The following is a 288,358-nucleotide window of genomic DNA, read 5'->3' as shown; positions in this document are numbered from 1 at the left end:
TCCAAAGTCATAAGTTTATCTTCAGAACAAAATGGAAGATATTTTTAATGAAACCTGAGAGATTAACGTCCTGAAAGATCGGAAAGTTTATAAAGAGTAAAGACATTGTAAAAGCAATGCATATTAACAGAGCAGTTGAACGTGCTCCGTGTATGCGTGTTGATCAATGCTTAGAAGATAACAAAAGCCTAAATTAAATTAGTTTATCATATAAAGCTTTCATGTCTCTTCAGAAGACATTTTGAACAGTTGATAGTTTTGGGTGAATAGACTTTCGATATAAATCTCTCAGATTTCATTAAATATACCTACATTTCTGTTTCAAAGATGAATGGAAGACTTGAGGCACAACATGAGGTGAGTAACATGAGTAAATGACAATTTTCTTTTTTGGGTAAACCAACCATTCAAACCAAGGGACCTCAACTCTGGCCGTCAAGGTCCACTTTCCTGCAGGGTTTTGCTCCAACTAAACCCCAACTCTATGCACAAACCTGAATTAAACAATTTAATAATCAATAAAAAATGTATTTATACCTGTATGATATTACACTGTACTCACATTGGACCAGCAGATGGGATAGATGGATGGATGGATGGAATTCATTCGGCACGACCCTCACAATGCATTATGGATATTCTCTAGCGCCGTTGAGTGTACATCGGTTGTACACTCATTATAGCGGTGCATTATGGGATTGAATGAGTGCACTCGATAACATCCACTATGGTTTCAGACACTACTACTATTAAAAGGTATAGTGGGTGATTTCGAACAAAGACAACAAGAACTTCCTGTAGGCCTCAAGCTGCAGACCAATTTGTAAAAATCATTTTTGGGGACTGTGACCACAGCACTGTCCCTTAACTAGACTCACACTGCGGATGAAGACACAGTCTGCTCCAACATGTGAGAGCTGTAATCCCACAATCCAGCTCTGCATCCGAATTGGAAGCTTAATCTGCTGCAGAAAGACTCACTGGGTCTCACACACCATGCTGACGTGCTCTGTTCGTTCACTCTGTGCATTGCTGTGTTTTGTGAATCAATGAAAGTGTGATTGCATCTGATATGTCCAGGTAGTTGGGATCCCTATGGGAAATCCCTAATGTGAAGCTAAGCTAGCGATGTAAAAGGAAGATAGAAACGCTTTGACTGATTAAACATGAAGACAATAAACACGACGGCATCAAGATATGGTGTATTTGAGTTCTTCAAGCCTTCTCTGGTATTTTCATACTAGGGCTGTAGGATTAATCGACAAATAATCGAAACCGAAATTTAGAACCTCTAACCGACGTATTTTTCCCATGTCGGTTATTTCGGTTTTAGTCACGTGACTCCGCCCCGTTAGTCACATCAAGTGCAGTTTGCAGGCACAATGAGAGATGCAGGAGCAGTTATCTTTGTTTATAGATGCCCAGAATCACTATAGTAACTGCATGTCTTACACAGTTTATACAAGTAAGTTAATTGCCGTTCTTACAGCCTACGCGCTGCCACACACACACACACACACACACACACACACACACACACACACACGGTGCGCGCAAGCCCCGAAGCCAGATCGCTTTCACTTTTCGTCCTCATAATGTTTGTCAAGTAAATGCGTTTAAAGGCTTGAACATTTCAAGCGATTGTGCACTATTCAAAAACAACAATACAGAAAACGTATCCGTTCAGTGCTCAGCCAAGCCGTGTCGCGTCTCTGACAACGTGCGCGCGCCCTGAAGGCAGACCTCTTTCACCTGCGTCCTCACAAAGCTTTGTCATTTTTTTTTGTCAATGCCGTCCTGTGACTAAAGTAAAGTCACTAAAGTAGCTCAGAAATTCAACCGTTACAGGCATATATTTTAATACCTTTGAAGTAACAAAGTACAAACCACAGCTTCATAATGAATAGAGACGGTATGACTAATTCACACACACACAATCACTCTCTCATTAATGCATTCAAATAAATGTAATGCAGGCCTGTGTTTATTTATCTGTATCTGATGTACAACAAGCAGAAATCTGCCCCATAACAATAACTGCTGAAAGTGAACCGTTTCCTTAAAGTATTTTAAAATCACAAAGAAATGCACTTTTTCATTAGAAAAAAAAGTTCCCCCTTTAATAATAGAAAACATTTACAGTAAAAACCTTATCAGGAACTTACTCAAAAACCTTATGAGGGCAAAAACGAAAGAAAAAAAAAACGGGGAAAAAGAGCAAAATAATCGTTCATTAATCGTAGTCGAGGTAAAATGTTCAATTAATTAAGGTTTTTATTTTTAGTCAAATCGTTACAGCCCTATTTCATACTAATAAAGTATTCAGTGCTGATTGACATAGACTTCATCACTGTAGAATACTATAGAATAATACATTGTCAGCCTCATTCTGTGATAAGAAGCCACGTCCCACAAACACTCGACTGACTATATGAAGTGAGTTAAAACGTTATTAAACGTATTTTGTTGGACAACAGGTTTATTAACACTTCACATTGCTAGTTTGTGAAGATGTTTGACGCATGTTGTTTTTTCAAACGCATAAGCGACTCAAACTCGCAGTGCTTTCAGACGGAGAAGCGTTTACTCCTGATCACAGAGGAGGAATAAATAAATAAATGCTCTTCACTAACGCTGGGCATTTATTTATTTAATTAAAATCGCAGCCTTTCGCTTTAATAATCGCACATAAGCCAAATCGCGATTGCGGTTCGATTTCGATTAATCGTGCAGCCCAGATATAATGTATAATGTATTTTTTAAATGGCCGATCGTGTCGCTAGATAAGACCCTATTCCTGCAGAGCCTCTGAAGCCCTTTGAAACGGCATTGATTTGGACCTTCAACATTTTGGTTGCCAAGTCAAAGGTGTGGAGAAAAATCCTGGAATGTTTTCCTCAAAAAACCTAATTTCTTTTCGACTGAAGAAAGAAAGACATGAACATCTTGGATGAGATGGGGGTGAGTAAAATATCAGGAAATTTTCATTTTGAAGTGAACTAATCCTTTAAGACAGATGTCTGCGGACTCACCTCCGCTCCTGCAGGATTCTGTGAGTCACTCTCACCAAAAACGTATCTGTGCAGCCACAGCGCTAAGATCATATCAGAGATCTCATTATGTTATGTTATATTATCAAGTTGTTGTTGTTTTTTTCAAAGTAGGTCCACTTCAATCAATAGACAAACTGACACTTTAGACCAGTCAAAAATGCTTCATTGTTAGAGAAAGAAAGAAATCAATAGAATATATTATTATTATTACCATTACTTACACTCATTTTTCGTCGCAATACAATCACCACTCAAAAGCCAAGCATCAATGGTTTAATTAGCATTTGTGGTTAATTCAAAACAAATTGCACTGCTTTCGGTTATTTGAGAGCAGTCTGAAGTTATTGTAGTACGGTTGCGCAAACTAAAGACATCTCGCTCTACATACGCACAGAGAGCCTGGATTCATTTCACCTTTAACAGCATTAAAGAGAAACAAAAGCCTGATATGAAAAATGCATTTTTTAAGAGATGCCATATGAAAGCCTTATTGCGGTTTAATAAGTCGATGTTCTATAATACTTTCCATATTTCTGCATATTAAGAGGCTGCAACTGTACTGCAATATGACCCGAGAAATATGAAGATTATGACGGTATTGCGGAATCCTTGGGATGCACACCCCAATAATTAATAATACAAGGTGGTGGTAGCAAAATGGTTGCAGTTTCAGTATCAAGTAGGTGTGATCTAGACTTTATACACACTGAATGGTTTTTGGACTGTTTAGGAAATATCTGAACTTTCTACTCAAAGAATGCTGAAAAAATGTGGCCACAAAATATTTAGAAGAACCACTGTTTTCAACAGTGATAAGAAGAAGAATTGCTTCTTAATCGGCATATTAAAATGATCTCTGAAGGATCATGTGACACTGGAGTAATGGGTGCTGAAAATTCAACTTTGCCATCAAAGGAATATATTACATTTCAAAATATATTCAAATAGAAAATGGTACAAATAAAAAAGATAAATGTGATCAACTGTTGTTTATGTTTGCAGCTGCTTGGGACAGAAACTGAACTTTACATGGAGTGAGCGTTGGCGTTGGCTAAATGACCTCTTAATGACTACTCTTGTTTGGCACAAAAATGTCATCCTTGCCTAACAACTTGCCATGTCCTTGTCTTTTTGCAAAAACAACATTCTCTCTTGGATCACATAAATTGACAAACCTATCTAAGGAGAGGAGACCGAACGAAACGTACCACCTTGCCTTTCTCAGGATAGGCACTGCCCAGGGTTGCACTCACGGAACTCTTAAGTAATGCCGACACAGAAAACATCAGAAACGCATCACATACGTTCTGAAACACACACTCCAACAGGTTACAAAAACGTAAAGAGCAGCATGTGTGTTTGATCAGAGGTGAGAGAGCAATTCCGTGGGGTTCCTTTAGCTGTAGGTGAAGGGGGTCTGTGATTAATGTCTGTATTCTATTATCGAAGACGCTGCAGTCACACTGTGTCCAGATAAGGCTTGAGTTAAATTATTCATCCAGACACGAGCCAACAGAACACAGGCACATTCAGATGGGAAGGCATGTTTAAGAGAAGAGATCATTACTGAGACACTTTGGCAGATTCTCTCTCTCACACAGTCTGTTTCCACCATATGGGCCTCTTGTACTGTTACTGATACAGTTTCTACCTCACTGTGTGAAGTGTTCCTGGAATATAACGAAGCTGTTCAGGCATCAACAAGAAGAATTTATTTTATTTATTTTTTGCTGGCCTAGTCGATTTGTCGCTAAAAGCATTCAAAAAAATATATATATTTATAATTTATATTTAAAAGTAAATAAATAAATATTTTTTTTTTTTTATATTATTATTATTACACTTTATTTACTCTTTATTTTAATATTATTTGTTATAATTAATAATAATAGTAACTTTTGAATATTAGATTTTTATGAACTTTTTAAAATATAATAATAATAATAATTGCAAATGTATTCATGTTGTATTTAACTCTAACGGTCCAAAATATTGAAATACATGGGAAGTGATCTTAAAGGGATCCTATGCTTTTTCACTTTTTCATCTTTAATTAGAGTGTAATGTTGCTGTTTGAGCAAAAAAATATATATATTAGGGGTGTAACGGTACATTTGAAGTCACTGTTCGGTACGGGTTCGGTACAGCAGTTTTACAAAATTGCTTTTTATTTATTTTTATCAAACAGTGGTTTACTGAAGAAAAAAAAATGTATCTGTCCTTAAATTAATTAAATTATAACTAACAGTTTCTTAAAGATAATGCTGTAAAATATATAGGGAGCCCTTACTTACACATTAATATTAGGGATGCACCGAATATTCGGCCACCGAAAATTTTCGGCCGAAAATGCCCCAAGTGCATTTTCGGTTTTCGGCCGAAATACTTTTATCACCGAAACAACATAGCCGAAATGTTGTGATGACGCAAACAGAAACCGCGACCTGCACGTGCTTGTCTGAAGCAACATGTCAGCGGTGTGGACGTGTTTCAGTATATCTGAGAAACACCCACGTCTGCTTCATGCACAAGCACTGACAGCGAGAGCTCAGAGCTGTTCATGTTCTCGATGAGAAGAGGACCAGACTTCACTGTGAAACCGAACGCAATCTTTAACAGTGGGCATGTTTTAAGCGCGGAACACACTTCAATCTGGCGGCAGCGCGCGCGCGTGAACGCGATCATCTGTGAGCGCGATCGATCATCTCTTCCTAAAGAATAAACATGAATGAACATCTAAGGTGTGTTGAGGATACATTACAACTTACTGTCATGTGTATATATGTGGTGTAATCGCTCAATCAGTGTTTCAACGGCGGAAAGACCTCAATATAACTGCTGTAAACTAAACAGTCATGTAGCATCATTTACCTCAGGCACCTCAGTGTCCACAGCTGTTAGTTCACTTGAGAAATCAACTCTTTCACTAAATATATGACCTATATTAGCCGTTATATTCATTATATTCTACTTAACCTGTTAATGATATCTTGATTATTTCATGTATGTTTAAATAAAATGACAGACACTGTGTATAAATGATTATATTTCAACAACGAATTGGATAAAAAACTATTTTATAATTAGATTTAGAAGTTATTGCAAAAACTGCCTTATGTGAAGTGTACATGTTTGTGTACGATGTTATTTGAGTGTTGATTATTAGACCTAAAAATACATAGCAACTGAATTTAGGCTAATAGTTTGGGCTCTGTTTTTAACCTTTAATATTAATGTGCAAGTAAGGGCTCCCTATATAGTTTAGAGCAATATATTCAATAAACTTTTAGTTATAATTTAATTCATTTAAGGACAGATTTTTTTTTTTAGTTAACCAATAAAAATAAATAAAAAGCCATTTTGTAAAACTGCTGTACCGAACCGTCAGTTTTGTGTACCGCTACACCCCTATTCTACAGTTAACATATGGGCTATGGCAGTCTTTGCTTTGATACACTATTATGTTAAAGGCCTACAGAGAAAATAAATGTATCTTTAAGCAGTTGCACTTGTTCTGAATGCACTTTCTTGTAGTAGTCCTACAGAGAACAATTTTAAATGCACTAGACCTAAATGCACTTTGTATTTATGAGAGAACATTTAATTTAAAAAACCTTTCTGTAGGCCTGTACATTATTATTTAATGTACAAATGAGTGGGGTCAAGTTAAACATTTTAGTTTGAATTTTATTTTATACTGTGCATTGTTGCAATGTGCTAAATAAATATTGGCATAACTTGTAATTGATTTATTCTTTGAAACTTTAATATTAATGTATGCAATTGCAATGCCTTGATTTTAGTAAAGTTAGTACACAGTCATAGCCATAAATGCAATGGTACTAATAATTGGCATAATTTCTTTCGGTGTTTCGGTTTTCGGCTTTCGGCCTTGGTTTCCTCTTTTTCGGTTTTCGGTTTCGGCCAAGAATTTTCATTTCGGTGCATCCCTAATTAATATTGAAGGTTAACAACAGAGCCCAAACTATTAGCCTAAATTCAGTTGCTATTTATTTTTAGGTATAATAATCAACAATCAAATAACATAGTTCGCAAACATTTAAACTTCACATAAGGCAGTTTTTGCAATAACTTCTAAATCTAATTATAAAATAGTTTTTTTCTCCAATTCGTTGTTGAAATATAATCATTTATACACAGTGTCTGTCATTTTCATGAACATACATTAAATAATCAAGACTTCAGTAACAGGTTAATGAATATAATGAATATATAGACTAATATAATGAATATATTGGCTAATATAGTGCATATATTTAGTGAGTTGATTTCCCTAGTGAATAAAATTCTGTGGACACTGAATGACTGCCTGAGGTAAATGTTATGCTACATGACATTGTTTAGTTTACAAGCAGTTATATTGAGGTCTTTCCGCCGTTGAAACACTGATTGAGCGATTACACCACATATGATACGAGACAGTAAGTTGAAATGTATCCTCAACATACCTTCAGATGTTCATTCATGTTTATTCTTTAGGAAGAGATGATCGATCGCGTTCACAGATGATCGCGTTCACAGATGAACGCGTTCACACGCGGCCGCTTGAACTGTGATCAGTCACGCCACATTAAAGAGCGTCAAAACGGCATTTATCGTTTGAATTTCGTGATAAAATGGACTGAATACTTCATATGTTCGTGTGGGAACTCGGATTGAAGTGTGTTCCGCGCTTAAGGCAAGCCGACTGTTAACTGTTAAAGATTGCATTCGGAAACCGTTCGGTACACGCATGCACCGAACCGAAAGCCCTGTAACGAAACGGTTCGATACGAATACGTGTACCGTTACACCCCTAATATATATGCAAGGTTACAAAGCTCAAATTCCACTCCAAAGGGAGGTAATCACTTTAACAGAAAACACTTTTCAAGAACTACAACAAACGGCTCGTTGGGATTACAACACAAACACACTTCTTCCGGATCTTGTGAAGTCACAATGTCACTCATTTAAATAATCTCCGCTCACGGAATACACAAAAATGGGGACGAGGCCTGGTTGAGCTACACTAGAGAAGACCTGCTTTAGCGGTGTCTTGTTGCCATGTCGAAGAGACGCTGTTTTTTCCACCATGATTCCAAAAGGCAGACGAACTTATAAAACAGTGGTTAAAATGTATTATTTTATCTGTTTGCTGCCCATTTTATGTAGGACAGCTTCCAGAATATAAGAGAGTACAATGCCGGCTACGCACAAAAGCTTCTCCTGAAAGGCGGAGTAATCCTCATTTTGTCGGTACAATCAGCTGTTAAGTTGTTTTATTTTTTGTTGTTTTCTATTAACAGTTCCAATTATAAGTTTAATGTTGTTGGTACGATGTAAACAAAGGGCAAACTCTGCTAGCTAACATCACAGTGTTGATGTAGTGTATACTGTTTAGCTATAGGGCTCTTGCTTTTTTAAAGACTTTCTCCGATCCATAGAAACGTACCATTCTGAAACGTCCTGTAAAATCCATGCTTGCAAAGGTTCTGCACGATCCTCTTGTTCAGGGTGTAAATCGGGCTCCAATGGGTATGATAAAATTGACACCATCGTTAATATTTACAGTTATGGTAACACAACACACTGGGCCAGCTAACCAATCAGAGCATATTTCGAATTTCTGAAGGAGGGCCTTTACCGAAACAGAAACATAACATGGCGTTTGAGACAGACTGGGAAGAGAGGGGTACTCTAGTACACCTCCGAAACAAAATCACGACTTTTAAAAAGGGCATAATAGGACCCATTTAAAGGTGAAATATATTGTTTCTGCGGAACTAGTGGCATCCAGCAGAATTACAAAAGTAAAGCAATTTTAAAACAACTTTGCAATATCCCTTTCGTGCATCGCGCCTCCCCCAACTCAAACATGACAAATACAGCTCTTACAAGTTATTGAAAGTTATTGACAAATCTTAGCAGACCGCTCTCAATGTTTTAATGGTGCCTGGGAGGTTCAATTTTAACATGTATTGTTAAATACATATGCACTTACTTTAGATTTGATTTAATAGGGGAAACTGCGAAAACACGAGTAAAACAAACGATTTTCAGTTTAAACTACAGGTTGGACTCGATAAGTATTCCTTACAACTTACCAAAGATCCAGTGATCCAAGGATATTGACATGAGATCGTGTTTTCTGACATTTATATGTGCCTGACTTCGACGCCAGGGAAATACATAAAGCAAATATGCCTGCGAATGCTTTATCTAAAAACAAAATAGGTAGGGCTAAATCTGGGTGATCACTTATATCAATGTTATATATATCGTCATATCGTCCAGCCCTAAAACTTGTATAGTTTTTGTCAGTGTTTATTTAAAAACATCCAATCATGCAGAATATACGATGGTAAATATTTAATTGATGAGATGCCAATACAATTTAACAATAACATATATAGGGTATGATTTTACACCAAAATTCAAGTTGCATAAACACAGCTGCTAAGTTACCTTAAGAACAAGTCTGGCCAACTAGTAATAGGTAAGGGGTAATCAGTCTACCTTTTCATGCAAATGACTGATTTAAAAAAGTTATGACCAGTCTTGAAGGAGAAAAAAAATAGATGACTAACTTGTAAGACTAGTAGGGGTGGGCGATATAGCCTCAAAATTATATCACGATATTTCAAGAACATTTGAGATAATGATATTTATGAAGATATAGGAAAAAAAATATGTGGAACAACATTTTATTGGTGATTGCAGATGGCAGGCAGCAGCATTTATTAGTACAAACAAAATGAAGGGCATTTTACATCCTTTTCCAATGAGCTACTGTCATTGATTACATAATACCTAATTCGAAGTGTAAATCTATTGTCATAAGGTGGCAGCAGCAGCATTATATTGTAATAGTGGTGACAGTCACACAGCATCAAATGTAAGCAAAGTAAAAAAGTAGCCTCGGTACAAGTTGGTAGTGTTTTCCCTGGAAAAAAGTATAACCTAACTCCTTAACATTTTAGTGTAACAATAACTAAAGTAATTTATGCCATGGTCTGTCTGAATACTCAAGTCTGATTGGCTGGAAGGTATGCAATAAAATCGTGTAATGCACAGGTAGTTCCAAGTCAGTTGAATCACCGTTCTCTATTAATGCGCTGTTTTCATTGATGCGCGCACACACACTGATGCTGCGTGGCAATTCGCATACTATCCATCCTAAATAATTCAAAAATAGAATTAGTATGTCCCAAATCGTATTATGTTGAAAAGAGTATTTCAAAGATACCCTGATGGTCTACTAATACTATTTTGCACACTTTAATGGCTGATATTGCCCGCAAACCATTGCGAGAAAAAAACTACAAACATGACGGATGTGCGAGTCCGACGGTTAAGTAGAGAGGTTTAGATAAAGGGGTTTGAGTGATCAATTATCAGTATTTAACCTGACTAAAAGATATTTATTCAATGTCATCCACATTATATTTCACCTGCAGCAGCATTGTGAACTTTTGTAATGACGCGTTTGGCCATTAACTTTTAAATGCATCATTATATTTAAACTGACATGAGGGGAGTCTCTGCATTAAAGACCCACAAATGTCAGCTCAACGTGCGGCTACATTTCTCTCCGATACGGTAGGAAATTAAACTGAATGTGGAGGGTTTGAACTGTGACAATGATTGACAAGGCAGTTTAAACGGTGACAGGATGCACGTAACTAAAGGCCTGTACACACCGGGACGAATATCGCGCGCGCTTATCGCCAGCGTTTTTCGTGCCGTTTTTCGGCGCGTCTTGAGTGTTCACACCCAAGCGATTTTCACTGGCGCTGCGCCGAGTGAACGTGCACATTCAGTCGATGCGCTCCCAGTACACAAGATGGTGCTGCGGCACTTTAAGCCTCTGACACTCGCTTGTCACACAGAAGGAGAAGAGAGACAGTATTTACATGCTTGCCAAAACCATAGACATATTATGTATATGGACAAAACCATTCACACACTTTTTGCCAACTGGCAAGCAGCATTAGCAGTTCATCTTCTTCTTTGTCTACTTACTACTTCTTCGTCGTATCAATGTGTGCTCGGCAAGACCGTTTTGTGCTTGAGCGCCACCAAGTCGTGTTTTACTGTCACTTCAGCAGCTCCAGGCACGTGAACAAAAGCGCTGATCTCATTGGTCGGCCAGTTTTTTACGCGCCGCGTCAAAATAAAAAAACGAACCCGAGGCGTTTTTTTTAAAATGACGCTTTTACGCCTGGCGTTTTGCGCGTCGGTGTGAACACTCACATTGGCGCCCATTGTTTAGTCCCGAGGCGTTAAACGTCGGCGATAAACGCTTGCGAAAATCGTCCCGGTGTGAACAGGCCTTAAGGCTGCGTTCACACTGCAGGCTGAAACGACCCAATTCCGATTTTTTTGCTCTTATGCGACCTGTATCTGATCTTTTCATGACAGTCTGAACGACACAGATCCGATCTTTTCAAATGCGACCCAGGCCACTTGGGTATGTGGTCCAAATCCGATACATATCCGATCTTTTGAAATGCGTCTTCAGTCTGAACTGCCAGGTCACATGTATCCGACCCGCACGTCGTTGATACGCGACAAACGTCATCATTGTACGTTGAAGTAGGCGGGAATGAGAAGATAAACAACTATAAATAAAAGAAGTACGCACCTGTTGCTAGCCAATACACTCCAACTCCAACGCGTTTCTGCACTGTTATGGGCCGCCGCAGACGTGTCTCTTTCCGTGACAAAGTTAGTTGAAGGCGCTCACAAACATAATTGAAGGTGGATCTGGTCATTCTGAAGTTACTGACGAATTCGGTATCAGTAAAGCCACTCACATCAGTATCCCACCACTCCTGGCTGCCACCCACACGTTTCTCTGTACCGACGTTGCTACCACTGCTCCACAAAACGCCATGGCAAAAAACCTTGCTCTCCTCCTCTTTTTTAATTTTCTTCTTAACATGAGAAGGTTGTAATGGTGCTGGCTCCGTTGCGAAAATAACTTTAATAAAGCTAAACGAACTCCAATGCTGACACCCATATTTGGCTACTTCCGTAAACAACAAGTGACGTCGTTGACCGTTGAGTACTCTTCTGCGCATGCGGGTCAATTCTGGGTCATTTCACGTTCACACAGGAGATCACAAAAGGTCGCATTTAATTGGAAATGTGAACGGCCTTGCAAAAAAATCGCATTTTTTCGAAAAATCGGAATTGAGCATTAAGCCCTGCAGTGTGAACACAGCCTAAGCGACAGAGTCCATTATAGATGACGAAGTAGTATGTCCCAAAGCTTGCATACTCTTTTGCTACACACTCAAAAGTATGTACTTTTTCATCACAAAAAGAGTACATACTTTTAGGTCGTAGTATAATAGGCGAATTGGGACGCAGCATACATTATATTTCTCAGCAACAATGGGGTTACATCACTATTTTTAAGTAATAAATGCACATCTTCATTGTTAAGAGTAGGGTTGCGTTGGGTACAGAAACCCTACTTACATAACCGGTATGTACCGAACCGAATCAGAACACAGATTTCGGTTCCTCATTTTGGTGCCAAAATTCAAACGTGCTTTCGCGCTTTGGCTGGCACCGGGCCACAAACAGACGCTCAGCGCTGGTCACATCACAACTCATGACAACTATTCAGTGTTTTCAACCACATCATGTTTATTTCAGGTTTCAGACATTTAAATGCTCATAAGTAGGCTACAAGCAAAAAACACCCACTGATGTCTATGAAAGCGGCTATGACAATCCTTTCAGACGGTTATAATTTGACTAACGTTACGTGTTTTATTCACATTAGATACATGCACATTATATAGTAACTATATAGTTTACTCTATTCTTCTTCCAGTTCACTGGTCACTTACTTTCATGTATTTCGTGAAACGAGAATGAACTCAAGTGTTGTAAATCCGACAGGTCCGATTCTGAGGCGCAAACTAACATGGCGCCGCCCATTGCGCTTTATAGATCAACTAACACACATTCACTCACACATTTGAACATCAGATAGTTTGAGACACAGTTAAGAAGTTTGTGAATATTTTGAATAAAAAGAAAAAACGAAATAAACCCGATACAGCTGAGCTGTCAGCGCTATTGCGGCTGCTGTGTGTCATGTGAGAAACATGACACGTCGCCATGGAAACATTAAGGCGATGCGTTCTAAAATATTTAGCCAGAGAATATGATCATATTTCAAAATAAAGCTGAAGCTCGAAGCTGGTTTGTAGCATACCAAGAATACAGACTACTGCTGTTATTACTGTAACTGTTATTTAGAGTTATATTAGGCTTGTTGTAGTTGGGTAAGGTGGCTTAGGTTTTACTGTGAATTTGTAAATAAGTCAATTGTGTTTTGTATTTATTTATATTCATACATTTAAGTATACATTAAACTTTTAATAAATGGTTCAATTTAAATAAAAAATAAATAAATAAAAAGCCATTTAATGTCATCCACCTCGTTTTGTGGCCTTTTTTTAAAAGTATCGGTTCAGGAACCATTTAGGCACCGGTACCGTTTTAAAAGTATCGGTTTGGCACCGGAATCGGAAAAAAACCCAAACGATACCCAACCATAGTTAAGAGAGATGCTGAACAGACGCAGATACAATTCTCTCTCCGTCTTGATAATTCATTCAAATAGCACAAAAGCACTTCGCGTCGGCCGGTTCTTTGCCTCATTTGTTGGAGGTCTAACGTCTTGTAACCAAACCACTTCCATATTTCTATATAAGTAGCTTGCTTTTTAGGTACTAAATCGTCATCGGAGGCTGACATGCTGCTCTTACTCTCAGACAGGTGTTATTGTTGTGTGCGCTAGGGAATATAAATGTGCCATATGTCGTTGCATACACTATAATACTCAAAAATCTTTAGAGTTTTTGACCACAAGATTTTGCGAGATTTCCCAGTATTCACAGTCAGGAAATCTGGTTGGTTGTGAAGGGAATCTGTTGTGTGTGGTTTGCTGTCTTGGTCACATCGCGGCCCTCCACACACTATAGGAACAAAATCTATCTTTATCAAATGAAAATCTCTTTATTTATTATTGGTCTTGAAAATCTGATAAGAATTTAAAAATCTTTTAGTGTGGGCCAGCCTTGAGCAGTTTATGCAACTGGCCACAGGTCCTAAACAAGCTGATAAACAGCCTTTTTCAGTCTAACAAATAATATGGGCATGTATGGTTGTGATATAAGATATGCAAATAGAAAGGCATAATAAACAGCTTAGAGAGCTGGAGCTAAACATTTTGATGCGCTTTTTATGGCGATTAAACGGAAAACAATACGAACCATGCAGGCCTTGCTCCATGGGGCTAGTGCGGTGAGAAGAATACCTCCCTGAATACAAGCGCGTGTACACGTTCACATCACCAGCAACATGCTCACACAACCATGAAAAAATATCACAAAAAAACGTAAAATAAAAGAATCACCCAGCATTATTAAAGGGGCTATATGCAACTTTTTCCCCAAAATAAACGTAACAATAGCCTTTTTATTTTACCATTTATAACTCAAACATCTCCTGATGAGCATACTGACACCTTGTCCGCTCACAGTGGGTGCACCTATAAGCCTGTATCCTATTTTTCCTATTTTCTGGCGGGTCGTCTTTTCCCGCGCTGTCTGCGGATGTGACGTCACCACCGCTGCGAGAGCGAGCAGAAAATGAGAGCAGTTCTATTTTTTGGCCACAGGTGTCAGTCGCGAGTTTAAATTTCAGAAAAACGCATATAGCCCCTTTAAGGAACGATAAAAATTACATAATTAAACCACGTTTGCTCATACAATCACAAAGCCATGTTCTCAATCTATTCCACGAACACACATGCTTTCTTTTATGTATTCAGAGTTGTATGTGTCTAGCGTTGTACGGATGTGTGTTTAGAGTGCCGTTGACAGTGGAGGGGTGTAATGAGAGTAATGATTAAAGGCCGATTAAAACTGCATGAGGATTATCGTGCTCATTTTCAGCCTCTGCTGTGCTAACTATCAAATACTGCTCTATTTCAGCCACTGCGCTAGAATATTCTTGCGCAGGCATTCGTTTATACACATTCCTATACGTGGTATTTAAATCATTGAATGAAATACTATAATACTACAATCCTACATGAAAATTCAGGAATTTAACTGAAATTTTAAGTGTGTTCCCCATTCAATTTTGAATGGTGCACAACACTGCTTTTTGTGTGTGTGTGTGTGTGTGTGTGTGTGTGTGTGTGTGTGTGTGTGTGTGTGTGTGTGTGTGTGTGTGTGTGTGTGTGTGTGTGTGTGTGTGTGTGTGTGTGTGTGTGTGTGTGTGTGTGTGTGTGTGTGTGTGTGTGTGTGTGTGTGTGTGTGTGTGTGTGTGTGTGTGTGTGTGTGTGTGCATCTCGTGATCTGGGCTGCTCTCTGAACTCTAATGGTGGAGCATGATGAATATATGACCAGCCATGAACCCCTTCAGAGGTCCATTTAATCAGTAGTCAGGGGGCCAGCGTGAAAAATCCACCATTTCAAGGCCAGCACTCAGGGCATCATGGGACAGAGGAGGGCAAAGGTCATTTCTAGATCATTAAGGGCTGAAAGAGGCACGAGTTTGCTGAAATAAAAGTCATAATCGGAAGTGAATTATATCTTGTTAGGCACTTAGGCTGATATATTGTCATTCTGAAATGGATCTCTGGAGCATTTGAGCATATAAATATCTTATGAATAAGCAAAATCCGTTTCTCATTTACATAGATGTTTATAGAAGACAAGCTATTTTTAGCAGATGTGCTCATATTGAAACAACTTTACAGCATTTTCTTACACGTGTAATTGGACCACTCAATATTTCACTATAGCAAATACTAAAAAATATGAATAATTATAATCAGGGCTGAGCGAAATCAAACAAATCATGAAAAAACCCAAACACATATGCGTGTATATTTCCACATTGATTCCACATGATTACCACAGGCAATGATTCGGACTTGTCCCACAATGTTTAACAAGAAATCAGTTTAAACTCACAATCGAAGCCTAGGAGGCAAGTAGGCTGCTATGCACACATTCAAAATATGGAACCGTTTCAAAATTATAACCGTAACAGCACACATGGTGGCATGAGACCGGTGGAGTGGAATCGCTTACTAACCACGTCTGTGCAAAACACATGTCAAGACCATCTACACAAGTAAACATGGTGACTCTCACTTGACATCTGTGGATACCAGGGAAAAGACATGACGTATCTGAAAAGCATGCCGAATTGCATTGGTAATGCATTCGTTTCTATGCCTAGAACATAACTTGACTTAAAATTATTCAACCTTTTCAGCTTTAAGGCTCCGATGTAATTCAAGCGAAACTGAATATTGAACTGGTGTGACATCATTTCAAACAAAATCAGGCCAAAATTAAGTTGGTTTGGAGTTTGTTTCGGGAGTTCGAAACAGCTTACCAAAACGTGCTTAATGGAAATGTTCACTCTGGCTGGTAAACACTTTCGAACTACCGTTGGTCCATGGTGGGTGGACCAACCCACCTTAAAGTTTTGCATAATGAAGGGCGTGGCCACTTTGAGTGACAGGTGAATAGCCATTTACCTGCTGTCTATTAGTCATCGCGTCACCTCAGCTCCACCCACGTCCCGCCTCTTTGTCCATTTTCTATTATCCGGGAGTGACGCACGATGACACGCTGCCAAGATGGCAACGGCCAGCTCGTCCCTACTTTACGCTTCAAAACTGCTCTTCAGAATCCTATGGGTGACGTCACGGACACTACGTCCATATTTTTTTACAGTCTATGGGTCCAACAAATCAGATGAGAGTAAAACATGATCACACTGGAGAGCCGCTTTATAGAAGAAACTGATGTTGAATTTCTAATTGAAAGATACACTAGCCAGGTTTCCATCCAAGGATTTTTTTGCGAAAAAAGGTTTGACGCATCAAAATGTTTACTGACATAGCTGATGGAAATGTCAATTATTGGAAAAAAATTAGCAAATGTCGACAAATTCTTTGTCCCTTTAACTTTAGCGTATACATTCTATATCAATTCTTCAAATGTCACAAAAACTAGTTTGGAAACACTTATTGTCAAGAGAAAAAGGGCTTTAACGCAAATCAATGTGATGTCACATGACAGAATTAGCCTATTATATACAGCGTCCGCACGTGGCATTGCTCCCATTAAAGCACCGTTTCTCTGTAGTTCAAAGGCGCTCTAAATCTATTATATTCATATTATTAAATTGTATATTAAATTATTTTATTACTATTGGTAAGAATAAGACGTGTTACCTCTCAAACATCATTCATTCTTATTTTTGTAATTTTGTGTTTTTTACAATCCAATAAAACTTCATAATAATCAGAAAAACTTCAGCAATAATAGCTAACTGCACCCGTATTCTGAATATACAAGTTAAAAAAAAACATCACACTTGTAGATAATATTTTTTTTTTTTATGTATAGGACCTACAATTTAGCTAATAATATATAATAAAGTTTTCAAAATGGATGAGAAAAATATAGCACCTTGAAAATCTCGGCAGCTCATCAAAAATAAAAATGTGGCACAGGTCAAACGAAGGAAGGTGGAGAGTTTCCAATACCGACAAAAAGAAAAGGTAAAATACACGACATATTACATCTGTCTCTGAATAAATAAAATTCATGCTAATTAATGCCCGATTTCATGGGCAGGATCTGGCTACAAACATGACACTTGTAAATAAAATAATTTTATAAATACAATGTATTAATATGCAAAATAGTTTTATCTCAAACTAATACAAATAATAATAAAGTCGGTTGAATCTAGACTATTTAAAAAAGTTAAATATAGGTTACACAAATAATACATTTAGGTTACAGCTGCATCTGTCTCTGAGGGGGAAAAATGATCAATCTATATAGCAATCTATTCTATAAAATACAACATAGTAAACATGACTTTACATACAAACAGAGTTAGAGCAAACACATTGCTATGATCAAATGCTGTCATTTTTGTATATTTTGTTATTGAGACGAAAGCGCACGGCACATATTTACATTTTCATCTAAACGCCGCTCTAAGCTTCTATTAAGCACGAAAGCCCGGTTTCACAGACAGAGTTTAGCTTAAGCCAGGATTAGGCCTTAGTTCAATTAGAACATTTAAGTAACATTCATAAACATGCCTTAAAAAAACATTACTGGTGTGCATCTTGAGACAAAACAATGCACTGACTTAATTTAAGATATGTCAGTGCAAGTTACTTTCAGTTAAAACAGTTCTAACATGCATTTTAGTCTGGGACTAGGCTTAAGCCTTGTCTGTGAAACCGGAGTGTGTGTGTTACTGCACACGCATTTCCCATTTTTGATTACACACTGAGGGACAGAAGGGACACTAATGACATAAGGTAAGATTAGACATCCTTTAAATAATAATACAAGAAAGAGAATTAAAATTGTCCAGAGAGAGACTATTTTGCTTCAAACTAATTAAACTTGGGTGACTGTGACGTAAGCAAATTGGCCAGTCTGGCTCTATGATGGTCACATACACTGCATGTGTAAAACACACAATACACCGTCTGCAATGAGTTCACACACTCTCCACACACCCTTAGTGTAAGTGGGAAGTGAAGCATAGGCTAGACGGCATGGTATAAATGTCCTGCTGGATCATATTTCCCACTGCTCCAAATCCCCAGCAGGACACAGACACAGAGCCAACACGTTCATGAGCCATTACGCATTTATGAATGGAGCTTGTGGTGTGGTAATAGAGGCAGGCCTCGGAGCCAACCCTGCTGGAACACACTACGAGAGGACAGGAGAGCTGTCAGTCACTAGGTCAACCAATAGCAGAGCGGGAAAGTGGGAGATCTCAGCCAAAAAAAATGTCTTCAATAAATATGTATTGAAAAAACTGATAAAACCATGACGGAAATTATACACTGTTAATTTTATATGTAATTAGGCACACACATAAAAAAAAATAAAAAATAAAGAATAATTGGTCTTTTTGCGAAAACATGCTCACATGCACAATTATTCTTTATTATGGATCTTTAATTACAGAGACAAATAAAGAATAATTTGGCAAGTAGACAAGTTTTATGCAAAATAGGAGCAAAAATAAACTATTTTCATGTTAGCTTGTTTGTTTAAGCTGGTTTATGCAAAATTATTTAAATTATTTATAATACAGAAATGCTTGCATGCAAGATTATTCTTTATTTTAGCTCTTATTTGACATACAAACAGGCAAGAAAATAACTTTGGTTTTTATTTGTCAAAAATATGCTTGCATGCATAATCATGTGAAATAAAAAAAACATAAAAGAATAATTTTCTATGCACACATACAAGAGCCAAAATAAAAACAAGTTTGCATGTCAGAATGTCTTTATGTAAGACATTTGCAAAAATAATGAATAATTTGTAAGCATATTGTAATACCAAAGCATGCATGTAAAATGATAACCAAAATAACTGAATGTCTTGATGTAAAATAAAAGCCATAAAGAACATTTTTTTCTTAAAAGTGAGCATCCTAATGTTTTAACAGTAAATCTGTCAGAGGTGTCAAAAGTATTCACATTCATTACTCCGGTAGAAGTATAGATAGATACTAGGGTTTAAAAAGACTTTTGTAAAAGTTGAAGTATCAACTCAAGCTTTTTACTCAAGTAAAAGTGTAAAAGTACTGGTTTCAATACTACTTAAAGTATAAAAGTAAAAGTAATAAGGAAAAAATGCCATTAAGGACAAAAGCCTAGGCGGTGCCACAGGGGCCTATAGTGCACTACCCCACCTCCTCACAAAAAAACATTTCATTTTTCTAAAGGCCATAATGACTATAATGCTACCTGTTTCTGCTGCATATATGCCCATTGAAAATGAACGCATTTTAGTACAATGCAAATACATTAAAGACCCATACATGTGTACTACTGAGCATTAGGTGATTTGTGCCATGTGCAGGTGTGATGGATCGCGTACAAACCAATAGGGTGTCGGATAGGGCTGTAATCAACCAAAGAAAATCTTGGTCGACTGAAGTCCTGAAATTTTCGACTAAAAATCGACTAAAATGACGTTAGGAAAAAAAACGTTAAATTAATTAGCTGCTCACTGTGCGCAGTACTTGGTAGCCTTGTTGTCTGCCTAAATGAATTATAAATAAACATAAAAAACTAGTAGGCTATTTGCAGTATATTAAATAGTTTTTGACCTGATTATTTTGCACTGAAATGAGTCTGACACACGAGTCTGTCAGCTCTGACAGCCTTGCAGTGCGCAATATCATAGCCAATGACTTCCGAAAATATAGTACTATATGTTGTCAACTAGATATATAATCACAAGAACTTTTGAGGAATATGCAACATAATTTAGATAATTGTTTTTGTCATATGTATTATAATAACTGACAGACAGTATCATTTCAGCCGCTCTGTGCAGCTCGAACTAACGTTAGGAGCTCAGCTTCGCGGCTGAGACACGAATAGACTATTAACTTAAAGCTTTTACTCTTAAACACAAAAGGCACGTCCACTTTAATAAAAAAGGAATATTTATTAAACAAGCCAGATCAAGAGCAGAAAAAACGCCTTCTTCAATCTGTCTCTCTTCTCCAGTGGGTTGGGCTAATCCAAAAGAAGTGGAAACAATGGGGGTGTTCTGAAGACAGTCTGTTACCTGTGAAACAGGGGTGCTCTCAAAACACCCCCATTAGCAATTAGTGCTTTCCACCTGATGAAATGAACGCGGCAAAACTGACAGTACAGATCCACTTAGCGCGGTGTTGTGACGCTTCCCCTCATGTGTATGTTGATGGGCGTTCCTCAAGTTTACCGCTCTGGGCGTGCGTTTGAGCCAGCGGGGAATGAAACACACAGGACCAGCGACAGCGAGAGACTTCTCTTCGCCAGATGGTTGGGCTAATCCAAAAGAAGTGAAAACAATGAGGGTGTTCTGAAGGCAGACTGTAACCTGTGAAACAGGGGTGCTCTCAAAACACCCCCATTAGCAATTAGTGCTTTCCACCTGATGAAATGAACGCGGCGCGGCAAAACAGATGAAATGAACGCGGCAAAACTAATGAAATGAACCCGGCAAAAATTCGACCAATCAGAATTTTGGTCGAGCCAGAACGTATCGACTAATAATCGACTAATCGACTGGGAGATTACAGCCCTAGTGTCGGAATGGTATATGTTTATACTTCTCAACCAACCACAATCAAGTTCACTCTATCCGGATGGCTCGATTTATTTATTTTTTAACGATGACAAGCCGGAATGAAAACAAGCGACATGAAATAGGAATAACGAGGCTGTTTTTAAAATGTAAGGAGTAGAAAGTACCGATAATTGTGTGAAAATGTAAGGAGTAGAAGTAAGAAGTCGGCTGAAAAATAATTACTCCAGTAAAGTATAGATACCCAAAATTTCTACTTAAGTAACGTAAAGAAGTATTTATATTACAGATATAATATAAATATATTATTTATAAATACTTACTTAAGTATTTATACTTCGTTACTTGACACCTAGGGCTGGGTATTGTTCAAAATCTTTCGATCCGGTGCCAATTTCGATACCTCAGTTTCGATACCGGTTCCTAACGATACTTTTTTCGATACCATATGTTTTAAAATCCATTTCAACATCAACAAAAACACATTAAACACAAAACTTTTATTTTTCACCTTAATTAAAACAAATTCTGGTAACACTTCTCACTCAGGGTAACATTATAAATAAAACTGGTTGTGCTTTTTGTAAGGGTGCTCCGATCAGGATTTTTGGAGCCGATCACCGATCGTCGATCACAGGAAGCAGTATCTGCCGATACGATCACCGATACCGATCTATTTGAAGCCTTCTTTTTATCATGTAGAATTATTTATAGGGATTTTACAGACATTCATTCAGGGCCTGAATTTTATTTCTGACAATGGGGGAATCCCCCCCTTAGGGGACTCTGGTCATATAAATGTATATAATTATCTCACCTAAATATTTGATCATGCAGTGCATTTTTGTTTTTAAAGACAAATTTTCAGGTAGGTCTAACATTAGTATTGAAGTAAGAAATACTAAAGACATTTAATAAGGAATCAAATATAAATTAATATTGGTCTTCCCTGAATTAATTAAATTAGATTAATCCTTACACTAAAGATTGCAAAAGTTAGTCATTCAAGAGCAGTGAGTGTCATAAAGGTTAATCAAATAATACAAGACAAAGAGAAACTCAGAGACAGCAGTTTATTCGACTGCTGTCACTTTAAGAGTGAACACAGTTACGGTTACATGCCGTTGCACAAACGTTCACTCGCGAGTCACGACAGGGTTTACGTGCATACTCATCAAGACGGTAATTTAGTACATACATTTGTGTGTATTTGACCATTTCAGCGCAATTTGTACCCGCAAGCTTTTTGTGAGATGGCCTGCGTGTGTGTGCGTGTGTGTGCGTGTGTGTGCGTGTGTGTACGCGTGCGTGTGTGTGTTTGTGTGCTGAGCGGTTTGAACACTGGCAAGACTTAAAAATAAATGCAAATGATAAACTTTAGTGACGATGCGACACTGCCTCGATTGTGCAAGTGGCAAATCCTGTGTCAACTGTGCAGCTCGATTTTAGTACAGATGCGATGCGCTGATGTGAAGCCATTTGAGCAATTTGAGAGGGAAAGAGAGAGCGTGCGCACGCGGTTATTCACTCACGCTGTTTGTGAACTTACGTCTCAGAAAGTTTTCTTTTTGCGCCTTTGGTTGCAATACTCTTATCGCATATGTTGCACTTTGCTGACTCTGCCTCCACTTTTATAAAGTGTAGCCACACTTAAGACCTCTTTGGCATTGTAAAATGACGCGGTAGAACACATGAGGAAAAACAACTACACTTGTGTTGTGTGACTGCGAGTATCTTCAAAAATCCTCCCCGTCACGTGGTGGTGGACAGCCAATCGCCGGTGCTTTAGGTCCTTACATGCAAGTATGCTACAGGCTCACACAGACACAGCCGCTTGGCTTTTGGAACCGAAATTTGGCAGCGAAAGATAAATAATTTTTCGATAGTCATAGTATCAGAGTTTTTCTTTCAATACCATAAAAGTATCGCCGTCCGGTGCCCAGCCCTATTGACACCTCTGAAATCTGTGAGTAGTACTTGCATACAGAACCTTCCATTTCAATTGTGTCTGTACTAGTTGGGCTAAGTGGGCCCCTTAGGCGATTCAAAGAATACATCATTGCCATGGGGTTACACTATAACCGAGACTTACATTAAGTATATCTCAGTACGAGCTATGGCTCTCTAAACGGCAGAGAGATGCTTCAAAGATAATCCGCTTCAAAAAGAAATTCTTGTGCCCATGCTGAGAGATCTGAGCTCTAAACATATGCAGATAACAACTGCAGTGGATTTATCATGAGCATGCAATTTCATCTCGCCCACATCTGGACAGAAATCCCTAGATGGAATAGATTAATAATCCGCTAAACTAAAGATACCTTCGGCATAATGTAGTTACCAGAACGAGAACTGCTTTCGATTGGTCTCTCTGGTTGCTCCGCTGCGTTACCTACCAGATACACGTAAAACGTCGTCCGTGAACATGCAGCTTAGTGATTTGTATGGAAAAATGCCTCAGGAATGATATAGTATTAAGTCACTGTGGGTCCAAAGTCTTAACTTTAAAAAATGACAGTGATCTTTAAAAATACGCCCATATGCTTATATGGTGACAACAAAAGGACGACAAGCCTTGAAATACCATAAATGTATATATACATCATTCTGAAGTCATTTGTCTTCTACATCCCCAAAGGGCAAGTACAATCAGAAAACGAGGAGCATAAATCCACAAAAATGTCATCCGTGTCGACATGGAAAGTATTCGCATAAACCACTACATAAAAGCCATACACTTGCCTTTAAGCTTTGATTTTGATATCTAGCATACATACTGCTCTGAGAACACTGACCAGAATGCTTTGTTATCCGTGTTCTCCGGGGCTGATCTTGTCTCAATTTCCAACACCTGTGAAATTATGCCCCTGTAATTCAATACTGATGGCTTCGAAACGATACCTGGGGACTGACATCTGAACTATCTTTCATTAAGGCTTATTAACGGCAACTGTTGACGGAGAACTGAGATTAGATCTTGGCAGAGGCCCATGTCTTTCAAAAACAAGGTCCTCTATTGCCTTTAAGTCTGGCACACGAGTTCCCAATTGCTATTCAAGTGTCTGCTCCTTCACCACTGGAGGGTTTCTGGAGGTGTTAAAGGGACTTGAAGTGTAAACTTTTGGAGAGCTGTTTGAGTGTTAGCACAAAGATACCCTTCACAAGGGTGCTAACATGCTCTGACACCACAATGGCCTTGAGGAACTACATCTGAAGGTGGATTTCAAGAGGGCGGATGAGACAGGAGCAGCTTCCTGGTGACTAGAGATGTAAAAAATGTAAAACATTCAATACAACAATTACAGAACTTAATTGATTGCTATAACAGATTGTTATGACTATAATAGAGTGCTGCAGGGATGACATTTTTGTAGGCCAACCTGGATGTTAGCATCACCCTGGTTCCCTTGACAAAGAGCCAATTGGATTTTTTCCATTGACTTTTGGGCTATTACTGAAAATAAGCTCTGTGGCCAACAAACGTTTATGATACTTGCACGTCTTCTTGATCTTCACAAATGAATACAACTTTTATTAACTTTGAAGCCTTAATGCAATCGCCAGAAGTAAAAATCTAAAGTTAGGGTATAAAGAACTACTCCATGATGATCCCATGACTTCAACACCACCACTAAGCTTCTGACAACTCTTTTTGTCTCTAAAAAGAAAGTGAGTTAGAATAGTTTGCAAGAGTACGAGTATAAACACAACAAGGCTGTAAAAGCCGAGTAGTGAGTAGATGAGTTTATCTGTTCGGCATGATAATGTTTAATGTCCTCAACGACCTCTGTAGTCCCATTTCGCCACTTGTTAGCAACCACCCTTTTCAAGACATCTAAGGCTTAAATAATTCACAAGGGGGTAACTGATGTCATTTATGTCATAGAATAAAACGTGAAAATATCCTGAGCTTGTGTTAACCATAGATCTTATTTCAGGTATTTAACCAAAAAAGTATAAAAGTTATGCTAACTAATTTCTGCGGCACGCTATAATACCCTATGTGTTATATCAATATAACAGCAAGGTGGCGCTCTCTATACCGAAACTTAATTTTAGTGGTTAAATATCTGGCCAAGTAAAAGTTACGAAGCCCCACACACAACATGAGGAAATCTAATGAAGTTGCTCTCACATTTTATGCTGCGTTCACACCAAACGCGAATAGAGCGTCAGGAGTAGAGCTGCAACTAACGATTATTTTTTCTGTCGACTAATCTAACGATTATTTTTTCGATTAGTCGACTAATCTAACGATTATTTTTCCGGATTAATCTTATGATTCTTTTTTACTGATTTTTGTATTTCAAAGAGGGTAGTGAATTTGTATATTATTTTAACATGAAATCAATGAATGATGACAATATTAATTGTATTTCAGGAAGGGTAGTGTACATAGTATGCCATTTTATAATGAAATATATGAACACAAGAAGCTTTTTAAACATAATATATAATGATACTATTCATCATAAAATGTATACAGAGTAGGCCTAATTAGGAAAAGTTGTTTACTATATACTATATATTTACTTATTGATTTGTGTCAATAGTAAACGAAAATGCACTTGTATTTATCTGCAAAAGGTTCACATACAGGAGCTTTCAGCATAGTTTTAATATAGTATAACTAGTCGTCTATTTTGAAGATACATGAGAATAAACAACGACTAAAGCTGCCAGAAGTTTTAGCCCAAACTTTAAAGACACATTTAAATGATTAAAGCTAGAGGCATATCTTAACTTTAATGTTACTTTAATCATGCAAACTACCTATATACAGCATGTTATTATGCATATGTGTTTGGGACAGAGGGGAACCAGGTCGCATTAACAGGAGATATATGCAGCCCATAATAAATAAAAGCACGAGACGAACTGGGGTCGGAGAAGAACCCCGGAAAATGTGACCGTCTGTTGCAATACACGCGCCACGGTTCAGCTGCGCGAGAGAACACTGGCAGCAGGGTTGCCAGGTTTACACAACAAAACCCACCCATTCGTTACTCAAAACTAGTCCAAAACAAGCCCAATCGCGTTTCGGGGAGGTTCTCTGATAAACATCGCGTTCGGGGGGTTAAATATGTGTGTTTTTTTGCAGGGCTGCCGGCTAAAATTCTCATTCCCGGGGCTAAATATCACATCATTGGGATCGCTTCAACCCGCGGACATGAGACACAGCCCGCGGCAACAGTGTAGAAGTAGCCCAATTCCGCGGAAAAAACCGGGACTTGGCAACACTGACTGGCAGTGTGAAAGCTCCCGCTCTCCACGCGCACAGCACCTGCTCTGCCACCGCGCGCAATGTGAAACCGGCATTACAGAGCGAACAAAGCACAGTTTCACTTTTGAATGTCGCGGTCTGGCTTTATATGATAAATGATCATTTTCACTATGCCCGGGAGCAGAAGCTGCCATTATTCTAGATCTTCTGTTCCATTCTAGAACGTAAATAATGTGCCGCCGACGCGTCGACGCATTTCACGCACGTCGACGTATTTTCGTAGTCGACGTCATCGACGACGTCGACGCGTCGTTGCAGCCCTAGTCAGGAGCGAGTGATTTCAATGTTAAGTCAATGGAAAGGTGCGTTGACACGCGTCTGGAGGTCCTGCGAAGCGATACACGCATTTTGTGCAGCGCGATGGATGCGATTTCGCCTCATTTGTCGCAAATTTGACGCGCATTGAGCGGCTTGTGCTTTTTGTCCATTCACGCGTTTGAAGCGAATTTACGTCTGACACCCGAGTTAAAAAATTTGAACTTTCGCATCAATTTGCGCCGTGTTAACCAATCAGGAGCCTGCTCGCTGCTGTCACATGGTAAAGTGACGTGATGAGAAACCCTGCATCATTTAAAGGTCCCCTTCTTCGCGATTCCAAAGCTTCAAAAAAACACGAAGAACGGGACCTTTAAAAATACTACTATTGTGTCACAAAATGTAGTTTTAAGACTTTTTCAGGTGAGAATGTAGTTGTTTAAAGATCGAATCTATGGTTTATTTATAAAGAGAGCGGCTATTTAAAAAAATAATATTGCGTTTTTGGAGTTGTGAGATCCAGTCTATCAGCGGCGCTCAGCGCTCGTTAACCCCAGCGAGAAAAGCCTTTCCTCAGCCAGTCCTTCTGACGTTTGCCGCTGGCTCGGATGTCTCTGTAGTGGTTCAAAATGAGATCTAACGGGCGACCTTTGGTGTCATGAATCTATAATTTGTTGTCTACCAAATCGTTTTGACTGAGGGCAAAGAAGTTTAATAACTTAATTTTTTTAGGATATTTAAATATACATGCAAGATAATGTAGGAGTTGCCTGGACCACATTTGTGTGGCTATTAATGTTTAATATATATTTTTAATGAAAATGAAAAGAGGCAGAGTGGTGTTTTATGACATATTTCTCCTGGAGCGACTTGAACGCATGTCTATTTCGCTTCAAACACTCGATTTATACGAATGGATACAAAATGTTCAAGCGTCCAACTAGATGCAGTAGACGCGATTTTGACGCTCTGTTCGTGTTTGGTGTGAACGCAGCATTAGACAAATCGTGGCCACGATTTAACTAAATTAATAAGAGAGAATTAATTAATAAGTTGTGGTAGCGAATTCTAAATTATTGGTCATGATATCTTCTTGGTATGTATTCCTTGCATGTCATGTGTGGGGCTCTATAACTTTGGCAAACTTGGCCATATATTTAACCACTAAGCTAAAGTTTTGGTTTAAAGAGCGCCACCTTATGGTTATATTGATGTAACGCATTGGGTATTATTATAGTAATTTTAAGAATTCTTAACTTGTGGCCACAATATACATTTTTTCCCGTATATCTTGAAGAGGGATCCATACAAAGTAAACCCATTTGGACACTAAAAATGTCCAGAACTCAATCATTTCCTGTGTTTGAGGAAATAAAGCCCATCAATGACGGGCATGTACCTGACTTCAGTTTATTCGTTGAAGCACGACAGCTGTTCAGAAGGAGGAGCCCTGCCCACACGGGAGGATCGCTCTGAACACCTCAGAGACAAGCCCTGACAGCATCCACAGACATGAATGTAACTCTGATGCTGGCACCTTTGAATGGAAAGATGAGAGCTGCTGGAGAGGAAACTATCTAAAAGCTTGCGCTTTTCTCTAGGTGTTATTTCATGTATCAGATATCAAAGGGGAACCAACGACTTACCGACAGATGTGTCTGACCCTCCATAGTGAGCACAACTACAGCTCAAACAATCAGAATGAAAACTGCTTGGTTGAGCAAACCTGATGAATGCAGTAAATATATGGCATTTACAACACATCAAATTTGGTCTAATATCACGATCCGCTTCAGGAGGCGGTTTGTAGGATACGCAAATGTTTTACTGTTCTATGGAAAACCAAAAGCAACACCCTTCCAAAAATGTCTTCCAACCAAAACCTTGAGCCTTGAGAGAATCCTGTATTTGTCCTTTATATTCATTCATTATTTCCCCCTAAAACGTTCCAGGCTATGAATGCTACATGTAAAACATTTGTAATGCCAGACAGCATTCAGAACAATGACAATGTTTGCCTGGAAACCACTGGAAACAACTGCAGAGCATGTCTCGACTGCTACCCCAAAAATTAACCAACTTTGAATAGCACAGAATCAATGGTTTCTAAATTTGTAATTGTTTTTTTTTTTTTTTTTTAAATGTATGCAATTTTAATGCATAATATAAACAAGGGGTCAAAGGGTTTTTGCCTGTCAATGCACAACTGTCTAGAAACGGCGATGTGTCGCTCGCTCACTATTAAGTATGCACGTTTCGTATTTCTGTGTGCTTGGTCCCATTTTCGTCTCACTCTAAGGCATCCATACTCGCTCTTGCTCCCTCCCTGCCTCCTTTACTCACACACACACACACACACACACAGAGCTCCTCATCAATAAGCGTGCGCTTCCACGAAATGCCCCTACACAGTGCAGACATGCTAACCAATCTCCTAGAAGGGTTTGGCGTGACTGCGACTAATGATGGACTAGATCAGCTGAGGTTAGTATAAGAGAAAAGGGAATGGAGGGGGGGTGCTTATAAATGTCCTCTGGAAAATCCCTCTCACCTTTTCAAAAATATTCCTGTAACGGCTCCACATAGCTGAGGAAAACACTGCGAAACGAGTACAAATATGAGGCTGACAGCATTTCAGAACCAAAAAACTGTGGACAGCACCCTCGGCCAGCAGTCATGCTTATACAGGGGTGCGTATGTGTGTGGTGGGGGGAGGGAGATTCCCACTCTGTTTCATGCCATTCCCCCTCGCAACAAGCATTCCGGAGACTCGTGCTCGCGGAATAGGCTTGCAGGAAGCACGCCGAGAATAATGTCATGAATATGTGACACACTGCAAAGTCACTGACATTTGCATTCAGTCAGTGTGTGATCCAAGTCCAATTCATTTTCACGAACTGGTTCCTTTAAGCAGTTTGTTACAAAGAACCAGTTAAAAAGGCGATTCAGCGATTCTTTTGCATCATCATGTGATCCGTGACATCCCTGTGTGGTAAATTACACCCTCTAAAATGTTCCAATAAAACCATGCAAGCCACATAATGGTAGTTTGATACAACTGTCATTAAGTTTGCGTTATTAATAATGGAAAAACTCACAACATTTATCGGTGTTTCCCAAATTTTCAGGGCTAAATCCAATATTTTTATCTGGAATCCATGCAATTTCTGGAATTTCACATGAAGGCGAGATTTAACAACACAGATTTCACAATGGGTTCAATTTGGTCACACAAATTTGCAGGGTTGACTAATGGAAAGCTGCTTGGTTTAAAAGCGATCACAACACTATTGACAATAGATAACGCGGTTCGGTTCATATCACGATTTTGGAGCCACGGTTCGGTTCGGTTCGGTTCTGTTTGCTGTGGGTCAGGGTTCATGGCAGGGTACCAGCAATAATAACACTAGATTCACTTTTAAGTTAATAATAACAACAACAATAATTTTACTTATTAACTTTATCTTTATTAACTTTATACATTGGCTTCACATTTTCTTTAGCGCCGTTAGCATACTGGAGTAGACTAAAATGAAATAAATGCCTCCACTGTAGACTAGTCAGAAATAATCTACTCAATTTACAATTTACCATAATGTACCAAAAAAAACAAGCACATTTATTTCATAAAAATTGATGACACACACACACACACACACACACACACACAGTAATGTCCCACTTTAGTCTACTTAACAAACACATAAATTGAATAAATATGACTAATACTGATGAATAAATAGGCCTATACATTAAAGCTATTAAATAGCAGTTTTTGTTAATACAATAATGTAGCCGCCACACTAAATTAAAAATAAACATAATAACAGTGAAAATAAAGTGGCACTATGGAGTTATAGACAAAAGTTACCATGGTGAATACACAATACATCATGGACTGTTAATGAAACATGAAAACTGCTCCTGATGAACAAAATGAACATCATACCTGCATGCCTTCGCAGCTAACACACGTCGTACAAGTTACGTGATTTATTTGTACTTTACTTTTATTTTATTTCATGACTTAAGAATTGACAACGTAACGTTGCATGCTCGTAGTTTCTCTTGCGCTTTATATATGAGGTGATATACAGCGCGCGCCGCCACATTTGCACGTGTAATTGAAGAGTGTACGCGCTACGAGCACAGTATAACGGCTGACAGGAAAGCGGTTTTCTGAGGTGAGAGAGATTTTTTATTTCACAAACAAGCTACGAAAATGATGAAGTTGCTGGGACTCCAATGTAGCGTTTAGCCAACCTGGCTAAATAGAGAAACTGGCTCTCTTTGTCCTTCCACCATGCAGCTTGAGCATCACCCAAGTCACATGACATGCAAGACAAAAGTTAGTGTATATTTAGTAAATAATACTATTATAATAATATTTAGTAAAATACAGCTCTTATTAGTTGTTAAAAGCGTACTTATTACTATTTACTCAAATGTCAAGGAAGAAAAAAATAATTTTGTGGCATAAGGTGAAGTGAGAGCTGGGCCGGGGCAGCAGGGGGCGGGGTGCGTTTGGTACAACATGAGAGTATCGCGGTGTATCACGGTTTTTCGGTTCGGGTTGAATATCGTTACGCCCCTATTATGCAGGTCAACAAAAATGTTCATATAATCAAGTTGTAAACGTATTTACGGAACTCAAAAAAACATGTTATTTACGAGTGGGACGGAAACTGTTCTCGAATCAGTGAGTATCTAAAAGAACCAATCAATTCGACTCAACGAAAGAGTTCTTGACTCGCTAACAAATTCATTATAAAGATCTCTGAATCAAAAGACGAATCGGCAATCGCTATTCATCGCTTATTCCCTTCTGCTCCCGAGGGAAAGCAACGGCAGAGATATTTAACGGGAAGGCGGCTGCTTCGTTCCCCTGATTTTAGCCAAAATTGCGGTGGCGATCAATGCAAAGGATTCACATGCATACACGAGAATACTACTTAATCGCGTGCATAGTAAAAGCCATTATCGTTAATAATTAAAGTCGTGTTTCAGGTGCATTTCTCATTGGATCTGTCTATTGCACAAGATGCCGATTTAGATAACACCGTGCATGTGTACAAATAAAGACTCGAAGCAAACCCGAAGCTGAGATGCTGCTGTGCAGAAATCCATGAGGGGGAAAAAAAACACACTGCGTGACCAACTCCAAATACCAACTCTTATCTACATAACAGCTCTATTCAGCAGCCGCACATGTTAATATGACATTAAACAGACATATGGCATCGATCGGAAGGTTCATTCACAGATATAAGAGGGTTTTCCAGCTATCTGCTTTATGTTATTTGGATGTCTTGCGTACAAGCTATGAATAATTCATCACACAAACTGTTGTCTTGACACTGAGCTGTGCTGCATGACAGACCAAAGGCAGATCTCACAGAGCCGGATACACTATTGCATATATGTGTAAATGAATACGAAAATATATAGATAAATAATCGCAAAGCTTTTTGCAAATGAGTCGAGGAACGCGAGCGATAGATGGGCAGAACTCGCTCAGATAGGGATCACCACCGGCACGACAATCAACAGCGGACAACAGCATGAACGGACAGACCAGCACGAGCGGCGAGGCGTAAAAGGAGCTAGTGTCATTTCGTATTTACCTGTCAATATTCCAACTCGGATTTGGTGGTCGTGGTTGGTTAAAATCATCCCGTCCGACGCCATGTTTAGCAGCGCTCTCGCCCGCACTGACAAGCCTGAGCAGAGCCGAGAGACGAGCGGATCGAACTCGGGGGGAGGAGTCAGGCGAGAACAGCCGAACTCTGAGCACAACACTGTAGATTTGGCAAGGTTTCTGGTGGTGGAAAATAATATAGTTTACTCTCAAATTTCTCTTTTTTTTCCTGGGTGTAAGAGAAATTACAGGGTTTCGATGCCATACAACTAGTGTTTTCCTCCTCCATGAATATTTCTAGAGTGATCAATATTGTACATTTTGTATAACGTAATCATTTTAAAGTTGGCAAGAAACAGGAGATAATGTGATAGTCTTTTTTTCCCTATTGAGACATATCCGGGTGAAATGAAGAATTGGCTTCTTAAACAAAAAATGTATGGCGGGATTTGATTTTATCCTTCAGGAAACTGATTAGATTGTTGGATAAATAATCTCGTGAGTTACAGGTTGTCCCGCCCTCTCGCCAGTAAACACGTCATCAGGGAAGAGAATATTACGGGCATACGTGTATGTATTTATTTATTTATTTATATGGAAACTTAATGGAAATGTTAATTATTGTTGTCCTGAAAATGTTTGTAGGCTACTTTATTTAATATAATACAGCCTATTTGGCAAAAAGTAATAGCTTGACATGTTTCAAATATGTGCTTCATAGTTCTGTAAAAAATATTTGTAATGTATAATGTATGATTTGAATACAGTGATTTATTAGTTTGGATTCTTTGGATGCTTTTTGTATGGGTTCACATTCACAGTATGTGGAAAAGGCGCATTTGTGTCATTTCATACATTTTATTGGTTTGAGCTTGAAGGGGCAAGATAAGGAGTAGATCTATCCCAACGATATGTCAGTTGCAGAGATTTACAACTCCATTGTTCTATGGCCTTTGGCATTTGAAAGTTTCAGTAATAGCTCACATATTTAGTTTAGTTTAGTTTAGTTTAGTTATAACCTTTTATTATCCCCCTTAAGGGCAATTTTTTACCACATTAAAATACAAACATGCACAGGGTACAAACGACAATTTGAATCTATGTCTCTCCTGTTTAGGCCTCCAATTAATTTGGGAATATTAATAGGCTTATGTTATAGACAAAGTCAGTGTTACCGCAAATTATCAAAGAAAAAAGTTAGGGGCACGATGGAACTCCACAGAAAGCTTAGTAGCTTTTCATGGAAATGATAAACTTGCCATTAATACACATCCTTTCCCCTTGAGTATTTGGTTATGATAAACTTGCCATTGATACACATACTTTCTTTCCCCTTGAGTATTTGGTTATTACATATTTTGGCTAATTTCATCAGTGAATTAGTGTGTGAGAAATGCTGAAAATGTTATGCAAGAACTGAGCATGTGATGAGTGTTATATCTGCATCAGGATGTTGATGGCATCAGGCTACTATGAGACACTTGTTGCACACTGCAGTAAGATAGATAGACATTAGTTATGGTAAAACATGGTACTCACAGTAAATCAAGAAAACAAGATTTAATCAACAAGACTAACTGTGTTGAGCTATATAACAATTATTCGTTTTCTGTCGATGAATGAATCCAAACAGTTGCTCACCTGTCTTATAAAACACATAATATATTAAAGCGTCTTTGGTGTTTTCATGGTTTCTACATAATCTGGAAAAAAATAGAAGAAATCGAGGGTAATGCGGGTATGATGTCAGTGTCCTCGTTATAGAGTGGTGAAGGAATGACATCACTTTGTAGGCCAAAACATGGAAGCGAGTTTAGGGTGAGCATATTTTGATTACCGAAAACCAGGACACTCGGCCTGGCAATGAGATACTCAAATGATACTCGAAGTTTACTCAAAGATTCCTTATTAATTTCAATACATTTAAAGTATGCCCCCTCTGTATGGATAGAAAGTTGTTATATTAAGGCCAGGACAGGACTTGAAAACAGGACATGTCCTGGGTAAACAGGACGTTTGGTCACCCTAAGCAAGTTAGCATTTAAGCACTTACAGTCCCCCTTGTCTCGAAGTCAATGGGATTTTTGAATGGGGTTTTGGTTAAATGGCAGAAATAAGGTTTCACGTTTAATTCTACGACATAAAATACATCAGTATTACCCCACTCGTGATTTGTTGAAGCTGTTATGTGTCTTGAAAAAGGCAGTTGCTAACAAGTGGCCCAATGGGACTACAGAGGCTGTCGGGGAGATTAAACGTTGTCACGCAGAACAGGTAAACTCAGTCCGCTTTTACAGCCTCGTTATGCTCATAATTGTGCTCTTATTAACTAGTCTAACTCAAACTATCTGGGAAAATGTTTCCAGAGAGTTGCTGGAAGCTTAGTGATGGTAACGTTGAATTTGTGGGACTGCAGTGTAGTCCGTTTAGCTTTTTACTTCTAGCGACTGCATTTAGGCTTCAAAATTAAGTTGTGTGATAATTATCTTGATGGACAAAACGTGCAAGTATCGTTAACTTTAGTTGACCACAGAGCTTGTTTTTTTTGCGATAATCCAAAAGGAAAATCCTGTTGAACCAGCGTGATGCAAACTGCTGGTTGTCCTACAAAGTGACGTCATACCCGCACCACTCTATTTCTCTGGATTTAAACATTCTTGGAAATATTTGGTATAATGTAAGTCAACAAAATATATAACATTGTTCTAGTGGTTTTTGGACATTTTAATCCAAAAATCTTAGATATTGTGCCTTTAAAAAAGAATGAATAAAGGTGCTTTTATAATATTATGATATCACATTTCTGCTTTTAAATCCTTCAAAAAAAATTACCCCATTCTCTTTCATTGTAAGTGCCTATTTGCTTTTCTTTTTTTAAAGAAAAGAAGGAATGATTCTAAATTAGTTTTTGTGTTAGTATATATTAGTTCACAAATGCTGTCGATTGTGCTTAACGTAAGCCTGGAATATTTATTGGAAGGGTTGATGTGAAGGGTTTAGTGATGATATTATTGGAGTGTCAGTGCGGGATGGATCCAAAGGAGTTGCTACCTGTATCAGAAATTAATTACACACTTTATTGCATCACAGAATCACAAGCTTAGATCTGGCACTAAGGTGCACAGCTCAAGCAGAAGCACTCCAGCTTTATTAACATGTGCACAAGAGCATTGTGTGTGGGGGGAGCTTGAGTCTTGTCCATTAATAGACATGAAAGTTTGCAATGGTGTTATTAGAACAAACCATTTTCTGCTGTTGCAAGGATCATAGGGTGACTTTCAGGCAAGCACAGCTAAATCTAGATCAGCGCTCACCATGTAACCCCATACAGGATGTCAGACTTTACTGGAGTTGAGTGAAAAGTCAGCACGTCAGCACAGGCCCCCTAGGAGGACAACGGCTCTCTGCAGGTCATTATTTAAGCATTCTTATTAGGCAACAAGCTCAAGCCAACAAAATGAGCCGCTGTTTTCTGCTGGCAGAGCACAAAAAAACGCAGCATAGATATCACAATCTATCCTCACATCTCAAAAATATATATACATTTAATGCAAACACCATTGACTACATTGCACACTCCCAAACAAATAGTGTTCAATAGCATTCTTTGGTGAAAATGACAGTGATGTAAATTACAGTTTGAACATTTTTGGAATACTTTTTGTCTTCATAGTGGCAATTTCACAGTTAGCATTTTTAGTCATTTCTTTTTTCCAAAGACACACAATTAAATCACACTTTCACACTGTTTGAAATGTGAAAAAAGGTTACAGCTGGTTGGAAATTGCACTTAACCCTTGCATACCTCGGGTCTTTAGTGACCCAGGGACATCATTCACTACCCATACAGCAACATAGTGTCGGCCCAGATCCGGCCCACATCTGGTACGCGTGGAATCCACATGTACCAGATGTGGCCTGATCTTCTGGGCCGACATTATGTTGCTGTCTGGGTACCCCCTCCTCATTCATTTTTTAAAAAGTATTCCTCAATCAATTCATTATAAACAAAAAATATAAAAGAATGCCTGACAATCATTTCCACTGTTCCACACAATAAATATTGAAATTATTTTTGTTTATTTCCCTCTCTGTTCAACTATAGTTTCAAACATATAATAATTTTCTTTCTTTCTTTGGTTTACGATTGAAAGTTTGGGTAAAGCAATACATAAAACAACACAAAAAAATATTTATACATAAGGCATTTCAAAAGTAGCAAAAGTGAATGATGAAATTTCGATAAAAAGTTTCCAAGAATGTTTTAACGTGACCCTGAAAAAAAAAGAGAAATGAAACCTGCTAATTTATTATAAAATAAAATCAATAGAAACCCCTGGGATATAAAACAAGTGGCAAATGTTGAGGAAACACTCAAAAGATGTAAAGATGTTTGGTTTTTTTTGGCCCTGACATCACTTTCAGTATCTTTCAGTGTCTTCATGCATGACCCTCCTCTGCTTTACCGAATGTGTGTGTATTGCCATAACACAGGAAGTCCTCTCACTAGAGCTGACATGAACATTTCCAGCTGTTGGCACTCTGTGAGGAAAGCCTTAGCATTCTTAGATGAGACGGCTCTCCAATTCACACATACTGTATGCAGGCAGAATTTTAACCAACCTGAATTCCAAGTAGGCACTAGCCTGTGAACCCAAGACCGCTCCACTCGTCCATTCTCTCACCTCCCCCCTCCTCTCAATCTCGCTGTCTTCCTCACCAATGTCTTTTCAGCATCCCCCTCTCTCTTTTGCATGAATTTCCTTGCTGGTTCAGGCTGGTTAGTGCTGGTGTAACTGGTGCACCAGCATCAACCAAACCTACAGTATAGATGGAGGACAAGCATTGACATTTGGCTGGTTCAGCTAATTAAAAACCCTGGCGGAGACAGCATCCCAAACGATAATAAAAGCTTAGATAGAGTTGGGTGAATCTCATGAAGAGGCTTACATTCCAGGTTACATTATATCCTATAAATCTGAGAAATTGTTTAATTAAATATTTTTATAAGTAGAATATATTCTTATAAGTGTGGGACCATTCATTGCATTGTGACATATTTTCAGACATTGTGCTCATTTTACAGTATACAGTAATGCAAAATACAGTATAAGTTGCATTACTGTAATATATATATTTATATACACAGCTGCAAGAAAATGTATGTGAACCGCTTGCAGAATCTGTGAAAATGTGAATAATTTTAACAAATTTAGTGCTGTCCTGAATAAAATATTTTAGGCTACATCATTTTTTTTAACACATAGTCCACAATACAAAGAAATAGCTGAATTTATTAAAATGACACTGTTCAAAAAGTTTATGAACCATTGATTTTCAATACTGAGTGTCGTTCCCTGGATGATCCACGGCTGTTTATTTTGTTTTGTGATGGTTGTTCTTGAGTCCCTTGTTTGTCCTGAGCAGTTAAACTGCCCAACGTTCTTCAGAAAAATCCTCCAGGTCCTGCTAATTCTTTTGTATATTTGAACCCTTTCCAGCAGTGACTGTATGATTTGCAATCCACACACTGAGGACAATTGAGGGACTCAAACATTTTTTTATTTTTTTTATTTAGTACTGCCCTTCGGAAGCAACAGAAGATACTTACATGTTTCCCGGAAAACAAATTAAGTACAATTCACCTTTTGAAATTCAAAAAGTTTTCACCCCCCTTAATGCATCATGTTTCCTTCTGGAGCGTCAGTGAATGTCTGAAACTTTTTTAATAGTTGTGTTTGAGTCCCTCAATTGTCCTCAATGTGAATAGATGGAATAATATATTTATATTATACATTTATACAGTATAGATTTAAATAATAATAAGAATTACTTTTCTTCATTAATTAAAACACAATTTAAATAAATAAAAAAAACCTGTATTTGCACAATTTAGTAAAAAAAAATTACTATTACAATAATGACAATCATCACAATATAATATATAATAATATAATAAATAATGAGAAAGGCCATACTATAAAGTAGTGAAAACTGAAGGGGGGATTTTGATTTTGATTCTGAAAATAATGTATTTAAAAAAATGTAGATAATTTCTTTTGATTTTGTTGCTTTGACCTGGACATTTCTTGACAGCTTTCATTCTAAAAATGCAGCATAGTATCATGATCACTTTAATGTGATGTTCACATAGAGTCAAACTCAAACGCGCCCTCAGCATAACCAGACATGATGGACTGGATAAGGGATTGTGAAGGCTGGTTTAAGTGGGTTGTTGGAGAACACGTATATTACCACAGTCCCAATTTCTAGCAGCACTGCTCATATATTCCAGGAGGTAAATGAGGATGGCTGTGTGGTTACAGAGATTGAAATATATTCATTAACTTTTCCCTTTTTGCTAATATAAGCCTTTTAACGCCACGCATCCCTGAAATTTACATTTAAATTAAATTGACTGGGGGCCAGATGAGGAGGCACCCTAGACCAGGCCCCTGGAGTGACTGTTATTTACTCATCTCCTCTTCTTGTTGGTCAGTCTCTACTGCATGTCCCCCTCCCCAACCCATCCCTCGCTTTTTCCCCCCTCTCCCATCGCCCCGTGATGGGAAGGACACCGGCTTATGCTTTTAAGACAGGCTTTCAAAAATTTCTGTCAAGAATTTGAGTAGACTCGAGCTTAGAGATGTGTTCGCTGACAGCTCGTGAAAGGACACTACATGTCTGGAAATGGAGCGGATGACACAGGAGCGCACGTGTAGGTGAGCGGCGTGTTGAAGCGTCGTTGGGGAGCAGGAGGGATCAACCTGAAAGGTCACATCTTCATTACTGTCACGTGCACACACCTTCACTAGCTCTTTTGGTCCATATCATTCCACAGGACAGAACTGAAGGTTAACCTCAATGAAAATCGATAACCCATTTATGCTAATGTCAGCGTAATGTGCGTTTCCAGCGAGTATGACCTAACCGAGTTTGTGCTTGAGTATCGGCCTGCCACGGCAAACAGCTCTAGCGAGCAAAACGCTCTCCGGATTCATTTTTCATCTTAGCGTGTTTCGGCTTAGCGTCGGTTTCTTTGTAATTGGATTTCAGGCGAATTACAGCCAGCGAGACAAACATCCATCGCCGGACATCGCTCTGACTGCAAAAAAAAAAAAAAAAAGTGAGCTTTAGGTTGGTCAGAATTCATTTCGCAATTGATTTGTCTGAGCTGGGGAACATAAAGGGGGAAAGAGGTTTAGATGGAACCGGTGGCTGTCATCATCACACGTCTTGGAGTAGGCCTACCAACACACAATTTTCATACTGTAGGCTACACGCTTTGCCCCAATGGCATTTTTTAAATCAAGCCACAAGTATGCAACTCAATAACCATAATCAGATCCCAGTAAAAATGCATAGATAAATGTCTCGCCACACAATTCAATAGCATCCATCTATCTAAACCACTTTATCCTTACAGGGTCGCGGGAATTCAATAGCATTTATCTTTGAATTTCCATTTGAATTGCACAGAATCTATGTTTTATATTAATGCTGCTTGCTATTAAAGGTTTGAGTGGCACTGAGAGTGGAAATATTAAAGTATTCAACTATTACAGTTATGAATATTTCTATTTTATTTTCAATGCATCTTTTCAGCTTAGTTTATTAGTAATTGTTAGTTTTAGCTTCAGCTTATTGAATTTTTTTGACTGTCAAAGTTTATGTGTTATCTGGTGTCACTGAAAATGTTTAACACTTGCATTTCTCAACAGTCTAGTGTTATTTAGTGGCATTTTCGTGTTCAATGTAGGTGGGTTCGCTTATGGTTTACATGCCTTATATCAAAAACTAAAATTATTTTGTGGCCATTTATTTTTTTGGTCATAAAAACTAAACTAAAATCATTTTTTCTTGTTACTTTTTTCAGCAGCTATGCAATTCAGCAGCATTTAATTTCAAAATTCCCCTTGGATTGCACTGAATCGATGTTAGAGCATCTGTTGTTTGAGATCTGGGAAATAATTATCCTCCCAAATATCTAGATTAATGGCCAATCAATATAGCCATTTCTGACTGTCAAATGTTGCCACCACAATATTTGATATTACAACCATACACATCTGTGTCAGGGTTATTACAGTTTTTATATATATATATATATATATATATATATATATATATATATATATATATATATATATATATATATATATATATATATATATATATATATATATATATATATATAAAATTAATTTCTATTTTATTAATGTCAATTTAATGTTTTCATTTCAGTTTATTTAATAATTTGTAAATATTTCTATTTTATTTGAGTAGTTTTGAAACCGTAAAAATTTATTTCAGCATAGCTTATAACACTTATCCTCACAAAGATCACCATTTCCATCTAGCAGACCGGTGAGTCTGTATATGACTGATCATATACGGTTACATCAGCAGGCTGATCAATAAAGACATCCAGCTCATTAATATTCCACGTCTCCAAAGACCTGCTCACCTCCGACACCTCCTAACCTGACAGTACCGTGTGACCCGATCGCCCTTTGAAACGATCAGCAGGGGACAGCTAAAAGGTTCCGTAATCCAATAAATAGAATAAAGGCTCATTATTCAATTCTCAACAATTAAGTGCGTCTATTCTTTGTAATTAAGCGCTGAGTAAATGTTTCTCATATGAGGCGCACCTCTCACCTCCACCCAGAGCGCACTCATGCAAATGCACGATTAAAACGAGCCATTACCCTTCCAGAATGCAAAACTGTCATCCTATTATCATGACTAATTGAGGCTTTATAACCTAGTGTTGAGGTCTGTTTAGACAGTGACTCTTGTCACAACAGAGGAAAATAAAACTGCAACTTTGGAACATGGCGGCAGGGTGTTATTTGAGTAAGTGCAGAGAGAAGATTCATTTTTATAAGCTGCAACATCTTGTTATTTGGGCAAGAATGATATACGATCCATAGATCAAGAGGTTTTGGGAATACATTATAGATTAGAGCTACAGAATAGCGGATCCTTCCCTGAAAGAAATTTGGTTTGAAACAATTTTCACCCAGAAATTGCTAGTAAAGAAATGTCATTGAATTAAACATGACATTTTTAAGTAGAAAGACTGAAACGGTAGGCCTATATTCTTATAAAACATACTCCAAAATGCTCTTTTATTTACAACTTAATTTCTTTTTTTAACAACTTGAGTGTTGAAGCCCTAACTCATGAATATATATGTTTTTCTTTTCACAACAATAGAAAGTTGTTTATTGAAATACTGTTTGCACAGAAGGTCCACACGTCACTGACTTGTGCTGTGCTCCGGTCACAGTCCTGCAGGCTTATTTTGTAGTGCCACACTGAAATGAACAATATAATTAGCCAGCAGATGGCAGCAGTGTGCTGATAAAAGGTGTTGGGCCTGGATGGTTACGACAGCATACCTGTTCATGCCAGCCATTTATATCTACACTTATTTGTGTAGCATCAGCCTCCATTTTGGCATAAACAGTGCCACAATCATAAAAAGAAAACTCCATGACCCCATTTTTAAAAAATAAAATCTCTGGAAAATACATAAAAGCCATTCATAAATGCCAATGGCACATAACTAGTGTTACTTCACAGGCTATAGTGATAAAAAGCAGTGCCAAATAGCCTATAAGTGAGATAATCAATCATCCTTGATTAACCCAAGTACATTAGGATCAATTCAGATCTCTGGTGGTTTTATGTCAAAATAGTACCATCCACATTTAACGTCATGCAAATCTTTATGGCTCAGATCTCTAGTGCTTCATCAGACATCTGTAAACCTGTTGAGCTCAAGATAGGCTACATCTGCAGGGTTGCCATTGTGTAAAAAAATCACCCCAATTGCTATTCAATTTCAAATAGGCTCAAATTACTTTAGCCTGCTCCTACCAGACTCTTGTACATTTCCAGAAAATGTCCAGAGAAAAACAGAGAATATACCGCAATCCCAGACAAAGTGCTGAAGTAAAATGAAAATTACGTAGTACATAGGAGGGCAGAGCCAGGCTTACTCTCTTTAGCGACTGATTACAATTCCTATTAAATCATGTCATGATAAATCCAGTTTGGGGTGTGTGGTTCCGGCATGGAGTGAGCATGCATTTTCAAAAATTGAAAATACTGAATGAGGTGAACAAATATTTCTTGTTAATATACCTCTTAGCCACTTGATTGAATATCACAAGTTGTTCAGCCTGACTATTTTGAATAATACAAACAAGGCAAAATAAAACTGTAAAATCGAATATTGAAGAGGCGGAAGGTACAGATAATGTTCTTGAGGAACCGCCGGCTAATGCTAATCAAGCTAGCACAGAAGCAATGGGGCCAACAAATACGGACATTATGGAAGCAATAGCGAAACTGAATGGCTCCTTCTATAGAAAGTTCGATGTCCTTTTCTCTACTTTATCAGAGTTGAACATATCGCTCGGGAATATTTCCACAACAGTGGCAGCAACTGAAGAGGTAGGCCTAGCAAAAGTTCATTCAATTGTTGGAGAAACGGTGTGCACACTTTGAGGCCGTATGTGAAAAACTTAGGGAAAACACCTCCGACTTAGCATCAAGATCTTGATGATAAATGCTGGTTTAACTACGTTATAATGACCAATAATGTCTGTATCAATTAGTTAGCTTGTACTAGAATAGCATATAAATACCCAATTAGCCTGATAGCTAGTTTATACATGGATTTGTACTTACCCTACATGTATTCACAATCATCTTTAATTTAATAACATGTTAAACTAAGTGTTACATGTCCAGATATTTCAGTTATAAAAAGAATGTAATGATGTTCAATTATTCACTCAATAGGCTATTATCATTATTACAACCCTTGGACTAAAAAATCAACCCCCCCAAAAAATCCTTCGACAACAGTATAAAAGTAGGCCAATTTTGCGGGAAAACCACGGATTTGGCAACACGGACATCTGAAGTTTGCACCAATTTTGCTGGGAACAGTGCTTGTGAGGTAAAGGAAATGCTTGAGGAGGGAGAAAATGAAAGTCTAGTGAAGTGAACAGGGTGACATAAGAGTCATGCTGTGATCTGTGAAAAGCCTAACCTCACTAGTCTGAGTGCTCACTCTTATGTCCAGATTTATAATAGTGCAATATTCTTTTTTTAGTGTGGTCATGAGAGATAGTTGGGTTACAAGTGCAGGTCTCATAACGCGCAATGAGCTTCGGCCTGTGAAAACACCCCTCTGATCTTTAATATTGTATTACTGGAAAGTTGAGTGCAACCCGCTGTACTAAGGTAAGCACTGTAATTATGAACACTGTATCTCTGTATGACTCCAATTATCCCTCAACATGTAATCTCTCTCTCTTTCCCTCCCTCTCACTCACTCTTAAAAGTTATAAGAGTCACAGACTTATAAGAAGGATGAGCAGTGGGAGTGGGAGTAGATGAAGAAAATGCTGCTTGCTGCTCGCCACAATGTGTTGCTAAGTTATTTTGAGTGTTTTAGCACATAGCAAAGGCGTTGCTAAGATGTTTTCTCTGTGATTGCCAAGGTCAGTTTTTTTTTGGATTTTGCAATGTGGTTGCTAATGTGGTCTTGGTGGCTGCTGGGCATTGCTAAGGTGTTCTGAGTTTTTTTTTAGCATGTTGCTTCGTGATTACTATGGTGTTTACTACGGGGATTTGAGTATATGCAGTTGCTAGGGTGTTTGGGGTATTTTCCAGGGCATTGTACGTTTTTGGACACAGACACGGGACAGCTGGATCTTTTAATCCTGATATAGAACACAAATGCAGCCTTCGCCCTTGTTTTCTCTCCCATTCAGTTACAATGCAAATGGGCCGAAAAAGGAGCAGGAAACAAATTGAGTAAAGAAAAATTACATTTAACAAGACAATACAACAGAGAAAACATATCTGATATAAAAGAATGTATATGCAGCCTCTTGTTTTCTATAAAATAAATATGATGTGCACTTGTCACCATGTGATCACCATGTGCTCTCATTTCCACATATTTAGCAGAAGACAAAAATATAACTAAAAAAGGGTAAAATGACACAAATAAGCACACGGGTAAGTAAAATAACATTATACACATACATTGGAGTGAAGATATAGACATAAAAGCAATAATTACAATAAAGATTAAATAAGATTATCAGAAACCAAATGACACCTACCTCTCCCATTCAGTTACAATGCAACTGAAGAGGGAAGAGGAGGAGACAGAACAGGAAATTATGTTGGCTCATGATACCACAACAATTAAATTAAATTTAAAAACAATACAAGTATTTCTCATTTCTATACCTGTAAGGTGTTCACAGTGTTTGTTTTCAGACAGTGCTATGCTATTGCTAGGGTTTTGTTTGTTGTTGCCATGGCTTTGGTGGTGTTCTGAGTTTTAGTGCATTGCTATGCTGTTGCTAGGGTGTTGTCATGGCATTTCTAAGGTGTAGGCTCCTGATTTTAGCGTTGCTATGTGGTTGTCAGTACATTGCAGAACAGTTTTCTCTGTGGTTGCCAGAGTGTTGCCAAGTTGTTCTCAGTGTTTTTCAGACATTGCTGTGCTGTTGCTAGTGTTTTGTCATTTGTTGTCATGGCATCTATATAGTGCTCTGAGTTTTAATGCATTGCTATGCGGTTGCTAGAGTGTTCTTGGTGGTTTCTGGGCATTGCTTAGGTGTTCAGAGTATTTTAGCACGTTGCTATGCGGCTATTTGAGTCTTTTGGGTGATTGCAAGGGCATTGCTAAAATTATTTCTCAGTGGTTGCCAGGGTGTTGCTAAGGTGTTCTCAGTGTTTTTTTTTTTTAATTTATAGAGTGTTCTTGGTGGCTTCTGGGCATTGCTAAAGTATTCTGAGTGTTTTAGCACATTGTTATGCGGTTGATGCTTTCTAGGTCATTGCCTGATAGTGTTAATTTTTTTGCTTTTTTTTTTCCCTTTGTCAAATGTACTTTTTAGTTTTGATTATATTTAGTCAACCTTGTCCTGTTTTTTTATTTAGCAAATTGCAAGGACTAAGTAAAACCCTAGGTAGAAAACTTATTTTAGCAGAAAAGCTCTGGGATTTAAATGATTGAAATCTGGCATCCGCAAGCATGAACACTTGTAGCAGCTTGTTAAAAGTGATTTTGGTCAGGTTATTTTTGAACTAGATTTTAGTCTTGTCTTTTCAATTTAGTCACAATTATCATTTAATGACGTTGGTGTTGTCTCGTCATCATCTCATTGCTCATGGAAAAAAGGTCGCCAACGAACATTTTAAGGTCATAGATTTCGTTAACATGAAATTAACACAATTGACCGGTCATCTTTAAGGTTTTGGGATGTTGCTAGCATTTTGTCGGTTGCTGTTGGTGTCCAAGGCATCACTTGTGTTTTAGTTTTAGTGCATTGTTATGCGGTTGCTAGGCTGTTCTTGGCATTGCTAAGGTGTAAGGAGTGTTTAGCATGTTGTTTTGCAGATGCTAGGGCGTTACTATTGTAGGTGATCAATAAGTGGTGGATCAATAAGAGATCCATGGCACTCATATGGATTGCAAGTGTTTGAACTTGTGACATTTCCTGATTTTGGTCCCACCTGTTCTCCAAATAATTTACTGTCATCTCTTCCCTGTCCCTATAAATAAAAGCAATCAATTAAAAAAGTTTTTTGTTTTTTTTATGAACCAAATTGGTCTATAACAGGTGTAAATGATTTAGCATGTGTTCACATCATATCCATTTATGATTTAGTAGTAGTAATGTTCTCTGATCTGTAGATTAGCACACAAGCACTACATTGTCATATATTTTACAGATGGTGATACTGTATATTTCCATGCAGCACTGTATATTTCTGTGCCACACACACACACACACACACACACACACACACACACACACACACACACACACACACACACACACACACACACACACACACACACACACACACACACACACACACACACACACACACGCGCACACACACACACACACACACACACACACACACACACACACACACACACACACACACACACACACACACACACACACACTCAATGGAGAGGATGTCCATCACATTTTCTTTGATCTTCAGTCTTCTGCAGGCTAGAACAGCATAGGGACCCTCAGTTGTTGCATCTGTAGCGAAGTGGCCATTACACTTCAAAGTTAAATCAGAGTTTTCTTTTTTTTTAACACACCCCATAAGGCGTCCCCCTGGCTCTTTTCCCTCTGCTCTCTGTTTTATCACATTCCCACTCTCTCGTTCTCCCATTCAGGTATACACACATCTACTTGGCATGCAGCGATCTTTTAATACCATCAAACATTAACAAGAAAGCTTGACAGCCCAGGTGTTTGAGTATTCTAGACAAGCCCACTGAAGACTCTTTCCTACTTCCTTTCAGGTTCACAATTCCTGGCAAGCTCACTATGCTTTTAACCAACCCAGCTCTGACACTCTGTGGCCAAGTTGCTTGGAATTTTTCCATACAAGTCAATATGCAAACATGAGAAAGCCAGGAAGCATCCAAATGGAGATAGTACTCCAGAGGCCAAACCATATTTATCAGTTCATCAGAGGAGACAAATGAAAAAAGACAAGCTTTATTTTCCTCCCATTATTTGATAGTTGCAAATGGAGCGCTTCCCTCCCGTTCCGCCCCTGTCACGGTGAAACAAAAAAGCTTTTTAGTTGGGAGAAATTATTTGAGATAATGTGTGTTCTCCCAGTGAGACTCGCAACTGATTTAACCTGGCTGCGAGTTGCCTTGGAGATGCGGGAGGAGGACGTGCGTGAGCGTGTGGCGTCTCTCTTGGTTGCTGATGGGAATAAAGTGGAGAAATAAAAAACAGTGAGTTTCTAATGAATCTGTGCTGCACCTCCTCACAGCATGTGCAACTGGAAATAATGTCTCCAAACAGCCAAGGTGAAATTCGGCCTTGTTTGACATTGTTGCAATCATATAACGTTACTTGAAAATTGGGTGTGGGTTTGTAGGGATGTGTAGGTTTATTTTCTCAAAACAAACTCTGATTTGAAGGGGAAAAGTATCTGGTTCACTTTAAATTCACACTGTTTCAGGGCTCAAAAGTGGACTCTGATCTCTTTTTGGTCCATTATAGTTGTGAAGGCCTCATTGGGTTTTTGAAGCATTAACAAATTAACTAAAATCCTGCAAACCACTCTTAGATACAAAAAAATGAGGTTAGTGTGAAAGCACTTAAAGAATCAATGTTCACTTGCAGTCTAATATATTCCACCCACTAACAGGTGCCGTGATGAATAGATAATCAGTGTCATTCACTTTACCTGTCATAATGTTATGCCTGATCGGTGTATATATTTTATATATAAATACACACAAATGGCATTGTATCCGGAGAGTGACCCTATAGTGTTCTCAACACCACTAATCACATATTTAAATCCGTTTCACAGAAAAAGCCTATTATTAGCATAATATTGTTACGATATGGATTCTCTCTTATTCCCTCATTCATTCATTCATCCACCCATTCATTCCATTCATTCTTCCTCAGGCTATTTTGCGTCAGGCTACATTGTTGCAGATGTTCTAGATATTTTGTCATCTATAGTCGCAATGAGATAGGATCTTATTTGTCTCTTTTAAGCAGCATTGTATCTACCTGTCCTCCCTAACCTATTATTCCCTTCTGTATTCTCATGCTCCACTTTTTTCTTTTCTTCCCCACAAACAGACCCACCCAAACACACACTCACAGGGTCCTTTCATATCCGTCTGTGGACTCCACCCCTGTTTTGTTACGTTTGTCACTCTCTGGTTTCTTTCTTCTTTCTTCAACTTCTCTGCATCACTATATTTCATCATCCTTACACCTTATTTCCTCCCTCCCCGCCCTCAATTCTCCTATCCCTTTCCTTGTCCTTTACTTTATCTTTTCTTCTATTTTCTTTCATCCCTACTCTCATTTTTCTCACTCTCATTCCACATAAATCCCTCTTCACTAATCACAGATGATGTGGAGTTAAATATGGAAATGAGGTACATGCAACAGGAGGGAAAACTTACTCCATTTAAAGCTCGCCCGGCCGTCCCATCCATCACTCTCTCTGGCACGGCCTCTCATCTCTGCCCCATCTGATTAATCTTCGCGGTCACATTACAGAGGCAGCGTTATGTGAAATAGGCCTGAGGAATTTTTAAAAGATTCAATTTAGAATATCACTCCTCATCCGTTCCCAATAAATGCCAACGTGAGCATCATTATGGTGGCCTTGTTAATCAGGATATAGAGAGAGGAAGGATGAATCAGAAAGGTGCTGCTTAATTTAATACCGGGAAGAATCCACCAGATTGGCCACCTATGTCCACCTGAAGGAATATTCTGGATTTTGGGTAGAATACACATTGACTGAATCTGTCTTTTTGACAGACAGACAGACAGACAGACAGACAGACAGACAGACAGACAGACAGACAGACAGACAGACAGACAGACAGACAGACAGACAGACAGACAGACAGACAGACAGACAGACAGACAGACAGACAGACAGACAGACAGACAGACAGACAGACAGACAGACAGACAGACAGACAGACAGACAGACAGACAGACAGACAGACAGACAGACAGACAGACAGACAGACAGACAGACAGACAGACAGATAGATAGATAGATAGATAGATAGATAGATAGATAGATAGATAGATAGATAGATAGATAGATAGATAGATAGATAGATAGATAGATAGATAGATAGATTGACTAACCTACATTATGTGCGACTTACTATATTAGTCAAAATGTGCAGTATAAAACAGAGCACTGTGCTCAATTTGAAACTTCCATTTTCAGTGTGTCGAAATTAACTGGAAGCAATATCAATGTTAATTTATAATATTTCCTTCCTGACCCATGTATTTCATCAGACATGTAACTCAAAGATGTATTAAAATGCAAAATATTTATTACATGGCTTTATGAATAACTGGAACACTGTCTGGATTTAGTTCACCAAATGTTCACCTGATCATCCAGTCTGTAGTAGAAATAATAGCATAACTATATTCTCATATATATATATATATATATATAGTGGCCATAAGTGATGTCCCTTAGCGGATATTTGTTTTTAGTGACCCTACAAGTTCGATTAAACCATCAAAATATGCTATTTTATATATATATATATATATATATATATATATATATATATACATATATATATATATATATATATATATATATACATATATATATATATATATATATATATACATATATATATATATATATATATATATATACATATATATATATATATATATATATATATACATATATATATATACATATATATATATACATATATATATATACATATATATATATACATATATATATATACATATATATATATACATATATATATATACATATATATATATACATATATATATATACATATATATATATATATATATATATATATACATATATATATATATATATATATATATACATATATATATATATATATATATATATATATACATATATATATATATATATATATATATACATATATATATATATATATATATATATACATATATATATATATATATATATATATACATATATATATATATATATATATATATACATATATATATATATATATATATATATATACATATATATATATATATATATATATATATACATATATATATATATATATATATATATATACATATATATATATATATATATATATATATATATATATATATATATATATATATATATATATATATATATATATATATATATATATATATATATATATATATATATATATATATATATATATATATATATATTGTATTTCAAATATGAAGGATGGACAAAACCTTAAACTTGGTTAAAGTATTTATCTGACAAAATTATTGGTAACACTTAATAATAACTACAAGCTATGATGCAGTTAAGCATTAGTAAATAGTTAATTCATCATTTATAAAGCATTAATAGACATTAATAGGCAGTTTATAAATACAACTATAAATGTTTTATTCTTGATTTATACGCATATCTATAATGTGTTTAATAATTGTATTTTCATACTTTATAAATTATCAATTTATCATTTCTAAATGAAGTATTACATTATTTACAAACCAGTTATTTAGGAGTTGTCAGTGGTGCATAAGATCATTTAGAAAGTGTAAAGGATTAATAAACAATTGAAATTTACATATATACATCTTATTATTTAGACATATAGTAATAGTTACTCAGTGTGTTAATAAATGCTTTATTAACATGAATTCCTACTGTAATTCATGATTAGTTCAGGTAGTTTTACTAGTTTAGTAGTTGTCAGTTAACTCTTTTTGTGAGCTCATCTAAAGTGAGGACTGTTTATGCATCGTAAAGCTTTTACAGAGGAGATAAATGTATTACATGTAACTAATGTAATACTTAATTTAGAAATTATACATTTATCATATATATAGTATGAAAATACAATTATTAAACACATTAGAGATATGCTTATAAATCAAGAATAAAGCATTTATAGTTGTATTTATAAACTGCCTATTAATGTCTATTAATGCTTTATAAATGATGAATTAACTATTTACTAATGCTTAATGCTTCATAGCTTGTAGTTATTATAAAGTGTGATCAAATTATTTGCCAAAAGGAAAACTACAGCTACAGGTTTTATTTTATTATGCAAAAACAACAAAAGAAAATTCACAGGAAAAAAACACACATTTACTACAACATATTGTAAGTTTTTAGCACATAAGGCTTTATTTCAATTGCTAAGATGCTGTGAACACAGTACAAAATGGGGAAATCCGAGAACAGGAAACGGGACGTCTGGCGACGCTAGTATTCCAATTGGAGGTTTAGCTGGCTGAAACACTCCGTCTGTGTGTGTGTTTTTGTGTGGTGTAATGGAGACAGAAGGAGACAGACAGCTTCATCATCTCCTCACAGTGTCTCTCTGTCCATATGTTCACCAGCACTACCTCAGTTCACTACATCGAGAATGAGACTCTTGGAACAGCTGCCGAAATTGAGTGTGTGTGTGTGTGTGTGTGTGTGTGTGTCCTCATACATATGTCAACTCGGAGGGATTATTCATCAAAGTGAGAGCTCCTGCACTTTGAGTGTTAGCATTGGTTTGGTGATTGGATTCCGTCTCAACTTGGCGAAGAAGTTCCCCCCACGGAGGCGAGAGAGACACTCTGTTTGTCCTTTCTCTCTATGGGTTGGGGCTGTGATGGATCGTGGTGTTTGTGTCAGCTGAGTAAACAAGTCCATTAAAGCTGCTTCATCAACATTGGACAAACCACATCTAGCCCAGCCAACAACAGAAACCATGACTGTGTGTGATATATATATAGGCCTATATACACACTTCCCGAGGCAAAAAAAAAGTTGCTGTTCGGATTTAAATAATGACTGGATCATTGTTGCTGTGATTATTCTGTTTCTATAACAACAGTTCTTCTAACCCTAATTGATGGAGCGTGTAGCCTTTCATTTCTTAAAGGAACACACAAAGTTCCTTGATCATTACGCAGGAAGGAGAGAATAGTTCCTAGTAGTGTTGTCACGATACTGGAATTTCTAACTTCGATGCGATACCTAAAAAAGTATCGATATTCGATACCATTTTCAATATCATGGGGAAAAACGCTGTGTTTACGTTAATACTCACCAAGATGGGCATTGAGACATTTTTTGAGTGTATTTGACCATTAATAAGCTGGAAAAAGGAGCTCATTTATGCACTTGTATGTCAGAGGCGGCTTTATCACGGTAGGCCTGTGTGTGTGTGTGCATCAGATGCGAGTGCGAAATGTGCGGGAATTAGTAGAATTAATGTTATGTGCAATCCCGCGCTAAATTCAGACCATCACACCAATACTAACACGCTGTCATGAAGAAAAATCCAGCAGAACACGCGTTCACCGTGTTCAGAGGGTTAACCGGACTGAATGAGAGGAGCGTGTCAACTCGCTGTCGGTCGGAGAGGAGAGCGCAGGTGGTATCGATACTGTAGAAAATGAGTAATATATATATATATATATATATATAACAAACGTATATATCACGGCGTTTGTTATTTTTGCATAGTAAAATATATATATATATATATATATGATATATTCCAGTATCGATATGTATCGAAATATCTATATTTTTCACAACACTAGTGCCTAGCCATATCGGTCTAGAAAATCGCAACTTTTCATTTTCGGTCGGTCTTAGTACACAATGTAACTATACACATCACAACATGTAAATAGGAAAATGTTGGCGTTATTTTGTCACTTATTGAGCAGTAGGCTAGCTCAGAGATGAGAATGGTATGTATGGACTTATCTAACTCTGGGGGGATACGGTGAATAAGGTAAAGTCCCAAAAAGTCAGCGTGTTCCTTTAACAACCATATAGGAAGTCACATCATGGCCCTATTCCAGGATGACAATGTCAAAGATTCATCAGGCTCAAATAGTGAAAAAATGGTTGGGAGGGAGCACGAAGAATTATTGTACACATGAATTGGCACCTCCTTTAAAGTCCAGACCTTAAAATATTCTTAAAGAAGAATGTCATATACACCTAGGATGACTTGAGGGTGAGTAAATCATGGGCTAATTTTCATTTTTGGGTGAACTATCCCTTTAAGCCTGCAAATCAACTGAACATTGTCTGAGGAAAATTTCAGAAAAGACATGCAGAACATCTCTCTGTATATAAATATGGATAATCTGTGACCTTATTTGTGTTCTGTTAGAGTGGATGTACTCTATTGGATCCATTCTAATCAAATGAAAGTCTGTAATCTGGAAAAGGAGCGTATAGCTCCGTTAATTAGAGTTATAACCCCATTTTCTCTGGCCGTTTGCCCCAGCAGAAATGAACGGACTCAAATCGAATGATTTTATCCTGGGAAATGAAGCCTTTGTGCTTGTTGAACAGCTTTGTCTACCATCGCAGTTTAATTGGAAGACATCGCACTACATTACACAGCACACAGTCTGCCACTGTGTACTGAGACTAGTTTAGAGTAGTTACATTTTTTTTAAACAAATTTTTTTTTTTTCTATGACGTTTTAACATTAGTCAAGGTTATTTGCACAATTGTAATTTAGTTTTGACATGACCATTTGTCCTCTCTCAAAGCCTTCAAACACCAATTTTGCATGCCTATTGCATCATATGCCAGGTGTGTTAAATTAAAGTTACATTATTGCTGTGTAATTTCCAAATGTTCTTTTTGTCAAATAATTGAAATAAAAAATAACAACAATTACTGTATATAATTTTAGTGAACAAAAAGGGTAAGACCTTACAATAGTTACATTTATTACAATTAAATAACAATGAGCTATACATTTGTTACAGTATTTATTAATACTTTGTTATAGTTAATAAAAACACAAGTGTTCTAATTGTTAGTTCCTGTTTTCTCATGTCCATTAAATAATATTAACAAATACAACTTTTTGTAAAATAATTTTTAATTTGTTTAAAAATATTTTATTATTTATAATAAAATGTGTCAGCCTATACAGTAGAAAGCCATTTACCCAACTAGAGAAAACCATATTAATCAGATAAGATCAGATCCAGCCAAATAGGTAGGAAAACTTCAACACCCATAATGCACAAGGCGTGTTGCCGACCAAGGCCACTCACTCCCACAAGTCTGCTATAGACATGCTTACCAGAGTCAAATAAGCCTTGCTTTAGTAGGAAATACTTCTTAGTAAACTTTTAGTCATAATGGTGTCGACTTATCATTCCTGAGTGCAAGATTCAGAGAGTAAACCTTAGCGGGAGTCCGTTCGGTTTCCAGTGAAGAATCCAGCGTGTTGAAGGCAGTGGCTAAAGGCGGCAAAAAACATAAATACAGAGAGAACGGCGCAACGGAAAATCTGCAGATAAAACAAGTAAAAACTGGATGACCACGAACAATGTTTTAGACCAAACAGAGGGTAAAAAACCTGAAAGAAACGGCCAGTACGCAAAATGCTTTCACATGCAAGTAAGAAAGTGTTCCATTTTTACCATAATGCTGTTTAAAGAGTAGACAAAGTATGACACAATTTTTTGTGATAAACCATTTTTAGCAATAACTGTTTTGTGTAACGAATGTCCACTGACGAGGCAAGTTGAGAACCCAAGAGCAGTTTTATTATAACTTAAAACTTAACATAAAACAAAACAAAGACTTGACTCACCAACACAGCAGGTTACATATTCACAATAACAGAACATGAGGGCTAAATACACTGAGACAAATGACTGGACAAGTGACACCTGTGAACAGTGATTAAACAATGAACCAATGACAGAACACGACAAGATCACATGAGGGCATGGGAATCACATGACAAGACCAGGAAACCTGACAGAACATGACAAACTTAGAAACGTGACAGTAAACATGAAACTAAAAACATGAAACATGAACATGAACCAACACCAAAACACCCTGTGACATTTTGTTAATAAACCTGTCGATCTGACTGTCCGTGGGCTAGGATACCAAAATGCTGAAGTATAATCTGTAGTTTTCATGAAAGCCCTGGAACTGTTGAAAGTGCTCCAGATGACGCAGACTTTTGCTGACAAATAAATGTGAATTACTGCAATTACTGAATAATATAAATACTTCCAGCAAATATAAAATTATTGGCTTTGTGGTGGGGCCAGTGAAAATCTGAACTAAAGAAAAAAAAACTTTATCGTTAAGTACCAAGCCATTTCTGCAGCTTAGTTTTTTTTTTAAATGTATTTTTGGATTGAGGGGCTTTGGAACGTACAGTATGTTTCCAAGTGCAAACTCATTTGTTTTAAAAGTTCAATAAAACACACACAGAAACCACAGGGGGTCTGCAGAGACTAAAAGGATCCCCGGTGGATCCCACGGGGTCTCGACACTGCAGAGTCAGCACAGCCCATCTCATTATAGCCTTCACCACAAGGGCAGAGCGCTTCTCCTTTATCACTATTTCAAAAAAACCCATCACACAGGATCGCAGACACTGACAGCTCTGCAACAGCAGCCCTCCATCCTGTCAGTCAGGAGCTATTACGGCTCTGTGTTTGGCCGGGTAGATCTGGGCACTCACCCAAAGAACATCTTTATGAGTCGGGCCCAAAGAGCGAGTTTCGGCGTCCATAGTGGGCCAGCAGATTGTCAGAACACAAGCCTCATCAAATATTCATCAGAATGAGGCCCTCTTGTCTCTGATCAGCAGGAGAAGAAGGGAGAAGAACAAGATGTCTGTCATTCCACACGATAGCAGAAATGAAACGTTTCAAGCTCTTCAAGGGCATCTCCCATCCTAAAAACACCCGAATCTGACCTGGTTTAACAATCCGAAAATGAGGAATGTTCTGAACGTCTTCTGTCTACACATGAGTACTTTGAAACAGTCTTTCTAATAATTTAAAGTAAATTTAAAGTAATAATAATTTAAAGTAAAGTTCAACTACAGTCAAGCTACACTTTGCAAAGTTGAATAATATTGAATAATAAAAATTTATTAAAGTGACAGCAACAAACTTGAATGGACACATTTAAACTAAATCATTTATTCATAATTAATAAAGCCTTGAATATACACTACAGTTCAAAAGTTTAGGGTTTAAAAAGTTTATTTATTTTGAAATAAATTTGATTCAGCAAGGACAGAAATTGATCAAAGGTGACAGTGAAGACATTTATAATGTTACAGAATATTTTGATCTCAAATAAATGCTGTTCTTTTTAAATGTTTTATTAATCAAAGAATCCATTTTTTAAATAATGTTTCTTGAGCAGCAAATCATCATATTAGAATGATTTCTGAAGGATGTGACACTGAAGACTAAAATTATAAAAATGAATGCTAAAAACTGATGAATGTCTCTCTACTTAGTTACTCCCTAAGTTAGTCACTCCCTAACACTGCTACACACAAAGAAACTCACACAAAACAGCATGAACATTGTGCAATTCCTCAACATTTGTGTCAGTCTTCAGAGCAACCCTGTTGGAGTAAGCCTCTCTGTTCCTCTAAATTATTCAGACTCAAAGACTCCTTCAGCTTAGCTAAACTCTGCCTTATGCCGAAAGAGTCTACACACACACACACACACACACACCGCTAAACTTTTGCAATGAACTCACAAGCATCGTCAGACACTGTCATCCTATATGCAGCATCACTGTGAAACTCTAAGACCCACATAAATGTTTTATTACTCACAGCTTGCTCTTTCCTAGTTCACGAGACTTGGAGTTCTCAGTGATGCGAATTTAAACATTCAAAATTTGTAAGGAGAATAAATAAGGCTGTTCATCAAATAAAATATTTAATTGTGCTGATCATTTTTGTGATTAACACATTACTGTAATACATAACATTTATTTTTAAATAATAAAATAATATGTGTGATTATCAGTTTTGGCAGAAATATAAAAACCAAACTAAAAGTTACTTCTTCTGCTTGTATCATCTCATTTATAGTATAGATTTAGAAAAACATTTAGTAAAAAAATAAATGTACACATTTCTATTTCAGATTTTTTACTTTCTACTCAAATGATTTCCAAAACAAAAGCCACTTTTCCACCAAAATTACCCAGAACAATTTGTCCCAGGATAATCACGGTCCAAATTCCATCACGGTCTAAAGTATCTTTTTCTTCTTTTTTTTTTTTTTTTTTTAGCACATTACAGACTACAGTAAAAAGTGCATACCACCAGCATGTACAGGGTGAAAAGCAATGGTCCTAGCACTGAGCCTTGTGGTACTATACAGTTAAACTATGTGTAATGTTTATAGTTTTGTGGAGTGAATTACAAAGCATAAGCTGGAGTGTTATGCAGTTGTGTCTATGTAGCAGCAAATGGCCTATTGTTAGTATCTCTGTGAGTATATACTGTCAAAGCTATGGATGAGAAGGTTAAAGTAAATAAGCATTCAACAGGGTTACCTGTTTAGCTGCAAAAAAATTATGACATTCTTTTATTTCATGGGTAATGTTTTCATTAGCTATGCTTAACATGGGGATGCAGCTTCAGAACATGCTCTTGTCATTCATTTTAATGGCTCTTAATGGCTTTCAATGTATCAAATAAGAGTATAGGGGTTATGTAATCATTATCAAATGACTAAATTGATGATACTTGTTCAGGTGGTTGCTGGGTTTCTTATCTCTATCAGCTTGCAACGTTATATCTGTTGTTCACAAGAACACATAGAATGTGTTTCTAGTGCTAAGCCATTCGACAATGTATCCAAGGCACACTATAGCCTTAGGTCACGAGTGTTAAGCCGGTTGGCAAGGTATCCAAGGCACACATAGCCTTAGGTCACGAGTGTTAAGCCGGTTGGCAAGGTATCCAAGGCACACATAGCCTTAGGTCACTAGTGTTAAGCCAATCGGCAAGATAGCAAAGGCACACATAACCATAGGTCCTAGTGCTAAGCCGGTTAGCAAGCTAGCCAAGGCACAAATAACCTTAGGTCCTAGTGCTAAGCCCTTCGGCGAGGTATCCAAGGGACAGATAGCTTTGGGTCACAAGTGTTAAGCCTAACGGCAAGGTATCCAAAGCACACATAGCCTTAGGTCCTTGTACTAAGGCGGTCGGCAAGCTAGCCAAGGCACACATAGCCTTAGGTCCTTGTACTAAGCCGGTCGGCAAGCTAGCCAAGGCACACATAGCCTTAGGTCCTAGTGCTAAGCCCTTCGGCGAGGTATCCAAGGGACAGATAGCTTTAGGTCACAAGTGTTAATCCTGTCGGCAAGGTATCCAAGGCACACATAGCCTTAGGTCCTTGTACTAAGCCGGTCGGCAAGCTAGCCAAGGCACACATAGCCTTAGGTCCTTGTACTAAGCCGGTCGGCAAGCTAGCCAAGGCACACATAGCCTTAGGTCCTAGTGCTAAGCCCTTCGGCGAGGTATCCAAGGGACAGATAGCTTTAGGTCACAAGTGTTAAGCCCATCGGCAAGGTATCCAAGGCACACATAGCCTTAGGTCCTTGTACTAAGCCGGTCGGCAAGGTATCCAAGGCACATATCCTTAGGTCAGTGTTAAGCTAGTAACATTGGTTTTACAACCTGTAAATGATCTGATTAGATGTTTATTTTGAAGGGGGCTCTGCCCTTTTCTCTTGTCTCTTGCTTTGTTGCGGTGAGAAACCCCAACCTTGTGCTATTGAGTGAAAAACAAGCTGCTGCATCGGCAGATATGCATATATCTGCACAATGATGACATAGACAGGAAGGGATAGGACAAAACACCCCCCAAAACAAGTAGATCTATCGCCAAGCATGTCTGTGAATATACTGACAGTAAGTCTCTGTACTTTCTGTGCAGAAGCAATAATCTACAGCAGCAGCAGCAACATAGCAAAGACTTAATGCATTAACATATATCGATTACCATGCAAATCTTTCTGAAAGTTGTCATGGCAGAATGAAAATTATAAGAAATGTTTTTTAAGCACCAAATCAGAATACATTTTTATTAAATAAATGCAGTGAAAAAGATAGACAAAACATAAAAAACTTTTCTTTTGAACTTTAATGCAGATTAAAAAAAACATATTTATTATTCTATTCCCAAACATTCTCCATTTGCTCTCCGTATTACCTCCTTGCTCTCTAGGAGAAACCGTTGGGATATCAAATAAATCGCATTTATATATTTTTTCTTTCCTGTGGTATGTTTAGCCTACTGATTTATTAATTAACCTCACTAAGACCTCCACAAACATGCACACAGCAAAGGCAGAATATCCATTGCTTATTAGTCCAAAAACCTGAGAAAAACACTAGATTTACCATTTAAAAACATACAAATCTTCATTGGGATCCCATGGAGACAGCCCTGGGATATCACCAGCTGTGGTCACCAGTCACTGAGTTCAATAGTAGTACTCTGTTGAATGGCTCTTAAAGTCACAACGCGCAGAATCGAGTAGACTACTCTCCAAAACTATAACCTGTTGCATGATGCCACTTGAACACTTACCATATTTTAGGTCATAGTATATTTAGATTGACTGTAATTGTGACTCTTGGATCAATATTTAAAGAAGGATGCGGAAACAATTGGAACGCAGTATATTTCTCCTCCATTATTTGCTTGTAGTTTCAGGAGAGGATATAAAAGAAAGATCGGGATGTTCTCGCAGGGGAGAAGAGTAAAAATGGGTTATACACTGCAAAATAATTCTTTAAAAAGAGATGGGAAATGGAATGATAATAAAACCCCCTCTCGTTTAGCGCACCTAACACCCAGCTGCCCACCGAGCCATTCACACACCATCACACAAGATCTCTCCTTTTAACAGACTCATTATTCAGCTCTAACCAGGCGGCAGTTGCAGCAGCTGAACCAGAGAGGACCCTGGGAAATCAAGCTTTCAGGAGACTATTCCCTCTCCGCTGCTGCATCACTCTCTGTCACATAACTCATTCTCACTTTTCATCCAAAGACAAAGCTTTCTCACAGTTCTTAGATGCTTATTACAGTACAAACACACACACACACACACACACACACACACACACACACACACACACACACACACACACACACACACACACACACACACACACACACACACACACACACACACACACACGTATGACTTTAAATGCAGATAATTGTTCAAAATTAATATAAACTAGGGGAGAGGTAATAAAGGTAGGGGAGAGGACTAAAATGAAGCAAAATGGATAATACAGAACGTTTTTTTGTTTTACCATTTTGATTGAGAGGACAGTGGAAAGGTGACAGTGACAATGTGGAAATATGGAAACGAAAAACAAGCGTTATTGTGCAACATGTCAGATATTCTCTTAGACACAAGCAGCATTCCCAAAGTTTCGAATGGGAGGCTAAATATAATTTTGGCTTTAAGAAGAATAGGCAATAATAAACCTGGCGTCCTCCATGATTCCTGCTCTTTACGGCAACAAAGCACTTGTCTTTGTCTTACAGAATTGTTGGAGCACACACACACACACACACACAAGGGAACCACATTGCGATGAGAGATGACTGGAGATCTATGGATCTGCCTGAAGTATGTTGAGTAGACTCGTTCCCTCTGTAAAAAAACAAGGGGTTGAGGGTCAGTCCAAATAAACTTCCCTTGTCCACTTGACGAAGTTGAGGGCACTTCAAAATGATGGTGGGGATTCTCCCGAGGGGAAGTGCTTAGGGAAGTTTGCGAGTGTATGTCTAAAAGTAGCGTTAAAACCAGCCAAAGGGTTTTCACAACAACAAAGTACTAAATATGGAAAAGTACTAAAGTACTAAATAAGAAAAACGACTAAAAACGCTGTATTATTCATGCTAGGCCAGTAGTTGGCGATGTGAAGAAATACTACACACCTCTAGACTGAACACGTAATACGCATTATTTTTCGTCACCATTTTTCACAAATTTGCGTTTTTGTAGTTTACACTGAGACGAAAACAAAGTTTTCAAAAACTTGCACTTTGAAAACCGTTTTCAAAAGTTTATGTTTTCATGCCCCCAAAACAACATTGTGGTGTAAATGATTATCTATTTTTTTTTTTTTTTTTTAGTTGAAAACGGTGTTGTGTAAATGGCCCCTTAATCCTGCTGGTGATGAGAGCTAGATGAGTTCCAGGTGTGCCTGGTTAGGTGCCAGGGAGGATGATGGGAAATGCAGTCAGTGACAGCAGTGAGTAATAAAAGTATACTTCCCCAAAACACACATTACTGTTGGAGTTTTTGGAACTCTGATAACGACAAATGCAGTTGAAGAAGGTCAAGACCTCTTAAGGTGGGACAGGCAAATAAAAAAACACCTTTTAATGTGTTTTAAAAATAGTGTTTTTGTAGTTTTTTTGCTTGATAATGGTAGGCTACCATAAACTTTTGCGCTTCAAATTCTTTAAAAAAGTAACAGGGACCCCAAAGTATGGAGCATGGGCGTCACTAGGCCCTTTTTAGGGGGGCTTCAGCCCCCCCTTAAACTTACGTCCAGCCCCCCTAAAAAAATGTGTGATTAACCTTTCAAACGTATGAAACTGGCGGGAGGCTTCGGCCTTAATCAGCGTGTTTTTCAATCCGCAGCGGCGTCGAACAGAGCGCACGTCAGAAGCAGAGGTGTTTGCGTTGATCTGAGCCTCATTGGTCTGTCACCGCTCGTCATTGTCAAAATATTTGAGAAAACCAATCAAATCAGAGTAGGCGGGCTTTATGCCCACACAGAAGCTGCTGAGGCTGAGCGCGAATTTTAGCAGCAGGACCAAGGGGTAATCCTACACCCGGAAAGCGTATCTTCCATAGGGACAGCCATTGCTTACCAAGCCATCACCTGCTGTTAGCATTCCATTGACTCCCATTCATTTTGGTGTCACTTTGACAGCGAATAACTTTACATCTGAGGCGTTTAAAGACTCCATTTGCCCATTGTTTATTTCTAAAGAAACACGGCAATGTACACAAGGCTCCATTACCTTGTATCTTACACTATCGCCCTGTAGAAGCCGTTTTTGTAAAAATAGGCTAACGATTGCGTCACAACTATGCGACTCTGTTGCGCAGTAGAGAAATTACCATGTATACCCGTATAGACAGGATGTATTAACTTAAAATGGCGTACTGCCGTTACATTTTAAAATAAATAAATACTATGCAAAATGACAAAATAATTAATCAGAATACTTACCAAAAGTTGCCCCTGCTCACGCTCTCCATCTCTACAAGATTCGGTGCATCAGATTTCACTTTGCACAACTACTAGAAAATGTACAACTTTCAGACAGGTTGCTCACGTCACATCTACGTCATCAAGCTCAGTCTGAGGCTGCGCAGTACGCTCAGCCATCAGGAAGTGAGTGCTTCTAATTGAACTCACTTTTCTGCATTGAAGTCTATGGGGTTGCTGTGTCCATTTCTTTTACTGTCTATGAACAGGACTCGACGTCAAGTGCGAGATATGAAAGTAGCTAAACTAAACATTTCATATTTGACAGCTGCTTCTTTAAATCAGAAATGTTAAACAAATGACAAAAATATTCAGGCAAATGAATAAACTTGTCTAATTTCGCCATTTTGATGTGAAATAGGCCTATGTAATGTCATTTATAATATAATTAACAAACAAGAAATAATAACAAAGCCGTTTTCTTCAGATTAGGCACAAGATTAATAATAATTAATATTGTAAATCAGTAAATTAAAAAAACTCAGCTTTTTTCCAGTCTGTATTGGACATAAGACTAGTAATGAATGTGTGCATATTGTAAATAAATGTAATAATTTTAGTTACCTAGCTTTCCTGTTAGCCTTCAGTTTATTAACATGACTATAAAAATGATTCATAAAACATAAATCTCATTTTACTTTCTTCACTGACAAAAATGGAAAAACATTAACAGTCATATCTGCCCACTGACATGGTTTTCAAGCTATTGTTATCAAATTTTTTGGCGATCAGAACATCTTAAAATGCACATGTAGATACACATGTAAATTTTCTATGCGTTCTAAAGCGTGCCCGCCAAACCGACCTAAACTCACATTTGGGACCTCAGTGATTTTAAACCTGCCTACATTGTATGATTAAGGGATGTACAATATGGTCATGCAGAATAAGGCATTCATATTTGCTTTATAATTAGTAATAAACAGCCAATATCCTAATAGGCATACTAATAAGCTACTAGTTAATAGTGAGAATTGGACCCTAAACTAAAGTGTTACCATTTTTTTTCATACCCTCATAAGGGGCTGAGCCCCCCTAAAATTAAAATTCTAGAATCGTTCCTGGTATGGAGTAAGCATAAGAATAAATGTAACAGACACTTTTGTCCAAAGTGACAGATGTATTACTGGGACAGGTCTACTGGTGTGACATGAGGATAAGTACTTTTTTCAAGGGCACTAGGGGAAAAGCTCGGGGATATACCCTTCCATGGATTTATCCTACACCTATTCAATTACCAGCCCGGATCATTACCCACTACAACACGCAACCAGTCAAATCAGCCTTTGTTTTTTTGCTGTGCTAAACAAGTTGACACCATATGGGCTCATTTGAACAAAGTAAAGCCGGACCATTACTGACAAAAAACAAATAAACCAGCAGAATGCCTGTACCAGAAGGACTGTGGAATAAATCCCCACAGGGTCCAATAAAAAACGTCTCACGTCACCTACAGAGGTCTTTTCTTTCACCCATCATCCTTTTCATCTTTGTTTACATCTTTATCCAACTCATTCTTTCTCTGCTGTCAAAAACAACACAATACCTCCCTACACCCTTTCTTCCTTTACTTTCACCATATTAAAGTGTCAGAGAGTGACACCTTAATTACAGCAGATGACCTGCAGTCCCACAATATCTTTGAAATGTCAACTATCATTAAACACATCAACTGAATTGCTTAATCTTCTCTCTCTCTCTCTCTCTCTCTCTCTCTCTCTCTCTCTCTCTCTCTCTCTCTCTCTCTCTCTCTCTCTCTCTCTTCTCTCTCTCTCTCTCTCTCTCTATATATATATATATATATATATATATATATATATATATATATAATTAGGAGTGTGTTAATTTTTGACCATTCTTCCAGAAGCGCATTTGTGAGGTCAGGCACTGATGTTGGACGAGAAGGCCTGGCTCACAGTCTCCGCTCTAATTCATCCCATAGGTGTTCTATCCGGTTGAGATCAGGACTCTGTGCAGGCCAGTCAAGTTCCTCCACACCAAACTCACTCATCCATGTCTTTATGGACCTTGCTTTGTGCACTGGCATGCAGTCATGTTGGAACAGGAAGGGGCTATCCCCAAACTGTTCCCACAAAGTCAGGAACATGAAATTGTCCAAAATGTATTGGTATGCTGAGGCATTAAGAGTTTCTTTCACTGGAACTAAGAGGCAAAGCCCAACCCCTGAAAAACAAGCCACACCATAACCACCCATCCACCAAACTTTACACTTGGCTCAATGCAGTCAGGCAAGTACCATTCTCCTGACAACGCCAAACCCAGACTCGTCCATCGTGGTCTGCCAGACAGAGAAGCATGATTCGCCACTCCAGAGAACACGTCTCTACTGCTCTAGAGTCCAGTGGCGGCGTGCTTTACACCACTGCATCTGACGCTTTTCATTGCACTTGATTATGACAGGCTTGGATGCAGCTACTCAGCCATGGAAACCCATTCCATGAAGCTCTCTACGTACTGTTCTTGAGCTACTCTGAAGGCCACACAAAGTTTGGAGATCTGTAGCTATTGACTTTGTAGAAAGTTGGCGACTTTTGCACACTGTGCACCTCAGCATGCCCTGACATTGCTCTGTGGTTTTTACGTGGCCTACCACTTCGTGGCTGAGTTGCTGTTGTTCCCAATTGCTTCCACTATGTTATAATACCACTAACAGTTGACCGTGGAATATTTAGCAGTGAGGAAATTTCATGAATGGACTTATTGCACAGGTGGCAACCCTTCACAGTACCAAGCTTGAATTCACTGAGCTCCTGAGAGCGACCCATTCTTTAACAGATGTTTATAGAAGCAGTCTGCATGCCTTGGTGCTTGATTTTATACACTTGTGGCCATGGAAGTGATTGGAAAACCTGAATTTGGAGGGGTGTCCCAATACTTTTGGCAACATGGTGTATATTCAAATTACAGATAGCAGTTACAGATAACAGTGCCTTATACAACACTGAGTGAGAAAGATAAAGAAGAAAGAAACCTGAAAAGAGACAACCAAGGCTAAAACTATTCTTGAAAGCTGCAATGGAGAGGAGACGGTTACAAGCTATAAAGCGAAATGAAACAGTAATAATGGTAACACTTCACAATAAGGTTTAATTTGTTCCCTTTCGTTCAGTCACTACGACGTAACGTTAGTGACTAACGAATGGGGGTTTCGCTTAGAAGCCTATCAACTTCGAGTTTTGAGAAAACGCCCAATGGCGTGCCAATGCCATGGGGCATGCGGAATTTGCATACGTAGCTCCGCCTCACTGCGTGAGTATATAAGGAAGTACGAGGCAATATCGCATTATGTTTCTGCTTTCGGAGCCAAGAGTACCTACCTCTTCACTCCTACAGCCTTCTGAGACTCTGTCAGCTTCTTCGAGACGAGCAGCTTTCCAGTCGGTGTTGGTGTGACGGCGCGTTCCAGTGATCGCATACTTCCTGCCTGCTGATCTGTGCAGTGGTCTGCATCCAGCTGGTGTGTGTTTCCCTGGGCGCTTCGGCATCGACTGTGAAGTTTCCTCTCATAAAAGAGCTTGCACGTGACGCGTCCTTTTCAGGATGTTTCGTCCGTGCACTTCTGGGTGCGGTAGATCGCTTTTTTCTTTCGACGGGCACGAGCGCTGTGTGACGTGTTTGGGCTTTCAGCACGCTCAGGCAGCGCTCGTGGATGACTCATGTTCTCTCTGCGGGAACCTGGCCATCTCAGTGCTACGATCGAGACTCCGTGAATTCCGTGCTGATGCCGGAACGAGAGTCCCCTCCGTCCCCCCCCAATCTGCGGTCTCCTCTGGAGGCGGCACTTTGGCTGGTGACCAGGGTGATCTGAGGGTGACGGTGTGGAATAAAGCTCCGACGCTAGTTCCTCGGCCCACACCCCCCTCTCAGGCACTTGACCCGGCCCGCGCTCAGGCGTCTACATCGGGGCCGGCTCCTGCTGTCCCGACTGTGGCGTTTGGCGCGGCGGAGGAGGAAGTGATGTCTATCGCCGCATCACAAGGTGGGCTGGAGTCATCTGAGGATGAGGATTCGGCTGTGCTGCCACCTTCGGGTGTCCCAGCATTGCCCGAGTCGGACCCAGAGTTGACAGCCATGCTCTCTCGGGCCGCCGCAGCGCTTGGACTGGAGTGGAACCCTCCGCCTCAGCCCGAGCGTTCGCGGTTGGATGATTGGTTTTTGGGGGCGGCGCGTTCGGACACCCGTCCGGCCGCTCCTCCAATACCTTTCTTCCCCGAGGTGCATGAAGAGGTCGCGCGTTCCTGGAAGGCCCCGTTGTCTTCCCGTGAACGTTTGGCGGCCTCTTCCGCCTTCACCTCTCTCGATGGAGCCGCGGCTCATGGGTACACTGGGGTCCCCCCAGTCGAACGTTCTGTTGCGATGCAACTGTGTCCACAGAGCGCTTCGTCCTGGCGTGGTGACCCAAAGCACCCCTCCAAGGCCTGTAGGTTTTCGTCATCTCTGGTGGCGAAGTCCTATAGAGCTGCGGGGCAGGCCGCCGCTTCTTTGCATACCATGGCAACTCTTCAGGCTTACCAAGCCAAGTTGCTGTGCGATATGCACGAGAGAGGGGCTGATCCAGGGCTCAGCAATGAGTTGCGTGCCGCCACCGACCTCGCTCTCCGGGCGACGAAGGTGACCGCGCGCTCCCTGGGTCAGGTGATGTCCACAAATGTGGTCCAGGAGAGACACTTATGGCTCACCCTGTCTGATATGCGCGACGCCGAGCGAACACGTTTCCTCGACGCCCCCATATCACAGGATGGGCTATTCGGCGGAGCGGTCGAGAGCTTCGCCCAACAGTTCTCGGCCGCTCAGAAGCAGACTGAGGCAATAAAATACATCCTGCCCCGGCGGTCAGCTGCTGCCTCCACCCCACCGCCCGCGCAGGTGCCTCAGCCTGCTCGCCGCCGAGGACGTCCTCCCGCGGCTTCCTCCGCCTCTGCGCCACCCAAGCAGCAGCCTCCACCCGGGCCGCGCAGAGGCAGCCGCAGGAAGGCGTCCCAGTCCGCTCCAGCCCCGCAGCCCGCGAAGAAACGCCAGGCTAAGCGGCGCTCCTGATGCGGACGGCTCAGGGATGGGCAGTTCTTTCCAGGAGACGGCGGCAGGGCCGCTCCTTCCCCCGGTGGAGGGCCGGGGGAGAATCTTTTGTTCAGCTGCTGGCCCCCGGGTCAGCAGCACCCTAATGTGGTTAAAGAAAGAACTGACAAACCCATCCCTGAGCCCCCAGAGATCGGTGACGGCAGTGCGCGCCACCCTCGGGTCACGCCACTCTCGTCCCTCTCTGTCGCCAGCCCCCTGGCAGAGCAGACCCCCGTGGAACGCGAGTCCTTCCCTGGTCTCCTCTGTCAGGGCGCAGCCGTTAACCGTGCTCCGACCCGGGGACGCCCAACAGCCTCCCCTGTCCGCGCCGGTAACGCTGCCTCGCTGCCCCACCCGGGGTACGCCTACTGTCCGTATGACCCCGTTGGTGCAGTCTCTGGAAGCCTGGCTTCAGCTTCCGGGGCTGTCCTGCTGGGTTGCCCGGACCGTCAGGCTCGGCTACGCGATTCAGTTCGCGCAGGCTCCTCCCCGTTACAGGGGAGTCCGCTATACCGTGACCGGGGCCCATGCCCCCGTCATGCGTGCGGAGATTGCCACTCTACTGGCGAAGGGTGCGATCGAGCCTGTCCCTCCAGCCGAAATGAGGTCGGGGTTCTACAGCCCCTACTTCATTGTACCCAAGAAAACCGGTGGGTTACGGCCAATCCTGGACCTTCGCATCTTGAACCGATCCCTTCACCGGCTTCCGTTCAAGATGTTGACTGCGAAACGCCTTTTCGAATGCGTTCGTCCGGACGATTGGTTTGCAGCGATCGACCTGAAGGACGCCTACTTCCATGTCTCCATCCTTCCTCGACACAGACCGTTCCTACGGTTTGCTTTCGAGGGGCGGGCATACCAGTACGCAGTTCTCCCATTCGGGTTATCTCTGTCCCCTCGCGTCTTCACGAAGATCGCCGAGGCAGCCCTTGCGCCCCTTTGGCAGCACGGGGTCCGCATCCTGAACTACCTCGACGACTGGCTCATACTAGGCCACTCTCGAGAGCAGGTTTGCGGACACAGAGATCTGGTTCTCCACCACTTAACCCGTCTGGGCCTTCGGGTCAACTGGGAGAAGAGCAAACTCTGCCCAGTGCAGAGGATCTCTTTTCTCGGTATGGAGATCGACTCGGTCGCCATGTACGCGCAGCTTTCGAGCGAGCGCGCGCAGTCTCTGCTGACTTGCCTCCGACAAATCGAGAGCAAGAATGCGGTTCCACTGAAACTTTTTCAGAGGCTCCTGGGGCATATGGCATCTGCAGCCGCGGTAACGCCGCTCGGATTGCTTCATATGAGACCGCTTCAGCACTGGCTTCGCGATCGAGTCCCGAGATGGGCATGGCAGTCTGGCACGCTCCGGATCCAAGTGACTCGGGCCTGCTTACAGACACTCACCCCGTGGTCGAACCTCAGCTTTCTACGGGCCGGTGTGCCCTTAGAACGAGTTTCCAGGCATGTTGTCGTATCGACGGATGCCTCTGCCACGGGCTGGGGTGCCATGTGCAATGGACAAGCAGCCGCGGGCTCCTGGACAGGACCCCAGCGCCTCCTGCATGTCAATTGCCTCGAGTTGCTGGCAGTACGGTTCGCCCTGCACCGCTTCCGAGCGTTGCTGAAGGGTCAACATGTGCTTGTCCGGACAGACAACACGGCCGTAGTAGCGTACATCAACCACCAGGGCGGTCTACGCTCCCGCCGCATGTCTCAACTCGCCCGCCATCTCGTCTTATGGAGTCAGAAGCGCCTGAGGTCCCTTCGTGCTGTCCATATTCCGGGAGTCCTGAACCACGCAGCCGACGAGCTCTCGCGGTTTCAGCCTCTCCCGGGAGAATGGAGACTCCATCCCCGGACGGTTCAGCTGATTTGGGAACAGTTCGGCGACGCACAGGTAGACCTGTTTGCCTCCCACGACTCTTCCCACTGCAGCCTGTATTATTCCCTGACCGAGGGCACGCTCGGCACGGATGCACTGGCGCACAGCTGGCCGCGGGGCCTACGCAAATATGCGTTTCCCCCAGTGAGCCTACTCGCACAGCTTCTGTGCAAGATCAGGGAGGACAAGGAGCAGGTCCTTTTGGTCGCCCCGTACTGGCACGGCCGGACCTGGTTCCCCGAACTCATTCTCCTTGCGACAGCCCCTCCCTGGCCTATTCCTCTGAGACCGGACCTCCTCACTCAGAGACGGGGCACCCATTGGCACCCGCGTCCCGACCTTTGGAACCTCCACGTGTGGCTCCTAGACGGGACCCGGCAGGTTTGAGTGGCCTACCACCTACGGTGGTCGCCACCATCACTTCCGCTAGGGCAGAGTCCACTCGGCATGCCTATGCGTTGAAGTGGAACCTCTTCGTCACCTGGTGCTCTTCCCGCCAAAGAAGACCCCTGGAAATGTCCGATCGGGTCCGTGCTTGAGTTTCTCCAAGAGGGGCTGGAGCGAAGGCTGTCTCCCTCCACCCTCAAGGTATATGTGGCCGCAATATCTGCCCACCACGATCTCTTGGAGAACAAAAAGGTAAGTCAGCACGACCTGGTCATCAGGTTCCTGAGGGGAGCTAGGAGACTGAATCCTCCTCGCTCTCCTCTCGTACCCTCTTGGGACCTCGCAGTAGTACTAACTGCTCTGCAGAGACCTCCCTTTGAGCCTTTGCGGTCGGTCGATATTAAGTTTCTGTCTATGAAGACGGCTCTGCTGACCGCATTGGCCTCAGTCAAGAGGGTCGGGGACCTGCAGGCATTTTCGGTTGACGAAGCGTGCCTGGAGTTCGGGCCGGCTAACTCTCACGTGATCCTGAGACCCCGGCCTGGATATGTGCCCAAGGTTCCCACCACTCCGTTCAAGGACCAGGTGGTGAACCTGCAAGCGCTGCCTTTGGAGGAGGCAGACCCAGCCTTGGCATTGCTCTGTCCAGTACGCGCTCTCCGCGCCTACGTAGACATGACGCAGTGTTTCAGGACCTCAGACCAGCTCTTTGTCTGTTATGGTGGAGAGCGGAAGGGAAGTGCTCTCTCAAAGCAAAGGCTGTCTCACTGGATAGTGGACACCATTGCTTTGGCTTACCAGCAGCAAGGCCGACCATGTCCCCTTGGTGTGAGGGCACACTCCACCCGGAGTGTGGCTTCCTCTTGGGCTCTAGCGCATGGCGCCTCGCTAGCAGACATCTGCAGAGCTGCAGGCTGGGCGACACCCAACACATTCGCCAGATTCTACAATCTCCGAGTGGAGCCAGTGTCCGACTATGTACTCGCCCCCCCGAGGGGCCGGTGATGGACCAGGTTCAGGTGTCTTCGCTTGCTCGCCACTCCACTCCACGGACTGGATACGTGCGATTTTTCCTCAGGTGAGCTCCCCGAGAGCCCTGAGCTCCTCCAGCACTGTCGACGCCGACATCAGTTCAGTCTGCCCTCTCGAGCCCAGACCCTCATGTCCGGCCAGGTGCCCCATGTGCATGGTTCCCTCCGGCGACCCCCACATGTGTATTTCACCGTAAGTCTCCGCAGTGAGCGGGTTTCTTCCCTTGGCGTGTCCCCGCCACCCCTAGGGTTAAAAATCCACCTTCGGCTGGTACCCTAGAGATCTTCCATATGCAGCCCTCTCCGGGTCATATGTGTCTCTTAAGTCCTCCCCACGGGTAGGCATCTTGGCATTCCCTCACTGGGATATGCTTCCCAGTGTACCTTGGTAATCCTGTGTTAAGTGGGAGTCCTTCGTCCGTACTAGTCTTACGACAGGGAACTCACACTTACGCAGGGCGCTGGAAGACGGCTGAGTGGCGGGATTATATTGGGACCCCCATTCGTTAGTCACTAACGTTACGTCGTAGTGACTGAACGAAAGGGAACGTCTCGGTTACGGATGTAACCCTCGTTCCCTGAGGAGGGAACGGAGACGTAACGTCCCCTTGCCACATCAGCTGTGTTGCCTGGAACGCAGGAGTTCAGTCTTGGCTCCTCAAGCAGGTAACATAATGCGATATTGCCTCGTACTTCCTTATATACTCACGCAGTGAGGCGGAGCTACGTATGCAAATTCCGCATGCCCCATGGCATTGGCACGCCATTGGGCGTTTTCTCAAAACTCGAAGTTGATAGGCTTCTAAGCGAAACCCCCATTCGTTAGTCACTAACGTTACGTCTCCGTTCCCTCCTCAGGGAACGAGGGTTACATCCGTAACCGAGACGTTAACATTAGTTAATGTACCTTGAGAAAAACATTTATTATTGTATTTGTTAATCTTTGTTATGCGAGTTGATAAAAATAAAGCTGTTCATAATTTGTTCATGCTGGTTTACAGTGCATTAACTAATGTTAACAAATAAAATTTTGATTTTAATAATGTATTAGTAAATGGTGAAATTAACATTAACAAAGATTAATAAATACCGTAGAAGTGCAGTTCATTATTAGTTCATGTTAACTAAGATAGTTAACTAATGCTAACTAATGAAACTATTGTAAAATGTTACTGTAATAATGTAAAATAAAAATTAACTTTTTTTTGTCCTTGTTTTTGTATAAAAAATGTTGCTGACTCCAAAGGGCCCACTTGAAAACCCCTGAATTAATGTGTCTCATGCGTAGAGGACTAAATCAGTATGGCTAGGATGGCAAAAAAAACATATGAAGATGGAATATTGGTTGAATACTTGAATGAATAAAAAAAAACAACAACAACTACATAGATCTATGTCTTCCCTCTTGTTGTGTCGCACACACAAGCATACACAGTCCATTTAATGACAGCACAAATGACAGACAATTACTTCTTTTCAATGCAGAATCCTGCAAAAAGCTTTTAAAGTAACGGATTCCATCTGCTGTCTGATGTGGTTCAGTGATTTCTCATTTACAAAGCTGACAAAGTCATTTGTCATTTCAAAGCATCCATATGACTCGCCGCCAGTTGGCTGAAAGAAAGCGCAAGGGGAAGTTTCACCGTTTAAAAGCTGCAGGGGTCAATGACATAATTTCGAGGAACGTCAGAGAATCTCTAAACTGCTTTATATTCGTAATGAAGCTCAGTTTAGGACTGGTTTAGAAAGGGGTTGTGAAAAATAAATGAAAACCTCTTATCTGTGGACCTATGAAATGCTGTATTATTTTGAAGACTGAATTATAATGACTCAATACATGGCAATTAACACATATGGGGGTTGTTTTTTTTTCATCTTAAAGGAATAGTTCACCCAAAAATGAAAATGACCCCATGATTTACTCACCCTCAAGCCATCCTAGATGTAGAAGCACATTTATCTAGCTTCCGGCGGACTGCGTTCCGCATCCAGCCTACAAAATAAGCATAACTGGTGCGACAATGTGCCGGACGTAGCGTAAAAAAACGTAACTGCTGCAACGATGACGTTAGATGTAGCGTAAGCGTTTTGAACTGCGAGAGGCGTTACACTTTCTTTGTAAATTGAATACAGAAGGTGGTCCACCGGAAGCTAGATATTTTACTTTATAATGTATTATATATGGATATTTTTCTTACAAAAACCCATCGATTCGCTTCGGAAGGCCTTTTAATCCAGGAGCCATGTGGATTACTTTTATAATGGATGAATGCACTTTTTTGGTTTTCAAATTTTGGGCTGCCATTATAATGCTTGGACGAGCCAGGACATTTTTTAATATAACTCTGATTGTATTTGTCTAAAAGAATGTCATATACACCTAGGATGGCTTGAGGGTGAGTAAATCATGGGATAATTTTCATTTTTGGGTGAACTATCCCTTTACGACTTTTTTTTTTTTAATGTTCCATGGCTTGATTTTTATTAAAACTAACTGACTTCAGCTTTTTTGTCCATCCATCCATCCATCCATCCATCCATCCATCCATCCATCCATCCATCCATCCATCCATCCATCCATCCATCCATCCATCCATCCATCCATCCATCCATCCATCCATCTATCTATCCCAAACCAAGGTTGTTGTTTTTATTGGCATACTTAGTGATACATACTTAGTGTTACAGGTGAGATGACAGAGTATACCTTGTATTTAACCCCGGACGTTCCTTTATCTGATTAGAACACATCCACACTACAAGACACAAGGCCGTCGTCCTGCAAATGTTTCTTGTTTCCCAACTGGTTATAATCCTGAAATTCAGTTCTCACACATTTAGCTTAAGGTTTGTCATCATTTTTGCACAAAACGAGCCGAAAAGGATATTTGTTATGAGGTACAAAAACAATGTAAACAGCTTCGGTTTGACATTCTGAACGCTAAAGTTTTCGACAGGAAATTTCTGCATAAATTACACTGACAAATTACTATGATAAAAGTCAAGCCTACTTTTTGAGTTAAGCCTTTGGGCATAGAAAGGCTTTCCTTAAGCACACATTGACATTCAGTAACTGAGTCGTGATTGATTTTGGAAGGAGTTATACTATACCATCGTCCCTTCAAATCTCTATTCTATAGTCTTGCATCGAGAGCGGAAAAAGACAGATGGAGAGGGAGAGGCGAGGAGCGGCTGTAAAAGTAAAGACGTTTAACATGTGAAGAGATAAGAGCCGTGCTGCAATTTCTCGACGTGTCGCGGCGGAGACACAACCTCTTAATCACCCAAGCTATCAGATCAGCCCAGCTGCTAACAGCGCTAAAAGCCCAGACGCTAGAGGACCAGAAACACGCTGTTGCAGCCAACATGCAAACTAATGCCAACGAGAGAGAGATAGAGGGTGACGTGGGGGTCTTTGGCAGTTAATTGAGGCTGCAGGCAGACAGGACGCTAATCATTCTAGAAAACCTATTCTAGAGGCAATGCTTCAATTCCTGCTTCTACAAATTGTTGCCCTTGATTGGAGCACTTCATCTCCAGCCTCCTAAAGAATTACAGCTGCTGTTTTGTAAATATCCAGTTCAGTTAAAGGGATAGTTCAATGCAAAAATTAAATTCTGCCATTTATTCACACTTATGTCGTTCCAAACCTGCTGCTATACACAAAGGAAGTTAATTAGCATTTTAGCTCTTAAAGTCTAATCTATTTTCTAAACGCATGCTATAAATCTTATTGAGAATGATTCCCCATTCACCTCACAATATTCAGTCAAAATGTCCATCCAAATCTCTATCTTCCAATGAACTGACAGACTCATCTCTAGAAATCTAGACGCACCCTAGCGGCAGCAAATCTAATTTGCAGCCAGGGTAGTCTAGCAACTCTCCGTTGGCGTGCGAGCTGGAAAAACCAAACTCTGGTCAGGCCAATCACATCGTGTATAGAGTCGGTGGACGGGCTTAACATAATGACGGAGCTTCCAGAGTTGCAGCGGTTCCGCGTGCTACTTGTAAACAAAGAAGCTGGCGAACAGTGGTTTTTCCGAAATGGCTTTGGCCGCGACTCTGGAAGACTTGGAGTTAAGCTTTTCTTTGAGGAAAAAACAAAGAACGACACTGAAGTCATTCTTAAGAAAGGAAGATGTGTTCGGAGTTTTGCCGACCGGATACGGCGAAAGTTTAATCTCTCAACTAGCTCCGCTTCACCTTCTTCGTCGCTCTGGTTGGTTGTAGCGCTATCCTATTGTGTGCTGAGGGAATTTGAAAGACAACCGTTTATCCCGCCCCTCGGATTGAGCCCTGCCAATGGTGAGTTCCCAGACCCAACATCTTGATGTGGGTCTGGCTTCTCAGGCTAAAGGTATGCCTGGCTTCTTCAAAATTTGTCACATTAGTTCACATTCAGATGTACCTCCATCCGTTCAACAACCAATGGATATAACCAAGTCCCCGCTCTAGATTTTTCTTTTCCTGTTTCACTCGGATGCACATTACAATAAATATCTGTCTCGCAACTGATTATGATGCGTTTAGAATTTTAGAAAGCGTAACTGACATTTCAGAGTTATGAGGGAAAGTTTTTAGTAAATAAATTGAATTGGTCTGTTCCTCAATCACATATCAACATATCTGTAGCAATACGGGCCACTTTTATGATACTTTTCAGGAATTGTCATTTTTGAAGTTTGACAGCCCCTGTTGCACTATGAAAAAAGTGCAGCATAAACATTCTGATAATCATCTTCTTTTGGCTTTCACAGAAGATAGAAAGCAACATGTACGGACTAGGGTAAGAATTGTTTTGGTGAACTATATCTTTAAGAAATGCCATCTGGACTTGGAATCAGCCCATAACACTGAGGAACCCGAGAGACACCAGATCCTGTCTCCTTCTGAGAGCCTCCAAGAACAACATGACATCCTGCTGGGAGAAAGTTTATTTTCCTATTTGTTATATTTTCATAATCATATGTGGTCCGTTGTACAGTTTAATAAATAACTGCAAATAGCAATTCAATTGAAAGACCTGGTCAGAGTGTGCTGTGTTTTAATTAATGAGAACAGCGTGTGACCTGTGTGTTCAGGAACACCTTAGAGAAACGTTCATTCTGTTTAGCCCACCGCTGGGAACTGGACTCAGTTTCAGAGCTGTAATTTGGGCTATGACGCACACACTCGCATGCATGCATCTGATCTGTAATTAATTGTTGACAGGACTGAAAATCTCATCTCTCTATGGTACTTAAATTCCATAAGCAGGTGGAACATGTAGGCACACGTTTGATTTGAGACTTTTGCTGTATTTATTTGCTGCTAATATCACTTAAAGGGATTGTTCATCCCAAAATGGTGCCATGACAACATCCTCGTCCAGTGAAGGATTTCGCGATCGAGATAGCCCTTAATATGGCCGACTCCCTGATCAGTGCCCTGACTACTGAACTAGGGAGCTGATTGAGACGCACCCATATATGGTAGTATATATATATATATATATATATATATATATATATATATATATATATATATATATATATATATATATATATATATATATATATATATATATATATATATATATATACATACACTCACCTAAAGGATTATTAGGAACACCATACTAATACTGTGTTTGACCCTCTTTCGCCTTCAGAACTGCCTTAATTCTACGTGGCATTGATTCAACAAGGTGCTGAAAGCATTCTTTAGAAATGTTGGCCCATATTGATAGGAAAGCATCTTGCAGTTGATGGAGATTTGTGGGATGCACATCCAGGGCACGAAGCTCTATTGGGTTGAGATCTGGTGACTGTGGGGGCCATTTTAATGCAGTGAACTCATTGTCATGTTCAAGAAACCAATTTGAAATGATTCGAGCTTTGTGACATGGTGCATTATCCTGCTGGAAGTAGCCATCAGAGGATGGATACATGGTGGTCATAAAGGGAAGGACATGGTCAAAAACAATGCTCAGGTAGGCCGTGGCATTTAAACGATGCCCAATTGGCACTAAGGGGCCTAAAGTGTGCCAAGAAAACTTCCTCCACACCATTACACCACCACCACCAGCCTGCACAGTGGTAACAAGGCATGATGGATCCATGTTCTCATTCTGTTTACGCCAAATTCTGACTCTACTATCTGAATGTCTAAACAGAAATCGAGACTCATCAGACCAGACAACATTTTCCAGTCTTCAACTGTCAAATTTTGGTGAACTTGTGCAAATTGTAGCCTCTTTTTCCTATTTGTAGTTGAGTGGTACCCGGTGGGGTCTTCTGCTGTTGTAGCCCATCCCCCTCAAGGTTGTGCGTGTTGTGGCTTCACAAATACTTTGCTGCATACCTCGGTTGTAACGAGTGGTTATTTCATGCAGTCAAAGTTGCTCTTCTATCAGCTTGAATCAGTCGGCCCATTCTCCTCTGACCTCTAGCATCAACATGGCATTTTCACCCACAGGACTGCCGCATACTGGATGTTTTTCCCTTTTCACACCATTCTTTGTAAACCCTAGAAATGGTTGTGCGTGAAAATCCCAGTAACTGAGCAGATTGTGAAATACTCAGACCGGCCCGTCTTGCACCAATAACCATGCCAAGCTCAAAAATGCTTAAATCACCTTTCTTTCCCATTCTGACATTCAGTTTGGAGTTCAGGAGATTGTCTTGACCAGGACCACACCCCTAAATGCATTGAAGCACCTGCCATGTGATTGGTTGATTAGATAATTGCATTAATGAGAAATTGAACAGGTGTTCCTAATAATCCTTTAGGTGAGTGTATATACACTATAGTAACTCGTGGGAATGTCATAGCATATTGAGGTCACAACATATTTCTCCCGTTTCACAGACAAGGCTTAAATCCAGTCCCAGACTAAAATGCATGTTTGAGCTGTTTTAAATGAAAGCAACTTGCACTGACATATCTCAAAATATCTCAAGATGCAAACCAGTAATGTTTTTTCTAAGGCGCGTTCATAAAAGCTACTTAAATGTCTTAATTGAACTAAGGCCTAATCCTGGCTTAATCCAAGTCCTGTCTGTGAAACCGGGCCTTTAATTTGTGGGAACGTGATAATATGTCATGGCTACACAATGTGAAGTCATAGCCTTGAGATCCTATGTTGAGGAAACAACATCTTTTTCACATGACCACGATTTTAAAGCGCAAACTAACCTGCGTGACCAAAGCAACCTGGGATTAATTAATATTTCATTTTGAATTAAAAATGACAAAAAAGTGCAGAATTAAAGGGTTAGTTCACCCAAAAATGAAAATTAGCCCGTGATTTACTCACCCTAGGTGTATATAACATCCTTCTTTCAGACAAATAAAATCTGAGTAATATTAAAAAAGTCCAGACTAATCCAAGCATTATAATAGCAGTAATAGTTGCTCTGTTTTTTAAGTCCATAAAAAATGCATCTGTCCATCAAATAACGTGCTCCACACGGCTTCGGGGTGTTAATAAAGGCCTTCTGAAGCGAGTCGATGCGTTTGTGTAAGAAAATAACCATATTTAAGTTTCGGCCGACCGCCTTCCGTATTCAAATTATGGAAAAAGTGTTTAAAGTGCCGACCGAAAGACAAACGCGACCAGGTACGCTCGTCATGACATCATGTACGCATCTTGAATTGCGAGATGGCACTTTCAACACTTTTCCACGGAAGGCAATCGGCTGGAACTTTACTCGATAAAGTTTTAAATATGGATATTTTTCTAACACAAATGCATCGCTTCGCTTCAGAAGGCCTTTGTTAACACCCCAGAACCACGTGGAGCACGTTATTCGACGGACAGATGCATTTTTTTATAGACTTCAAAAACAAAGCAACTATTACTGCTATAATAATGCTTGGATTAGCCAGGACTTTTTAAATATTACTTACGATTTTATTCGTCTGAAAGAAGAATGTCATATACACCTAGGATGACTTGAGGGTAAATCATGGGCTATATAATAGTTCATTTTTGGGTGAACTATCCCTTTAAGATAGGCTATTATATATGTTAATATCTAAGAACACAAAATAATATAGGCCTACAAGAAAACAAGTTTTATCCATCCCATCCCCATTCACAGATTTTTAATATTTGTATATTATTACTATTATTATTTTCACTATGTCATGGCCATAACAGAACTTTTATTCTGATATAGATATATTGATATAGACAGATTATATACAATAAAAAATGATGTACTAAATAAATCTTGGTAAATCTTTACTTAAAGTCTTTATGTATAATGCAGTAATGGTATTCATAATGTATGGTATAATGCATTGTATCTTTTCAGAAGTAATTATAACCAAAGTTGAAATGCATTATAATATTCAGATTCCTTGTTACATCTGAAATTGGTTGTTTGTTGTGTTTGAATGCATTATACTTTCTAAAAGTGTATTATAATTGTAGTCACAATTATTCATATAGATCATACAATGCATTATAAGGTGCATTACAAGGCATAATTAATGCATTAAAAATACTTTTATAATGCATTATACATAAAGGTATGTTATGTTATATGTTACTTCATATTTCAGAAAAGTAATTCTTCACAACGGGGTTTGTCAAGGCAAAAGGTTAGTCGATGTCAGTGATTGACAACCATTTTTTCACGTAGGTGTAACTCTCAAACTGTCCTGCTCATACAACAGCTTTTACACAGTTCTCGCCATATCGCCTGACATTGTAAATATAAAAAATGGCAATGGCTAGAACATATCTCGTTTATAACCAAACTGTGTGTGAATACAGTGGAATTTAGCACACTAAAAACGTCCGGTTACGTATGTAACCCTCGTTCCCTGAGGAGGGAACGGAGACGTACGTTAGTGACTAACGAATGGGGGTTTCGCTTAGAAGCCAATCATCTTCATCGTATTCAACAGCGCCCAATGGCAGTGCCAATGCCATGGGCATGCGGAATTTGCATGCGTAACTCCGCCCCACCTCGTGGGTATATAAGGAAGTACGCTGCGAACATCGCATTATGTTACTGCTGCAGGAGCCAAGACTGAACTCCGCGTTCCAGGCAGCACAGCTGACGTGGCTAAGGAAACGTACGTCTCCGTTCCCTCCTCAGGGAACGAGGGTTACATACGTAACCGGACGTTCCCTTTCGTTCAGTCACTACGACGTACGTTAGTGACTAACGAATGGGGGAACCTGTAAAACAGCGCCACTCAGCTGTCATCCAGTGCCCTGCGTAAGTGTGAGATCCCGCCACTTAAGGCCCTAGGACTCCCACTTATCACAGGATTACCAAGGTACACTGGGAAGCATATCCCAGTGAGGGAATGCCAAGGTGCCTACCGTAGGGAGGACTTAGAGAATACACATATGACCCGCTGAGGGTTGCATATGGAAGATCTCTAGGGTACCAGCCGAAGGTGGATTTTTAACCCTAGGGGTGGCAGGGACTTGCCAAGGGAAAGACACCTGCTCACTGAGGAGGCTTACGGTGGGAATACTCGTGTGGGGGTCGCCAGAGGGGAACCATGCACACGGAGCACCTGGCCGGACATGAGGGTCTGGGCTCGAAAGGGCAGACTGAACTGATGTCGGCGTCGACAGTGCTGGAGGAGCTCAGGGCTCTCGGGGAGCTCACCTGAGGAAATATCGCACGTATCCAGTCATGGGAGTGGAATGGCGAGCAAGCGAAGACACCTGAGCGTGGTCCATTACCGGCCCCTCGGGGGGGCGAGTACAAAGTCGGACACTGGCTCCACTCGGAGATTGTAGAATCTGGCGAATGTGTTGGGTGTCGCCCAGCCTGCAGCTCTGCAGATGTCTGTTAGCGAGGCGCCATGCGCTAGAGCCCAAGAGGAGGCCACACTCCGGGTGGAGTGTGCCCTCACACCAAGGGGACATGGTCGACCTTGCTGCTGGTAAGCCAAAACAATGGTGTCCACCACCCAGTGAGACAACCTCTGCTTTGAGAGAGCACTTCCCTTCCGCTCTCCACCATAACAGACAAAGAGCTGGTCTGAGGTCCTGAAACACTGCGTCATGTCTACGTAGGCGCGGAGAGCGCGTACTGGACAGAGCAATGCCAAGGCTGGGTCTGCCTCCTCCAAAGGCAGCGCTTGCAGGTTCACCACCTGATCTCTGGAACGGAGTGGTGGGAACCTTGGGCACATATCCGGGCCGGGGTCTCAGGATCACGTGAGAGTTAGCCGGCCCGAACTCAAGGCACGCTTCGTCAACCGAAAATGCTTGCAGGTCCCCGACCCTCTAAGCGAGGCCAATGCGGTCAGCAGAGCCGTCTTCATAGACAAGAGCTTAATCTCGGCCGACCGCAAAGGCTCAAGGGAGGCCTCTACAGAGCACTTAAGACTACTGAGAGGTCCCAAGAGGGAACGAGAGGAGAGCGAGGAAGATTCAGTCTCCTCGCCCCCCTCAGGAACCTGATGATCAGGTCGTGCTGCTACTTACCTTATTGTCTCCCAGGAGATCGTGGTAGGCAGATATTGCGGCCACGTACACTTAAGGGTGGAAGGAGACAGCCTTCGTCCCACCCCCTCCTGGAGAAACGAAGCACAGACCCGATCGGGCATTTCCAGGGGTCTTCCTGGCGGGAAGAGCACCATGTGACGAAGAGGTCCCACTTCAACGCATAGAGGTGTCGTGTAGACTCTGCCCTAGCGGAAGTGATGGTAGCGACCACCGCAGGTGGAGGGCTACTCAAACCAGCCGCGTCCCGTCCAGAAGCCACACGTGGAGCTTCCAGAACGCTGGATGCGGGTGCCAAAAGGTGCCCCGTCTCTGAGGAGTCTCAGAGGAATAGGCCAGGGAGGGGCTGTCGCAAGGAGTAGCAGTTCTGAGAACCAGGTCCGGCCGTGCCAACGGGGCGACCAACATGACCTGCTCCTTGTCCTCCCTGATCTTGCACAGTACCTGTGCGAGAAGGCTCACTGGGGGAACGCATAATAGCGTAGCCCCGACGACCAGCTGTGCGCCAGTGCATCCGTGCCGACCATAGGTCAGGGAATAATACAGGGAGCAATGGGAAGAGTCCTGGGAGGCAACAGGACTACCTGTGCGTCACCGAACCGTTCCCATATCAGCTGGGCCGTCTGGGGATGGAGTCTCCATTCTCCAGGAAGTGGCTGAAGCCGTGAGAGCTCGAGGCTGCACGGTTCAGGACTCCCAGGATGTGGACAGCATGAAGGGACCTCAGATGCTTCTGACTCCATAAAACGAGATGGCGGGCGAGTTGAGACATACGGCGGGAGCGTAGACCGCCCGGCCGTGTCGTCTGTCCTGACTAGTACATGTTGACCCTTCAGCAACGCTCGGAAGCGGTGCAGGGCGAACCGTACTGCCAGCAACTCGAGGCAATTGACATGCAGAAGGCACTGGGGTCCTATCCAGGAGCCCGTGGCTGCTTGTCCATTGCACATGGCACCCCAGCCCGTGGATGATGCATCTGTTGATACAACAAGATGCCTGGAAACTCGTTCTAAGGACACTCGGGTCCGTAGAAAGCTGAGGTTCGACCACGGGGAGAGAGTCTGTAAGCAGGCCCGAGTCACTTGTACCCGGAGCGTGCCAGACCGCCATGCCCATCTCGGGACTCGATCGCGTAGCCCGTGCTGAAGCGGTCTCATATGAAGCAATCCGAGCGGCGTTACCGCGGCTGCAGATGCCATATGCCCCAGGAGCCTCTGAAACAGTTTCAGTGGAACCGCACTCTTGCCCTCGACTTGTCGAAGGGAAGTCAGCAGAGACTGCGCGCGCTCGCTCGAAAGCAGCGCGCACATGGCGACCGAGTCGATCCATACCGAGTAAAGAGATCCTCTGCGCGGGGCAAAGTTTGCTCTTCTCCCAGTTGACCCGAAGGCCCAGACGGGCTAGGTGATGGAGCACCAAATCTCTGTGTCCGCAAACCTGCTCTCGAGAGTGACCCAGTAAGCCAGTCGTCGAGGTAATTCAGGATGCGAACCCCGTGCTGCCGAAGGGGCGCAAGGGCTGCCTCGGCAATCTTCGTAAAGACGCGAGGGGACAGAGATAGCCCGAATGGTAGAACTGCGTACTGATATGCCCGCCCCTCGAAAGCAAACCGTAGGAACGGTCTGTGTCAAGGTAGAATGGAGACATGGAAGTAGGCGTCCTTCAGGTCGATCGCTGCAACCAATCGACTGGACGAACGCTTTCGAAAAGGCGTTTCGCTGTCAACATCTTGAACGGAAACCGGTGGAGGTAACGGTTCAAGACGCGCAGGTCCAGGATCGGTCAAGCCCACCGGTCTTTATGGGTACAATGAAGTACGGGCTGTAACACCCGGAATTCACCTCGGCTGGAGGGACAGGTTCGATCGCACCCTTCGCCAGTAGGGTGGCAACCTCCGCTCGCATGACGGGGGCATTAGCCCCGATCATAGTGGAACGGACTCCCCGAAAGCGGGGAGGAACCTGCGCGAACTGAATCGCGTAGCCGCACCTGACTGTCTTCGCGACCCAGCGGGACAGCCCTGGAATCTGAAGCCAGGCTCCCAGGAACTGCACCAGCGGGGTCAAACGGACTACAGGTGTACCCGGAGTGGGGCAGCGATGCAGCGTTACCGACCCGGACAAGGGAGGCTGTTGGGCGTCCCGGTGTGGGGGTGCGGTTAACGGCTGCGTCCTGACAGAGGAGACCAGGGAAGGACGCGCGTTCCACTGGGGTCTGCTCTGCCAGGAGGCTGGCGACAGAGAGGGATGCGAGTGGCGGGACCCGTGGGTGGCGCGCACTGTCATCACCGGTCTCTGGGCTCTCAGAGACAGGAACATGGGTTCTTCCCAAGCGCTGCTAGCCCGGGGGCCAGCAGCGGAAGGATTTTCCCCCGGCCCTCCACCGGGGGAAGGAGAGGCCCTGCTACCATCCCCTGGGAAGAACTGGAACCCATCTCTGAGTTGTCCACTTCCAGCGTGGCGTTTAACCAGGCTGGGGAGCGGACTGGGCGTCATCCTCAACCACCTCCACGGCGCGGCCCGGGTGAAGGCTGCTGCTGGGGCCGGGCGGGAGGAGGGAGGGCGCCCTCGGCGGCGAGCGGACTGAGGCGACTGAGCCGGCGGCTGGTGCAGCAGCTGGCCGCCGGGGCAGTACGTGTTACAGCCTCAGTCTGCTCTGGGGCGGCCGAGAACTGTTGGGCGCAGTTCCCAGCCGCGCCGCCGAAGAGGCCAGCCTGGGATATGGGTGAGTTGAGGGGGCGGGCCCACTCAACGTCCTCCAAATCACCAGGTAAGGCCAGGTGTTCTCCCGGACCACAGCTGTGGACATCTCCCGACCCAGGGAGCGTGTGGCCACCTTCACCGCCCGGGGGCGGGATCAGTCGCGGCACGCAGCTCAATGAAGAGCCCTGGGTCGGCTCCACCCTTGTGCATGTGCAACGGGGCGGCGGCCTGCCCGTAGCTCTGCAGGACCACGCCACCGAAGTAGACGAGCCCACAGGCTTTGGGAGGGTGCTTAGGACAGCCACACCACGCCACGTCAAGCCCCCTGTGGACACCGTAGTGCGCAACAGAGAGTTCAACAGTGGGGGTGAGGGGGCCCCAGTGTACCCTAGGCCGCGGCCCCATCAAGGGCAGAGAAGGTGGAGGAGGCCACCAAACGATCGCGGGTAGCACGGGGACTTCCAGGACCGCGTGATCTCCTCATGCACCTCGGGAGCGAAAGGCATTGGGGGCGGGGCCCAACAGCTGTCGGGTGCCGTCCCCAAAAACCAATCGCGCAACCACGAGCACTCGCGACTGGGCGGAGTTCCACACCAGCGCGAGACTCGCGGCTGCCCGAGATAACATGGCTGTCAACCTTAGGTCGGATCAGGCAGCGCTGACACACCCGGAGGCGGAGCACAACTCCTAATCGTCATCCCCAAAGGACTCCAGCCCACCTTGGGATGCGGCGATCGACATCTCACTGCTATCTGGAGCGTGAACGAAACGAACGAGGCGTCAGAGACGGGCCGCTGTTTCAGTCCAACACTCGCGGGTTTAAGCAATGTGCAAGAGGGGGCGTGGCCCGAGGAATGATCGTCGGGGTTCTTAATACCACGGCACCGCACTCAGGTCACCCTGGCCACCAGCCAAAGTACCGCCTCACTCGGAGACGGTAGATTGGGGTGTGGCAGAGGGGACTCTCTCTCCTCACGGAGATCACTGAGTCTCGACCGCAACATCGCGATGGTCACGTTCCCGCAGTGGGAACATGACGCATCCACAAACACTGCCCGAACGTGCTGAAGCCCAAACACATCGAGCAGTGAATGTGCCCATAGACAGCAACGGAGATCGATCGCACCCGGAAGTGCACGGGCGAACCGTCTTGAAAAAGACGTGCCACGCGCAAGCTCTTTTTGTGAGAGGAAAGCTCTGCAGAGTGCCGAAGCGCCCAGGGAAACACACACACAGCTGTTGCAGATCACTGCACAGATCAGCAGGCAGGCAGCATGAGATCGTTGGAACGCACCGTAACACCAACACCCTGGAGAACCGCTGGTCTCTCGAAGACTGAAGAGAAGACTTCAGAATTCAGGCTTGTAGGAGTGAAGAGATCCTCTTGGCTCCAAAGCAGAAACATAATGCGATGTTCGCAGCGTACTTCCTTATATACCCACGAGGTGGGGCGGAGTTACGCATGCAAATTCCGCATGCCCATGGCATTGGCACTGCCATTGGGCGCTGTTGAATACGATGAAGATGATTGGCTTCTAAGCGAAACCCCCATTCGTTAGTCACTAACGTACGTCGTAGTGACTGAACGAAAGGGAACGTATTATGCTATTGTGTGAATATAGGCTAAATATGAAATATAAAACTGGGACAAATAACTTACAATGTTGTGTTATGCCAGTACAATAATTAAACAAAAAACCTAGTTTGTCAGCTTTAACTCAATTGTCCCTAAAGAATAGCCAAACAATATATACACAATATAAAATACAGACATAAACCAAATTTGGCTGATCAATTTATTTGATCTGCTTACCAAAGAGACAATGCCCGCAAACATAAAACAATGAACAACTCCTTCATGATGAACTAAAATTTATAAAATGACAGCAAGTGTCATTGTTACCATAATTATTATTTTTCTTCTCATCATCATTATCATATCATTAATAATATTAGTATCATTATCTTCATATTAATTGTCGTTTTCTTATCTGTTTTGTATTTTAAAATGTAATAACTTGAAATGATCTCTTAAAAAACATGGACACACGGCTGTGGATAAGACACTACATGGAAAGGAGGGGAGGCGTGGAATTCTGCGTGGAAAGGCTGGTCCGTAAGGCTCCAGAGTCAAAACTCTTTCCGTAAAAGTCAATCGCCCTCATAGGCACCGTTTTCCAATCCGCACACTTCACACACAAACGCACACACATACACACACACACTCACACAAACACATGATAGACCTTACAGTGAAAATAAAAACAGCATAAGTCACATTTAAAAGCACAGTATGGCAGTGGAAATTAATAGCTCATGGGTGTGAAGAGGAGTGTCAGTTGGCAGAGTAATGGCATGAGAGAAACGAGTTGAGTGAAGCTAGAGTAAAGGATGCCATCATTGTGCACAAGGAGGTATAAGAGCATAGGAGGACGAGAGTAACCCGGGTTTAGGATTCCTTTGTCATGATCGGTTTGGAGTTGCAACGTTTCATCTTCCAGTTGTGTGTTCTTAAATAAACGTATTTAGTCGCCTTCATTACCCGGAGATTAATTAGAAAGTACCTACAGTACAGTGCCTTCCGTTTCTGTTGTCTTGAGTTCATGCTCTTTGTTTTTTGTCTTCCACAACCCTGATTCCTATTTCAGGGGGACTCGAGGTCCAAGCACCAGAGTTAGGAAGATGTCCCAAAACCCTTTGAAGAACCGCTAGACAACACACACACACACACACACACACACACACACACACACACACACACACACACACACACACACACACACACACACACACACACACACACACACACACACACACACACACACACACACACACACACACACACACACACACACACACACACACACACACACACACGTACACGAACACATTAATACACACTCACACACAAAGTGCATTCCCATTTGGGTGGTCCAGGGTTTCCTCATTTCATAAACAAGAGTGTTTGTACTGTTTTTCCTCTACGGCTTCTTGAGAAGTTTGTCCGCCTCTGGGTACGTGGGATACTTCACTGTCTCGATCTTCTCTTTGACTTTATAGGAGGGGTAGAGGCCAGTACGCCCCATTTTGCGGTTGATTCCCTTCGAGTATCCGTCCCAATGATTGCCCGCCACGCCGATCAGGTCTCCAGGCTCTAGTGGGATATCGTCGTTGTTGCGTGGTTGGTGAGGGTAGATGGCGATCTGGTTGTGGGCGTTCTGCCCGCCAAAGTAGTAGATGTCGTCGAGGGAGTAGAAGAAAGAGGAAGCGTCTGGGTGGAGAGTCTGCATGATCTCGTAGGCCACTCGACACACCTGTGCACAGTGGAAAGGAAAACAAAGACACATGTTCACAAGCTCTGTGGAGTAGAAAGGGATATGTAGACGCTCCTCGTGAAAAGATCAAGTCAAGCTTAAAGGACTGTTAAGTACCCAGAATCTGGAGCATACTGCACACAAAAACGTCAAGATTTCGGATTTCAAAATCGGAAGCTTGGATCTGACTAGCTGGCCTTTGCAGGGTTTTTTTTAATCAGTTGGTCGGGAAACAAAGTATCAGGCTGCTATAATGATGGATTAAGAGAAGTAACTGGACCAAAATTGTCCTTTCTGCAATTTTTATGGATTATTGACTGGTAAAGTCTATGACGGGGTAGCCGGCCTTGCTCCTGGAGGGCTACCATACTGTAGAGTTAGGGTTGGGCGATATGGCTAAAACAAATTCATATCAGTCGATATCGATAATTGTCAGGATAAATGTAAAATCTTTATTTCTCTCTAGTTTAAAGGCAGATCTTTGCTCCTGAGTGAAAATGGTAGAAACCAGACCATTAATTGTGGTTTTATCATCAGAACATGACAAACACTTGTCAAACAGGTGAGCATTTCATAAATTAATATTATGTTTTGTCTCTTAGAAATGTACATTTGATAGTAACTTGAGTAGCACAAGTAGCTCGGGATGCAGATGTTAATTTATGTTCATTAACAAAAACAGTAAGATCTGTAAAAATAGAAACAACTTCATTTTTATATGGTAATGGCTTGGTCTTTCATAGTATTTGGATCACGTTAACCACAGGTAAAACCACGCATTGTACCTCACTACCAGGGTAAAAAGTAAATATATTGCTTCTATGGTATTTGTTATGAAAAACAGCAACCTAAATACATTTAATATAATACTAATACGAACTGCTATAGCTTAATAACAAAAAACACACATTATATTCCATAAAATTATATTTGAATATTCCACATTTCTGCCACAATCCCATGGTTTCAGTTAGTGTTTCTACAGTAAATCATGGTAGATGTTGGAAACTCTTCTAACTGTATCGTTGTGGCTCAGTGTTTATCCTATTTTCTGCATTCGTGTTGTTGAGAATGTCAGCGCTGTTTCATCTGGCTTTAAACTAGTTGAAATCATTTGTGGTTTGTATGTGAGAACTCTGCACCGAACTCAACACTCGCCTACTCGTCCCATTTATAGCTTTTTCGGAGTCACTGCATGACTGTGACTTGGTCAGAGGCTAAGTTTAATCACAAAAGGAATGAATCAACTGGTAATAAATAGGCCACACTAAACAATCAAATATTGGCTTTGATTTCGGCGGCCAAAATCAGCCGCCAAAAATTGTACAGTGTGAACCTGTCTTAAGTGGGCGAATCCTGGCCAGAATAAATGGACCAGACTTGCTGCCGATAGTAAATGTTTGGATCTGCAAGACTATTCTTTGCCAGACATCATGTTTGGCATGAAAATAAAATCACAAACCAAACATAAAACCAGAATGCCATCTCAGAGCCAAACACAAAGTCTGCATTGTACCAGAGAGGACTTGTGGACAATTGATCAGTTTCTCCATAAAAAAAGCTGAAGCGCTACAAAAAGAAAGAAATGACCCAAAACCCTAGAGCAAATCCCCACAACAATGTTTTAAGAAGAGCAAGAAGAAATTGAGAGTTAAAGAATGGTCAAGTCTTAACCCCATAGAAATGCTGTGGGAGGTTTAGGCAGTACATCACACAGCTACAGGAGTTCTCCGAGCAGAAAGGGACATGTCCATGTAAGAGACAAACAGAACAAAAACTTCTAGAAGAAGTGGGTCAAACTGTACCTGTGAGGAGAAGGTGCACACTAAGAAGTTTGTCCTGGAAAGGAAGTGGATATCCAAGATGACTCCTCTCAGAGAGTTTTCAGTGTAGCGGTTGTGTAGCCCAGCCGACCATGAAATAGAATTATCGCTAATAAATTCATAATCAGGGTACCTGCACGCAAACACAAAACAAATGTTGATTAAAAGGCCCTCCTGAGGACACACCTCTTGCTATGTTCCAAACCCTAGTCAGCTGCCAACCTACACTGTACAGCAATTTTAGGCAACATTTCAGGCGAGCTTAGGAAATCAAGGCTGTTCCAAAAAGAGGACAGAAAGTCTTTAAACACCTAGTTTTGACCAAATTCTAATGCAGCACTACATGTATCCTTTGCTGATAAGAGAATGTGCTCAAATTTTCATCAAAGATGGTGGAGGGAGTCTGGGAAATGTACATTTAATTAAAAATAGGTCTATTTAATTAAACATTAACGTCAGCCAATATTTATGTGATTCATATTATAGTATTAAGCTATTAGCGTAGCAACATGCTAATATGACTCTACTGGAATTGACTGTGAGCCTAATAGATGATAACGTTCTGATTATTATACTCCTTGGCTGTCAATGTTTTAACAAATCATCAGCTGGAAAAAATAATTTCTAAAAGTGATTACAAATATATTCCTCTGTGTCGTTATCGTTATAGCTGTGGTGTGGCCTTCCCTTTTCTCACATAATTAGAATGATTTTAAATCTTTCTAGTTATCGTTATCATTACAGTTATCATCCTTGGTGTGAATGAGCCTTCAGGCCGTGTGTCCAAAGTGTTTTTTTGCCAGCTGAAAATGCCAGGCGGTCTTCTGAAGGCGGTCTTGCCTAAATGCAGGCGCATTGACGTTATTTTAAATCATTTTGTTCCATTGTTGTGCTTGTTTTTGTCATCTGCTGTCGTTGTGCATGCAGTATGTGATGGTATGTCACTGTGGTATTTGTCTCGCCCCTCTTCCCCTCTTCCACTGTGATTGAACGGTTGGGTAAAAAGCAACAGTGATGAGTACGCCGTTTTACCCAAACTTGAAGATTTTTCAACTCTTGGCTTCTTGAAAACAGCAAGCGCTCAGCGTGAAATAGATGCCCGTCTTTAAATTCGTGGCACTCCCATTGTAAACAACTGAAAAAATAGGCTGGCCTTAGGAAAAAAAATGCTTGGTGGACACAGCCTTAGTCAAGATTATGCCCTTATAAAGTGTCACTTGATGATGTTCCATGTTGGTTAGGATGGTTACAACTTTGGGTATTCTTAATGATTCTAAGCTATTCTTTTAATGATTCGTTTTGTCTAATTTTCCAGTTAAAATATAAAAAAAATCAATTTAATTTGAGAAGCAACACTGCATTGGATACTAAAGGCTCATTCACACCAAGAATGGTAACTATAAAGATAACTATATTAGCGAAGTTCCATAGTTAATTCCATAATTAAGATTTTGTATATAAACGCACCACATGATATATTTAATAAGTTCAGATGAGATCATTCTCAGAAAGACACAATGTTTGGAACAGAACAAAGATAACTATATTAACGCCCACACCAGCAGACGATATCATTCAGTTTATTCTTAGCGCGTGCTTGTATGCCGCTGTAAATGCTCGAGTTTGCTACAGCAGGATGGATTCTGATTCTCTGTCAATGTTTTCATAGTTCATTAGCTGGATAAAATCGTTCTGAAAGTGATCCCAAAGATGTTGTTTCTCTGTGCAGTTATTGTTATAGCTGTGGTGTCAGCTCTCCTATTCTTTAATATTGAGAACGATTTATAGAGAACTATATCTTTATAGGTATCATCCTAGGTGTGAACGGGCCTTAAAGGGTTAGTTCACCCAAAAATGAAAATTCTGTCATTAATTACAATTACAAAGTCCATCTCACCACAGTGACTCTACAATAATTTTACGATGCGACGACAATAGTTTTTGTGCGCAAAAAAAAAATCAAAATAACACCTTTATCCAACTTGTTCTTGTCTTCCGTGTGTGCCTCCACGACGCATGCGCGAGAATATGACGCAGATCCGGCGTTCGGACAGATGACCCAGAAGCGATTTGTTTACAAGCAGAGGAAGACGCGCGTGTCTAAGCTGTTGGATTCTACATTGATCGTGCTTTAGTTCTCGGCGTAGTGCTCAAAATGGGGCTTAAGTGTGCATTTCATGGATTCCCGAACCCCGGCGCTACGTCATATTCTCGCGCATGCGTCGTGGAGGCACACACGGAAGACAAGAACAAGTTGGATAAAGGTGTTATTTTGATTTTTTTTGCGCACAAAAACTATTGTCGTCGCATCGTAAAATTATTGTAGAGTCACTGTGGTGAGATGGACTTTGTAACGACGTTTTAAGTGCCTTTTATGGGTCTTGGGAGTATAAATGTACTGAATGCCAATGGAGGCCTATCTGAAGCCTTTCTCAGCCATCAGCTTTCAACAAAAATATCTTCATTTGTGTTCCGAATATGAACGGAGGTCTGACGGGTGTCCAATGACATGAGGGTGAGTAATTAATGACAGAATGTTCATTTTTGGGTGAACTAACCCTTTAAGATATGTTTTCAAATACTGTATAAATTGCACTCACTTAGACTTGGCCTCTTGCAGTAGAGAGGGGTCATCGGTGGCGAGGTAAACCCGTTTCTTGTCCACGTGCATGCGCTGGGCCAGGCTCTGGTAGTGGTCCTCCACATGCGCCATGTACTCTTCTATGGGGTGGAATGCCGCCTCCGTCCCTACCTTATCTGTCCGACGCACATGCACCCTGGAGAGAGGAGCAATACCTGGGTCAGGCTGATTGTGTGTGTCCATTTGAGAAAGGGATTCAAGGTCGCCAAAGAACAGGAAAAAATACAGACCAGCAGAATTAAATTTTGTGTTATTTTTTTTTAAAATGGATGTTTAAAGGTTTTTTACGCTTTGGGGTGCCGGTTTTTCTGAAAATGCCTACCATTATGTGTCTATGTGCGAGTGTAAGGATGGGCGCCTGAATAAAAAGATGACATAGAAAGTAAGAATAGCGTGTGTGTGTGTGTGAGAGAGATAGAGACAGAAAGATGGCTGTGAGTGGTTGTGCTCCCAGTAGAGAGCAAAGTGGGTGTAAGTGGAGATTGATTGTTGGAGCAGTGGTGGTTTGTGTGAAAGGATTTCTCTCCTCCTTTTCTCCCCCTCCTTTCCTCTCTCACACATAAATACATTCAAAAACCTGTCGGTGCCTGTGTGTTTCCTAAGCTTTAGGAATCTTTAAACACATAGCTTTGAACAATGGGACTACTATTGATAATAATAATTATTATATAAAAAAAAAATATTATACATATTTATATTGAAATTTTAATTGTATTTATTAACAATAATAATAAATATAGCGGAACATACATGAAAAACAGATTTCAGGTTCAGGTTCAGAAGTACAGGTGAGAATGAACTCAAAATGAACAAAAAACATGTATTTCTAATCCAAGAGGAAGAAAGATTAGAACGCTTACCCGGATAATAAATGAATTTAAATGATACAACATTAACCCTCTGGTGCTCTTCATTTAGGGGTTGCATTGGTTGTCTTCCCGGTCATAAGTGACTGGACACCTAAAAATTAAACTTCCTCCACCCCAGTAAAACCAATGCAATTTATTTTTCTTCCAACAATATTTTTTCTTTTTAATTTTGTATTTTGAGATGATTGGATGGTATTTTTTAATATTTATGCAATAATTATGGTCTATTTTTGCCATTGAAAATTATAAAAAAATTTTTTTGTGTAATTTAATTTTTTTTATTATTGCAGTATTTCAGGTTAAAATAGAGACTAGGCCTTCAAAATAATTTTTTTGAAGGCAGATTAGCGCCCTCTTTTTGAATTATTTAAGAAATCATGCAACCATGGGTGTAATCACTAGAGGTCTCTATGGAGAGGCTTGAGAATTCCCAAGTTCTCTTCTGAACACATTTAATGATTTTTTTTTTGATGGATTTGATTTTTTTTTTTGTTATAATATTGATTTTTTTTCTGTTAATTTGTGTTTTTGCTGATTTCCCATTAATTTCCTATGTTGGACAATTGACCGAAGAGCACAAGTGGGAGTATTTTTTTTACGACCACTTAGCATGCTCAAATCATGCCCTCAATTTTTTTGTGTTTACATACCTAATGCTAGAAAAGTCACCATATCATTCTGATGAAGCTGTGATGTTTCAAAATGTGGTTCATAGGTTTAGTTTTTCATTGGTGTTTGTTTGTGTATGAGTGTGCGTGTGTGTGTGTCAATATCACACTCTTGACATTTTAGAGTGTCATCCCTTTACTGCTGTGTACTTTTTTTCAGCATCGTGGCCGATTTGTAGATTGTACACACAAATATTCGGGGAATTTTTGTGTTTTTGCCGATTTCCCATTCATTGTACTATGGTCGGTCATTTATGACCGAAGACAATGAACGCTACTTTTTTTTTTTACGACCAATTAGCATGCTCGAATCATGACCCCAATTTTTTGGTGTGTTTACATACCTAATGCTAGAAAAGTCACCAAGTTTCATATCATTCCGATGAAGCAGTGATTTTTAAAATTTCTAAATAGAACATTTTCCGGTCAGAAATGACCGAAGAGCACCAGAGGGTTAATTCACAATTTTATAAAGACCAAAAACTCGGGACCACTCGGGACTCAAACCCACAATCTCTGGGTCAGGTGCCTGTCACTCATTGTGCCACCGGGAAGACGTGTGTTAAAACAGATGCCAAGTTCCATAGTTCAAGTAAGAATCCAATCAAAATGAATATTTTGTATATACTGTAAATGCACTGCATGTTATATTCAATAAGTTCAGATGAGATCATTCTCAGAAAGATACAATACATGGAACAGAAGCAATTTGTGTCTTAGTAAGCTTCACTAATACGAAACAATGAAATATGTAGCGTCTGAGTGGATTTGATGGCATGATGTGTAATATCTCACCCTATAATGGGGTGTTTGAAACCCAGCTTGGCTGTGGTCTCTTGCATCTCCTTCATCAGCCAGGCCTGAGGGCGGATCAGGTACTTGACAAACTGAGAGACCCACCACACGGGTGGGTCTCCATGAAGCCTCTGAAGTCGGTCCGCAAGGTCTTCAGGGATGGCCAGGGGCAGGTATGGGGGGCGAGGGTGCAGGCTGTCCACGATGGGTAACTCTATGACCTGAACATCCCGATCGTTTGCTTCACCTACAGACAAAGGCAAAAGACAATGAGTGGAAAATATACAGGAATGCACTGGAGAAATGAAATATTGCAGTATGGACTGTAAATTGGGCCAGCATGCTTTTCCAATATGAGATTAATTTACAATTAGCAAATCGATAAAGCTTGACGGAGAAGCTGCTCACAAGGAACAAAGTGTGTGGGCTGAGAACACAGGAGCAGGAGAAGGGAAAAAAAGACACCCTTAGGCCACAAACATACAACATGAAGGTATAAAAACTGTCAGATTCCCACTGTACATGCTTTAAATTACATTACATTACATTAACGCCTTTGGCAGGCGGTTTAATCCAAAGTGACTTACAGTGCATTCAAGGTGCACAATTTGTCAGTGTGTATATGCCACATACATCACATGCCTTCCTGCATTCGTGTAGCGGTAACAAACCTCAAGGGGTGAGGTGATGGAGTTCCCTTCAAATTTCTGTGCCATTACACTGGGTGTGTTATTATGAGAGTATGTTTCAGGCCATGGGGATGTAGAATATATTGGAAGCCATATCTGTATATATATATATATATATATATATATATATATATATATATATATATATATATATATATATATATATATATATATATATATATATATATATGCACATTACATGGTGGCTGAAACACTGTAAAGATATCTGGATCAAAAGGCAGTAACTATTGAAAAATCCATATTGTTCAACCACAAGCATGAAATATAAGGAAAAAAACCTTTATCAGGGAAAAACGTCTTCAAAGAGACTGTGTGTTCCAGGTTTAAATTATGCCTTATGCAGCATTAAATGTTAAAAAGTATTTTCACACAAAGAAGTGTTGGAGAAACTCCCCAGCCGTTCTTATATAACCTTGCTGTTAGGCTCTTTGCATGGGGATGAGGTTTTTCCAGCCCAGCACCCCTCATTGCACTGATAAACAAAATAACTCTCTCTCTCTCTTGCTCTCATCCTCATTAGAGCAGCAAGAGAATCTAAATTACATCTTGTCCTTGCATCCTGATGAATAAATTGAAGGAGGGGGGGGGGGGGGTGCTTCAGGGGAGGAGGCTTCTTTATTATTTTTAATTCATGCTCTCTGTGCGTTTGTACCGCTGAAGCGACACTGATTCATTTTAATGCCGCATGTGTTTGGGTGTGCATGTTGCTGGGGGTATTTTCTCTAAACGCCAGCAGGATTATCCTGAAGGATTTTGTCTGGCCTTTGACCCGTGCGTGTCATAACTAGAGGCATTAACAGGGTTATGTTATGTACATTATTGAGAACCATCTCTCGAAAGCTCCACTAGAATTAGCCTGAATTCATTTGGGTATCGTCAATATGTGCGTTTATGATGAGAAGCCAAGATGTTAATGTGTGAAAACTGATGGCACGGCATTAACAACACCAAGGTCATGGGTTCAATTCCCAGGGAATGTAAAAAACAGTGAGTACCAGTCCACTTCGAGCTCCATCTTGAATACATTGTAAGTCGCTTTGGATAAAAGTGCCTACCAAATGCATAAATGTATGTAGCGTAATGAGTTGGATTGGCATGTTTAATTTCACTCGCTTGCTCCATCTCTGTCAATCTCACTGGTCCGTGGAGTGCAGAAACTCAGACTTCAGGGCAAACTAAGAGAGACTGTGTCCTCTGGGATGAAAGAGTGATGGGAAAGTGCTGCTTTGTTTTGAGGTCATTTCTTTCATGTTTTAAAGGCAGTTTCTCCTTCCCCTCTGCTTTCCTTTTAAGAGCACAGCAGGTTCACTCCAGCTGTAGAGAAATTCCCCTGAACACTGGATTCAGCCTATTAGACGGACTCTTAAGCAGGGCGAGTGTATATAAAAATGACCATTAGTGTGTTTCCCAAATGAACAGTTCAAAAAGTCCATTATTGGATAAATGTTCTTGCATTTATGAAAAACAATCAAATGGCCAGCACTCCGATTGACATTATTAAACAGCGAGGTGCCAAAAAAAAACATATGTACTGGGAACAAAAAAAATTACAGAACATAAAAAAAAATTAAAATGCTCATCCCTAATCTCAACACAAGAAACAAACAGATGAAGTGTATTCAGGTCCATGATCTTTTTGAAATTTCACCTAACCATCTGGCACATTTTAACATGGACTGAATATAATTAGGGATGCTCTAATATCAAAATTCTGCCAATACTAATAAGCTTATAATTTGTTTTGTGTTATGGTAGATAACCGATAAATGGCAGATATTACGAGTATATACTATGTTGCTTAAATAAAAAATTACTAAAATCAATCGTTTCAAATGCTAAAAATAAACGTAGGCATCATTATATTATAATGTATAGATTAACTGAATGTTAGATGATGATAAAGGTACTCTGAATGTAAAAATATGGGAAATGAGCATGAACAATAATGTATCCAGTCCTGATATTCCAATGTAAATAGATCCATTAAGACTTTTCTATATCCCTTTGTACTACAGTCTGTTATTGAAGGATGGGGAGCACAAACTTCTACGTTGAATAAGCAAGTGTTACTCATTCAACATTAAAAGAGACCAGCAAATCATAGCTAAGGTCATTTGAAAAATTTGGGGTCAGCTTTGCCATTACAGGAATACATTACATTTTAAAATATATTAAAATAAAAAACTGTTCATTTAAACTGTAATTATAAATCGAATCAAATCAAATAAATGCAGCCTTGTTGAGTATTAGAGACTTCTTCTAAATGATGCCAGAGCAAAAACAGCCTGTTTAATTGTAAGGGTCAGAAAAAGGATGCTAAATGATGACGAAAAAAAATATTTTTGGTGTAAGAAACCTTGACTAACATTATAAGTACTTATATATGCTATAAAAACTGTACAATATGGTCTCTTTAATCAAATAATAAGTAATCATTATAATAATGAAGTGTGATTTAGTTATTGCACTTTTTAGCCTTGACGTTTTTATGTGTCCTGTCTTATTTAAGTGTGCGTGTATGTTACTGACCAGACCAGTGTCCAGTGGAGGCCCCCGTGCGGTCAGTGCAAGTGTCGCTGACAGGTTTAAAGACGGTCTCCCAGCCGCCGGTGGCGTAACGCCAGTTCTGTGACTCCAGTATGAGCGTGCGCTGCGTGCCATAGGCGATCATGAAGCAGTAGACCACATGATGTAGCTGGCAGCCGTAACCACAACCTTTATTGATGTTACACACCAGCTTGCGTGCCTTGCTGCAGTCCTGAGGGTTCTACAGATCAGTAAAGAGAAAGAGAGGTTTGAAGAGGTTTCGACACAAACAGGGCACTTTTTGATACTGAAAATTACAATGTCTGAATTGCATAGCATTACAGTAGAAAGACAGTTTGACGCTGCTGAATATGGCATTTTTACAGTCCAACAGGTTCCTTGATCTGCTAGATGTCAAAAACACCACATAAATTCGCATTTGGCAAGACAGACAGCTCAAGTGTGTCTTCTGTACTGTGCTGTTCAGTGAGCAGTTCAAGACATTTGGATAATACATCTTTCAAGGCCACCATTAAGAAAAAGTACATGATAGAATAGAGAGAACCAGAGTTGTCGAGGTTTTTGAAGTTCTCCCATCATCTCTGGCATGAAAATATTTTTAGTATGTGCTGGAGGAAATGATACATTTGGCCATGATGCCTGAAGAAAATAATGTCTGAATGATCTTGGCTAGATTAAAGAAGACGAAACAAACAGGGCGAAAAATGGTCCCTCCATCTATCGCTGTTTCTCTCATACTGGGACAATGGAAAGGAGAGTGACTGGAGTAAAGAGAAAGAAAGGAGCAAGTGAGATAAGAGATGGATGACAGCAGTGTAGTGAGACAGACAGAGCACTGTCATTTTTCATAAGAGACACGACTTCTTTGTTATCAACCTGTCTGTCTCTCACACACAAAGTAAAATACACTCCATCACTTTAATCACACTCCAGCTCTCATTACCGCTCTACCCTGTCTCTCTCATGGAGAGCATTGACACAAAGCTATTAGCCAAAGTTAACGTAGTACCAGCAGCACAAAAGTTTTCCCATGGGCCCAATGAGTAGCTTATAATGCAAAGCAGTGTTTCTCAATCTTTGCCTGACCCATCAGCAATGCCTACCCATCATCATCATCATCAATCCAGGAATGTGTTACTTTTAACTCATATTAACACTCAATTTTATTTAGCATTAAATGGACATTATAATAATGCTTCACATTTGATGAAATTTGATGGGATAAAAATGTGATTAATGTATTGCTGTAATCAGCCTCAATATTTTAATGATAGAAATTATAAATAGATACAAATATTTCAGTGATGAAATGTATAAAACATGTATCATATATAATGTATTGAGATTATATATATATATATTCTATTATTCAATTCAAAGTTTGGGGTCAGTAAGGTTTTTTTATTGTTTTTGAAAGAAGTATCTTCTGCTCACCAAGCAATATTGTGAAATATCAGAGCATATGTTTTCTATTTGAATATGTTTTAAATGTCATTTTTGCCTGTGATGGCAAAGTTAGTTAATGTACTGTGAACTAACATTAACTACTGTATTTTTAGTATCTAACATTCACAAAGATTAATAAATACTGTAACAAATGTAGCCTACTGCTCTTTGTTAGTTCATGTTAGTTAATACATTAATTAATGTTAACAAATGAGACCTTATTGTAAAGTGTTTCCAAACATTTTTGTGGAAACAGCACAAATTTCAAATGTATTATGTATGTATGTATATTGAAAAAATAAAATGTTCTGTTTTATCATGACAGATTAAATACACTGAAAATGTCATATTTTGTCAACTTGCAGAGTTTGCTTTTACTAAATGACTTGAATACCAAACCTACATGAAAGTTTGATATTGATATCAAATGATATTAAAAGCCTAAAGATAACTAAGCCTATTTATTTTTTTTATTTTTTATTTGCGCATTATAGACTCCTTTTTAGTTCATACCACTGGTTATAAAGCTTAAAGATAAATCTAATCACAAATGTGGAGTTATGTGCTGTTGACATTCCAACCGTAACTTCAGTGTGTGACTGCGGTTTAAAGTGTTTCTGCAAGAGAATCAGTCAAGAATCAGAATCAAGCTGAGCTCTGCTGATTACAGCCTGTGTGCTTGTGCGTGGCACTGCATTGTGTTGCAGCTGAATGTCAGTTTAGTCTCCAGTGTGGAGTCAGCGCAAAACAACCGCCCCATTCCATCTTAAAGAAAGGGACAATATACTGCTGTCCCGCCAACTGCAATATAATCACCCCTCTCACTGATAAATGGGGAGAGGGAAAGAGGAGAGTGAGTGTATGTGATCTTGCTCAGCTAATAGACTTTATTCGCCAATAGACGCCACATTTAATTTGAAAAAACAAACAAAACATACAGACAAAACAGAGGCTGTGAGGGATGGAAGCAGTGCCAATCACTACAGACAATATTCACATGAGCCAAGCAATAGGTTATTCATTGAAAAGTATTCAAATTTTTACATTTGATCTGCCTGATCTTGAAAGTTTGGTTATCTTTTTGAACAGATGTAGAGTCCATTGAGTATTGTACTGTTGTGTTCATGGGTGCGGATTAATTAATTAAATGAGAATTTATTGAATGAAACTGGTTCACAAATCGCACTGAACAACTCATTCGTGAATAGGACCGATGTGATTGCCTCTGTTCTTGAGTCAGTTCACTCATTCACATGATCCAGCCAGACCGAGTCTCCAGTTAACAATTCACTGAATTCACAAGTCTGACTCAAAATGAGCCAAGAACGGGAGATCCTCGGAAATTGTGTGCGCACACGACTGAAAAGTAAGTTACTAATGCCGAATTTTAAGATTTATTATTGTAAATGAAAATCACATTTAGATCACAACTGTCAGTTGTTTCTGAACTAAATCTGCTGTAAAAGGCAAGCTGTTTAAGTCCACTGTATGAAATGCTTGAATGTGGACATGTTCTTATTTGTGTATGACCGTCTGAACGGAGTAGGTTTTGGGTAAAAACTAAACATAACATTAAAATAACGCAAATTAATGCCAATACATCTTCCCTGCTGCCATAGCGGTTTCAAATGATATAAAGCTAGTATGATTGTATAGCGTTCTTAAAATGTGTTAACATTTTGCAAGAACATTTTGGATATTTATATTTGTTTAACACATTTTGTTTTATTTTTAATAAAAGATGATAATACTTATTTTGGTCTTGAGTGATTTTGGACCTGAATTTAACGATCTGAGCCCATGGTCTGAAGCATATGGCGCAGGTGCACTTATCCGTGTCCGAATCCACTTTTGCTAGTTTAACGGCAGAAAAGACGGTCAGTGCGCCAGGCTCATGGTCCAAAAGGTCTCTTAATGAGTCATGGGTGTGTTTTGAGCGTAACGTGCAATAAACCAATCGGTCTCATGTCCCATTCCCTTTAAAAGCCAGTTGCGCTGGAAAAGCGGAAAGACGGAACGCTTCTCTAGAGAGGAATCCTTTTATTTTTAATATAAAAAAAGTTTGTGAGCTGCTGTAATAAGCAGAGTGTATACACGTTGTGTACCCACCTATAGGCGCATATTTCTAACTCCCCCTTTAAATAACACAAAAAATACTGCACTATTGACTTTAGACCAGGTTTTTGTTGGTCAATGGCGCAGTCATTTTCAGTTGCCTCAAAATTGCAACGCGCCAACAATGTGCCTGAACACACCTCGCTTTCAGACCAGCACACCCATGGGCGAACAGATGGGTGCGAGTACATTTGCTATTTAAACAACGTGGTGCTGAACATGAAAATGATAACTGCGTCAGGCTGAAACTAGCAAAAAACACTTGCGTCGCGCCTGGCACCGCATTGATAGGCCCTTTGGTTTTTGTAATGAATCAGTTGAGTAAATGATTCATTGAGCCATTAATAATAAAAAAAGAATCACATGTAGCCACCTACTGACAAAAAAGACACTAAGGGCACGAGCACGGTACAAGGTGCTTAGTGTGAGTACGACCCAAGCGAATTGGTTCACAAATCTGAATGAATCTTTTTGGTTTCAAAAGATTTGAGTTTATAGAGCTGAATCAAAATCATAGCCACAAATGCCATCGACTCAAACTCAAGGACATATTACTGAATGTATTCATAAATATTATAAAGCCTTTCTAAAAAAAGGAAAAGGAAAAAAATGAAGGTGTGTATGTGATGTACCTGTAGGTACATGATTCTGTTCTGTACTAGGTCGGACAGTTCGTTAGCTTCCTTCTCTCTCCAATCTCCAGCACCGTCTGCCTGGCTCAGATGATACAGGTCTGTCATGATGGACCTAAAGATCACATAAACACCACTTTAAAACACAGCTCAAAAACACATCACACGATTACTGCTAATTAAACCAATTGATTATGGCTAATCACAGAGTATTTGGTAAAGAAATAATATCAAATTAGTTTTACAGCCACAAACTAAAGTCGGCCTAGCCTGTGCCTTGCTAATCATCCACAATACAATTAAGACTGCTCTAGTAATGACTTTGTTTAGTGTTTTTGTGTCTGTTCGGCATTACATGGCCGCCTTATTTCTGAAGTGTGCGCAAACGCACTGATCTAAACATACACAGCCATTAAACCTCAGTAATGATATTACTGCCACATGAGATTACAGCTGTTTAGAAAGAGATTAGAGACAGAGATCTTTTTTTCCCTTTTAATGTAGTACATGATTAGGACAAGTCAAAGTGGAGCTTGTGCAAAAAATAAATAAATAAATAAATAAAGTATTAAATAGTTATTAATCTTTTCTATTGTATAATAAAATGTTTGGATGCCTGTTGATACATGAGATATTTCAAATGTAGTGGAAAAAAAGCTCATGTAGTGAATTTCTTTCTTTTTGTATTGTATTGTAGGCTTATTAAGTTAAATGTGTAATGCAGATTTAATGAGAGTATAGGGACGACCAATCATTTCAAATGTATCCATGCAGACTGTTTATGTTATGATCTCAATATATATATTTTTAAAACTACTGTTGCGTTTGATGTTGATTTGATTTCATAATTTACAGCAATAATTGTTCAGACTAGGAAATTGTTTCGATTAATTTATTCAGTTGAAGTTTTTATTGTTATTGTACAAAATGCTGTATTTTTATATGTTTAGAAAACATACCTCAAGCAGGGAAAAAAATCCCTAAAAATTGATTTCTCATATTTAAACATATACACTACCGTTCAAAAGTTTGTGGCACGTAAGACTTTTTAAAAATACTTTTATTCAGTAATGACATTATAATGTTACAAATGTTATATTCATAAAAAGAAATCCAGAAAAAATGTGTCAGTTTCCACAAAAATATTAATCAGCACAACTGTTTTCAGCATTGATAATAAGATATGATTCTTGAGCATCAAATCAGCATATTAGAATGATTTCTGAAGGATCATGTGACACTGAAGACTGGAGTAATGGTGCTGAAAATTCAGCTTTACCATCACAGGGATAAAATGAATTTAAAACAAATATTGAAAATAAAAAACTTGCCACCCCAAACATTTGAAAGGTAGTGTAGATTTATAATATAGGCATATCTGCCTTACTGGTCAAAATGTCTACACGAGTGTATTCCTGATGTATACATATATGTGTGTATAACCTTTGCTGGTGTCCCAGGTCCTGTAGGAGTGTGTCAACAGGTTTCTGAAGTGCTCCAGCCTCTACCAGTGCCAGTTTCTTCACCTCACTGCGTACAAAATACCAAAGTTCCCTAACACCGTTCTCCACCTTCCTCCTTAGCTCCTCCTGATCCTTTCCTGGGCCTGCACACACACACAAAAAAGCATTCGTGGGACACATTAACTTCATCAAAAGTGACAGTAAAGACATATATATATATATATATATATATATATATATATATATATATATATATATATATATATATATATATATATATATATATATATATATATATATATATATATATATATATATATATATATATATATATATATATATGTGTGTGTGTATATATAAATACATACATACATACATGCACACACTCTGTATATGTATTAACATAAACATTTAATTTAAAATGTAATAATATTTCACAATATTACTGTTTTACTGTATTTTTTTTTAATCAAATAAATGCTGCCTTGGTGCACAAGAGACTACTTTCAAACATTAAAAAAACTTACAGACCTCAAACTTTTGAACAGTAGTGTATATGGTCATTTAATTTCAATTGTTCTGAATATGTAATCTGCTCATTGTTATTAAACCAAATGTAATATGCATTATATACTATGCTCTCTAGATACCTATATTGATGTCATCCATTAAAAATACTCATTATCACCACAATTGAAGAAGCCGCAGCAAATAGCATTCAGGGAATTGTATCTGTGGAATTGTATATGTGGATGGAAGTGTACAGAGTTTGTTTCGTGCTGTTGGCCACTTGTGAAATTGTAAAAAGAATGTGTGTTACTGTAGTCTGTCTGTCGTGTGTACGTGTGTGTGGATGCTATCCATAGTTTTCAGTCACGTGACTGTCGCGGAGCCTTGGAGGGCAAAACCTCCATAGAACTCCATAGAACGGCAGCACAAGCCAGTCAAATTTCCATCTTAAAACAAAAATATGTGAACAAGATGCACGTTTTGGGCACTTATGATCCATATACAGCACCTGCTGCAGTATTTCAATCACAGAAAACAGCGGGACGTTTTTAAAACGCTTAACGTGAAAAACACTATAGGGTGAGTTGCACCAATAAGGATTCAATTAAGCAAAGTTTAAAGGATTTGTTGATATGGGTTTTATTTTAAATCGAGTCGTTGCACCACTTTTAAACAGATTAATTACGCAGTAAAACCGTTATAGAGCTGACAACCAGCAGACGGAGGTGAACTGAAAACAGGCTAAAGAATCCTTAGTGCAACCCACCCTTAAAGTGCTGTAATGTACTAAAACAGTGATATTAAAAGATCAAATTCAGTTTACACCTTTTTGATGATGCATACTATATACAGGCGAGTAGATGAGGTAAGAATATGAACGCAACGTGTTTTCTTTATAATGGGTTTCGATGGGGAAAACACCAAACGAGAAACCTCGTGTTGCACTAATATTCTGTGTTCGTCTGCTTTCCTGTACAAAGTATGCAAAATCAATAAGGTGTATATTGAATTTGGTATTTTAATATCACTGTCTTACCGCATTAATACTGACTACAAACCTGGTAAAAATGACTAGCGGGCAATGGAGGAGAGCCTTGTTTTGCCCTCCAGGTGGGTGTTCCTATAAGCGTGTGACGACACGTGAAAACTATGGATAGGCAGCGCAAAGGTGTGTGTGGGATTAAAAAGCAGTGTCATTCAACAAGAGTATCAGTGGCTGTAAAACAATCCGGCACACGGCTGTGATCCTCTGTGTATAGTGTTCCACTAGTGCTTCTTCTCAAAAGATCATTCACTGCAATACTATAAGAGCTGATGACCCAGAAACCAGCCACAGAGAATGTGTGTGTGTTTAGGGTTCTTATACAGGGCTGAGGACAGGTTCAAAGCTTAACGCTGTGTCTACATCAGATTCGAGAGGACTGACGTGACAAAAGCAAATAGAACCTATTATAATCCGTGATGCTGTCTACACTGGATACGGTGTGGCGCAACACAACAAACTCCCGATGGTAAACTGATTCCCCATTTTATATCTGACGCACATCAACACTCGCACTACTTCTGATACGAAAGACAAATGATTTGCAATGGTCGCTTTGCCGCGTCCGGAGTGGACAGCTTCTAGCTGTTGCAACGTGATGTGACTACAGTCGCATCCGGTGTAGACACCGTGTAATAGCATCCTTGGATCTTCTGCTGGTCCACATAAAGTCTTATATACACACAAGTTAAATATATAGACTATATAAAATATTTAAAGTTATATTTATTTTTAAATGTGTCTAGAGAGTCTAAAGACTTTTTTTGGGGCCACAGTATATGTGTGTGTCTATAGACAGAAGGCAAAGGGTGGCTAGAGGACGATTTACACAGGCTCCCTGTAGTGATATGACCGTCCTTCACTGCAAATTCGCTCTCACACACATTTCATCCATATTAAAAGGTTCCTATTAATTTGACACGTTTCATCTTTCCTTCACTCAGCATTAACAGCAAGCCATTACTGCACATCTGAAAAAGAGCTGTCAGTCCTCACACACGCACGCACACACGCACGTGTATGTGCATGCGTTTACTTAACACTATTTTAGGATGCCCAGAAGTTGACTAAATCTGACAAAACCTCTCTTTGGGAATGAAGCAGGAGCACAGAAACTTGTTGTCAATGCTGCCCTGCGACTTTTAGCAATAAAATATCTTCGCTACTAAATCACTACACTATATTTCAGAGCAAAAAGGGGGTTATATCGCTATTTTGAAGTAATTAAACAGCTTCATTGTTAACAGAGAGAGACGCTGAACAGATTCAGGTCTCTCTTTCCATCATCTCTCGCTCTCAAAAATGTACTAAAATAAATGCTATAATTCATTCATTCAAATTAATGCAATCTTACGCAGTACTTTATCCCTGTGTCTGATTCAAAGCGGGCAGAAATCAAAGGAGCCGTAACTTACGAAAATAACCCTTACGGTCAAATATTACGCTGCAAACATCAATAACAGTTTTAAGGTGTCAATGCTGGCAAATGACCATGGTATAAGTGGGGTAATCCATGGCTTGCTGTGCATTAAACTATTTTAATGCACGACGTGGACACAAAGCGGAGGGTGGTTGCCTCCGAGAAGTGAAATCCTTATTGTTCAGTTAGCTTTATATAAAACCTACAAAATTCTGTGGTGTGAATTTATTTAGATAAACATGTGTATTTACACACCATCAGCAGGGAGACTACGGTAAGAGTTGATCTTCTCCTTAGCTCGGATCAGTTGCTCTTCAAGTTTACGTAATTTACCCACGGCTCCAGGACCCCCATCGGCCTGTCCGTCAGGTAACCTGGAAGACAGAGAGAGAGAGACACACATGTTAGCATGGCCCTTGCCTGGGGAATTGGCATGTTCATGAGCTGTGCATTAACGCTTGTGATCTTTTGAGCCCGTGTGAGCAAGTGTGAACGTGTGGCCTACTGGGTCAAGGTGAATTGTGATTGGCTAATTTCCCAGGGGTCTTTGCTCCTTGCTTCCAGTGCCAATTTAATGCAATGATCAGTTGCAGCAGCCACTGCGGGCAATTCATTTGGTGGCAGGGGCTATTCATCACGCACAGACACACAAACAGTTGACCGAAGCCTGCCTAGCGTGGGCTTCTGACGTCTAACACACACACACACACATTTCCATCTTATAAATTTCATTACCAACGCACATCCCAAGACCTGAACCTCCATCATTCCCTGACACTCCTTCAGCCAAATGTAGTTAATTTATGAGACGACTACCTTTAGTAGACTACAGATCCTGCATATTCTCTCTCTCTCTCTCTCTCTCTCTCTCTCTCTCTCTCTCTCTCTCTCTCTCTCACACACACACACACACACACACACACACACACACACACACACACACACACACACACGTTAGTTTAGCTATCTAAATTGGGACAAAACATTTCTATTGCTTTTCATAATTAGCTAAGCTAATGAATAATTTCCATACACCAGGGGTCTCAGACTCATATTACCAGATTCATATAGGGCCACTTCATTAGGTTACTCTTCATTAGGTGCCAGTTGAACATGTACAGCAAATACAATTGGTTGCATCACTCAAAAGTAATTTAAATACATTTTATAGATATATTAGAGATGCACCGATGTATCGGCCAACAATCGATATAAAATTATTTTCACTATCGGCCATCTTCAGATTGTTTAAAAACAGCCGATGATCAGGTCCGATTCTTTCCTGTCAGTCAAAAGAGGGCAGAAACTCATACAGTGTTTGAAGAAATTCTCTTGTGTTGAATTTATGGCAAGTTAATGTGACAATAACTGAAAATAAAAAATTGTGATGTTCAAGAAGGCTTTATTTCACCCTATGATGAAACACCTGCAGTTCAAGCCAGTGTTACACTACAGAGTTACACATCAGACTAGCGCGGCCAAGTTCATGTGCGCAATCACGTCCTTTTGTGCAGATGTAAGTTGTAAGATTACTTGTATGTTGTCTATATCTGATTTATTTAAAATAAAAGACACGTTTGGTTGAGTTTACTAACCAGCTAGCAAAACACTGCAGTTTACCGGCTGTTCATTCACTCTTCAGTTTCTACTCAAATGCAATGTCCGACGTTAGTGACTGATGGGTTATTTGAGACTTTTATCAAAATCGATGAAATTAATAATTTTGTTCTCATTTTTTAACAGTAAACCTGTTTTATTTAAAGTTGTTTCTCGTTATGGCTTGGAAAACACGCAGTGATGACTAATCACTTTCTATCATGAAAAATAAAATTAAGTGCACCAATATACATGCCTTGTATAGCATTATAAAGAGAACAGGATTGTGATAGAATATTGTAAATTCTCTGTGCAGGTGTATAAGCGCGCTGTTAAGGGAAGTGCACATCCAGAGTTTCCCTTTCAAACCATAGACTGTAAAAAACTAGCACGCTCAAGTTTGCATGCACATTCGCATCCTTTTGTGCAGATGAAAGATGTAATGTTACGTTTATGTTATTTATCTAAGATATCTGATTATTAATCTCATAGGATGTGTCATAGAACAGGCTTCAGTTTACTGGAGATCATTTACTCTTCAGCTTTACCTCAAGCAGCCATGTGTTTATTTTTTATGACATTGATTCATCATAATCTAGCAGTGTTATTTTTTCTAGTCATATGTAAATTTTTTCACGTCATATTTTTATTTGTAAACATACATTTTCGTAAGAGTCTTAAAATATTTTCTTTTTCATGACGGACGGCAACTCAGACCTATCAATAATCGAAATTGACAAAAATGCCCATCCCTATTAGTTAGCTATAAATAAATACTAGAGATGAGCTTATTTACTGTTAATGATGCAAGTTTGAATAAATCTGCCATGAGGACAATTGTTTATGAAAACTACCCAATGCACATTTCAGTTTTTATTTGAATGTAATTATTATATCGGAAAATAAATAGCAGTTGAATATAATAGCTATGTAGTTATTTTAACCTCTAATATTATAGTAATGTACCAAATGAGAGGGTTCCCTGTACAGTTTGCAGCATTATGTGGGAGAGATTATTTCAGTATTGGCAGATCATCATTCTGAATAATTGGCTATCAGTATCGGTAGAAATGTATAATTTGTGCATCTTAGCCTTTAATGATATTCAGTATTCTAAGACAGCTTAAAATGGTTATTTTTTTTGTCAACTTGACTGTAAAAATGTAACTACTATTTGAAAGACATTTAAGACAATTTGCAATGCTATTCAAGATTCTAAACTCCCAAAAAATAATAAAAATAATAAATAAATGTGAGATATTTTATTGCATTGCAGGAATATACAGACACCCTGGATTGTACATAAACTAATTTTATTTCAGCTGCCAAATGACGGGCAAAACAAAAAGTATATGGAGTGGCTGTGCAGGTCATGAAAAACTGAAATACAAATAAAAAATAAAATAAAAAAAGTAAAATAAAAAAGTAACCTTAGCCTTAAAAGAAAACTTCTCTCATTTATTTATTATTTATAATATTGATAATAAAATAATACAGATTTGTGTTTTAGGCCTATAAGCCATGTAAATAAATAAATGAATTAATTAAAAAGTAAAAAAGGATTTTGTGCCTTAAGTACATGCTAACACACACACACACACACGCATACACATTTTCACGGGGGGGGTGGGGCGTTATCGTTGAACTCGGCCATCCTTTTTCTCATGCACAGCTCTGTGCCCTTGCAGTGGGTTTGTAGTGGAAATCTGAGCTGTATTTGTAATGTGTTTGGCGTGAATGGAAAGCATTGTGAAAAACTGCCTCACCTGAAAGAGAGAGAGACACCAATCGAGAGAAAGAGGGGGAGGAAAAATGAGGATAGGGCTGCAGAAGTCTTATCTGAGGAGAGAGGGATGGAAATGCATTTGTGGGAAGGCGTGCATAGGGTTTTGAAACGGTAAACGACACATTCCCATTTCACCTGGATGCAAATGGTCATATGGATGTCTGTCAACAGAAAGAGCAGAATGAAAGACAGAGAAAAGGAGAAAGATGGGTGAAACTGAGAATGAGGAGGAATGCTGGAATTGGAGAAAAATTGCCAGGACATATCAAACATTTAAGTCATTCTTGGTTGGTCAAGGATGAAACGAGAAGAGAGAGAGAGAGAGAAAGGAAATGAGCGAGATGGGGTTGTGTATGTGTGTGTGTGCAGGTTTGGTTATACTTGTGAAGGCCAATTTTATATAGTGAAATATTATGACAACCGACTAGAGATTACCTATAAAAAGCCTTATAAACCGGCCAAAACCTATTTTTTTTATTTAAATCGAGTGTTGTCTGCTTTTCACCATCCAATCAAATTCAGATGATAAGACTTTATCACACTCTAGATTATTGTTCACTAAATATGCAGTTTCACTCATAAATAAGTCACATTCGAAATTGTAGTAAATGTTGCGGATGCAATTTATGTTGTCTTTTAGACTGGCACAGCTAACACAGTCCTGACGCACACTTTAAAAACACAAATCTCCGAAACTGTCCCCCACAAGAGGACATTGTGTGAGAAACGGTAGTGGTCTTCTGTGTAATCTGGTAACAATTTCTAAGACAGTAACAATAGAGGCTACACTATTCACTTGACTTCCATACTCTCTCTTTTTCTTTCTGTTCTCCTCACATATCACCTCTCCTCAGAAACCTGAGCTTCATCATGTGACATTACATAACCAGCAATCACCAGCTAATGAGGCCACATCACTCACAGCAGGGGCAGAGAGAAACATTTAGAAACACAACGGGTTTGAGAACGGCTGCCAGAGAGGTGTGATGGAAATCCCACAAGGCCTCGTGTTTTCTGCTGACGCTGAAGTCTTGTGAGATGTTGTAGCAGCCCACAGAGACACTTGTACTGAAGTAGGACACACACACTTACACAAATGCAGACAGGATGAAAATAAGTGTGAAAGCAGTGAGTGAAAGAAGCCGAAAACTGTAACTCTCAGGCGAAGGTACCAACAGCTTGCAGTGGTCTATGGTTTTGACCCACTATGAGTAAATTTGAGAGTGACAAGAGCTGCCAGTGAGGTAGCAAACACTCAGACAGAAAGTAAACCTCTTCAGTCATTACTGTCGAATTGGAAGACGTTTTGTATGACACCTGGTGTGTAGGTGTGTGCGCGACAGAAATATAGATGTCCTGAACAAGAACTGGATGATGCCACAGCATGACTAGTGTACACTAAGTGTGATGTAGTCCCTTGAGAAAAAGAAGTTTATTCTAGTGTTCTATTAATATACTGCTTTTAAACTTCTCAGAAATATACTTAAAATTGCACTCAAGTATACTGACAGAAAAGTCTAAGTATATATGACCTATACTTGTACTCAATCTTTTGATCGAGATATACTTAAAAGTCTAATTACGTTTTTTTTTAACATAGTTTTACATACAGTCTTATGAAGCTTACATTGTTTGAAAATACTGATTAGAATATTGATAGAAAACAGATTTGTTCCTAATTCTGCATATCTGAATTTTTGTGTAGGCTAGTCCACTGGCAGTGTACATAGGAATTTACTTAAAGGATTTGTTCACTTTTAAATAAACTTTTGCTGATAATTTACCCACCCCCATGTCATCCAAGATGTCCATGTCTTTCTTTCTGCAGTCAAAAAGAAATTAAGGTTTTTGATGAAAACATTCCAGGATATTTCTCCATATAATGGACAATGGGCTCCAAACGGTTCAAGGTCCAAATGACAGTTTCTGTGCAGCTTCAAAGGGCTTTAAGCGAAACCAAACGTTACCAGACGATGAATAGGGGTCTTATCAAGCGGAACGATCAGTTTCTGCGAGAAACCGAGCAGTATTTATGCTATTATTTTACCTCTTATCAGACGAACGTGATCATCTCTGAGCTCCGCCATAACTTCCGCTAAGTGAGGTCAAAATATGAGCGTGGTCATAGATGTATACGTAGATGCCTCATTGGCGCCTGCACGGATAAGTAGAATGAGGCATCTACGATCGATATATCTATTACCACGCTCGTATTTTGACCTCACTTATCACGTTCGTCTGATAAGAGGTAAAATAATAGCATAAATACTGCTCGGTTTCTCGCAGAAACTGGTCGTTTCGCTGGATAAGACCCGTATTCATCGTCTGGTATAGTTTAAAGCCCTGAAAACTTCAGCTGTACTGAAACTGTAATTTGGACCTTGAACCGTTTGGAGCCCATTGAAGTCCATTATATAGAGAAAAATGATGGAATGTTTTCATCAAAAAACTTAGTTTCTTTTCGACTGAAGAAAGAAAGACATGGACATCTTGGATGACATGGGGGTGAGTAAATTATCAGCAAAAGTTTATTTAAAAGTGAACTCATCCTTTAAATATATGCGCTATGACACATCTTCTAGTACAGAATCTCCAGATAAAATACAGGAGAAGAACAATGGCACCCTAAACTCTCACAGCCTTCCTACGAGCAAAAGTGCGCATCGAGGGTGCATATCAACCGCAAAGGGGGGAGCTCGCAAGCACCCTTCTGAGATCTAAAATTACAAATGGGACGCCCTACGGTCTCGTGGACTTAACGGAAACGCGCACGCGGCAGCCATTGTAAGTCCACAAGACCGAAAGTGCATATGAAGTGTGCCATTTGGGACAGGGCCATAGAAGATTGCTTACGCAAATGCAAAATAACGCAATCATCAAACAGTAAATCAAAACTGTTATCAAATTAAATGTCAAACCCATGAAGAAGAAACGACTGTGAAGCTTTAGGGGTGTTGATGGACTCGATCTACTCCATCTGTGTTTTGATCATTATTCTGAATCTGATCAAGGCGTGATGAAACCTAGTTGTGCAGTTAAAGTTTACTACTGTTAAACTTATAGTACACTTAAAATTTAAATGTATACTTTTATATTCTAAAAGTGGGCCAATTTAGTCTCAAGCAGTATTGAAATTGTACACTCACAAGTTTACTACAAGTACACATTGATATTAGTATAATTACTACGTAATTATTTACGTTTACTACGTAAAAATTAACTTGAAGTATACTTCTTTTTCGTAAGGGGTGGCTAAAGCTCAGGGTTTGTATCCAGAAGGTTGCTGGTTTACTCCCTGCAAGGAGTGAGAGGAGAGCCATCACCATTGTGCCACTGAGCAAAGCACTTAACCCCAGGTGACTCCAGAGGGATTGTCCCTCTAATAAGTTCATGGTGCTGTTCCGTGGTGCCATTGTGTTAAAGCGGCTGAAACAAATTTGTGTGGTCCTACTTGTGTGGTGATAGATTACAATATCATAAGCATTAAAAACTATAGCTGACTGGCTTACTCACAAATGTCATTGTGAACATTACTACAGGCTGGAATGTACTTTTGCCAAGATTTGTGCTCCAATTTGTAGTTTGGAAGAGGACGAGTCAACATTAAGTTAATATTTATTGTAGGCAGGGGTTAAAAGGGACTGAATATTCCGTAATGAAATTCAGGCACCATTAATAATAATAATAATACTAGAAAAAAACCCTGACACGTTTGAATTCAACACAGTATTTCCATGACAAACCCTTTGATTCACTGCTTACAGGGATAGTACACCAAAAATGAAAATTTTGTCATCATTTACTCCCCCTCATGTCATTCTAAAACTGTATGCATTTCTTTATTTTGTGAAACATGAAATAAGCTGTTCTGAAGAATATTTTTTCTCTATACAATGGACCCTATTGATTTTCATTGTGTGGACCAAAAAAAAAAAAGAACTGCAACAAATGCCTTCCTTTGTGTTCTATACAAGAAGTCAAACAGGTCTGGAATGACAAGCAATTATGGCAGATGAAGCCATATTTTATGGCTGTCATCACCCCTGACATTATAAACTGTATTGAGAACAAAACCAGAGATGTTGTATGGGGACATTCCATGGGCCTAAAGGTTTTTATACCGTACTAACTGTGTATTCTCTCCCTTACACTAACCCTAATTTTTTTTACACTTTCAAAGGACATTTGGTCCCCAGAATGTAGGGAATACCAGGACACACACACACACACACACACACACACACACACACACACACACACACACACACACACACACACACACACACACACACACACACACACACACACACACACACACACACACACACACACACACACACACACACACACACACACACACACACACACACACACACACACACACACACACACACACAAAAACAATGGTTTAACTATGAACTATATTAACGCAAATCATAGTAAACATGACATTTTGTAAGGAATGTATTTATATTATATTATATTAGAAGAGTGAGGGATTATAATTAATTTAAATGACGGCAGTAGAACTTCTAGTTACTAAATATGTTTAGGCTTATTTTCATACCAAATAACACATTTTTAATTTTAGAAACCAAACGGATGATTTAACCTTGTCTTGTTACAAACAGCCCAGTTAGACTATAGATACAAGAACTGTGTTAATTTTTCATAAGGACAAGTACAAAGTGGAATGAAGAGCTTTAAAGGCTGGACCTCAATGAATTATGGAGGAAGCTGTCAGTTTTCCTCTTGAGTAAAATATGTTCTCTTCTAATGATCTTTGATTGCAGAAAAAAAAATTCACTTCCTTTGTTTGCCTTCAGAAATTTCAACAGGTGACTGTACATCAATAATTAAAAGCTAGATGAAAGGAAAACTATTGTGAGTCCCAACTCACAACTATTTAACAACTAATATTTGAACTTAGCCCTATATAAATTAATGTTTAAGTATTGAACAAATTGTTGTTAATATATAATGAAAGTAAATTTAAAATCTATGCTATACTCTCAACTGTGCATTTCTATGGAATAAAATAGGCAACATTATTGGTAAGTGCACTTTTTGGTACAATACATTAATAATAATATTACTATTAATTTAGGTACAATGTCCTGTTAAATCACAGCTCTGCCCCAGTGTTTAAATGTGTGTGTGTGTGTGTGTGTGTGTGATGTTAATGACTGCCTGTGTGTGTTTGCAAATGATGAGGCTCTTAAAGTGCACATTTGTTATACATTTGTTTGTTATAAAAATGTGGGTAGAATCTGAAATAAGTGTGTGTTTTCACATGACTGGTGGTGGTGTGGAATAGTTTGTTTTGGAAATTTGTCAATGTGAGTTGTGTGTGGGAAACCTAAATCAAAGCTTATTACAGTTTGATGTTTTTTTTATTACAGCTGCACCAAATAGAGAGGCCAAATAAAAAGCCAAGTCTAAACCCAAGTCACATAATTAGTCACATTTAGAAGGTACTAATGGACTGTCACTGAATCCAGAGTTCACAGTCGCTATGGCGATGTAATGCGAGGCAAGGCTCTTAACTTACGTGGGCGTGGCCTCTTGGCAGCATTTATTGGATGGACAGCCATTTATTAAAATCAAAGCAAAATCTGAAATTAAATCAGTTCCCGGTCTGCAGTGGTCAGTATCTATCAAAAGTGGTCCAAGGAAGTGAATTGGTGACAGGGTAAAGGGCGGCCAAGGCTCACTAATGCATGTGGGGAGCGAAGGCTGGCCCGTGTGGTTGAATCAAACAGATGAGCCACTGTAGTTTCAAACTGCTCAAGAAGTTGAAAGTAGAAAGGTGTCAGAATACACAGTGCATCGCAGTTTGTTACGTATGGGGCTGCATAGCTGCAGACCAGTCAGGGTGCCCATGCTGACCCCTGTCCACCGCCAAAAACTCCAACAGTGGGCATGGGAGCATCAGAACTGGACCATGGAGCAATGGAAGAAGGTGGCCTGGTCTGATGAATCACGTTTTCTTTTACATCACGTGGATGGCCGGGTGCGTGTGCGTTGCTTACCTGGGGAACACATGGCATCAGGATGCACTATGGGAAGAAGGCAAGCCGGCGGAGACAGTGTGATGCTTTCAAAAACGGGGACAAAGACAATATTAGGAAGGTGGTTATAATGATATGCCTGATCTGTGTATAGATATATTAGATATGCCATCCAATTCATTTTTGCCTATATACTGTATAGCATCACATTTGTTTACATTTTTATTGCTCCCAAGGTATTTTATGAGAAATATCGGAGACCTGAATGTGTAACTGACAATTCCATTAAATCTCCTGAGCTATAAAAGAGCAACAAAACTTTACTCTGTGCACCATTTTGCTGCTATTTTTTATTTTATCTTTTATACTATGAATCCAGCAGAAACATTTCATAATATATGAAATTATCTTAAATGTAGATCCAGGCAAACACAATTGGCCTTGCACTTGCTGGCACATGTCTTGGAGATGTTTGTGTGTCATCGTAAAAAATGTAAATATTCGCTCTTATCATGAAAAACATCAGCTTTATCAGCCAAAGTCCATCTCCACCCTTATCCTTTCTCACTTTTTCCTACACACACACACACACACACACACACACACACACACACACACACACACACACACACACACACACACACACACACACACACACACACACACACACACACACACACACACACACACACACACACACACACACACACACACACACACACACACACACACACACACACACACACACAAATATATGCAGAGACAGTATTAGAGGAAGGAGATGAACCACTGGAAGAACAATTCATAACGCAGAATATGGCTATCAAGCACGATGAACTTGGAGACAGAGGAGAGAAGTATTAAATAACAACAATAACAACAAATATTAAAAAATTATTTGGAAACTAGAACACAAGGAACAGAACTTAGAACGCCAATGGAACGTCCAAAAAAAAACAAAAGCATCTGATGAAGAATAAGTGAAATACAAGGGCTATATACAGTATACACAAATGTAAATGGACTAACAAGATACACCTAAAAACCAGTCCAGTGAAAAACTGAAAACAGGAACAAAGCAAACTAAAAGTCCTGAAAGACAAAAGTAGGAACTGAAACTCCACCTTTCAGCCTTTTAGATAGATGTATGGAATGTTAATTTACTCATTGTCTACTTTATTTATCATATATAAATAATATAGTGTAATTTCAACAAAAGCTACATTTATCATACCATTATTGTCAGATATTATTGCAGATGGTAGTAAAGTTGTCAAAACGAAAAGGAGATTTCCACTTTCAAGTAGATAGGAAATTAATTTTTATTCCTAGTACATGGAAAACAGCTGACTGGGGGCGTTACCAAGATGGCTGCCGGGTGAACCGACTTGCTATAAGTTGCGGTCACACTAGGGAACTTTCTAAATGGTTGTCAAAAGTCTAGCGATGTATGAAGGACAGCTCACACAGCTTGCATGACCAACTTAAATGAACCCATTGCAAATTTTGAAGAACGAATTTTGTGACCGTTAAAAAAGTATGTGTGCAGTATCAATTGCGAAGCTTCACTGCCATTTGACTCGTCTCCTATGGCCTCATGGGATGGTAAAGATGCGCACTTGGTCAGAAGTAGTAGATCGTACAGGTACTTTTTGCCAGATGTTTTATAAATACTATGAGTACAAACATACTACTATATAGCCTTTTTACCTACTATATAGTAGAAGTATACATATTTGGACAAAGGTTTAGTATACATGAATGGCCAATTGTCATCATCGCAGTGACGCTCACTTCTTCTCTGTACTGTACCATCAGTGCATCTTTATCAGCACTGCTGTTGTCTGCGTAAGTGTGTGTGAGAGATATAATGAGCGTCTGTCAGTGCTGGAGTCACACACCTTCTCTTCCATCAGGCTCCTCCCTTTGGACCAATCACAGCACCATCTCCGGCCTGCCCCGTCACTCATGCACATATCTGCTACCCTCTGTGTGTGCATTATCAGCCTTTTCATTTACGCAGCAGTCAATATAAAAGCGAAATGAAGCATCAGTGGGCTCTAATAGAGAATTGTGGTGTGTGTGTATCAGCACCTGATAATTCCCGCAGGAAGTGCTTAATGAAAGACTGACAGCACTGATACTGTTCTGTGTTGGTGAGATAGGAGGAGAGCTAACCGCTTTAATTCATTAGGCCTGTACATGTTCATAAATTACAAATAAGATTTTCATTCTGTCCTACTTCGAGTAGGGCACGCACATACATACACACTCTTAGGAGTCAAATTGCTCTATGCAAAACTTCACAAGTCAAATTCAGAGAAATCAGAGCTACTGTAAACATGCAGCAAACAACACTGGCTGTTCATTTCTTACAAAAGAAAAGCTCTAAACAGGTTGCTAAGGAGTTCTAGGTGGTTATTAAAAGTGAATCAGGTTTTGAGCGAATCGGCAGAGTGAGTGAATGATTCAATGACTCAATAAACCGAAATCAAATACTGTCTGAGTAGGTACTAATTTGAATACTAAATAAATAAATACTATGAATTCAGACATACTACTCATTTCAGGTATTGTTTTTCTACTATATTGTGGGCAGGAGGCATATTTAGACATGGGGTTAGTATATGTGAATGGAGGATTGTCATCATCGCACTTCTACTCTGTACTGCAAAAAATTGACAGCCTGTCTGGAACACTAGTTATGTGCCACACTGTATTCCAGATTTTTTGTGTGCATGGTAATCAACATTATGCCACAAATGCTGTCAATTGAGCTTAATTTATACTGATCCTATTCCCTTTTATGAATATTTCTTTCTGTCAGTCTGCCGTCTGTGACGGCGGTTAAGGCAGGTCACTAAATTCGACAGACACTTGGTTTTCATTGCCCATACAGCAGTTGTTTTCAATCAGGTATAATTGTCTGGAGCATGCAATGATCTGTAGCTGAGAAATACTTCACTGAATCTGACTGCTGTTGAAACAAGCATTCCTTCAAAGCCCTTTAAATAGCTCCTTTTTGAAAACGCTTTTGAAAATCGTACTACAGTATAATCACAAGTCTTTGTCGATGTTCTGAACCCCCACCCCCCCACCCCCCTGTTTACATCCGGTCAGGAAGTAGGATGTGCTGTTTCCTCTTTTTGTTTATGGGAGGATAATTTTCATACAGTCTTTAGAGGGAGAGTCTTTTTATGGTGCTGGTGCTTCCAAAACACTTTCAGTGATGTTTACGAAGGTTTTGGATGTTTTTGTAGCATCCGCAACTACTTCGGAGTAGTCATATGTGATATTATAGGTCTTTCAAAACAGCACCCGACAACGCTATTACACAATGTGTTCAATAGTAAACTTAATATTTTAATGTCTTGCTTGCAAAAAATATGTTCATATTCAGGGGTTGAATGACAAATAATTAGTGTTTCAAACTGCATAAATAAAATAAAAAAATTCTGCATATCGATTATCATACAGTAAAAATAATCAGTATCTACAATATTTGGTTTGATTCAGTTTAATTGCAAGTGTCAGAGAAAGAGGCTGAAAAATGGCCATCCATCCATTCATTTTACAAACCGCTTATCCTATATAACATCCTTTGGTGCAAGAAACCTTGAATGGAAAATTGCTATATGGAATGTTTTTATAAGATATAGGTTGAGGAATAAAAAAAACTTTCTGTCATGCAATGTATATATTTAGATATATTTTTGTATACATTGTGTATGTGATCAATGTCAAATATCAGATTATTAAGAGGCACATTTGTGGAAGAAATGGCCCAGGTAATTTTAATAATTTACAATAACACAGCAGATAGATCCACAGCTTAGGGAAATACACGTTACACATGAGTTTGCATACTGCAAACTCACGGCTTTAAAGCACAACACACACACCTTTAAAGGAAAACTACAGCAGGCAGGTGAACTGTGAGGAAGTGCATTTGCATCTGTTGATTATACAAGGTTTTCCTAAGGGTAATGATCATTTAACTAGCAAAGCAGTTCAAATTTAGCCCAATGGCCATCTGTCAAATGCCACAGTACATGATAGGAAGTGACTAGTGTAAGCCTGACCATACGAGACCAGCTACTGGCTGATGAGGACCAATCGTAACGCAGCATGTGAAAACAGACTAACAGCGCTACACTATCATACTGCATAACAGAAACATTGCTTGCATTTGTTTGAAAGTAAATTGACTTGAAATGTATTCTTGTACAGGATACATTTTCAACAAAGTGGTGATTTAATGTCCGTAGCAGTTAAAAGAGTACTCTGGGAGGGTTTTTCCATGCTGAAAGTACTGGTAAGCTATTAGCAACTTGAAAAACAGTATGCTACAACCCTCATAATTCATCCTATTTAAAGCATTGCAAATCTCAACGGCTTGCTGTTTATATCATTGCAAAATGTGAACTGTATTATCACTCTATAAAGCATTGAGATATTAGGATATTATAAACATTAACATCAGGATTTTCTGTATAGTTGCTTTGAAACAATGTGCACATGTAAAATGCTTAAAAAATAAAATAAGATAAATGTGTTGACCTCACCAATCAACTACTTGGTTGTTGAAGGTGTAGTCAACAATCTTGGCAATTCCTAGAGTGAATTGTAGTAGGAAAATAATAGTGAACTGGGTGCCATTTTTCAAAAATGGTTGTTGTTTATTAAAACTAAAAAGTTAATATTTTTTCATTGATTGAAATAAAGCTGAAATGAAATAAAAATATTAGATATTAAAAATGTAATGTTAACATTGTTTGATTATTATATATTCAATAATAAATTATAAAAATATTTAAAAAAACCTATGGTTACATCGGCAACTAAAAGAAGTACTAAAATGATTCAAATAAAAAAGAATTAAGCTAAATAGCAATAATTTAAAAAACAAAAACGAATTAAACAAACTCACTAAAGCACTAATACTAAATATATATATATATATATATATATATATATATATATATATATATATATATATATATATATATATATATATATATATAACTAATACTAAATATATATATATATATATATATATATATATATATATATATATATATATATATATATATATATATATATATATATATATATATATATATATATTTAGTATTAGTGCTTTAGTGAGTTTGTTTAATTAGTTTTTGTTTTTTAAATTATTGCTATTTAGCTTAATTCTTTTTTATTTGAATCATTTTAGTACTTCTTTTAGTTGCCGATGTAACCATAGGTTTGTTTTAATATTTTTATAATTTATTATTGAATATATAATAATCAAACAATGTTAACATTACATTTTTAATATCTAATATTTTTATTTTATTTCAGCTTTATTTCAATCAATGAAAAAATATTAACTTTTTAGTTTTAATAAACAACAACCATTTTTGAAAAATGGCACCCAGTTCACTATTATTTTCCTACTACAATTCACTCTAGGAATTGCCAAGATTGTTGACTACACCTTCATATATGTATGTAGGCTGAATGCAGCTCACATATCACATCATATACTTCTCCAAACTGTTAGCTTATGTTTGAAGATAGAAGAAAGATGGAATCATTTGAAAGAAATAGAACCAACCTGAGCGTCTCAGCCATGCGTCTCAGATCTTCATTCTGCTGTTTCAGTCTTTCCAGCTTGGCCAGAATCTTGGAGAGCTCTCTGCTGGACCGTTCCGGATGCTCGCTGTCCTTCACGAGGTGACCCCCAATGTAGAAAAGCAGCGTGCCCCAGGCCAGCAGCACCAGCATAATCCAGCGCCAAGAGCCCGACCACGGACGCATGGCGCCTAGTGCTGCCCAGCACACACTCTCCTTTCACAACACAGGAGTTTGAGGCATGCTCAGCTCAGCGGTAGCGCACCACCTCGGGGCTCCTCCAGAGTGGATGTCAGGGGTCGCTGGGTCTCGCTTGTGTGTGCGCTTTAGATGCTTGGTGGTTATATCATGGCAACGGCCCCTCGCAGAGAAGGGGAGGAGAGGTTTGGGATCCCTTGAGACTTAGCTGATGAGACTTCACTTCAGAGAACCGATTGCTCTGACGAGTTCCTTTTTCTCTAGGGCCTCTGCAATGGTTTCTGGTCCTGTAAAAACACAGCAGCATATATGATCAGTGAGATGATAGGACATGCTTGCGCTAACTGTGAGAGATAAAGGCAAAAGTGAGCTCTGAGATTATCTATCAGCTCCGCCCTTTACTCCTCAAGGATATGAGACTGGATTGAGCTGACAACGCAACAGTCATACAGCTGTTACTGAGGATTAGAGTGAGCTTAAGGAGTGAGCTGTGAAAGTTAGGTGTCAAGTCAGCACAAAATGAAACGTAATGAAAATGTGCGTAATGAATTCCTCAAAATTAATCAGTTATGGAAAAGTGCAGGAGTTAAACGAGAAAGAGACCGTGGATCTAAAGAAAAGAAATATATATATTTTAACACATTTGAATGTTTCTATTTTATTTATCATGCCATTGAGTGAGGTTTAAAATCATGTGGAGAGTATCAAAACCACACCACCTGAATATATATTGGATGGATGGATTGAAAAAGCTTTTTAGGTTTTTTTTTTAACAACATTATTTAAGATTAATTTTACTGATTAAAAAGTTATTATTTAATACTAAATATAGGAGTTTGGGAAATGAAACCTGATGTTAAAACTATTTCTAAAATTAATATTTATATAATATTTATATAAATATTCCAAATTCTGCGTGAAGTATTGTCTATGTTCGATGATGTCACAAATAAAATGTTAACTATAACAGATCTAAATATCTACCACAATCTTTCCTGACTTCTAAAATAGAAGGCTTTTTGTTATTTTACACAACATTAAAAATGCTAATTAAGTCATATGACAACAATGTTGCATGTCACTGTTTGAAATGTTTGCATAATGCATTCTGTTTTACATAATTTTTTAAAAAATAGCAGGAAATATTAATTGCACACTGCACTGTAAGCAGTAGTCTTGTATTCCGTGCACACTGACCACACTTTTTATATTCGTCTTCGTGAATCCAGTGAAGGCTTTTTTTATTCTCATTGCATTAAAATCAGACTGCAAGAAACTCTGGACAAATATAATTTATTTTCCCACTCATACACATACCCACTCTGTGACTTTAGCTCAACTTGTGAACACTTGTACATTCATATATTGACTTAAATGAGCAATCGCAGTCAAATTGCACTTGTATTACAATCTCAAGTTAAGACAGCCAGCACCCACCAGCAGCCACGGTCATATCTTAAAAGTGAACAATTTACAGAGCTGAAATAATGTGCCACTCACTGTGCATGTAAAAGTGGCTGGCGGATGGGGAATATCTGACAGATTGGGGAACGTAGGCACTGCTTATCCTTCATTATAATTGAGGGCGGAATATAGAGAGTCATTATGGATTTCTGCACAGCATATACAATGCATTATAGATTGCGGTGGTGTGTCAGACCCGGTAATCAAAGGCTGCAGTGCGGGACTGAATCAATAGAGTGACCTTCTGCTAGTGTCTCAGTACAGCAGACCGGCAGCTATTTATGCACATCACTACCGCAGTCAACGGGGTGCGCACACTGGGCACTACTACACCACTACACACTAAACATGGGGACTTACCCACACCCCTGCTGGCATGCACTGAAATCAGCTTGAAATCTAATGCATGAACTGCTACCCTACTCATTAAAGCTTTCCCTTGCTCTTTTAAATGACCAGTACACTGTATAGACATACTCTAATATTCACATCGAAAAGCTCCTTTCCCAATCTCCGCAGCTCATAAACATATTACACCTAAAAAAAAGTTTTTTTCACAAGAACCTAAAAAACAAACAAACAAAAAAACATATGGGTTTGATGCAAACAGGGACAAAAGTACCCCATGTCCACGGTTAAATATATCGCTTATCATTAATTTTGTAGGACAATTTTTTTATGGAGGTCCAGGACATCTTGTTCAGATACATGGTATAATGGAGTCTAGCAAATACAAATAAAAAAAATAATTAAACCCTGACGGCTTCTGCTAGAAATCTTATATTGGGCATGGTTGGATCTTCCACCAGGACAATGATCCAAAAAAACCCATCCAAATCAACCCAAAAATGTGTCACTGATCACAAAATGAAGCTTCTGCCATGGCCGTTCCAGTTCCCTGACCTGGACCCTATAGAAAATGAGGTGGGGGGAATGTCATAAACAAATCTTTTAGTTTTAAAATTTTAAAGATACAGCAAAAAAAAAAAAATATATAAAAAATACTAGCTCCACAGTAAATTGTAATTGGTTCAAAATCCTCCTCAAAACTGTATTTTAAACATCCAGTATTTTCGAACTGGTTGTGATTGTATTGCGAATTATTGACATAATTTCTCCAGGGCAGAAGTGTGTAATGCAGGACGACATATCTCTATACCACTATATAAAGTGCCTCTTCAGCATGATATTCTACTTACTTAAACTTGTAATTAACACTCAGGGCTGAAGCTGAGATTCCCAGTTTCATATACAAACGTATATCACAGAGCGTCAGAGTCTTAGTTTTAAATGAGAATTGGGGAGAAAATAATTAAAATACTGCAATAAAACGAACCGGACAATTTGGTGCTGAAAGCAGAATAATCTGTAAACTGCACCGTCCCGCATGAGTGCACCACCCTTTACCCCGCTCCTACAGCTCATGAATAATTGAGATCTGCATAGTGACACAGCAGCGCACAGACAAGGACAGCAATAAATCCATAATTAATGCCTGCATTTGTGAAAGCGTGCAGGGATGAACAACAGCCTGTTCAGGTTAGGGAGTATTTCTGCAGGGTTTCAAGTACTTATTTTTCTTGTTCCAAACTGAGGGTGAGAGGCAAACTTACAAAGACTGAAATGTCAAGGATATTGTTAACAAAACTTATTTTCAAAATAACATGTTCATTAAAGTCACGATGTTAGTCAGCGACAGATCTTTTCTTTCGTATAGTGACCTACTTCTGAGTGAAACAGATCAATGTAAAAAAAAAAAAAAAGGTAGGGCAGAATGTCTCAGTTACATATGTAACCTTAGTTCCGTAAGGGGGAACGAGACGCTGCGTCACCTCTGTGGGAACGCCTCTGCGTGAATGCATCGTGAAGCACGTGTGTAACCAGTCCAATAGCAAGACGGTGGGTGACGGAAACTATAAGTAGGGCCCTATGATTTCCGCGATCACCGAATCGCGGACGGAATCGCGGAATTGGCATATTAACGCGGAATCTATTGTTAACGCGGAATTTCCCGGAATTTGACATATTTGGAATGAAACGACTCAACCCCTCCCGTCATTTCAGCTCCGCCTTCAAAACAATGAAAGTATGGTGAAGCGGCTCACCACGGCTCTGCTTTCATCAGCGGAAAAGTTAAGAAACTCAACGCTAAAGCCCCGTTCACACCGCCCTCAGTACAGAGCCGAGCAGTTCCCTCAGGTAGTGCTTGCTGTATTTTGCCTTGTTTTTAATGCACTTCAATGTACTGTATGGAAAATAATGCCTTAAATGAACTTGAGAGAAAATGAGATGCGCGGATCAGCGCGTCTTATGCTGCCTTCACGTGCTCTCGGAATTATCGTAATATACGAGTTTCCTAGGTAAACATTGCACATGAACGCCCTCACATTTTGAAACTTGAATGCAATGCGCTCGTAATCACGACTTCAGAAGTCGGAATCATCAAATTTCCGATAGCACGTGAAGGCAGCATTATCCACATCATGTTCAGAAGCGGCTGTTCTTAAAGTGACAGGAGCACTGATAATGTCTGTCATTAATGTTCAAAGAACAACGGGAACAGAAGATTGTAGATATGATTCATTGTAGGTATGATTCATCTATATTTCACTTATTATTTATGCAGTTAAGAAAGGTGTTGATAACTTTATTCAATTTCTGTGTAGACTATGTCTGACAGGGAAGGCCACAGGTAAATATAACATTTATTATAATGGGTTCATGTAAAGATTGTTTTAAGTTCAATTAAATTAAAAGTTATTTTTTAAAGCCTAATAAATGGTGAAATTGGTAGCTTTCAGTTATACTGTAATGTAACGTCATTAATGTTTCATATAGACATTAATATCAGTGATACTGGCCTTCATTCATAAAAAGATGCCATTACAACACACATTTAAAATATGCTGTCTTTAAATTGTTTCTAAATTAATTTGGAGAGTAACTGAAATTATTACAATATCAAAATATTAAAAACTCCAATGTTTTTAATTGCAATTAATCATGATTAATTACAGAAAAAATGCAATTAATTCTGGGTTTTTTTTATTATCAATTCACAGCACTAATATCTAGTTGTGACTTGAAGTGCTTAGAGTGCAGTGTTATGTTGCAGTATTTGTCCTGAAAAGTAAATGTGATGTTTGTTACCTGTTTGATGTTTGTCATTCCTATTTTATGTTTTATGTTCTATTATATTAACATTAAAAACACTCTTTTTACGACTAAAATAACAGTTAAGGGTAAAAAAAACTGAATTTGCAAAAATTAAAACGGAAAAAAAAGGAATTAGCAAAAATTAAAACGGAAAAAACGGAATTTGGGAAAAAATAAAACGGAATTTGGGAAAAAATAAAACGGATTTCATAGGGCCCTATATAAGGCACCCGTAAACACAAACAGAAACTAGCTTCTGAAAAGCCTGAAGTAAGCCCTCACGGGCATGCAGGGAGTATGGCCGAGTGATGCAGCGTCTCGTTCCCTATTCAGGGAACTAAGGTAACATACGTAACCGAGACGTTCCCTTTTCAAGAGAACTCGCGCTGCGTCACCGCTGTGGGAACGACGATGCCGAATCGGGAGAGAGATGGCTCGCAAACGTCTCCTCCACCCACGGCATCGGACCATAACCATGTTTTCTCAGACCCATAATATGACTGTATGTAGATGTTTGAGGACTGAAAATACGTGATGAAACCGGACGTTTCCAGGACCTCGACATCTATGACATTACCCGCCTATGACGTTCCGTTTTGCTATTGGACTGGTTACACACGTGCTTCACAACGCATTCACGCAGATGCGTTCCCACAGTGGTGACGTAGCGCGAGTTCCCTTGAAAGGGAACTGAATGTGAGTTTGCAGTTGTTTGTAAGTAAGGGGTGGGGTTTAAGCGGACTAAATGATTGGAGAAGTTACAATGACATGTATCAATATGTGGCATATTGTGATGATGTTGCTGAAAACCCAGTCCTAAAATCAGCTTGTTCTTGTTGACGCTGCAAAAAACAAAGTCAGGCCATGCACTTGATATAGTTGAGCAGCCATGTATGCAGTCATGCTACATTGACTTTCACCATTAGAATTTTCATAGCACAAAAATTATTCAGTGTGACACGAAAGAGTTCATTGCACTGTCTACAAATGAATGACAGACTCTTAAAGGGATAGTTCACCAAAAAATGAACATTCTGTGATCATTTACTAACATTTATGCCATTCCATCCATACATGTATGAGATTGTTCTCTTCTGTTGTGACATCAAAGGTACATTTTTCAACATTTCTCCTTTTGTATTCATCAGAAGAAAGACAGTCATACAGGTTTGGGCAGCATGATATATTTGTGTGAACTATCTCTTTAAAATGCAAACTAACAACGATTATAAATGCTCATCCATTCAATGTTGTGGTGATTGACTATTGTAGAGTGTATTGGTATTTCCTCTTTTTCTGTTGGTTACTTCCTAAATCTGCAGTAGAATTATTTTTTTTAAATTGTGTTTTATTGACATTTCTCTGTTAATGCAGCTGTAAATGGCGATGGTCCTTTTCTGCTGGTAAAGATTTATCTTCTGTTTCTCTCTCTCACTCACACACCACACAGCAAGGATAATAGACTCCCTAATTTCCTTTTCCATACTGATGTGCAAACTGTCAGCTCTTTTTATTCCTGTGGAGATGCATTGTGGGAGCTCTACATGTCTATGTAGAAATATCTGGTACTTTTAAAAATACCACTCCCACCTATGATCTCAAATTGCAATATGCAGCCTGACTCCTGTACGGATCCAGTGTCCTGTGGGAATCACTGATAACCTGTAAGCTCTCAATTCAGGTAGAAGATGAATGTTTTAATCATTCAGGAAGATGAAAAGCAAAAATGTCAATGTTCAGGTGTGGTCTGATGCACAAGCCTCATATTTTGTACAGTACAGTATCTAGAGCAGTACAACCCACAGGGCTTAAATGTGAGCAGGTTCACATACAAACACAAAAACAAAAGGTGACAAACTGCTCTGGTTCTTTTTGTGTTCACATTAGACTAGGGTTACAAGTGAAGTGTAAGAGGCTTTCTCTTTCATATTAGATCCTGAGATTTCAGCTCTAGAAATTTGACAATACATTTCAGGGCCACTCCAAGAAGGAGGACACACGATGGAACATTTTCCCTACTCAAAGGACAGCTGTGCTTTTGATAATAACATACAAGAAAGCAGACCTACAAAATAAAAATCAGATTCTTAAATTCAAGAACTGTTCTACCATGCACTACTTAAAAGAAAAATTTACATTTATACAATTTAAGATTTTAATTACAAAAGTGGTTCCCAATATGTGACCCTGGACCACAAAACCAGTCATAAGTCGCACAGGTATATTTGTGGCAATAGCCAACAATACATTGCATGGGTCAAAATTATTATACATTTTTCTTTTATGCCAAAAATCATTAGGTTAAGTAAAAATCATGTTCCATGAAAATATTGTATACATTTCCTACCGTAAATAACTTAGAAATGTATTATTAGTAGTAATATGCATTGCTAAGGAATTTATTTGGACAACTTTAAATGCGATTTTCTCAATATTTAGATTTTTTTGCACCCTCAGATTCCAGATTTTCAAAGAGTTATATCTCGGCCAAATATTGTCACCCCTGGTTTTGTGGTCCAGCATCACATAGATCCTATTTTTATGTTATTTATAATATGTTATTTAATACAATTCTTTCATTGTTTATGTTAGTTCACAGTGCAACTAATGATACTTTTTTTTAATTAACATTATCTAAGATTAATAAATGCTTTAGAAGTAGTTCATTTTTAGTTTGTTAACTAAAGTTAACAAATTAAACCTTAAGTGTTACCATTCGTATAAATGCACTTGAACACATTATATACAGTACACAAAATAAGCGCTTTTGTCTTTTAATAAAAATGCCTCTGAGGCATGTCATTATGTGATCAAATGGCTTTAGATAGAACATTGTGCCATCCTACATCTTAAAAACTAGGTTATGAATAATTTGGGTGAGGTTTAGAAATACCTATAGTGTTAAACTGTGGCTGAAGCGTGAAAGTTGCAACCTTGAACATTGCATTTTTGCAACAAAGTTGCACTAAGGTGAGATACAATGTGAGGGAGTACACTACACTCATTGTTTGTGAGCGTGTTAGTAAAACTATGTAAAAGGGTTGGTTTGCGGCTATCTCGGATCAGAGAAAAGGTCACACCTGCTCGGAAAGAACAGACACATTCTCAGAGGGACCTGTGTATAAAAAATAATTATGCAAAAGACTGGGTCTGTTCGAACAGGGGGTGGGTGGGCAATTAGGAGGGAAAAGCTTAGCTTTGTCTCTTTCATCAGTTTTATATTCAATAAGTGTCACATTAGGCAGGCAACACCTGTTAAGGCAATCTGGTGTCCCCTACGTGTATTAGCTTGTAGCGGTTTAAACCACACTGAATACTTGAGCTACTGTATACCAATATAAAGACTTCTGTTTTCAACATTGATAATAATAATAAATGTTTCTTGAGCAGCATATCAGCATATTAAATGATTTCTAAAGGATCAAGTGATACTGAAGACTGGAGTTATGATGCTGAAAATTCAGCTTTGCCATCACAGGAATAAATTACATTATAAAATATATTCAAATAGAAAACTGTTATTTTAAATTATAAAGATATTTCACAATATTGCGGATTGTTTTGGATCAAATAAATGCAGCCTTGGTGAGCAGAAGAGACTTATTTTAAAACCATTGCAGATCTAAAACTTTTGAACGGTATATATTAGTGTATAATAACATTAGTATTAGTAATCACACCTAACATGAACATTTTTATTATATTTTTTATAGTAAAACAAACAAGACTGTATATTTTAAATATTTGTTTAATGGCACTTTTTTTTTTACTAAGTACTATACATGAAGGCCAGTATCAGATGCCAATACTGCTACTGATTAAATGGATTTTTCTCAATTTCTAGGGATGAAATGAGTAAATATAGTCATTCAACATTACAGTATAATTGAAAGCATAATTTTTAACATGTATTAGGCTTTTAAAAATAAAAATTTTTAATTTAAGTGACCTTAAAACATTTTTTTATGTAGCCTTGTAAAAAGTGCTGTAAGATTTTGATTTAAGATCAAGATCAGATTTTGAGAATTGATTAAAGTATCGCAAAATTATTTTTAAAAATGTTGACAGCCATAAAGCATGGAACTTGCATGTTATAAATATATATATATATAATTAATATATATAACATAGTTATACAGTTAATACTGTAATATTCAAAACAAATGCCATACATTTATGAGGACATTCCATAGACATAATGATTTTTATGCTGTAAAAATTGTATATTATATATCCTTAATCCTAACCCTACTCCTAAACACAACCCTCACTGAAAAATGTCTGCATTTTTTCATTTTCAAAAAACATAATTTAGTATGATTTACAATCTGTTTTCCTCATGGGTACCAAAAAAATGTCAAAGTCAAAAATTACTGGCATCCACCCACACACACACACACACACACACACACACACACACACACACACACACACACACACACACACACACACACACACACACACACACACACACACACACACACACACACACACACACACACACACACACACACACACACACACACACACACACACACACACACACACACACACACACACATTTTGTCTCTGCATGAGCAAGGTCCATTTGAAACCCCCAAATGGAAACTGAAATCAAGAAATAACAACTCACTCAAGTTTCGTTACATATTACTCAACTTTAAGGCAGACAGATTTCAGACAGTGATGTAAAATAATAAAAGAATAAATAAAACTAAAATTTACATTTGCTTAAAAAAAAAGCAAGTGGTGCTTGCCTCTGCAAAACACCATGATGGATGGTTGCTAAGCCATTGAAGAGTATAGAGACAGAGCGTATTTAGGCCACGCCCACACCGGGGGGGGGGGGGGGGGGGGGAGACGATCCAACGCTCTCCATTGACTTTGCATTGCCTCATTGTCATTTCGGACTTATAACAAAAAACAGAACAATGTATAAAAGCTGATATGTGACAAGGTGTACAGCAAACAAGCTAAAAAACAGAAATAAGTTTTTATAAGCTGTCGACCCAAAAAAACGAGCGTTTAAGAAGATAAAAGTGGATACAGGCAATACGAAGTGACGCTTCAGCAGGATGAATGGGTAAATTTTGGGATCCTGACACTCAGTATGTATCAGTATGTGTATGTGTGCAGTAAACATTTTGTCACTGTTAAGTCAAATATCCAAATGTCCGTTTTATATATGATATTTCCTGTCGTTGATTACATTCCCCTCTAGTCGCCGTAGTTCTCAGTGTAATATGACCCGTCGCGCGCTGTCTCAATGGCCTGAATCCACTTTTTTTGTCCTTAAACGCTCGTTTTTTTGGGTCAACAGCTTATAAAAACGTCTGGGTTTTTGCCTCTGGGTTTTGTTTAGCTTGTTTGCAGTTCACTTTGTCACATATCAGCTTTTATACATTGTTCAGTTTTTTGTAATAAGTCCGAAATGACAAGGAGGCAGCCTCACGCAATGCAAAGTCAATGGAGACGGTTTGATTGTTTTCCCCCCCGGTGGGCGTGGTCTTCAGATTATGACGCGTGTCGCTCTGTCTCTATCGCTGTGTGGTTGCTAGGGTGTTCTAGTTGTTTTCAAGGTGGTTGCTTACTGGTCCAAAGTGGGGTAGTCTATCATTCATATCTGTAGAACAAACAGTGTTAGTATTTAATTGTAAAATCTGTATCTGTAGGAGTCAACAGAACTCCAGCAAGAGAGCATTCAAAAAGAGCGATGCTGAATCATCTCAGCACTTTAGAGTGCTGAGTCGAGAGCTATAATAGACTCTTGGTGAGCTGTAAGTGCCATTGGGAATGTGCGCCTGAGGTTGGGAATAAATTTGATTTAGCGTCTTGTGAGAATGAAGAGGTTGAGTGTACACGTGGGTGTGTATTTTATGGTATAGGTATAGTGTCTATCAAGAGCGAGCTAACATAAATCTGTATGCATCATGATAGCAGTAGATGAACATTGGATGGATGTTTAGTGAGAACATATTATAGCTCAGGCCATGAGGTAAGTACAGAGCTATATTTTGTCTTAATGGAAAAGGCACTAGATGTCGAGCAGCAATGCGGCGGTGTCTGGAAGGTTGTCAGATGTATTTAGTGTCAGGTTAGCTGATTGAGGGTGTAAGATAAAGTAGGCCTTGATTCAGCCCTGATCTGCTTTTTTTTATGAGCCCATACAATAGATGACTTTTGCTCCAGCACGTGTGCTAGAAATGCATGCGAGAATATGACAGAAAGAGAGTTAGAGGCCAAAGGAAAAAAAGAGCTCGTCATTCTATTAATAAAATTAAAAAATGGCAATATGTGCTGGTCTCTATATCTTAAGGTATACTCAAAATAAAAGGATTACAAGGAAATATTAAAAGGAGTTATTTTCACTTTTTCCATGAAGATCTGTTGCACTCTTGCAGTCACGCATTGCATAAATACTGTGAAATCAATGCTGTGCAAGCCATGAAATGTTACTGGGGTCACAGGTGTGAGAGGCAGGATGATGTGGGAAGTGTCAAGAGACTTAAATATGAGCATGAAACCTCTGGTCTCAAACTCTCCATTTAAGTCTTGAGTGAGAGAACAGTAGGCGTGAAGCAATCACACACAGGACTCTCAAAAGGAAGAAAAGAAAGCATAAAACTATCAAAATGACAGTATTTAGAGGAAGGGAAATAAAACATTCAAACCCTGGGAAAAGATAATGGGCACTTTCCACAAACAGGGTACAAAATAAGGCAACAAATCTTAAAACTGAATGCGTTTCGTTTTTGTTTTCCAAGAGAGATGCATAGCAGAGAATGCTGATTGTCAGCCTCAAGAAGTCAAACTATACAATAGCTTGTTTGCAGTCACGTGGTTCTGATGAAGCACGGAATTCAGATGGAGGGCAGGAAGTGAAAAACAGAGTGGCCGAGATGGAGTAAAGTCCGTACTGTGCTGGTTTAGAAAGCTATAAACAGAATATCACAACATACAGGTGCTGGTCATATAATTAGAATATCATCAAAAGGTTTATTTATTTCACTAATTCCATTCCAAAAGTTAAACTTGTATATTATATTCATTCATTACACACAGATTGATATATTTAAAATGTTTATTTCTTTTAATTTTGATGATTATTACTGACAACTAAGGAAAATCCCAAATTCAGTATCTCAGTAAATTTGAATATTACTTAAGACCAATACAAAGAAAGCATTTTTAGAAATATTGGCCAACTGAAAAGTATGAACATGAAAAGTATGAGCATGTACAGCACTCAATACTTAGTTGGGGCTCCTTTTGCCTGAATTACTTCAGCAATGTGGCGTGGCATGGAGTCGATCTGTCTGTGGCACTGCTCAGGTGTTATGAGAGCCCAGGTTGCTCTGATAGTGGCCTTCAGCTCTTCTGCATTGTTGGGTCTGGCATATCGCATCTTCCTCTTCACAATATGGGTCAGGCAAGTTTGCTGGCCAATTAAGAACCAGGTACTGGTTGCTTTGGCACTGTGTGCAGGTGCCAAGTCCTGTTGGAAAATGAAATCTGCATCTCCATAAAGTTGGTCAGCATCAGGAAGCATTAAGTGCTCTAAAACTTCCTGGTATACGGCTGCATTGACGTTGGACCTCAGAAAACACAGTGGACCAACACCAACAGATGACATGGCACCCCAAACCATCACTGACTGTGGAAACTTTACACTGGACCTCAAGCAACGTGGATTGTGTGCCTCTCCTCTCTTCCTCCAGACTCTGGGACCCTGATTTCCAAAGGAAATGCAACATTTACTTTCATCAGAGAACATAACTTTGGACCACTTTTTTTCCTTTTTGTCTTTAGCACAGACGAGAAGCTTCTGACGCTATCTGTTGTTCAAGAGTGGCTTGACACAAGGAATGCGACAGCTGAAACCCATGTCTTGCATACGTCTGTGCGTAGTGGTTCTTGAAGCACTGACTCCAGCTGCAGTCCACTCTTTGTGAATCTCCCCCACATTTTTGAATGGGTTTTGTTTCACAATCCTCTCCAGGGTGCAGTTATCCCTATTGCTTGTACACTTTTTTTCTACCACATCTTTTCCTTCCCTTCGCCCCTCTATTAATTTGCTTGGACACAGAGCTCTGTGAACAGCCAGCATCTTTTGCAATGACCTTATGTGTCTTGCCCTCCTTGTGCAAGGTGTCAATGGTCGTCTTTTGGACAACTGTCAAGTCAGTCTTCCCCATGATTGTGTAGCCTACAGAACTAGACTGAGAGACCATTTAAAGGCCTTTGCAGGTTTTTGAGTTAATTAGCTGATTAGAGTGTGGCACCAGCTGTCTTCAATATTGAACCTTTTCACAATATTCTAATTTTCTGAGATACTGAATTTGTGATTTTCCTTAGTTGTCAGTTATAATCATCAAAATTAAAAGAAATAAACATGTGAAATACATCAGTCTGTGTGTAATGAATGAATATAATATCCAAGTTTCACTTTTTGAATGGAATTAGTGAAAGAAATACATTTTTTGATGATATTCTAATTATATGACCAGCCCCTGTATGTTGGACGTGGACGTGCAAGTCTTCAAATTCGGAAGAAAAATTGCTCCTTTTCATAACATAAGGATTTTTATACCGAATTTGATGACTTGCCGGCCATCTAGATGGTAGATATAGAGAATGTGAAGCTGCCGTCACGCCGTGTTGAGTTCTGGTCTGGTTTGTTTATATCGCGCTGTTCTGCTTGTTAGTTTAGGGTAGTATTTTGATTTTCTTTTGTAATTGTGAAAAATGTCACCATTGTAGGTTATTCATGCTGCATCGAGAATTGCCATAGGAACTCACATCATTCAGGGAAAAAACTGGACAGTGCAATACACTTTTCCGCTTTTCTACTTGTAAAAACAGGTTGAGGAGGTGACGGGAAGACTTTAGCTTATTCACCGTATACCCCAGAGTTAGTCCATACATACCATTCTCATCTCCATGCGTGCCATAACTCTGTCTGACGCACCCACCGCTAGCCTAGCTTAGCACAAAGACTGGAGGTAAATGGCTCCATCTAGCCTACTGCTGAATAAGTGACAAAATAATGCCAACATTTTCCTATTTACATGTTGTGATGTGTATAGTTACATCGTGTACTAAGACCGACAGAAAAAGAAAAGTTGCGATTTTCTAGACCGATATGGCTAGGAACTATACTCTCATTCCTGCGTAATGATCAAGGAACTTTGCTGCTGTACCATGGGTGCAGTGGCACAGTGATATTACGCAGCACCTTAGGGATGTACCGAAATGAAAATTCCTGGCCGAAGCCAAATAATAATAAAACACTTGGCCGAAGGCCGAAGCCGAATACCGACCGCGTTTCGAGTTTTTTTCATTTATTTTGCTAATTTTTTCACTATTGCATAAATTAGCTTTTTTTTTACTATTATGTCTTGCTTTTAAAATACATTTTTTCAAAACTACAATTTAAAAATATTTATTTAACAATCAACATTTTTGGCATTCCAGCGGACATTATACAAACAAAGCACAATATAACTTAGAACAAAATATAACAAAAAACAAGTAAAATAAAAATATTTTTATTTGGCCATCTTATCTTATCTTTGGCCTATTATGCCTACAGGTATCATAATCAAATCATAATCAAATTTTGTTTGTTTGTTTTACTCAGCACTGAATAAAAACTTTTGCAGTTTGAGCAGTGAGTGGAGTCTGACTAACTTAAAACATATTGGCCATTGCGTCCAAGAGATCAACAACTATCACCGCTGCAGAAACACGTTGTAAATGGATACATTTGACGTTCTACAGACACAAATATGCACTGGAGCATTTGCCAATATATTATTACAGTCAACTGAGGGTGCTCTTGCTTGCATTTGAGGGTGCTTAGACAATTCAACAGAACAGAACAGACACTTTAAAGCCTTGTTTATACTCGCTGCATTTGATTTATACTCAATGTTTTGATTCATATAGTGATTCATATGTAGAAAATCACTTCCTGCCCTCCATCTGCATTTCGTGCCACAGCAGTGACGTCACATGCAAACACTTTATATTTTAGAGAAGACCTGAACATGAATCAGTTGCCTCCACTTCAAGTATGTTCCCTTTAAACTGGAGCTATAAGCAATTAGCCAAGGTAGTTGTTACATGCTAGAAAAGGCTAATATGTTTGCAACTTCCTCCAAGGGACAAAAGAATAAGAGGAAAACCCATGAGTGTGTGAGCGGACATGTCAGAACTTTGCCCGTCCTCAAACTCACCACCTCAGGCTGTATTGAGTGCACTGACATGAAAGCGATCTTGCTAACGTCTCGCCCTGTAGTTTCATGGGTAGGGATAAATCATTTCATCAGCTGAACATATGTCTCACCTGAAGTTTCTCGCGCCTGCTATTGTTCTGTCTTGGCATTTCTCTCTCTTGCTTGTCGGTTCTGATTCTTTGCTTCAAATGGAAGGAGGCACAGCCGCCATGTTTATCTAGAATGGTCCAGCAATGGTTTGGAATAGCTCATCTATCCTGTCTTTCTGCCTTTGGTATTATATGATTATATGATGTATGGTTGAACCTGTGATAGCTGTAGAACAAGTAGGAATAAAAGGAACTAAAAATAACGAACCACATTTTTAATGTGCATGACTTTCGGTATGAGCGCTTTTACGATACCTTCTTTTTTCTCCTTTTTGGAGTTGGTCTCTTATTATTTTCATTGAATGGAAGATTATCTCAGAGATTGGTAAATTTGTCCTTTGATGCATCACGAAAGAAAGTCATACCAAAATTACAGGGTAAATGATGACAGAATGTGTCCTTTTTTGTTAAGGACTATTGGTCAATGGATATGGGTTTTTCAGTGGCGGCTGCCAATTATTAGAGATCGACCGAAATTGACTTTTTAAAACCAAAACCTATTATTTGCATGTTTATGTGCCCGATATCCGATATACAGAACCAATATGCATTTATTGTTTTATTTCGGTTTTTGACACATATAACAACAGCACTGAACTATACAAAGAGTTTTATTTAACACGTTTTGAATACTGAAATTTCTGCATTTTCACTCCCTCCTTTGCATACAAAACAAAACAAGCTTCTAATAACTTAACTTCACACTTAATAATCCCAGTTCTATGTTTTTGTTTATAACAACAGCATTAATATCAAAAACAGGCAAAATAAATTTACAAAGTCTAATGTTTTCAAATTGAGAACATACTGTAAATAAATGACTGGGGAGTCTATCAAATCCTCATAAATATACAGTAATTATTTGTTTTAAGCTACAGTTTTAAAAGGTTTGTGTTGTCTGATAGGCTAAAGAGTGAAGAGAATGGAAGAGATGTTAATATTTTAATGAGTGGATCGTGTTAAAAGCTGCATACGGTGGCCATGCTGGAGCATCAACCCGGTGACTTCATGAGAATAATGATGAGCATAGACAACAGAGATTATGGGCAACGGATTACGTGACTCATTGAGTTTGTCTCTATTTTTCTGCTCAACGTTTAAACAACATATCAAGCATTTATCTAACATATCTCATTTGTGCAATAAAGACTGTTAAGTTAAATAAAGCTTATTAATTAAGGGATGCCAGTTATTTTATCTTTGAACACTGTTGTTGACTTATCTCCCCTCAATTCTCAAAACGTCCACAAGATGGACACCATTTATCTGTGAATCCGATATTACAAAACCGATACCCGATTATGGGAAAATGTTTAAATATTAGGGATGCACCGATCCGATACTCCATATCAGCATGGGCGTCGGAAGCAAAAAAAATGTGGGTGAGTCCTCTCAGAAAAAAAAAATACTGGAGTAGATGCCATTTACATTGTACTGTTCAAATATACGGCCTTGTTTGCTAAATGTCTGGTTGGGAAAGACAAAATTATGGAAATCACCTTATCATTGAGAGTGGCAATAGTGTAGGGGTAAGACGCATGGCATCAAGTTTTGGCGCAAATCGACCCGCGGTTCAAATCCACCTTCTGCCGAACTCACTCCATTTTCCCATCACATATCAGATCGGAAAGGCATTTATTTTTTTGTAAAAATGAAGAAAATATTAGAAAAGTGTAAATAAAGGGTCTAATATGTGTTTCATAATAAGTGTTTATCGGTTAGGGGTAAGTAAACAGACGTACTGAATTAGAGACGGTAAAAGTGAGTGGGTCCAATATCATTGATCGTAAAAAGTGGGTGAGTCTTGTACCACCCACATACAATGGTTCCGACGCCCATGCGTATCTGTATCGGCTCCGATACTGCCATTAATTGCCGGATCGGGTATCGGTCAGACAGGACCGATCCAAATCCGATACTGTGCGTATAATATTCTGTGTTATTGTTAAGCCCCAGTGGCCCACAAAAACATTATAAAGCATCATCAACGCCTAGTGCACTATATTATAAGTGTTCTGAAGCCATTCCATAGTTTAATGTGAGGTACAGATGAATATTTGAGTCATTAAATTCAAATTCACGTGAATGCTTCCCTCCGCTATGGCTGCCAGTCATTCTCCATTCAGCTTTCAAACTGCGTGTCGCGTTCCACAGTCAACACAATGAAACTCTCTCCAAGATTATTCCATATTTCTGTTATTATGCTTGATCTGTAGATAACAGTCTATGCTTTCGCATAAAATGACTTTATCTTGCTGGAGTTTATTGCTGTAAATCGTGTTACTTTCTACCGCGTGTCTGTTAGAAAATTTTAGTTGTAATGTTTTTTTTTGTGCTGCCATGGTTATTGTTCTCTAATTTTGATCACTGTGTTTTCAACAAAATAAAGGTTTTTGTTGAAGTACCTTGGTATTTTGTAAAACATGCTAGCAGAACAATGGTAAACCAACAGTTAATCTTCCTTCAAATTTTAAGCAATGGAGATGAACAATCTAGTGTTTCAAAATTTTTCTTTAATTTTGATCTCCACTTTATATATATACAGTTGTTGTCAGAATTATTGGCACCCCTGGTAAATATGACCAAAGATGGCTGTAAAAATAAATCTGTATTGTTTATTCTTTTGATCTATCATTCAAAAAATTAGCAAAAATCTAACCTTTAATTGAAGTAAAAGAATGGAAAGTCGGGGGAGAAATCACATTATGAAATAAATGTTTATCTCCAAAATACGTTGGCCACAATTATTGGCACCCCTTGAATTTTTTACGAGTAAAATTGTCACATGCCTGTCCTGTCTCGTGTGGCACGTGGTGTTTTGTATTCTCGTGTCCCTGTCTGATCTCTCCCCCTTGTTATCTGATTAGTGTTTTGATTTTTCCCACCTGTTCCCTCCTGATTTCTTCCCCTTTATATAGTTCCCATGTGTTCACAGTCTTTGTCGGTATGTTGTATTGTCTACGTCTCCTGTTTCCCTGTGATTCCTGTTTTCGCCGTATTTGGTATGTTTTGAGTTTGTGTTTTCTGATTATGTGTTTTGCCCCATTGTGGGTTTTGTTTTGTGTTTATGCTTTATTTTGTTAAATAAATATTCATTTATCCGCACTTGAGTCATCGCACCAATTTCCTTGTTTGAGACGTGACCAAAATATATCTGACGTATATTCCCATTAATATTGATATTTTTAGCACACCAGGGTGACTAGGAACATGAAATTGTCTAGCTATGACTTCTTGTTTCACAGGAGTATAAATATGAGGAAACACAAAGGCCAAATTCCCTTAATCATCACAATGAGTAAAACCAAAGAATATAGTTCTGATGTGCAGCATAAGAGTTTTGAGCTTCACAAAATAGAAAGTGGCTGTAGGAAAAGAGCTAAAGCATTGAAAATTACCATTTCCACCATCAGGGCAATAATTAAGAAGTTCCAATCAACTAAAGATGTTACAAATTTGCCTTATAATTGGCCGTGGTTGGATCTTCCATCAGGACAATGATTCAAAACACACAAATGTGTCACTGAGCACAAAATGAAGATTCTGCAATTGCCGTCCCAGTTCCCTGACCTGAACAGAAAATGAGTGGGGTGAACTAAAGAGAAGAAGCACCAACATGGATCTGGGAATCTGAAGGATCTGAAGAGATTCTGTATGGAGGAATGGTCTCTGATCTCTTGTCAGGTGCTCTCCAAACTCATCAGGCATTATAGGAGAAACATCAGAGCTTATCTTGGCAAAGGAGGATGCAAATCGGATTTAATAAATGGGTGCCAATAATTATGGCCAACGTGTTTTAGAGAAAATAAATATTTCATAATGTGATTCACCCCCCACTTTCAATTACTTAGAGAGAAAAAGTCTCTCTTATTATCAATGTTGAAAACAGTTGTGTTAATCTTTTAGATGAAACAAATTATCAGGATTCTTCGATGAATAGCAAGTTAAAAGAACAGCATTTATTTGAAAAAAAAAAAAAAAAGTTAATGCATCCTTGCTGGATAAAAGTATTCATTTCTTTTCAAGTTTTCCTTTTAAGTAATTTCAAAATGACAAGTTAAAAGTTCCGGGTCAGCAATGTATAAAGAAATTTAATTTCTTAATATCCTTACAATTTTAACCAAGATATCTCTTAATTTTGTGGGTTTGTCACAGCTGGTTCCATCCCTCTGTAACTCATGGCTGCCACTTTCAGACTTTCTGAGCCAAACATCTTAAAGTCACAATAGAGACAGAGCCATGGAGCTCTGGCTGATCCTGGCACCTCTTCCTCCTTCTTTACAACCACAATGGAGGCTCTCACTGCATCCAAAGGCTCTTTTCTAAGCAGATCTGCCTCTTCTGACATCCCTAAACAATGGAGGGCAGTGATCTCTGACAGTGTTCCACAGGGCCATCATCTGATTAAAAGGAAACAAAGGAGATGGGTGACCTCCGTCCAAGCATCTAATCTTAGAGCCACAATAAAAGCAGGCAATGTTTTGTTCAATACTTGGTTTCTCGAAAGCTGACAGTGCTAGCTATGGATGGATGAAGCTGGGGGTGTACCTGAAGAAGAACTGCAGAGACTGGACCTACTCCAAGCCCGTGCTACAAAAAAGCTGATTAATTATTCTATTAACAGCCTGGCGAGCAACCAACTACAAACTAGGGATGCTTATTTCGGTTCATTTTAAAATTAAGATGACACAACGAAAATACACTGAATCCGTCACATAAAAATAGCAGGCCTATCTTAATTTTTTTAAGTAACAAGTGATGTGGGTTAGGGTCTGGAGCGCAGCCTGTTGACAGTTAGGCACGTGACAGAAAACACCCTCTCAACAAGGCTTCAGATGGCACTGATGCCCTGGCAATGCAGAGATAACACTTTGCTAGACTGGCCAGCCTCGGGAAGCGCCTTTCATTTGCTTTCCACCGGTCAAGAGCTTGTACTACTGCTGTATTTTAATACCAGGTAGCATTTTTGCAAGTAACTTCGTCGCCCTTTCTTTCGAAATGGTCCCCCACAGTAGGCCTACTACTTTCCTATTGCTTCATTTTGCGAAATATGTCTGTGTAGGCACGTGTGGTTGCACGTTTCGACCCGCCCGTGAGTTCACAAATATAGCATATTTTTCTTTAACCATGCAGCAAAAAAAAAAAACTTTAAACCGTTTAACTGATAGTATTAAATCGGTCAAAATTCTTACTTTCGGTTAACTGTTAAACGGTCAATATGAGCATCCCTACTACAAACACACTCAAGTGCCAACACAAAGGTCATAAATGCTAAATACACACATCCTAATAAGTTTATCTGTAAGTAACTGCATGTTGAACGTTGCTATGATATGGAGTGTGTGGCAGACAGTGTACAAAAATGTCAACATCACAGCATTCTTCTATTTGATGCAGGTCAACACACATCCTGTTCCCCCTCTGCACCACCGGGACAGCAGTCAGCTCATGCGGGCTTCTGTGGAAAACCTTTGCTGTGACAGCAGCTTCAAAGCAAATATGCGGTGCAGAAAAGACGGTAAAGGGAATTCAATGCATCTAAGCCTTTTTCTGGAATTCATCAAGTTTTAAATATCGCAGCATGTATATCTCTCACAAATAGTTATTTTAGTCTGGCCATGCCAAAGAGCAAAGTAGTAAGTCTGGACCTCTGAAAGAAGATAGTGGATGCCCATCTTAAAAGGGTACATTGCGTCCAAGACAGACTGAAGTTTGCTCATGATCATTTAAAACAAGGGTGTGAGTTTTGGAAGTCTGTGCTGTTATCTAATGAGACAAAACTGTAGCTTTGTTCGGCGAAAGTTTGGTCTTTGTTCTTTTAAATTAATTGTACTATGAACACTTTGGTACAAGTCATTCTCCAGGTTTTGTTCGATTCTAAGGGGGCTAATAATTGTGACCTTAACTGTATCTATTTTCTAAATGGATCTTATTGATTTTACTGGGAACGATTCATCTATGAATGTATCTTTTTGTATAAACTCGAACTTCTGGTGAAACAACAGACTTCTCTCTGGTGATATATGCCTGATCTATTAAATCGTTTAGCCCACAAAAACCCCATCCAATCAACGACCAATGGAACCAAGTCTCAGCCCTTTTTTCCTTTTTGCGTTATATCACGATTAAAAGTTGGGCAAAAAACAACAACAACAAAAATTATTTTTACATTTTAAAATTAGAAATGCAAAATGGGCTACCCAAACAAAACTCCTGAACCTTGGTGCTTGTGATGTGATCACTTAAATGGGTCCACGCAGTAGCCGCATCAAGTAAAACTGATTTTCAATCACTTGCTAATCTTATCAACCCATTATGTAATACGTTTTTTGCCACAGTGCTCTTTTGAGAGAGGACAGATATAGTGCATGCATTGACTTAAGTATTTTTTTAGTAAGCTCACAGTACACAGTAATGTCATATTCCATGAAAAGCCCCATCAACCTTGCCATATGAATACGAGCATGTGAGTACTCTTGACAGAGATGCCATGAGCTGACTTTATTGGTATTTAGGGAAGAAAGATCCTATAAGCACCGTCAAGCAAACAAGCCCCTCAGCCATCATTTCCTGAAGACTGCTATAAGCTGTTGCTAAGCAACTTGAGCATCTGCAGCAGGGCCAATCCGGATAAAATACACAGGCATTCAAATATATATAACTTCAAAGGTTCAGTAAACAACAGACATCTGAAAAATAAAGTCAGCATCACTACAACTTGTTGTGCATGTTGATGCTTATATCCAGTTTGTTGTTACTGATATCAGTTATTCCTTTTTTAATACATTTGCAAAGTTGTCACAAATCTGTTTTTTGCTTTGCCATTATGGTGTATGGAATGTAGATTGAAGTGAATTAAAAAAAACATTTTTAAGAAGCTTAACACAAGGCAGCATCATAAAATGTGAAAAAATGAAGGGGTATGAATATTTTGCAAGGCACAGTATTTATATATTTGTTTTGCGCTGCACAATTTGACAACTTTACCTTATTTTTATTATTCTCAGGCAAGGCAAGTTGAATCTGACCTAAATTATAAGTACTTTAAAATACTTACAATTGGACAGAAGACTTCTCTGTGGTCTGTTCTGGCTCAACATCATAAATCAATGCCCCAGGAGGCAGACTTTATTATAAACAGAAGTAAATTTATCGATTACAATAAGTACCTCTAGCAGTACAAGTATCTTACAAGTACTCTAATATAATACAAGTATTAAGTATAAGTATTAAGTTCCGGTGCCAGAGAAGCTCTTTGGGTGCTCATCTGATGTCACTGTTGTCGTCACGGATATTTAAAGATAAATTAGTGATTTCCCCGAAATGAGGTCTTCTAGACTGGGAATGCCCCCTTTAAAAAGGCCTGCCTTATGTGTTCTTCTCCGCATTTGGTGATTTCCTCTCCTCTTGTCAGCATTACTTTTCATGCACGGCAACATACTTCCTGCATACTACTTAAAGTTGCTCTGATACATGTTTTATTCTCTATTTTGAGCATTCAAAAGATATCTGTAGAGTGATTTGTAGAGAGGTCTCATCCTTATCTCTTTGATATTTGTGTGCAAGTGTTTTGCTAAGTGAATGTGCTGAGGTCAAAGCAACACCCACGTGATTTGTTTGAGGTTGCTGAGTAAAATTTGTGATCAACAGCCGGTAAGATGGTGGAGTTTTACACTGTAACTGATGTTGAGATGAATTGTGTGTGTACCGGTTTGGCTATACTGGTGAGGGCCAAAAAACTGACTTGTGAGTACATCTGAAGTTTTGTGTAGGGGTTACCTTTAGTTGGGATTTAATAAATAAACCTAAAAGCCACTGCATCTAGCCTTCGGCTGGCATCCAGGCTACACTGCATCTGTTTTCACAAGTAGAATGAGACCGACATGTGTGTGTATGTCTGCTTATGAGTGTTCTTTCATTTTATAAAGTAGGTAAACATGAAGGAAGTCTGACTGTCATCTAGATGTGTTGTTTATATCTATCAGAACATTTCAAAATAAGGAAACGCAATGAAGACAAATAAGACACAAGATGTGAAAGGTTGTCACATGTCAACAGAATAGTAAATGACAGCATTATCACATGCACATACATCTCCTGTCTGTCATCAAAGCTTTGAAAATAAAACGCTCATATATCTTTTTTTTATCAGGAGAAAATTGTATGATGATATAAAAATGTAATGCTCAAAGAGCAAGATCTTAAATGCTAGTTTCAAATAGGTTTCTTACAGGAGTATCTGATCTTACCTAACATTTAAAAAAAAGAGTCCTGCAACTCTCTGTGATCTGATTATTTATAAATAAAATTTCATTTTAAACACTACTTATAATATGATGACCCAAATTACTGCACCTATCTCACCAATATAAACTAATCGTGGGTATTTTTTACCCAGCAAGAATGCATTAAATTAATCAAAAGTGACATTTAAATGGTTACAAAATATTTCTATTTCAACTCGATCCAGGGGGAAAACAATCAATTAAGAAGCACAACTGTTTTTAATTCAACATTGATAAAAATAAGAAATGTGTCTTGAACACCAAATCAGCATTTTAGAATGATTTCTGAAGGATCATGTGACACTGAAGACTAGCGTAATGGCTGCTGAAAATGCTGCTTTGCCATCAAATAAATAAATGACATTATTTCAAAATATAGCCGCAAGAGGCAATCATCAGGGTCCAAGCTCCAATGGCCCATGTGAATGATTAGTAATCCAACTGAAACGTATCTTATGATGTGGTTTTTATAGCAAAGTCCATCTTGAACCTTCACTGAAAGATTAGGTTTTGAAAAGGCATGATCAAAAAATATATGTGGTGTGTGTGTGGACTTTTAAATTTAGAGGAAACACATGGACAAGGCTACTTCAAATAGATTTGCAACTCATTTGCAGCTCAAAACTTTATTGATCTAAAGCATTTGTCTCAAGGCCTTTTTCATCTACTGTACAGTATATGTATTGCCTTCTAAACATGCTTGCAGTTTAACACAAGGGTTTATTTAAAGAAATATTATAAATATTAAAATAAATTGTACAATTTATTGTAAAATTGTCTCTACGTTTTGAACGGACAGCAGTATTTTTAATCATGTCTGGCAACTTGAAAATGTGTTTTATTGGGGTCTAAAAAAAGCTAAACCATTATTGATCTATATGCATTTCACAGACTTCTATGTAAACTACTTATATAAAATCTATACTGTCGGTACACCATAGCTATACAAATTAACTGGATCAATGCATTTAATTCCATTCAAAGCGATGGAAACTGATAGAAAAACATTAGGCTTAAAGGATTCCATTTCCTATGGCTTCATTAATATCACAACCTTCATCTTTCAGTTGAAATGGCTGATAGTTTATAATTCACTGTTAGCCTCCCATCATAAATTCATAAAACTAAGCATGTTTGCTCCGAATGACTAGCTCTCCATCTGTACATTGAGAAGTTTGCACACAAGATATAGGCATAATGCATCATATCAGACATATATAAAAAATTGTCTCTGCTAAACAGTTCAATAGATCAAAATGATTTTGATAACTTTTTGCCAGCACTGTCTCTAGCTGCTGTGTGCCTATTTTGGACCAACAGCCTACACTGTAAACCCTAATTAGTCTACATTCAGATTCAGCGATCCAGATAATTAATTGGTTTGAGTAGAGCCAACTCAAATTAAACAAATTAGTTCAATCAAATGAACTTTTATGAGAATTTAGATCTTTTTCGTTTGAGTTCACATAACTGACACATTTGAAGTAATCTGAATTTTTTTGAGTACTTCCACCTACGCCACAGACGTGACCTTTCCAACAAGATGGCGTCATACGTCGTGAAGAAGCACAACACCGAAATAGTGCATTTGATGTTAAAAAGTATATCATTCTTTTTTTTGTGTGAAAAATGACATTGTTTTTACTATCCTGGAATATCCAGCTAAATTTGGGGCCGCTGCGATTTATCGTCTCTGATGCCCATACACTTTTAGGGCAGAGAAATAAGGAAGAAGAAGAAAATCAGTACAAACACAATAGCGTTCCAGCACCTTCAGTGCTTGGACCCCTAAACATTACTGTTTTTCCTGCATTTAGATTTTTTTTTAAATACAGCCTTATCTTACAGACCCCAAACTTTTGAACAGTAGTTTAATTTACATCTAATGGTTTATGCTAATTTCCATCAATCTCAACTAGTGAAAAAAGTCAATGAAAATACCTCTTTTAACTTATTTTTTTGTATCCTGTTTTGTCATTTACCACTTTGGCATGAAAGAGGACATTCAAAAAAGGATATAACAAATGTAGACTGTAAGATCCTTTAAGAGGAAGTCACCATGTTACCATGTTTAAGGATGTAAAAGTTTCAAATATATTTAGTCAACAAAATTCAGCTTTGAACGCTATATTAAGCCCAGCAGGATAGACCCTTTGGCATAAAACTAACGCATGCTTGTCAATACCTTGCCTCAAAGGTCTTCTCATTCGTTCTCATGGCAGGAGTCTAATGCATTTAGCAGGTTTGGCCTTTTCTATGAATTTTGCTTTGCTCTTAATGAAGATCCTTTAAGAACATTAGCGAGAAATCCAGGTGCTTCTGGAGCGAAACTCTGGGCTTCATGGCGTCTGTCATCATTTCTAACACTGAGAAAATGGAGAGCCACATTTTGAGTGTCTATCTTTAGGAAGAGCCTAATAATGAAACTCTTGGGCTATGAGATGTGACACATTTGCCCCCTGACTGTGTCGTCTGATGGAGGGAAGAAAGAAAAAAAAAGAGAGAAAGAGAGAGGGAGGGAGAGAAGAGTGTTCTGAGGGGGTTTAAGTGGAGTGAGGCTGAGAGGCTGCTGTCATGCTCTAGTTGGCCAGTTGAAAAATGGTTAAGACACGTTTAAGAGGGTGAAGATGGGGGTTTGTGCTGGGATTCTCCTTCGCTGAGCAGCAGCTCTGAGTCTGGACAGACACAACAGGGCTGACTCACTCAGCCCACATGCAGAAGAACGCTTATTCATCCAGAGAGGAATATTAACGATACAACAGCCTCAACTCAAAACTGCCAGACCTGTTGCGAGCACTCAGAAGAACATACAGTATGTGGAAACTGTAAAAATAATTCATCGGATTCATATTCAGATATGCACACATATATGGGAAGCGCACTTGCATTCATCCTACTGGATCGCTGAATCTGAATGTAGACTAGGACTACGGCAATACAATCGTACATCACAGAAGTATAGAAATTTCGCTTAAAGTCTCAATTTAAATAAAGTCAAGTCAAGTCAACTTTATTTATATAGCGCTTTTAACAATGTAGATGCAGCATAATGCAGCATAATTTTATTCAGCTGTATAGCCATTCTGGAAAAAACGCTGATGTCATCAGTTCATTTCAATTATCATACAGTGACAGTGTGGGCTTTAGATCAATAATTCGATCAGTAATTTAGTTTAAATGGTTAATTTAGTTTATTATTTAGATTTATTTCGATGTTTAGTTGAAAAATTTAGTGTCCCCAAAGTCTCTTTTCACACTCTCACTAAATTGTTTCATTTGTCTACTGACAGCATTCAAACGTTTTTTTAAGATTATTCAGCAAGTAAAAGACATTTATAATGTTACCTTTCTATTCATCAAAGAATCTTGGGGAAAAAAGTTTCCACAAAAATATTAGTAGGCACAAATGTTTTCAACATTGATAATAATAATAATAATAATAATAATAATAATAATAATAATAATAATAATAAGAAATGTTTCTTAAGCTGCAAATCAGCATTCTAGAATGATTTCTGAAGGATAGTGTAACACTGAAGACTGAAGTAATGAGGCTGAAAATTCAGCATTGCCATCACAGGAATAAATTACATTTTAATAAAATCTATAATCAAATAGAAAAAACACATATTTTGAATTTGTAATAATATTGGATAATATTCTCGTTTTTACTGTATTTTTGATTAAATAAATGCAGCCTTGGTGAGCATAAGAGACCTCGGAATAATAATGTACATTTTTAATTCTTTGAAAGTAATGAAAATTTCCACGTCTCATCACACCTCATCTTCTGGTGAAGAATTGTAATTTTAACTTTTATTTATTTATTTTTTAATAAAATGGCCTTTCTAAGGTTAATTTCACTCTATTCATAGACGGACTTTGTGTCTCCACTAGGGTTGGGTACCGAAATTTTCTATCTTTCGCGTTTTGGCTGTCGCCGAGCCAGAGACAGACGCGCTCAGCGCTCGTCACATATCACAACTATTCTGTATTATCAACCACATAATATTTATTTTAGGTTTCAGACATTTAAATGCACATAATTACTACAAAAAAAAATTCACACTGATGTCTATAGCGGCAATGACAATCCTTTCAGACGGTTATAATTTGACTACATGTTTTATTCATATCAGATATACACTATATAGTTAACTATATAGTTTAAGCTATTCTTCTCCCAGTTCAGCGGTCACTTACTTTCATGTATTTCGAAAAAACCCCGAAATAAAACCGATACAGATGTCATACAGCACTATTGCGGCTGCTGTGTGTCGCCATGGAAACAATAAGGCGATGCATTCTAAAATATTTAGCCAGAGAATATGGTCATATTTCAAAATAATGCTGAACCTTGAAGCTGGTTTGTAGCATACCAAGAATACCAACTATACTTTGCTGTTATTACTGTAACTGTTATTTAGTGTTAAATTACGCCTATTGTAGTTGGGTTAGGTGGCTTAGATTTTACTGTGAATTTGTTAAGTAAATTGTGTTTTGTATCTATTTATATTTACATATTTAAGTATACTTTAAACTTTTAATAAATTGTTCAATTTAAAGATTAAAAAAAAAAAAATTTCAATAAAAAAACCTTTAATTTTTAATGTCATCCACAGTTGTTTTGTGTCTTTTTTTATTTTTAAGTGTCAGTTCAGGCACTGTTTAGGCACCGGTACCGTTTTACAAGTATCGGTTTGGCACCGGTATCGTAAAAAACCCAAACGATACCCAACCCTTGTCTCCAAAACCTTCCACTGTAGAAAACTGAAGCCAAAATATCCCAGAAACGGCAAATGCCGATTACATCATTTGGAGCCCGAGTGTGCGCAGTAGTGATTCTAAGGTGGAGCGGCGGTATCAAAGGTCTCGCCCACACTCCCGCAGACTCAATCGCAAGCGCAGCTTTCAATCAAGACATTACAGCCGATTTTTATAGCATCAAAAACCAAACTTATTATCAATTTTGAGCTTGGCTCACGTCCCCATTCGATTACAGTACATTGAGAGGGCGTGATTTATGACCTGCAGTCAGCCACCAGGGGGCGATCAAAATGTTCTGTCTTCACTTTATTAGCTACTATTAGGTACTAAATGCTACTATTAGCATTTATGTCTCCAAAAACAATAAAAAATCCCGATTAATTAAACAAAAAAGCTGTTTTTTTTAATAAAAATAAAAAAAGTGCCTGAACATTACATCATTACATTACTTAATATTACATCATTACAAATATTTTCAACCTTTACAGACCCAGAGACCCACTTATCGAGACAGTTAGCCAAACTTGGTACCCCCCCCCCCCCCCCCCCAAAAAAAAGGTTTTTCTCGGCAACATTTTAGCTAACTTTCATTAATCACGTTAGAGAACGTTCTGTCCTAGAATCCGTATAAAGCAGATAATGTACCACATTTATAAATCGGACATATAATATTTGTAGTTTTTGAAATAAAAAATGCTTTATACACATCTCCACAGACCTCCTGCAGGACCTTCATGGAGCCCTAGGGCTTAAAAAACTTGGCTTTAGAACCTTGAATCGATATTTTACTTCTTTGAGGCACTGTAGTGGACATCAGTGAAGTGAGCCACATGAGAGAGATTCAAACTTATCTTGCAGATTCCATCGCTCACATGCTGAGCGTCTCTCTTCTGTTCGGCCCAGTTTTAATCTCAATCCAGTTATTATATTGTGACACAATGAGATATACTAAATTGCGAAATGTATATTGCAATGCAACACCTTGCCATAAAGTAGACAGTTGTTCACCACAGTTAAACAGCACATATGTAGACCGACACATGCAACAGAGACAGCTTACCAGACTGGGTGTCCTATAAAAAGCTTAGCTGGAACATGCGAGGACGATTCCCTCCCCCTGTAACACAAGAAATAAATATTCACGTCACTGACACAAAAAATAAATATTCTCCTCTTTCTCTCTCTTTTTTTTTAGAGTCAGCAGGAAAGAGTTCTCAGACAGGGGTAATTTGTCTTCTCCTCAAGGGTATTCATGAAAAGGACTGGAAGGCACATGCAAGTGTCAACAGTAAAACTTTTGAGGTGAAATATTGTATGTGAGAGAGATCGAGAACCATCCATTGTTCCTGACTGGTGCTGATGTGGACGGCCCAGTCTATTGACACCCACAACAGAGAATGAATGGCAGCATCAGTTGTAATTAGTGCTGGGCAATAGTAATATAATAGTAATATCGTACACACAATTGAAACCGATATACCAGAATTTGACAATTTTTTGGATGAATAAATCAAAAGTAGGGATGTAGAATGAATCAAATTGATCGTGATATGGACTAATGTCTGTGAATGTTAAAGCTCAAAAAGACTACTATTTAAATCTTAAAGGATTAGTTCACCCAAAAATGAAAATAATTTATTACTCACCCTTATGCCGTTCCACAACCGTAAGACCTGCGTTCATCTTCGGAACAGAAATGAAGATATTTTTGTTGAAATCCGATGGCTCAGAAAGGCCTGAATAGCCAGCAATGACATTTCCTCTCTCAAGATCCATTAATGTACTAAAAACATATCAGTTTATACGAGTACAGTGGTTCAATATTAATATTATAAAGTGACGAGAATATTTTATGTGTGCGTCAAAAAAAAAAATTACTTCGGCTGATTTGGCCGATTTCAAAACATTGCTTCATGAAGCTTCGGAGCGTTATGAATCAGTGTATTAAGAATACATTGTTAATTTGCATTGTTACATTATTAATTCAGCTGTTCGGAATGCCAAAGTCACGTGATTTCAGCAGTTTGGTGGTTTGACACGCGATCCGCTCCAAATCTTCATGAAGCAGTGTTTTGAAACCGGCCATCACTAAAGAATTTGTTATTTTGTTTTTTGGGGCGCACCAAAAATATTCTCGTTGCTTTATAATATTAATATTAAACCACTGTACTCACATGAACAGATTTAAATATGCTTTTAGTACATTAATGGATCTTGAGAGAGGAAATGTCATTGCTGGCTATTCAGGCCTCACTGAGCCTTCAGATTTCAACAAAAATATCTTCATTTGTGTTCCGAAGAAGTCTTACGGGTGTGGAGCGGCATGAAGGTGAGTAATAAATGACATTATTTTCATTTTTGGGTGAACTAACCCTTTAAGCCTGTGTCTCTGTGTGAATGAGCGCCACCGTTTCGTCTACTATACACATACTAAAGCACACCGCATGATGCTTGTGATGTTTTCAGCATCTGCCATCACACTATATGAGGACATGAACTTCATATGCAGAGCTGATCTGAGAGTTCACTTTACAAGCATTTCACATTTCAGTTGATAGAACTATATACACACAGAAACTCAAAAGGTCTTCATGGCAACCCTTCAAAATAAACGTTTGGTTTAATTTGAACAAATTATAACTTGCACAGCAGAGTGAACTGGCAATAAATAACACTTTCTTTGTGAATTGACAACTGCACAAAATACTTTTACATGGCAAAACTTAGTGAAGATATGACTATGCATAATTTAGATACAATTTTGGATAAAAAAAATAACAATCCTGATCTCGTATGAGGACAACCCATTTCCCACAAAAGGGAAGTAAAGGGATTCATATTTGATAGCGCAACACTGTCAGTATCGAATAGGGGAGAGTCGATCACAAATCCTGTGCTTGGAGTATTAGAGCAAAGAAAAGGCGATGCTAGTTATGTTTTATTAAATGCTCTGTTCCAGAGTTACCGCACATATGAGATGCCGGTGCTTAATATTTCAGTGCCAGACATTGGAATTCTGACTGAGGAAGGGGAGATGTGTGGATCCTGTCTCCACAAAGTCCAATTGGAATGATTTATGAGCGGTTTGGTCATTGGCATCCCAGTCAGCTGCACGGAGGGCATCCGCCGCAGTGTCTGTTCTTATATTATGGGATGGCGACAAATTCTTTGCACAGGAAAAGTGGCAATTAACCAGAGCCTAAAGCCTATTCACAATATATGTGACGTAACAAAATAACATAATTTTTTTACATGATTCACACCAAATGCAATGCTGGGTTTTACTCTATCATCTTTCTTTCTGGGATTTTCTCTTAAATAATGTGTTTGCACCTGTTTAAAAAGTGAAGGCCTTGCGGCCCTCTTCTAAGTCCAAACTTGGGTGACGTAATGCTGCAGGGACTGTCTGGTAGAAGTCTGCTACAGAGCATCAGTGCAGAACAAAGCACCCTTCTGAAACCTAAAATGACAAATGGCACACCTACGGCCTCATGGACTGCACAGGCATTGTTGCTGATGGACAACAAGGAGTACCACTTAAAAACAAACAAACAAAAAAACCCAGAAGAAATCAGTTATCACTATATGGATTTTTTTTTTTAAATCACTTGTCAAACTAATATGTGTAACTAAAAAACTTAAATGTGATAAATAAAACATTTTAAATGAAAAAAAAAATAAAATAATATACATATATTTATTTTGTTTACTATATGGTTTAATATATATTCTTAATGGTGATTTATTAATAAAAAAAAATGTATAGTTACATTTTAAAGCTGCAGTCCATAACTTTTTGCGCTGTAGCAGTTAATAAACAGAACTGCAGGCATCTCGCGGAAGAACATTGCAGCCGGAGCTACTTCTCTCTGTTTATGTCTGTGGCGAGTCACGCAGGGACTGTGCTCCTCCGCAGCGGTTCCTACCAGTCTGGTCTAAAATAGTCCCAATATAAACACTTATTATAAGTGTACCATAATGATTCAGGGTAAGACAAAAACATGGTTTGGAAAATGGATTCATGTTGTACATTCTCATAATATAATTTTTGTAAATCTTGAACACAAAAAAGGTTACGGACAGCAGCTTTAAACATTCATTAAATCAAAAATAAATAAAATTGTATTTATTTAGTCTATTTATTGATAGTTTTTTTTTTCTTTCAAATTATTTGGGAAAATTATTTGATAATTTTTTCAATTGGTCAGCGAACTTACACTATATTGTTAAAAGTTTTGGGACACCTGCCTTTACATGCACATGAACTTTAATGACATCCCATTCTTAATCCATGGGGTTTAATATGGGGTTGGCCCACTCTTTGCAGCTATAATAGCTTCAACTCTTCTGGGAAGGCTTTCCACAAGGTTTAGGAGTGTGTTTATGGGAATTTTTGACCAATCTTCTAGAAGCGCATTTGGGAGCATGAAATTATTCAAAATGTCCTGGTATGCTTCTTTTCACTGGAACTAAAGGGCCAAGCCCAACCCCTGAAAAACAACCCCGCACCATAATCCCCCCTACTCGAAACTTTACACTTGGCACAAGTAAGTCAACCGCCAAACCCAGACTCATCCATCGATTGCCAGACAGAGAAGCATGACCCGTCACTCCAGAGAACACGTCTCCACTGCTCTAGAGTCAAGTGGCGGCGTGCTTTACACCACTTCATCCGACACTTTGCATTGCTCTTGGTGATGCAAGTATTGGATGCAGCAACTTGGCCGTGGAAACCCATTCCATGAAGCTCTCTACGTACTGTTCTTAAGCTAATCTGAAGGCCACACAAAGTTTGGAGGTCTGTAGCTACTGACTCAGCAGAAAGTTGGCGACTTCTGTGCTCTGTGTGCCTCAGCATGCGCTGACCCCGCTCTGTGATTTCATGCAGCCTACCACTTGGTGGCTGAGTTGCTGTTGTTCCCAATTGCTTCTACTTTGTTATAATACCACTAACAGTTGACCGTGGAATAGGGGTTGAACGACTTTTTTAACAGATTAAGTCGACATTTATGTGATGAAAGTCGAGTTGACTAGCCGCTGATGACATCATTAATGAACAAATAAGCTTGAACCTTGAGCTGAGACCTTGTGCACAGATGGCATATGACAGTGCGGGCCACACGGTTTTTGCTCCTACATAACAGCTTATTTTTTATCTGTTCTTTTGTCTTTGGGTCGTTATATTTCTCACGGATTTCTGCTCATTCTAAATCAGATAATGTTACAGATAAAGTTACAGAAAAGATTACATTTATATGAATGTATTAGTGAGAGAGTGAATGCGTGTTAATTAATTCTACCTGGCAGCATCTCTCTACTAATAATGAAGCTGTGCGCTTTAGTTACTAAGAAATATATGATAGAACTTTTCAGTTTCTAAGCTATTTTATTGATAAATCACAGAACAGTGTTGACAATACATTTCTGCGGTACTGAATGATCATGCATGTGCGTGCGATCTGCCTGTGAAATGCAAGCGACTGTCTGTGTGTGTGCGTTACAATGCAGCACGCATGAGTTTAGAACGGCGATTAACTGACGTGTACAATAAGCTGTTTAAAACGTGAATTCACCAGAGCTATATTTAGCATCCAGATGGTATAATCAAACATGTTTTATGGAGAGGTCTTGGAGTATGCATTTATTTGTCTGTCATTTATCTGTTTGGAAACAGAGCATAAAAGTGGACTTATCCTGTTGCGCCATCTATAGGCCATGATCAGCGACTAGTTAACGTCAAGCTTAAAGCGTTATGGCAGAGCATTAAGGTCGATTAGACTGTTCATCCCCTACCGTGGAATATTTAGTAGTGAGGAAATTTCACGAATGGACTTATTGCACCGGTGGCAACCTATCACTGTACCACGCTTGAATTCACTGAGCTCCTGAGAGCGACCCATTTTTTCACAGATGTTTGTAGAAGCGTCTGCATGCCTAGATTTTAAACACCTGTGGCCATGGAAGTGATTGGAACACCTGAATTCAATGATTTGGAGGGGTGTCCCAATACTTTTGGCAATTTAGTGTACCTTCTGAGCACATTATTGCTGGATCAATACAGAATTAATTTTGTGAAGGGGTTCAGAAAGATGCAGTTTTTGACTTTCAAACCTGAAATATATGCCAAAAATTCGGACATGTAAATGATAGGCTGGAGATCTCCGTAATGCTTTGAGTCTAGTTATATTTAGATGCATTTTGGTGCATATGCACAAAACAAAGTGCTTGTCATCAGGCTCATTACAAACACTGACTCATGAGTAGAGTTTTTAACTGCAAGTCAGCAGTCTTCCGAGATTAAAGGTGAAATGAAAGGTGATTCAGTTGGCATGTGATGGGCGCCACTATAATATGTTTCTATTCATGCTGGGCAGCAGCTGCAGACTAGCACTGTCTCTACAAGCACGCAGGGATGGGGCGGCGGCAAACCGCAAACAGTCCTGCAGTGTAAATGTGTGTGGACCTGTGCCAGGTATAAGCACATACACAGTTATACACACACACACACACACACACACACACACACACACACACACTGTGATCTCGCTGGAGGAGGTAGAAGCACAGATGGGCATTTCTGGATGGCTGCATCTCCTGGAGGGGTCAAAAGCAGTGGGAGGTGTTGGCAGGCCTGTAATGCTGCTACACCAGCACCTAACAAAACACTCACACTTTCTCAAACATATGCTGTCACTGAAAAGTGTATGTGAAAATGACAAGAGATGTGCAATCTTAGACAGCTAGCTAGTCAAAACTGTATACGGTGTGATTCTTTCTGTCCTAAACAACAGCTGCTTGTTAGATTGTTTGATGTTATGATTGACCCCTGAGTGACCCCTTAACAGACTGTGCAACATCGACTTTTTTTTGTCACAATTCACAATACACATTTATACTGAGTGGTACACACCACGTTACAATTAGTTTAATTATGAGATTCCGACTTGTAAAATGCATTCACGTCCTCGTAATTACAACTTGTAAACCGACTTGTACCAACGTAGTTAAGCAGTTATTTCATAATATTTGTTTAACAATTCCTGTAATTGACTATTGTTTATTTCTTATTGGGCAAATAATCTGAAATATACAAAAGACATACAACACAGTTTAATTCAGCTACATTATTAATGTCCTACATTACTAATGTTTCTCACTATGCGTTCTTATGTGATCTTGCATTCCTGTGTTCTCATCCTACATCATCATCATCCATGGAAGTTCAATTCCAATACTCGAGAACCCGGATGTGTTCTTGATAACGAGGATGCATAGAATGCAGACTTGAGAGAATCGAACCGTTAGAAATCCCAGAAGACGCTGCGGGTGGACAATGTACCGAAGCCTTTAAATAATGTTTCTTGAGGTGCACTTATAAATGTTAATATGATTTTGAAATAAATGGCTATTTTCCATCCTGATTTTATCCCTCTGATTTAAACACTGTTTGAAGGGGCGTGTCTGCTGTGAGACTTCGGTGCTTCACTGCTGTGATTGGCTGACATCATACATGTGGAACCCTCTCAAATACTTTTACTACATTTTTACCAAGGGTGGAACGGTTCTCCACGCTCGGTTCCGCATGCGATGACTCATCTATAATATGGTTTGTTGACAATAATAACGTGTAAAACAGAGTTAGGTTATTGTATGTTTCTGTCGATGGATTCCCAATACATTACAATAGAGATGATCAAAAAGCGTGGACAAAACAGTCACTCTTGTATTCGAGTGCCGTCTGCTTGAACATGACTCACTCAGTCATCATGCCGTCATCACCGGGTGTTGATAGCGTGCAAGCACAGGTGAGACCTGAACACCACACGTTGTGTTTAAAATAAACTCATCTAAGCCTTGCCAATTTAACCATTCAATAGCAAGATGCGAAAGAGAACTGGCGCACGCTGAGAGGAGATTTGTGTGTGTGCACTCATCTGGAGCCGCGCACATGGCGCATCGCAGATAGCTGGCAAATATTGAGTTTTCCTGCTGTCTGTGTTTTTAATTACCCTGAACTTAGCACAAACCAAACCGTACCGATGTGATACAAACCGAACCGCGAGTAATTTGAACCGTTCCACCCCTAATTTTTACTATTACAGCTGTCGAAATTAACTAATTGGCAAGTGTTGATTATTGCATTATATTTAGATCTGTTTAGCACCACGTTCAGGCTTTGAAACATGAAGCGCTCAGATATTTAATGAAGTTTAATAATCATATTAGGCAGTATTGCGATTTATGTTTTTCGATCCCCAAAATGTAAGACGCCTTAAAGTGATCTTTAAGATGCTTGTTATACCTTTGAAGGTATTGAAGACTTTTTATGATCTTACGTTTAAGAAAACTGATCTGCAGGGATTGTTTATTCGCACGTGCTCCAAAATACATTTTGCAGTTCGCGAGTGAAATAGTCGCACTGTCGAGCCCTGCACATGGAAGGTTGCCGTGATGAGCATTGAGCAGATGACAGACAATGCAGTTCTCTCATCATTGCAACACGATTTCTGCACTCTCACAAATGCTTTCACCATAACTAAAAATGCAAACAAAATGTAAATAAGAGATTCATTGTGTAGTGTAAGAGCGTCACTATGACAGGAGTTTTGGCAAGTGATCGACAGCTTCAGTCACTATAAAGAGAGAAATATAGGATTATTCATTATGAATTTAACTGTCATTACCGGTTACAAACTTACAGTTTGCGGGGTCCTTGCTGGTTCCTGAACAGTTGGCACAGCCTGATCTTTGAGCAAAAGTTTTTGGGCAAAGCCAGTATTGTATTAGGACTTATTCTCAAAACAGTCAAAATTCATTAAAAATAAACTGAATCCATTTTTCTTTGACATTGGGATTGTTCAGGTGCTTATGGCAAATTTCACTGAGAAAAAAACTCATTGTATTATATGTCTGTCCTAATATACTTTCACACAGTATTTTATGGAGGTCTAGCTAAACTCTTAAGCATTCAGCATGAAAAACCTTTGTGGTTTTTTACTTTTTAAATACTTCTTATTTTAGAAATGGAGAAACGCTCTTATCTATTCCTTTGTGTTGTTGCTTTTCATTAGATTTGCATGGTAATTTGAAAAGGCCAAAAATATTTGTAAATACGAATATGAAAATAAAGTGAAATGAGCTTAATACTGCACATAATATACAGCCTACACCAAGGACTTTGGATCCTTGAGGTCATCTGGAGCACTCCCTACAACACAGCAATGCAATGAGCCCAACATTTCTGACTCTGCCAGAACTCCATTGAAGGCTAGATTCACCACAAAGACAGTCAATCTGTGAGGAAGAAACACTAAGCAAACAAAGACTCTCCAACAAAAGAAATCGTTTAGGATCGGCGGATGTTGTCTAAGATAGCAACATTTTAGCAATATTCCTACAGTGAACACCGACCCTTGAGATGAAGTTCCTGAGTGCATTTCCGTGTGTGTGTCTGAGGTCCTACACACAGACAAACTGGTGATTCCAGAGAAAAAGGAAGTGGAGAGAGAAAGAAAAATGCAGGGTAGACTGAAATAGTCTGAAACAAAACTTTGTTTGGTCTCATTTCTCCAAACGCCGCTCTCTTTCTCCCACAGACACAATCACACATATTCATTTCTGTCAGTTCTCTTGACTTTTCGTGGCTTTTAGTCAGTGTCCATTAGCTTTGAAGCTATCTATATGCTAGGTTACTCCTACAAGTTGACAAAACAACCTTTGGCAAATAAATATGTACATATCTTTCTCTTCTGGGAAAAATACTGATGACTCAGCCTGCACTACACAATTGTTTGTCTAATAAAATGCTCCATAGATTGCAAACCATAGGCCATTTTTGACATAATTAAAGCTTGCTAGCTTAAAAAAAAAGTCAAATTGCTTTTTATATGTTCCAGCCAAGCTTCCTGTTGCAATAGGAATTACATCAACACAATGAATAACGTGATTTAATGGGGTTTTAAAAGAGAAAATTCTCAAGACTTGCAAATGAATGTTTAATGGCTGTGAAGCAAATGCTGAATAGAGCAAGTGTGCAATATTTTAAACAGGGCATAAATTTCCTTTCAGACTGTGTAAGAGGTGCTGTGCCATCCCTTAGAGCCCCGCTGGCAGTCCAGATCAGGAGTTAAAACATGGAGGTGGGGGTCTTTTGCATAATAATAACAATATGATAATATGGATATGAAAGAAGCCTGTGAGATTGACGGTTGTGAATGTAAGAATTAAGGGTGGCGAACATCATGGAGTCTTAAGCTAAGCTAGTGCACAAAGCTACATACAACATGCATCGACACACATTTACTCTTCACTTATTTAATTGCGAGGCTAACTGCATGCTAATAAAGCTGCTGACAGTGTAAAATTAGAACACCAGAATATTTATGCATGGGCACACGCATACACTCACATGTTCAAATGTTTATTCTCCAGTTCCTGGATGCATATAGTAGCTATTAGGGCATGTGAACATTATGTTAAGTGATGTTCGCATTTGAACTAGAGCACTGCAGTCGGTTTTAACGATATGTTGATGACAGTTAACAAAAAAACAAAAAAACCCAGTGCTGGTAGTTGCCCCAAGGGCTGAAAAGCAGGGTGACATAGAAGAGGAAGCTGTGGGGAAGGGTGTTAAAGAATAAACTCAGCTAAATGTGGTTTCTCCTCAGGCTATGTCCACCAATTTGTTCCATATTCATCTGGCGTTAAGGCTGGCTGTTAAAACCGCTTTTGTTAGAGATTCGGCACTCGTGTTGTCTAAAAATTGGAAAAATGCAGTTTGATACAGATAATGCATGGTCAATGTTAATTTTGGTACATTTGGGGGAAAAAAGGGTGAGGGAGCCCTCTCAACGGCCTTTTAAGAACATTGTTAGAGAAATACTAAGGTTGACGTTCACACTAATTGCCGTTTGTTTTTGGTTGTTATACAAGAGCAACTGATTGGAATAATTCATAATTATAAATACATAAATACTAGGGATGCAACAATACAGTTAGTCCACGGTTCAATACATACCTCGGTTTTTTAACCACAGTTTTCGGTTCGGTTCGGTTCTGATGGCTTGTCACATCAGTTTTTTGTTATTCTATTCTTAGGAAGAGCAAGAGGTTAAGGAGAAAAAAGACTATTTTTTTATTGCAATACTCTTTCTTTATTTTACTTAAAAGACTTGAAAAACCTTACTTAAAATTAAAACTTTACTTTAAAAAAAAACCCTTGTACACATTCCTAGTGTATTGTATAATATAAAATAAATGTATATAAAGATTTACACTGGCAGCTCAGAGCTGTACAGCAGCATTTAAGTATGGAATTGAATGAAAAAATGTAAAAATAAAACACTACATAGACTTCACTAGAAAATATACATTGATTCTTATTAAAGCTACTGTATTAAAGTTTTTCAGTCAAGAGCAGCGAGTGATTTTCTCTTTGTCTTTTGTTGTTTTATTAATAGTTCACTCAAAAATGAAAATTCTGTCATCGATTACTCGCACTCAAGTTGTTTTAAACCTGAATAAAGTTCTTTCTTCTGTTGGACATAAAATATATTTTGAAGAATGTTGGAAACCAAACAGTTGCTGGTCCCCATTGTAGGAAATAATAATATGGATGTCAATGGCAACCATCAGCTGTCTGGTATTCAACTGTCTGTGTTCAAACACAAGAAATGAATACAGGTTTGGAACAACATTAGAGTGAGTAAATAATGACATAATTTTAGAGGTGAACTGTCCCTTTAAGGACTAGCGGCAGCGTGTTCACTAGGCTGCGCTGCTGTCAATTTAAGACCTGCCCGCATCTAATATAGCTACAGACACACGCCGATTTTACTTTCACTTTAGACATAACCGGCTGTGTTTATGTTAACCTTGTGTGTGACAGTATTAGTCCAGTAATCACGTGTTTGACAGGCTTTTAGTGCGCACGCTCGGAAAAGTGCATGTGCATAAGCACGTGAATTAAATGTTTAACCGGCATTTAAAAGGCTTTAAAACGCATGCAAATAATGAACTTTCGTGATTGTGAATAACTATAGTGTTCCGTGAGTATAACTCTACCACTAACGTTTGATGTGAATGTATGTTGCGTTGTTCAGTATATTGGGATGGAGGCAAATCAACGAATTTAACGAATTACACAATTACTGTTAAAGATTCCTTGTTCTATCTTGGGGGTGGTACTAGAGTAACTTTAACTGTGACTGTGTGGTGAGGCTTAATCTCAGTTCTGTCATTATCATGCCCTTCGGGTAAGTGTTTAATCTCAGGTGACTAGATTAGCTAGATCAACATAGTATTACTAGATCAACTTGTTTGACTAATGACAACAATAGTAGGTTGTCTCTCAGCATGCAATTAACACATGAAAGAAGCAAAGCATCTAAAAGCTGTTAGAGCTCAAGCATTATTGTATTTGGACTTGCTTGGCCATAATCACAACAAAATGTTCTTGTGATCTAAACAAAAACTTTTTGACTGTTGACTTTTTTTCTACATCTTGACAAAAAAAAGATGTGTTTTTCTTGAACTGAGGCTGCTACAGCGATCTGTCACGCCACATTTAAGACAGCAAAACTGGCATTTATTGTTTGAATTTCGTGATAAATGGAGGGAATTTGAAAGCAGAGACTTTGTTTCTTATCAGAGGTAACAAAGCTTTTGGCGAACTATGTGTGATTCATAAATCCCTTTCACACAGACCGTCGATTCCAGAAAATTGTCCTACCTTCAGTACCTTCAGTGTGTGAACCATAGACTGTAAAAAAGATGGACAATGTGCCTTCACTCTCTTCCGTTGAAGTAAGTGAAGCCGCCAGTGTCCAAATATGACGCTGACATCTTGGGTATATCAAGGTCCCGCCCACACTCCCGCCTAATCGACAACTTTTTGTGAAATAAACAGTTATGGAAATGTAAAAAATTAAAGTAAAAGTACCAATCTCCTCCCGAAGTTACCGATAAATGTCTGTTGGTGTCTCAGTGATTACTTCACTCAGAGATAGGGCTGTGTATTGCCTTTATAAAGTGAGACTGCATTTATGCGTTATCGCATTAACTTTGACAGCAATAAATTCTACACAAGAAACATTTTCTAAACAAACAGTTGGACACGTTTTTCTGCCCTCTTTTGATTAGCAGGACACAATCGGCTGATGCCTATTAATGGCTTTAATCAGCCTCTTAGTGCTTGAAGTACATAATAATTATATAATTAGAAATGTGTGGTGTTAAGGAGAAATGAACAAAAGAATGCTTAGCTGACTTCTGTAAGCATGAGGCCCCACAACGACAAAATATGCACACCAGTAATCTGATAGAAGCAACATCATTCATATAAGGACTAGATGATACAGTTTTTGAATCAAAAGATCAATGTTCTGTTCAATAAATTACATCATTGGCATGAACCAAAAAGGCTTTCAACCCAAACAGAATAATTTGCATAACGAGCAAATTTATATTGCATTTGATAACAGAAGCATAATCCAAAAAACAGGCCGGGTTAAACCCTGAGAATCTGCTTTTTAAAAATAAATAAATAAATGGCCTCATGAAACCAGGCAGTGAAATCCTTACAGATATTCTTAAGTGAAAATGGTTTTCATTTTCCCCGAACAGATTTCTCTAATGGTCCGAAATTCATGTTTTACAACAGCAGACCGAAACAGGCAGCTAAACATGGCAGACCTGTACCTGCTGAAGTTCACAGTGTCAGGCTTGATGGTGCTTGCACATCCTCACCCTCCCCTCGACAACTCCCGACTTTTCTTCACAAGGGTGATGAGTTTCAGCATCATTAAGCCCTTAACATTCTGCACTAAATTACTGAGTGTGTTGAAATGTAATTTAGCTGGCGGAGAACTAGGCATATTCAGTGTTCAAGAAAGACTCAAGCGAACCAACAATTGGTAATGCCATGGAGACAGATTTGAGGGTATGTTCATGTGCGTTTGGGAGAATCTGTCTGACAGATGGTTGTCACTACGTTCTGGGCAGGGACTCAAAGTGGTTTTGAGATGGTCATATTGATCTGAAGGCAGTTGGACAAGGCTGGTCGGACTGAGCTGCACAGGCAAAACGGCCATGAAGGATCATTTCTGGTCTTGAGGTTCATTCAGGCGTAAGGCAGTCATCTTTAGTAAAATTTCATGACAGATATTTTAAACATACATTATATAATCAAGACATCGCTAACAGGTCAAAGTAAAATATTAACGAATATATAGGAAAATATAGTGCATATATATTTAGTGAAAGAGTTCATTTCTCTAGTGACTTTTTAGAACTGTGGACACTGAATGACTTGCCTGAGGTAAATGTAATGCGTGACATTGTTTACAAGCTGTTTTATTGGTGTCTTTCCGCCATTGAAACACTGATTGAGCGATTACATGAGATATATATGTTTCAGTAAGTTGTACTGTATCTTTCAACATACCTTTATATGTTCATTCATGTTTATTCTGTAACTAGTATTAAAGAGGAAGAGATGATCGCGTTCACCACGGCGCCTATACAGTGATCTGTCACGCCACATCAAAGAGCGTCAAAACGGCATTTATTGTTTGAATTTTGCTATAAAATGGACAGAATTTGAAATATGACACTTTGTTTCTTATCGAAAGTAACAAAACATGGAGCTTATTGCGATTATTGGTGGTTAGGCTTTTATTCGTCATGTACTCAAGAAATTTTGCGGGACGAATACGTGTGCCGTTACACGCCATAATTACTATTTAATCAAATATCAAGGAAGAAAATTTGTTTTGTGACATAAGGTAAAGTGAGGTCAACCTCAACAATGGAGCAGGGCTGGGCCATACCACAGTACATACCATGGGTGGTGTATCATGGTTTTTTGGTTCAGTTTGAATATTGTTACACCCCTACATATAAGTATGTGTATTTAACATTCAAGCTTCATGAGCGCGCGTCTCTCAGACAGCAATGCTTACAAACTAGGGCTGAACGATATATCGTTATCGTATCTATATCTAGATGAACTTTCAAGATATTACTATTGAAAAAAGCAACGATATAGACGATATAGATTTCCCCTCCCCGCGCTTGCCCTGCATACAACTCTGGCAGTCACAACAAATATCAGTTTTACGAGTGCCCTTGAATGCACCGCTAAAGCCAGCGCGCACAGCCTACCAGGGACGTGGGAACTATATTGTGAGAGGGGGGGCGGCGTTTCCATGGTGACGCGTCATTGCTTGTCACGTGACACACTGCAGCAGCAACAGTGCTGAATGAATGATGATCTGCTTTTATGTCATTTTTTCCTTTTTTATTCAGAATATTCACAAATGTGTTAGCTATGGCATGAAATATCTGATATTCCGATTGACAAATACATGCAAGTGGAAGTATATTGTTGTTTAAACACCTTTATAACGATCGCGTTAGTTGAGCTGTATGCGCGATGGGCGCCGCCGTGTTAGTTTGTGCCGCAGACACAGTTCAGAGAATCGGATCTGTTGGATTTACAACCTCTATGTTTACAACACGTGAACACTTCTCCCGAAATACTTCAAAGTAAGTGGCTGGTGAACTGGGAATAGAATAGAGTAAACATTGAAGTTACTTACACAATGTGTATCTGATATGAATAAAACGTGTCGAATTATAATGGAAAGGAAAGGATTATTATTACCTCTTCCATAGACATCAGTGTGTATTTTACAAACTCTAAATGTATTGTTTTTTTAGTACTTATGTGAATTTATATGTTTGAAACCTAAAATAAACAGTATGTGGTTGAAAACACTGAAAAGTTGTGATATATGACAGCTCTGAGCGCGCCTGTCTCTGGCTAAATTCAACATTTGAATTTAGCAGTTGATCATGTGATGCACTTGATCATACGCTCCAGGGACCAGCCTAGACTGATTACACCTGTGTGATCGTACGTGCGAAAGGCTTAAAAACAATATATTTTCTGACACAAATTTTTGAAATGTAGGCTTAAATCAAACACATTTTAATTCAGATTTTGGTTTTCACCGAACACGTAGTCATATCGTATTGTATCGATATCGAGATATCAGGCATGAAAATCGTGATATGAAATTTTGTCCATATCGTTCAGCCCTATTACAAACGCATTCAAATGATAAGCTTTCATGATCGTGCAACACAGCAATGTCCCTTGAGCTTAAACGCGATAGATTGGATGACAAATTTCTACCGGTATATCGCCCATCCCTAATGTTGGTGCGAGTTATATATGCGACACGGTCAGATAACTACATTGAACAGAATAACTGACTCATCTACTTTTCAAACCCTGAAACAACAAAGAAACATGCAATTCTAAAAGGTGTCAAAATGTTCCAGCCCTTCAGATCAAGGCATCATTCACATTGTTTTCTTGACTTCACAGCATAAACAAACCTGTCATCTGCAATTTTATCATGCATGAACTAGTCAACATCACTCCGCTGAGGCTTTCAGAGCAAATAATGCACTTGGACATCTTTATAGAGGGAGGAGAGAATGCAAAAATATGTTTGCATTTTCAAGACCATAGCTTGAAAGCAGAGTTTAAAATGAAGAGCTTGAAGATCAAACCAAGACTCCAGAATTTGACATGACTATGCAATGAGAATACAGTGAAAGAGTCCTCTGTGCTCTATAGCATGTGTAGGAGTTTTCCGTAGGGCGCATATAAACCCCTGTAAGACAATTAATCAGAGACCAAAGACAACAGGCTTTTGTCTTGGCTTGAGACATGCTCAAATTGGCACTGCAAACAACATTTAAAACAATTAACTGCAATGTGCAATGTAACAAGCCGATCATAATGCCAGCCATTTTTCATTTATCTAATATACTGTACCATTCAACATTTTAGGGGTCTTTTTTTTATTAATATTTTTTTTTCTGCAGGGACGCATTCAATTGATCAAAAGTTAAAAAAAGTATTAAGCAGCACTGCACAACTGTTTTCAACATTGACAATAAAAATCTTACATGAAGACCAAATCAGCATTTTAGAGTGATTTCTGAAGATTAAAGTAATGGCTGCTCGGCTTCTGAGACTTCTTTCAAAAATATATATTCTATTTATAGACAGTTTCGATGGCAACAACATAAACAAACGTTACTGCGCATACACGCTTTTGTGGCCCAAACTTAACTTCCGGTAGACGTCCGCAAAGGGTAGGGCTGTACGATTAATCGAAAAATAACCGAAACCGACATTCAGAACCTCTAACCAACGTATTTTTCCCATGTCGGTTATTTCGGTTTTCACGTGACTCCGCCCTGTCAGTCACATCAAGTGCAGTTTGCAGGCACACAGAGATGCAGGAGCAGTTATCTGTGTTTATAGATGCCCAGAATCACTATAGTAACTGCATGTTTTACACAGTTTATACAGGTAAGTTAATTGCCGTTCTTCATACAGCCTACCGCTGACGCGCGCACACACACACACACACACACACACACACACACACACACACACAGACGGCGCGCGCAAGCCCTGAAGCCAGATCGCTTTCACTTTCGTGCTCATAAAGTTTGTCAAGTACATGCGTTTAAAGGCTTGCCAGTTTCAACATGTATAGCGATTGTGCACTATTCAAAAACAACAATACGGAAAACGTATCCGTTCAGTGCTCAGCTTTTTTCTGTGACACAGAGCCGAGCCGATCGCATCTCTGACAACACGCGCGCCCTGAAGGCAGACCTCTTTCACCTATCCTCACAAAGCTTGTCATTTGTATGTGGTTTAAGCCCTGCCAGTTTGAACATTAAAGCGAGTTTCGGCCATCAGATGTGTATTATGTTGAACTAATGCCTGATATATTGTGACAAACGAACACTCAGACAGAAGCTCAGACATCACGCGAAGATCGCGCGCAGAAACGCTCAACGTCTCAACGATGTCCTGTGACTAAAGTAAAGTCACTAAAGTAGCTTAGAAACTCAACCGTTATAGTCATACATTTTAATACCTTTGAAGTACAAACCACAGCTTCATAATGAATAGAGACGGTATAAGTAATTCACACACACAATCACTCTCTCATTAATGTATTCAGATAAATGGAATGTAGGCCTATGCCTACTAATTTATCTGTATCTTATGTACAACAAGCAGAAATCTGCCCCATAGACAATAACTGCTGAAAATGAACCGTTTTCTTCAAGTATTTTAAAATCAAAAAGAAATGCACTTTTTCATTAGAAAAAAAAAATCCACCTGTTCTATATATAAATATGTAGAACATATTTACAGTACAAACCTTATCAGTGAACTTACTCAAAAACCTTGTGAAGGCAAAAAAAAAAAAAAAAAAAAAAAGCAAATTAATCGTTCATTAATCGTAATCGAGGTAAAATGTTCAATTAATCGAGGTTTTATTTTTGGGCAAATCGTTACAGCCCTAGCAAAGGGTTAATAACAATAGAGGCTGCGTTATCTTTCTTAATCTTATGCTTTATCATCTTTAGTTTTAAAGGTAGGGTAGGTAAGAATGATCTAAAACACCTTTGTCCAAATTTGTTTAAACTTTCTTTATATGTCAATGCATAATTAAAATGTAAGTACTCTGAAAAAGAGAGTATAAGAATCGAGTGACTCTAGACTTTTTAATCTGCAATAAACACAGCTCATTATTTTCGTTCGGGCCGAAACAAGTGATTGACCTGGGCGACTGTCACTCTCTCTCGCTACCATGGCTACCACCGCTTTTGCTCCAGGATCTGCCCACATGCGCGCACCCCAGTGTTGCCAAGTCGGGCTACTTCAACACTGTTGCCGCGGGCTGTTTTTCATGTCCGCGGGTTGAAGCGACCCCAATTATGTGATATTTTGCCCCGGGATTTGCGAATTATAGCAGGCAGCCCTACCAAAAAGACACAAATTTTACCCCCCAAATTTTTACCGGAGAAACACGATTGGGCTTGTTTTGGGCTAGTTTTGAGTAGCAATTGGGTGGATTTTGTTGTGAAAACCTGGCAACCCTGGCGCACCCATTTGATTTGAGGAGTTCAAGAGGCTGTATTTCTGCTGGACAGGTAATCTTTCATTTTGATTATACATTTTTTTGGTTTATGTTTTCATGAAGCATGTATCACTAGCCCACGTAGCTGCCTAATATAGCTAACATAACATTACTTAGCATAAAGTTACAATGTTATACACTTAGTGAGCCATTAGTAGAGATGATAAATACTCAATATGCTTAGCTCAAGTTGATCGTTGTTGTGTTGAATTTCGCAAAATGTAACTTTAGATAACAAAATTCATGAGTAAAAGCTAGTACACCACATCCAGGAACTTTTTTTAGAACTGAGATAGCTTTAGCTACCCTCTGTCTAAACTCTTTTACCATGTTCACCGGGAACTTTACCTGCACGTTTATTTCGGCCCTTGGTTTGTTTTTATATTCTCTACCTATGTTTACTGATGTTTTTATCTTGTATCTGTGTGTGTCGTAGACACTGTGTTGTGTGTGTATTTTAAACTTTACCAGTATCGTTATTCTAGCTTGATAGTGAGTACTAAAAGACATCTTATTTGTTTATATTCATAATGATAAAGTTAGATTTTTTATTACATGTGATTCTGACATCATGTCACTACATGCACTCCGCTCCTTCTTCTCCGCTCGCCTCAGGTAAATAATGCGTCTCTTTCAGCTAAGCGGTCGGTGTATCGCGTTCATGTGTTTTGGGGGCGTGGCTTTGGAAAGAGCCCAGAAGGGAGAAGGTGGAGTGAATGGAAATAATGAGCTGTCTTTAAAACAGTTGTGAGAGGTCTACAGGAACTCAATTTTTATACTTTCTTTTTCAGAGTTTGGAAATTTGGAAAAAAGTTTTTTAACCAAATCTTACCTACCCTACCTTTAAATGTGCAACATTATCTTAATTTATATGTTTTTATTGTTTCAGCATGTTTATTATAAATAATCTCCCATTTCTGTCTGCAATATAGAGTGGGGGAAAACGTCCCCCCTTAAAGGGTTAGTTCACCCAAAACTGAAAATCCTGTTATTAATTACTCACCCTCATGTCACTCCAAACCGTAAGAAAAATATCTTAATTTGTGTTCCGAAGATGAATGAAGGTCTTGCGGGTTTGGAACGACATGAGGGTGAGTAATTAAAGACAGAATTAAAATGTGTGGGTGAACTAACCCTTTAAGGACCGTGTAATGCCGTTTTCTGTACAGTATCCTATATAAATCATGCAATGCGTCAGAATAACATGTTTCTTTGTTTCATAATATAAGATTAATGTTGGGAAACTTAAACTTATAGATTAAATACCCTACTTGAGATTGATATGAATGCATCACAAAAATCCGTGCTCTATGGGCACTTCCATTAATAGAGGATAAAGCGAAAGTTGTTTCAGGAGGCCTATTACATACCTAATTTAAATATTTTGCGGGAAACATAAATCCGATCAGTTATCCAGAAGGCGATCACTTGATTTGAACAAATGTAAACGCGCTGTGTCCTGATTGACTGATGATCTGATCTGCTTGATTGGATCTCTGTGATCGCATGTTAATGTCAAGTGTAAACGCAGAATACGCCAGAATAAATTACCTCTAGAGTAGATTATTTCTGATATCAAGCAAAATAAATAACAAGTAAATTACATTAGACATACAGTCTAAATTACATTAGATGCTGCTCTTGTATGCAGTCAGACTGGATATTTATGATGCTTTCAAGGCTTTTTAGTGAGTCGCACACAGTTTTTGCGCTGGTGTCATATGCTCTCTGCTTGATCATTAATATTAATATCATGTTATCCAAGAATAGTACGTCAAAAATGTGTTTCTACTGAGTAGTGCTACATACTATCCCCTAACCAGACCGATAAACAAACACAGACCGGAAGTTAACCTCAGGCCAGGCGTGTAACCGTGGCAACGCGCATGCGTCCAATGAAACTGTCTATATTCTATAAAATAATATGACTTTACATATAGACATTAGTGGCAGAGCACCACAGAAGGACCAAAAACAGCGAATCAGACATCTTCATCAGGCACATGATGGCTTATGTTTTGTCTGTTCATCAAGATAATGAAACATGTTTCTTCAAGTGTGTTATGCATCTAAGCAACAGCAGTTCTTGTCAAATGTCAATCTGTGATTACAAGTCGCCCACTACAATTGCTGATAGAGGAGCACAATCACCGCCACAGCTCAAAAAGCACCTGCATTTGGATGTTTATTTCACACCCTCAGCCACAGAGCTGTGTTCTGAAAGTCTAACCTTAACTAAATGAAAATAAACCCCCCCAAAAAACTGTCGTTCTGTATTGGAACTAAAGCAAAAAATTCTCCAAGGCACATATGTAATGGGCCACAACTCTTTCTGGAGGAAAAAAGACAAACAAAAAACAGAGTGATGAATCGTGGAGGAGTTCGGCGACGCAAGTAACTCTTGACAGTCTGATCCATTGCCGAGGGCAAGAATGTGAAATGGAAAAGTTCTCATCAGGAGTGGAGAGGCCTTCTTCTAAGGAAATAAATGGCACCCGCATCTCCAGCTCACGGAGAGGAGACAGAGAGATAATGAAACGGCAGGCGGATGTTTATCGACTTTTATGAATTCTATTTGATCTTGCTTCTGTCGTCACTTGTTGGCAAAAACACAAAACTCCCTTGTGCCGCTGGTTCTGAGGGTGGGCAGGACAGCAGAGGGAATATGACAAAGAATGCAAGCACGCAACAGATGGGAAACAGAGTGGCCAATTACCCCGCGCTGTAAAAATCGCTGGGTGTGCGGCATGAGAGGAGGAGATGAGGTGATTCATTCAGACAAATGATACCTCTCTCACAAGCTGCCTCCTGCTAGAACACTGTATATGTCACGCCAGGTTTCCAGCTAGCATGCAAAGTAAAATGTAAGCGAATAAATGCAACATACAAACCACAGAGAGAAAGCTGCTAATGAATAATGTTGAGTGATTTCAAATAAATGTTGTAGTGCCGTGCGGTAGGCCACAGGCGTTCAGAAGCGTTTGCGGAGCGCCTCTGTGATTGCGTCCCAAGGGCATTTCAACTGCCCTGAAATTCTATTTTCCAATGCCGAAAAGCCTGTTTATGCGCGACTGTTAATGCTCACAAAAGACGCTCTGATCACACCAATAAACCGTGCAAATCACTGAAGCACCGAAACATCCAGTCGCACCAAACTCGGGCATGCAGTGATGCAGAGTGTGTCACTAGGCACGCTGATTAGCATGGATGTCAGTGGAGCACTAAAGAGGGCAGCTCATCCAGTGGCAGGTCCTCAGCAAAACAGACCCCATGCAGTACTGCTATCTGCATCACTTATGGGCATTCATTCATAGACACAATCACAAATGTTGAAAGATTTTTGCTCGATCCCAATCACTTCCTTCCTTGGATCTTTTCACTCTTTTATCATGATCTCACGGTTTTGAGACTGAACAAGGACCAAAGAGAACCTCTTTACAACATATATTACACAGTTTCAACAACGCGTTCATGGTTGAGCAATAAGGTCGGCCTGTTGACATATCTGGCAGGTGTCGTTTATTATGTACATGTGTTTTTGTGCCTTGCAATGTAAATGTTTGGTTTTCTATGATGTCTATTCATCTTGTAAGAATCAGTTAGAATGGATTGATAACTATAATTATCAACCCATCACAATATGCCATTGTTTTCCAGCCAACATGTTTATGAATTAATAGATGTCATGCTGTTAAATTATATCTTGCTGCATACTTTGCATGTACTGTTGCAAGTTAAAAACGTAATAAATGTGTTTTGTAAAGGAAACTTTGACCATAAATTCTAAATGATTTTCTTTTCTGTAAAGATTAGCTTTTAGCATATTGGAACATGTTTTAAATTTAAGTCCCAAATTGAATTTTCCCTTATAAATTTTATAAGGGACAATTCAATTATGGGACTTAAATTTAAAAAATGTCTAGATGTAAAATGTAATTGTCAGTAGTCTCAAATAGCTAAAATGTAAAAACATGTTGGCAGACATAGTTTTGCATTATTTTTTTTTTTAAATATTTATACACATGGTGACGATGCTTGACTCGATGATGTGTTTGTAATCTAAACAGATTAAAGGGTTAGTTCACCCAAAAATGAAAATTCTGTCATTAATTACTCACCCTCATGTCGTTCGAGACCCGTAAGACCTCCGTTCATATTCGGAACACAAATGAAGATATTTTTGTTGAAAGCTGATGGCTGAGAAAGGCTTCAGACAGGCCTCCATTGGCATTCAGTACACTTATACTCCCAAGACCGATAAAAGGCACTTAAAATGTCGTTACAAAGTCCATCTACCCACAGTGACTCTACAATAATCTTACGATGCGACGACAATAGTTTTTGTGCGCAAAAAAAATCAAAATAACACCTTTTTCCAACTTGTTACTGCCTTCCGTGTGTGCCTCCACGACGCATGCGCGAGAATATGACGTAGATCCGGCGTTCGTACAGATGACCCAGAAGCGATTTGTTTACAATCAGAGGAAGACGCGCGTATCTCAGCTGTTGGATTCTACATTGATCGTGCTTTAGGTCTCGGCGTAGTTCTCAAAATGGGGCTTAAGTGTGCATTTCATGGATTCCCGAACCCCGGCGCTACGTCATATTCTCGCGCATGCGTCGTGGAGGCACACACGGAAGGCAATAACAAGCTGGATAAAGGTGTTATTTTGATTTTTTTTTGCGCACAAAAACTATTGTCGTCGCATCGTAAGATTATTGTAGAGTCACTGTGGTGAGATGGACTTTGTAACGACATTTTAAGTGCCTTTTATCGGTCTTGGGAGTATAAGTGTACTGAATGCCAATGGAGGCCTATCTGAAGCCTTTCTCAGCCATCAGCTTTCAACAAAAATATCTTCATTTGTGTTCCGAAGATGAACGGAGGTCTGACGGGTGTCAAACGACATGAGGGTGAGTAATTAATGACAGAATTTTCATTTTTGGGTGAACTAACCCTTTAAGTTTATTTTCTGTTTTCTTGTAAGTACTCCTCTTGCCAGTCAAATCTATTGACTCTTCACTAAAATCTAACAGAAAAATATTGGGTTATTTTTTCTACCCACATCCTGGGTTGAGCGTTTTGGGTCATTTTGGGATCATTTTTTTAATATTCGGGTAGTTTTTGTGTTACCCAGTCCCTGGGTCAAACGTAACAACACAGTGTTTAAGTAGTTTTTGTGTTACCCAGATCCTGGGTCAGACATAACAACCCAGCGGTTGAGTTATTTACAGGGGCACGATGCGAGTTCTACACAAGTGTTGTGTCAGTCTTTTCGCGTGATGAAAGCACCTGATGCCTTGCATAAAATTGTATGATTTTATTCTAAAGGACACAGAATATAAATACTTACACTGTCAGAAAAATGTACCTTTAGGGCTACAACAGCTAGTCACTTTGTACTTTTTTATTTACCATTAAAAGGTGCATATTAGTACCTTAGAGTAGCAATATGTACCTTAAGGTACTACTATGAACCTTCTAGGAGTTTGTTATCCAGTGACAAGCTGTTGTACCCCTTAAAGGTACCATTTTTTCAAAATGTTGTGACAGTGTAGGATGTTAAAATAGGTCCTCACAGAGCTGTTTACTGTTTGTTTATGGACAGGTTATGGAGTCAGTTACAGCATATTTCGGCTTCGAGTGAAACGCAGGGCGGCGTCCTGAGTTCCCCCGCTGAACATGATACAAGCTCCGGCACAATATCCAGAACCGTTACGGTGGAACACGATAAAAGAGACTGGTCGATTGCACTCTAAAAAATGCTGGATCATGTCAACCCAAATTTGGGTCAAATATGGACAAACCTAGTCGTCGGTTTAATTTTTTTTAATTACATTTTAACCCAGGGGTTGGGTTTGTCCACATTTGACCCAATTTTGGGTTAAAACAACCCAGCATTTTTTAGAGTGTACACTTGAATTGCTTCTAAATGTTTAATTTTTACTTAAATATTAAATATATAATAGTTAAATATTTGTTAAACGGCTTAAATGTAGGCAACATGTATTAAAAACAATATAAAATATGTAAATATGTATTATGCTAGTATTATAGTAAAAATGAATCAACCCATTATGCTGGTTAAAATGAACCCAACATGTGTTATATCCACTGATCTATATAGAGAACTGGATTGCTCATGACGTCATAAAATGTGAAGCCGTCACGCTGCCATATTGGTATTCCCTAATAAGCTCACACATTCTATTGAATCAATAGGAAATTATATGATTTTAGTGAGAAAACATTGCCTAAGAGACACCGTTTTTATATTTGAAGTCTCCCTGTACATTCTTAAAGCACAAACCGTCCTGAGCCGGGACATGGTTATTAGTTTAAAGTTGGGAATTTCCCCTGCTTATTAAAAAGTTAAGTTCATATTCATTACAGTAGTGAACATCAGCTGGGTGGGCGGACGAGACACTTCAGCGTATGTATTACAAAAGTCAAAACGCGCATTTTGAAATCGGAATAAAGATTTATGCCTTGTAAGGTCTATGCCTTCTTTTCTAAGGTCTTATACCTGAAATCCCCCTTGTACTGTAAATATTGTTGACGTAATAATCAATGCACACTATGCTGTACTGTTTATCAAAAATTGCTGCAAGTATAGTGAAGCTGTTGTCTATCCTGCTTAAGCCATTCAAATGTATTCACCGACAGTTTTGAACTTTTGAGAGCTCCATGAACCACGTGACCGCGTGCGCCGCTGTGAGATGAAAGCATGTCACAACTCTGTTTTTCAACGGCTCTGGCTTTAACTCTTATGCCACATTAGCGCCAAAATGCTATTTATTGTTTGAATTTAAAAGCTCAGACTTTGGTTCATATCAAAAGCCAGGTTTGGCAATTTGGCTTGAGATTTACTTGGGCAGAGTGAGAGCGTGAGGACAGAGCCTGAAAGCGCATGCCTCACGCCAAATGCCGGCGAGTTGGGCGAATGGAACGCACCGTGTGTGTGTGTGTGAGTGAGAGAAAGAGTGACAGAGACAGAGGGAGAGCAGGGAACGGAAATGCAGCTGAACGAATACGCTGCGTGTTTTGAATAGCGTTAAAAAAATAAGTTAATAATAGGGATGGGCATTTTTGTCAATTTCTCATTTCGATCATCGATAGGTCTCAAAAACGAGTACTCGAGTACTCGGGGGCGGGGCATGTGCAGGGGGCGGGGCATGTCCGTCATTGAGATAATGAAAACTGTTATGAAAATGGTTGTTGACAAATACAAACGTGACATGAAAACAGGTATATGAAAACATGAACATATTAAACAAAAAATAACTGCTTGATTATGATGCATAAATGTCTTTGTAAAAGAAACATCTTTATAAAATGACCGTCTCAAATAACCAAGTCAGTAATATCGAGCATTGCCGTTGAGCTGAAACTGTGAAATAACACCACCCTGCAGAGCTTGCTATCTGGTTAATAAACCAAACGCACCCTATATCAATATTAATATGAACCTATTACAACTTAAATTAAAACAAAAGGACGTGAATGCGCACGTGAACTTCAGCGTGCTAGATTTGACAGGCTATGGTTTGAAACGGAACATTTTGAATGCGCTCTTCCCTTAACAACGCTGATACACCGACAACGAAAGCACACAGAAACAACATTTTATTAAAATCGTGTTCTCATTATAATGCTTTGACAGATTGACTCTGTCTGCACATCATGAACTTAATTGTATTATTCATGATCGAAGCGTTTACAGACATCACTGCACGTTTTCAAACTCATAACGAAAGACAACTTTAAATAAACTAGGTCTACAGTTAAAAAATACGAGAACAGTATAGCAATAGCACTGCTGCATTACTAATGTCAATGATTCTGAGAAAGAAATAGCCTATCTGAAAAGAATATGACTGTCTCTAAACCATGTCGAGCTCGAGCATTATGCATTTGAGCTGAAACTGAAGAGAATGAACAGCCGGTATAACGGCAGCGCTTTTCTAGTTTATTAAGCTCAACCAAACGTGTTTTATATTAGATTAATCAGATAGACAACATAAAGGTAATCTTCTGCATCTGCAGAAAAGGACGCGAATGCGCACATGAACTTCACGCGCTAGTCTGAGTGTTCTCGCTAGTTTCTCTGTGGATCAGCTGATACACGGGGAACTGAGCACAGATCATTTACAGCATTTTCCACGGTGCTCTCATTATAATGCTATGTAGGCTATGACAGATTGGCGCTGCACATCTTGCACTAACCATTCAATGATCACAGTGATTCCAGACATCACTGCAGTGTGCGCCTCAGTTTCACTTTATTTCACCGCGGTCTGGAGGCGTGCTGTATAACGCTAACCAATCAGACCTCAGGTACCGCGCAAAACGACGCAATAACCAATAAAAGAGACAAATATTTTTTTTTTCAGGGCGATCATCGTTCTCATGAACGATGATCGCTGTCACGTTCGAGTACTCGACCACTGTTGCCCATCCCTAGTTAATAACGACACGCAATATGTGGCGGCCGATGTTGATTCTGTGGCGCACCGCCACAAATTAGTCTATGTGTGGGAAACACTGGGCATATAACCAGCTATACAATTATGCATCATCATATATCAATGTACACTTTAATAAAATAAAAGAGTCTTGCTGAACAAATACAGTAAAATCAATGTCCATTGTCCACTAAATCTTATAATGTATTCTGCTTGTGAAACCAAAGTATGTTGTAGTTGGCATGAATGGCAATCCCACTCTTGATCCCAATTAAGACAACCTTTGCCTTTTCAACACAAAAGGGCTTGCCACAACACTATGAGGATTAGCGAAAAATTAAGTCGACAAATCCACTGATCAGATTATCTCTGCGAACAGGATCTTCTCTGCCTTACACGCCTCTCGCTGGCACAGGCTAATGCTACTCCGTGGTGTCTAAACTGAAGTCGATAACCTGGCTCAAAGATGCCTCTCCACAAGCAGTCGATTTCAAAGTGAATGAGAGAAGGAAAAAGGAAATGGACATTGCAACAGAGAGATGAAAAGAGTGAAAAGGAGGTTAAAGAAAGGGCAATGTTACCAAACAATACATCACCTGCATGGTAAGAGAAAAGAAAAAGAGTCCGCCAGGCCGTACTTTTTCCTCTGCACAGCTCAAAAAAGATGGAAGTGAAGAAAAGGACAGAACCCAGAATATCTCTGCTGTCTCTCTGTCATCAGTGTCACATGAGTTGTACTCCTCTGGCTTTGTACCAAATTAGCATTCGACTCATCCTCTGCCCTGTACATCGCTACTTAAATCCTCCGGCAGCTGATAAACTTTGTGATCATAGCACTTTTGAGTATACAGATTTCAAGTTTCAAATGGCCAGCGGTTACATGGCCTTGCCTTGCAATAGTTTCTAAGGAATAACTGATGCATGGGCACACAACTGCAAGTAGCATGTTGACATGCAAACTGATGCATGTGAAGTATAGCAATATGAAAACATTCAAATTAAAGCTTTCGGTGACAACCTAAGTTAGCTTTCTGTCTCAAACCCAGTTGCAGTTTGCTGCAGTTTTTGTTCTGTGTAGGCGGCCCAGCTGAGCCGAACCCCCGGGCTAACAACTCTACTCAGTGGGTGAGGGGCAGCTGGGCATCTAGCCAAAATGTATAGCCGAGATTCGCACACAAAACCAACAACGAGCAACAGCTTAAAGTGTTCAATTCAACCTATGTAAATAGCAATGGAGAGAAGCAAATATTTCACTAGTGCTACAAGTGCTAAGGTTCAAACAAGAAGGTGGGGAAGGTTCTTATCAGACATTCCCTGCCTATAATATTCCATAGTACACTTTGTTTTCAGCTGAGTGGGGAGGCAATTTTCAGAGGACAGAGACTGGGACTTACAAAAGTACACTCAATAGGAGGATCTTTGTTGACATCTTTGTACGCATGCGCGAGTGGTTGTGTGGCAACAAAACAAACAGTATGGCGGGCTGTAAAGACGGGACGAGCACTTTCAAGAGAGTTAGCGGGCGAAATCCACAATATATAAGCACTTTAACATCTGAAGACCGGAGGTTTGGAGAGAAGCTCAAAATTTGTATTGGTGACAAAATTGAAGTTTTCAAAGCCCATATGAGATCTGGGATGACAAAAAACGTTGGTCCGACTCGCCCGTGTCTTGGCCACCAATCTGCTGGGGAAACATTTATTCTTATTTAATAGAAACCCCTGGACCCTTCACTCATAAAAGATTAAAGGCTTTCAAAAGTCTGGAGGCCTATGATTTTGTTTCTCGCAAAGTTGGGCCGATCTTTTCTGCCAAACAGAAAGCAGTGATCGTGCTAAAAGCAGAGGTTAGACCTGGCCAAGCAGTCACGGCGTGATTTGCATCTCCCTTGGGTGATCGCCAAAGAGAACGGCGAAATAATCACTGCTCACTGCGACTGCAAATCCGGGTAAGTCTTAATTGATCAGTGTTCTTATTTACTTATTTATTGAAAATGTAGTGATTGTTGTACCAATTCAATTGTGTTCAGTGTGAGACTTTCAATGGCGTCTGTACTAATTAGTACACACTAACTAGACACCTGAATCAGAACGCGAAAACATATGACTCGGTTGATTTGACTCAGTTTTATTTATTTTTTATTCAATCTTCTATAAATACATCACTAAGACTTACCATGAACAAAATGTGCCTCACAAACTCGATCAGAAGCTGCAGGAATCCAGGCTTTCTTCGGGGTGTCCAGGTTCAATCGCCTAATTGCACGCAACCATTTCTTTCGTTTTTCGCTATCCTTTTTGGAGGGAATTCGAAAAAACTTTTTATCAGGCCCCCAACGAGCCGTACAATCGACCACACAGCAAGAGTGAACCATCCTCTTCTCTAAATCCTCCTCCAAACGTGCAAAACAATCAAATTACAGGTATCTAGCGGTGTTTCTTGCCACACGACTCCCATGATGCAATGCGACAAACATAAACAATGACGTCACAAAAGATCCGCCTATACATCTGTGTCCTGTGAGGTTTGGACCATCTTCTTTTCTTCATACCCCAATGGCAGGAGACAGAATGGCTAAGTGATTGTAGACACACTGAGCCAGGATGGCATGTAAACCAAGTTATGGTATAAGCTAAAGTGAAGGTTCTGTGTATTCCCCACCATGTATCCTGCAACTGATAGGCAGTATCATGTAATCTAAGAGTCTGGTTGTTTGAAACTGTTAAAGATATCAATCAGCACAAGGTGAAATCCAATCATGCCAAACCCCATCAATCCTCTTAGTATGACAATCCCCCATCCCTGCTTTGTGCATAAAAGGGATGACAACACTTTCGACATACAGACCAGCTCTGACAATCATCATCCATAGGCATGCTTGAGCTTGACCCATCTCAACCTGATGACTCCTGGGGGCTAGCGAATGAGATGCCATAACCCTGCAAATTGTGTTTGTTTAATAAGATTTTAATAGACATCCTGTCTGCCCTCTGATCCTACCTCTGTTGCTTTTTATGCATATCTCCACCCATCACTGTGAGTACCGCAGAGATGCTTAATTGTCCCAGAGAAGCCGTTAGCGTTCCACAAACCATTAGGGATGCCATTGAGTATGCTCCAGTTGAGCTGAGACAGCAGTCTCACTCAGGTCAGTGCTGAGCAATGCAGACTACAGGACTGGATGCCTCAAAAATGCTTCCATCATCCTTACCTCAGACATGAGTCCCCTGGGTTTTCAGCCTAAGGCCTATTTATACAGGACTAGTTTTCCTAAGAAGGCAAGGTGTAAAAAAAAAAAAAAAAAGGGGTGCATTAAATCACTATTTTTGGTGGGATTTGTTTCCCAAATAACATTTGAGTTACAGTAAGTAGCAGATGATTGATTTGAATGGGAATGACATCTCTACTCACTCAGATGGGAGTCTGGATGTGGGCTTTATAGAAGGTGCATGCATCATGAAACCCATTGAAATAATTAAGATTTAACTTTTTCTTTTTGAGCCAACAGCGGTTTCATTTGCCAAGAAATTGGCAAAAAGATCTAAATCCATAATAAAGGTGCAGTAGGCAGCGGAGTGAGATATTTCGCTTTACTTCAAAGTAAACGAAGAGAATCGGTGAAAAATAGTATTCCACAATGATTTCTATCCAGGTGGGAAAGATTTCTTAAGAGGACCACAAAGTTTGCAGAATAACATTATGTAATTTGTCAGGCAAGTGAGAAGAAAAAAAACAGACGTGGATGGGATTACAGGAAGTACATCTGTGAAACTCAAATTTACCTGACCTCTATTAGGGAGTGTGTGCCAGAGGGTGTGTTGAAGTTGGGTAGGACATAACTCTGGTGGGACAAGGTGTGTTTGCTGGCACAGAAGTAGGGTGAATAATAATAGCAAGCCAAATACATTATATTCTCTTGTAATTCTGACAGTCATAGTGCAAAGAACTGCAGAAAAAATACCTGGCTTCTAAGACGGTTACAGTCTATTTCTGTAGCTAGTTTTTCCCCTTTTCCTGAATTACAGTAACCTTGGCCTCATTGTCTGCACATAGCTCAAGCAGAGGACACGATTATTAGTTCTCAACTCTAAACAAGGGTCTCAGGTAGGTTTATTGAGACCCTACGGTCTGAGAGAGTCTACCAACTGCTTTGCATAAGTGCATTTGGCACAATCGCTCACGTTCATCTGTCTGCTATGGCAAGGGCATGAAGAACTTTGGGAGAAAAGCTGTGTCGTGCAACACATTTCCCTTGGTTTAAATGAAGCCCTGCGGTAGGTAATCATTGACTATGATGACTGCAAATGCACAGCTTCCAGGGAAAATATGCCCATTTAATCATTCAGACCATATGTTTGTGCAAAAACTTCATTTTTCTGCAGGGGTCAAACAAGGTCTGTTGTCAGTGTAATCCTGACCCTTCCTCTCCTCGATTGTGGGTGAAGGCAAAGCAGTTCCCCTGCAGCTGCCAGAGCGATGCTCCACATTGCAGTGTGGTATTTATAGCCGATGAAACAGCTCCCTGACGTTGGCCACTGTCAAGTCTGATGGGCGCAAAAAGCAGTCAGCCAAGAACCTACCAGCAAAACACACACCAATGCACAAGCATGCACACACACTGACTTTTACAATCTCCAAAGGGCTCTGAAGAATGGCTCACGGTCCCCCTTGTCCTGGGAAAGAGAGTTAGTAAAGACAATGGCTGGAAAGCTCTTCCTTGCAGGCCACTGCCGCAGAACTAGAATGGGGAAAGAGTGAGTGCAAATGTTCATCATGTGGAAAGCTACATGGTCTGCCATTAGGATCCCTGCCAAAGACCTCATCCATGTGATTATCCCACCCCACCGCAGCTACTTGCTTCATCATCCATCTCATGCAAACACTCACACCTGCACTTGTACATGCTAGTCCCTGCCGCCCAATCCCACACCTCTCTGCCGTTCCAATCAAAACCTATTGGGAGAGATTTTCCATCTCCTGCTCAGAGAGGTAAACTACACTATCATTAAAACTGATCAGAACCTCTTTATCCCTGCCCACTGCCCACATTGCTATGGAAACTCAGCCAAGAGTAGTCACCTGATATTGGCAGAATAAAAGAGATGAGCAAGGGGAGTGGGGGAGGGGAATCAGAGTCCCTCCACTCCAGTTTGATCCGTGATTTTGAGCTTTATTACAGACCCCATCCTGACCTTCGCTTCATAGCATGGGGCGAATGTATGTTAAAAAGTAGCAAAGCCCTGCACTCTATTACTCCTCCATTCAATCTCAATAAAACAAGCATAAACCAGAACCGTCTTTCCCTTGGTTAATAATTCTTCTTCATAATTCATCCCAGGAGACAATTATCTATCGAGGGCATTATTAGATTTCTCAGTTCATTACTCAAATGTGACAAATGTGACAAGACAGACGTGCATGCAGATGATTTCCACTTGGCAAATTGTCCTATTACATGATCATGTGACTATTGCGACACGTGCAGTCACCACATAAGTGTCATTAACTTGAGCAACACAAAACAGAACCTACATGTTCAAAGGTAACTTGGGATCAGGTTGGAAGGTGAAACTACACATTATAGAAATCCCATAACCACATATTAGGTTTTCAAGTTAATGTTTCACGACCATAACTGTGTGAGCAGAGTGAGTCAGTGCAAAACACTCATGGAGCAGAAACTGCAATAAGACTCCAGGGGCCTATGACAAATTAATGCATTTTTATGGTTCATTTGGGAGAGTTGTGATTGAACAAATAGAACTTAAATGCAAGATTAAAAGCAAACTTTCAACAAGATACATGATCGCACAATACTAAAAACTTACATGGATGTAAAGGTTTATAAAATACTGGAGTAAAGATAAACTTCACTTGGCAAGATAAAGCCACATTACACCCTGACATATTCATTTTATAACAGTCAAATGCTTTCACTAAATATGAATAGCCCCCACCCCACCCCTAATAGATAAGAAGAGGCTTAGTAGACCAAATTTGTATGAGTCGGTTAGTCACAGAAACAAAGAAAAAAACTCCACAGGAAGTGGCAAATCATCCTCAAATATGGCTTATTATTTGAAACAGGTAAGTAGTAGCAATAACTCTGTGGATTTAGTAAGTAATTCCCAGAAAAAGTCCCCTGGCTAAATGAACCTCCCCTCAGGGAAGCTACCAGGACTGCCATTGGCCATGGAAGCTCTGAAGACCCTGGCAAGTAAACATAGCAGAGTAGTATCGAATTCATTCTCTGTTTGTCTGACTTCAATGAGAAAAGTGAAGGAGTGACTTCTACCTGACCCTTAAAAATGGCTTTTGTTGGTGTAATCTAATATAGTTTTTTATTTAAAACGGTGAACCACTTTTCCAGATACTTAACAAAACATATTTTCCAGTGTACTTCTTTAAACAATGGAAAACTGCTAGACTGAAACCTGGTATTTATAATATATATATAAGCTAAGATATTTACATCAAATGAAATGAAATGCTCATATTTTTTGTACTCTGCTGTCCATCTTTGCTGAAATAAGGCCAAATGCAATGCAAATCAACTGATACAAGCCAAGATATCTACCTAGAAACCTATCAATTATCATGGCAGATTTAAAGGTGCTCTAAGCGATGTCACGCGTTTTTTAGGCCAACATTTTTTTTGTCACATACAGCAAACATCTCCTCACTATCCGCTAGCTGCCTGTCCCCAGAACACACTGTAAAAAAAACGCCTGCACCAGTTTGTTTTTGTTACAGTTTGTGGAGCTTAGGCGGACCGCGTTTTTTTTACAGTGTGTTCAGGGGACAGGCAGCTAGCGGATAGCGAGGAGATGTTTGCTGTATGTGACAAAAAATGTTTTGGCCTAAAAAACACGTGACATCGCTTAGAGCACCTTTAATTATTTCATTATGTCAATGCACTATTAAAGAGGTATGAATATTGAGATGTTGCACACAAGTCCAAGTACTGTATATGTAATAACCAAGCGGCCAATAACCTCCCGCAGTTTCTCTGGAAGCCAATACGGAAGTGACATAAACTGCAATTCATCGACTGGCCACTAGGGACAGGCTCCAGAAGGGAGCAGAATCTCATTGAGCCCCATGTTAAAATGGCCAACTTCACAGCAGATTAAAACATGTTTACAGCCTAGTACAATTTGTGATTTTGGTCTATACGGCTAATTTTGCCCTTCATGACAACTGTGAGGTGGGTGAATTTTTTTAGAACTCATTTGTTTACATTATATAAAGTATTAAAGTTCTGCATAATTAAGAGCGTGGCCACTTCGAGTGACAGGTGGATAGCCATTTATCTGCTGTCTGTTAGTCATCGCGTCACTTGAGCTCCGCCCACATCCCGCCTTTTTGCCCATTTTCTATTACCCGGGAGTGACGCACGATGAAGCGCTGCCAAGATGACAACGACCAGCTCAACCCTACTTTACACTTCAAAACTGCTCATCAGAATCCTATGGGTGACGTCACGGACACTACGTCCATATTTTTTTTACAGTCTATGGTAATAACACACTTGACTATGAAAGCTTGTTATCTGTGAACACTTGGAAACGCAGGGACTGGGCAGAACATCTGTAGAACACATTGATTTTACAAGGCTCTTAAGTGAGGCAAATGTTTTCTGAGCATCGATTAAAACAGCAGACGACATGACGGGAGATAAAAACCACAGAGTATCCTTAAAAGAGTGAAGCCAAATTGTTATATGATGATAATTAATGGTGCCCATCCTACTGTGTCTAATGCGTGTGATAGGAGTAGTAGATTAAGTAAGGAAGAGTACTGGAGGAGACAAATAATTCCTGTGCCTATGAAGTACAAATATGCTGTCTAGGTAGGCAGGTCACTTTCTTAAATTCTGATCCCAATGCAGTTTAGAAACATTACCTTCAAGCTATAAAGAACAGGGAAAGGACTTGTGGGAACTGTGCTAGGAAAAACAATCATCATCATAATAAGTGGTTTGTATTGTTGTAATAACAGGCTGTGAAAAATTAAAATGCCATCATCCTTTACTCACATTCACACAAGTCCACATGATGCATGCACTTTATTTAAAATAAGTCATCCATTAGCTTTGTATTGGAAACAGACCACTTTTTGAGCAAATCATTTAGATCTTTTTTTTTATTTTTATGAAAAAATAAACCAATCAAACGAATCACTTATTCACAAACCGTTCCATTTTCTTCATGTACTCTCATGAACATTCCATGCAGAACTAAGACGGATGTCATGATTTTCAGTAAATAATTTAATTCTGTAGCCTACCTCACACAATTGCTATATTTTGGCTCCAAAACACATAATAGTGTATGAGTCATGTGGACTACTTTCATGATACACTTATTCCAATTTTGAGACATTTTCAGTCCCCATTTCAGTCTTTTGATGGAAATTTCTAAGTAAAGTCAGCAACGGTGTTCTAACTAAGTAAAGTCATACAGGTTTGAAGGAACCCAAAAAGTTATGCAAATTAAATAGTGTGTTGTTAACTACTTCTTTAAACAATTTGTATTGCTCAGTAATACGCCGTATTCCTCATAAGGGTCTAAAAGTAAACACTCCCGATTTCTGCAGTGTCTTCATGTTTACTTGCCTTTCTCCTTTCTACCCACATAAACATGGGCACGCAACTGCTGTGGGTGTTTTCTGCTAAATGTCTGGCTAACATACTACCGGACATTTAGGCTGCTCCACTTTAACAGCCCTGATACAAACCACGTATTAATTAGTCATGTAAATGTGTGTTGTAGACCCGTTTGAGCTATATGGTGTGGATTCGCTGAAAGGAACGTTAGGCTTCCTCTATTTGGCTCCGCTACAATCATTCGTCTTCATCTCTCCCTACTACATATACACATTATACATTGTGCCGTGATGGTAATGGCTACAAAATGACTGTCTGACCGGAGCATACCTCGGTATCACGGCGCGAAAACACAATGCACTCGAGCTGCAAACCTGACCGTTATTTTTATCGTTCAGCAGCCGAGGAAGCTAGCAACAGGCCGGGATGGAGCGAACTCGCCGGCGAGAAAAACGCCGTTTTCCTTAACGTAATGCGGTCGTATATAACGGCGACACACTTACCTTTATTTGGCACCGGCGTACTTGTATCTCCACAGCGCGTATGTTTTAATGAAAGGGATGCTTCGCGAGTCCTGGCGGAAACAGGAACTGGGGAGACTGACTGCTGCTGTCTGAATTCTCACTGCGGGGCTCTTGAGGAGGCTGCTTGGCTGTCACCGGGCTGCACTGCGCATGCGTGTGTCAGATCACCACGATACAAGTGCTCCTCAGCAATGATCCAATTTCTTGGATCTCATTATTCATGGTTTTGCCAGTGTAATTCGACTGATTTTCTCCATGCAAATGTGACACATATTCATTCACTAATGACACCGCGGACAAAGCAATTTAATGCGAACGATCGTGTGGGATTGTATTAAAAAAGTAAAGAAAAGCCCACTATTATGCAAATAAAAGACACTCTCGGGGTAGTACAGATTAATAGATATTACATTTCTAATTAACGTCCAGTCTAATATCAGGCTCGAAAATCTAATGTTCAGACTTTCTATTCTGAACATAATAGGCTATTAATTATTGGACATTGCCTATTTGTCACTGTTTATATAGATTTTTTTAAAGGTGTCCATGTGACAGTGTAATTATTCATTTAAGTAGCCTACTGAGTAATAATAATTAACTACATGTACTTAGGCTACTATAGGGTTTGGTTTAGGGTTAGTTGCATGTAATCATGCAAAATGTATAGTTATTACTACAGTAACTACATGTAACGTGACACTATAATTACCACATTTTTATATTTTATACACTTCATATTCACATTTCACTTTATATTTTGCTCTCAGTGTTTTATTTTTTAACTTTTCTCGACTGGATTTGTGCTTATCATGACAACACAATATTTACATATGAAAGAAAGCAATGATTAAGTATTTTAACATATAAAAAAACAACTATAAAAAAACTAAAACAAATATAAAAGTTAGACCAACCGCTTTGGTTTATGGAATCCCATTTCTAACACATTAGAAAAAGTTAAATCATGCTTAATTACTGTACAAAATAAAAAATATTATATTTATAAGATCAAAAGTAGCAATTATGAATGATAACTGTGAGATAAAAGTCGAAGGTATGACATAATTATGACATTGTATCTCATCATTTTGTACTTTTTTTCCATTACTTTTAATCTCATAATTATGATTTAACAAACCATGATATTTTTATGTGTCAGAAATGGGATGACATATTGGTGGTCAGACCTGACTGTCTGTCATTCTGTCAAGACATCTATATATTAGATCGCTGATGTTCTTGTCATGTGTCTTTGTTTTCTTTCTAGTGCAACATGGCCAAGATCAGTGTTAGGGAAAGTTATGTTTGAAAGTGATGCATTACAATATTGAGTTACTTCCTAAAAAAAGTAACTAACTGCATTACTGAGTTACTTTGTATAGAAACTATTGCATTGCGTTACTTTTTCTCACCCATGCTGAACTTGCTTGTTTGTTTTTTAATAACAAAAAGTTCTATTTTTGGCAAAATTAACGCAAAGGCACTTTCAGACCAAAAGTGCAAATGCAAAAGGAAACATCTGTACAGTAGAGGGCGCGGCTCAAACAAACCTTTCAGCTGTGGTACTTCAGTTACTTCAATAAAAAAAAAGAAACAAATGTGATTTTTATTTAAAGTAATTTTTGCTTATTAGTATGGTTGAATTGGATCATTAGTGGTCAACAGCAAATACATTGGTTAATAAAGTAAGATTAAATACATATAAGTGTATACATAAAGTACATTTTGAGAAATACTAAATCTGTTTTTGTGCAAGGGAGATGAGTAAATGCATGTTCACATTAGTCTAGAACTAGCCTACAATATGTTCACACTGCGCAACGCCTCCGCACTTAATCACGATTTCTCTCAACATGGGGACAGAAGAGATGACAGTCAATAAATGTACAAAAAGTAGCTTGAGTTACTTATTTAAAAAAGTAACTCAGATATTTTATTGTAAATACTAGTTACTTGAAAAAAGAAATCTGATTACATAACTTGCATTACTTGTAATGTGTTACCCCCAACACTGGATAGTATATGCCTTCTGTTTAAGGCTTGCATTAGTTATCTCAGTTAAATTTAAAGAGATGCAGGATTTGGAGAGATTATTACAGTGGTGTTTTAATGAGGATTTTTTTTGTACAGTGATTGGGGGGATTTAAGGCCCGGTCACATTAAGAATGATAAAAATAAAGATAGGTCAAATAGTTTATACACTTTTTCTCAATATTAAAGAATAGTTTAAAGAAGAAGAGTAGAAGAAGAGTAGTTCATACCACAGAATACGATAACGGCACAGAGAAAAGATATAATTGGAATCACTTTCAGAACGATCTTATCCAGCTGATAAAAGATAAAAACACAGCAAATCAGAATCAACCCTGCTTTCAAGAGCTCAAGCTTTTAAATCGAGACAAGCACGAGCTTAGAATAAACGGAACGATATCTGTCTTTTGCTGTGCTGCATGTTTTTGTGATAATCAGTTGTTGATGGTTTCCTTGTTATTGATACTGATTTAATAAAGGTATGGGTTAAATCTCTCTCTCTCTCTCTCTCTCTCACACACACACACACACACATTGGGTTTTCTATGTTATATGGGGACTTTCCATATACATAATAACAAATTACATAAATACTATTACATAACTATATGTGCTATCCCCTAACCCTACTCCTAAAACACAACCCGCATTTTTACATTTTCAAAAAAACATCATGATTTATAAGCTGTTTACCTCATGGGGACCAAAAATGTCCCCACAAGGTCAAAGATTACTTTGTATGTTCTCACAACATAGGGTTTACCAGGACCACACACACGCACACACACACACACACACACACACACACACAGATTGAGTATGACTGTAATCATTGTTACATCACTCCCACCCAGTGGTATGACTGTGGAATCACACCGTGATTCTGTGATCCCTATGAACTTGAACCAGTCCTGCAAGACGGACTTACATTAGTATTTCATTTAATGGTCTTTATATGGTAAAAAGCCTAAATGTATTCAGTTAAAGCTTCCTCCGAGAGTTAATGTTTTTGAATCAACGTACCTGTTGAAAGGTAGATTAGGCTACCGCCGTGCCGAGTGCCGACGGACGGTGGGACTGCCTTCCAAGCAATTTACTAGCGTTGCCATAGGAACACTTCGGCTTTTGCCACCCGGAAGAACGTCTATTATTGTTGTGACGTCACGGTGATTTTTGTAAGATTTATTATTTGTACTTTTTTTATTTTCAGTATTTTTCTATTTTCATTCCAGCGATACCGCGAATCATTATTAAGTTATTAAGTCAATGCAATTATTTAGTAATCTATTCACATGGCAACGCGACCAGCGGGTTGTTTGTGTTGTCAGGCAGATTCACTGCTCGTGCTCGTAGGAAACAACATCACTTTGCGCACGCGCTTTGTTCCATAGCAACCGTAAAGAACAACATGGTGAGTTCCCATCCTGTTTGTGCCTTTAATACACTGTATTATGCGACGTTAATGGTTGCATAATGCATTGTTCTAAATAAGGAAAACAAGCGTTTGCTGTTTATAAAGAAAAGAGGACATTACTCAGGCTGCAAATACAAGCCGCTTCAATAGTCATCATCACTTGAGTCAGGCAGTTACAGCAGATAAACATTTAGCCGCCTTGCTAGCTGTTAGACATTAGCTGGTTAGGTTTAAAATGTGCAAAGTTATTTGTTTATTAGGTATTAAACTTAGTATTAATATTAGGGTAAGATGTACAAATTGTGACAGACTATGTCCCAACGTAATGTCTAGAGGATAGCGAGCTTGTTGTAAGTTAGCATCTGTTATTCATTAATGAATGAGCTGGTGATTTTAATAACATAATACGTTAGTAACGTTAGCATATTTGTAAAGATCCAGACAAAAATAAATGTTATTATTGTTTTCGGCTATTATTATTATTATTTTTTTTTACATTATCTTACCTTTCCGTGACCAATCAATCAAGTTATTATGTTATGTGTTTTCAGGCAAAAGCAACAACTATTAAAGAGGCCCTGGCGAAATGGGTAAAACCTTTATTACTAATTTTGTTTGTAGATGAACTTTTTCCAAGTTTTAACCCATTACACATTCCTAGTATAAACTGTAGGTTATTATCTGTTTACTATTAATCATGTTTATTGATTTCACTTGGTTGTTACAAGGAGGAGAAAACAGGCGAAAAGGCGAGCGAGGCCACGGCAGTAAAGATTTATGGTCAGATCCCTCCCATTGAAAAAATGGACGCAACGCTCTCTAATCTTGTCAACTGCGAGTGAGTCTAAATATACATCTCCAATTTTTACTATGTTTTCTTATAGACCAGCTTCCATGTGTGTCAGATATAATAACTCCCTATTATAACTTCATTGTATATTCTGTCCTGCCTAGGAGATTATCCCTGTCTACAAACTGTATTGAAAAAATTGCCAACTTGAACGGACTAAGTAAGTACTCCCTTCAGATGCAAAACTGTCAAGTGCATTCGTCATGATCGCTGAACGGCTTATTGCATTTCTCTCCCAGAGAACCTCAAGATATTGTCCTTGGGGCGGAATAACATCAAAAACCTTAACGGACTTGTAAGTAAAGTAACAGAACATTAATGATAACTTGAAGAATTCAGAGATAATTGACACACCTTATCTGACCCCCACAGGAGGCAGTAGGTGATACTCTGGAGGAGCTGTGGATCTCTTATAATCTCATAGAAAAACTGAAGGGAATTCATGTCATGAAGAAACTCAAAGTGTTATACATGTCCAACAACTTGGTCAAGGAGTGGGGTGAGCATGGAAAATAGACTCTTCTGAGAGTCTGATAGCAGCTTAGTCATGGTACTTAAAGGGATACTCTCCCTCATGTTGTTCCAAACCTGTATTCATTTCTTTCTTCTGCTGAACACAAAAGAGGATATTTTGAAGAATGTCGGTAACCAAACAGTTGATGGACACCACTGACACCATAGTATTCGTTTCCCATACTATGAAAGGCAATGGGGTCCATCAACTGTTTGGTTAACCATTATTCTTCAAAATATCTTATTATTCAGAAAAAAAGAAATTCATTAGGGTTTGGAACGACTTGAGAGTGGGTAAATGATGACAGAAATGTAAATTTGTGGGTGAACTATTCCTTTAAACGACGAGGATTTCATGAGGCTGTTTGTTCCTTAGGTGAGTTTCTGAAGATGGCAGATCTTCCATCATTGGTGGACCTTGTCTTTGTGGGGAACCCATTAGAAGAAAAGTATGCAGGCGCTGATGGCAACTGGATAGAAGAGGCTACTAAGAGGCTTCCCAAACTTAAAAAGCTAGATGGTAAGTGTCATATCTGTTAAAACATGAAAAAAAAAAAAGTTCATATGTTAAAATCCATTTTCATTTTTAGGGATCCCCGTCATCAAACGAGAAGAGGAGGAAGCTGAAGGGGAGAGTTAATGCAATTTCATTTAATTTTCTAAAGCATTTTTACTGTTCAAACACCAGCATTTTTACTGTTAAAAAGTTTGTACAATATTTGCATAATATAATATTAGGGATGCACCGAATCCAGGATTCGGGTTCGGATTCGGCCGAATATTGGGCTTTTTGACGGGGTTCGGTTTCCAGCCTCGGGAAGCGCCGTTCATTTGCTTTCCACCAGTCAGGAGCTTGTACTACTGCTGTATTTTTCTGTCGAAATGGTCCCACACAGTAAGCTTTTCCATTGCTTCATTTTGCAAGATATATCTGGTTTGTGGTTGCACATGTCGACGCTCTCCGTGAGTGAACACATAACGCTATACAGCATATTTTTCTTAACCATGCACCAAAAAACAAACAAACAAAAAAGTGTTAAAAACATTTAAACCGTTTAACTGGTAGTATTAATCTGTCAAAGTTCTTACTTTCTGTTAATGGTTTAATGGTCAATAGCATCCCTACGCTGCTGTGGACGTTGTTTACTTCGTTAATGTGTTTACTTTGATAATGGACTAAGGATGGGAGAAGGATTCGGTATTCGGTTTTGGATTCGACCGAATCTTAACCAGTGGATTCGGTATTCGGCTGAACCCCAAAAATCTGGATTCGGTGCATCCCTAGTATTTATTACAAATTAAGATAAAAAGCTATGTCCACTTTCTTGAGCTTTAACTCTTTTTGAAAAGATTTGAAAAGCACACACTTGACCCGCGTTTTGTTAGCCTTAGCACAAGCGGCGATACATAATCATAATTTATGGGTCGTGCAGAAGGACATTTTTGATGGTACTAATTACTTACTCTGTAAAATAATTGATGCGTGCCATTGTTACCTCAAATAATTATTTCTACTTTTTCTATCCCTTAAAAATCACTTTATTAATTTAATATAACTTGTATTGAATAATATTTTTGACTTGAATAACCAGTTAATTTATATATTACCACATGATGGACATATTAAAAGTTATAGGGCCCTATCATACACACGATGCAATGTGGCGCCAGGTGTGACGCAAGTGGTTTTTGCTAGTTTCAGCCCAACGCAGTTATCATTTTCACATCCTGCACCACGTTGTTTAAATAGAAAGTGCATTTGCACCCATCTGTTCGCCCATGGGCGTGCTGGTCTGAAAATGAGGTGTGTTCAGGCACATTGTTGGGTGCGTTGCTATTTTGAGGCAACTGAAAATGACTGCACCATTGACCAACTGAAACCAGGTCTAAAGTCAATGGCGCAATATTTTTTTATTTATTTATAGAGCGTGTTACAAATATGCACCTATAGGCGGGTCCACAACGCATGTACACTCTGCTTATTACACACACAGGGACACGCAGCAGCTCACAAACATTTTTTAATATTAAAAATGAAAGGATTACTCTCTGGAGAAGTTTTATTTCTTTCCGCTCGCAAATTTCACCATGTAAATAGTGAATCCCCCATGGTGCAAGCACAACTGGCTTTTAAAGGGAATGGGAGATGACACTTTGATTGGTTTATTGCAGTTTACACCCAAAACACACCAATGACTCATTATGGCTGCGTCCGAAAACCTAGGCAGCTGACTCGTTGCCTCGCTGCCTTATCAGACAATGACTTGTAAGGCAGCGTTTGTGCATGAAGGCACCTCACGAAACTAATTTCGGACAGACTTCTTAGGCAGTGTAACTTAACCGTTTAATGATCTATAGCAAAATAGAGAGAGCTTTAGTGAGAACTAAACACATATTGAATTACTACATTTGTAATTTCTCACTAGAAATGACATCAGAATTAGAAAATGTTGGTAAAAAACGTACATTTACACACAAACTGACCAGCAAACGCAACTTTCGGACGCCATCTTTTTTTTCCAGCTCAACTGTCACAGAATGGAACGCACAGGATTGTGGGATATCAAAGGCAGCGAAGGATACATTTATGCTGCCTTCAAAAATCGATCAGATGAAGGTCTCTCTGGAGACAGGAAGTGAAGCTAACATTAGATTCGGACGTGCCTTGGTGCCTTCCTGCCTTGAAATGTGTCCTCCGAAGGGCAGCATTTTCCAGGTTTCGGACGCAGCCTAAGAGACTAGGTACAACCCTTTTAGACCCTAATTGCACTTGCGCCGTGTGCTTTAGACCATGCACTTAGATCGTTAAAATAAGGCCCATCATTTTTTCTTAATTGCTAAAACACTAAAGCCCATTCTCAGAACCAAATTCTCAATAGCCTAAGCCAATTTGTCAAATAATCACATTTAGACAAGTTCAGGCAGTTAGACACCATGCAAATCTCACTCTTTTTTGCGAAACTCTAAATAATCTTTAACTCACTCATTTAAACACATATTGCACTGTGATGCACTTGTATTAAAGTTAAACACAACTATAACACAGTTGTCATTTTTTACACACAACGATGATCTGAAAGCATTATTTGATTTTTGAGCACAGATAAAATGGGTTTGAGTTTTTTTCTGAGAGTCAGATTTTCTTTCAATGTAGTTTGAGGATTTGGTTTTGTGTTTTAAGATTTTGAGAAATTGGGTGATGGTTTCGAGAAATTTGTTTTAGCAATTCAGAAAAAGGTTAATGACTCAAACTTTTTTACATTGTGCTTTTCTGGGTGACCAATAACTTGTTAAATTGTAACAGTAAAATGCAAGCAAATACAAAACTGGATGGATAGATGCATCAAGGGTATGACAAGCTATAACCCAAAACCTCTTTAGTGGTGCTATGCTTTGGTATGTCTCTATTAGGAGGCTGCTTAAAAAGATTCTATGTATCTGAAGTTTATTAATGACTATACAAAGGACCATTTTAATTAAATGCATTTTCTAAAAAGCATATTTTTTTCAATAATTTACAGTAAGCAAAACCCCTAATTGGCAATTATTCTGCTGCCATACAGTTTCATTACTGTATTGTTTACACATGTACTGAAAGCAAATTGCTCATTGAGAGCAATTAAACACTTTGTAGCATGTCTCCATAGAGTAACTTCAGTGTACTGAGGCCAAATAAAGACACTTAAAAGACGTATTTTCCTGTTGACAATTTAATGAATGTGATTAAATCTTTTTTGTTTTAAATTAGCATGTTTTTTTTTGATCCCTCATGTGTTAACAATTGTTTTTTTTTTTTTTTTTTTTTACTGTTTTTCTATAAATAAAAAAAAACACTATTTTGGCCAAAAGTTATATTGCTATATTTTCTTTCTTGTTTTGTGAAGAGTGGTATTACAGGGTCATAAAAAAATAAATAAAAAATGAAAATAAATGCGTCTTCTGCGTGACCATGACAACATATAATAATTAGGCTGTATTAAATCTGCTGGAGCAACAGACAAAGCCAGACGGCAACACAGTAGGCAGGAGGAGGTTGCAAGAGGGTTGCCTTGGAGGAAGAAAAACGGGCAAGGCTGAGACATGCAGCAAAACACAGGAAGCGGGCTCTTGAAATTCTGGTGGCTAAACGTCAGAAGAAATAGGGTTTAACTTACGAGGGGGTGTACAAAGTATCCCATATTGATGCATTTGTAACCAGTGGGATCTTCAGTTTTAAGTTATGAGTGTTAATAAAGAAGCTTAGATGATTTCCAACATACATTTTATCTGGTTGTTGTCATCTTGTTTTTGTTTTGTTTATGTATTCAGCTCCCACATCTATTGGATCCTTTTTTGTGTTTTATAAAGGGTTGTTTTGCCCTGCATAAAACACAAAAACTTTTTTTTACCTTTTACATGTTATAACTAGTTTTCAGGCAGATGCAAAGATATTTAATAGTGACTAGAAATTAGCATGAAAATTAAATATATAAAAATAAAAAAAAACCTCGGATAATGTTTTCTTACCACTCATGATCATTATAATCATTCAGGAGATGAACGACAAGCATTTAACAGTAGGGGGCAGTAAAGTTCTTTAAGAAGTAAAGTTTTACACAATCTTAATTGTTTTGTTCATCTGACTTTACGCCTAGCAAAAAATACAATTCAATTTAATTTTTTTTTTTTTTACCTATGATGATTATTATTGTGTATTCAGTTCATTACCCAGTTATCATAAACTTTACATAATCACAAAATATGAAGAAAATGTTGTTCCTCTTCTTTCAGATCCTTTGAGAATGTTTTTCTACATTTTAAATATAAAGGGTATCATGGCGCGGAAAATAAAATAAACATATAGCTACATAAATAAAATATGTAAAAAAGTATTTTTTTCTCTCCAAAAATATACATGTAACATTTCAGAAGAGGCATATGTTTCACATTTAAAACTTCAAATAATTCCATAACATCATAAAACATTAATAGAAATGTTTAACATCAGGTAACGTTATCGTAAGATCATATAAAAGAAGAAGAAAAAAATCACATATTAAAGAGAAAGAAGGGGAAGAAACAAGTAACAGAAAAGGGTACATGTGTACTCAAAATAAAGAAGAGGAATTTAATTATTTTGTAAATGTCCATAGTTCTTAGTCCTTGTAAGGTTTCAAAATAAATCTTCATGTCAGAGTTTTGCACTGCAGTATTTCTGCATACTGACTTGTAATGCGGCAGACGTCATCGTGGTGGGCTGCCTACAATTCCTATTGGTCAGGATTCACGCCAGTCATGAAGCGCGCCAAAACAGCAACTAATCAAAACGGCGTAAATATCACCCAACTAGGAAGTGGCTGTTGCCTAACGACGACCGTCAAGGCTGTCAACATACTAACTACTACACGAAGAAAATGCAGCGCGAAAAGAGTGTTAAAGTGAAAGAAGTCATCACTTCTCTCTGTAAACTACTGTCTGGGTTAAACGTCGAGTCGATCCCGACAGCCGAGGCTTTCAGAAGAGCCAAATTCAATAGAAAAGATTCGGTAAGATCTAACTTACATGGGTGGCTATTTCTTTTATTTCCTGCCGAAGTGCTTGTATAACATAAGCAGCTTAAATAAAGTATTTATTACAATAATACCATGCTTTTGTTTATGTGTGTTCATATTTTTCTATCCCACTGGGGGCTCATGTGGACTCGTGTCCTGTGGGAGCTAAATTGAGGTCCCCATGAGGAAACGAGCTTATAAATGTAAATGTAAAAACGCAGAAGGTTTTCTGTGATGGGTAGGCTTAGTACAGTTTGGACAGTATAAAAAACATTACGTCTAGGAGAGTCCTCAAAAAGATAGCGAACCAGACGTAACGTTACACACAGACAAACCAAAAATGTATTCAGACACCTTCAAAATGTTCTCACATTATCACAGTTTATTCGCTATAGTTTAGAAAATGGTAATACAATATGACAGAACTCAGAGTTAAACTGTGTCAGGACAAATTCAACTTGATAATGTCAGATAACTTTGATAGAAAGGTATGTAATGGATTACAATCAACCAATCAGCTGTTAAATTTGAGTACACAATTAGATAATACCATTTTAGGTCAACCAATTTTTGTTCAGTCTGTGGTGTAAAAGGTTGCATTAACAATTGAAGAAAAAACACTTAAGCAGAACATGGTCAGGTCAAAGTGTCTGAATAACTTCCCAAATGGTCCCAAATCTTTATCGATTTTACCGGTAGTCCACTGTATGAAGATTATTATTTTGCTATCCTCACTTACATAAATGAACTAAAGTGTCCTGTGCCCACTAGTAAAAAAAAAAAATTATATATATATATATATATATATATATATATCTCTGGTGTCTGAATAATGTTTGGTTTACCTATATGTGTGTTACCCTCTGATACCCTTATTGCACTATGGTACCACTTCTTTCTCCCTTCCTCTCCCTCTCTTTAATTTGATTTAGGATAATTGGATAGATAAGTCATCGTTAACTAGATAAACCTTGTTTGGTGTGCTCAAAAATATGCTTTGCATTTAGGCACTGGACATGTGGAGTTTGTTAAGTAAGCTTCTGCAGAGAGCCTTTGCACTGGATTGTGCGTGCCACTGTCGGGACTCTAAAGACTTTGGTAAAATGAATCATTGCCCATAACATCAGTCCATGTGTGATACATTATTGTTTGTACAACCAGCAGTGTTGTGCTTGCAGACATGCAGCTGCTGTTTGTGAGGAGTGCTCTGTGGCACTGTGGCTATGCGGCCCCGTGGGTGGTGGGGCCCCGGCCACCCTGTCACATAGAAGAGGTGGGGAGCCGAGATCTGCTCCTGGCGTTCGGCTGGGTGCTGTCATCTGGGAATCTGCTGGACGTCCTGCTGGCAGAGAAGGTTCACCAGTTAGACATGCTCTCATCTGCACCAACGGTGAGCCCTTGAGTTTTGGTGATTTGATCAAGGGAGGGATGACTAATTCATTTTAATAGAATTTAGTAAATAAAAAAATGTAAAGTTTGTATATCAAATGTTATTCTATATAAGGCCAGCAGAGAGCAGATGAACACTGCATTTTATGCAGAGTGATGCACACAGACAGGACTGGTTATTCTTTAAAAAAAATCAACATTGTTATTGAAATCATTTCAGCAGCCTCTTAAGAACAGTACACAAGACTGAGACACTAAACCATTAACTTGTGATTCCGTTTGCTCTTGGTTGACTAATGTAATTGACTTTCTAATAAAAAGCAATCATGAATGGAACGCAAGAATAAAATCCTGTTTGCTTTTAGGATCAATTTTAAATATGTTTCACTCTTCTTGAAAGTCTAATTGGTTAAGTCCTAAAACTTTAATCTAATGGAGACTTTCTATGTGTCCGTTTAATCTGTTCAATGGTGCTTACTAAGTCGAGCATCTCTATTGCTCATCCCTAAGGTTAACAATATTAACCTTAAATATACATCAGCCTGAAACCCCGAATGGTATGGCATTTTAGATTCGTCACCTCTTTTGTCTGATAAGCTAGTAAGCTAGAAACCACTCAGAACACCCTGATCTTTTTAATTAAAAAAATTGAAATGGAACAGAATGAATTACAATCCTGTTTTATTTTTTTTATCCATTTAACATTTATTATTTGGTTCAGTCAGTGTTTCCAAACCTTTTTTGTCTTGCACACCATCACAACCTAACATTACAGTAAACCATAAATGAATTCTTTCTAACTACAGTTTTTATTTATATATTAGTATCATCAGTTTAATAAAATGAATGCCCATTATAACAAAAAAGAAGCAAACTGGGTGAAAAATACAGAATCTGTTATTCAATACCAGCATTAGACACTACAGAACAAAAAAAGGAGTGTGGCATTGTTCTTAAAACAAGTCCTGCACACATCTACATCTGTATGGTGTCTTTCTATATGTGCACATAAATCAGCATATTGAGCAGAAAATCAGCATATCAGAATGATTCCTGAAGGATCATGTGACACTGAAGAGTGGAGTAATGGCTGCTGAAAATTCAGCATTGCCATGACAGGAATACATTACATTGTTAGAATAGTAAACAGTTACTTTGAATTGTAATAATTTCTCAATATTACTGTTTTTACTGTATTTTTGATCAAATAAATGCAGCCTTGGTGAGAGAATTATAAAAAAAAAAAAAAATCTTACCGGTAATGTATATACTGCTATGGTTGTCATTCAAACAATTGCTTAATTCCTTAATTTAAATGAACATTTTAAAGCCACAATATGTAATTTTTCGCCACCAGGGGTCGCTTCTTCAAAACAAATGCGTAGCTTGATATGATACCTTGATTTCGCGGAGCTTTTATGGGGACAACCGCTTCCACTTCTTCCGTTCATACGTATGTGGAGTAACGCAGTGCTGTTTAATCATATTAGATACATCTGAGTGTGTTGAAAGTTATGTTATAATGCTACTCTATGCGTTCGCTTGGTGGCTACTATGAGACACTTGTTGCACTCTGTAGTAAGATAGATCGATATTAGGCATGGTAAAACATGGTACTCGCTGAGATTAAAACAACAAGACTAACTGTGTTGAGCTATATAAGAATGAATTTTCTGTCGATGAATGTATCCAAACAGTTGCTCACATGTCTAATAAAACACATAATATATTAAAGCGTCTTTGGTGTTTCCATGGTTTCTACAAAATAAAAAAAATAGAAGGAAACGCGGGTATGATGTCATTGATTGGCGGTCCGTGTCCTGATACATTTTTTTTATTTCTCTGGATTTAAAACATTCTTGGAAACATTTGCTGTTACAGCAACTCCTATAGCTGCTGATGGCTTGGCAATGCAACGCACGTTTTACGCACACTTACTGCAATGCAGACACTAAATTAGTTTTAGACTAATGTAGTTTTTGGACAGCCAACTTCCAGTGTTTGTGTGGTAAAAACTGTATATGTTCCCTCCACCAAGCCTACTAACTCTGTGTAAAAAACACTGTCACATACTGTCCCCACCTGGTGACAGCCCGAAATACATTTACATTAACACTGGCTCCTACATTTGGGATAATGTAAGTTCACAAGTCAAAATATATAACATTGTTCTATATTTTCTACATGTTTTTTGGATATTTTAATCAAAATATATTACATACTATGCCTTTAAGCTGTTAATTACAATTAGTTGTTAATTACAAACTACAAAAAAAAGATCAAATTGTGATTTTCTGTTTTATGGGTTTTACAAGGCAAAAGCAAAATCTCCCCTGAAAACAGTTCGGGGTTCACGTCTCCCCTGGGGTTAAATCATAAAACCTTAATCTACTAAAGGTTTTCTTTATTGTGGGATTTGTATGTTTGCCTCCAGATGTTGTTTCAGCTCTAATAAAATGATGCTTGAAAGTTATTGTTATGATTTTTCCTAATATGTTTGTAGACATGTAAGATCCCCCAAGGTCTAATACATGGACAGGATGATGTTGTGGCATGTGGACCAGGAGAGGATTGCACAGTGAAGACGGATCAGGTACTACAGGCACTGCGGTGGCAGCATGGAAAACTAAGGCTCCAATGGAAGAGCTTACTTTCAGCCCAGGAAGAGAGGTCCAAATTCACTCATAGGGCAAGTCACTCAACACATTATAATGATGAAAAACAGCATATTTGGATGTAAATGCAGAAATGAAATAATATCCTGTGATCTTTTTCTCTAGGTTATCTCCAATATCAGCCCCTCTGCTGTCTGTCAGCCTCATGTCACTGGTTCCCATCAAAGCAACACGACATCAACTGCACTTGACAAGGTGACGTGAAAACACTGGAATATTTTAATGAAATATCGGCATGAGGTCATGTAGGTCTTAGGATTTCTGCATTAAACACTAGGCAAGTGTTACGAGTTCAACCCTCTGATCATTGTTAATACATGACAAGTCACACCTTTACTAAATTAGATCTCTCCAGAGATTTCTCATCGCATTTGTATTCCTTTGGTGAATGTTAAGTGCTTCTATCCGTCATCAGAGCATATGGTGATCAGCGCTCGATAATAACCGCCGTAAGCTAGGTAACAAGCTCATTTCAATCGGCGAATGATTGCATGCAGCTGTCAATGTGCTTTTCATTCCTTGGCTTATTCTGGAGAAAGCTGTAATGAAGCATCCAACTCTATGTACCTGCCGCCCTGTTCTTTGGTGTGACAGATTGACAAGGTGGGAAATCTTGCTTGTTTGAAGAGTGTCGATCTTGATCTTTAAAGTCAAAAGGCCCACACTCTCCTGTTCCTTTCCTTTTTCCTTTGCTCTTTAGAGGCTTTTTTAGGAGTATTTTATCTCAGCGAAAAAGTCTCTCTTCTGACATCTAACGAAGGGGCTGTTTTTGTCAGGCAGGTTGTTTAGAGTGTTTTAAAGTGTGAAAAAGGACAAGTGGGTATAGAAAAAGTGAGTGAAAGATGAGAATAAGAGACATTATGTGAAAATGACATAATGAGTGTGTGTGTGTTTTATAAATGCTGCTACCTAGGTCTTGGATTCCTTTTTTCCTAATCAGAGGAATGTTTATTTTGAACAGCCATTGTGGCAAGTAGAAGCAAAATGTTTAGTGCAAGAAGTAGTAAGGAGAAATTATGTTTTTATTTATGAGAACCCATTAAAACGTAATAATACAACACAGCAATATGTATAAATTTTCCACAAAAGTATTAAACGGCACAAACTGGTTTCAACATTGATAATAAGAAATGTTCTTGAGCACATTAGAATGATTTCTGAAGGATCATGTGACTGAAGACTGAAAAAAAGTCAGAAACCAGGTATTTTTTTAATTGTATTTCACAATATTACTGTTTTACTGTATTTTTGACCAATTAAATTAATGAAGAGCAATCAAATTCATTTTAATAAAACTAATTTAATTAAAAAGCTTTTAAGCAAATTAAACAATGTTTTGAATCGCCTAATGGGAATGGACGGTTGTAAGAGCTGATTTGTATAAATGACTAAAACTCACCCCTATTGCCATTTTGCTACTATGCTTTAAATCGATGCACTGGCAGTAAAAGCTGTCTCTAACCTGTATATTACATATAAAAAAAATTCTGATTGTATTGTTTTTGTGTAATTGCACAGCAAACCCTGATTCAGTGTTAAGAAACAAATCTCTTCCCTGAAACCGTGCCATGCTGCACCTGGTTAGGAGTGCTATGTACAGTCATACACACAGATAGTCACCCGTGTAGCAGGCATGAAATTGGCATACTGAAACGTCATTGGTCAACTTAATGGCATAACTATTATATTAGATGTATTACGAGTGTCCAATTCTTCTTATAGGGCTCACTTCTCATGATGTTAGTGTGTGTTAGCCAAGCGCCCATGAGCAAAGATTTCAGATTGCATGTCTGGGGTGTCTTGCCTATAATACTAACTAATAGTTTTCTCAGTTATTCTAGTCCTTGGACTGTCACTTCTGAGTGTGTGAAGTATACAATGTGGGATGTGTTCAGACACAGGCTAATAGATCTCTCTTCTCAAGCCGTGTAAGTTATGGTGGGCAGCTCAGGGATCTCTCCCTCCCCATTGCCCTTCAGCCTGTGTGGGGTGCTGAGAGGAGTTATCAGCCTAAGTCCCTGGAGCGCTTCTGTCTAACCGCAGAGACGTGAGGTATTAGCCGAGCTCCTACAGGGAAAAATTGCCCCTGAGTACAGATAAAAGCAGCTGCCAAGTGTGCACAACACTGTACTTGCACTGTAGGACACTGGGTTTTATTGTTTTTAAAACAGCGCTACCCTGCGTGTAATCAGGATTTTTTTTTGTTACATTTTATTTCAGGAGCTGGAGCGGATACAAGCGCTGAATGGGATTCTGGAGGCGTATATGGATTGGAAACTCCACGAGCATTTATTCTGGTGCTGGATGGTATGTCTGTGTTCCATGCAGGAATTAATTTGGGATTCAAACTCGCGCTCCTTTATTTAAAATTCAGTTTGTTCACGCTGTCACATCGCTGTTCAGCCCCAGGTATTTATGCATGGCCAGTTCATTGAGACAGATGTGGGAGATTTTCAACACTACCAAATTAGCTTATTCCGAAAAGTTACCAAATGAAGCTAAATTGAACTTGTATAGTATTTGTATAAAGTGTTGTAGAGAGCCATACTACCGGTCTTCCCGCAGTAACCTTGCCTAGCTTTGAGTTGTCACTCACAGTGATGCATGGTTGCTCCAGGACTCTGAATCTGGCAGACAAGAGCCCTTACTCATGCTGGCACCTCTCCAATTTGAAATGAAGTTGTAAAGAAGTCCCCGGCTAGCAGGAGTGGGTCCTGAGCACTTGGCAGGGTTTTCATTTTTCACTCTCATTGTGAATTTTGAAGTAAAAAGGGATGTTTTAACTGCTATTCAGTAAGAGTGGTGAGCTCATGGGTGTCTTTGAGTTGGACAAATGGTGGAGGGCTTTTCTTTTCTCACTTCCAGCACATCCGACTATTGAAATAATTACTTTTCTCTCAATTGTTATGTTGTACCTCAATATAAGTCTATATAAGATGCCCAATCAGAATAAAGCGCATTGTGAGGTTTCACTGAATTGCAATAACTACTATCAAATTGTGTTGTAAAAATACTTTAAAGCCTATTAATTACATTTTGGTGCCTTTTACTGAGAAATTCAATCTAGACTTTTAAAATGCAGACAAAAGTTCCCCGGTCCAAAGAAGAGGAAATAAAGGAATGGAAATCAAATAGCATGCCAACTGCGTCAATGGGAAATCTATAGACCTTGATGAAAGCCAAACATTTTGGGGATGGAGTGCTATTTGGGCAGGATTGTTTTGTCACTGTCCACACAGTGATGGAAGCAGCTCTTAAGCTTCAGATATTGGTTGAGCCGCTGTTGATTAGCACAGGTTCTTAAATAATCGATTTTCTTTGGAGGTGCTCACACAAAGTCTGACTTTGAGAAATCTGGATTGGCTACCCAAAACACTTTGATGGTTATTCTGAAGTGTTGGGACATGTTGTTGTAGCTGAACTGTTTCAACAAGAAAACAATCAGTCGTGCTTGCTGTTATTATTGCTCATACGTAGGGTTATTAGTTTATTCTAAACTCCTTAAGGCCCATTCACGCCAACACCGTGGCCTAACTAAATGTAATGCAACGAGAATATAGCGACAAGCATTTTGTCTGTCCATACCAGAGAAAATTTATCAGAAATAACAGCCAATCACAAGAGTGTCTGGTGTGTTTCCTATTAGTTTGGTCTTACTTGTATAACACAGCAGTCACAATCTAAGTTGCAATACCGTACAATGGCATAAATTGCTGATTAACTACCAAAGTATGATGCATCGTTGGAGAGATTAACTTGCAAGTCATGACTGTTTCATGCAACTCTGTAAAGTAAACATCATGCAACACTAACTTCTGTTTATTTATCGGTTCAAGATTGAATTAATGCTGTAAATAACGAACATGGCATCTGAGGACTTTTTTTCTTCTCAGTTGTTATGCTTTATTTAAAGATGTCTTATTCAATTTCAGCACTCGATAATACAGTGGTCAGTAGATGTGTGTGACTCTGTAAACACAGACTGAAGTCGTCAGGGTTAAAGTGGAGAGAACAGAGACGTGGGTCTTTAGGAAGTTTTGTTCGGCCACAGGCATCTTCCCATTTTTTTTCTCCTGTTCTTGTCGCTAGGAAAGCAGTGAAGACGTCACTTCTCCTGTTGCCCTTCGACTGAAAAGGACAGCCAAAAGCCGCACAATGTGGCATCGTCTAAGTCTTGATAAAGTTGTGGTAAAAATAGCTACAGGTAGCGGCAGTTGCTCGCCGAGTGCAACCGTTTGACGTCATCGACTGCACACCCAAACAAAACAAAATGGCGCCCCCCCCCTTTGTCCAAAATATATATAAAACGATGTGGATTTTTTTTTTTACTTGTATGGGTTTTCTACTACATATTTCAGTAAGAGACATCATTTAAGTTATATTAAGCCTTACAAGTTTTAACACCAGGGGTTCCCTTTAGAGAAAAAACCTGACAAAAAATAAACTACACAGTATGCATGTTTTGGTTGTAAATGAGAACCTTCTGAGAAAGTCTTCTGATAGCTCTTTAGTAAATGATTCCAAAGAGATATAATTCTTTTAGCAGAACTCACTGATCTGGCATGGCTTGAGCACAGTGCATCTCAATTGATGCAGAAGTGTTTCCTGACAGACCTGTTGCACTCATGCCATTGTCTTCGTGCAGGACAGCGTAATCGACAGCTCCCTCGCCGATGTGTCCGAGATGGAGCCTGCCGACTGGCCACCTGGGGAGCGGGCTGTCACAGTGAGGTGTCCCCACGGCGACAAGACCAGGAGAGCAGTCAGACAACTTGACAAGATGCTGCTAAGGCTGCAGACAGAACTGAGAGCCAGAAGAATAGAGCAGTCCACTCTCACACTCACCTCACAGGTAATGACCCAACCGTAGGTGAGATCCACCTGCATATGTGCAGACGGGAAGGCTTCAACTTATAATAAGGCCAGAATTTCACTGTATGAAGTTTTAAAATTCAAGCTCTTGTCAGTTTTGGTGCTTGAGATGTTGACAGTCTAAGTTTTAAGATTTATATAAACACATTGATGTGTTTATCACATCATCCTTTTATTTCTCTATCTGTCCCAGCAATACACAAAAAAATAGTGACAAAATGGTCATTTTGTGCTATTTATGTTGTTTATTAATGACTTATTATTATTAATAGTAATATTCTTTGGGTTTCCATAGGTTCCAATTCCCCAAGGCAAATGATTTGTTCTATGCATGTGTAACGTGTTTTATTACCTGTTCAAAGGTTCTACCAGCAGACTTCAGAGGTGTCTTAATAACCCGATAATGAGGGAGAATAGTGCTAAAAGAATGATAAAAACTAGGTCATCTCATCATTGCATTCTTGTATTGCCTGAATAAATTACACTTCATTCGATGTGGTGGGTCCGATGGATAATTAGGTGGTCTTTGTGATGTGGTAAAACCACAGATCTAACCAATTATGATAAATGGCCGCCTGCTATGGCTACGGTCTTATTCTGAACGTCTGAGACTGAACTTTCTTCACATGAATTCTAAACACATTCCTTGTGATGCAAGAGATATACATTGGGATATGCTCCCCTGTAATTGATCATCTGGGCTGCCGCAATACCTTTCATTTTGATATTAGTATCTTTTTGATGTTTGATCAGTATTCCAGTCTGTTGAGATCGTCAGTCTTATCAAGCTCTCGTTCTCATTAGGGGGGACTTCAGGGGGCTTCTCGGCTCTCTGAGAGGCAGAGAATGGAGGTGGAGAAGAAGGTTGCAGGCTCTTTAGAGGGTCCACATCTTACTAACACCTCCGCAATCACATCAAGTGGCTTTTTGCCATGTCTCCAAGATCCACAGCCCACAAAGCCACCTCACAGATTCTACAATGGAGAGCCTGGCCTGGCAGTGACAGCTGGGAAGCTCCAGGCATCGACGGCTCTGGCCGAGCTGAGGGAGAGGGAGGCTGTACTGCAATGGCAGCTGGAGGGATTGAGGCAAAATATGAGAGTGGACTTGCAGAGAAAGGCCAGCACAATAGAGGGGGTGGTCCTCATCCCACCAATTAAGAGATAAACACACTTTTTGTGTCATTACATGCACTGGCATCCTGACATAAAATTGGACAAAACAAGGTGAACATATTATAGTTTAGTTTTTTTCTGTGGAATTCTAAAGAGAGAATATTTTGCAGTCAATTTTTGTATTTAAATGTGCCTGCTGCAATGTGAATGTCTGTCTTTGGACAATAAATACACTTTATTCAAGGGCATTTCGTCTATACTTGAATCCTTGAAATGAAAAAGATTATTTTGATTACCGAAAATGCATCAAGCCACGCTCCGAAAAACAACTCTAATGATTCCGACTCAACTAAAAGGATGACCCCTTATTACTTTTGTGTACTTTGTGGAGTGCTAGAGGAAATGGAAGACATTTTTGAACACATTTTTTTAATGTCTGCTACTTCTGTGCAGAACGGCCCACAGTTTCCAAAGTAGGTCATTCTTTCTGTTGCTTTCAGAACCTGTGAAAGTTAGGATCGAAGTTTGGGGAAAATCAAACACCAGTAATGATTAGCAGCTCCCTGCTGAGATCCAAACCCAATTTTACTGAGCGGTTCATAACATGAGAGGATTTCGCCTTTTCAAGGCCAAGTCTGTTACTACCAGCCAGTTGGTGTGGTCTCAATTACATTTGGAAAGCTGTAAACAAACTAGGTGTGCAAGATAACATGAGCTGTTGGGCAAACTAAAGAAGCTGGCACAGGCCACAGTATTAGCTGATTAAGAAAGTCATTTCCAACACTGATTTTCATTAGGATTATAAGCGGAAATCCTAATCTAGACGCTGTACAGAGCATGACGAGTTCTAAAAGGATTTTCTCTCCATTACCTTCGGCCTCCTTATCTAGGCCAGAATTGCTGTTTACAACTGAGGGAATGCAAACACACAGACACACATTTCCCTGTTGTTTGATGTGTGCTCTAAATGAACCAAGACTTGTGTAGCTGAAATTCCAGGTTATAATTATGCTGTATTGTCAAGAGGGTCAGCCAATGTCAAGCCAAGAGCTGGTGTGGGTGGGTTCTTTACCATCTGCAGCTCTCTGATGAATGTTTCAATAATTAGATGCCGCAGGTGTGTGAAACGGGTCTGAGTGACACATTTTCTTTTTGGCATCAGTGTTAATAGGTTGCTTATTTTCACACTTGTGTAATGTGTTTCTGCACTGCATCTGCAAGTAGAGTTTTCACTCTACTGGTTTTTGTGCTTGCTTATAATCAGCTCTGTATTTTACAATATAGGCTTTTATGAAACAATATAAAATAGTGAACGACTTGTCATCTTTTGGGGTCGCAATTACTTTACAATTACACCGTAGTCTCAGCTTCAGATGGCAATCAAGCCGACCACACAGTCCGTTCAATGCACTGTTTAATGCATATTGCAGACAAAGCTGGAAAGAACTTTCTCATCTGGCAAGCTCTAATCTGAGCGGCTGATTTGTACTTCCCTGATTAAGTGCACACAGGTTTTTTATCAGTCTGCTTGGAAACAAAGTGGAAATCTGAATCTCCCAATGTTTGCCAGGTTAGTGACATCAAATCTTTAAGAGATTTTTGTTTGAAGCACTTTAATATAATTGATATACCATATATAGTTTTTGTTATACTATATATTTATTGTTAATAATTATTATTTACCTACAGTATTACTATATTTACCTGTAGTAACTACACTCACCTAAAGGATTATTAGGAACACCATACTAATACTGTGTTTGACCCCCTTTCGCCTTCAGAACTGCCTTAAATCTACGTGGCATTGATTCAACAAGGAGCTGAAAGCATTCTTTAGAAATGTTGGCCCATATTGATAGGATAACATCTTACAGTTGATGGAGATTTGTGGGATGCACATCCAGGGCACGAAGCTCCCGTTCCACCACATCCCAAAGATGCTCTATTGGGTTGAGATCTGGTGACTGTGGGGGCCATTTTAGTACAGTGAACTCATTGTCATGTTCAAGAAACCAATTTGAAATGATTCGAGCTTTGTGACATGGTGCATTATCCTGCTGGAAGTAGCCATCAGAGGATGGGTACATGGTGGTCATAAAGGGATGGACATGGTCAGAAACAATGCTCAGGTAGGCCGTGGCATTTAAACGATGCCCAATTGGCACTAAGGGGCCTAAAGTGTGCCAAGAAAACATCCCCCACACCATTACACCACCAGCACCAGCCTGCACAGTGGTAACAAGGCATGATGGATCCATGTTCTCATTCTGTTTACGCCAAATTCTGACTCTACCATCTGAATGTCTCAACAGAAATCGAGACTCATCAGACCAGGCAACATTTTTCCAGTCTTCAACTGTCCAATTTTGGTGAGCTTGTGCAAATTGTAGCCTCTTTTTCCTATTTGTAGTGGAGATGAGTGGTACCCGGTGGAGTCTTCTGCTGTTGTAGCCCATCCGCCTCAAGGTTGTGCGTGTTGTGGCTTCACAAATGCTTTGCTGCATACCTCGGTTGTAACGAGTGGTTATTTCAGTCAAAGTTGCTCTTCGATCAGTTTGAATCAGTCGGCCCATTCTCCTCTGACCTCTAGCATCAACAAGGCATTTTCGCCCACAGGACTGCCGCATACTGGATGTTTTTCCCTTTTCACACCATTCTTTGTAAACCCTAGAAATGGTTGTGCGTGAAAATCCCAGTAACTGAGCAGATTGTGAAATACTCAGACCGGCCCGTCTGGCACCAACAACCATGCCACGCTCAAAATTGCTTAAATCACCTTTCTTTCCCATTCTGACATTCAGTTTGGAGTTCAGGAGATTGTCTTGACCAGGACCACACCCCTAAATGCATTGAAGCAACTGCCATGTGATTGGTTGATTAGATAATTGCATTAATGAGAATTTGAACAGGTGTTCCTAATAATCCTTTAGGTGAGTGTGTATATATATGCATTTTAAGAGAATTTTTAATGCATGAATAATTGTAATACTAGTAAGTATAATACGTTTGAATACACTGTTACAGCTTTAGAAAGCATTATGCATTAAAACATGACAGACAGCCAGTTTCAGATGTAACAAGGAATCTGCAAATATGAATACCTTTCATAATGCATTATTCATAGCTACTGCATTTTACATAATCCACAAATATTTACAAATGCTTTTTGGTTAATAGAATATTGAATTAATGGAATAGAATAGTGGATTTTAATGTAATTAAATATGTTCAGCTTTATACCATTTATTTAACATATTTACCTTATTTCACATAAATTTTTCATTCTTCCATGTGATATCAGGTGCCATCGCTTTATCCAAAACTAGCTTCTATCATCATTTAATCATTACTGAATCAAAAACAATGTTTACACTTTACAACCAATACATCCATATTGTATGTACAGTATGTGTAAACACTATGCTCAAATTAAATGCTTACAAATCCTAATGGGATCAGGCTATTGGGATTTGTAAATCATTTACCATTTGGATATAAATATGGTCCCTTGCCTTATGTAAATTTTATGATGATCAAGTGCTGGCTGTAATAATTTCTCCAATAACTTTTATAATTTATGTCTGTTATCAAAGGAACTACTCCCTAATGTGGAAACCCAGAAATCACAGTTGGCTGTCTGTGTGGAAGCTCAGCACATGTCTCATATTGGCGTTACGCTAATGTGCTGCAGACGCAGGCCCAAAATCACTGCACTGTCTGTTAGTCCTCTCAGTCAGAAGCCTTATTAGACCCGTCCCTGCAGGTCCAAAGTCATTCTTCCAGTACACATCCAAGCCAGTCCTAGCACTCTTTACTTATTACAAAACGGCAGCTTCCATCTGGGGATGAACATGATACTGCAATGCCACAAATGAGAGCGTGGCACAGACAGACAGTGTTTCCAAAGGCACTGTGCCTAATGGATGGCGACAGGGTCAGTGCGGCACCGCTGCACACTTCACCGCCGCTCATTTAGACAGGAGGCCATTAGAGAAGGCGTTGCCGTGATGGCTCCGAAAGGCACTCTGCTGGAAAGAGACTTGAGCCATCCTTCATGGAGTTAGAGCAGACCGCTTTACCCTTGAGAACCCTGATGTACAATGGGGCCTCGCTAAGAACCCACAGTGCAGAACTACAGAGCGTTTTGCAAGAATCGCCTTGGTATGTATCTGTTTAATTGGCTAAATTGTGTTTCTTTTGCAGACGGGGGGTTCGAGGGGGCACGACTCCGAGTTTTCTTGGAGATCTGAACGGTGTGTGCAAGCAGGGATGCATCAGACTAATTAATGAAGCCGAGGTGTTTGGTACAGAGGGATGATGCCTCGCTTTCATCTTTTTTCAAAGGTGTAAGAACACAAAAGCCATCTAACCGCCAGTGGCAGATATAGTGACAGCGGAAAAATGAAGAGTTTACCGCAGGCGGAGGGTTTGAACCCCTCATAAAACATGGAGTACAGCAGCCTCCGCAGCTCAGGGACATAATGCAGATAAGAAAGTACTTCAGGGTGGAAAAATGTTTATGAGTTCATCTAATACAGGTACAGAAAGCCTGATTTATTGGGAGATGCTAGCGTAGTAATTCACCGAAAATCTTTTCTGAACACCTCCGCTGATGTTGTAGTGCAAGGGGTTTTCAAAGGGGGACACGAGAGAGTGCTAGGGGTACGTGAAAACTTGAGAAAGAGAAAAAAGACATTTACGAAAGTAAATTTTAAAATTATTTTTCCGCTTAAAATATTATTGCATGCAAAGAAGAACATTGTTTTGGTTGTGTTTCGGCTCTGCGTGACTGGATGAATATGGTCATCGTACTGTTCATAAAACTTTCACTACTAGGATAGAGATACAAGCAGTTTAGATGGAAAGGATCTCAAGCTGACTAGCTGAAGACTTTAATGAAGCTATATCCATTAATAGGCACAATACGTTCTTGTAAATAAAACTACAACAACCAATAATGAAATGACCTTTCAAAGTAGATAAGCCACAGTGGGGAGAACAAGGATTTGATACACTGCCGATTTTGCAGGTTTGCCCACTTACAAAGCATGAAGAAGTCTGTAATTTTTATCATAGGTACTCTCCTCAACTGTGAGTGACGAGATCTAAAACAAAAATCCAGAAAATCAAATTGTATGATTTTTAAGTAATTCATTTGCATTTTATTGCATGACATAAGTATTTGATACATCAGAAAATCAGAACTTAATATTTGGTACAGAAACCTTTGTTTGCAATTGCAGAGATCAATCTGAGATCATCAGATTATACTTTTTTCTAGGAAACTGTCCAAGTCGAGGGTTAATAGTGATTTTTTTTTAATTCCACAAATAACAGGTCTCCCTGTGAGTTTATAACAGTCAACGACAAAATGTGGCCACAGCTCTGTCATCACTGGACTGGGATACAATCCTGTCTGGTAATAATCCTGAATTTTGTAGCCGTAAATGTATTAATTCTCTGAAGGATGTTATTTCAACCCATTCGAGCAGAGGGAGATATAAACGAAAAAAAAAGGTGCCACTTGCCATGGCTGAATAAAGAATGTTAAAATCTGATGTCAGCTAGAGCTAGACCTGCTGTTAAAGCAATTTTTGAAATCAGGTCTGATAACAGACCGTCAGAAGTTTACCCACATGCGAAACAAGGTAACACAGAGCCTGAGACGGGCCAAAGCTAACTTTTTCATTAAAGTAATAGAGAATGCAAACGGCAATGGAAAATTGGTATGGCAAAATCTAAATAAACTGCTTGGCCGACAAACAAATAAAAATAATAAAGGAAATGGAGCTTAAAATTAATGACTCAATTATTAAAGATCCACTTTCCATAGCCACCAATCTCAACAGTTTCTTTATAAATTCTGTGAAAGAGATTACGCAGCATTTTGCTTCATCTCTGTGTTCTGACAATGTTACTGATCCACATCAGTCTGTATTCAAAATCACTGAAATTTCAGACTATGAAGTAACAAAAATAATTACTGGCATGAAAAATTCAAAAGCCCTTGATGCATTTGGTATTAATATACATCTTTTGAAAGAGTACAAGGACCCTCTGGTACGTCCAATCACCCATCTTCTTAATATGTCCTTTAACCATTCTATAGTCCCTGCAGATTGGAAAGTGGCTGCAGTGACACCAATATTTAAATCAGGTGCTACAACAGACATGTCCAACTATAGACCTATCAGCATACTTCCCGTTATATCAAAGATAGCGGAGAAGTGGGTAGTCAGACTGTTGACGGCCCATTTGGAAAATGTCCAACCCTCATTACATCGACTACAATTCGGTAGATGTAGATGGTGTCAAATCTCCTTTGTTTAGATTCTGGAGTTGGTGTCCCACAGGGGTCTATCCTTGGGCCAGTTCTGTTCTCTCTTTTTATTAATAACCTACCAAATTCATGTCCAAACGTCTTCTCGCAGATGTACGCGGATGACGCAGTAATTTACACTCAAGCAAAAACTATTCAACAAGCAGCTGTTGATCTCACAGTTGCTTTATTCTATGTGCAGAACTGGCTCAAGGATTCATGCCTCATGTTGAACACCAGAAAAACTGTGTGTACTTTTCAAAACGTCACGTCGAAGTAACCAGATCAAATGTCTTTCTAAATGGAATGGAACTTGACTTGGCCTCAGAATTTAAATATCTTGGGGTAGTCCTTGATCCAACATTTTGCTTCAAAAGTCATGTAAAAAAAGTAGCACAGGTAGTCAAATTTAATCTTCAAAATTTCAGACATATTTGAAATAATTTAACTGTGGGTGCTGCTAAAACATTTTTATTCAATGATTATTTCTCATTTTGACTATTGCTTGACTACATGGTCTCTTGCATGCCCCACAACACTTCAAACCATAGAAAGTCTCTATAAAAAGGCATTAAAAATATTTGATTAAAAAAAAATCGCTATCCCACCACTACTGTCATGTCTTAAAAAAACATAGACTATTGGATATTCAAAATATGATCAATTTGAAAATGGTCTGTCTGATATACAAGGTTTTACATTCCCTCGCTCCTCTACCACTGAAGGATTTTATCAAAACTAAAGAAATTTCACAGAGGACCACGCAAGCCTCCACCAGAGGAGACGTGATAATACCCCACAGGTACACCACCTTCGGTCAGACGGTCCTGTCTGTCCGAGGTGGGAACCTGTGGAATAGTCTTCCTCGAACACTGAGAGAATGCCCTACATATAGCTTGTTTAAAGTCCAGTTGAAAAAATGGTTATGGGCAAACCAAAGTTGCACACGTTAGTGAGTATGTTGTATGCTATTTTAAATTTTGTATTTCGTAATGTGTACATGGATGAGTGTTTGTGAAGCTGAATTAATTTTTGAGTCTTTTGTGAATATTGTTTATAGGACTTTTGATAACTTATTGATAAACGATGTACTTTATATAGATGTACATTTTATTTCTGTAATGTTTTTGTGACCTGTGTGATCTTAGCCCGTGGGACTACGGATGGAAATTAGCCTTTGGCTACAATCCGGCATGTTTACATGCATGTATTCCATGTTTGTTCATTAACATGCACTGTCCCAATCAAATAAATACATAAAATAAAATATGTTTCCTGTAGTTCTTGACCAGGTTTGCACACACTGAAGCAGGGTTTTTGGCCCACTCCTCCATACAACCCTTCAGGTTTCGGGGCTGTCGCTGGGTAATACGGACTTTCTGCTCCCTCCAAAGATTTTCTATTGGGTTCAGGTCTGGACACTGGCTAGGCCACTCCGGGACCTTGAGATGCTTCTTACGGAGCCACTACTTAGTTGCCCTGGCTGTGTGTTTCGGGTCGTTGTCATGCTGGAAGACACAGCCAAGACCTATCTTCAATGCTCTTACTGAGGGAAGGAGATTGTTGGCCAAGATCTCGCGATTCATGGCCCCATCCATCCTCCCCTCAATACGGTGCAGTCGTTCTGTCCCCTTTGAAGAAAAGCATCCCCAAAGAATGATGTTTCCACCTCCATGCTTCACGGTTGGGATGGTGTTCTTGGGGTTGCACTCATCCTTCTTCTTCCTCCAAACACGGCGAGTGGAGTTTAGACCAAAAAACTCTATTTTTGTCTCATCAGACCACATGACCTTCTCCCATTCCTCTGGATCATCCAGATGGTCATTGGCAAACTTCAGATGGGCCTGGACATGCGCTGGCTTGAGCAGGGGGACCTTGCATGCGCTGCAGAATTTTAATCCATGACGGCGTAGTGTGTTACTAATGGTTTTCTTTGAGACTGCAGTCCCAGCTCTCTTCAGGTCATTGAACAGGTCCTGCCGTGTCTGGGCTGATCCCTCACCTTCCTCATGATCATTGATGCCCCACGAGGTGAGATCTTGTATGGTGCCCCAGAATAAAATATATTACTCTCCAGTAATAAAACACAATCTCTGCAATGCTTTTACAACTTTTCAAATCCCTCAGTTCTTGCCATCTCCGGAAAGCAGAGCTAATGTTGATTCTTGTCTTATTACGAGCTCTTTCGCATTCAGGATTCTCCTTTGTTTTGGATTCAGCTTGCTCCATGTGAAATTTTGTTCATTTTGAACAAAAAAGGTACATAATGCACCTTTAAATGTTCCATGTATATTTTTTACATTCACATTTACCAAAGTTGACTAATATTTAAAATTCACTTTTATAAGGTTTGAACACAGATTTGACAGTGTGCGTAAACAACCAGTCTTATGGTAAAAATCCACCCAATACTCTTTTTTTTATAATCCCCATCAATCATTATAAATCTCTCATAACGCACCATTTCATATTTTCCCCTACTCTTACATAAGAGTAGGAAAACCCCGTCCATGACTGTTAAAGAGCACCTATCATGGAATTTTGAAATTTACCTTTCATGTAGTGTGTAACATAGATCTAAGTGAACAAAAACATCCTGCATAGTTTGAAATATGACAGTGCACCGTATATATAGTTATTTTCTTTCAAAAGTAAGAGTCGACTCTGAGTCATGTTTAAGAATCGTTAGAAGACCGAAGCTTTTTCTCTGACTAGATGACGTCAACTTGTCAAGTTATTTGAATACGATACGCCCACTTATTGCGCTCCAAGACGCCAGTGAAAACTAGAAAACATCATGGCGACGAGACGCTGTATTCTGAAGTGCGACTCAAAAGCAAACTTTTCTCATCTGCCCAAGGATGAGCATTTGAAGACTAAGTGGCTTGAAGACAAACCATACATCGTCGCGATTGAGTGTTTATTAGTCGTCAAATGTATGTTTCGCGATCTCAGGAAGCTTTTATTACGGACTTCTATTATGGCACATGGTATCTTCTTCATCTGTCTGTACCATATATGGATTACATGTGCACAGAGCGCCCTCCGGCTGCCAGTATGAATTGAAAACAACACATAAGAGACTCAATCGCTCATGATTAGGCTATATCTGCGCATTTTGAGGAAGTATTGAATAAAAAATACTCCTCTGTTTAGAAATTTGACACAGACATATGAGAATCTATCAATATGTCTCCTCATCTGCACACTTTTGAACTAAAAGCCCTGAGGGATGTTGATTTGTCTTCGTGAGGTGAATAGAGGAGTTTTTTTATGAATGAGATCAGCTGAGGCTCATATTACAATCAAACGGTACCGACACGGTTTTCATATTCATAACTCCTGACACATATTAACAAATTACTGTCACTATAAGACTTTGATGGGCGTTCCGTTTCTGAAAATATCTGCACAGACTATATCAATCACAACTGACTGGGTCATTGGACCAATCACCGCAGATTAGCGTCACGTAAAGGCGGGGTTTTGAAAAGTGAATCACTAAAGGAATCATTTGAGAATCGCTGTCAAAACAGGTACAAATAAATGCATATTATAAGAAAACTAAAGTCTTTTTTGTCATTGCATGCATGCAAAACTGTTGTTGGGGACTTCTAAAACAATATTTGGAACATTTTAAATGCCATGATAGGTGCTCTTTAATGATCTGCCCTTTTATGAGCATAACACCCCTGAGTGAGAAGCACATAGGTTGTCATTTCTGCACCAAAAAACATGAATGTTCTTTTGTTGGATGTGCCAATGAACATAAGAGTCTCCATAGACTCCGTGCATCCGAGCCACTGATGACACAGTGGTTGAATTTCATTTTGGAAGGAAATGTGCGAAATTGAGATTTTTTTTTATTATATATATATATATTTGCGCAAATCATTTTACGCATGATTGCTTTACCAACAAGGGTCAGCAATGCTGGATTTGCGAAAAAGTTGTTTCGGATGGGTCAATACCAACGCTTTGAGCTCTAACTTCATATCCAGAACAACTAAGGATGGCACTTCATATTTTGTGAATGTTTGCAAATTTCCTTTCGGAAATAGCTTTCTGGAATGCTGTACGGCTAATATGGCTAAACCAGTATCTGACTGTATTCACAGAGACTAGCGCTATGTAGTTAGTTTTATCCCGAAAACGCTCATCGATCATAAACACACATTTATTATGCATTGTATAGTCAGGTGACAGACTTTTTTTATGTTCCCAAACGAGCACCTATACAACAATTTATAGATTAACATGACGGTACATGAGGATTAACTCCTTAGTTGTAAGTCGCTTTGGATAAAAGCATCTGCTAAATGAATAAATGTAAATGTACATGCTAGCCGATGAGTTGAATCAACACTCCACAACAACTAACGTTACATAAGTGTATTCACTGACCGTTCAGAAACATCCAGTGAAATAATGTTATAGATACATTACCATTCAAAAGATTTAAATTGAATGTATTAAAAGCCATAAATACTGTACATTTGTTACAAAAATCGATTTTAAATAACTGCTGTTCTTTTGAACTTTCTATTCATTAAAGAATCATAAAAATGTATGTCAGTTTCCTCAGAAATATTAAGCAGCACAACTGTTTTCAACATTAATAAGAAACCAGATTATTGATTTCTGAAGGATCATGTGACACTGAAAACTGCAATTATGATGCTGAAAATTCAGCTTTGCCAACACAGGAGTAAATTATATTTTAAAATGTTTTCAAATAGGAAAAAAGTTATTATAAATTGTAATAGTAACAATATTTACAGTTTTTACTGTATTTTGAAAAAACAAGTGCAGCCTTGCTGAGCATGAGAAACGTCATTCAAAACCAAAAAAATCTTCTTAACCCCAAACATTTGAATGGTTGTAAAATATATATTTTTTATATAAAATAATGTAAAACCGAATTATTTAATTTATGAAACAATTATTTCATTTTGTTGTCTATACAATATATTTATAATGAAAGTTTATATTTGTCTTAAACTGCATGTATTGGATTTCTATACTGTACATGAAAATAACTGCCTTTTATATTTGACAAAAAACAGAAATCACATTTGAAGGTCCGACTCCGTGTCATCATAAAGTTTGAAAACCCCTGCTCTCTTGCACATAGTATGACCCATATAACCTCACAAGTGGGGCTGTATTCAAGGCTTTAAACCCCCCAGAACCAGAAGGTGTAAAGTGCATTATTAAAGCACTGACCCAGCAACCAAAAAAGACTATATCAGGGGTAAATACTGCATGTCTGTATTGGTGCAGTAGATTTATGGAGATGTAATTATCTATTCTTTATTGATGACGGTGGGAAGGTTTCCTCACAGACGCCTCTTAATTGTCACATGTTTGTTTGGTTTTTCTGTTGTGATTTGATTCTGTCACATGTTCCTTTGTCTAATGCCGAGTTCAGACTGCCCAATTTTAGCCCCGATTTTCACTCGCCGACAGAATATACATTTTTAATTTTGAGTGAAGACCTTAAGTTAGTACAATGCATCTTTTTTTCATGGGGATAATTATTTGGAAGTCATTTATTTATAATTATTAATTATATGTAATTATCAATTTCCCCAATTGAATTTTTATTTTTTTTAAATTACAGGGAAGGAATTGAGATGGAAGCAAATTGGACAGGTGTCAGGTGTGGTGTGGAAAGTGAGGACCCAAATGGAGAGCAGCAAAGCAGTCTAGTTTATTAAATTAAAAACACACAAAATAATCAGAAACTATTATGATACTGAGTCACTGGAACAGGAGAATGGAGAGACATCCACCACGTCATTTTTCGAGTAATTATCCAAGAGACTCTTTAGTCCATCAGTTTTAGTAGACAAAGCAGTTTAGAACAAACTAAGGTGATGTTGTGTCTGTAAGAGACAGAGTGAGTGCTAAAGTGGTGGGATCTTACCCCAGGGCACATCAATGGCACATATAAGAGAGTGCCATGGAACAGATAGCACAGCCTCTGAGCGCTAAATCGATAGCCATCACAATGGCTGGAGGATTTACAGCCGCCCATTGATCCCTTCTGTAACTCCTCAGCAATCCTCAGACCAAAGCAGCTGAGCGTCAAAGACTGATCATGTCGAGCCCAGAACGTGGCCTGGAGGGATCTAAGATACAGACCAGAGCAGCAGACTGCTGAAGATAAACAGAACGGATCAGAATGTGGCTTGAGTAAAGCTCTTAAGCCAGTCAATTCGCTCAGCGGCCATCTTGGTAAGACCCCTGTCAGCTATGTGCTATATGCCAGTACAGCTCTTGTCTACTTGAATGGAGTTTGACTGACATTTTAATAACATGTCAAATAACCATTTCATCAATTCTCTTAAAATGTCCTGCTTATTTAAGGTAGCTCCAGCGACTGCACATGGATGTTAAAGAGACAAAAAACAGTGTGCACTGTATACACAATATTTGAAATAGTATGTGAAACAAAGAAAAGACAAAATACTAAAAAAGTGCATAAAAAAACATTACATTAGGCAACATTATACAACATTTTTCAAACTGTAGTATGCTACGGTTGTTGCATGGCCTCCTTGGCTGTTCACACAGAATAATTTTTTTCATTCCATTGCGCTACTTTTTCATTGTTTTTCAAAGATGCTAGATTTATTTGACGTATGCATGACTATAAGCATTCGACCATTGCGTTCACGTCTTTTTGCAGCATCTCATGCATGAGTGCTGCCTTTTTACAACGCTGAGTCAAGTTAAACTTTTAAAAAACGCGTCTCGTAACATTTTACAATAAGGTATAAATTAACACTAACATACAGCTGCAATCCGTAACTTTTACTGGTTAAAAATGATCTAAAATCAAATTGAGCAAATACACAACAAGCCAGTATTCAAAACTATCTCCTTACCTTAGCCCCATTCACAATGGTAAGTTTGATAATATGTGTTATAATTAGAGTGGTATGGTGGATTTCCGCTGGAAATTCAAGCATTTCTTTGCGTCTGTATACATAAAGATAGAGTCCGGTAGGACTAGTAACGCATGTGAGGAGCATGTTTACCACATGTTCTTCAGTGGATAATTTATAGCCTTTTCTCACAGCAGCTGGAGCAATTAAATTTATAATTTTGATGGCGGATTGTAATCCAGAAAGGCCAAATGACATCATCAGTGACAATTGAAGATTCACCCATAATCAAAACTAAAAGTTTAGACTGTATTGAAATCTACAGGTAAAGCTAATAAACATTAAATACACATAGTCACACAATACTAATGCTGTTAACATTAAAGGGTTAGTTCACCCAAAAATGAAAATTCTGTCATTAATTACTTACCCTCATGTTGTTGGACACCCGTAAGACCTCCGTTCATCTTCGGAACAGAAATGAAGATATTTTAGTTGAAATCTGATGGCTCTGAAAGGCCTCCATTGGCACAATGGCACGGTTCACTCTCAAGACCCTTAAAAGGTACTAGACATGTGCCGGTAAACGGTAATACGATATACCGCAATAATGAACATGCACAATATTGTTATCGTGGGCACTTCAAAATACAGTGAATTATTATTTATTACGAATTATTCAGATTTTTAGAATGAATTTTAAAAATATTTTACCCATCAACCGTTTAAAATGAAAAACACGTCAAAGAGGAACGCGCACTGATGTAAATAGACCGTGCATGAGCCGAGCACATGGCGGAATGAGAAGACACGCTGAAGTGCACATTCATTCTTCGACAGCAGAGGGCGCTGACGGAACAGCAGAAATGCAGCCGTTTCCCCAGTAATCACATAACCTAATACATAATACTTAAAAGACTTAAGGCTATTCATTTTCAAACTTGCATTTTATATTTTAATCTGGACTAAATTACATGCCCTAGATATTGTTTGAATATGTTCTGACTGTTGTTCAATCACACACTTTACAAGGCTCCAGTATTTAACATTAGTTCCTTCATTAACAAACTGACAATGAAAAATACTTCTAAAGCATGTATTAATCTTAGTTAAAGGTACATTTCAGCATACCTATTGTTCTTTATAATTCTTTTGCGCTTTAATCTGTTTAAAATAATTGTTTACTTTATACATTTTTGTGTATTGCTTTATTGTATTTAAATGTTTGGTTCTTTTGTTATAAGAAAGTGATTTAACCTGTTATAGTATGACAACACTTTTTTTGCAACTTATTTCAATATCGTGATAATACCGTATACCGTGATAAAAGCTTCAGCAATTAATCGCAACATGAAAATTTGATACCGGCACATGCCTAAAAGGTACTAAAGACGTTGTTACAAAGTCCATCTCACTACAGTGGTTCTAAAATAACTTTATGAATCAGCGATAATAGTTTTTGTGCGCAAAAAAACCCCTAAATATCGAAATTCGGATCGCGTGTCAAACCGCCAAACTGCTGAAATTTGGCGATTCAAACCGCTGAATCGACTCGCTGATTCATAACGCTTCGAAGCTTCATATTGCCTTGTTTTGAAATCGTCATCACTATGTAAGTCGTTATTTAGGGGTTTTTTTGCGCACAAAAACTATTATCGCCGATTCACAAAGTTATTTTAGAACCACTGTAGTGAGATGGACTTTGTAACGACGTCTTTAGTACCTTTTAAGGGTCTTGAGAGTGAACCGTGCCATTGTGCCAATGGAGGCCTTTCAGAGCCATCAGATTTCGACTAAAATATCTTCATTTCTGTTCCAAAGATGAACGGAGGTCTTACGGGTGTCGAACGACATGAGGGTAAGTAATTAATGACAGAATTTTCATTTTTGGGTGAACTAACCCTTTAACAATTTGAGAACAAGGTATAACAATAATAATAATTTGCACGGTTTGATGTGATATGTGCGACCGTTAGATTTAATCACTGTTGGGAGCGCGATTTATTGTGTGTCGGGCTTTCGTAGTAGGCCGTGGATTCAGGGAACGGTGATTAAACTATTTGCACGCACTCCAGTCCACCGCAGTCTTCAATTTCACTAATTTCCTAAATACAAGTGTGAATATGCACATAGTAAATAATAATAATAAACAAATAACATAACTTATAATAAATAAACTTATAGACAATTGGCTACAACATTCCAGCCCCTAATTCTTGTTTACAAGTAATTACAACAAATACTTTAGTAGCCGTACCAAACATGAAACATTTCATTGTTCATTTTAAGTCCATATGATTGATAGATTTAAATTCAAACTGAAAAAAGGTATTTAAACCTTTAATGTCCAAAATTGTTCATAATCTTTCAAAAAAAAGCAAAAAAAACCTAGACGTTATGCAAGTGTTTGGTGTGTATGTAGGTTTGTCAGTATATGTGAGTCAAAAGTTTAAACATTTAGCTATGTTTCCACTGCGGGAACTTTCCCCAGGAACTAGGAACTTTGTAGTCAGTGTGCTTCGACCGCAGGAACCAGGGTCTAAAGGAAGTTCCGGGTAAATATTTCCCCCTCCAAACGACCCTGCTCGCGAGGGAACTTTCAGGGGTGGGACTTGGCCGCTGAACATGCTGATTGGTTGACTCCACGCAGCATTTTATTTCAACCGGCATTTTTAAAACTCTTTAGCGAGGTTCGTTCTGCGTTCAGTAAATATCAGTCTTGCTCTTTCTGTCAGATGGCGCGCGTTGTCTCAGCCATCTCACGGTCAATGTCCTTAATAGCTGATAACATATGTTGTCTTATTTTAAATCTAGCTTTACGAGCTTTCAGAATACGCTTTAGTATCAGTGCTCGTCTCTTTTCCGCCGTTTTGTTAATTACCTCTTTAGTAAACCAATACATAAATAGCAAAAGCAGCGCTGCTTGCATCTCCTCCATACTTGTTACTGTTGCAGACAGTGTCGCACAAAAGTGATTACTGTCTGTTGGTGACAGGGAGGACAGTAGCAGGTCTGGGGGAAAAAAAGTTCCTGGTGCAAATTGTTCCGGGTAATTTCGGTGGAAACGGGGCTTTAGACTCTAAAGTTCAGCAGGTTGCTTCCATTAGCAGGCATAGCTTATTGATGGGTCTTTCTAGTTCACTTGTTTGAGTCTTCAGGTGCACACAACGAACAAATCCTTTAGAATCAGCCAACCGGTGAGGTTTATTCCATTTCTGGGCTGCTGCATTATAGGGAGGTATTCTTTCACCCACCTTTTCCAAAACCAGTCCGCCAAGTACTTAACTTGTCTCCAGCGTCTTCGGACATACAAGTCCTCTTTCTTAAACAGACCAGATGGTAAAACTGGCCAAAACGGTCATTCAGTACAGCTTCTATTTCACATAAAACAGTATGCAAAGCTTCATCGTCTACTGAGTAAAGCACTTTCTTGACTTGTTGGATCAAGCGCTCCCAAACACTGCCATGATGGGCACCATGAGGCAGGTTGAAGATCCATGTTATGCCATTGTTGACCAGTGTTGTTTAATTCCCGATTAGCACCGACAAGATTGGTGCCATTGTTAGAGCGAATTTCCTTCACTTGTCCTTGTGTACATAAGAATCTTCTGATCGCATTGATACAGGAGTCTGTATCGAGACTATAGGCCATTTCAATGTGAACTGCTCGACATGTCAAACATGTAAATATAACACCATATCTTTTAACAGTGCTCATTCCTCGCTTAGTCTCAATTGGGCTGAAATAATCCATTCCAACATATGTAAATGGAGGATGGTCCACAGAAACTCTGTCAGCAGGTAGATCTGAAATTTTTTGTTCACCTGGCTTTTGCCCCTTTCGCTGACAAATCACACATTCCTTGATTATTTTCCTAGAAGCGGCGTTAGCATGAGGAATCCAGTAGTGTCGACGAAGAGTTGAAAGCATGTGGTTTCTTCCTCTATGCCCTATTTTTTTCATGCACATGTTGAAGGATGAGTTTGGAAACATGACACGATTTTGGTAAAATGACAGGATGTTTCACGTCTTCTGGCAAAGCTGACTTGCTTAGCCTTCCACCCACTCTCAACACTCCATCAAGAATCTCTGGGTCAAGTTTGTACAAATGACTGTATTGTTTTTGAATACCTCCTTTTAAAGCAGAAATTTCCTCCTTGAAATGTTCTCTTTGCACAAAAGATACAATGGCCTTTTCAGCCGCATTCAAATCTTAACACAAAGCGTCAAACTCAGATTCTCAGATAACTGTAGTTTTGTTTTCTGCTTACAACTTTTCTGTTCACTGAGGTTCTGCGTTCTCTTTTCTTTCACCTTCCTTTTCAGAACTTCCATAAACCTACGAATCCATGCTACCGCTCTTTTCAGATGAGTCCAGTCTGAGAAGTAGTTAAAGAGTTGGCTTGTAGGAGGTTCCTTTTCATCAGTCACAGTAACACAAGCACAGATCTTTTCTTTCACTTCTGAATCATTATCTAAAATTAAGCTCACCTCTTCCTTTGCTTCAGGCCATTGAGACGGTGACTCTAAGAGGAAATCAGGTCCATTGACCCAAATTTGAATTCTTCAGTTTTCATGCCCCTTGAAGCTGCATCTGCCGGATTTAGTTTTGAACAGATGTACCTCCACTGTGAGGACCTTGAATGGGTGTGAATAATGGAGATCCTGTAAGTTTTGAATCTTTTCGTTTTGCTGGCTATGCATTTCAGTACAGTAGTACTGTCTGACCAAAAGAAAGATTCATCCTGATGGAACTGCAACTCTGCTTTCAACATCCTATCCAAACGTACAGGTAGGATAGCTGCTGCTAATTCAAGTCTTGGTATGGTCATTTGTTTATGCGGCGCTACTTTGGCTTTTCCTAGGGCAAATGCCACATTGACTTCTCCTTTGTCATTTAGGAGTCTAAGGTATGACATCCAAAAAACTGCAACTGTGCAGATGCTATGCTCCCGAAATCTTTGCATGTAAAGCATCTGCTCATGCTAAAGGTGTTTAAAGGGATTCAAAGGGATCTTTTCATCCCATATAAGTTTGATCCTAAACAGATTCTGCAGAATTTGCTTGGCAGAAAGAATGATGGGTGACAGAAACCCCAAAGGATCATAAATTGAACTCACAATAGATAAAATGCCACGTCTCATCGTTGAGTGTTTTTTGATTGCCATACTGAAAGTGAACGCATCCTGTTCTACATCCCACTGAACACCCAGAGCTCGCTCCATTGGAAGCTGGTCTTTACTGAGGTCCAGCGTCTTCACTGTCTTGGCCCTGTTTTCCTGAGGAATTACACTGAGAACAGAAGGGTCATTGCAAATCCATTTGTTAAGTCGAAAACAACCCTTGCCACACACTTCTGTTAGTTGATTCTTTAAGTTCTGCAGTCTTTGAGATCATGTCCATGAATTGGCAATCTTCTACTGACATTTCTGTATTTTCATCGTTCAATGAAATCTGGATTGTACTGTTTGATCAACAGCTCCTCCAAATTTTCAATGGACACTCTATTCACTCGCATTTCAGGGGCATTATCTTCATCATCATTCATACCATGATCAAGCGGACCGTTAATGACCCAACCAAGGAGAGTTTTCACAGCATACAGTCCATTATCTTCACTGTTGACTATTCTCCATGATTCCAGTGCCTTTGTTACATTGACACCTATAAGCAGCCCAATGCTTGCATTTATTGGCGTCAAATCAACATCCCTCAGGTAAGACCACTCTCTAATGTCCTTTTCTTTAGGAATGTTGTCTTTGGTGACTGGGATTGATTTCTGTGTATACACATCAGGTAATTTTATGATTTTTTTTTTCCTTTAGAGCAGCCACTTCTAATCCAGTAACTCTGTAACTGGTCGCAAGCTTCTCCTGACCCATAGTTTTCAGAAGTATTTTCATTTTTCTTCCTGCAGCATTTAATTGGGCCATCAATTCTTCTGTGCAAAACGTTGCAAAACTTCCTGAATCAAGGAACGCATACGTCTGCACAACTTTGGTTCCCTTACTCAATTTCACATTGTAGCGTCTGGAGTCTCTATCTTATACGATCAAAGAGTAGTCGAGTCCACTATAAACGCCAGGGGGCTTTCAGCCGCATAACTTAAGTCCTTGGTGCCAATGAGTCTGAGGTAGATAGCACCTTTGACGGTTTTGGGGCTCGACTGAGACATTGCAGAGCATTGCCAGAGTAACTTCAAAGGAACCGCTATTAGATCACATGTCTATAATCCTACCCCTCCCAATGAAGAGACTGGAAGACCCATTGCAATATACACACACACACACACACACACACACACACACACACACACACACACACACACACACACACACACACACACACACACACACACACACACACACACACACACACACACACACACACACACACACACACACACACACACACACACACACACACACACACACACACACACACACACACATTTCTCTTTATGTAACTTATAATTAAACCATACCAGAAATATATATGATAATCCCTTTCTATATGAATGTTGACCACAGAGTATATATGTATGTTTGTGGGATGTTAAAGTCATTTTGAATGCTGAAATTGCTCTGTAAAGAATATTTCTGCTTGTGTGCCTTCGAACCGAACCAAGTATCAATTCTATCGAAATTTAGATGCGTTAAGACATTGTACCCCTGTTTAAGGTGATATAACGGTTCTTGCTGGCTCTAGTGGTTATGTTTGGGAAAGTGTCGGATCGGACCATACCCTTCTTCCTTTCCTTTCTTCTCATCCTCTTTCTTTACTTTTTGTTATTCTGTATATACATGTATTCTTTATTTAGTCGTATGTAATCGTAGTATCAATTATTAAAGCCATTGTATCCACGTTTTGATTGTCATTGTTGTCGCTCACAAAACACGAGTCCCTTTAATGTCAGATCTAAGCTACGAGCTCTTATAAGTATCTTTGAATGCTGTAATTAATATCATAGTTCGGAAAGTTTATCCTTTGTGGCCAAAGGGATAAACTTCTCGAAAATTGGGTAGAAGACCTTGCGAGAGTTGATAAGGATTGTACTGCTCGTTCGTTAAACTGACCAGATCAGAGGAATTTTGAATCAACTCCTTAGAGGTTATTCTGTAATTATCTAATATAGATATATATATCCGTAGTTAATTGCAATAAATTGTTGTTAACTATATATATATATATATATATATATATATATATATATATATATATATATATATATATTTATATATATATATTTATATATATATATTTCTATATATATATTTATATATATATATATATATATTTATATTTATATATACTCACCAAAAGGATTATTAGGAACACCATACTAATACTGTGTTTGACCCCCTTTCGCCTTCAGAACTGCCTTAATTCTACGTGGCATTGATTCAACAAGGTGCTGAAAGCATTCTTTAGAAATGTTGGCCCATATTGATAGGATAGCATCTTGCAGTTGATGGAGATTTGTGGGATGCACATCCAGGGCACGAAGCTCCTGTTCCACCACATCCCAAAGATGCTCTATTGGGTTGAGATCTGGGCCATTTTAGTACAGTGAACTCATTGTCATGTTCAAGAAACCAATTTGAAATTATTCAAGCTTTGTGACATGGTGCATTATCCTGCTGGAAGTAGCCATCAGAGGATGGGTACATGGTGGTCATAAAGGGATGGACATGGTCAGAAACAATGCTCAGGTAGGCCGTGGCATTTAAACGATGCCCAATTGGCACTAAGGGGCCTAAAGTGTGCCAAGAAAACATCCCCCACACCATTACACCACCACCACCAGCCTGCACAGTGGTAACAAGGCATGATGGATCCATGTTCTCATTCTGTTTACGCCAAATTCTGACTCTACTATCTGAATGTCTCAACAGAAATCGAGACTCATCAGACCAGGCAACATTTTTCCAGTCTTCTACTGTCCAATTTTGGTGAGCTCGTGCAAATTGCAGCCTCTTTTTCCTATTTGTAGTGGAGGTGAGTGGTACCCGGTGGGGTCTTCTGCTGTTGTAGCCCATCCGCCTCAAGGTTGTGCGTGTTGTGGCTTCACAAATGCTTTGCTGCATACCTCGGTTGTAACGAGTGGTTATTTCAGTCAAAGTTGCTCTTCTATCAGCTTGAATCAGTCGGCCCATTCTCCTCTGACCTCTAGCATCAACAAGGCATTTTTGCCCACAGGACTGCCGCATACAGGATGTTTTTCCCTTTTCACACCATTCTTTGTAAACCCTAGAAATGGTTGTGCGTGAAAATCCCAGTAACTGAGCAGATTGTGAAATACTCAGACCGGCCCGTCTGGCACCAACAACCATGCCACGCTCAAAATTGCTTAAATCACCTTTCTTTCCCATTCTGACATTCAGTTTGGAGTTCAGGAGATTGTCTTGACCAGGACCACACCCCTAAATGCATTGAAGCAACTGCCATGTGATTGGTTGATTAGATAATTGCATTATTGAGAAATTGAAAAGGTGTTCCTAATAATCCTTTAGGTGAGTGTACATACAGTATATATATTTTGCATAAATACCTAGGTTAGGTATTCCCCTTTTTGGGTGATTTTTGAGATTTATGATTCGATTATATCCTGTTATGATTAATCATACATCCCTATATTAATACTAGGGATGTCCAGATCCGATAACGTGATCGGAAATCGGGACATCCCTATATTAATACTAGGGATGTCCAGATCCGATAACGTGATCGGAAATCGGGCCCGATCACGTGGTTTCAGACTCGATCGGAATCGGACGGTACCTCCCGATCAGGATTCAAATATAAATGTATATATATTCTCATTATTTTTTAACACATCTATAGTTATGCGGTGGCACAGAGTTAGACCCTTTTGACTCCACACAGAAACAGCTACGCGTGCGGCATGACATCACTTTGTTGCAGAGACACTATTGGTTAATGTAACCCTAAAACGCTACAACATTGACAGGAACTATAGATAGAGTACAATCTTTTGAACCAGCCCCAATATACTTCCCATCTTTCAAGGAAACCAACGCACTTGTAATTTGATCTTTTGAAAAGACTTTAGGGGTTTGGTCTTTTCTTTGAATTTCCCTACTCTCGATGTGTAGAATGGTTGGGTGACGTTGATGACAAATCTGACAATTCTTGCAGTTTTGCTCATATGCCCATGTCCTAAACATCCAAAACACAATCCCTTTGCCTTCATAAATTCAATTTTTTCTTTGTTAGGTTTACCTTTGAATTAGGGCTGGGCAAATTAACGCGTTCAGCTTAACACATTAAAAATATTTAACGCAAATAACGCAGCTTCCGTTTTTATATCCATTTTTGCCTAGCGTTACATGATCACGCTCCTATTCATGTAAATGCTTCCAAGCGCAACACAAGAGAACGCGATGTATGTCAATGTCCTGTCTGTGTGGCTGCGTCTCATGTCAGCTAATCGAGGGACACTCTGACACACACACACACACGACGCACAGACAGACTCGCGTCAGTCTCCTGCTCACATCGAGTTCTCTTTTGCTCTTGAACAAACAATAACAACAACACAGAGGATTTTGAGTATTCTCATATTAGGAGTCTTAAATTAGTTAAATAACATCTTAACATCATTTCCTTTATTATTTATGCAGTTAAGAAAAGTGTTTGATAACTAATACACATTTTTGTATATGTCTAACAGGGAAGGCCACAGTTAAAAATAACATTTATTATAATGGGTTTATGTAAAGATTGTTTTAAGTTCACTTAAATTAAAAGTGTTTTTTTTAAAGCCTAATAAATGTTGAAATTGGGAGCTTTCAGTTATACTGTAATGTAACGTCATTAATGTTTCATAGAGACATTAGTATCAGTGATACTGGCCTTCATTCATAAAAAGATGCCATTACAACACATATTTAAAATATACTGTCTTTAAATTGTTTCTACATTAATTTGGAGAGTAACTGAAATTATTACAACATCAAAATATTAAAAACTTAAAATATTAAAAATTTGCGATTAATCGTGATTAATTACAGAAAAAAATGTGATAAATTTAGTTTTTTTTTTTTTTTTATCGATTCCCAGCACTACTTTGAATACATTACAAACTTCCATTGTGTGGTCTTTACCACAAAACATGCATGGCTTTTCCACTGCATTTGAGGCCGAATGGCTTAATTTCAGCTTGTCATTCATCTTATCTGTCACTGTAGTAACTGTGGTAGCAAAACTACTACTTCTGCTTGCAGAATACAGGATCCAATGCAGATTGTGTCTGTCTTTCAATGAATTCAAGAAGAATTTTTTTTTTTAAACTGGATTTTTCTGTTGTGAGTTGTGACTATCTGGTATGCTGCAAGCAATTGTTCTCCACTTGTCGCGAAGCTTGAAAGGCAGCTTGGAAACAATCGTTCTCAAATTGGCTGAATTTTCTAGCTCCTTCACAAAATTTACTTCTTGCATATTGTTAAAACAGTTACGAAGAAAGAGAGCATATGATCTTAGAGCTGGTCCATCCTCTGCTCTCAAAGCAGTCCAATTCAAAGCCTTTTCCATGAAAGCAGATGCTATCTTTATACTGTTACCAAAATTCCACTCAAGTTTCTCCTTTGCATCCTCTTACAGGATCCATGTGCATGTAACTGCGCACCAAACTTTTGGGTTGTCCAACAGTAAATTGCTCTAGATAATAGAGTCTGTCTTGCATACTGTTTGTCTTGCTTTCAATACCCTGTTCAAACGCTTTAATGAAGGATCTGAATTGCTCCACTGAACATAGGAATTTCCCTCGTTGGAAGAAGGGATGATTGCTGTTGCTTTACCAACAAAGCAGTTATTTAATTTTGTTTTGTCAAAATATCTGCAAGAGTTGAATTGTCCAAAGTAGATGAGTCCCTTTTATGTTTCTGATTTTTTTGTCTCAACGCTTTGATGTATTTTAACTGTCGGGGTTGATTTACTTTTTTTCTCTTGTTTATCTTGATTTGTTTGAACTTTTGGTGTTCTTGCAGATACAATTTATTCAGTAGATGGATAAGTACTGCTGGTGTCAGACTTTGCACTTCCTTTTGTGCTTTTTGAGCTCATTTTTTTCGAGGAGTGATTCAGATTTTAGGGAAAAAATTATCTTTGCATCTGCTACAGCCGTTTCAGGTTCCAATGCAAGCTTTTCCTTTTTTGCTTTTAATTTAGCCTCCTCCATATCAAAAGCATGCATTTGCTCCAAAGTTTGGGCTTTAGCCTTAAGTGCAGCACGTTCATCTTCAGCTTGCAGAAAATCAGCAGAGGCACTCATTTTGCGTTTAGATGAACCACTAGATGATTTTCGGGAAGTTCTTTTAGAGGCTTTATTCGTTAGGCCCAACAGCACCTTCCAAGACATCATAATTTGGACCCATTTTCACCCATCCATGTTTCATTCGCCATTCAGAAATTCCCTGAATAGAATTAATTTCGGCTCATACCAGTCTACGTGGTCAGCCTCCTTTTCATCATCATCCAACAATCTCTGAACAGACACTTGCAATTCCATAAAATCCGCCAACACGGTGTTAAAAGTTTCAACATGTTTAGCCACAGCATCTTTATGTTTGCCAGCTTCAATCAAAGCATTTATTTCGTTTAGCTTTCTCGTCAAAGCTGCAAGCTTTCCTCTGGTTGACGCGAGCAACTTAAACAATTTCCTTTCTTCCATAATCACTTTTTCAGCAACATCATACATTGTCCATCAAGCGTAAACTTCACTTCATGGCTCATAAAATCATGCTTGTGCAATAACTCCACTGCTGTACAATATTACGCTGCATCAGCGTTATAAATCAGCGATCTGTTTCCACAACATAAGTGCGGCAGCTTAGCGAATTAAACTCTTCACCATGTACTCACGAAAATCTACGTTATCCTCCAGTCCGTGGTACAAAACTACATATTCCTTCAAGTTTTTTTACTTTAATGTGTCAGCCTTTTGTAGTAGGCCATGGATTCAGGGAACAGTGATTAAACTATTTGCACGCACTCCAGTCCACCGCCGTCTTCATTTCAAAATTACATTAGTTTATTAAACACAAAAAGTGTTATTTCAAAAGTATTTCTAAATGAAGTTCATAATTCCAACAAACGAAAATTCCAGCAAACGAAACAAAGTGTGGTCAAAAAACTGTGAATAACCACCATCCCAAAATCCAAACATTTGTTCGTCACTTCCTATCCCGCCCATACGCAGTGACATATACCTTACCTTCAAAGGGAATATTATGCTTTCGAAAGAAGAGCCTAAAGGGAGCAAGTATACAGCGAGAACAAAAGCGGGACCAAAATAGATCCCTGTGGTACACCACAAGTAAATGGTACAGAAGAGGAAGAAAAATGTGTGACCTCCACAGAAAATGTTCTATCAGAGAGATAGGAGTTGAACCAATTCAATGCAGTGCCTTGAACTCCTATACACCCACTCAACTGTTCAAGGAAGATAGCATGGTCAGTGGTGTCGAAAGCTGCGCTGAGGTCCAAAAGGACCAGAATTGCAGTTACCTGAATCCAAAACTATCAAAAGATCATTCAACACTTTCAGCAAAGCTGACTCTGTACTGTGATTTTGTCTAAAACCAGACTGAAACTTGTCTAATAAGTTATTCTCACTTAAAAATAAAGTAAATTGATGAAAAACAACCTTTTCCATTACTTTCGATAAGAATGGTAATTTTGAAATTGGACAAAGTTATCCAAAATGTAAGGATCTGAACTGATCTTTTTACCAAATGGATTCACTACTGCATGTTTCAGAATTGATGGAACAGAGCCTTGAGATGCTATTTATTATTGTTTAAAAAAGGATAAATGACACTCAAGACTTCCATAAGGAGACGAGGAGGCACCACATCCAAGGAGCAAGAGGAAAGCTTCATTTTATGGAAGACATCCACAAGAAAGGAAGAATAAATAAGCTCAAACTCAGTTAAGCAGGTTGAACATAGGTCCATAACAGATGGATTCATATCAAATTTGGGGATTGATGATCGAATAGTATTAAATTTTACCAACAAAAAACTTCAAAAAGTTACCACAGATTGTAGGTGTAGCATCAGGAAATTAAAGCATAGTGGGATTAAGTACATTATGTATTGTACTGAACAAAACCTTTGGACTGTGTGCATGCTTTAATATCAAGTCAGAAAAATATTTATCTCTTGCAGCCTTAACAGAGGTGCTGGTAGCTCACCATGCAATCCCTCATTATTTCATAGGATATTTGGAGCCTATCTTTTTTACACTTTCTTTTGGCTTTCCTCCATTCCTGCAACATGAGTTTCCCTATTAAGCCAAGGTTACGTCTATAACTTTTTATTTTTTCTTCATTTTAAATGGTGCCACAGAGTCCAAAACATTGCCACATAATAAGAAAGTTGACACAATAGGGCTAGCATCCCTAACAAAAGCATCTTCAAACAGTTTAGATGTGGCATAATTAACAGACCGTATTCGATGACCACAAGACTTGATATTTACCATAAAAGTATTAAGCATGCTGTTAATACAAAAAATACTGGCTTGTTATCTGATAGACAGAATGCTTCAATCTCTATATTGCTGACAGAGAGACCGAATGAAATTACCAAATCAAGAGTATGACCTTGTTTATGCGTAGACTCTGTGACAGACAAAGTGAGATTAAAAGAGTCAATAATTTGCAGAAACTTGTTAGCCAAAGGATGAGAGGGACAACACACATATATATAAAAATCACCAAGAATTAATAGTCTGTCATGAGAATGTACCAGACAAGATAAAAACTCAGAAAATGCCTGCAGAAACATCTTATTATAATGGTGGTCAATAAATCAATACACAGAGAAGGGCATCATCTGTACTTATCCTAAGCAGTTGAACTTCAAAACTGCTAAAATGATCCACTGATAATAAACGACACTTGAAACTTCTTAAAAATTGTAGCTAATTGTGGCCGTCGAGAAATCACGCTTTGAAATGGGCAGATAGCATTGCTCGGTGTGTACGCTAGAGGCAAAATATAACTGCACACACTTCAGCATTTCATGATGAAGTGAGTGTGCAGTTATATTTTGACTCTATAAAGCTTTCTTCTCTTACTTGCACCTCCAAACGATTTTTGCGCCAGTTCATTGTTAAAAGAATCAGTGCATTTTGTAATTATCAGATATAAAACTTTAAAGGCTAATTTAAAAATGGTATAATAAAATGTGCTAATTCACAACATTAATACATCCTTTATTAAATCACTTTTTTTGAATTTGACGCATCTTTACGGATGGTGTTAAATGCTGAATCGATTCATTCAGTTCTAATAGTGCTTAATGCAAGCAGTGTTGTGTACACAGAGAATCGCGTTATTTAAAGGGGAAGATCAAGCATCAAAGAGTAACAAAAACCGCACTGAATCAGTAATTATTGATAACAAGTAATAATTATGTAGTTATGTCTGAGAAAAATTTCTTAGCAACTAGGGATTGCACAAATATATTATATAAGCCATAGGGCTATACAGGCATCTGGCTACACAATGGTATTACTGGTATTAATTTTAATCCTTATTAACTAATATATACAATTATAATTTGGAATGTATGTATGCATTTGTTAATTAATACCTGTAATACCAAGGTTGCTTTTTAAAATTTGAACGGGGGCACCAATTAGGATTTTGCCTAGGGCATCAGAATGACTAGAAACGGCCCTGACTGCCAGAGTTGGAAAATGATACTTTAAAAAATAATATAGTGTTCCTTTAACTAAAAAATGTTCATGATACCTACAGCACAATATAACTGATATTAACTATCTTAACCTTATAGTTTTCATGTGGCGTACCAGGTACCCTTGTAGGAACGCCCACCTGAAGGACAAAACATTTTCCTCCATTGTCATTTTTACCGGCTTTGGAAGTACTAATTTAATATATAAACGCAAAATATACAAAATATAAACGCAACACACACCATTATAAAGAAACCGCTTAAGCATTTAGCACATTGAGTTCATATTCTGGGTTCACCTGCTCACCTGTATACAGTATGTCTCATCAATAAAGTGTAGCCTGTAATGAATTAGATCTTTTAATATCTTAAGGAGTTATAGAGTTTTGGAATGTCCAGCTGTTTATAGTGATTGAAATACTGCAGCAGGTGCTGTATATGGATCACAAGTGCCCAAATCGTGCATTTTGTTCACATATTTTAGTTTTTCTTCTTTTGAGATTTGATCTAAATATTCGTGGCTTGAAACAGATGGAAAATTGACAGGCCTGTGCTGCAGTGGATGTTTTGCCCTTCAGGTCTCCGAGCCAGTAATGTGACTGAAAACTAAATGAATTGTAAAATGTCTCCTTGACCTTAATGTATAATTCATCAAGATGAATGTATGTCAAATATAATATTTTTCATTTATTTTTGTTCTAAAGTTCTATCAAATAATGAAAGAGAACAACAGTGCTAATACTACTTATGGTCCATTCTTTGCAAGCACATTGGACTGTGGGATACATTAATTAATATATGCTGCATGTTTTACAAGATTATTGTCAAATAATAACCAATAAATAATTTAATTTGACTAAATACTTTTTTTTTTTCCATATAAAAAAAATACCCCTCAGGCTTTGGTGACAAAAGCAATGCAATCAATACTTCAGCTGGCTAGTTGGGGATGACACCGGGAAGATTTATGGCTCAAGACTCAATCTATACAGTATATTTGAGAAAAAATCTATTTGGACTTTGTTTGTATCAGGAGAGAAGTGCCCAAGGGAGAAATGTGATTATAGGAGACAATCTCTGTGGTGCATGCGGACAACCAGAAAAGATCCAACTGTGTTTCCGCCATAGTGAGCATCAACAAGGCCAAAGGCATGCAAGAAAACAGCTTGGAGCGAGTTTTGCTTAGGGATATTTTCCTCAAGCAAAACACCAGGAAAGATTGTTGTTTTCAACATCGGTAGGCATGCTAAATTGCCCTCATGCAAAACCAGTCATGGTACAACACAGCGTGTTTGTGCCTTCTAGCACTTTCATGTGTGATATGTACGCTGTATTATATTGGCTTTCCCTGGTTTTTTTGGCTTCTCATAATAATATCCGGCTGCAGCCCCTTGCTACGTTCCCTTCACCTGAGCTGACAGCCTGTCCTCTGATATACACAGCAATAAATAGCATTCAACGTGCTCCCCCAACCCCAATGGCCGTCTGTCATCTGCTGAACTTCCTCTATCTCTTCAACAAACGCCCCTAAGCTGTCATAAATACCAGTGGGTCAATAAAGGCTCAGCTCCTAGCATCAGTCCTGTATGACGTATAGGGGGAGTGGGGTAAGATGAGCCACTTTTGTGGTCCTCAAGATAGGATAAAATTATAGGTAGAAGTACAATGAAAGTACAGTAACTAAAGAAATTTCAGGATGGTTCCTATCACTTTAAACGATCAGAATACATCTATGACAAAGAGTTCTAAACATATGGCTGGTTATAAAAAAAAGTTTTCATGTGGCTCAATTTACCCCAGGCTATGGATAAGTTGATCCGAGTCAGTGGGTAAATTGCACCATTTGGGTGTAAACTAACCATCTAAATAAATCTGAATCAAACCCATGCGAAATTTTAAAGAAAATGTACTTCTTTTAAACACTAATTTTATAATCAAATGTTTCTTTTACAAATAAAGCTAACTTAAACAACATAAACCAAGTGAAGTTGCAATTTCAATATCTTTAGTTTTTAGCATTTCTGAAACAATATGTTGAGTTTTTAGAGTAAAATTCAATAAAAACAGAATTCGAATGAATGAATAAATGTCACTGAAACGAATAAACATTTTAGTAAAAAGGTTCTTGGCCTGGTTGTTTTCTGCAATGTCGACTATGTTAGGCCATTAGGATTTGGTGTACTTGTACACTGTTCCTGTCAAATAAACTTGGAGAAAAAATATAAACTAAATCAGTTGCGTAATATTACATTGAAATTATATCAGTTTATACTTTAGAGATTTAACTTAACTTCAGTGCCTTATGGTGGGCTAAGTTAAAAAGCTGGCTCAATTTACCCCACAACATTTGGCTTATTTTGCCCCATAGCTGCCATTTTGGATAAAACTAGCTAGCTTACCAATTCGGGCTAATATGTAGCTAAACGATTTGCATGGTTTTATACATTGCTAAAATCCCCAATATGGATATTTTTAGACCTGGGCAAATTAGTTTTGATGTAACAGCCATTACGTCTTATGCTAAAATTTTACTTTGACAAGCCAAAAATGTGTGCCTTCCCCTTCTCCCATTTTTTCCTTTTCACAGTCTGGCAGAAATAATGTGTAATTCCAAAATATATGGTCATATGACAATAAATGTGTACAGTTGCCAAAATAAAGGGGGTGGGTCAACTTACCCACTGACTCATCTTACCCCACTCTCCCCATATGTATGTGAGAAGAAGCCTCCTTACACTCCCTTTCGCTTTATTTGCTCCTATATCAACTTGGCGTACACACTATACTTACCTGCTGATATATGCCCTATTAATGCTCTTGTCTAGGATGAGCATAAAACAATTTGGACAAATTAAACTTTTTAATGAAGAACTAAAAGCTTTTTTCAATTATCTGGCTGAACTATGACTTTTCATTTCTTCTGTTCTTCCTTTTTTGGTTACACTTATGGTCCCCTTTAGACAATCTGTTGACTAAGTAAAGTTGCACTTACATTTCAAATAACTCTCATTAGAGTATTAGTTGAGTATTAGTAGCCTTAGAGGTAGGGTTAAGGTTAACAGAATCCAATCATAGCAGTGGGCGTTTACTTCCACTTCCAATCCGGCACGCCTGTTGTATTCAGTAATCGTCTGCAAGTAAGCAGTTAACTCTAGGACATAAGTATATAGACGAGGTAAGTAGAATGATTTAACTTCTTTATTTCACCTTACTACACAAACTCCTATTAACCATGACTATTGCGCTTGTCCTTCTTCTCTCCCTTTTCTTCTTCTCCCTCTTGTACTCACTAGCGCCCATACAACATCCCCCCTTTAAATAAAGTCAGTAGGTGACTTATTTAACCCGCAAGGCAGTATGTATTTTAAGACATCAGCCATATCAATAGTATGTCTGCTTCTGCAGTCCATTCGAACAAATTTTCAGGAGCATTTCTCAAAAGAACACAATGGTTCCACCTCCATGGCAAAGTTTGGGAAGAATTTACTGTACCACAAGATCAATCCAAGGAATGAACGAAGAGAAGAGACGTTGTGTGGGGTAGGAGCATCGACTATAGCTTCGATGTGAGCAGTATCTGGTAAGATTCCTTCTTTTGAGATCACGTGACCCAAGAATTTGAGGGAAGTCTGGTTGAATGTGAATTTCTGCATGTTCAGTGTCAAACCAGCATCTTTCAGTTTCAGTGTGAAGAGTTGTCATGTTCAATCTGTGAAGCGGCGAAAACTATTATATCATCCAAATAGTTTCTCACACCCCGGAACACCTTTTAGCATAATTTCCATAATTTTCTGGAAAGCTGAAGGAGCAGAAGCTAATCCGTAAGGAACACAACGGAATCTAAAAAGACCTTCATGCGTAATGAAGGCAGTTAAGTCACGGCTGTCAGCATGGAAGGGTAGTTGATGGTACGCACATGTTAGATCAATAGTCGAAAATACAGCTGCACCCCTCAACTCACTCAACAGCTCATCCATATGGGGTAATGGATGTGTGTCAACTATTAGTGCTTTATTCGGTTCACGAAGATCAACACAGTCTAATTTTTCCTCCTTTCATTGTAGTGACTACTATTGGCGAAACCCAGGGGAGGCATCAATAAGCTCAATAATACCTTGACTCAGCAGGGATTGTAGTTCCTCTGAAACTGCATTTACACACAGAAAAGGGAAGTCGCCAGAGTTTTTGTTGAACTGGCACTGCATCATCACGAGCTTTGACCTTGAGCTTTGACCTTGTGCATAAAGCCTTTCACACACCCCACGGGCTCAGCATTTGCAACACTGTGAACTGAAGCAGAGATAGTAGAAACAGTAACAGTACAGTCATGGTTAATTGTACATTTCAGTGCTTTAAGTACATCCATGCATAATAAGGCAGATCCGTTTTTCACAACGTAGAGTGGAACGGTAGCAGACACTCCATGTAATGACACATTAGCTGTGAGACATCCTAGTACTGGAATGTGTCTTCATGTACGTGACCAATTGAACACTCAGCGCAGACAGTGGAGATGTACTGAAATAATAATGCTTGTATGCAGTCTCTGGCAAAATCGAAACTGCAGAGCCTGTATTCACGACAAACTCAGTCTCCATAGACTGGCCTGTGTCAGTAGAAATGTACACACAACACTTAATCCTGTCATCAGAATTTACACAGTTCCTATTGCATATTTGTACTTCGGGCAGAACTGCATGAACGGATGTTGTCGAACGGCATACTTTTGCAAAATGTCCTGTTTTGCCACATGCATTGCATTTAGCTTTAGATGCTGGACAATCCAATGCATTTGCAAAGTGCTTATTAGAGCCACATCTATAACACGTACGCTGTGACGCAGTAAGTTTACTCTGTTTAGTTTTAGGTCTGTCTTTTGTAGTCGTTCGGTAATGAGAAGTCTTTGAACTCACCGCCTGTACCGAAGCAATATCTCGAAGTAAATTTGCGTTGTGCAACGCTTGCTCAATCTGGCATGCAACAGTTACAGCAGCCTCCAACGAAGCTGATCCAGTAGAAGTTTCTCGCGCACTGTTGTAGCGTACGCCTTCTCGATGAGCAGATCCCGGATCATTTCTTCCTCTACTGTACCATAAGCACAATCGACTGCCAATTCTCGTAACGCTGAAGTGTATTGTGCAATTGTTTAATCCGCGCGTTGAGCTTTCTGTCTGCTGAACAGGTGACGTGCAACAACCACATTGACTTTCGGAATTAAATTTGCTTCCAAACCAGACATTGCGTCGTCATAAGTCGTACCCGTATTTTGCAAAGTGTAGAAAATACCAGAGGTGGAAAGTAACGAATTACATTTACTCGCGTTACTGTAATTGAGTAGTTTTTCTGTGTACTTCTACTTTTTTAAAGGGTTAGTTCACCCAAAAATGAAAATTCTGTCATTAATTACTCACCCTCATGTCGTTGGACACCCGTAAGACCTCCGTTCATATTCGGAACACAAATGAAGATATTTTAGTTGAAAGCTGATGGCTGAGAAAGGCTTCACACAGGCCTCCATTGGCATTCAGTACATTGACACTTCCAAGATCCATGAAAGGCACTTAAAACGTCGTTACAAAGTCTATCTCACCACAGTGGCTCTACAATAATCATACAATGCGACGACAATAGTTTTTGTGCGCAAAAAAAAATCAAAATAACACCTTTATCCAACTTGTTCTTGTCTTCCGTGTGCGCCTCCACGACGCATGCGCGAGAATATGACGTAGCGCCGGTGTTCGGGAATCGATGAAATACACACTTAAGCTCCATTTTGAGCACTACGCCGAGACCTAAAGCACGATCAATGTAGAATCCAACAGCTTAGACACGCGCGTCTTCCTCTGCTCGTAAACAAATCGCTTCTGGGTCATATGTCCGAACGCCGGATCTGCGTCATATTCTCGCGCATGCGTCGTGGAGGCGCACATCTGATAGCCTGTCATTTTCTCAAAGGCAGAGAAAGACAGCCACAACTCGGGTTTACACCGATCAACATTTCTATCCACTTGGGGACAATATTCAGGCTAGGGGAACTCATATTAATGTTGAAATACCTCATAAAATGAAAATTTCATGCCATGGGACCTTTAAGGCTGAATGTTTTCTGTGATGCAGAGGGAATCCCGGAATCCTGACATGACAATTTAATTTACAGTATAACGCAGACGTCACGTAAAACATGCAAACTGATGGATGAATGAATACATCCACAGTAGAGCTGTACAATAAATCAAATCGCGACATGGTCTGTGAATATTAAAGCTCAAAACACTGCTATATGATTATATGATCTGCCTGTTCTGTCTCTGTGTGACTGAGCAGCGCCGTTTTCTGTACTAGCCTACATACTCAAGTATGCGATGCTTGTGGTGTTTAACGTCTCAAAAAAAATATTTGGACATGAACATGAGCTGATCTGAGACCCCCTAATGAACATTTTCATCATTTTATTTGATTAAAAGCCATTATCAAATAAACTCTGAAACAGATCTTCACTGAAATAGGTAAAAAAAAAACGGTTTCAAGTTTGTTATATTACATATATATTATATTACATTTTACATTGTATACATTACATTGTTATATTACATTTGTTCAACCAAAAAAAAATAAAAACATCAGTTTTCATTAATTTAATGCCATTTTAACTGGTGATAATAATAACCATAGTTTAATAATACAGTTTATTTATTAAATAATTAATACCGTGATGCTGTGAAACTGATGTTTTCATATTGTGAAAATCTAATTCTATTACAACCCTACACGAGAGAGTCCCCCACCCCGCTGTTAAAAAAAGTAACTCAGTAACTCTGAGTAAATTTTAAATGAACTACTTTTTACTTTTACTTGAGTACATTTTTAGACAAGTACTTTTACTTCTACTTGAGTAAAATTTAATTGAAGTAATAGTACTTTTACTTGAGTAGAATATTTTGTTAGGCAAGGCAAGGCAAGGCAAGGCAAGGCAAGGCAAGGCAAGGCAAGGCAAGGCAAGGCAAGGCAAGGCAAGGCAAGTTTATTTGTATAGCACATTTCATACACAGTGGCAATTCAAAGTGCTTTACACAGAAATTAAGTTAAAATAGTCATAAGTAAATAAAATAAAATTATATATATAGTATAACAGTTATAATAGGAATTAAAAGGAAATACAAATAAAGATTAAAATTCCCTATCTGGGGTGGAAGAAAATGGAGAGTCAGGTTTACTTTAAAAATATCTGTCAGGTAACTGTGCGTTTAGACAGTACCCTTACAAACAAATCTTCTTGGCCTAACTTGAGGGCATTCTCTAGATGTTTTACCCGCCAGAGCAGATCTAAACGGGTCTTCCTCGCACCAGAGGGAGTACTCAAAAAATATTTGTCAGGTAACTGTGCATTTAAACATTACCCTTACAGACAAATCTTCCTGGACAGGAACACCAGGGCTATCTCTACTTTGTTCGACCGTCAGAGTGGATCTACGCGGTCCTTCCTCTTACTACCAAGGCTATACAGATCTATCCATCAGAGCAGATCTAAACGGATCGTCCTCGCACCGGAGGGATTTCGATTTATCGCTCCCCCGTCTCTCAACCTCTTCCACCCAGACAGCCTTAACAAAATAAAAAATAATAAAAGGTATAATTAAACACTAAAAATAAAACAGGGTTAAATTGAAACACATAATTAAAGTGCAAGCAGTTCGGACAAAGCACAGAGCTCATTGAGTAAATGCATAAGATAAGGTACAATCAGTCGGACGTACAGTGGCATAGTTCATTCAGTAAATGCACAGCTGAACAGATGTGTTTTGAGTCTGGATTTGAAAGTGGCTACTGTTGGAGCACATCTGATCTGTTCAGGAAGCTGGTTCCAGCTACGGCTGGCATAATAGCTAAAAGCAGACTCTCCTTGCTTTGAGTGAACCCTTGGTATTTCTAATTGACTTGATCCTGATGATCTGAGTGATCTGTTGGGTTTGTATTTAATCAGCATATCTGCAATGTATTGAGGTCCTAGGTCATTGAGTGATTTATATACAAGTAATAGTACTTTCAAATCGATCCTAAATGTAACTGGAAGTGAGTGTAAAGACCTGAGGACTGGTGTGATATGGTCATATTTTCTGGTTCTGCTCAGAATCCTGGCAGCAGCGTTCTGTATGAGCTGCAGCTGTCTAATGGTCTTTTTGGGAAGGCCAGTGAGAAGACCATTACAATAATCCACCCTGCTGGTGATAAAAGCATGAACGAGTTTCTCTAAGCCTTGCCTGGAAATAAAGCTTCTAATTCTTGCAATATTTTTCAGATGATAGTAAGCTGATTTAGTTATTGCTTTGACATGACAACTGAAACTCAGGTCTGACTCCAAAATCACATCAAGATTCCTGACCTGATTTTTTTATTTTAGACCTTTAGCCTCAAGATATGCGTTCACCTTGAGAATTTCATCTTTGTTTCCTAATGTAGTGATTTCAGTTTTGTCTTTGTTTAACTGAAGAAAGTTTTGGCACATCCAACTGTTAACTTCATCAGTGCATTTACATAGAGAGTTAATGGGGCTGTAGTCATTAGGTGATAGGGCTAAGTAGATCTGGGTGTCGCAGCATAGCTGTGGTAAGCCATTTTGTTATTTTTCATTATTTGGCTCAGTGGCAGCATGTACAGGTTGAATAGGAGTGGTGCAAGAATTGACCCTTTTGGGACTCCGCATGTCATGGATGTCCACTCAGACTTATGGTCACCTATACTCACATAATAACCTCTCCCTTCTAAGTATGACCTGAATCATTTGAGGACCATTCCAGAAAGCCTAACCCAATTTTCTAGCCTGTCAAGAAGTATGTTGTGGTCAACAGTGTCGAATGCAGCACTGAGGTCGAGTTGTACCAGAATTGATGTTTTGCCTGTATCTGTATTGAGGCGAATATCATTTATAATCTTTATGAGCGCTGTCTCTGTGCTGTGATGCGGTCGGAAACCAGATTGAAAATTGTCAAAGTATCCGTTTGAGTTCAAGAATTTGTTCAGCTGAATGAAAACAACGCATTTCATTTCAACAACGTTACTCTTTCCACTTCTGGAAAATACGTTGTCCTTCTGTCCCCAAGCAATGTAAAAGAAATGCGCGTCTTCGAGCAGGTGTCCAGGAGCAGTACCACATGGCAGGAACGGAGCAGGTGTGGGAAGACTCAACATCATCGCCAATTGTTGTAATCAGTAATCGTATGCAAGTAAGCAGTTAACTCTAGGACATAAGTATATAGACGAGGAAAGTAGAATGATTTAACTTCTTTATTTCACATTACTTCACGAACTCATAGGCCCTGTCCCAAATGGCACCCTAAACCCTCACGGTCTTCCTCTGAGTCTGCACTTTCACAACGTAATGCCGCTTTGACTGCCAGGAAGAAGTCTGCTGCATAACCCGCACTAGTGTGGGCTCGGCAGAAGTGCGCATCGAGGGCGCATATCGACCTCAAAGGCGGTGCTCGCTAGCACCCTTCTGAGACCTAAAATGACAAATGGGACACTATGCAGACTTAACGGACACGCGCACACAGCGGCCATTTAAAGTCCACAAGACCGAAAGTGCACATGAAGTGTGCCATTTGGGACAGGGCCATTTTAACCATGACTTTTGCGCTTGTCCTTCTTCTTCTCTCCCTTTTCTTCTTCTTCCTCTTGTACTCACTAGCACCCTCTAATGCAATTGACCTATCGGTAAGCCCCGCCCCCCTTAGTTACTGTTGCTAACTCGGACAAACAAACGGAGTTGCTATATCTTACAATGTACAGCTGTCAGTGTGAAAACCTTATCCCAAGATGTTTTTGGACACAGATTGTAGCGTATATCCCGTCCGAATGATGGCCAAACTTAACTGATGGTTTATCGTTATTCACTCAAAAAAATCATCGTAAGAGCTGAACAAACAAAGCATAAGAAGTGCGCATTAACGTCTCATTCACAAACACTCTCTCTCTCCGTTGCATTACCATTAACATATATAGCAAATTACACAAAAACTCTCATACAACTAACAGTAAACAAACATATACACAGAGCTTATGCCTTATCGGGGTGCAGTTAATAACTGGTAAACTTTGTATCTGCAAAACAACTTCGATAAACTTCCTTTCACTAACCGTAGACTATAATACCCATCAAAATAGGAGTCCTCCTTAGTAGGACAGATAATGTAGACCTTAAACATATCTAAAATTAAATTATTTACATATAACCAGTTTAATATGGAGAGGCACTGAAATGTAGACCTTCGTGTTTTTGACCTAAAGTGTTACATGACGTGAGAACAGATAGTTATTTCTGTTTGTTTGTTAGCAGGGACTTTAATCGTAACTTAATGAGAGTATGACAAACAGAAAATCCTCTCAGGATACCTGGAATCAGTGTTACAGTACCTCAGGCACAACGTTTTAGTATTTTTGTAGCATAAACACCATTAAACCGATGAGAGCTTCGGATTTTCCAATGTTTCTCTATGGCGCTGACACCTAAAGATGTCCGAGTTCCGGTCCCAGAGCAACTGATACTCAACTGCTATTGGCTCATCTGCGTTCGAGGGGAGGGGCTTACCGATAGGTCAATTACACAGAACACAACAACGCCCATGAAAACCGAGCATTCCATGAGAGAGGCTCAAAACCAGGGTAGAAAATAGCCTATCACTTATTCATTATGATGTTTTTGAATGTAAAAACCACGTGAACGACATAAGTTGACCTCGGACAACAGTCCACCTTTTTTTAAAAGCCAGTTCCTTACCCCTAAAGTCTGCATGAAAATAATTTATTTTCTAAATGCATGTTATTGATTTTGTTGTGAACAGTTCATTTAACAATTAATAATTCTTTTTTTTACATTTATTTTTGAAGCATGTCATTCTTAATTAAGGGACTGTTTACACTACACCCTTTTCAACTAAATACGGAAAACTTTTTATCCGTTCTGGCCATTCATTTACACGACAACAGCGTTTTGGCAGTCTGAAAACGTCAACAACAAAAACGTGAATTTGTGAAAACGGTGACGTCATGTGCATACGTGCATATGTGCATGTGTAATTCCTTGTAAATGAGGATAGGTTTTACAATGGTGTCGTCTGTACATGAAAAAAAGCAAGTTTTTAGTTCTGTCAGAGTAACATGTGAAAGCCAGCTTAAGCCACGTTTCAACCACAGGAACTTAACCCAGGAACTAGGGACTTTGGGGTGGTACTCTGTATGTTTCGACCGCAGGGACCAGGGTCTAAATGAAGTCCTGGGTAAAAATTTCCCCCCCTCAGAAAGTCCCTGCTCACCAGGTAGTACTTTTCCAACGCAGCTGTACTTTGTTAATTCCAGATGATTTGACATGCACACGTCCCTGTTCATTGTGCAGGAATGGGATCCAAATCAATTCTCAGCTGATGTTTTGTGTTTAGAAAGTATCATTCCAGTTAAACAGTATGACAGCCTCTATTATGGCATATTCCAGGAGATTTTGCATAAATGCATTAACAATATAAGAACGAAAGAAAACACCTTAATTCACATAACCCCTTCAAAAAGTGGGAAAACAATGCTCCAAAAACAAATGTTCCAGAGGAGCATCCTAAACACCTTACCTCTCATTTCTAGATGAATTAAATCTTTTCACATGGTATTACAGCAAAGACAAAGCAAGAGTTCACGGCTGACTTGCTCTCAGCCCAGAGCTTCTTTATTAGCAGAGTGGAAATCTCAATGGAGCAGGTCATAGAATTCTTGGAAGTCACACACGAGAGGCCACATATTCTGATAACATCTGTCCCTCACTCTTCAGTGTTTTTAGAGAGGTTTATCCAAGCAAGCAGTCCTCCAAATGCTCTAGACACACATGAAAGGCAAACACTTTAACTCCAATCCCTAAGAAGCCATGCCTAAAGGTCCAGAAGAACTATGACTCTGATCTCCAGGATGATCAGAGGCATTAATTGGATCAAATACAGAAGCTTTGGCCTTCTTCTGCAGACATTTTAGAAGAATAAGGACACAAGAAAAAAAAAAAAGACCATTATCTCTCAAAAACTCTAAAAAGGAATTAATGGACCAGTGTAGCAGAGTGTTTCCACAAACCATTACCACCTGCTTCTGTCATCACACTTCAATGCAAGTGCAAATTCAGTCACTTCTAATTAAGGATGTTAAATTAGCATCTTAATTTAGTACAATTAAAAAATAATGTGATAAATTAATGCATTTATTCATGGCCCCCGAATGTTTCTACCACCGGAATTCAAGCTTGTACCAGTCTTGTCATATGCGTTTTTTGTTTTTCATCCGCAATTCATTAAATTGAATTAATCTGCTTGTTAATTACATTAATTGTCATTAATAAGCAATCATGTAATTAATATGACTGCATTTTAAAATCGATTGACATCTAAATTTATTGTAAAGGTCACGAGTTGTAGCATGATTAAAAGCAAAACATTATATAAAAATTTTCCAGCAATGTTTAAATCTAGAGAAATCAGCTGTTTTAAACATTGAAATGGCTTGTGTCATTGTGTCGCCTGTCAATGACATCTTATCCGTGCTACCCTTGTTTTACTTTTGTAGAAAGCGTGGAGACACCATATACGCTTTAATATGCGTTTAATAGACCTATTTTGTGTTTTTTTGTGGGTGGAGCCTTCCTGGTGGCAGAAAATTACAGCTCTGCTGTAGCAATCTGTGGAAGCCACGGAATAAAAAATATATATTTCGAGTTTATATCTCACAATTCTGACTTTTTTTTCTCTTGCAAATCCGAGTTTATATCTCACAATTCGTAGAAGGATAAACAGAATTTTGAGATATACTCGTTATTCTGTCTTTTTCCCTCAGAATTGGGAGTTTATATCCCACAATTCAGACTTTTTTCCGCCTCAGAATTGTGATCATAAACTCAAAACTGCAAGTTACAAAGCCCGAACTGGGAGATATAAACACACAAATGCAAGAAAAAGAGTCAAGAATTGTGAGATCAAAATGTTAGGCTTAAAAGTTAAAAGTTATCCATCTAAAATGTTATAGGTTTAAATATTATTTCATGCTGTAACTGCTATGTATGACTTGCAACAAACGTCTGCGTTTAGCTTCAAAGGGTGTCTTCAACGACGGAATTCTATAAAAATGAAGACCGTATTTTTTGCATTCCGATTTTGACATACAAAGGCACAACAAAACATATTTCTCTTATTCTGTGGATTTTGCCCATTTTCCTCCACTTGTTTCCATTATTTTTTGCCACCACTATGCGCACACAGCTGTGATGTAACTGTGACGTCTGCTTCAAATTGGTCTATTATACAGGTGAGTAACTGGTGGATGCTTTTATCGACATAATAAACGTCATACAACAATAACGTTAATAAAACTTTAGGTAACACTTTACAATAAGGTTGTATTAGTTAACATTAGTTAATGCATTAGTTAACATGAACTAACCATGTTGGTTGAACTTACATACTGTGCTTTTAAACTTTGAAATATCTTATTTCCTCACTTTAAGTCTGATTGAATTTTGAAGTCTTGAAGTTTGGGGAAATCTGGGGAATTCTGAGTAATGGAATGGTGAAATTGTAGCTTAAAGCATAAGTGAAATAGCCAAAATATTTAATAAACAACATAAGGTATAATATAGAACTTTGAGAATGACACTTTTGTTCAAATTCTGCAGAAATATGATTTCTCTCATAAATATAAATTATTACTTTTAATATCCAAATCAAATTGTTATCCTGGTATAACTTAAAACATTCTACATACAATATAATATATCAGCATCTGATTATAACCCCCATTTTGTTCTAGGAAAAAGATCTGAATTTGCCCTCCAACGCATAATATTTGCTCCAGAAACAAATACAACTCCAAAGCCTGCCAATCTGCCAAAAAGAGGACATGTTGAGACCCTGGGGGGAAAGAAGAGTATTTTTACTCAGAAATGGGGTAAATATTTACAGTTTAATAGGCTATCCACACTTCCCTCCCATTAGCCTAACGCTCTCATAAGTGCTGACGCCCTGCATATTTATCAGAGCAGGAATCTGCCATGCAACACGCTGGGAACTCTGCTGATATTCAGCACTTTTTCGCATCCTCTTCAACAGAGTGGAGGTTCCAGCTCTATCAATTTGCTTTCTTTTAAATACTTATGATGAATGGTTAGTTACATGGTCGTTTCCACCTGAAAAAGTCCAACGTAATGGTGGTTGGACACTAACCACTGCTGTCAAATGGTATGTGGCCTTTTCTGTAGGTCATCTATTATTTTCCTATAATGCTGAAAGAGAGCTTGAAAGGCTCAGCTCTTGGGATTAATTAACCCTTTGGTGCTGTTCGTGTGGTAGTCAAAAATGACCAATTTTTTCAATGCAATGAATGTACAATATTTTTTAAAATTCCAATTTAAAATGTTCCAAATTTGAGACAAGCTTTCTGTGAGATTTTGTTCGGGATGAAAATCGATTTCCATTCGTTGTATTTATACTTTTGAAAGTGTATGCTGGGGTCCGCTCGGCAGATCGTGTTCCACACATGCGCAGTACATCGGCACGTACACTTCCAATTTCACTCCACAAATTATTGCACATTTGGTCTTTATATTGTTTTAACCATGGATTTTAGAGGTGCGGGTAGCAACGGACTTCTTCACACAGCCTCTCTTCAAATTCGACATCCATGTTGTTTTTCCAACGCAAAAAAATTACTAAATTTTTCCGTCAAAAATTACAGAGCAACACCAGACGGGTTAAATGAGCTCACAAACAGCCTATTTGAACATTTCATTTCTATCCTTTCAAGTCACTAAGAGCAACCTACTACAACCAGCTGTGAACATCACCCCATACAATATAATGTGGAAATATCCTAGGTTACTGAAAAAGTAATCAAGGCTTTTGTTTGCTGTGGCAGGTTACTTCAACTAAAAAAATCAGGGAAATATTCTTAAACATACATCAGCTCAGGCTCTAAATGTGCTAAATAAAACTGATAAACCAAGTGGAATGGATCAATCTGTCTAGTTTTCAGTTAATTATTCTTGAATAATACTTTAATTGATTTCAGCAGAAAAATAACAAGGGAGAGGTAGCTCTGTGCTTCCTTTTGTTTTGTTTTTTTGCTTGCCTTCACTTATAAACATATTTGGCGTGTCAGACGATGTCAGTTAATGAAGCATTGTGGAATCAAGAAGCTTGATTCAATTGATTTCACTGCAGGAAGCTCTAAAGAAAACACAACACCTTACCCATGAAAAATGACACCAGTTGCTGTGCCTGATTGAAATGAGGAATGCAAATTGAAACTTCATGCATAAGATGTGTAATTAGCATAACTAAATACCCAGAAACTGCCGGAATAAGCCTGATTTTGAACAGAAATAAGTTTCTCTTTAAATCTTCAAAAAACCTTTACAAATGCTAACTGGATTCTGGATTTTTCTCAGAACATCCAGTGTTCAGCCCTGTTTAGCCCATAGCATCTGTTGAAAAAAATGCGTATTCTAGATGAAGTTTAAAGGTGCACTCACACTATGAAGAATCCAGTCATATCAGTAGCCTAAAGGAGGTCACAAACCGGACTACAAGTGCAGCACTGCTCTACACCATGTCTTTAAAATTCAACTCATTGTTTTCTATGAGTGTACGCACACCTGCGGCGTACATCAGCATCTGTCTGTGGCTCCCAACTCCGGAGCTGTTCAAAATCCTCCCACGCCACAGAGCGCTACTCACATAGCTTTCCATTAACTTACATTAACAATGGATTTGGGACAAATATGGCGTACATAATGAATGCTCCCTAGGCTAGATTGTGTAATGTGCAATTTTCAGCAAAACTTCCTTTGGCTTGTCTATATGCTTTACATAGAGAACTATAATAATGTAGATCACCTTTTCTCTTTCTGTTTGCACTCTTTTTTTTACTTCATACTCAATGCCACTTTGTTCATTCTTGAAATTAACTTTTGCCTGTTTGGTGATTAGATACACTGTTTTGGACTGCCGCCTTGAAATGAACATGATGTATCGGGTGTGCGATACCTGTGAGTCCTTCTCATCCAATTCAAAGCAGCTTTACAGAAATTGCATGCATCTACATTAGAATTTAGAGTGATATGTTATCAGAGGTCACTGTGTCAAGTAATGCATTTCAGAAATGTACATATACAAATCACGGCTTTAGCTAACAATGTATTAATTTAAGGCAGAAACAATCATCCCGTGGGTGACCTGCTGCTTTATTTTACATGGAGCAAGTTGCCTCATTGGGACAGCTCTTTTGCGACCAGTCAAATATTATCATTTTATTTCCATAATGTCATGTATTTTTTTGCAACGGAATATTCAACGAGAAAAAAAAATGAAGGAAGGGACTTTATCCATTGATTTGAATTTGATTGGATCATGTGGCATATCAAAATTGAGCCATGCGATTGCTAAAACTAGCTATTTGGCTATTGGTTAATATTTTCAGAATAACATGCAATGAATCATTCACAGTAAGACCAGGAATGTGCTTTAGGAAAGTAAATAGGATCAATTCTGGTTTCATGTTGACTTTGACGTCAAAGGTCTATAAAAGTGAGCCGCTAAAAAGAGTTTATTATAAATTAACCACAAGGATTGTGATCCCCCCTCCTCCCTCCACTTTATATAATATTTAAATGGGTATCATGAGGTTTGCTGGCCAGTGGATGTGTGGTGGTTGGGGGTGACAGAAATGTTAAGCACACACTTAAGATGCAGAGTCATGTTGCGAGAGCTTTCAGAGTTCAGGTGTGAAGTGCATTGTAAAAAAAAAAAATTGTAAGGCTTTCTGACTGACGGGTCCCTGGTGATCCCAGCTCTGTCGCAGCGTAGGTGAAATCGCCGCGAGTGTGACAGAAAGATCAAGGGTGATGGTGAAGGGGATTAAAAACAAATGATTCTCTCTACTCCTCTCTGTTTTAATGTGATTCAGCTGCGGCACTGCACATCACTAAACCAATGGAATGATTCACCAAAGCAATGTCAATGTAATTTCACCTCCACGACCGCAATTGAACTGAGGAACTTTGAGTCTTGTGTGAAAAAAGTTCTCATTCTGGATTTAGCAACATAGTTACAGATGGCCATGCATCATAAAGTGTTTCTAGACGTATTAACGACAAGTGTGGCTAATTGGAAAGCTGCCAGGTGCAATTTAGCAGGCGCCTTTAAAGAGCTACATTAACGGAGTGCAATAACAGTGTGACATAATTCCGACATGCGATCAATGCTGTGATGTGCAGTCAATTTTGCGAGTCTAAATGTTAACAAACCTTGGACCTCAAAAAAAGTGGATTATCTGGAATAATGGGTCACCAGTTTCCAGCCCATTAATCAATTCATTATAAAAAATATAACAACAAAAATAAGAAAATGATCCCTGTTTTCCCGTTCGTTTTTTGTAAAAATTGTGTAGGGTCGCTAGCGAACCGAGGTGTTTAACAGTATAAGTATATTTTTTTCTGCACACTAATAATTGAATCTTTGATGACTGAATAAGTGCAATTCACCTTTATTCCTCAAGGTGGCAATGTCTAATACACAATGACGACGTGACGTTTCACACGTAGTTATTGCAGGCAGAAAACAAAAGGATAGGAAGTATCATCAGCAAAATTTGAAATGGCTCAGTGATTTACTGCAGAGCAAGTACTGAACGCAATCAAATATTAGTGTCACTGTCACTTGATGGTGGATCTGGTGAAGAAGCTGTCAGCGTTCAAAATATTGATTTTGAAGATGTTGAAAATGATAGCTTTGAGCATATACTGTATTTGATTGCGAATCAAGCCAGATGCTGAATGTACTAGGAAATGAGCTCTGACGAGGACAGTGATGATGGTATAACATATCTGCTCAAACTGAACCCTTTCAAGCTCCCAAGGGTAACAAAATATGCTATTATTGTTACTCTAATATCAGGTGAGTTTTATATTATCGTGACAGGTAGAGATCCATCCGTGTTAGATATAAACCCGGGTCGCTAAAGACCCAAATATTTAATAATGATTGGCGAAACATTTGTACATTTAACCCTCTGGTGCTCTTCGGTCATTTCTGGCCGGAAAATTTTCTGTTTTGAATTTTTAAAAATCACAGCTTCATCGGAATGATATGAAATTTGGCGACTTTTCTTGCATTAGGTATGTACCCACAAAAAAAATTGGGGGCATGATTCGAGCATGCTAATTGGTCGTAAAAAAAAAAGTAGCGTTCATTGTCTTCAGTCATAAATGACCGACCATAGGAAATGAATGGGAAATCGGCAAAAACACAAAAATTCACAGAATATTTGTGTGTACAATCTACAAATCGGCCACAATGCTGAAAAAAAGTACACAGCTGTAAAGGGGTGACACTCTAAAACATCAAGAGTGTGATATTGACTCATCCGCTCACACGCACACGCACACTTATACACACACACACCTATGAACCACATTTGGAATTTTTTTAAATCACAGCTTCATCGGAAAAATATGAAACTTGGTGACTTTTCCAGCATTAGGTATGTTAACACAAAAAAAATTGAGGGCATGATCGAGCATGCTAAGTGGTAGTAAAAAATTACTCCCACTTGTGCTCTTTGGTCAAAAATGACCCCCATAGGAAATGAATGGGAAATCTGCAAAAACACAAATTCACAGAAAAAATCTATATTTCTAACAAAAAAAAATATATATATATATATAAAACTTTATAATAAATATTCTTTGAGGTTTTTTTTAAATATATATTCAAATCCATCAAAAAAAAAAAATCAGGGAATTCTCCATAGAGACCTCTAGTGATTACACCCATGGTTGCATGATTTCTTAAATAATTCCAAAAGAGGGCGCTAATCTGCCTTCAAAAATATATATTTTGAAGGCCTAGTCTCTATTTTAACCTGAAATACTGCAATAATAAAAACATAAAAAAAAATGTAAAAAAAAATGTTGTATAATTTTCAATGGAAAAAATAGACAATAATTATTGCATAAATATTACAAAATACCATCAAATAATCTCAAAATACAAAATTAAAAAGAAAAAATATTATTGAAGAAAAATAAATTGCATTGGTTTTACTGAGGTGGAGGAAGTTTAATTTTTAGGTGTCCGGTCCCTTATGATCGGGAAGACAACCAATGCAACCCCTAAACGAAGAGCACCAGAGGGTTAAGGGTTAAACAAATTGAATGATAAGCTGATTGATTAGTCTTGATTAGTCTAGATGCTTGATTCTGATAAAATATTTCGGAATAATCTGGGTAATTGTGTAACTGACCCCACATCATATATTTTTACTGAGAAAATCCCCCAAATTACAATAATTTAAGACATTATGTCCTGAGTTTAGTGTTCTTGTACTTTTATTTTGATATTCTTGCTGTGCTTGTGTTCAGTTCCCGTGGTTTAGTTCCTGTTTACCTTAGTTTTCATAATCACACTGTGTACGTTCGTTGGCCAGAGGAGAACTGGTCCCCCGACTGAGCCTGGTTTCTCCACAGGTTTTTTTCCCTCCATTTTGTCACTTGATGGAATTTGGGTTCCTTGCCACTGTCTTACATAGTTGGGGACACTTAATATTCAACAATATTGTTAATCTGACTGTTCTGACGCTGTCGTGTGAGATGATGAAACATTATAGATGAAATGCTTTATAGATGAAATTAACTAATTTAATACTTGATGATCTTTACAACAGAACTGAATCAACACTTAACTGACTTCAACTGAACAACCGCCAAAATACATAATTTACCTGTTATCACTGTAAAGCTGCTTTGAAACAATCTGTATTGTATAAAGTGCGATACAAATAAAGGTGACTTGACTTGACTTTCTATTGCTAACTTTGTTAGTCACCATACCATGACAACTTATCACCTTCATCGTTCCTTGTTATCCTCTTGTTATCCAGTATATTCTATTTATACCGCTGTGTTTCAGTCCTTGTTTGTCAGTCATTGTCCTTGTTGTTGTAAGACTGGAGAAAACTGAAAAATGGCAAGAAAATGCAGAAATGGCAACTCTCTGAGAAAACAAAGGTTTTTTACAGGGTTGTGCAAAATTCAAATTGAAGAACTTTAATAAATGAGTCAAACATAAATTAATTTGACAATGAACCACAGAAAGTTGTATTAGAATTCAAATTGGCATGACATTGTGGAATGACAAACTGGAAGAATATATTGAAATGCAATTCAAATTCAAAAGGCTTTAAAAAAAATGTTCTCCAAATATTTCAAACAAAGCTTTGTCAAGCCAACATTCAAAGTCTGTGTTGACAAACGTTGCTTTAGTAAAAAAAAAAAGTGTGTTCTCCCTGGTCAGAGGGCCCTGGACAACATTTCATGCTGCCTGTCATTGTCCTTGTTGTAAAGCTGTTACGTCTCCTGTGTTCCCTTTGTCATCATGTTTGGATTATTGCCATCGGCTCCTGGTTTGGATTATCTTTTATGTGTTCTTAGAATAAAGACTGTTTGCTAAAGACTATCTCCTTGTCTCTTCTACACCCAGACAGCTAATGAGTAAATCAATGAATAGACAAATAGCGGCTTTAGAAGATACCTTCTAGATCATTTTATGTCCATCATATTGCTGAATTTTAATTGAGGTGACGGACATGATTCAGAATTGCCATTTGAATTTGAATATAAGGTAGTATAATTAAACGGATAGTTCACCCAAAATGAAAATGTTGTCATCATTTACTCACCCTCATGTTGTTCCAAACCTGATGAGTTTCTCTCTTCTGCTGAACACAAAAAATATTTTTAAGAATGTTGGTAACCAGATGATAGCCATTGACTTCCTTTTTTTTTACAACCCCAAATCAGAAAAAGTTGGGACAGGATGGAAAACGCAAAAAAACAAAACAAGAAGTGATTTCTACATTTACTTTGACTTGTATTTCATTGCAGACAATATGAACACAAAATATTTCATGTTTTGTCTGGTTAACTTCATGTAATTTATAAATATGCATCCTTTCCTGTCATTCAGACCTGCAACACATTTAAAAAAAAGTTGGGACAGGAGCAATTTAGGGCTAGTAATGAGGTAAAATGGTTAAATAATGATGTGATTTGAAACAGGTGATGTCAACAGGTGATTGTAATTATGATTTGGTACAAAAGCAGCATCCAAGAAAGGTCTAATCCTTTAGGAGCAAAGATGGGCCGAGGATCGCCAGTTTGCCAACAAATACGTGAGAAAATTATTGAAATGTTTAAAAACAATGTTCCTCAAAGAAAGATAGGAAGAGATTTGGATATTTCACATTCAACAGTGCATAACATAATTAAAAGATTCAAGGAATCTGGAAGAATTTCAGTGCGTAAAGGACAAGGCCGCAAGCCTAAGCTGAACAACCGTGATCGCCGATCCCTCAGATCTACTTGACTGGCCTGCCTGCAGTCCCGACCTGTCTCCAATAGAGAATGTGTGGCGCATTTTGAAGCGCAAAATGCGACAACGAAGACCCCGTACTGTTGCCCACCTTAAGACTTGTTTGCAGGAAGAATGGGACAAAATTACACCTGAAACACTTCATCACTTGGTGTCTTCAGTCCCTAAACGTCTTTTAAGTGTTGTGAAAAGGAATGGCAACATTACAAAGTGGTAAATGCTTTACTGTCCCAACTTTTTTTGAAATGTGTTGCAGGTCTGAATGACAGGAAAGGATGCATATTTACAAATGACATGAAGTTGACCAGACAAAACATGAAATATTTTGTGTTCATATTGTCTGCAATGAAATACAAGTCAAAGTAAATTTAGAAATCACTTTTTTTTTTTTTTTTTTTGCGTTTTCCATACTGTCCCAACTTTTCTGATTTGGGGTTGTACTACTATGGAAGTCAATAGCTACCATCAAACTGTTTGATTACCAACATTCTTTAAAATATCTTCTTTTGTATTCAACAGTAGAAAGAAAAACAGGTTTGGTTACAATCGGTGACAATTTTCATGTTGGAACTCTCCAAAATTAATTGAATTCAGAGAAATTCACATGTGTAACTTTGTGTTTGTCAACACACTTTGAATGTTGGCTTGACAAAGCTTTGTTTGAAAGACTTGGGGGAAAAAAATTAAAATCCTTTTTAATTTGAATTGCTTTTCAATATATTCCTTCCAATTTGCCATTCCATAATGTCATTCCAATATGAATTATAATACAACTTTCTGTGGTTCATTGTCAATTCAATTCATAATCAACTAATGAATTAAAAGGGAACAAGTTCTTCAATTTGAATTTTGCACAACCCTGGAAAAGAAACTTGGAAAGGAACTTTTGTAAATGGCTTCGGTCATGATTAAATAATTTAAAAAAATGGTCAGTTTTTCTCACTAAATTAACATATTAAATTGGCAGCTCTATTTAAAACACTAACAAAATTACCTTCCGAATAACCAAAAGATCGAAAAGGACACTCTAACAAAGAAGAACCCTGACATCAGAAAGTAGTGACATTGGGTAGCACTGTCAAGATCTAAGCACTTCTCTGTCTGCCCAAAGGTCACTTTTGTAGGTCTCTTGAACGTGGCCTGGCACCAAACCCAAAGCCAGCCTATAGCCTCAGGCAGCCCCTGAGCAGTGCGATGGGACATGTGCTGAATACATCATGAAGGTCCTAATGACTGTAAAGAAGGCTCCATTACCTGGGAGTCTGTGGGAGGCTGATAATTACCAGACACACTGGCTCCCATCATTACCCTTACTGCTTTAATACTTCACGCATCTGTTCTTCCCCATATTAGCATTCTCTTTGACTCCAGTAGCCCTGGCCATATGCATTTACCCTCTAAGGCAATGCCCGAGCCATCGGCGGTGCTCATTTAGAGTGTTAGTTGATGCTTCATGCGGCTAATATGAGAATAGTTTTTAATGACCTGGGTGGAGGAAGTTGTTCTGCCAGTGCTTTGCTCCCTCTTTTACCAAACAAAAGCCCCACCTTCATTCTTAGCCTGCAGTTCTGCCCCCCTGGATAGTGGACTAATTGATGTTTGTTTTTTCCGTCTTTGGAACTGTGACAGAAGGACAAATGATCTTATTATTATGTAAATTGCCCTGCTATCTCATCCCAGTAAAAGCAATGGCCTGAGCTTGAAGCAAAGAGAGTGCCTGCAGTCATTGCTCGATCAAGCTGCTCCAACTCGGCCAAGTCACGCATGCAGAGAAACCCTTGCCGAGAGCTCACCGCGGGAGTCTGCCAGGCTCAGCAAACATGGTGTGCATGCACACACACACTCCGTCTCGCAATCCCTCTAATTCATGAGCAACAGAGTGGAGTGAGTCAGAAAGCGTACGTGAAGTAAACAGGGGCATCTACGGCATATGTACCGTGACGGAAATGAACGAGCTTCTTTGACACTCCAATTAGGCGCGGAATGGTGCACGGGTGAGTCTGACTAGATGAGTAACAGGGGAAGTGTGACCGTAATCAATTCCCTTATTGAAGATAATGTGAATAATTCTCTGCTTAGAAAGCACCCAGAGCTCCCAGAGGATCCAAACACTGGAGCCTGGCTACAACTGAGATGAAAACGAACATGCTTCTGGAAAAGCTGCGCTAACAAAACTAATTACAGGCAGATTTCAACGGCTAGTAACTAGCTAGCCGCTCTCTGAAATTTCTTAAAAGGTTCCCTCTGAAGCTTCTTTTGTCTTGCTGTGTTGTCAACAAGTGGTTCATGACACCTAAAATGACTCCTCAGTGCATTCATTGGTGAGTTGAACATGTCCAATTAGAGCTTAGTCCTGACCGGCTCCCTGTTTGATAGCGGCACTCAGGAAATTGGTCCCTAATTCATATGGCAAAATATCTAAGCAACTAAGGAATGTTTGACTGCAATAGTTCTCTTTTTGTATTTCAGCTTTTTCGGCAAAATTCATTTACATTGCTTTCCCATTTCACAACCCTTTTGAAGTGGAAAATTTTCACTGTGTGGAGCTAAAAGCATTCCGTTTATCAGATACAAATTAACATTATTCAGGCAATACTTTATCATGTTGTTTGTTGTTCATTTATTGTGGCAGTTTGGAAATGAATGTCCGGTGAGTGGCACTAAAAGGTCAGTGCTCTGTTGCGTTTGAAAATAACATACCACCTACATTAAACCCTACTCTAAACCACTCCAATAGTCAGGTACAAGCAAACATGAGATAAAAACACATTTGTGACTTGTGTTTTACAGGATCGTAGCTGAGCAACAAAGCTGTACCAAGTGAGCTATACAAAGAAGGTGTGATACAAACTGTATTAGTTTACAAATCATGCACTACGGTAAAAGTGGTCATAAGCATATTGTGCAAGGAACTGTGTGAATAGAAGCCCTTGTTAATAAAAAATCTGTGCAAGGTTGCTGGTGTTTTACTGCCACTAGTGTTCGTTTCAGCTGAAAACTGTTATGTTTTTGATATTATGCTTATGCTATTAGCTAACTACATGATTTGTATTATCTTAGAACTGTACATTTTTGACATATGGACATTACTTTGATACAATCACCTCTGAAACACTAAATTGTAATGCATAAACATGCTTTTTTGAAGCATTATGTATTGTGAAAAGTGTTATACAAATACATTTAAAGCCTGGGTTGCATTCACTATATTGTCAAAAGTATTGGGACACCCCTCCAACTCATTGAATTCAGGTGGTCCAATCACTTCCATGGCCACAGGTGTATAAAATCAAGCACCTAGGCATGCAGACGCTTCTACAAACATCTGTGAAAGAATGGGTCGCTCTCAGGAGCTCAGTGAATTCAAGCATGGTATCGTGATAGGTTGCCATTAGTCCATTCGTGAAATGTCCCCACTACTAAATATTCCGATCAACTGTTAGTGATATTATAACAAAGTGGAAGCAATTGGGAACAACAGCAACTCAACCACGAAGTGGTAGGCCATGTAAATCACAGATTTGGTGGAGGGGGGATTATGGTGTGGGGTTGTTTTTCAGGGGTTGGGGTTGGCCCCTTAGTTCCAGTGAAAGGAACTCTTATTGCTTTAGCATACCAAGACATTTTGGACAATTTCATGCTCCCAATTTTGTGGGAACAGTTTGGGGATGGCCCCTTCCTGTTCCAACATGGCTGTGCACCAGTGCACAAAGCAAGGTACATAAAGACATGGATGAGTGAGTTTGGTGTGGAGGAAATTGAATGACCTGCACAGAGTCCTGACCTCAACCGGATAGAACACCTTTGTAATGAATTTCTCATCCAACATCAGTGCCTGACCTCACAAATGCGCTTCCAGAAGAATGGTCAAAAATTCCCAAAAACACACTCCTAAACCTTGCGGAAAGCCTTCCCAGAAGAGTTGAAGCTGTTATAGACGCAAAGGGTGGGCCAACTCCATATTAAACCCTACGGATTAATAATGGGTGCATGTAAAGGCAGGTGTCCCAAAACTTTTGGCAATATAGTGTATATAGCCTAATAATAATAATAATAATAATAATAATAATAATAATAATAATAATAATAATAATAATAATAATAATAATAACACAAATCCTGCCTTTTTTATGGTGTATTTGCAGTTTAATTTCGTATACTTGCCACACTGCTTTGCTCATGTGATGGTGTTAATATTTTATGGTTAAGACATGTATGTTTTGTGTATGTGCACTGTGAAATAGGCCATAGATAAGTAGTCTTAACCCACTTTCAAAATGAACTCAAAATACTGTAATTAAAGAGGCTAACTAGTACACAGTGCTCCAGGACACTTCAGACTGCTTCATTAGATTCCTTACAAATTATTGTTATGCTTTCGCTGAGTTTAAAAAAAGCAGTGGAAATCTCACTGAATAATATATCATTAATTATTTTGCACACAAAACATACTCCACATATTTTTGGAACATTCTGGCTTTGTGTATTTTTATATATTACTTTATTTACCTTACGTAAATCACAAAAATATTATAAAACTGCTATACTACACACACTATCTTCATGTCTTCTGAAGCAATTGCTTTGAGCAAGGAACAGATCAGACTATAGCTCTCCTAGACACATTCACAAGAGAAATAGAAATGTCTGTTTCATGAATGAATTGTCTTTTTGAGTCAAATCTTCTCAATTAATCGTTTGATCCAGTTCATTAAACTGGTCTGAGTGATTGTAGTTCTCAAGTTCAACTCTCTGATTCAATGATCTGGCAGCAACGGCTGCAAGCCCACTGGAGGAGAAGATTTTCAGTGAATGATGACTTAAATTAGACTATTTCTTACACAAAGCTATTGTATGACTTCAGAAGACTGGAAATAAAGTACACACATTGTATGGATTATGTTTATAATACCTTCATTGTGTTGTTGCTTTCTTTTTGAATCTTAAATTGTATGTAAAGTGTGACCAACTACATCTCCTTTTGTTTTGCAAAGAAAGTCATACAACTTTGAAATGACATGAGGCTGGGAAAATGATGACAGAATTTTTCCTTTGGGCTGAACAGTCCCTTTAAATAGGGATTTTTTTTAAATTATTTTTTTTACATTTGCAGCAGAACAAGTGCCTACAATTGCATGCAGTTACTAGTGGGATAGTGGGCCTGGAAGTCATAATTACTTATTTATACGCAAATGTAAACCACCAAGGAATTTGTCAGTCATTACTGTGGTTTTCATCATTGTGTCTGAGGGTAAACTCATATTACTCCACAATTCCTCAGAAGGACACAATCTTTCTATGAGTTTAATTGCTAATTAAAAACTACCATCTGAAGTGAATCACTCCATTACCGAGAAATCGTGTTGTTTTCAATAAAAGTCGCAGTAAATCTTCGGACAAGAAAAAAGGCTGGATCATTGTAGATTTGAAAAGTTTCTTAAAACCAATTTTAATGTTGTATTGCAGGACATGATTCATGTAATTTATTAAAATCTATATAAATATATAAAAAAATGGGTTAAAAGAAGACTTTATTGGTCAATTTCCACATCAAAAAAACTATAAAATTAGTTATGCATCCCAAATCCAGCACGTTGAGAGAGTCTCACAATCAGACTAATGTTTATGTAAGGAAAAGAAATCAACACCACCTCTTTTCATCTTCTTGGGAGATAATAACATTCATCTGGATGAATCTACGGTATTGTATCTCCAGAGCTCTGAGCAAACTTTCATGAGAATACTGGTCCTTGCCTCCATTAATGAAGGGCTAACTTTGCATATATTCCTCTGTTACAAGATGAAACATCGCATGAATATTCAGTTGCTCTATTTTGCAGCGTACTGTAAAATGTGATGTAGGTTTAGTGAATCCATACTGGCATATTAGAATATATATATATAGACTATCAAGACTCAATGATGTGCAATTGTTTTTAAGTGTTTTAGTTTTTATTGTTATTCTTTTCTGTAAACCTGTTCTGTCTGTCTTGACCAGGACACTCCTGAGAAAGAGATTTTTAATCTCAGAGAGATTATCCTGGTTAAATAAAGGTAAATTAAAAAATAATCGCGGAAGTTTTGATCATGTTTTGATTTGTCTGACTCTGCAGTAAGGCTTGTGCGTGCGTGCGTGCCTGTGTGTGTATGTGATGCACGGTTCGCGGTTATATCTACCGATCGGGCGGGCCAAGCAATAAAAAATAACATTTAATTAATTGCGGGTGGATGAGAGATAAGTCATTGTGTTTGTTTGATAAAGACATATTGCGAGCCCTGTGGGACGAATCCAGTTGCCCTTTCCCCACACGCTTTCAAAACAATCCCTCACATATACTCACGGGGGAGCCGATCGCTCATTATAATATGCAAAGCTTATCCAATCATAGCAGTGGCCGTTTATTTCCAAGTCTCAGTGCGGCACGCACATAAAAACTAAGCGTTCCATGAGAGAAGCTCAAAACCAGGGTAGAAAATAGCCTATTACTTATTCATTATGATGTTTCGAATGTAAAAACAACGCAAACGTCATAAGTTGACCTCAGACAACAGTATAATAAAACAAAAAAGCCAGTTCATGGACCCCTTTAAATTTAAAACATGGATTACAATTGTGTTCTCATAACATAGTATAATAGTTCCTTGAGTGACCCCTACGTTAATCTGAAACATTTTTTCTTTTTAACATTTTCTTCTATTTTGCACTATACATACTTCATTCTCCTTTAACAAGATGCTGATGAAAAGCATCTCTTTAGCATGATGCTACCACCATCATACATCACTGATAAATATCACTAATTTAATTTTAACTCAATTCAGCAAAACATTGATGTGGGTTGTATATTTAAAGTAAAATGAGTTTGGTTCAGGGTCTCAATCATCTTGCAAAGCACTGTTTGAATCAGAGGCATTTGAAGAGCTCATTTAGAACAGGCACACTAACGAGAAGTCACAAATACAAATATTTATTTCACTACAACATACAAGTCATTTCTTTAGTGCAATTACATGACATGTTTGTGCTCAGGGGTTGGACAGAGCCATCAGACTCCAGTAAATGAGGCTCATTTAATACCCGTTGGCATCTCCTCTGCATCCATATTAAATGGAATGTATGTAGGCAGGCGGACAGCGTGCATTCTGTGTGGCAGGAAGGGAATCCGGAAATCAATAGAGCTCATCTAGCATTAGCGGGGCCATAAAGGTCAGTTTTAAAGTGCATGGATGAAAGTGGGTTAATAGCATACGCAGCACTCATGATGATCTAGGCGTGGCTAGCATAAAGGGGAGGAGCCACTTGAGTGAATAAATTATGATTGAATTAAGGAGGTATGAGACTTAGTGCAGAAAGCAGGGAACGGCATACCAGTACACTACTCATGGAATATCCGGATGACCTACTGCATTTGCTAAAATAGTCACACTTTTGTTGTGATTAATCACGATTAATCGCACACATATTGCAAAATTAAGCATACGCCATTTATCTAATTAAACACATTCATTTTGGCATCATTTGCTATATCCAGCATAACCAAATATACGGAGTCCATATAATTATATTATATTATATAATAAATTCATGAACTCCTGACGATACAGCAGCTGCCGAATCGATACTGTGTGCTTTTGAATGTAATCAATGCGACAAGAGCAGCAGTGCAAGACATTCAAAATGGAGAAGAGGTTTTCAGTTAATGAATGAACGGAACATTGCAGCGCGCCTCACATCCATTAAATAGCAATACTCTTTGTGCTTTGTTGCTATTGATATAAAACAAAGTCTCGGATTTCAAATTACGTCCATTTTGTTACGAAATTCAAAAACATAAATACAGTTTTGGCGCTGTGTGGCGTGAGATCGCTTTGGCTCAGCTCTAGAGAAGCGGCCGCGCGCAGCGCACGTGAACGGATCTTCTCTTCCGCCTTAATACCAGTTACAGCACGAAATAAACATGAATGAACATCTGAACGTGTGTTAAAAGATAGAGTACAATTTACCGAAATCAATATCATGTCACACGGAATCCCTCGATCAGTGTTTCAAACGCGGAAAGGCGTCAGTAAAACAGCTTGTAAACAAACGTCACATTTACCTCAGAAAAAAAACATATCCAGTGTCCATAAACTCGTTAGTAAGCAAGAAAAATTTACTCTAGAGAGGAGCATTTTGCTAAATATATGCACCATATTCCATATGCATTATAATTTGTAATGTTCTTCAATATGTAATGCATGTTTGAATTAATCTGGCAATAAATATTCTGAGCACAGCCCTAGTCTCCGTGTGGTCCTGAACGGTATCGCAGCTTGACTCATCTAAAATGAAAAAAATCTGTTATTGCTCTATTGCTCTGTACACATTCTATACAATTTAAACTTTAAAGTTTTTTTTCTGTAATGTTTTTTTTTTTTCATGGGTGCTTTTAGGTGTGTATAAATTTATAATATAATATATATATATGGACTCCTTATATTTGGTTGTGCTGGATATAGCAAATGATGCCAAAATGAATGTGTTTAATGAGATAAATGGCGTATGCTTAATTTTGCGATAAGTGTGCGATTAATTGTGATAATTTGTATCTCTTTAAAATGATTATAACTAGCAGTACTTACTTGTATTGTGATGAAATCATGTGACAACAATATTGCATTTGTATACAGTGTACTACATATTCAGTAAACTTAAGCTAGAATTCCATCCCGAGCCTTTATGATGGATCACTAAAGACTTCTTGCCTAGCAACAATCTCACTTTATTTTATACCTATATAATATTATATAAGGATAATTAAATGTACATATTTCTCAATATTTCAACACATTGAAAAATAAGTCATGCAAAAGTGGTAACATTGCTAATGAACATCAATTAAAGTAGGGCTGAATAAATTGAATGCAAGTTGGAGCCAAAGCCATCTGCAATAGATCCCAGAATCCCAAGAAAAACCCCAAGGGACCTGTTCAGTGGCAATGACTTACATTAGCATGATTCATTTCTGTTCTTTCCTGTGCTTAGGGGTCGTTCAGTGCAATCCTGACCACCAGCAGATGCAAACTTATGTGCATAATGCACTGGTCTAATATTTAATTTGAGCCTTCAAGAACTACGGATTCTCAAAGCAATCTGAGGAAGCTCTTGCTCATGTGATTTTGCTTAAAGTTTGAATAAAATATCAAACTCACAATTTACAGTAGATTTATTTGATCACAATATAGCAGTTTAATGAAATGGTTCAAGCGGATGTTCACATTTTTGCCCAAAGCCACTTTTAGATTGAAATATTTGGTGCATTCAAATAACCTTGGTCATAGCAAGATGACAATGGCAAGGTACTTTATCTCTCTATTTATACAAAATGGTGAATAAAGAATATCCATCAAGGGTATCATAATTGTACAGTACTATTGGACCCACTTTATATTAGGTGGCCTTAACTACTATGTACTAACATTTTAATTAATCATTTGATACAATGCACTTATTGTGTACATACATGTTTTTACATTGTACTTACATTTAAAAAAATACCTGCATGTAATTACATCTGTAATTAATTTCTGTAGTTACATTTGTAACTACACAGTTGGCACTTCCCTTACACCGAACCCTACCCTTAAACTTACCCATATCACCACACCTGTCCCTAACCCTACCCGTATCCCACTCAATATCAGCAAAGGTGTTTTGCAATACAATTTGAACACAGTAAGTACATTGTACTTATTTTTTGATGTAAGTACATAGTACTTAAGGCCACCTAATATAAAGTGGGACCGTACTATTTTATTTTGTACATGCAACTTAGTTTACTTAGTTTACAACTCATTTACAGTTGTTTACAACATTGTGGTGGTGTTCATGTGTGCTCAATTCGAAAATACAGTCTTTCCGTCATGACTTGAAAACATCATAATGTCATATTAGTCTGTCATAACCAAGCGGCAACCTCCCGCAGTTTTTCTTGAAGCTAATATGGAAGTGACTTAAACTGCAATTCATTGACTGACCGCTAGGGACATGCTCCAAAAGGGAGCAGAATCTCATTGAGCCCCATGTTAAAATGCTCAACTTGACAGCAGAAAAAAAAAAACATGTTTACGGCCTGGTACATATTGTGGTTTTGGTCTATACTGATCTAATTTTGCACTTCATGACAACTGGGGGGGTGAGGAGGGGGTGAATTTTTTTCAGAAACTCGTTCGTTTACATTATATAAAGCCTTAAAGTTCTGCATAATTAAGGGTGTGGCCACTTTGAGTGACAGGTGGATAGCCATTTGTCTGCTGTCTGTTAGTCATCGCGTCACTTGAGCTCCACCCACGTCAAGCCTTTTTGGCCATTTTCTGTTTTCCGGGAGTGACGCACGATGAAGCGCTGCCAAGATGACAACGGCCAGCTCCACCCTACTTTACACTTCAAAACTGCTCTTCAGAATCCTATGGGCGACTTCACGGACACTACGTCCATATTTTGTTACAGTCTATGGTCATAACGAAAGCATAATCGTGAATGACATCATCACAGCACAAACATTAGCTAAGTATTAATAATGGATTTGATTCATTTCCATGATTTTTTTGTGGTATTAGTTGCTTTGTCTGACTCTAAAACTTTCAGATTTTAAAGGCTGGCTTAAAATAGTTAAAAGCTCAAGCCCTCATCATGTCAGCTATCTCTCAATTGAGCAATTTAGCTCTTTTATTTCCATCCTGTCAGGCATTCTTTAATTTCCTTCCTACTGTGTAAATAATCAACTTGTAATTAACAAAGTACCTGAACTCAATCAGAGCATATTTCTTGATGTCTCCCATTCCACACTTTCACTTTTAAAAGTTACAGCGCTGCTATCACTGACTGCAACCCACAAGTCGATCACTGGAGTAAGAAAGCAGGATAGCGAGAACCGCCTTTTGCAATTAAACCACGGCAGCTTCAAGCGCTGATTAAAAAATTGCTCAAACCTTGCATAATGAGTGTCTGGAAAAGACAAAGGGAAAGACAGCTAAAACAGTGCAGGCGACAGACATAGATAGAGAGAGAGAGAGAGAGAGAGAGGCAGAGAGAATGAGACAAAACGGCAACATGTGCGACACTTCACAAGAACCCGAACCATCAGTCATGTTTCATGATGTCACAGAACAGAGTACATAATGTGTATAATTATAATCAGGTCTGACAGGCCCACACACGAGCGAGTTTCAGGGGAGTTTTATTTAGCAGCCTCCGGTTCTTCTGCTGCTCTCTGATCCATCATTTTTCATCTCCCAGGATTTACTGAACTGATATAAATCTCGTCAGCTTTTATGAGTACGTTCACAATATCCCAACAAAGTGCTTACTTAAACTGCGTGGTTTATCTCAAATTAGCTGTGGTGAGCAGATTGAATCGACTGAGAATGTACTTGAATTAGAGCAATTTGAAGACTGCATAATTCATTTATAATTGATTGCAGATTAATGGAAACTCCACAATACAGAAGAAATTCAATCAGCTGTTATTTCAGTTTGGAGTGGATAGGGTAAGTATTGGCTATAGTCGAGCCCAATCACATGAAAATGCGTATAAAAGTGTGTGTAATATCGTGGAATGTTTATGGCAAAATGAGGTTGTGCATATCAATAGTATCAATAGTACGAGTGTGCAATGTCGTGGAATGTGGTGTGCATATGGTACGCAGCTTTTCGCCTGCATATAATACGCACTTTATGGCATATTATACCCACGAAACCTCCCACCCCCATCCTACCCAAGAGCATGTCATATACAACACCATAAAGTACGTACCATATGCACGCGAAAAACTGCGTACCATATGCACGCCACATTCCACGACATTGCACACTCATACTATTGATACGCATTCTCTCTTACTTTTTAAAGTAAATTGTGTCACCTATGGTTTGGTTCCCTCATTAAAGGGATAGTTCCCAAAAATGACATTATTCACTTCCCCTAATTTCGTCCCCAAACTGGTATGACTTTCTTCTGTGGAACACAAAAAAAAGATGTATTTTTCTTCATACAGTGAAAGTCACTTGGGTCCATTGTTGTTTTGGATCCCATTGACTTTCATTGTATGGGCAAAAACAATAAATCTTTATTTTTGAGTGAACTACCACTTTAAATACTGGACATCATGTTCCTTTTTACTTCAAAGACATTATATGCATTATTTATGACATTCATTTCAGATCAGTTAAATCAGTTGCCCGCCTATGTTGTACGTTGTCCGCCCATAAACAACTTGACCCGTATGTCAAAGTGGGATTTTACTGACGACTACTTCTTAAATCTCTGAGTTAGACATGGGATTCGCAAAACACTTGCTCTTTAAAGACAGGTCAGTACTCAGTTTATTTGGACCAGCTGCTCCTCAGAATCACACTTGTAAGTATGAATAATTATTGATGTATATATTTTCTATCGGGTGTTCAAAATAGCTTTGTTTTATATTGTATACGTTTCCGGCTGATAAAAACTAGCAGCTCTGCAATTAAAAGCTGGCTCATACACACACACTATCATTCATCCTGAAATCATATGATTCGATTTGCATCTTCTGATTGGTTTCTGTGGATTGTTTTTTTGCCAAAGAACCATTATTTCTGAATGGGCTGACGCTGAGATTTATCAAATTTAAAGCGAAAGTATTGGATGAACGAACGTATAATATGAGAGCATTCGCTCAAAATTATTATCTCATTTTTGATATTCAAATATACACATCGGTTTGTTGATGGACATACTGTTAATACGAGTGGTGAGGAATTACAGTTGCAACATCTCATAAAGGAGATGGTCTTTAGGGGAAAAAAAATCTACCATCTTGTTGGAACAGGAGTTCTTATAACAATTTGACAGGTACTGTGTGTTGGGCATGAAATACATTTAGAACAAACATAAAAGAACAATGAACTCAAACTGAATGTACTCTTGGCTAGTGCACTAGGTAATGTCTAACGGTGCCAATGTGTCATTAATGAGTGGAAAAGAAAACTTAATTTGTCCACGGTACGTCAGAAATCAATGCGTTAATGAATGAATATGTCTAACAATTTTCTCATTGTATGTGGCTTCTACACTGTCAATCACAGCACAATGACTGCCTCACTTATCTGTGCAGGCCATTCACATATTTAAGGTCTAATTTATTAGAATATGTAGACGTGTTTATACTGCCTGTCCCTGATAGTCAAGCATTAACCACAGCTGTGCTTAATGTTCTGCAATGTGGTTTCTTTTTGTATTATCTTCAGCAGGAGAGAAATGACAGCAAGCCCAACTTTGACTTTGGATAATCTTGTGTGGGATGAATGCAGATTTGTTAACAAGACTGAAGTGATTTTATTTTTAAATATAGTTTACTATAATATTACAAATAGAATGCAAAATGCTGTGCATCTGGTACAAACACAATTATGGTATATCATAACTCAATACACGTATATTTCATGTAAATTTAGCTATAGAACTAATTGAAGAATATTCAGCTAAATATGTATATTACTTCAAAGTTTTCTTTGCAAAACTTTTGAATCTAACAAATGTGATTTTTTTTTTTTATCGATGGAACAAATCATCTGAATAAAGCAATTTACAAAAATGACAAACTTTCCAACAATGCGTATAATCTATGGAGAGTGTGCCTAGATGATAAGTGTGCTTCAGATTGTGTCTCAAATTAATTACATTTTCCTTACGAAAAAGAAGTATAGGCCCTAATTCAAGTTAATTTTATGGAAAATACTTAAGAAATGTTTAAGTATATTTTTAAGTATACTTCATGTAGTAAGTATACTAATATCAATGCACTAGTAGTAAACTTGTAAGTGTACTATTTCAATACTGCTTGGGTCTAGTTCACAACTACATTTCTCATTTGTACTGCATCATTTCATCTGTACATTTTTTTAGTTTATGAAAGTACACTTCAAAGTATACTCTCAGTAAACTCCTAGTTTAGTAGTTTTATACTGCAAGCATACTTGTAAGTTTTCTTTAAGTGACCAACATCATACTTATAGTTTACTAATTATATAGGCTATTTTTGCACTTTAAGTATACTACTATGTTCCTATTTAGGTATAGATTTTTTTTAATACTTGAAATATACCTAACTGTACTTTAACTCTTTCTATATTAAAAACATTTTATTCTAGATTCATGCATTATTTTTATCAACACTGTTACGTCCGCGACGTATGTGGGTTGTTTGTTTTCTTTTTTCTTTCTCTATTCTCAGCTATCCTTTACGTCCGCGACGTATGTGGGTTGTTTGTTTTCTTTTTTCTTTCTCTATTCTCAGCTATCCTTTATTCTTAGGTTCATGATTGGTTGTTTTGAACATCAATCATCATTTGTTCCTGAGTGACATCCCTCCCAAAGAACCAATCGGAGCTCGCCTTCCCTGTATAAAGACCCGGAAATGACCAGAGGACAGGAGGCGTGGTTTTCTCTTGCTTGTTTTGCTTTCTTGTTGTTTGTTTCTAGCCTCCCCGATTGATGTTTGATTGGTTATACTTTGTTTTGAAAGTTTCTTTTTCTGATTACAACTTTAAGTTTGTACCGTTGATTTGGTTGGAACATGACTACTATTTTCTCGGACTCAGAGCAATGGGATAGTAGCATGTCACGTGACCTACATAATACAACACATTAGATTTTGCAATTGTTTATATACACCAGGTAAGGAGCGGATGCTACCCCATGTATTTATGTTTGTTAGTTAGTGTAGCTTAGTTGTGTAGTGTTTACTTTTGTCTTTATTTCTTAGTTAGTTGAGAACTTTAAATAAGTTAGTGGATGTTTTGTTTTGTTGATTTCTTTGCTTTAGCACCGCTCATTGTCCCTTGCTTTTGTGTTCCGTGTTTTTGTTTCACTATATGTATATATATCTTCTGTAAATATTATTTTCCTTGATCATTATTACTTTGTAAATCAATCGGGTGTTCACTTATGATTTTGAATTACTAAAAGACTTAAGTTCAAATCTGTCTCTGCCTGATTCATGCAATCACGTAATTTATCAGTAACTGTTCATTTATTTTATTTACATTTATTTTTCCTTAACACATGTTACTGACCCTATTACTCCTAGACATTTTTTTCTTTTTAATAGGGAGACGTAACATAATATTCCGTCCTTACCCTCTTGCAACATATTCTTCTGTAAATATTCTTTTCCTTGATCATTATTACTTTGTAAATCAATCGGGTGTTCACTTATGATTTTGAATTACTAAAAGACTTAAGTGAACACCCGATTGATCCCGGACGAGCCCCCAATTATGTTACGTCTCCCTATTACTCCTAGACATTTTTTTCTTTTTAATAGGGAGACGTAACATAATTGGGGGCTCGTCCGGGATGGTCTGAGCACATTTCCTTGTTAGAAAGTGTGTTTAAGCGTCTAGAGAAAGCGTCTTTAACACTTAGGGCCCTATTCTAACGATCTGAAACGCAAGTGTCAAAGCGCGAAGCGCAAGTAACTTTGTGGGCGGGTCTCGGCGCTGTTGCTATTTTCCCGGCGGGATAAATGGCTCTTGCGCCCGGCGCAAATCTAAAATGGGTTGGTTTGAAGTAGCTTCATTATTCATAGGTGTGGTTTGGGCGTAACGTGAATAAACCAATCAGAGCGTCATCCAACATTCCCTTTAAAAGCAGGTGCGCAAGTTCCATTATGGATTGCTATTATTATGGCGTATTTACCAGGCGCACTCCAGGAGCGGTTCACAGCCGAGGAGACTGATGTTCTTGTAAGAGCAGTGAAAGACAGAGAAGTGAAGTTGTAATGTTGTACATTATGGTAAAGGTGATTTCACAGTCTTTTTTTTTTTTCAGTCTTTCAGTCTTTTCAGTTTTTCAGTCGATTTTTTTTCCTGGTTCTTGACGGACAAACCAATTTGTCAGATGTCCTTATATACATATATGTCTTGCCACTATTGGGCAAACAGGTCTTATCCTTAATTATTACAATTAGCCTGAATAATTTGTAAGCTAGATTTATGCCTATTTTTTTACATCTTCGTGGCACACCACAATGATTTCCGTCATCTCATGTGTTAATATTTTTTTTGTGTAACATTATGATTTGCAAAAATAACTGTTGCATCTGTGTAGATTACATGAGCAAAGTGTATGCGCGTTGTGCACGCTATATATTATGGTCAAGCATGCGCCCTTAAAATAGCATAATGAACAACGCGCAACGCGCCACTGACTTTAGACTAGGTTTTTTCTGGTCAGTGGCGCAATTGTTTAATGGAACAGCAAAATAGCACCAGGGATTGTTTGCGCCGGAACACGCCTCCTTTTTTGCGCTGAACCGCCCAGGGAGCGCAAGTTCATTCACTAGTTTAGCGACGTGCTTCTGTGGAGGGAAAATCGCGCTTTGCGCGGGTGCAAAATAGGAATGACACATGCGTCGGTGTACAAAGTCAATTGCGCTGGGTGCAAGATAGGGCCCTTAATATTGCTAAATGTGAGATTGGAAAGGCAACGGTGACCTATTTAGGTAAACAGGTGGGGCAGGGTGAAGTGCGCCCTTTGTCAGCCAAAATTTCGGCTATTAGTGATTTTCCCGTGCCAATTACAAGACGCGAGTTGCGTCGGTTTTTAGGCATGGCCGGGTATTATCTGTGTTTTTGCCGGAATTTTTCTTCTGTGGCAACTCCCTTAAAGGGGCTATATGCGTTTTTCTGAAATTTAAACTCACGACTGACACCTGTGGCCAAAAAACAGAACTGCTCTCATTTTCTGCTCGCTCTCGCAGCGGTGGTGACGTCACATCCGCAGACAGCGCGGGAAAAGACGACCCGCCAGAAAATAGGAAAAATAGGATACAGGCTTATAGGTGCACCCACTGTGAGCGGACAAGGTGTCAGTATGCTCATCAGGAGATGTTTGAGTCATAAATGGTAAAATAAAAAGGCTATTGTTACGTTTATTTTGGGGAAAAAGTTGCATATAGCCCCTTTAACTGCTTTACTTAGCCCTTCAACTTCATTTGTATGGTCACTTGAGTGTCAGAATGCTTTTGACAACATTAAATCTTTGCTATGTAGTGAACCCGTGTTGTCTGCCCCAGATTTTTCCACACCGTTTAAGTTGGAAGTGGACGCCAGTGAGGTGGGAGCAGGTGCGGTGTTGTTGCAAGAGGGTAAGGACGGAATCAATCATCCTGTTTGTTACTTCTCGAAGAAGTTTAATAAACATCAGCGTAACTATTCTACTATTGAGAAAGAGGCTCTAGCCCTACGGTTAGCTCTTCAACATTTTGATGTGTACGTTGGCTCTACCGTTCTTCCCGTAACAGTTTATACCAACCATAATCCACTGACTTTTCTTCTACGCATGTACAACCAGAACCAGAGATTGATGAGATGGTCTCTCATCATTCAAAATTATAACCTGGAAATAAGGTTTAAGAAAGGTGTAGATAATGTGGTGGCAGATGCATTATCCCGAGTTTGAAGAGGTGTGAGCTCTTTGACTGTGTTCCTTTGTCAAATTCTATATGATCTATAGAAGTTTGTTCTTAAGGAGGTGGGTGTTACGTCCGCGACGTATGTGGGTTGTTTGTTTTCTTTTTTCTTTCTCTATTCTCAGCTATCCTTTATTCTTAGGTTCATGATTGGTTGTTTTGAACATCAATCATCATTTGTTCCTGAGTGACATCCCTCCCAAAGAACCAATCGGAGCTTGCCTTCCCTGTATAAAGACCCGGAAGTGACCAGAGGACAGGAGGCGTGGTTTTCTCTTGCTTGTTTTGCTTTCTTGTTGTTTGTTTCTAGCCTCCCCGATTGATGTTTGATTGGTTATACTTTGTTTTGAAAGTTTCTTTTTCTGATTACAACTTTAAGTTTGTACCGTTGATTTGGTTGAAACATGACTACTATTTTCTCGGACTCAGAGCAATGGGATAGTAGCATGTCACGTGACCTACATAATACAACACATTAGATTTTGCAATTGTTTATATACACCAGGTAAGGAGCGGATGCTACCCCATGTATTTATGTTTGTTAGTTAGTGTAGCTTAGTTGTGTAGTGTTTACTTTTGTCTTTATTTCTTAGTTAGTTGAGAACTTTAAATAAGTTAGTGGATGTTTTGTTTTGTTGATTTCTTTGCTTTAGCACCGCTCATTGTCCCTTGCTTTTGTGTTCCGTGTTTTTGTTTCACTATATGTATATATATCTTCTGTAAATATTATTTTCCTTGATCATTATTACTTTGTAAATCAATCGGGTGTTCACTTATGATTTTGAATTACTAAAAGACTTAAGTTCAAATCTGTCCCTGCCTGATTCATGCAATCACGTAATTTATCAGTAACTGAACCAGTTCATTTATTTTATTTACATTTATTTTTCCTTAACACATGTTACTGACCCTATTACTCCTAGACATTTTTTTTCTTTTTAATAGGGAGACGTAACAAACACTTAAATGTGGGTAAGTTACATTTAAAAAAAGCAAAATTTATAAAAAAATATTGTAAAAAAAAATTGTCATAGACTACGTCTGAATCGGATTCAGAACAATGATCAAAACACAGATGGAGTAGATCGAGTCCATCAACACCTACAAAGCTTCACGGTCATTTCCTCTTAATGGGTTTGACATTTAATTTGGTAACGTTAGGCAATTCTGATTTATATGCTGTTTCATGTTTGATAATCACATTGTTTTACATTAGTGTAAGCAATCTTCTATCACTCGTTTCTGCTTCTTCTTCACCTGTGTTTTGACCTGGAGATTCTGTACTAGAAGATGCATAATAGCTTCCCCTATCATATAACAGTGAAAACATGGATAGCTGGAAAATTCAGTCAGTTGTGGGGAAAGAGTAAAGTATATTTGAAGTAAATTCCTTTGTACACTACCAGTGGACTAGCCTACACAACTCAGAATTAGGAACAAATCTGTTTTGTGTATATTTTCGATATTTTCAAACAATGTAAGTGGACCCACTTTATATTAGGTGGCCTTAACTACTATGTACTAACATTTTAATTAATAATTTTATACAATGCACTTATTGTGTACATACATGTTTTTACATTGTACTTACATTTTAAAAAATACCTGTATGTAATTACATCTGTAATTAATTTCTGTAGTTACATTTTTACACATAATTACACTGTTGACACTTCCCTTACACTCTAAAAAAAAAAAAGGTTCTATATGGCACCAAAAATGGTTCTTGGCTCGTAATCATAGGGGAACCTTTTTTAGTGCTATATAGCACCAATTTTGGTGCTTCAGTGGTTCTTCAGCGGTTCTTCAGAGGTGCTATATAGCACCTTAGTCAAAGAACCGGTGAAGAACCGGCGAAGAACCACTGAAGCACCAAAATTGGTGCTATATAGAACCTTTTTTTTATAGTGTACACCTAACCCTACCCTTAAACTTACCCATACCACCACACCTGTCCCTAACTTTCCCCGTATCCCACCTCAACATCAGAAAAAGTGTTTTGCAATACAATATGAACACAATAAGTACATTTGCACATATTTTTACTGTAAGTACATAGTCGTTAAGGCCACCTAATATAAAGGCGGGCCATGTAAGTTTATAAGACAGTATGTAAAAGTATGTGGAAAAAGTATTTAATAGGCTACTCGATCTAAAGATTATACAAACCAAGTTTAAGGTTTGAGCTCTTCTGGCTATTGTTGTTTTGTTTTTTTTGGTTGGAAGTTAGTTGATGTGTTTTGTGTGATGCAATGTTTTCTGTGAAAAACTTGGACCCTTGAATTCATGTCAATTCTTTTCATGCAAATGTAAATATTAAACTAATGCTTTGAGGAGAATCAAGTGCATCGATGGCTGTGTCTGATCATTTCCCTTATGCTGTAATATATTTGGTAACAGATACATGTCAATTAACTCTCATTAGATTATCAGTAGACTGTCTGCTTAATATCAGCTAACACTTTATTTTGAAGGTCCCTGAACAGACATTCTACTGACTATATGTCAACTTATTCTACTAATCCGAAACCCTAACCTAACAGTCTACTACTCTAATAAGAGATAGTTGATATGTAGTTGCAAAGTTACTTAGGCTATAGTTAGTAGTAGAATGTCTAAAGTGGACCAAAATAAAGTGTAACATATATTTGTATTTATACATTTGGCAAATCTTTATCTAAAGCAGTGTATATTGCTTTCAATACATTTGATCAGTTCATGCATTCCTCAGTAATCTCATGGTTTTAGTGTCGCTTGCGGCACACATAGCAGAACAACCAGTGATCCGCCAAATGCATGAATGTTAATGTATAATATTTAAGATGATTTTTGCTTAATAATTTTGAGCTAATTCTATTTGTATAAGTATTTAATCTCATATCTGAAATCACTTGCAAATACTTCACTTTAATGGTAAGGGTCAGTAATTAAGAAGATCACATTAGTTGAATGCTAAGTGTTAAATAAGTGCAGCCAAGACATTCAATTCCTAATCCACATTACTACAGCCAAATAAGTATATTTACTTTTTATTTGAAAAAAATTATGCATACTTAAATCAAACCATTAGTTTTCACATTGAATGTTCAGTAAAGCCAACAGAGCATCATGAACAGAGCATAAAAATTACTGAGAAAGAAAGGAAGTATAGTGGGGGTATGTAAGAGGCAAAGGCTCGTCTTGTGTGTTTGTGTGTGTGTATCTACGTGTCATACACACTCTACCCCTCAGGATATATGACTGCTGCAGAGTCATGTGATGCGAATTATACTCCAGCACAAAAGGCTGCAAACGCTCACCTGGGAGCAAACAATAAATAACCTCTAACAGATATGGACAACATGCCAGAGAATTTACTGCGTTTATAGTCTCATTTGTCGAGACCGGACTCTCGGCAGGCGACATTAACAAGATTTTGGTAACAGTTAGGGCCTGGACCTCTGCACTTCCCTTGGGGGAGAGAGTTTAGTGTCCCATTTATTTAACAGCTCATGAGTCTGACTTCTCTCTGCACTACTCAACCTCAGACTAGGATATATACAGTATACTGTAGCCTATGTGTGCTTGTGTAGATGTGATCTCGTAAACACTTGCCTGTGCGATGTGTAGATACTGTCTTGTTCTGTCGGCAGAATTTAGATGACAAGTCTGGATCGGTTGCAAGCTGTGAAACAATGTCACCACGGCAACTTGCACAGTGAGCGCAAGGACCTTCACGCTGTTCTTTTGAAATTACACAGATGTTTTCCCTGTCAAAAAAAAAAGATTAGGATTCATTGCATGAAAGCTGATTAACTAACCAGTGCTGCCCATGCTATTTTAATCTCCCTTACTTCCTATTGGTAGGCTGGAGAATTAATAGAGAATTACAGTTATTGACAATCAGAGTGTTGTAGAACCGGCACTGATAAGGGACAGTAACATCCGGCTATGTTTACACTGACAGTTGTTCATTAAACCCACATTAGACTATTTTAAAAATGTTTAATAATGACTCCTAAGTCCTAACATAGAACATTTAGAGGCCAAATAAATGTTTTCTTTAACAAAGAATCATACAGAATCATTTAATATACATGGTTGTTCAGAAGTGGTTTAGTTAATGTGATGCAAGTGTAGAGGCCCTATCTGTATTTGTGCTATATAAATGTCATTCTGTTGCGTAAGAATATTTCTGCTTGTTTGAAAAATTACAAGGGAAATATAGTCTGATTATGTCACTCATCTGTTTTACACCCAAAGTTGTCCTTAAAATAGCAATTGCTTTTAAATACCATTTATTACCACTAGTTATGAAGATGATTCAGTGAAGGAGTCAGTTATGAGTAATGGATCCTTGACTGAGAGAGTCTGATAAAAATGGCTAACTCAAGAGCAAATGTGAAACTGTTTTATTACTTAGTTCATAAGATTCATATTCCCGAATTGGATATCACGGCACATATTTTCATATCTGACGAAGCATCGTACTGACCTGTCCGAAGTTCTGATCCAAACCCCAGTCCAGTAGGGGGCAGTAATGCACCAATAGAGTGGTTTGCTAACCGCCAATAAACCCAAGAAGACCTACCCAATATTAGCCCAGCTACATTTTAATTATTGTCCCATGCTTTATAAATGCATGTACCGTATGTATGTCGCATTTGTGACCATTTTGTATGGACGCTTGTTTCCTCAACTGAAGAAAAAAAGGAGTTTACATCTCGCAATTCTGACTTTATAACACCCACATTTCTGAGAAAAGATGTCAGAATAGTAAAATATAAACTCACAAATGCTAGAAAAAAAACTCAGAATTCTGAGATAAAAAGTTGCAATTACCTTTTTTATTTTTTATTCAGTGGTTGAAACAAGTGTCCACAATTTTGTCCAGTTGTGGAGCCATGTCATGGATGAAATGGATTGTCAGAAAATTGGTAAGTGACAAGCTAAATATATTTTTTGGTGAAAAGTAGGGTGCGGATTGACATGTGTCTTTTGTGGTCTAAACCCAGAATTGAAATCTATGTGACCTACTACATTTCTTTGCTCAATAACTGTGGTGTCTCCCAGCTGCTCCCCTCTGATAATGGCTTTTATATGATAAATGGTGGTCCATTTGTGTATGTGGGCTGGGTTTCCTTCTTTCATTGTTGATGGTGGGTGACAGAATGATTGAATAATAAATGCCCATTCTTCACCACCCATAAATGTGGGCATGACAATCGTGTTTTATGTTGCTAAGACGTCTTGAACAAGTCTTCCATATATTCCACGTGTGATTTTAACATGTTTTTACACATTAAAGGGGTGATGAATTGAGAAATCAACTTTCCCTTGAGCTTTTTATACATAAAAGGTCATGGTAATATAAGAATATCCTGTAAGTTTCAGAGCTGAAAACTTCCTTATTAGTCAAAGAAAAGCTTTTATTGACACCAGGCCAAGCAAACGAGAGATCTCAGAATGTGCCTGGCTATGACGTGAGAGTGTAGTGAAGCACCGCCTCAACAGAAGAAGAACAACGCCTGATTCTGTAGCCCCGCCCACCGACTCGTGCCACTAACATGACAGCTAAGAGCATCATGGAGCTAAACTGCATCAAATTTCTATGCAGTAAACATGCCACATAAGCTTTTTGGATTCAGATTTTTAAGCATTCGGATTCCAATATTATGAATACATGGAAGAACTTTACTTTTAATGAATATCCAGCTCACGTGGGGAAGACATTGCACGTATGTTCATTTAACCATAGAGTCGTTTGTAAACAAGAGACTGGATCTGCTGAGAGGATGAGATTGCATGAACGAATGAAGCAACACACTAATGTGAGTAAAACATGTTTATATATATATATATATATATATATATATATATATATATATATATATATATATATATATATATATATATATATATATATATATATATATAATGATAGTATTGCATTGTTACAGATCGTTTGATATCTATGGATTATGTGTACGTGTCTAACAGAACATACCTTAGCATGCTGTCACAGGCTGGAGAATCCTTTATTTGTGGTGTTCTTGGTTCATTACTGTCTTAATGTGCGTTGTTCACTCTCTTGACTCGATATTTGAAGTGCACGCGGGTGTGTGTGTGTGTGTGTGTGTGTGTGTGTGTGCAGGGTTTTTCCTGGGTCAAAAATGGTCTTCGGTGGTGGCTGACAGACATGGTTATCCATACACACACACACAAACACACGGTAAAAAAGTACCCTACCCACGTGATCTGCAAGCGCAATACTGACAATACATTTAAATAAATTCAAAGAAAGTTTGTAATTTTTGCTTATCTTAATTTGATACCTTGATGTTTGTTTTTGTTCCTCATTTTTACACTATTTATAGATAATTGTTTTGGTATATAATCATATCAATATTAAAAAGTAGTATTAAAAAAAAATGAACAAAAAGCCAAATTTTCTGCCATATACAATTTCATAAAATTATCAGCTAGCTAATAACTTTGTTCTGAGTTCACCTCACTCCAGTCTAAACTAAATGATTTATAGGCTATTTATTTTACTACACATTGTGAACATAAATAAGCTGAAAGACTGTGGATAATTAAAACTAACTCTTACACCCACTCTTGCTAAATTGGGTAAGCACACTTGTGTTCTCATTTCAAATGTGTTTAAATGATTAAACTGATTCGTGAGTTCAGTGTTGGACAGATCAATTGTTCTAACCAGTCGTTAAAATGATTCGGTTCAAAGGAGTCATTAGGTCGCGAATCGGACATTAGCAGATGCGTTGTGTGCGAATCCCGTCTGTTAGAACATCGCGAAAGATTTGTCAACACACAGAAAACACTTCATAACCAGATAAGATTTGTTTCCCGTTTATTGAAAGTATGGTTTATGTCAGCTGGTCGAGTCAACGTTTTTTGAGCGCAATTCACACCCAGTGGTAATTAAAGGAAAACATCGTCTGATAGCGCCACGTGCAACATGGATTCAGGTCTTTCCGACCTTTTGATTTTGATTAACATAATATGTGAAATATTAGAAAGCTAAGAATGCTTATTTTGAAGACAGAAAGCGTGCGAGCGGGGGAGGAGCTCTCTGATCATTCTCTCTGTCACTCAGTTAACGCAAGCGCAGTCATCTACTACATCACTCATAAATCACAATAACTGATCAAATAAGGCTTTGGCGGGACAAAAATTTGTTTTGGCGGCCGCCAAAAAATTTTCAATGTAGGAAAAACCCTGGTGTGTGTACGGTTCGCGGTTATATTCATCGATCAGGCGGGCAAAGTAACGTTAATAAAAAAATATCATTCCAGTCAGTCGCAGGTGGATGAGAGATGAATCATTGTGTTTGTTTGATAAAGACATTTTGCGAGCCCTGGCTGTGGGCTGGGAGATTCCTTCCGGTTGCCATTTGCCACACGCTGTCATTGACAGGGGGAGCAGAAGCTCATTAAATATGTAAAGCTTATCCAATCCTAGCCGTGGGCGTTTACTTCCAAGTCTTCAGTGCGGCACGCCCATCAAAACGGAGCGTGTTTTGAGAGAGCCTCAAAACCAGCTCAGAAAATAGCCTATTACTTATTCATTATGATGTTTTTGAATGTAAAAACCACGCAAACGCAATAACTTGACCTCAGACAACAGTATAAAAAAATGTAAAAAGCCAGTTCATGACCCCTTTAAATTTCACATGTGACCACGTTTTTGCACATGTGAAATGTATATGGTTTTTTGTAAGGGACCACCACACCAGTGGTTCTGAACCTCTTTAAGGCCTTTATATTTGTCAAATGTTTAAAGCAAAGTCAGTTTTCTTCACTGCATTGCTCGACTGTTTATGTTCCTCAGAGATATAATGAGGAGAGCAAGCCGCCCTGATTCAGATGAAAAACTGGGACAGGTGTCTGGGCCCTGTCCCAAATGGCACACTTGATGTGGACTTTATTTGCACATATCTGTGAAGTCTACAAATCGGTACAGTGTCCTATTTTGCCTGCATCCGTCAATAATTGCAGATGAGAGTAAAAAGAGTGTTTACTTGAAAAACAAGGTTATCGCTGAAATATACTAGATAGACCTCAACCAGCAGTGCCAGATGGTTCTAATAGAGTTTGAGAGCTTAGAGGATGTTGTTTTGTTTTGCTTTGTTTTCCAAACCTTTGGGGTTGACAGGAAATCAGCACTGAGGTGATAAGTGAGGTTGAGGGAGTGCTTCGTTTGAATGGAGTTGTGTTGTACCAGGAAAAAAGCTATTTCACCCCAACCACCATAACCAAAGTAAGTTAATTGGGTCTGATGGGGCAAGGGAATCGGATGAAAATGTAAAATCAGGTTTTGTTTCTTTAGAATCTCAATGACTGGAGTAAAATTGAAATTATGTAAATGGTGCAGCAATTGAATGCCAGGGGTTAGCCCCGCCTATCAGTTTATGATGTTTTTATCTCAAGCTTTTCACTGACACTATTGTCCACTTGGTAAACAAGTACACTTAATTTTTAAATTATTGTTGTATTAGAAAAAAAAATACACAACTGTAATTGATGTTGGACTGTCATGTGTGGGGGGGAAAAGTATTTGTAAAATAACTGCAAATGAAATGCAAATCATTTTCACAGACTAAGTATTGAAATGCTTTTCTCTCTGTATTTAGATTATCATACTTTCATAATGAATTTTCATATTTTGAGATTGAAAATCTAGGTCAGCGACAAGGGTAAAACCATAAAATCTTTAAAAAGGCATTTGAAAAGTGGCAAAAATAAATGATTGCATGGTAAAGTTTCCAAGACAATTTTAACCTTTAGATATCAAAAATATTTCTAGTTTTTAGACAAGGCCCTTTAAGCCAATAGTGTGCGTATGTGTGAATGTCCTCTTAAATTAAGAGCTCACCTCCATCCATAAAGGAGTTTTAATAGAAATATCCAGCAAGGTTGTCTGATTCACAGCTCAGTTAATAGTATAGGAGGGCTGCCATGCATCACATTCAGTGTCCCCGAGCACAGCTGCTGATCATGTGACCACAGTGTGGCAAGTGATGGGCAGCACAGCACAGTCTATTTGTTTGTTTGCAGTGAATTCCAATTTCCTGCATGAAATCACACCCAGGTTGCCCTTTAGTAAAACAGCAGCTAATCGATCACATGAAATGCAGACAAGGGCCCACCCTTAGAACACATTTCACTTACACTGGCACAAACACACACGCAAGCTCATACCGGTACACTCGCATATGACCACTACAACATTCACCTTTTGTGGTGCTGAGGCAAGCCAGACACACTAGAGGCTCATTACGTTAATTACCCAACATGCCTCATTAATCCACTGCACCAGTTCAAGGGATTTCCCGTACCATACGCTTGCACTAAAAGAGAGGGCAAAAGACATACAGACAGATGCTGGTCGTGATCTCTATCAAGTCTAACTACAGATTTTGTCAACAAGTGTCTTTTTTTATGAAAGGTCTCTCTTATAAATGAATAAATCATTGGCAGATCTCATATATTTCCACCTATTTTAGCAACACACGTTTAAAATAATAATTTGCTATTGCTACCATATGGATTTAGAACATTTGTAATATAGTACTTATGGACAATATGTTGCACGGACTATAGTCTATAAAATTGTTGTTAATTAGATGTTTGTCTGGAATGTAAGAAACCATTATAACTGGGATGCCAGCATTTTGCAGAAAAACATTGTTTTGGTTGAGCTTCGGCTCTGCATGACTGTGCGGATGAATATAGTCTCTCTCATTTAAGCAGAAACAGAATCAAAGCACGCACATCACCGGCAAAAATATGCTCAACATTGGGTGCTAGACTTTAATAGTGGACTCACGTATTAATAGTGGGTTACGTTTCGAGTCTGACGAAGAGCCTTTGTTGCTCGAAACGTAACCCGCATGTGAGTGCACTATTACAATTGTTTTGGGGGGATATATTGAAGCTTTGGTGTGATTACTTTTTTTCTCTCTTTCTCATAAAAAAAAGAAAGAGATTATACTACTGCTCACAAAACACTCACTACTAGGCTTAAGAGATATATCCGGTTTAGATGGAAAGATCTCAGGCTGACTAGCTGGAGACGTTTCTGTAGCTACACCCATTAATAGAAACGATACTACTGTGAGTTTTATTTTGTGATTATTTTGTAACATGTAAATTGAGTCATTTGGTTTGCTGTTCATGCATGATGCAATGGTGACGTTATTAATACATATGGGGAATTGGCGCGCTGACATGCGCAGTTATTGTTATATATCTCAAAGCGCAAAGAAAGTGAGAGAGCGCGCAGGTGAAGTGAGTTGGACTGCTGTGTGTATATGTCTCACGATATAAGCTCTGACAAATAAATGAAGTCCCTAATGTTGCATATTTACGTGTATGCCTGCATTAATACGTTGGACCCATTTACAAGAGACTGGAGCTTACTCGGATGTTCCACAGCCCCTCTTACACTACATTGTAAATAAATTCCAGCACAGCGCTACAACAACCATAATGAATGACCCTTCACAGTAGATAATGCTTTAACTCTGTTAAGAGAGCTACATATGGCAATTTATCTGTTCAGTAAACTACATTCCTCACCTGTTGAGTAACTGCCATCTTCGCATCACTTTAATAACATTTTAAATCAGCACCATCACCAAAAAGCTAAGCCATGTTGATTATCATCTTATTACGAGCTCTGTCGCGTTCACTTTTTGCCAGCAGACTCTCCTCTGTTTAGATTTTTTTTTTAAATAGGTGATTTCCCATAGGTTCCAGAGTTAGCTGTTCCATATCAAACTTTCTCGCTCATTGTGACAACTAACGTCTCGGTTACGTATGGTAACCCTCCGTTCCCTGAAGGAGGGAACGGAGACGTACGTCCGACGTACCGACGAATTGGGATCACTTCTGGGAGCCCCTATCAGCTTCGAGCTATCTAGAACCGGCCAATGAACAATTGGCGTGCGAGATTTGCATCTCGCGCTCCGCCCCGCGCCGCGGGTATAAACAGGAAGCGAGAGCGAATGCACGCTGTTTTTCACTGAGGAGCCAAACGTAGTGGCTCAACCTGCAGTGATGGTACAGCAACTGTGGCGACGGGACGTACGTCTCCGTTCCCTCCTTCAGGGAATGAGGGTTACCATACGTAACCGAGACGTTCCCATTCAGTCGGTCACGTTCGACGTACGTCGGACGTACCGACGAATTGGGATCCCATATGGAAAACGCCATAGTTACTACCACTTCCAGCGCCCAACGATGAGCCCCACAGACCCCGATCTGATGCGGGCGGGAAAGTTCACGCAGGGAGAGTCAAAGCTGCTGTTCCGCAAGACCCACTCAGCTGACTGTATTGGATAACGCTGGGAAAGCGTGCCTGTGAAGGCAGCTGCGGAACCCACATCATGCCCAGAGGGAGTTACCATGTGGAGAATACACGTATGGGCTGGCCGTGGGCAGCACAACATACGGAAGTCCCAGGGGTGGCCCCGGCCAATTAGGAGGGAGACAACACGTACCTGGGGAACTCTGCCGAGGGAAAGACACGGGCTTGTCGTAGGGAGCCGTACCGTGGAAGAATACACTTATGGGACCGCCGTGGGGGTCACTACATATGGAACCCAGCCTAACACAAGTTCCACCAATGTATACGAGTGTTAGACCTGGCGTCGAACGTTCCGCCACGTCCGACTGCCGCGGGTTGCGGAGGACTCAACAGGGTTCGCCGTTCCGGGGAACTCGTCTGGAGCAGAATAAGCGCACGCATCCATCTACCATAGGGGAGGGAATGGCACAGCAAGCCGACACTAGAACGGGCACTTCGGTGTTACTGACTATGGGAAGTGAGCACACAGGAAGAGACCGGCTCTACACGGAGGCTATAGAATCTAGCGAACGTGTTAGGTGTCGCCCAGCCCGCAGCTCTACAAATATCTGTCAGCGAGGCGCCACGAGCTAGCGCCCACGAAGAGGCAACACCCCTAGTGGAGTGGGCTCTTAACCCGAGCGGGCAGGGCACGTCTTGGGACTGATAAGCCAAGACGATGGCATCCACTATCCAGTGGGCCATCCTCTGCTTGGAGACAGCCTTTCCCTTCTGCTGTCCTCCGTAACAGACGAAGAGCTGCTCTGAGGTTCTGAAGCTTTGCGTTCTGTCCACGTAAGTCCGGAGAGCACGGACGGGACAGAGAAAAGCTAGGGCTGGGTCTGCCTCCTCCGAAGGCAGCGCTTGCAGGCTCACCACTTGGTCCCGGAAGGGAGTAGTGGGAACCTTGGGCACATATCCAGGCCGGGGTCTCATGATCACATGAGAGTTACCGGGCCCGAATTCCAGGCACGATTCGTCGACCGAAAATGCCTGCAGGTCCCCTACCCTCTTGATGGAGGCCAACGCAATCAGGAGTATTGTCTTTAACGACAGAACTTTCAACTCAGCTGACTGCAGAGGCTCAAAAGGTTCTCTCTGTAGTGCAGTTAGCACCAGAGTTAAGTCCCAAGAGGGTATGGAGGGAGGACGAGGCGGATTTAATCTCCTCGCTCCCCTAAGGAACCTGACGATCAGATCGTGCTTACCTAGAGATTTTGCATCTACGAGCTCATGATTAGCGGCGATAGCGGCGACATAGACCTTGAGGGTGGAGGGATACAGCCTTCGCTCCAACCCATCCTGTAGAAAGGTAAGCACAGATGCGACCGAACATCTTCGGGGGTCTTCTCGGCGAGAAGAGCACCAATCGACGAACAGGTTCCACTTCAACGCATAGAGGCGCCTCGTAGAGGGGGCTCTAGCGGAAGTGATGGTGTCAACTACCGCTTGCGGTAGGTCACCTAGTACCTCCGCGTCCCGTCCAGGGACCAAACATGGAGTTTCCAGAGGTCCGGACGCGGGTGCCATAGGGTGCCCCGTCTCTGAGTCAGGAGGTCCTGCCTCAGAGGAATGGGCCAGGGAGGTGCTGTCGCAAGGAGCACTAGTTCCGGGAACCAAGTCCGGTTGGGCCAATACGGAGCGACCAACAGGACCTGCTCCTCGTCCTCCCTGACTTTGCACAGTGTCTGTGCAAGAAGGCTCACTGGGGGAAACGCATACTTGCGTTCTTCCCGGGGCCAGCTGTGGGCCAGGGCATCCGACCCGAGAGTCCCCTCGGTCAAGGAATAAAACCACTGACAGTGGGTCGTCTCTGGGGAGGCAAAGAGGTCTACCTGTGCGGCCCCGAAACGACTCCAGATCAGCTGGACCGCCTGGGGATGGAGTCGCCATTCTCCCGGAAGTACCTGCTGACGTGACAGCTCGTCGGCCGCACGATTGAGCAGGCCCGGAATGTGAACGGCACGAAGCGACCTCAGATGCTTCTGACTCCATAAGAGGAGATGGCGGGCGAGTTGCGACATGCGACGGGAGCGTAGACCACCCTGTTTGTTGATGTACGCTACGGCCGCAGTGTTGTCCGTCCGGACCAGAACGTGCTTGCCTCTGAGCGGCACTTTGAAGCGCCTGAGTGCAAGACGAACTGCTAACAACTCGAGGCAATTGATATGCCATTGCAGTTGAGGCCCCGTCCACAGACCCGAAACTGCAAGCCCGTTGTACGTGGCACCCCAGCCCGTGGATGAGGCATCCGTGGAGACAACGGAGTGCCTGGACACTTGTTCTAGGGGGACTCCCGCCCGGAGAAACAGAGGGTCCGACCACGGGCCGAAGGTTTGGCGGCACCTCGTAGTCACTTGGACGCGGAGGGAACCGCTGTGCCACGCCCATCTCGGCACTCGATCGTGTAGCCAGCGTTGAAGCGGTCTCATATGAAGCAATCCGAGCGGCGTTACTGCGGCTGCGGATGCCATATGCCCCAGGAGCCTCTGAAAATGTTTCAGTGGTACCGCTGTCCTGCCTTTGAACGAATTCAAGCAGTTCAACACCGACTGGACGCGCTCCTCGGTGAGGCGCACTGTCATGGCGACCGAGTCTATCTCCATACCGAGAAAAGAGATCCTCTGCGTGGGGCAGAGTTTGCTCTTCTCCCAGTTGACCCGAAGTCCCAACTGGCTGAGGTGACTGAGCACCTTGTCCCTGTGTTCGCACAACTGCTCTCGCGACTGGGCAAGAATCAGCCAGTCGTCGAGGTAGTTGAGGATGCGAACACCATGCTCTCTCATGGGAGCAATGGCCGCCTCCGCAACCTTCGTAAAGACGCGGGGCGACAGGGACAGGCCGAAGGGTAAGACGCGGTACTGATATGCCCGTCCCTCGAACGCGAAGCGCAGAAAGGGCCGGTGTCGAGGGAGAATCGAGACATGAAAGTACGCGTCCTTCAGGTCGATCGCTGCAAACCAATCTCGGGGACGGATGCACCTGAAGATGCGCTTCTGCGTTAACATCGTGAATGGCAGCCTGTGAAGGGACCGGTTCAGGAATCGCAGGTCCAAGATTGGTCGTATCCCGCCGCCTTTCTTGGGTACAATGAAGTACGGGCTGTAGAACCCGGACCTCATATCGGCTTGAGGGACCGGCTCTATCGCGTCCGTCGCCAGTAGGACAGCGATCTCCGCCCTGAGCATGGGGGCGTTCGCCTCCACTACAGTCGTGAAGTGAACGCCCCTGAACTTGGGGGGACGCCGGGCGAACTGAATCGCATAGCCGAGTCTGATGGTACGGATGAGCCACCGAGACGGGCTGGGAAGCGCTAGCCAGGCTCCCAGACTCCGAGCAAGGGGGACCATCGGCACCACAGACGTACCCGAAGCGGGGCAGCGAGGCGGAACGCAGGGATCCGGCTCAGGCGGCATGGGAGCGGCCCGAAGCGGGATCTGAGTGTGCTGTGCAACACTTACCTGCATCCGCGGAGGGGACGTGCGAGTGTGGGGAGGCCGCTTGTGTGCGTCCCGACAGCCGGCGTCCCCTGCTGGCGAAGGGAGAGGTACTTGAGGGTGGCGAGGCATGGGAGCGTCGACCACCGCCAAGCGCGCTCTCTTGGCACCCAGAGATATTGGAAACTGCTCTTTTATTGATGTTTTGGGTGCCGCTGGCACTGGGACCAGCGGCGGAACAGAAAAACAAAAGATTTTCCCCCGGCCCTCCTCCGGGGGAAGGAGTGGTGCTGCAGCCATCTCCCTCAGAGCAGTCTCCTCCATCTCTGGGCGGCCCGTCTCAGGGTCGCTTGCGACGACGCTTGCCACCTGGCTTGGCAGCGGCCTGAGCGGGCTGGACATCCTTCCCACGGCCGGCCCCACGCCGTCGGCTGGTGGAAGGCTGCTGCGGTGCCTTGGCGGGGGCGGAGGCGGCGGCGGGTGGACGTCCTCGGCGACGAGTAGTGGAGGCGGGGTGGAGGCAGCAGCGGGCCGCCGGGGCAGGATGTGCTTTATCGCCTCCGTCTGCTTCTGGGCGGCCGAGAACTGTTGGGCGAAGCTCTCGACCGCGTCGCCGAATAACCCAGCTGACGAGATGGGGGAGTCCAGGAACCGATATTTATCGGTCTCCCTCATATCAGCCAGGTTAAGCCAGAGATGCCGCTCCTCGACC

General features: G+C 39.1%; 4 protein-coding genes across 15 annotated transcripts in view; 2 read left to right on the top strand and 2 right to left on the bottom strand.

The window, feature by feature from the left end:
* The window catches only part of gphna (gephyrin a), a 148,269-nt gene extending 115,780 nt beyond the window's left edge, over positions 1 to 32,489 (bottom strand). For 9 of the 11 annotated variants that reach the window (XM_079833159.1, XM_079833153.1, XM_079833156.1 and 6 more), the window contains exon 1: positions 32,405 to 32,487. In XM_079833159.1, coding sequence (XP_079689285.1) covers positions 32,405 to 32,468 — 64 coding nt within the window. In that variant the 5' untranslated portion in view covers positions 32,469 to 32,487. Of the gene's footprint in view, positions 1 to 32,404 lie in introns of all 11 variants that reach the window. The other 2 variants (XM_079833154.1, XM_079833162.1) reach the window with 1 other exon arrangement.
* A 52,979-nt stretch (positions 32,490 to 85,468) lies between these two features.
* fut8a (fucosyltransferase 8a (alpha (1,6) fucosyltransferase)) lies at positions 85,469 to 185,738 on the bottom strand. Its single transcript, XM_079833165.1, has 11 exons — positions 185,572 to 185,738; positions 150,030 to 150,086; positions 120,696 to 121,197; positions 105,953 to 106,071; positions 102,706 to 102,868; positions 101,263 to 101,377; positions 97,052 to 97,289; positions 93,813 to 94,059; positions 91,440 to 91,616; positions 88,822 to 88,972; positions 85,469 to 87,016 (listed from the first exon to the last, which is right to left on the bottom strand). The coding sequence occupies exons 3-11, from the start codon at positions 120,896 to 120,898 to the stop codon at positions 86,684 to 86,686; spliced, it is 1,746 nt and encodes a 581-aa protein (XP_079689291.1). The 5' UTR covers positions 120,899 to 121,197; positions 150,030 to 150,086; positions 185,572 to 185,738; the 3' UTR covers positions 85,469 to 86,683.
* Positions 185,739 to 189,000: 3,262 nt separating this feature from the next.
* dnal1 (dynein, axonemal, light chain 1) lies at positions 189,001 to 194,303 on the top strand. Of its 2 annotated transcripts, XR_013817772.1 has the most exons (9): positions 189,002 to 189,034; positions 189,589 to 189,627; positions 189,766 to 189,875; positions 189,992 to 190,047; positions 190,127 to 190,182; positions 190,260 to 190,386; positions 190,777 to 190,920; positions 190,991 to 192,666; positions 192,767 to 194,303. XR_013817772.1 is itself a non-coding variant. In XM_079833360.1 (8 exons), exons 1-8 carry the CDS (start codon positions 189,032 to 189,034, stop codon positions 191,038 to 191,040), a joined length of 585 nt encoding a protein of 194 aa, XP_079689486.1. In that variant the 5' UTR covers positions 189,001 to 189,031; the 3' UTR covers positions 191,041 to 194,303. The 2 variants fall into 2 exon arrangements, 1 of the variants encoding a protein (XP_079689486.1); XM_079833360.1 differs by having other exon boundaries at positions 189,001 to 189,034; positions 190,991 to 194,303.
* Positions 194,304 to 195,744: 1,441 nt separating this feature from the next.
* tedc1 (tubulin epsilon and delta complex 1) lies at positions 195,745 to 206,229 on the top strand. Its single transcript, XM_079833372.1, has 8 exons — positions 195,745 to 195,925; positions 196,939 to 197,029; positions 197,110 to 197,321; positions 199,824 to 200,009; positions 200,101 to 200,190; positions 202,216 to 202,302; positions 204,641 to 204,847; positions 205,672 to 206,229. The coding sequence occupies exons 1-8, from the start codon at positions 195,794 to 195,796 to the stop codon at positions 206,032 to 206,034; spliced, it is 1,368 nt and encodes a 455-aa protein (XP_079689498.1). The 5' UTR covers positions 195,745 to 195,793; the 3' UTR covers positions 206,035 to 206,229.
* The last annotated feature ends 82,129 nt before the right edge of the window (positions 206,230 to 288,358 follow it).

Source organism: Gobio gobio (assembly GCF_949357685.1).
Source record: "Gobio gobio genome assembly, chromosome: 13".
NCBI classification, from domain to species: Eukaryota; Metazoa; Chordata; class Actinopteri; order Cypriniformes; family Gobionidae; genus Gobio; species Gobio gobio.
Note: the sequence above shows the minus strand (reverse complement) of the source record. Positions and strands in the feature narration are given on the sequence as shown.

Coding starts and splice junctions, on each gene's coding strand:
- fut8a (XM_079833165.1), bottom strand. CDS start 120,898: ATGCGTCCGTGGTCGGGCTCTTGGCGCTGGATTATGCTGGTGCTGCTG. Junction 106,072..120,695: donor CGCATGGCTGAGACGCTCAG/GTTGGTTCTATT, acceptor TCTGTCTTCCAG/GTTACCTGACGGACAGGCCG. Junction 94,060..97,051: donor CTCCACTGGACACTGGTCTG/GTCAGTAACATA, acceptor CTTTGTCTGTAG/GTGAAGCAAACGATCGGGAT.
- dnal1 (XM_079833360.1), top strand. Junction 189,876..189,991: donor TCTAATCTTGTCAACTGCGA/GTGAGTCTAAAT, acceptor TGTCCTGCCTAG/GAGATTATCCCTGTCTACAA. Junction 190,048..190,126: donor TGCCAACTTGAACGGACTAA/GTAAGTACTCCC, acceptor TTTCTCTCCCAG/AGAACCTCAAGATATTGTCC.
- tedc1 (XM_079833372.1), top strand. CDS start 195,794: ATGCAGCGCGAAAAGAGTGTTAAAGTGAAAGAAGTCATCACTTCTCTC. Junction 197,030..197,109: donor TCGGGACTCTAAAGACTTTG/GTAAAATGAATC, acceptor TTGTGCTTGCAG/ACATGCAGCTGCTGTTTGTG. Junction 200,191..202,215: donor CATCAACTGCACTTGACAAG/GTGACGTGAAAA, acceptor ATTTTATTTCAG/GAGCTGGAGCGGATACAAGC.